At 42.8% G+C, this 288,358-nt stretch overlaps 1 pseudogene; it reads right to left on the bottom strand.

Moving 5' to 3' along the window:
- Positions 1–26,076: 26,076 nt before the first annotated feature.
- Positions 26,077–26,194, bottom strand: LOC124608148 (annotated as a pseudogene).
- Positions 26,195–288,358: the final 262,164 nt, after the last annotated feature.

Below are 288,358 nucleotides of genomic sequence, written 5' to 3'. Positions count from 1 at the left end.
CAGTTACTCAGAAGTCGCTGTTAAGTATCTTGATAAACCCAGCAACAACTAAATTGGCTTAGGGACCAATAACATGAACGTTTCATCAGCAAGTCAAATCACTTAACGAACAGGTACAACAAATATTAAAAATAGCATCTGCAAAATTGAATTAAGACCTTGTTAAAGGTAGATTTCACTGGTATCTAAAAATTTAAGCTACACGTAGGTGTAATACAAAACATCACAGTACAGTTGGTAAGGTGGCAGTGCAACGTAAATCCAAAATATTCTTAGCAGCTGCACGAACGGCTTATCACAATGATGTGGTCCTAAGTGGTGGCAGTGCGAGTACCAAGAACAATTATAGATTAAAAACGTAATTACTAAATCAATGTTACAGCCAGAACTATAACTTTAAATATTTCTTACAAAGAATTTGTATTTTAAAAGGAAGACATATATTGACTTCGCAGCCAGAGGTCACGCAAGCAAGGTTTACAGTTGGTGAAGGTGCTTTAAGGTTATCCTGAAATTTGCGTAAGACCAAGAAACCTGTTAATAACTATACAGCAATATTCACAGCAAAACTGCCAAGCAAGCCGCAGGCAGAACTTACATTGCAAGTCACCTCTAAGTGACGTTTCCTTACTTAAACGTTTAAAAAAGGAAGAGATTTTCACTTAATATCGAACAATTTAGATAAATGGAAATTTTCAAGTGAGGTAAGCTCCCAACCAATGGGGGACAAGGAAGCAAACAACAGTAGTAGCCAATCAAATACACAAACAGAATCAGCTAGGCCTAGCGGCACCAAGGTACATATGTACAAGCAGGCCAAGCAAATATCACTCAGGCAGCTAGTTTTAGAACGTACATATGTACAAGCAGGCCAAGCAAATATCACTCAGGCAGCTAGTTTTAGAAGGCAGCAAATGCCCAGTAATATGGATCTTATTGAACCAACTGCACAGTCGCCTTACCAGAATAAGTCCCTTTATTAATCGTAATGCAAAATTATTTGATGAATGTCACAGTGAAGTCGCCGGCAAACGATTCGTTAAATAACGGCTAATTTTTCAACAGATGCATATAAACAAGATTATACATCACTCAACTTAGATATAAGTCAGTGCACAAGCTTCAGTAGGCTAAAATATAAAATCAAGTGGATCACCATTAATGGCCAAATTTTAAATGAAATGTCTGTATGAACACTCGCTAATTTAACACTAACTTTGTTAACATACAAGACACCAAACAACTGGCAATAAAATACAAGGCATCTTAAAGAAAACTGGCAGAAAACACGACAAGAAATTTACAGAATGGAATTAGCAAAAGCGAGTGAAAGACACTACAAGTCACTCACGCCATTCGGTAACTTGGCGAGTAAGCAACAAACTTGATGCACGATCTTGACACCGAGCGAGGTGGCGCAGTGGTTAGCACACTGGACTCGCATTCGGGAGGACGACGGTTCAATCCCGCGTCCGGCCATTCTGATCCAGGTTTTCCGTGATTTCCCTAGATCACTTCAGGCAAATGCCGGGATGGTTCCTTCGAAAGGGCACGGCCGATTTCCTTCCCCATCCTTCCCTAATCCGAGCTTGTGCGCCGTCTCTAATGACCTTGTTGTCGACGGGACGTTAAACACTAATCTCCTCCTCCTCCTCCACAATCTTGACGGTTTGCGAAAACGTGAGCGACTCCAGCGAGGGCCTTTAGCTCACACCAGAACAGAATAATGGCATAAAAACCAAGTAGGCGCTGAGTGATACCACAACAGAACCAGAAATTAATATCTGATATCAAAAGATCTGATCATAGTCCACAGTATGAGAAAGCAACAGTTCCCCAATGAGGCTCATGTCCTTCAGCGGTCGACAAGAGTCAAGTTCCCAATCAGCTTGGTGGCTCTGATAACACTCCCTAATCGAGTCCACACCTTCCAGCAACGTTCGGCAAATAATTCAGTCAGCTGGCAATCAAAATAGCAATTTTTGTGACAAAATTGCGAAAGTTATATTCTCAACGGCTCTACACGTTTTTTGGAATGATAAATCCGAACTTCGTATTTGGTGCCTTTTAGAAGATCGGCTTCTCAACAAAAGACGAAAACCACCTCCCATTTAAGTCATTTTCTTCAGTTTTCTGCTCGTATCACGAAACATGTTCGCTTCTATAAGATAACCACTCCACAAAAAATTAAAGTAGACTGAATTTCTTACGAATTCACATGTCAGGTTTGATTTTCTAACGACAGTATCAGCGCCGTGGGTGCCCGAACGAACAGAAGACTACCAAGTACGTGGAGCAGTTGAAGATGTCGATCAAAAAGCAGTCGGTGGAGATACAGTTTAACAGTGCCATGATACCAACACCTTCAGAAGTTCCTTACGGTCATAATGAAGGATCTTCAAATTCCCCTCGATGTATATTTTCTCAAATCTGGGAGAAGTATAGCTCTCAGTTGCACTACTATCCGGAAAATGCAGCGGAGGAGAAAGTTACCAACCACATGCTATTTCTCCATGAAACACAACTGTCGCACTTTATTGTACGTATTCCGTACGTAATGGATACATAGTCGCAAATTTGTTAGAAGGAATTCCCACTCGACCATATAAATTTGCAAAACAGTCACATATGCTGTTCTACTTGGATACAGAGCAGTGGGAATGGGATTCGGTAAAAATCTGATTGGCTTCCATTACCACACTGAAATCTCCGACTCCCCAGAGCCTTCTTCAGCTTATATCTTGTGTCTACAAGACAGATTGCCAAGGTAGGTGTGTGTATAAGCGACCACGACTGTTCTACACGGAACTGCGCAAGTAAAATGAAATGTCGTGGTGCAACACCGTTGATAGTTTTGATGTGGAAGACAATCTGGACAACACCTTGCAGAGCCTCTAGCTGAAGCAGCCATTGTGCATCTCTACTAATCAACTTTTCTCTATCATAATGTTAATAATACAATTATAATTTTTTCAATTGAAGAACAGCAACAACTCACTGTTCAGATTGAATTTTCCACAGCCCCTGACATTTTTCCTCGACTTCCCGTTGCCCAAGAACCTTCATGTTGAATTTCTAGTGCCCAAGAAACATGGCCTGGGCTACCAGCAGCCAAAAGAAGATGAATAAACTGCGCACATGACTAATTACAGGTATTTCTTCATACATCGTCTGTTCGCTATACAACTTATCAGTCTATTGCATCCACGTTTTATCACTAAATGCTTCCTTTCTTTTCCACTTGGAGTACCTACTCGAAGCTATGACCCATTTTTCGCCTCAACTATCACTAATTTGATTTTCATACTTTCCTATTTAGTGTCAGTTACCTAATACTTTGTAAATATAATTTATTAATATTTTCATCAGATTTGCTTTTCGCACCGAAAGTATAGCGCCGACGAGTGTCAGGAAGGTGGGAAAGGTCGTTGGCTATGTGGCGCAGAAGGCATTTATCGTACTTTTGGCTTTGTTCTCCCCCTATTATCAGGAAATTGAATATTTCAGAAGTATGTTACACGAATTTCACATGCTGTAGTGGTTTTTGTTGATAATATGTATGTTTTTCGAGTTGTAGTGGGTGGGAGTGGGCACTTTTGACGTTTTCGCAGAACAGCCAAGAAATTGCTACATTTGAGCGCGCTCTAGCGCCGATACCGATCGTTAGAAAATCAGACCTGTCTAGTATTTTCTGCAGGAAATCCAGTCTTCTTTAATTTGGTATAGACTGGATCTCTGCGAAAACCACATACTCTTCGAGATATAGGCGGAAATCTGAAAAAAATGGCGAAAGCTACATAGTTTTTTGTGTTTTTCGTCGTGAAGCAAACATGAACACCCCAAAAATTTTTAGAACTGCTGAACAAATTACTTAAGCAATTTTTTTTACTAAAAAACCATTTGAGTAGGCTACAACGTGGAGCACTCTTACGTACTCAGTCAACACGGGCCTCCAGTTGCCACTGCTGCGAGCTGGTCCTTTCCTACAGCGAGCCGAGCACTGACACGTATCCCGTCTTCCGCTGATTTCACTAACCCTCTTGCTGCAAAGCGTTGTCTTGTCTCCCAGCACTTGGCCAGAGGCGTGCCTAGCGTGGATGTTATTGGTAACTGCTGCGCGCGCCTGGCAAACGTATGAAATGATTCTAACGTAACAGCTACACTCGCAGGAATGTTGTGAGATCTTCTTTATGAGAATACTGATTAATTGGAAAATTATACTGATTAAAGCATCTGCACTGCTTCGTTCTTGCGTGATCTGCTACACTGGATGCCCGCAGAAGTTTGCTTGGTGATGTGTCGGCAAGGGAAAAAAAAAGCCAGGTAGGAGTAGATGTCACACACTCAGCATTGTGTCCTAACTTAATTATGTATATGGACAATTTATCTATTCTGAAAATCGAGGATCTCGACGATCCTGTGTAATGTTCTGCGAATAACAATTGTAATGTGCTGCGAATACGTAGAAAGGAAGATCCGTAATCATTTAGCTACAATATAGCAGGTCAGAAACTGGAAGCACTTAATTCCATAAATTATCTGGGAGTACGCATTAGGAGTGATTTAAAATGGAATGATCATATCAAGTTGATCGTCGGTAAAGCAGATGCCAAACTGAGATTCATTGGAAGAATCCTAAGGAAATGCAATCCGAAAAGAAAGAAAGTAGGTTACAGTACGCTTGTTCGCCCACTGCTTGAGTACTGCTCAGCAGTGTGGGATCCGTACCAGATGGCGTTGATAGAGGAGATAGAGAAGATCCAACGGAGAGCAGCGCCCTTCGTTGCAGGATCATGTAGTAATCGCGTAAGCGTTACGGAGATGGTAGATAAACTCCAGTGGAAGACTCTGCAGGAGAGACGCTCAGTAGCTCGGTACGGGCATTTGTTGAAGTTTCGAGACCATACCTTCACCGAGGAGTCAAGCAGTATACTGCTCCCTCCTACGTATATCTCGCGAAGAGACCATGAGGATAAAATCAGAGAGATTACAACCCACACAGAGGCATACCGACAATCCTTCTTTCCACGAACAATACGAGACTGGAACAGAAGAGAGAACCGATAGAGGTACTCGAGGTACCCTCCGCGACACCCCGTCAGGTGGCGTGCGGAGTATGGATGTAGATGTAGATGTAGATTTTTGCCTGTTATCGACAGTCCTGCTGGCAAGATATCGGTCCCAGGCATTCCAAGACTTTCGAGAATTTTTTAAATTTCTGGTTTCAAATCTAATACGAAAAGACAAGGTAAATGTTTCTTCGTATGGCATAATTACATATTAACAGTTTTCTGATTCTTTTCCTCTATTTGTGCTGTGGAACGTCACTTCTTGTCAAACGCCATGATTCTACATCGAGCGAATGTTGGTAGCTGTGTTGTCTTACAGCTCCCCATATTGATATTGCCCTCTTGCTTGCCATCTTGATACTCCTGTCTCCACTGTGGCTCCTTACCATGACGAAATCAGTTACCCAATACCGCATACACGGAGGCGCTATCGCGGGCATCTACCTAGGCCAGTCGCGCTGGGACACCAGGCTAGGTTGGTGCGTCATGCATGACCCAGTACTGTATGCTGGGATTTGTCCACCACAGTCCACCACGGCCCCGGGAATGACGCTTACTTGACGCAATTTTCTTCACTCGCACACCACACTTTTCTTCCTTAGCTTCTGTTCCAAAATGTGACAATGGCCGCCTCATTCTTCAAGGCTACGCCAAGAAAACATCTTGAAAGGGCAGTCCTGGGGCATAAACAAGACAAGGCGGTACGGCCTGCGCGGCCTAAGGATGCCTGCAGGCCTCTTGTGCCGCTGTTGCCCTCGGAACCCGGCGTTGGCTACAAGCTGATGTTGCTGATCCACTTCCACACAGCAGACTGCCGCTTGCTTTTTCAGCCCGCCGCACCGCACCCCTCGACGACACTGCGAGCGGCTATATTCCCGTTGCACGCGCTCTGCCACGACGAGAGCTGCGCTCTACCACAACTACGATTCGGTGGTTTCGGTATTTCACATAAAAGAGGTAGTAAATGGAAGGATTACCGGTAGTACAGGCAGCGTTGGCAGCGAAAGAAACATGAGTGAACATCTCAGAATGAAACTGGGAGCTGACGAATTGTCATTAGTTATTCGTTTAACACACAATTAGTACAGCATTTCATTCAGCGTTAGTCCATTTTGCAGTTGATAAAAGTTATTCGATCGAGCAACTTCGGTGATTTTGTGTAACCAAAGGCCGGCCGCAGTGGCCGAGCGGATCTAGGCGCTTCAGTCTGGAACCGCCCGACCGCTACGGTCGCAGGTTCGAATCTTGCCTCGGGCATGGATGTGAGTGAATTCCTTAGGTTAGTTAGGTTTAAGTAGTTCTAAGTTCTAGGGGACTGATGACCTCAGAAGTTAAGTCCCATAGTGCTCAGAGCCATTTGAACCAGTTGTAACCAAAGCTATTGCTTTTCGAAAATGGTTCAAATGGCTCTGAGCACTATGGGCTCTGAGCACTGCTGAGGTCATTAGTCCCCTAGAACTTAGAACTAGTTAAACCTAACTAACCTAAGGACATCACACACATCCATGCCCGAGGCAGGATTCGAACCTGCGACCGTAGCAGTCGCGCGGTTCCGGACTGCGCGCCTAGAACCGCGAGACCACCGCGGCCGGCCTATTGCTTTTGATGCAAGTATAGGTTACATGCACAAGCATAAAAAGCCTATATAAATATTGTTGTTATTTTGTACTCAATTGAACGTTCTTCATCATGATAAAAGGCAAGAATTTCTTGTTATTACTAACAAATGCGAAAGTTATTTGTGAATAACAGACACCTGTTTCATATATGTTCGACGACGTGTTTAACCGATGTTTGGTGCATTTTGGCTTTCTTGTTGTTTTTTTTTTTTTTTATTTTTACGTTTTTTGACAACATTCCGTTTTCTAGCGCTGTGTGATTAACGTGTACTTTTTTTTTTGTTTAATACAAAATCTCTCTGTCTCATGTTGAGTTAAGCATTCACAACTTGAATTTTGCTGTAAATACTGTTTATTTTTAGGTAACAGACACGAGGATACCTGAATGAGATTTCACTCTGCAGCGGTTGAAAATAGCACTACAGATGTAAGGTTCTTTTATTTAACACACGACCGGTTTCGGACTCTTCAGATGTCATAACTTGGTGATGTGACTCCGAGCGCTGCGGTGGACGAATGCAAGTTGCAGTGTGCTACCAACGAGTGCAGAGCATAGCTTCGTGGAACTTTAACTTCAGTGAGGCACAACAGAAATATTGTGCATAGGCTTACCAGTGAGCAGACCAACGCCATCGGTAAGCAAAGTTCTTTGTTCTGCACGACACCCAGATCTTCAATTTACTCATAATATAATCAATTTACAGTGCTGTATGTTTACGCATTCAGTGCTTGAGTTATGCTTCAATTCACGTGCGCCTTAGAATGAAATTTTCACTCTACAGCGGAGTGTGCGCTGATATGAAACTTCCTGGCAGATTAAAACTGTGTGCCGGACCGAGACCCGAATTCGGGACCTTTGCCTTTCGCGGCACACAGTTTTAATCTGCCAGGAAGTTTCACGAGGATACCTATGCTGAGCAAAAATGTTCCGTAGGCTATGCAGCCCCTTACATACCCTAGCTCAATATCTAGACAGTTCACGGCTTCCGGTTTTTAGGAGAATATGGTAATGCACTGATGGCACAGAAAAAACAAAGCGATCAGTGTGAGATGACGCCTGATAGTTATGCAATAAGCCCTGCATACAGCAGGTAATGCAGGGTCCACTTTAACTGACCAGGTCTACCATGAACACTATCATAGTCTACTCTTAGTTATGACAGTCTACGGTGGTCTACGGTAGTTTCACAAATCTAGCAATGGCGGAAGGCAACATTAAGACTGCAAGCGAGGCGAGAATCGATAATTCACGGCACAACATATTCCTCAAACAGATTTCCTTAACTGTTGTTAATCAACCACTTTAATGATCCACTGTTTGCAATTGGTTTTCATGAACTTCGTACCGGTAGTGCCTCTGTCAGCGACGAATTTAGTGAAGATCGATCAAAGTCGTTTATTGTTCGATGCTTGCTCGAGATAACTGAAGATACTTGGCATGCGAGATCGTTAGGTTTATACGTGGTTGCAGTACATTCGATTTTATATGAATACTTTTCTGCCAGAAAGATCTAATCCAGATTGATACTGCACAGTCTTGCCGATCCTCAAAGCTCTGATCAATTAATTTCTTGTCCAGTACCTGGTCATTCCGCAGTTGTGGTAATGGTTTTATGGCAAATGTCTGCATCAGTGGCACTTTTCTTCTTATTTAAAACCATGACCAGTTTCTGCTCCCAAGGCCATTATCTAGTGGTATCTACATAAAATCTGGTAGCAAAATACAGCGGAATTAGTCAGAGGGTAGCAATAAGCATCACGAATATCTATTCAGATACATAAATGATCATAACAATTCGTCCACACATTTCATAAAAGTAATAAACTAACAGATTTTAGTGTGAACTCGTCTGTTATTGAAATGGATATAAGTTACGTAAATTAAATTATGTTGGACGTGTACCCTGCACTAGCTATATCGGTTGCTTTGGATGTTAGTATCAATATAGCTGCAGGCTGGAATATCTGTAGCGGATGGCCGGCCGTGAGAGGTCAGCACAGTTGGCAAAGAATGGAGATGTTAAGTCCTCCTGCTTGGGCTGAGTGATGGGAGTTGGATCGGAGGTACACTGCGAGTCTAAACAGCTGAGGCGTCCTGCTATCATTATTACGTCTGTTTGCTGTCGACGCCTTTACTTGCTTGCGTTGAGGCGCGTTTTCCTCCACCTGACTTTTACACTTACTATTGTGGCCCTTTCATTTCAAATGGACTGTAAGTAACGGCTATATTTCTCGATTTTTTTATTGGCGCGGTTATCTAATGAAAACTTACTAACAGTATAATTAGCGGTAATCTGTTATTTTATGGCTATACCAGATCCTGTTGTTACTTATGATATTGTGTCACTTATTTTATTCATACTTAAGATCTGCAGCTGGCCGTTACTGTGAACAAGGGGCCATGTGATTGAAACTTGCCTGTCATATCTTTCTGCTTGAGGTAATCAATGTTATGATACTCGTTTATTTGGTGCCTCCAAAAATTAAAATTCTCTGCTGTTCGCCTTAAATAGTGCAAACAGATATCGCTTACTGACTGAATATTTCCCACCTTATACACAGGGTAGTTCTGCTGTCCCTATCGATGGGTTTTAAGCCAACTGCACAATTTTCATATGCGCTCGCTCGCAATGTGCAAATTATTAGTTCTATAGAAAAAATTTACAGGATCTTTTTGTATGATATTTATTTTAGTCAAATTTTTTACTGGGATACGATTTCGCCATAGGCCTTAGTTTTCGAATTAATCAAGAAAAACGTACAAAAGTGACTTCCAAATGCGTGTTTCGTTAACAACTCGAAACCCATGGCCCCCAGCGAAAACGTACCCCAGCACAAAATTCAACTAAAATAAATTTCCTACAACAAAAGTCTTATATTAATTTTTCCTGTAAGAGAAATAGTTTCTGTGTAGCCGGAGAGAGAACTTGAAAATCTTGTGTGCTATTTGAAGGCGTTGTGGTTTGTATAAAACCGATTGCTAGGGGCAATTGCTACCTGTCTTCTCCTTTGATAGCACAAAGTGAATTTAGTCCCATTTAAAGCTCAGTCATTTTTGGGTTTCCGTTACATGAGTAAATTCAAGGTTTGCTTTAGGAATGATAATCTGTCCTGGAAATTCTTTCGTCCGGTTCTGAAATGGGCCGCTGGTCATTAAAAAAGTTAACCGTTGTTTGTGAGACTTGTCTAGAACTTGATTATCTCTTAACTGAACTGCTTCATTACTTTATTTCATTAGTGTGATACCTCTGATGTAGTATGTGGCGCTGTGTACTAGCTTGTATATGAATATGATTAATTGTCATAATATTGTATTTAAAACTTGTTAAAAGTCAGTCACTCTAGAGACAGAGTTGTATGACTGTGAGTGTTGAAAAAAAATTGTTTCTTAAATCTGTACAATAACATGGAAATTAACTTTCGCTTATTGAGTTATGTAATAATTGCTTCCAAGATTTTCTTATTGATATAGGCTACATGGTAACTATTTTTAAATTTTCGATCTTGATTAACCCTGTATTATTTTGGGTCAAGTGTACTTTAATTAGTGTTTTAATAAAGGGTGTTAAATTACGTTTTTAGTTTAACGTGCCCAATACGTTACCAGTCACCTCACCCATTTCCTACCCGATTAGAGAAACCACTTTTCAACAAATATTGTAAAAACGCCTTAGTAACCGAATATCGTAAGAAGTAGGTAAAAACATAGGGAATCAGCGTATGGCTGTTGATAGTATTTGTCCGCCGTTCTAAGAGGGCACAAGACGAATGCTGAGGTTTGCCAGACGTAGCATTTAAATAGGGGAGAGGCAAACTAAAATTACGGTCTGTCGGGGGCAGGTAAGCTAGCAGGCGGAGACAAGTCTTGAGACGAAAGCTGAGAAAATGCATTACGAATTCAATACAATACAAACTGTAATCAAGTAACTTATAGGGATACGCCATAAAATGGCTGGTAAAACGTGTTAGTACGAAACGGAAGAGCAGAGCAAAAGACATTGTGAGAACCTATGGGGAAGGGAAAGTCGATCTGGGAACCAACGTCAATAATCGATCGGAAGTAGTAAAGGAAATCTCTGCATGCAATATGATGTTTAATATGACATCTGAACATGGCATGTTGTTTACAATAAATGGATTTGCTGTACCATATAAGGAGGCGTTAACAGCGTCAAAATTACCTACATTGTAATACATCAAATACATTCTCAAACGCATCTAAGAACAATATTTTCGTCAGCCTTTCCCTTAACTAAAAAAAAAATCACTCTAATTGTGGTGCACAGTACTGTAGACTTCAGTTTCCTTGAAAACATGCATACAGATACCTTTGTCCATTTCACCCAAAGTTTTGAGATTATTGGCAGTATTAGTGACACTGTGTCGTTTTGCAGTCAAGGGAAAAGTAGTGGTAGATTTGTCTTCTGCATTCTTTCTTCCTACTTCTGTATGCTCTTTGAGTCTAGTTTCAAGGTTTCTGTCTGTTTCGTCACTATAAAACAGTGCAACAGACCTTCAGTAATTTTTCGTTTTTAGTTTTGATGTTGCCTATAAGTAGCGACCTAGTATGTTACCGATTCTGAAGTCAATTCTGACATTAAACCAGAGAAACAAAGCACAGAATTTATGAGAAATGTTTCCACAAAAAGGATACGAGATGAATTATTCTTTTCTGTCACATCGTCACTAGCCATGTTACCTCTGATTTGAACAGCCTCAAGTATAGAATTACACAGGAGAGTCAGAAAGAGTGTCAGAAGCTTGTAGGGGCGTTTAAGAGTATATTGTGCTGAGAGATAATTGTTAAGAAAAGAAGGTTTGGTACACTGTGCCGTTTCCGATTTAATTAGCACTGAAATTAGCCCACAGGGTCGGAGCGTGCGCAAATACAACCAGCCTGCCAGAGGCAGTGTTACCAAACATATCCTTCATTTGGTTTCCACAAACCAAACAAGCGTACCTTTCGCTCACCTAGCTGCTGCTCACGTAGCTTCAATTTATCACATCCGAAAAAGGCATATTTTAAATAATTATGGGCTTGTGAAAAAGTGTTAACTCAGGCACCACTTATCTCTGTGCATTACCGTATTTTAGCGCAAGCAGTTGTGTTTACATTTACCTATTCTCAAAACTAATACGGTACACGGCTTTGGTAGGAAAGCTTTAGAGACTGCACCTATTCCGAAAATGTAAGTGATCATTCAAAAACTCAAATTGCCGGTTGCAAGTACTCTGAAACCAAACATCCAATGCATAAACTAACGCAAGAGTAAACCGCGCTCGTTTTTCAGTAAGTCGTTCTGGTCCCCACACTTACAACACAAGCTGATACAATTAGTTGCTCTTATAGTGAACGCACGATACCACTTAGTCATTGGCTCGGGTCCTGTTCTTGATATCGCCCATTGTTCAATTTTGTGTCGCTCTCTTGTTAGGTTTGAGGAAACCAAACGAACACATTTGGCGATACCGTCTCTGGCGGGAAGCTTGAATTTGCGCATAGTGGTTTCCATTGCCTTCTGCATTACCATGCCTTTCATCATTATCGATCGTTCGGCCTGTTAGGAGTGGCTACCCACTCCAAGACCAAGTGAGTACCCCGAACCTCTGTCCGCTCCTCCGCCCTCTTTGACAAGGTCTTTGACAGAACGAAGGTGACGCGCTATGCCGGAAGTCTTCGACCGCCATTGCTGTTGATTTTTATTCGAAATTTAAGCAGTGACTGGGTACGAACCCGGGAGCTACGGTGTTTTTAGACACAATTCTTACACCACTGGTGCCACTGACCAAATCTTTGAACACCGTACGCTTACTGGTCAATTTTATTGTGATATTGTACTCGTACACCTTCCCCATGTGTGTTCTTTCAGGACTGCACTCTGCTCTGACTTAATTTTTATTCACTCATGCTCATAAATTAAGGATAATGCTGATACATGGTGCGGGTTTAAATCACCTCGGGGTATGGCCATGCGGTGCATTTGACCAGCGGTCGTCGCACGGTGGCGCTGGCAGCAGTCTACATACGCAGAGGTGTGTTGGTGGTGCATGTCAGAGTACGGTGCAGCGGGTAAGTGTACAGACGTTTCCAGACGCGCTAATGGTGACTGTATGTTGAAAATGACTCAAAGAACACAGATTGATGACGTTGTGAGGGGTAGAATACTAGGGCGAATGGAGGCTGGTCAAACACAGCAGGTCGTAGCACGGGCCCTCCTTGTGCCACAAAGTGTGATCTCAAGATTATGGCAACGATTCCAGAAGACAGGATAGGTGTCTAGGCTGTACAGTAGGGGATGTCCACAATGTAAAACACCACAAGAAAACCGATATCTCATCATCAACGCCCGCGGACGGCCACGGGGTACTGGAGTTAGCCTTGCCCGGGACCTTACCCCATCCACAGTTGTCTCCAGACACACAGTCTACAGACGACTGAACAGACATGGTTTATTCGTCCGGAGACCTGCAAGGTACATTCCACTGACCCCTGGTCACAGAAGAGCCCGTAAAGCCTGGTCTGTGCGGCTGGTCCCGGCGGAGGTTCGAGTCCTCCATCGGGCATGTGTGTGTGTGTTTGTCCTTAGGATAATTTAGGTTAAGTAGTGTGTAAGCTTAGGGACTGATGACCATAGCAGTTAAGTCCCATAAGATTTTTTTTTAAATGAAAGCCTGGTGTCAAGAACATAGTACACAGTCATTGGAACAGTGGTCCCAGTTTATGTTCACGGACGAGTCCAGGTATAGTCTGAACAGTGATTCACGCCTGGTTTTCATCTGGCTTGAACCAGAAACCAGATACCTTGCCCCTCAATGACCTTGGAAGGTACCTGGTTGGAGGTCGTGGTTCGATGGTGTGGGGTGTGATTATGATTGGTGCACGTACACCCCTGCAGGTCAGGTGTTTCTGGACGTCATTTTGCACCAGTATGTCCGCCTTTTCATGGGTGCAGTGGGTCCCACCTTCCCCCTGATGGATGATAACGCACGGCCCCGCCGAGCTGCCATCGTGGAGGAGTACCTCGAAACAGAAGATATGAGACGAATGGAGTCGCCTACCTGTTCTCCAGACGCAAACCGCATCGAGCACGTCTAGGATGTTCTCGGTTGACGTATCGCTGCACGTCTTCAAACCACTAGGACACTTCAGGAGATCCGACAGGCACTGGTGCAAGAATGGGAGGCTATACCCCAGCAGCTGCTCGACCACCTGCTCCGGAGTACGTCAACCCGCTGTGCGTCCTGTGTACGTGTGCGTGGTGGTCATTTCCCATATTGACGTCGGGGTACATGCTCAGGAAACAGTGGCGTTTTATAGCACATGTGTTTCGGGACGGTTTTCTCAACTTATCACCGACGCTGTGGACCTACATATGTGTCGTGTGTGTTCCCTGTGTGCCTATGATATTAGGGCCAGTTTTGTGTAGTGCCACGTTATGCGGCACCACATTCTGCAGTTATCCTTAATTTATGAGCATGAGTGTAGGTGACAGTGCGCGACCGCATGGAATAGCCAAAGTGGAGGAGCTCTTAGGAAGAGTGGATATTTGGCTAATATCTGACCTTCCTGTTCACCTGCTTTAATACCACTGAGAACCTGGGAGACCGCAGGGGAGAAATATAGCAGCACGTCAACTTGCACCAGCAACGATCCAGCAATAGTCAGCGTCGGTGGAGTTGGGTTGGAACGCCCTACGAGAGGAGCTCTGTGTCCACGTTGTGGCCAAGAAGGGAGCACTTGCAGAGCATCCATAGCTAACTGTGGTGATCACAGTCCCGGCTTTTGAAATGTCCGGGAGACGATCAAAAATCAAAGTGTCTTCAGTGTATGTTTTTGTATAAAAGTGTCATTCCTCATCGCCTCATTGCGTATTTATTTCAGTTACTTCCTGTACACTACATCAATGCGTCTTTCTACATATGGTCCAAGTTTCATGCAGCTGTGTTACTTGGCAGTTACACACCATGCGAAAGTTTATTTCGTTGTTAAGTTTTTTAAGCCACTGTAAATTGTGTTTGTTTGTGCCTGTCCAATAAACAAAACCAATCGCTTGTACCACAGAAAGGTTACCTAGGTGCACCCTGCCGAGTGTTGCGCAGCTGTCGCGAATCGTGTTCCTGTGACAAGTGTGACTCGAACGTCGGTGGTACATCATCTTTAGCTGCTGCGAGCCGTCACGAGTCAGCATTACGCGGTAGCACAGTATGAAATCAACAGGTAGCTACTGCGTCACGGCTGTCACCGCAGAGTGCGACACAGAACGACGCCCTTACACTGCGGGGTCAGCTGATGGCATGGCGTCTGGAAGGGAAATTCCCATTATTACATTACATTACTGTGATACTGTTATTTCTATTTATTCACCGCCTACACTGATCAGCCTATTTCGGAGCGTATGTTGCGAAAACCTACGTTACGCAGGTAATTATCATTCTCGCACGAATTTTCTGCAATGAAATTTCTGTGTTAACGTTTTCACTTTACACTGATCAGCCAGAACATTGTGATAACTGGCCTACTATCGATATAAATCCGTCCAGGTAATAGTAGCATCACCTGGTGAGGAATGACGCCAGTCAGACACACGCACGGGGCACGTAGTATCAGTGAGCGTGCTGTCCGTGTGTACAATGGGGAAGACGCGGGACCTATCTGCTTTCGACCGAGGGCAGATTGTCATGCCCTGGAGACTCAGCACAAGCATTTCGAAAGCTGGTTCAAATGGGACTTAACATCTGAGGTCATCAGTCCCATATACTTAGGACTTAAAGCTAAATAACCTAAGGACATCACACACATCCATGCCCGAAGCAGGATTCGAACCTGCGACCGTAGCGGTAGCGCGGCTCCAGACCGAAGCGCCGAGAACCGCTCGGCCACCAGCGGCCGACTTGCGAAAGCTGCAAGACTGTGGTGGGTGTCTTCAAGATGTGGCGAAACAGAGGTGAAACCACGTCCAAACGTCTTGGGCGGCCACCCTTCATTACACACGTCGGACGTCGTAGACAGGGTAGACTGGTAAAACAGGACAGGTGGCGAACTGTGGCAGAACTAACATCAGACCTTAATGCTGGGCAAAACACACACAGTCACCAAGAACTCCTAATGATGGGACTCCGCAGCCAACGGTCCATGCACGTGCCAATATCAACACCACGACATCGGCAACTACGACAGAATAGGGGACGTGGCCGTCGGCGTTGGACTCTAGCGGAGTGGCAGAGCGTTGCATGGTCTGATTAATCCCGATACCTTCTTCTTCATGCCGAACGTAGGGCGCAAATCCGTCGTCATCTAGGGGAACAGTTCCTTGACACGTGTGCTGCGGGACGGAGACAAGCTGGCGTGGCTCCATTATGCTCCGGGTAACATTCACATGGGGATCCATGGGTGCAGTGGGTTCGTTCAAGGTTCCATGACAGCCGAGAAGTATCTTGCACTGGTTGCAGACCACGTACACTTCTTCATGATTATAATGTTTCTCGACGGCGGTGGCATTTTTCAGCACAATAATACGCCATGTCACAAGGCCAGTAGAATTATGGAGTTGTACGAGGACCACAGTGGCGAGTTCCAATAGATGTGCTGTGCCTCCTCCCATCCCCTAACGCTCCTGTTCTGAATCCTACCGAACACATCTGGAATGAGATTGGACACAGTGTCCGAGCTCATCTCTCACCTTCCCCGGAAGATACGGCAATTAGGTGACTTGTATGTGCAGATGTGGTTAGAACTCCCTCCAGCAATCTACCAAGGCGTAATTGCTTCCGTGCCGCGACGCGTCGCCGCCGTTATCCGTACCAAAGGTGGACATACCGACTATTAGGTAGGTGGTCATAACGTTGCGGCTGATCAGAATATAAATTTAATGCTCACCAAATAGATTTGTATGTACTATTCGTTACTAATAAAATACGTGTGTACGATAGTAGTATTGAAACTCTTAAGTCGTGTTTCTGAGGTCTTTACTGTGTCGCAGGGGTCAGTAATGAATATTTCTCTCACTAAAACGCTTCCTCGCTTATCTATTAACAGAGGCTCGTATTCACTACCGTACACAGGGGGTTATGGGGGCAAGGTTAGATCATTTTCCACTTCCTTTCTACGACCTGTCTTGAAGTACCGTACATTCGTTCACGTATCAGGGTGAAACGTTTCAGGAATGACCGTTCAGTATTATGTTGTTGTGTTGTTATGTGTTGACGTGAAATGAAAAAGTACGGTAAAGTGGGCAAGTGGATTCCAGTACGTACCGTACTCTCGAATCGCATGTTGATACCTCCATCCTATATACTTTATGAATGAAAACATAAAACAGTAGTCTAATATCCTACAATATATATTATTTATTTCATACACTTGTTTACAGCTGTTACACACGAAAGGCGGCAATGTGACAGAGGAGACAATGACAGTGGGATGCTTGCGTATCAATGGAAGAAGAAGGAAACAGTGGAAGAGAGAGAAATATATACAGTTGCAGTGAGAGGGACGTGTTTAGAATGCAGAATAAACCACAAAGAGAGACGTGGTAAAGAGATTTTGAATGTTCTGTTTTAAAAGAATATTTTTAGTGTGGAAGGTGAAATGATTATTGACGCAAATGGTTCCCTACTTTTCTGTCAAAGTCTTTTAAAGAGGAACATATTCACGATTTTTTCGCTAATTACGAGCATTTACTCCTGGTTCCCTTCATTTCCCTGCTATAGAAGGGTCTGTTGCTTACACACTGAAGAGACAAAGAAACAGGTACACCTGCCTAATATCGTGTAGGGCCACCGCGAGCACGCAGAAATGCCGAGGCACGACATGACATGGACTCGACTAATGTCTGAAGCAGTGCTTGAGGGAACTGGTACCATGAATACTTAGGGCTGTCCATAAATCCGTAAGAGGACGAAGGGCACGAGATCTCTTGTCAACAACTTGTTGCTAGGCATCTCATATATGCTCCATAATGCTCATATCTGGGAAATCTAGTGGCCAGGGGAAGTGTTAAACTCAGACGAGTGTTCCCGGAACCACTCTGTAGCAATTCTGACCGTGTGGGGTGTGGCACTGCCCTGCTGGAATTTCCCAAGTCCGTCGGAATCAACGATGGACATGAATGCATGCTAATGGTCAAACAGGATGCTTACGTACGTGCCACCTGTCAGAGTCGTGTCTAGATGTCATGGGTCCCATATCACTCCAACTGCACACGCTCCACACCATTACAGAGCCTCCACCAGCTTGAACTGTCCCCTGCCGACATGCAGGGTCCATGGATTCATGAGGTCGTCTGCATACCCGTACTCGTCCTTCCGCTCGACACAATTTGAAACGAGACTCGTCTGAGCAGGCAACGTGTTTCCAGTCATCAACTGTCCTATGTAGGTCTTGACGAGTCCAGGCGAAGTGTGAAGCTTTGTGTCGTGCAGTCATCAAGAGTACACGAGTGGGCCTTCGGCACCAAAAGTCCATATCGATGCTGTTTCGTTGAATGGTTCGCGGACACTTGTCGATGGTCCTGCATTGAAATCTGCAGCAATTTGCGGATTGGTTGCACTTCTGTCACGTTGAACGATTCTCTTCAGTCGCCATTGGTCCTGTTCTTGCAGGATCTTTTTCCGACCTCAGCGATGTCGGAGATTTGACGTTTTACCGGATTCCTGATATTCACGGTACACTCGTGGAATGGTCGTACGGGAAAATCTCTACTTCATCGCTAACTCGGAGGTGGTGTGTCCCATTGCTCGTGCGCCGACTATAACACCGCGTTCAACCTGCCACTGTAGCAGCGGTAATCGATTTAACAACTGCGCCAGACACTTGTAGTCTTACATAGACTTTCCCGACCGCAGCACCGTATTCTGCCTGTTTACCTATCTCTTTATTTGAATACGCATGCCTGTACCAGGCGTTTCAGGGCAGAAACGAATTCTGTAACTCAGAAAAGTTTTGAGAGTTTATTTATATACTTCGACACGTTCATATACTTTTGCATGTGAACAACAAATAACAACCTACGCATAAGGTAAGGTTAACACAAAATTGTATGCTTTACATTTTTTTCTGCGTAATTTGCTCATCGATCGTAACTCATAGAAAACGAATGGTATATGACGTAATCTTAAAAGTGTGAAGCAGTTATTAGGAATATTTTACTGAATTTACAGTATTTACAATTTTAAATAATTTTTGGTAGTCATTTTAAGTTCTTTTCAAACTTGTAAAGATTCTTCTCAGTCCATTTTCTGTCACTGCAGTGCCACTTTTGGCTTATTTGTATAGTCGTGAATTGCCCATTATACCGAGAAAGCGCATCATAGAGTTCTGATCGTGAAAAAAATACTAACTAAAAGCGTAGTTTGGTGACCACAGAACCTTTGCGATGTCCCTAGAACCCTTTCCATGTCTTTACTACTCCATTTAAGTCTCACTCCGGATATTCCGTGCATATTTTACGTGAATATATCGCACGTGATGACCTTGAACCTCTGAATCTCGGTAATGGATAATGATATCAAAAAAATTTTCCAATTTCCCCAAGAATGTCATCTTAAGAACGTATGGTAAAAACTTCGAATAAATGCGATAAATAAAAATTACAGCAATGAACATCCCCACAAAACCATCGTTTTTCGTGTGTATTTTAGTAATGGATAAGGTTATCAAAACAGGGAACATGGCGTTTGTAGATAAATGTTTAAGGTATGTACAGTTACCACTTGAGCCTTTTGCTATTTTCAGTTATCTAGATAATTGCCGCCCACGGTATAAATGTTGCTAAAAACTGATTTTGCGATTTTCTGCCTAAGTAACTTAACTTTGGAAGTCTGGATCGCGGTAACATAGTTTCGAAGTTCCCCGAAGATATCACGTTAAGAAGTTCAGATAATAAATTTGACGATCTGCCATAAGCAAAAATTATGGAAGGTGCCATACGAAGAACAGGTACTTTTCGTAACTAAAGATCATAGTTTTCATGGGTTTGGCACGAACCATCCGTGCACAAATGGTGCTTTTCTAAGCCGCCTAAACTCCACCATAGACCACACCTAATGCAAAAGAAGCAAGCGATTTTCGCAATTTTCCTGGGCTGGAGGAAGTGTGTATATTTAAATTTTGATCCAGTACAATCGTGCATGGATCATTCTGCACCGATTACGTGTTTTTAATACTGTGAAAAAAATTGTAAAAAATTACAGTATAATCAACACTAGTGGCTTATCTGTTACTTTTCCACTGTGGCGCCCCTTTGCTTACACATTTTAAGTCTTATTATTTCTGACAGCAGCTTTATTTCCAACGTTAACTTTCTCTACATCGGAGCACAGACTTGGATTGCATGAAGAACCATTCCGGCATTTGCCTTACGAGATTTAGGGAAATAATGGAAAGCCCAAATCTGAATGGCCGGCGGGCATTTGAACAGTACTCCTCCCAAATGTGAGTCCAGTGTGCTACAGCTGAGGTAGTGCCGACGATTAGGAGGTAAGATTCAGTTTGCCACTCTTGATCCACATTACGTCTACGTTTCTGACCTACGATGGATTTGGAAACCAAATTCTAAGATCATTCAATGAATATAGGCACTATGGATGAGCAACTGCGTGTATAAGAACTCGTTTCTGGGGTACAAGCCAACAATTAACAAATATGGTGTTCGAAAGGCGAACATTTGACGGTATATTTGAAAAAATGGGTCAAATAGCTTTGAGCACTATGGAACGTAACATCTGAGGTCATCAGTCCTCTAGACTTAGAACTACGTAAACCTAACTAACCTAAAGACATCACACTCATCCATGTCCAAGGCAGAATTCGAACCTGCGACCGTAGCAGTCGCGTTGTTCTGGACTGAAGCGTCTAGAACCGCTCGACCACAGCAGCCGGTTGACTTTCAGGAGAGAGACTCGGTGTAAGTAGCGTAAACAGCGTCATAGGTTGAGTGGTCATCGTAAATGCCACGGCGATGCCACGTACGGCTGTAAGACGGTATTGTCAGCACCTGGCCGAGTTTAGAAGGGGCCTCATTGTGGGCTTCCAATGTGGCAGTCCGATCGAATCGTTCAATACACAGAATTCTGGGACTCGTGAAAGTGGCTCTTTGTCGGACTACATGGGAACGTGAGAGTAGGGATATCTGTCATTAGGGTTCAGGTCTAGCACTTCTGATCACGAGGGAGGACCACAGTATTGAGCAACAATCATATCGTAACTTTTCACATCTACTCACGGCATCCAAGAATAAGCAATGGACTCCGTGGAACGTTCTTTGACACCATGCACCAATGGTCGGGGTTAGCAGTAGATAAAGTAGGGAATTGCCGCCTCTTGCATAGACTGCACTAACACCAGACAAAAAAGGATGCATTTGGGGGGAGCTGTGACCAGGAAGCGAGCAGTGTTGGCGAATACTGACGCACCGCGTTCAGTGGTGACTAGTGCTTCTGCGCTACCACGAATAACCATCGTCGACAAGGTTTCTTCAGTTCACGATTGGTAGTCAGTGACGGAACTCTCACGGCAGAAACCGAAAATCCTGCGTCTTCGGGTGCTACCTCTCGTGCGACAGTGTCGTGATGCCATGTTTCAAGAGGATAAAACTCGTCCATACATGGCACATGCCTAAGTGAGCTGTCAGTCTAAAGTTGAGGTGTCCCAATGCCAGTAGGCAGTTTATCAATGACCAGTTCTGACAGTCGTAGTCAGCTTGCTTCAGGAGAGATTACACAATATTTAAATTTCCCTTCCCAATCGAATCACTCCATGTATCCGGGCTATAGGAGACAAAAGGCCATACTGACAATTGGATTCATACTGCCCACCTCTTCGTAAATTTGACTCGATTTTCTAACGTCTGAAGTAACATCAAATAGATTAAGGAGAGCCAAACCTACGTTTAGAGCATGTGTAGATAAAGAGAAAGCTTTTAAAAAATTGACTGGAATATTCTCTTTCAAATTCCAGGGGTGAGAACAGGGAGAAAAAGACTGTTTACAATTTCTACAGAAACCAGATGGCACTTAAAAGTCAACGGGCACGAAAGGGAAGCAGTGGTTCAGAAGGCAGTCAAATTTATAGCCTGCTCCCGGTGTTGTTCAGTTTGTATAGTGAGCAAGCAGTAAAGCAAACAAAAGGACCTTTTAGATTAGGAATTAAAATCCAGGAAGAAGATTTGCAAATGTCATTGTAATTCTGTCAGAGACAGCAAAGGACTTAGAAGAGCAGTTGAACGGAATGGACAGTGTCTCGAAAGGAGGATATAAGATGAACATCAGCAAAAGCAAAAAGAGGATAATGGAATGTACTCGAACTAAATCTGGTGACGTTGAGGGAATTAGATTAGGCAACGCAGCACTTACAGTAGTGGATGTGTTTTGCTATTTGGGAAGCAAAACAACTGATGATGGTCGAAATAGAGAGGACATAAAATGTAGACTGGCAATGACAAGAAACACGTTTCTGGCAAAGAGAAATTTGTTAACATCGAGTATAGATTTAAGAGTCAGGAAGTCTTTTCTGAAAGTATTTGTATGGAGTGTTGCCATGAGTGGAAGTGAAACACGGACGATAAACAGACAAGAAAAGAATAGAAATTTATGAAATGTGGTGCTACGAAGAATGCTGAAGATTAGATGGGTAGATCGCTTAACAAATGAGGAAGTACTGAGTGGAATTAGGGAGAAGAGAAATTTCTGGCACAACCTGACTAGAAGAATGCATCGGTTGGTAGGACACATTCTGAGGGAAACCCCATGGAATCACCAATTTGGTATTGGAGGGAAGCGTGGGGGGTAAAAATCGTAGAGGGAGACCAAGAGATGAATACAGTAAGAAGATTAAGAAGGATGTAGGTTGCAGTAGTTACTGTGAGGTGAAGAGCGCTGCACAGCATAGAGTAGCATGGAAAGCTACATCATGCCAGTCTTGGGACTGCAGAACACAACAACTCTCTCGGCCTGTGAAGTGCCGTATGGCTTCATTCTCCCCTTCTGCGTGCTTCACTCTTTTGTTTGTTATTGTAACTTGTGGAATAGTGTTTGCAGTGCCGAACTTATTTCATGAAATCACAAGATGGACACAAAACAAGATGTGGATGCCTTAGAAATTTGTGTCGTCGCGAAACAAGTGATCCTCAAACCTAATCCAACACAAAGATGATATCAAGGCATTGCTGGTGCGCAAGTGGCAGATACAAACGCATATGCTGTTACACGCTTGAAACATACAGCAGCAGAGGCAACATTTAGACCAACGAATGTTACAGTAAACCAGGGGAGGTGTTATTTATCCCGACAGTATATATTCCGTTCTCGGGTATACTCGTCCTACGTATTTTTCGTGATTAATGTACTATACGTGTTACGGAAACCGCTGGTAATGTTAAGCGCTTTAGAGAACGGTGCCTGATAGAGATAGGCGGAAAGTTATTGGTTTTCTACCGACCACTGCAAAGTGTGCTAAAAATCGGTACGGAGTGTGATACGCACGACCAGAGTGGCGAGGAAGACTAGGAAACGATGAAGAGTACCATCGGCGATATAAAGCACGAGAAAATTCGTGAGGCCGTTCTCGAAAAAGAGTTACGTGCAGAGAATACAAATAACCTCCAAAGCATGTTGCCATTAGACGGTGAAATGTGTTTGATCAGAGAGCTTGAGAGGCAAGGCTAAAGATGCACATTGTAAACAGCAAACATCGCCAATGAGTGTGGTACTTTTCTCTTCGCTTCTTGTTCTTCCAGTGTACTTAAAGATAATCACAACGAAAAGTATGGGACCATCACTCTCACTTGTCCTTCCGGTGCCAACTCACATGCCGACATATTCAAAACTCCAATCAAATGGTTCAAATGGCTCTGAGCACTGTGGGACTTAACATCTATGGTCATCAGTCCCCTAGAACTTAGAACTACTTAAACCTAACTAACCTAAGGACAGCACACAACACCCAGTCATCACGAGGCAGAGAAAATCCCTGACCCCGCCGGGAATCGAACCCGGAAACCCGGGCGTGGGAAACGAGAACGCTACCGCACGACCACGAGATGCGGACAAAACTCCAATCACACACGAGTGGTGGTTCATATATTGTTTCGATTATATTAGTAGGAAGACGCGAACTCTGGCACAGAAATGCTTTAAATTTATGTAATAATTGAAGTCGTCCACAGTAACTAGGTAGTACGTTATTAATTGATCTTAAAATTATGCAATGTTTCAAATTAATAGTGTTTAAATTGCCAGTAGTAGTATTCTAGGTACACTACTTTATGAGGGTAAAAGAAATATTAGGAACTGCATAAAATATTCAGGTACCTCTTAAGAAACTTTATAGCGAACTCTTCAGAGTTCGCTCGCCAAGAGGGGGCGCTTTCGCAGAATATATCACAAGGTTGTTTTTCGTAGGAGCTCCTCGACCCTCGTGCAAGCAACTGAGACGGTTACCGCAGTCACCTGTCTGTTGTCCTTCTGTTTCTTTCGTTAATTCTAGTAAAGTTAAGATACATTACCGTACGGATCATTAGGTCTCCTAGTTGACTGAGTTTTAGCGCCGCGTTCCGACACTCCAGTGTAACACATTAAATGGTATCTTCAAGAATGAATAAAATAAGAGAACCATAGGGGCAGAAATAATAATAATAGAATATGTCCTTACGGTACACTTGGGTACTAGTCCCGTATTCATCTAGCCCGATATAGGAACCTTTCTAGCAAATAGCAGCGCTTTCATTTTCAATTGTAAAATAATCATACTACATTTTATAACGAATCCATTGTACCCTGATATCGTTGGGGGATACACCACTGCTGAAATTTAGTGTCATTCGGCACTTACATAGCAATATGTTCGGACAAGTGCGATTTTCAACTTCTGTGGCAATCACCAAACTACAAAAGTAAGCGTAAAGAACTCATGTATCAGTTAAATATTTGCCATTTATATTGTGCCTGTTCCAGATGATTTTAACTGAATCTTAAGTGCTTAAAACATGTTTTGAACAACCCGCATATCTGAGAGCGTGATCGTGCAGGGAAAGAAGGAGTTAGACGATCGTAAAAAATCATCCTATGTATGAACAAAAAACATAAAAATTACACAGAATACAGTTAGGGCTATTCGAAAGCACACGTCTTTGCACATATATGAAATCATAATCTGTTGCTGGGAAATGCATAATTTATACAGTACTTTCCACCCTGTGCATGGTAACAAGCTAGCTTCTTTTTTCTCTTGCGTACGTTCACCAGAGACAGTGACGTTTCTTTATCACGCCTGTCCCGCTTTTCGATGACGGACCTCCTGTACTCATGCAGTATGCGAGGAGGGGATCAGCGATGACACACTGTAATTTTAAACCTCCAAAACGCTCTTAATCACGCTTATGAAAGCAGTCATAGGTCAGTGCAGTAGGTTGGTAGAGATCGCCTCGATACGAAAAATGGGGCATTTTGTGCACCATTTCATAACCACATAGTGTTAGTATTCCACAATAATAGTAATGTTATAGGACACTGTAAACCGTCTTCTTGGTCTGAACGCCATCCTCAGACAGACCTAAGAGACTGTCCACACAAATTCAGCGAGAGTTCATAGCTGTATAAAAGTTGCTGATGTTTGTATTTTGGGCATAAGACCATGGTCCAAGGCATAGTCCGTACGTAACATTTCGTCTTCCGATGCTGAAAATACCTACCTTTTCTACCGAGAAAGCACTTAAAGACTCGAAGAAGCTCAGCAGGCTAAACGCTCTATATGTATTCAATAATGGATCATGCACTAGGAACGGGAAATCACCAAATTCGTTTCTCTGACACTGCGGTTTTACCAAGATCTAATAATTACTACGATGGGATGTACGGAGAACCCATAGAAATTCGAAAGTACGAAGAAAATTTTAACAGGACAGAAGGAGGACTGAAATTAGACAAGTTGTGGACCATAGTACTAAATGAAACAAGCAGTGCCAGCTCTTCCCCACTACAAGCCCCACTAACATAGGTCGACGTGACTCTGCAATCTTAGGCAGTGCATTTGACAAAACCACGAAGTCGAACTCGTCTGCCACATTGAATAGTCCTTAAGGGACATGATAGTAATAATGTCAAGTGATATTCCTGTTTATAGATTCCTATGTAATAATAACTAATGTTACTCAAGTTAAATTGTTTGCAAAATTACGGCAATTAAAACTAAATTAAACTAAACTCCTCCTGAACAGGCCATGAAGGCCCAACGGTACCGACCGGCCGCCGTGTCATCTTCAGGCCATAGGCGTCACTGGCTGCGGATATGGAGCGGCATGTAGTCAGCACACCGCTCTCCCGGGCGTATGTCAGTTTCCGAGACCGGAGCCGCTACTTCTCTATCAAGTAGCTCCTCGGTTTGCCTCACAAACACACAACAGCGCTCGGCAGACCGGATGGTCGCCCATCCAAGTGCTAGCCCAGCCCGACAGCGCTTAACTTCGGTGATCTGACGGGAACCGGTATTACCACTGCGGCAAGGCTGTTGGCCGAAATTGCGGCAACTATATCGAGTAAACAGTAAAAATCTGTTTTTTTTTTAACTTTTACTAATAAAAAAAGCAAAATCCTCGGAAAATTAACATCTGTAAATCCCCTACGTGATGTTAACCTTTGTTCTACGAAACTGTAATTATTTTACCGAGAAACAAACGATATTAGATTGTACCTTTTTCCCTTTCTGGAAACAGCACGTTACCGATGTATGTGTCTTCATTCTATCGTTTTTGGCAGTAATAATTCGACCATTGTGTTTCAAATTTGATTTTAATTTGTGAAATGATCAACTTCACAGTTTTCCTGTTTTAATTACAGTGTTAGTAATCTCTTCTGTTTTGGATTAAGTTGCTTGGTGACACAACGACCTAGCGCCATAAGCATTATATCGTTAGTTAAAAAGGCGTATTATATAGGAATTATCCGAAAGGGATGGGAACCGATAGATGTAGCATACATGTACAGACAAAATATTGGGTGATCAAAAAGTCAGTATAAATTTGAAAACTGAAGAAATCACGGAATAAAGTCGATAGAGAGGTACAAATTGACACACATGCTTGGAATGACATGGGGTTTTTTAAAAACAAAAAAAAATACAAAAGTTCAAAAATGTCTGACAGACGGCGCTTCATCTGATCACAATAGCAATAATTAGCATAACAAAGTAAGACAAAGCAAAGATGAAGTTCTTTACAGGAGATGCTCAATATGTCCACCATCATTCCTCAACAATAGCTGTAGTCGAGGAATAATGTTGTGAACAGCACTGTAAAGCATGTCCGGAGTTATGGTGAGGTATTGGCGTCGGATGTTGTCTTTCAGCATCCCTAGAGATGTCGGTCGATCACGATACACTTGCGACTTCAGGTAACCCCAAAGGCAATAATCGCACGGACTGAGGTCTGGGGACCAGGGAGGCCAAGCATGACGAAAGTGGCGGCTGAGCACACGATCATCACCAAACAACGCGCGCAAGAGATCTTTCACGCGTCTAGCAATATGTGGTGGAGGGCCATCCTGCATAAACATCGTACGTTACAGCAGGTGTTTATCACCCAGTCTGGGGATGATGCGATTCTGTACCACATCGGCGTACGTCTCACCTGTCACGGTAGCAGTTACTGACGTTTTGCTGTCCAGCGCCATCTGTCGGAAATTTTGTGGATTTTTCTTTGATTCTAATAAAACCCCATGTCATTCCAAGCATGTGTGTCAATTTTTACCCCTTTATCTACATTATTCCATGGTTTATTAAGTTTTCAAATTTATACTGACTTTTTGATCACCCGGTACAGTAATAATTTCAGAAAATTTTTACGATTTCTTCAAGAGAAAGAGAGAAAAGAGCTTCACAAATTGAACAAGTGTATAACGGTAGGCCACTTCTGGGACTTATGCAAGCAGTTATTCGGCTTGGCATTGACTGATAGCGTTCTACGGTGTCATCCTGACGGATATCGTGCCAAGTTATGTCCGACTGACGCGTTAGGTCGTCAAAATCCAGAGGTGATTGGAGGGCACTGCCTGTAATTTCCAAAACATTCTCAAATGGGGAGAGAGCCGGAGACCTTGCTGACCAAGGTAGGGTTTGACAGGCACTAAGACAGTCAATAGAAACTGTCGTAATGTGCGAGTGGGCATTGTCTTGCTGAAATGTAAGCCCAGGATGGCTTGCCAGGAATGACAACACGAGAACTAAAATATAGCCGACCTGCCACTGTTCTGAAAAAATGCTGCGACTGACAACTAAAGAGGCCCTGCTATGAAATGAAGTGGCACCGCGGATCATCAATCATAGCTGTCGGGTCGTATAGCGGGCAACAGTCAGGTTGGATCCCACCGCAGTCTGGGTCGTCTTCAGACACGCCTTCCGCCTGGAATCTCACTGACGGAAGTAGAATTGTCTTCAGTGATGAGTCCCGCTTCGAACTGAGACCCGATGATCAGTCAAGACGTATCTGGAAGCAGTGGACAACGGTGGATTACCAGTTTGACTGTCGCCCGCCATATGTTGCGACAAGGCCGGCCGGGGTAGCCGAGCGGTTCTAGACGCTACAGCCTGCAACTGCGCGACCGCTACCGTCGCAGGTTCGAATCCTGCCTCGGGCATGGATGTATGTGATGTCATTAGGTTAGTTGCGTTTAAGTGTAGTTCTAAGTTCTAGGGGACTGCTGACCTCAGGCGTTAAGTCCCGTAGTGCTCAGAACCATTTGAACAATTTATTTTTTTATTTTTATTTAATTATTTATTTACCTTTTTTTGTGACAACCGGGAGTGAGGTAGGACACTTTTGGTTGTCATCCACGTCACCCTTACAGGACAGCGAACGTGGACGATATTCTGTGTGCCCGTTTTGCTGTCATTCATAGCATGCACCTTGGGCATACATGTCGGCAAGATAATGCTCACCAGCTTCCGGCGAGAGTTTCTACTATTTGTCTTCGTGCTTGCAAAAGCCTATCTTTGCCACAAAGGACGCCGGACCTCTCCTCAGTTGAGAGCATTTGTTGCCTTACGAGCAGGATCCTCCAGTCGCCTCGATATTTTGACGATCTAACGGTCCAATTGGACAAAATTTCTCGCCAGGTCAGTATTGTCAATCAACGTACAACGTATTCTGGAAGAGGCGGCCGGAGTGGCCGAGCGGTTTTAGGCGCTACAGTCTGGAACCGCGCGATCGCTACGGTCGCATGTTCGAATCCTGCCTCGGGCATTGATGTGTGTGATGTCCTTAGGTTAGTTGGGTTTAAGTAGTTCTAAGTCCTAGGGGACTGATAACCTCAGAAGTTAAGTCCCATAGTGCTCCGAGCCATTTGCACCATTATTCTGAAGTACTTCGACTTGTGGTTGATGAGCGGGCGATTGGCGGCGTGGTGACCTCAGCATCGAAGATCGAATTGAGGAGTGTTGCTCAACTCACCTCTGTGTGGATCAGGCTCAACTCAGCCCTCGCGATTTCTGCTGCGGTGGCTAGCGAGTTTGCGGTGGATGGCGAGCCACTGGGTCCGAGGTTCGATGAAGCAGTCTCCACGGCGGCACGTGCTGTGTGACTGCTGAGCTGTCAGAGCAGGCTGTGAGCACTCATCTCGCTCGTTATGTTGTAACAGTACAAGCAAGTTCGTGCCGTATCTGATGGGTCCAGATATAGCAGGAGGGACTCACACTGCCTCACAAGTTCACCGGGCACACATCACTGACCCGCGTCTCAGTGGGTGACAATGAGTGACAGTGTCGCTCTGTACAACGGGGCTCGTCAGCTGTTCATCACTACTGTAAACGGCTGCCAGGTTTGTTGTACAGAACGTCTCTGCTCCTTCAACAGTACAGATCTGTTGGCAGTGCAGACAACCCGGTCAACGACTGATATCCATAGCGACGGCAGTACAACAACTTACCTAATATGGTTGAACTGTTAAAGGCAGCACTCTCGTAATTAACAAAAGAACCATGGAATGGAAGGATAATCCATAATCTTGAAACATGAAACTTCACCCATGTTCCTTCAACGACTAACCTTTCCCATCTTACTTTTGAAGAAAATTTCATATGCAATGATTTAGATGTCCTATATACAAACGCGAGGCAGTACTGCCCCTACGACTTATCTCAGAAAATAGATTAAGGAAAGGCAAACCTACGTATCTAGCATTTGTGCACTTGGAGAAAGCTTTAGACAATGTTGACTGGAATACTCTCATTCAAATTCTGAAGGTGGCAGGGGTAAAATACAGGGAGCGAAAGGCTATTATAATTTGAACAGAAACCAGATGGCAGTTGTAAGAGTCGAGGGACCTGAAAGGGAAGCAGTGGTTAGGAAGTGAGTGATACAGGGTTGTGGCCTATCCCCGATGTTATTCAGTCTGTATATAGAGCAAGCAGTGAAGGAAACAAAAGAAAAATTCGGAGTAGGTATTAAAATCCATGGAGAAGAAATAAAAAACTTTGAGGTTCGCCGATGACATTAAATTCTGTCAGAGAACGCAATGGACCTGGAAGAGCAGCTGAACGGAATGGACAGTGTCTTGAAAGGAGGATATAAGATGAACATCACCAAAAGCAAAACGAGGATAATGGAGTATAATCGAATTAAATCTGCTGATTCTGCGGGGATTAGATTAGGAAATGAGACGCTTAAAGAAGTAAATGAGTTTTGCTATTTGGGGAGCAAAGTAACTGATGATGGTCGAAGTAGAGAGGATATAAAATGTAGACTAGCAATGGCAAGGAAAGCGTTTCTCAAGAAGAGAAATTTGTTAACATCGAGTATAGATTTAAGTGTCAGGAATTCGTTTCTGAAAGTATTTGTATGGAGTGCAGCCATGTACGGAAGTGAAACATGAATGATAAGTAGTTTGGACAAGAAGAGAATAGAAGCTTTCGAAATGTGGCGCTACAGAAGAATGCTGAAGGTTAGATGAGTATATCACATAACTAACGAGGAGGTATTGAATAGAATTGGAGAGAAGAGAAATTTGTGGCGCAACTTGACTAGAAGAAGCGATAGGTTGTTAGGGCATATTCTGAGGCATCAAGGGATCACCAATTTAGTATTTGAGGGGGCAGCGTGAAGGGTAAAAATCGTAGAGGCAGACCAAGAGATGAATACAATAAAAAGATTCAGAAGGATGTAGGTTGCAGTAGGTACTGGGAGAAGAAGAAGCTTGCACAGGATAGAGTAGCATAGAGAGCTGCAATAAACCAGTCTCTGGACTGAAGACCACAACAACAACGCACAAACAATAAAACCTCCAGCCGGATCTGGAGACTAAAACCAGTGCGCTTCCTTTCCATCAGATTCGTTAGTAGGTAACTAATTCTGTTGTATTAATTCATGTATAACGGGTAGTCAAATGAAAACGAGGCAGATAAAAAATAAGTAAACTCTTTATTGATTCATAAATAGTCTCCGTAACTTTTAATACATTCGTCACACTGTGAGATATGACAGTGGAGTAATATTTGCAATTAACTATGGAGCCTCGATTGTACGGAGGTGTGCACTTCCTCATCCAAAGCAAATCTGCAGCCCAGAACTTGTTTCTTCACGACTCCAAAAATGTTGAAATCGCATGGGGAAAGTTTGGGACTTAATCGAGGAAGTGTAAGGGCTTCCGAGAGAAACGTCGGCAGCGTAGTCAAAACAACCTGGCAACATGTCCGTTGTTTAGAGCAAGAGGTAGAAGTTTGGTTGAGAAACCCTAACACATCCTTCATTATTCTCAATCTTTCCCCATTCGATTTCCGTATTTTTGACGCCCTGAAGAAATATATTCGTGTCCGTCTATTTGCTTCAGAGAAAGAGATGTATGGATGGGTGCAATCAAGGTTGAAAGGGCAACACCAAACGTTTTCTACGATGGCATTGACTTGCTTGTCTCACAGTGGGATAAATGCTAAAACAAATATGGCGATTACTTTCAAAATAATGAACAACTTACTCAGTTTTTTTCCATATTAAGTCCCAAGTATGTGAGTGGCTCGAAGAATTCTTAAGTAATAGAACCCAGTACGTTGTCCTCGATGGTGAGTGTTCATCGGAGGTGAGGGTATCATCTGGAGTGCCCCAGGGAAGTGTGGTAGGTCCGCTGTTGTTTTCTATCAACATAAATGATCTTTTGGATAGGGGGGATAGCAATGTACAGCTGTTTGCTGATGATGCTGTGGTGTACTGGAAGGTGTCGTCGTTGAGTGACTGTAGGAGGATATAAGATGACTTAGACAGGATTTGTGATTAGTGTAAAGAATGGCAGCTAGCTCTAAATATAGATAAATGTAAATTAATGCAGAAGAATACGGAAAAGAATCCCGTAATGTTTGAATACTGCATTATTAGTGTAGCGCTTGACACAGTCACGTCGATTAAATATTTGGGCGTAACACTGCAGAGCGATATGAAGTGGGACAAGCATGTAATGGCAGTTGTGGGGAAGACGGATAGTCGTCTTTGGTTCATTGGAAGAATTTTGGGAAGATGTGGTTCATCTGTAAAAGAGACCGCTTATAGAACACTAATACGACCTATTCTTGAGTACTGCTCGAGCGTTTGGGATCCCTGTCAGGTCGGATTGAGGGAGGACATAGAAGCAATTCAGAAGCGGGCTGCTAGATTTGTTACTGATAGGTTTGATCATCACGCGAGTGTTACGGAAATACTTCAGGAACTCCGGTGGGAGTCTCTGGAGGAAAGGAGGCGTTCTTTTCGTGAATTGCAACTGAGAAAATTTAGAGAACAAGCATTTGAGGTTGACTGCAGTACAATTTTACTGCCGCCAACTTATATTTCGCGGAAAGACCACAAAAGATAAGAGAGATTAGAGCTCGTACAGAGGCATATAGGCAGTCATTTTTCCCCCGTTCTGTTTGGGAGTGGAACAGGGAGAGAAGATGCTAGTTGTGGTACGAGATACCCTCCGCCACGCACCGTATGGTGGATTGCGGAGTATGTAGATGTAGATGTAGATGTTTTCCTTTGGCTATCCGTTATACAGCAGTTAGTAGGCGTAATAAGTTACCTAATAACGAATCTGATGGAAAGGACTTGGAGTGTGTTTAATGATCAGGGTGGAAGTTATATTGTCTGCGTGTAGGAGAACTGCAGCCGGTAACGCATTAGGCAGCCCAACTGCGGCGGGCAGGGTGCTGCAACCAATAAGACAATGACGGTTCATTCCAGCCCGTGCCCTAGGCAGCTGGCATTTTCTAGTTTCGGTTACCATCACAACACGTCGGATTGCAAGGCAGCCAGCCAGCTTACTCCGCGCAAGCAGTTGCGAGCAGCGTGTCCCGCAGAAAACCTACGAGGCCTGTTCGGAAAGTAAGGTCCGATCAGTCATGATGTAGAAACCAATGTAAAAATAAAAAGTTTTTTGTGTGGAACAGTTAGCTAAACCCTCCAGCTACCTCTATAAACACTTGCCGCTCCGACTTAGACATTTGTCGTAGGGTTGGGACACAGCGTCTGGTGTTCTAGGCACCTTTACGAGCTCACTGTGCGCTCACAATGGAACGTCCCTATCGCACCCCCCCTCAGATATGGTTATAAGTTGGCACAGTGGATAGGCCTTGAAAAACTGAACACAGATCAATCGAGAAAAAAGGAAGAAGTTGTGTGGAACTATGAAAAGAATAAGCAAAACATACAAACTGACTAGTTCATGCGCAAGATAAGCAACATCATGGATAATGTAAGCTCAGGAGCGCCGTGGTCCCGTGGTTAGCATGAGCAGCTGTGGAACAAGAGGTCCTTGGTTCAAGTCATCCCTCGAGTGAAAAGTTTACTTTTTTATTTTCAGACAATTATTGTCTCTCCGTCCATCCGACGCGAGGTAACTGCGCCGTAGTATGGGGACGCTACACCTAAACGGAAAAATTTGAAAACGTAAAAACATATGTTTTGACAGAGCACAGGGAAAACTGTGCGACTGTGAAACTGTTGCATTCAATTGTTGCCGTTTATGTGACGTTTTCATCACTTTTTGTGAGTGATTATCACATCCACAAGAAAACCCAAATCGGGCAAGGTAGAACAATCTTTTTACCCATTCCCCAAGTGTACAAATTAGGTGGGTCGACAACATATTCCTGTCATGTGACGCACATGCCGTCACCAGTGTCGTATAGAATATATCAGTAGTGTTTTCCTGTGGAGGAATCGGTTGACCTATGACCTTGCAATCAAGTGTTTTCGGTTCCCATTGGAGAGGCACGTCCTTTCGTCTACTAATCGCACGGTTTTGTGGTGCGGTCGCGAAACACAGACACTAAACGTATTACAGAGACGTCAATGAACGAAAGGACAGATCATAACTTTCCGAAAATAAAAAAAGTAAACTTCTCACTTGAGGGAAGACTTGAAGCAAGGACCTCTCGTTCCGCAGCTGCTCACGCTAACCACGGGACCACGGCGCTCCTGAGCTCACATCATCCTTGATGTTGCTTATCTTGCGCATGGACTACTCAGTTTGTACATTTTGCTTATTTTTTTCGTAGTTCCACACAACTTCTTCCTGTTTTCTCGATTGACCTGTGTTCAGTTGTTCAAGGCCTGTCCACTGTGCCAACTTATAACTAAATCTGAGGGGGGTGCGATGGGGAGGTTCCCTTGTCAGAGCTGAAAATGGTGACGTGAAGCGATCGATGAGCATACTGGAGATACTTCCATAGCTTAGTCGGATTTTCGCAGTGGTTTCCATTCCGCGCCAGATCGGACCTTACTTTCCGAATTGCCCTCATATGTTGCTGCCTTCAATCTCCGCGTACTCGTCGCAGCAACCAGAACTTGTTTACATCCCAAAACAAAAGTCGCTATGACTTCCGATACCTATAAATTTAAGAAGATGGGAGGAAAAGAGACAGACATTATGCGTGACGAGAAAATGAATGAAAATGAAAAGAATGAATTCAATAAGTCATTTTTTAATTATTTCATAATAAAAACTAGGTATAGGGACAATAATGGATAAACTGATATCATTTAAACTTAACAATAATGTACGCTAATTAACATAAAAGCGGTTACTGTTACATAGATAATCTAATTAATACATACGGCGTGAATCGTCTAAAACTTGCACCGCAAATGTTGTGGAAATCGAAAGTGCTATTGATGTACGATTTTCGCAGAATGGTATGCTAGTCAGTGGACCGTCTTGTTAGCCAATAAACAGATCGTAATAACATTTGAAAGCCTACTTTTTGTGCAGACATACGCTTTTTAAAATGAAATAATGGCTATTGACATTAATAGACTAAAAGTTGGAAAAACTAGAATGTCAGTGGTGTTTGTTGCATGAGTCAAGTGCGAGTCGTTTACGAGACATCCTACTCTGCTAAGTTTCCACACCAACAGTTGTTTGTCCGATTCAACATGCGTACTTGCTAGGTACCAAGTAATGTTTGTTTACAGTGGGCTTGTGTGTTCCTTGAGCGCATTGTGGCTTGCTAGTCACTCAGTGAGTGACATTCCAAGCAGCAGGTCGTGAGAGGACGATGAGATTTACCAATGCAGAAAAAGACAACATGCTCATGGTGTTTGGAGAGTTTTAAGGGAGAATGCAGTTCGTTCTTGTACAGTGTATGCAGCAAGAAATCCGAATAGTCGTCAACCATCTCGGCAATTATTTAGCACTCCACTTCAAACAGTTACGAGAAAGTGGTAGGGTAACATCTAGACAACCTAACGGAAGGAAGGAAATGACGACAGAAGAGGGGGAAATTAACGTTCTTGCTGCTGTTGGAGGTGATCCACACGTTATCCCTCGCACAGTCGTACGGGGAAGTGGCATAAGTGAGGCAAGTGCCCTACGCTTTCTCCTTAGACGTACGTTACATCCCTATCATATCTGCCGCCATCAAGAACTGCATTGAAACGATTATGAGAATCGTGTTAACTTCTGTACATGGTCATTAAGATAGGTTATTCCAGATGTATCTTGCATCTTTTTGGGTGATGAAGCCGCAGTTGTCAATCATGACCAGGTCAATCGCCTAAATATGTACTATTGGTCTTTTGACAAACCCCGTTGACTTCTTCATGTGGAACTACAGCGTCCTTGGAGTGTAAACGTCTGTTGCGGGACAGTAAACTATCAGCTCTTAGGTCCGTTTTATATGGACGGAGCACTGAACACTCATAAATGTCGCAACCCCTAACTGACCATTTTTCATGGATGCTAGAAGATGTTCTTCTGCAGACTAGGAGGAACCTGTGGTGTCAAAATGAAGGCTGTCCAGCGCTTTGTCCACGAAGTACTACAACATACGTTCACGAACCGTTTACAGATCGTCGGATTGGATACAGGGGACCTGTACGCTGGCGAGCCCATTCTCCGGACTTGATGGCTGTAGACTTCTTTTCTGAGGAGAAAGAAGAAAGACGCTGTCTACAAGGATTTACCAACTACGCCGGATGATATGCAACGACCTATTACAGTAGCCTGCGTGGACGTCACCACTGGAATGCTAGCACTTGTGCAGCAGTCGTTTAATATCAGACTGAAGCGTGTGTATTGCCGCTGCCTGTGACATTTTAAACACAGCCTGTGATGGACGATTGCCTCGTTACTCGTCAGAATCCACATACGATATCTCGTAAACGACTCGCTCCAGAATTCTGCAACAAATACCATTGATATTCTTATTCACCCTACATTTAGTTTGTTAATGTCAATAGGCATTGTGAAACGTCCCCTTAGAAAATTTGTACAAGACTGTGCTTAAACTGACACACAATATTTTTGGCGCAACGCAATCTGACTTTCAGTAATCCCTACAAAAGAAGGGCCCTGACTAACATTAACCTATACGTTTCACAAATCACTTACCTCACAAAAATCTTGGTTACTCGAACTACTGCAATACAGCGAGCGCCACTACTGCCAGCTAAATAAAAGATTCAAACTACTGAAGGCACTAACTACTGATAGGCATAGTTAGCAAATGAAAGATTTTGATAGAGAACAAACAATGTATTTACCTCAATAGTGTTCAAAAATGATAATATATATACAGCAGTTCATGACATCCATTCTTACAAATGTACTGTTTGTGATGGACACACGTCCAGATCATCCGCTCTCAAAAATGCGCCATCTCACTTCCCCACATCCACCACTGCTGGCGGCTCACCTCCAACTGCGCAACGCTACGCGCTGTTAACAGCCAACAGCCCAACACTACAATAGCCAACAACAATGCAAACCAGCCACAGACTGCACACAGCACCGCGCGACTGCTACGGTCGCAGGTTCGAATCCTGCCTCGGGCATGGATGTGTGTTCTGTCCTTAGGTTAGTTAGGTTTAAGTAGTTCTAAGTTCTAGGGGACTGATGACCACAGCTGTTGTCCCATAGTGCTCAGAGCCATTTGAACCATTTTTGCACACAGTACAGTCAGTGATTTTCATACAGAGTGCTACGTGGCGTTACCAATATAAAAACCTAATCAGCCTACTTACAATTGTTCCATTTAAAAAAGTGTATCCGCACAAAGAGTACACTTTCTAGGTATCGTTACGCTCTATTTATTGACTAACAACACGAACCCCAAACTACCGATGCATCATGCTGTGGAAACCGTACGTAAATAGAATTTTCCATTTCCGCAATATTTACGGTGCAAATGCACCCCGTTTACATGCAACCCCAGCGCAATTCTGCTTGCGATTCCATCGGATATTCATTCGTAAAATAATCCGCAAATAAATCTCTATACGCTGATGATCGGCACCGTCTGCTTGTATTACCTGTCCGTATTTCCAGTTCTGGAGGCTCGTGCAGTGTGTCTTTAAATTTATCGCCATCTCTTTTCCACACATAATTATGTAAAACACAGCATGACAACTGCAAATTCTTCTCAGACATCAACTGGGCGATGAAAAATTCTCCATTTACTAGCCAGAATGCCAAAGGTGTAGTTTATACATCGTGTAGTCCGAAAAAGTCAGTAGTTAAAAGTTCTTTTACGGTTTTTTAAACTCCTTCCTCCATCAGGACGCTTTAAATATTCAGATATACCAAATTCATCGTCTCCGTCAATGCCTTTTTTTTATCTCGGGCATTTTTCCGACGTTCGCAAACTTTTATTCAGGAATTTTTCACACACAGCACATTGCTTAAAAAGGCTCCACAATTGGTGTAATTGAACTTATAGCCCGCATCACATACAGCAACTAAAATAATTTCATAACTATAGTAAAGTGACGGTAATTACGAGGATTCATTTCACTGATATATTCCCCGTCGATGCCACCAATGCAGTTCTATAGTTTTGCATTTCTATTAACGGCATTTCCTGTCTCAATCCCTTTCTTCTCATTTGGAAACGCTGCTTGCCTCATATTCTCCTAAATCGCGAGGCCATTTTTACACATGACTTCTCGGACAGTGGTATACTCGATCCGGACATTGTGATTTCTTTGCTGCCATAGCACATCCTTTGGCAACATATCGGAAACAAAACAGATGTTCAAATGAAAAAGCGTATCGGGAATTTTAGTACATTATATTCATTGTTCTCCCGTATAAACATCCCCCTAAATCCATTCCAGCAGCGCTAATTGAGACTTTTTGCAGGTAAATATCGATATCAAAAGTTGAACATTAGGACAAATTTCAACAGGGAAGTAAAACATAGAGCACGTGCTAAAGTTGGATCAGCAGCTTTGCGTATAAGCCCTAACGTATACTTGGAACAGTTACAGTTTCTTAAAGAAACTGTAGTAAACAATGGAACTCAAGCTAGCCTCGATTAAACAGATGTTGCTGAAAGTACCGATGTGGGCAGTAGCTTACAAAATCGTTCAACTGTTACTAAAAGAAGAAGGAAACTAACGAAGACAGACTCATTAACATAGTACAACAGAGTATAACATTGAGGGAGGGCCATGAAAGGAACTATGAAATGAACCAAGAATCTGATTGAAATCGACTATTTCTACTTTTGTTACTACAAGACGTCAAGAGGAGTCTGAAACATTCGTAGCATACTACAAAAATGGAGACAACTAACATCATAGAAAGAGCACAAATGCATCCACTGCCCACTCACCTCCAAGGTTATTCAGATTACGTGCCAGTATCATCAGTCGTTGGACCGAATAGCCAAAGGCATGAACCAGAAACCTCTAGTAGACAACAGTTTCAGCATGGATACCTAATACAGCAAAGTGATGGTGGAGGTGACTTTAGCATAGAGCAGAAAGAAAGTCACCGGTGCTATTCCACGCCTGTTGCAGAAAGACACGCCACTGCTGAGGAATACGGTGAGCTGCTATCACCCACTTACTCATCCACATCAAATCAGAATTCTGAAATACTTGACCTGTTTCAGTCATCAGTATTACAAGAGCCCTTATCTTAAACTTACTTCCCAACGTAGTTAAAATTTAGAATATAAATTTAAAATTATTGTATGATGAATCGACATACGTTTTGTTTTCAAACATTCCTTTCTGTTTTGTGAATTTCTCCCTTTTTAGCTCCTTCAAATTCATAACATTAAAACTGAAGTGCCAGGGCGAGGAAAAACGATGATAATTCTATAATTTTTCAGCAATTTTGGTGTTTTACTGACGTTTAGGTCTTTTTAATTGTCAGTTCCTCATTTGCGCAACCATTATTACTCAGTGACATACATCTTTGGTGTTGTTAGTTGCGACAGAATTTTACAAGAACAAATACTTTTTTTCCGAGAGAAAGGAATAAGTAAATTGTGACTTTTCGTTTTATTCCCTGACCTTTCAGTTATTTTCAGATGTTATTAAAATTAAAAAATTATAGCTGTTTTTGTAGTCACCTCAAAGTAATCAATAATTTTTCCTCCGGAGCTATACAAACTTCCTTACGAATAAGATACCAATAATAGAATTCGTTTATTACATAGACCATAAGGTTGTCAAATGATTCCGGTGAGATTCTTGGCCGGCCGATGTGGCCGAGCGGTTCTAGGCGCTTCAGTCTGGAACCGCGCGACCGCTACGGTCGCAGGTTCAAATCCTGCCTCGGGCATGGATGTGTGTGATGTCCTTAGGTTAGTTAGGCTTAAGTAGTTCTAAGTTCTAGGGGACTGATGACCTCAGATGTTAAGTCCCATAGTGCTCAGAGCCATTCGAACCATTTTTTTGAGATTCTTGTATAGCTAAAACACGATCTGGATAGTTTCGAAAATTCTTGAAGTAATTTTTAAATAATCCCTGTATGTGCCGTTCTAGAATTAGAGGGTGAATCGAATATCTTGTTTCGGATTTGGCTTTGTGTTTCTTTTGAGAATAAAGGTAGACCGTTACAATAGTTTCCACGTCCATCCGGCTCGGCCCATCGGTCCCCACTGACCACCAGCTGGCTGCTATAGCTGGCTGCCATTAACTGGCTACTCAACATCTCAGCTTCCTCCGCCAGGTTGCCACAGCCTGGCTGCCTAGCGTTATAGCCCTAAATCATTGCATGTGTGTTCCTCAAAAATAAGAGAGAAAGGATACTAATTGAAAGAACAGTGGTGATATTTTTGTGGTGGAAGATTATTAAATGTTTTTATTACTATACAATACGATCAAGGACTACTGTTAGGTGTCTAAGAAGAGATGTCTAGGAAATTTTGGTTGAGCGATGTGTCCCATACTTAACTAAATAAAGTAACATCCTTTGAAAATAACAGTAATAAAGCATTTCGAAATAATGTATTTGATGTACTCGACAAGGAGAGACAAGAGTACTAGCAGTTACGATAATTATTTTTACTATTGGTTGTTTTACATTAAAAGATATTGTCTATGAAGAAAAGAAGCACTGTGGTGCCAGTGGATAATGGTAAGTGTTCTAAGAAATACTTTATTCTATACTGATTAAGTCAAACAGAAAGGCGTTTTCCTATTTTTATACGTGTGAAATGGGACTTCAGTGATGAGTAAAGCATTCTGCTTAGTGAGTGTTCACTAAATTACTGGTAGTAGAAATGGAAAAATTCATTTCTTTAAGCTAAATGCTATTAGTGGAGAATTAGAGACTGGTCCTGAAATTATTGACTTGCTCAGGGTGCAGTAGCCTTACTTGCTTATTCATATATTTAGTGTTTAATGAAATGAAGGAATTGCAAGAATTTAAATATTAACGTAATATAAAAAGTGTTGTTATTGTTCAGTTGTTTTCAACTGCTACAGCATAAGCCTATTTGTTATTACACAATCGGTTTATTAGCGCAAGAGGGCACATGCATAAACTTAAATAAAATTCTTGCAGGTACATTAAGTGTAACCTTTATTTGAATGTGGATTGAAAGTGCTATTAAAAAACTGTGCTAATTTGAAAGTGATCAATCGCGTTTGTTAGTGGACACCACAATTGAAAAGAGAAACAAAAGATGCTTCCATCAAGAAGGAGTAAGTAATTGTTAAAATAATATTAAACGAAAATTTGTTGTCATTTAACGTGAACGCACTTGCGCAAGAATACTAGCTTATTTATGTATGTACAATCCTTTATTTGTTCAAAAAATGGTTCAAATGGCTCTGAGCACTATGGGACTCAACTGCTGAGGTCATTAGTCCCCTATAACTTAGAACTAGTTAAACCTAACGACATCACAAACATCCATGCCCGAGGCAGGATTCGAACCTGCGACCGTAACGGTCTCGCGGTTCCAGACTGCAGCGCCTTTAACCGCACGGCCACGTCGGCCGGCAATCCTTTATTTGTAATTATTGTGATTGTTCTGAGTGTGAGCGAATATATGTAACATTTCTTTATTTAAATATTCTTGTAATAAGTTTAGTCTAGGAAGTGGTCAACTTGAATCAAACCATGTCTGTAGACCAGAATGAGATTTTCACTCTGCAGCGGAGTGTGCGCTGATATGAAACTTCCTGGCAGATTAAAACTGCTCAAGTGCAAGTGCTCAGTTGGTAGAGCACTTGCCCGCGAAAGGCAAAGGTCCCGAGTTCGAGTCTCGGTCGGGCACACAGTTTTAATCTGCCAGGAAGTTTCATATCAGCGCACACTCCGCTGCAGAGTGAAAATCTCATTCTGGAAACATCCCCCAGGCTGTGGCTAAGCCATGTCTCCGCAATATCCTTTCTTTCAGGAGTGCTAGTTCTGCAAGGTTCGCAGGAGAGCTTCTGTAAAGTTTGGAAGGTAGGAGACGAGGTACTGGCAGAAGTAAAGCTGTGAGTGCCGGGCGTGAGTCGTGCTTCGGTAGCTCAGTTGGTAGAGCACTTGCCCGCGAAAGGCAAAGGTCCCGAGTTCGAGTCTCGGTCGGGCACACAGTTTTAATCTGCCAGGAAGTTTCATGTCTGTAGAGTTTGTGGGAATTGAATTTTGGGGGAGCTGGCCTTCAGCCAATGGGAAAGCCCACAGAAGTGGAACACTTCGGAAGACACATGGAGACTGGAACTTTTGGAACTTTTCGAGTGAAGAGCTCAAGGGAGTGATTGTGAACGCTTTATGTCGAGCACTTGAAGAAGGCAGACCAGCCTGGTGTAACGTGCCTCATTCGGTTACTCAAGTGTTTGATTGTGGGTGGTAAACGGCCACTAGTATACCTTATGTTCTCAAGGGACGTTCCGTTTCGAGAGGTCTGAATGTGCTTCAGTACAGGGCTCTAACTTATTCCGCTTTTGTCAGTCAGGATAGACATACTTTGAGTTACTGTTCTTTGTATCGCGTATGTCAATTTGTGAATCATCATATTGAACTCTGAACGGTTTCGAGCTGATGAATACTGCATGTATTGTGATTACGAAATTGAGTTAATTTTCGCGCATCTTCGATGACTATTTAGTTTGAGGATTTTGCTACCATTCTCGTAACGCTATCAACGCAGTTTCATTGTTTTCAATGAGGATATTTCATGTCAGTATTTCAGTTGAATGTCGTATTACTATTTTCCGTTTATTTATTATGCCCTTTCTTTAATAAACATTGTTCAGCGCAATTCTCTGTCGCCTACATCAGTTACAAACGTTTGAATACAATCCTTGTTATTAAATTATTTATTTAACTTTTGATATGATCTCTTTGTATTCTATTAACTCGTATTTCCAGCCAATGCATAGACTATTTGACAGCTACAAGTTATTATTTGCAGCGAATTACCTGCAGAGAGTGAAAGCAGACTGTTGCGACCCTATGACTACATCGAGGTATTCTTTTTAAACAGAGTCTCCCATAGTCCATTTCCTAAGGTACGAACAATATCACCAAAGTAGCAAATGTTTTGTTAATATGGACGGCTGTTTAGAAGAGCAAGCACCCAGCAGCAACTGTTAGCTACTGCTGTATAACGAATGTACGTAACGCAGAACCAACGTGAACAATAGTAACAGTAAGACACACTTGACAAGCCTGAGCATCGACATGAGTCAAGGCAAAATCAATACTGCTTCCCACCAAACACTGATAAAATTATTATTGCCATTCTACATGGTACTTCAGTGTTTCGTGGGGGCCACATTGATATTGAATTTGGCCAATTGCAATGCGATAATCAAATTTAAATAACTTGTTGGACTCTGGTAGAACATAATGAAGGCCAGAAATAATGCTAATTATAAGGAATTGAAATCTGATAGCCAGCAATAAAGGTTAGAAATTAGAGCTAATTATAAGGATCTGGAATCTCATGTAGATGATGAATTATGTGCTAATTACGTAGAGTTAATAGACTGAGTACATAATCAAACTAAGGAATTAAGGAAAGAAATGGAATTGGTGATGCAGTAAGAAGGGACCTTAAAATTACTCGAATAAAACACGACAAAATGAGGTTGAAATGACCAGGCAGGATGTATAAGCAAGGTGCCATAAGATTTTGTACTGTTTCAGCAAGGAACTTCACATAATATATCAGTTGTGCGTAAGTGAGTGGCTAACGTATGTGTTGAAAGTACCAACTCTGTAGATGAATTAAAGGAGAAACAAATGTATTATTCTGTTTTGTTACAAAGTGATTTTCTGTTGTGAAGAGTTAATGTGAATAGTGAGTGGCTAACGTATGTGTTGAAAGTACCAACTCTGTAGATGAATTAAAGGAGAAACAAATGTATTATTCTGTTTTGTTACAAAGTGATTTTCTGTTGTGAAGAGTTAATGTGAATGAACATGTAAATTCAATCTTCACCAATTGAAACCCTATGCACTAGTGTAGGTCAAGGGAAGTCTGAAATAACTGGGCGATTCCCGTCGGGCAGTCTGGGTGAACAAATCATTCACTCGAATTTTCCAAAATGTTCTTCAAACCAATCGTGAAAAATTATGGCCAGGTGACACGTCGCATTATCATCCGTAAGAATTCCACCGTTGTTTGGGAACATGACGTCCATGAATGGCTACAAGTGGTGTCCAAGAAGCCGAACATAGCCACTTCCAGTCAATGGCGGTTCAGGTGGACCAGAGGACCCAGTCCAATGTGAACAGAATCCACACCATTATGAGCCACCAACACCTTACACAGTGCTTTGTTGGCAACTTGACTTCGTGGGGTCTGCGCCACACTCGAACCTGATCATCAGCTTTTACCAATTGAAACCGGGACTCATCTGACATGAAAATCTTTTCCAGTCGTCTAGGGTCCAACCCATATGGTCACGAGCCCAGGGGAGGCGATGCAGTCTATGTCGTGCTGTTACCATAGGCTTTCACATCGGTTGTTCACTGTCATAGCCCATTAACAAACAATTTCGTCGCACTGTTCTAACGGATACGTTCGTCGTACGGCTCACATTGATTTCTGCGGTGATTTCACGTAGTGTTCCTCTCTGCTAGCAGTGACAACACGCAAACGCCGTTGCTCTCTGTCGTTAAGCCGAGGGTATCAGTCTAGCTCCAACTACCATTCCGTGTTCAAAGTCTGTTTATTCCGGTAGTGCGGCCATAAGCGCGTCAGACATATTTTCACATGACCCATCTGAAGTTACAGCTCCGCCAATGCACTGGTCTTTTATACCTTGTGCACACGATACTACTGCCATCTGCATACGTGCTTATCGCTATCCCATGACTGTTGTCACCTCTGTGTTTGTAGAAGCAATGACCCGCAGAGATCTGGAGCTGCGACTATAATACTGGGAAAAAATATATATTTCTGCCATCATCTTATGCAATGTCCAACTCTCTATCTACGCTCCTTGTGACCGACTCATCACTTTTGATGGTACTGCTTCGTCATAGAGGGGACGTATCCAAAGGTTGGCATATAACGACAGTTAGTTCACTGATTTTATTTCTCTTCTTGAATACACTGACGGAAAAAAATCACAGAACAAAGAAGTAGTAGGCGTGTTTCTACATATGACGGGTGATGTCTCCTCAAATTTCGCACCAGTGTAGTAAGAGTTCATGCATATCAGGTTTGCTTTAAATACACGGTGTAACAATATTCAGCGTCAGATACTTTTGATCTTGAACGTGGTAAGTTGATGTTAGCCAAGGATGTCTTTAAGGCGGCAAAGGCGCCATTATCAACACCTCGCTGAGTTTGCATGAAATTAGAAGTATATATTAATACCTTCAACTGCTGACGGGCGTTGATATATAAAACGGGGACAGGTGAAAATGTGTGCCACGACCGGGACTCGAACCCGGGATCTCCTGCTTACATGGCAGACACTCTATCCATCGGAGCCACCGAGGGCACAGAGGATAGTGCGACTGCAGGGACTATCTCGCCCACGCCTCCTGCAAGACCCACATTCGCACCTTATATGTCCACATACTACATTCGTAGTGTTGCTACCCAACACACTCATTACTCGTCGAAGACATTCTTACCAAGTCCAGTAAGAGTTCGGGTAATATGTGTGCATCCGGACAGAAGAAGAAGGTAATGGCCGGTATTGCGGACAGACATGTCCGAAAGAACGGGCACCATATCCATATGAGTATATAGTTCTGACAATAAGAGTAAAAGAAAAACGTCATTCAAAACATTTCCTAAACATTTCTCATCATGTTTCATACTGAATAATTTACTTCAATATTAAGTACATTTACTGTCATTTAAACTTTGACTGTTAATACCGTCAATCGACGGGATGCGATAATTTTGGTAGACTTTCCATCCAACATGTGACGGAGTACAATTTATCCTGCTTTTAAATACAAAATGTGTGTATTGACAGGCTCGACCTGTCTTCATTGTTTCGCGAGTTACATGAGTTTCTAAAACAACGGTTTATTGTATACGGTCAAGCTCCTGGACGGTGGTAGCTGTCGGTTTAGTATGTAAGAAAACGAAGACATGGCGTCATATTGTCTTACAAGCGAAGAAATTTTACTTGAACTGGAACAAGTGTCTTTTGCTTCAGTGATAGTCAGGATGAGGATGTCGACGATTTAGTTTGTATAAGAAGGATTTTGTCCAACTTCAAGTGATTATTCCTCGTTTTGAATTCGTAGAAGCTTCAAAAGTGATTATTCCTCGTTTTGAATTCGTAGAAGCTTCGTAATTTTCAATGCGATAGTGTCCGCAGCTGCGACGAATTTTTTTGAAAGGTTTATTGATAAATTCAGCTGCCATTCTCTTTATTTCATGTCGATTGTACAATTTCGGCCTTAGACCATTTTCATGTATTTTATGGATGATTTTTAGTAGTAAATTAATGTTATGTACGTCGTTGCTCCTACAACATCATGTTATGCTCATAAAATAAATCCGATGTTTTCACGCTTTTTTGGGAGCACGTGACTTTGAAGCAGACTAAACGCGTTCTTTTCTGATGTTGGTTCATTTGATGAATAATGAAATATTGCAAGAACAGACACTCTATGCCAGTGCAACAAATGTGAAGAAGCCATCTGCAAAAAGCCTTGTTTCAATATGTATCACACAAAAAATTCAGCTATTCGAAAGGCATGTGTAACAATTCATATATGTATTCCAGGAGGAGTATCAAGCTTTCTTAAAAGGTTAGCACTAGAGATAAATGGTGAATATTATTCTTATTTAAAAAATATTAAAAAACCTTTAAAAAAGTCGGCATTCTAAGAAACGGGCAGGTTTACGTGGACGGTGGTCAAAATATTAATCAAATAATCATCCGTTCATATAGATGACACAACACCACTTCGTTGAGCAACTTGTGTCACATCTCTTGGAACGCTGAGGATGAGAGCAATCTGAAACAGATAACAGTCGACACTAACTGATCAGAATGGTCCCTACGATAGGTACTTGCAGAACGGCTGCCAGATAATCGCGCCTTTAGCGTACTACAGTTATTCTGTTGCGGGCTCATAATACACTAATTAATGTAGATTACCAATCAATAATAAGGTCGCTACATATGCGGCCCGAGGTATCGCCCTACAGTGTCAGTATTGGCTCTTGAGCCAAAAAGTTCGACAACCACTTTTTTCTAACATAACATTACCGTTAGCTACATGTCAGTAGGTCACTGCAACCTATATGCAACATAAGAATAAAAGTAGGCGATGTTAACTGTTTTCTCTCTGTTTTAACAAGCAAGCAGTAGCTTAATTACACTACTGGCAATTAAAATTGCTACACCACGAAGATGACGTGCTACAGACGCGAAATTTAACCGACAGGACGAAAATGCAAATGATTAGCTTTTCAGAGCTTTCAGAGCACTACGTGCTGACATGAGGTAAGTTCCCAACCGATTTATCATACACAAACAACAGTTGACTGGCGTTGCCTGGTGAAACGTTGTTGTGATGCCTCGTGTAAGGAGGAGAAATGCGTACCATCATGTTTCCGACTTTGATAAATGTCGGATTGTGGCCTATTGCGATTGCGGTTTATCGTATTGCGACATTGCTGCTCGCGTTGGTCGAGATCCAATGACTGTTAGCAGAATATGGAAACGGAGGGTTCAGGATGGTAATACGGAACGCCATGCTGGATCCCAACGGCCTCGTATCACTAGCAGTCGAGATGACAGGCATCTTATCCGCATAGCTGTAACGTATCGTGCAGCACCGTCTCGATCCCTGAGTCAAAAGGTGGGGACGTTTGGAAGACGACAACCATCTGCACGAACAGTTCAACGACGTTTGCAGCAGCGTGGACTATCAGCTCGGAGACCATGGCTCCGGTTACCCTTGACGCTGCATCACAGACAGGAGCGCCTGCGATGGTGTACTCAACGACGAACCTGGGTGCACGAATGGCAAAACGTCAGGTTTTCGGATAAATTCAGATTCTTTTTACAGCATCATGATGGTCGCATCCGTGTTTGGCGACATCAATATGAACTCATATTGGAAGCATGTATTAGTCATCGCCATATTGGCGTATCACCCGGTGGATGGTATGGGGTGTCATTGGTTACACGTCTCGGTCACGTCTTGTTCGCATTGACGGCACTTTGAACAGTGGACATTACATTTCAGATGTGTTACGACCCGTGGCTCTATCCTTCATTCGATACCTGTGAAACCCCACATTTCAGCAGGATAATGCACGACCGCATGTTGGAGATCCTGTACGGGCCTTTCTGGATATAGAAAATGTTCGACTGCTGCCCTGGCCAACACATTCTCCAAATCTCTCACCAACTGAAAACGTCTGGTCAATGGTGGCTGAGCAACTGGCTCGTCACAATAGGCCAGTCACTACTCTTGATGAACTGTGGTATCGTGTTGAAGCTGCATGGGCAGCTGTACCTGTACACGACATCCAAGCTGACTCAATGCCCTGGCATATCAAGGCTGTTATTACGGCCGGAGGTGGTTGTTCTGGGTACTGATTTCTCAGGATCTATGCACCCAAATTGCGTGAAAATGTAATCACATGTCAGTTCTAGTATAATATATCTGTCCAATGAATACCCGTTTATTATCTGCATTTCTTCTTGGTGTAGCAATTTTAATGGCCAGTAGTGTAATTAATTCAGGTGGTGTACTATGCCAAACACTAGATAAATAAATACATAAATGTCCGAAATCGTGACTCCGAATCTCTTGCGGAAGGGTCCTTCATGGTTCATGTACGATTCTGTACAGCGAGTGGTCTCTCGGACTGGTATTTATGTTCCCCCTGGGAGATAACTGTATCAGTTGCGCAGGCCTTGCGGATGCAGCTGTCAGGCCGGCGGCTGTTGGCCGTCTGCTTCAGTGGGATTGTGAAGCGTGGGTGGGGTAGCGCCGGTGGGAAGGTGCACGTGCGTGCGTAGTGCGCGCGCCCTGGGCGCCAGCCGGAGCCACCCCTGACATTTCGGAGGCTCGCCGGCCAGCCAGTGAGGCCGCATTCCTCGACCCCGCAGCGATTGATGCGCGCTCTAAACGAATTTCACGTCTCCGCCTCCACCGCCCCCGAAGTCTGCACGGCCCCTGCGAGCCGCCCGTCCAATGGCGATTGCAGGGGCCGCTGTCGGTGTGGGCGGCTGTCTGGATTACTGCACGGTACTGCCCGAGGGGTGCTAAAATGCGCACATTCCGAGGAAACTCTCGGCTAGGAGGCTCAAGGGAGTAGCTGGATAGAAGGCTGTATAGAAAGACCGGAAGCAAGTGATTTCTGGTCGATATTAACATTATCTGTCAGAGAATACTGCTGTTTTACTAGTAGATAGTTGGGCAATAAAGTGGATTCTTAATGTGAAGAATGACTTATTAACATTTATTATCTTAATAATACAAATTCTGAAAGCAGCATCTGAGAGTATCATACCACAGAAAAACTTAAATTACACAAACAGGTTCAAAAGTTATAATGCAGTTATGAGCTTACTTTCTCTTTGGTTTTAAATGGTCATCTCTAGCTCACAGGCCATTAGGTACATACTGGGGAACTCGTGCGAAACTGTCGCACTTCTGTAGTTTAAAATGATGATGATATATGATTTGTGGGGCTCTAAATACGTGGTTACCAGCGCCCGTACAATTTCCCAATCTTCACACAGTCCAGTCTCGCCGATTTCACGAATGAGGATGAAATGATGCGGTCAACATAAACAGCCACTCTCCAAGAGGAGAAAATCCCCGACCCTGCCAGGAATCGAACCCAGGATCCCATTATCCAAAGGCAGCAACGCTAGCCACTAGAAACCGAAATGCAGAATTTAAAATATTGACAGAATTTAGAATAAGTGAAGTCGCTGGGATAAGGGTAGTTGTGGGAACGAAGAGAAAACGTCTTTTAAAAATAAACCGAACAACGTCAAATAATAATAAATTTATGATACACCCTTGTTTATACCGTTCCATGTGTCCAAAAATGTGTTTTGGCTTCGGAATGATCGACCCGTCTTGTACGGCGGGCAGAGACCGGGAACTGACAGCAGGGCCACATAACCTAAAACTTTAACTCGACAAGCGTGTTAGGCCGTATCAGTAATAGGTAAAGCCCATTTAAAGGCGACAGTGGCAAATATGTGTGTCGGTTCGGGAAGTATAATCGTTTACAAAAGTGAATTTGTACGGCGGGCAGAGATAATGGACTAATTGCAGTGATCACAAATATTATGTATGACTATGCTGTTTACAAATTATTCGGTTAATAAGTACTTTAAAAAAATAAACTGGGGCAAAGGATGGGTTGTGGTGAGGGAGGAGACCAGACAGTGAAGTCATCGGTCTCATCGGATTAGGGAAGGAAGTCGGCCCTGCCCTTTCAAAGCAACCATCCCGGCATTTGCCTGGGGCGATTTAGCGAAATCATGGAAAAACTAAATCAGGATGGCCGGACGCAGGATTTAATCGTCGTCCTCCCGAATGCGAGTCCAGTGTGCTGACCACTGCTCCACCTCACTCGGTAAATAAACTGGGATTTTTGGAAAGATTAATATGAAAAGGGAGTCTCTCATTCGTGATTAATAAGTTAGCTTCGTGAAATATAGGTATGACGCTCGGCGTTGTTGTCTATGATAGTTAAAACTCTCTTTCATGTTAAAGTTTTCCACTAATATTATGTATTAGCGCATCGGTATGAAATGACAGAATCTGGTGGAAAAACTTTTCTGGCGACATCTCATTCGTCCCTGTACGATTAGAATGCGTTGTCAAAAAGGGGATGTTGACTTGAGGATTAATATATATGATGATGGTGCTTCTACACCACCAAAGTAAATGCAACACGCAAGGTATACTTTTCCTCGTTTGAGAAGCAGACCACATTAGAATCGGTTCAAGACAGGGAAATTACAGTACCTATACGTAGTAACCTTTGAAGGTGTTCATTTTACCAGCACATTTAAGATGCATTAATTTTTAATTAAAACGTAGTCGAAGCTAAAAACTTACACGGCACTCTAGTCATCAAGTTCAGAGTGATAACTTTGTAAAAATCGCACAATTTAGATTTCAGAAACCCCGAGAGAACAATATCTAGTATACAATCAGACTTACAACAGCATAATTCTTCCTTAAAAAGAGAGTTTGCTAAGAAGTCTTAACAGTCAGTACCCATAGCTCCGAGGACGGATTTAACCAAACAGTCAGAAGCAGGTATAGCCCGTATGCAGTAAAACGCAACAACAAACGGCCAGTGCACGACTGTCACATGGCATACATCGACAACAAGTTGTGCCGTACGGCTGATAAGCAACACAAATGCCAATAAAAACGACGCAGCTTCTGGAAGGGGAATGCACAAATGATCAAAAGCAAAATGTGATCATTGGCGGGTGATCGTGGATAATTCGACGTGGCGCTGCCTGAAAGCTTTGTTATAACCCAACATTTGCACATGGGAATACGACCAATCGGTACCAAATACCGGACCACAGTGATAGGCCAAACAAATGGTAGTACTCGAACTTGTCGGTAGAAAGTTCTTTAAACACATCTCATATAACTTAAACCGAATTACATTCCACACTGTGTTTAGCTCCTTAAACGCCAGTTTTCTTTCCAGCATAACAGTGAAATAAATACGCCAGAATGAATTTTCTGTCTGAAGCGGCGTGCCAACTGATGTCAATCTTCCTGACAGATCAAAACGATGTGCCGAACGACTACTCGAAACTCTGACTTTTGCCTTTCGCGGACAAGTGCTCTACCAGCTGAGCTACCCAACCTTTAAATTTGGAATGTAGGAGGTGAGGCTTTCCGTAGGGTAACAGTGAGTGATTCATCGTTTCATTCGTGTAGGGTGCGCGTAATTACACAGTGGACAAATCACTGTTTCCATTGTTAGTCAGTATCTTCTGTTGTGGATTATTATTTGAGAAATTATTAAGGCTACGGTGAACTTTTACAGCTGATCGTTAAATTTGGAAATGCAATATAGCAATGACAGTCTTCAATGTTAAGGTGAAACTAAATTTAACTGTTAAAATGAGGGTGGCTCCGTTTAGCAGTTCTTAGGATGTGTTCATTTACGAGCTCAATAAACAAAGTAAATGATAGGGCCTGTTATATATTTTTAATTTTTTTTTAAATTTTAAACTGAATAGTTTTAATATTAGTAAAGAAAAGATATACGCTTTCAATTTAGGCAACTCGGTTTTTCCTCTATTTACAGTCTGTTACTCGTGTCTCATCGCCGCAAAGAACGCTTTCGATTAAGAATCAACAAAATGCAGCTCGAGGGACGTGAGATTACCATATCTTCGGTAACCACAATGTCACCTCACATTTGGTTAGTTGGCGAATGATTAAAAATATGGCATAGGTAAAGAAATTCACTCTGGAATTCACTCCAGGCTCAACTCCATTTGTATGGAACATACAGGCGAGAGCGGTAGACGAGATCTTGAAAAAGAGCCTCAGGTGTCGGAATTGGTTGCACATGAGAGTAAATTCAACTAAGCATATAAGAGTTATGAATTACCCTTTGATGTGATTAACGTTTCTAGTGAAAGCATAAGATAGGAGTGGCACGTGAAAAAGTTTTACGTAAACAAAGTGCTGAACAGAAGGGTAAGATAAAATAATATAATAACGTTCTCAAAAAGTATTAATATAATAATACTGTTCATTGTAATAATAATAGAACCCAACATCTTTACACTCACTCACCCATGAACCGCTCCACAGAATATTGAAACTAAAAGTCAAAACAGCTGTCACCAAAGTTTTCAACAACTCGCTAACAGCTACTACACCCCCCCCCCCAAACAAAAAAATAAAAAAAATGTCGGACCTAGCCCCCCCCCCTCTCTCTCTCTCTCTCATACACACACGGTATAAACATCACAAATAGAAGTTAGTATAGAACATGTACTTCGTTAGGTTGGCAACAAATAGATAAACATACCAAAGAAGATTAAACACGTAATGAAGTCGCAATATTTACGCTGTGAAAAGCAGTATACAACGAAATAGTTGTATCGAGTGACAAAAGAACAGGATTCCACCACAAAAAAGAGTGAGAAACATGGTGAACAGTGTGTGGAAGGCGAGAACACAAAGATGTGATTATATGACAGTGATAAAAGTGGTTGTGCGACCTGCAGACCAGATATGAGGAATCGCAGATCAGCAAATCGTAAGTAATTAATTTTTTTTACAAATCATCGCGAAGTGAACGGTTTGATAATCTATAACTAACAAAACATGTATCGTTATAGATCCCACTGATTATGCATTAGAACAGGAGAAGTCGAAACGTGTATGGGATAAACAAAGTATCTAGCAGAAGGAATAGACAGTTTTATTTACAAAACAAGAAAACTAGAGAGATGGAAAAAATAATTTAAGTGTTTATTATATCAAAATTAATCGCCATAACTGTTGATACATCATCTCACTGCGAGACATGACGGTCAGTGCTCTGATGGAAGAACGCTGTAGCCTACAGAAACACGATTGTATCCGGCGAGCACCTCTTCGTCCGACTCATATCGATAGCCACGAATCTCTCTCTTCAGAGTGAAACTTTCGCAGTGGTGTCAAAACAACCTTGGCGACATGTGGGCGGCCATTATCCTGCAACAGAATGACACCATCCTTCAACATTCCTGGATGTTTGGAGTTGATGGGGCGCTTCAGTTTTGGCAAAGACTCCGTCTACCGCTATGTGTTATTTATTTCGACGCACAGTGGGTTGGAATTATGAAACATGGCCAAAATTTCAATATCTGTGCCACTAGGACCAAAAACGTCTGTAAAGGGGGTTATGATTCTCCAGATAAAGATTTTTGAATCAAACACGAAAAAATCAAAATGGTGCATCCAATATTGCGAAAAGAATCTGGAAAAAAAATTAATGAAGTGCACAAAAAATCTTTGCGATGAACACAATTCTAACAGTGATCCTTTTTACAAAACCGCCTCAATTACAGGAAATATGTATTAGTTGCAGAAATGGAAAGTTTGAAAAGTCTTTTTCATCTTTTTCCCGCCGGCCGCTGTGGAGGACGGTACTAGGCGCTTCAGTCCAGAACCACGCTGCTCCTACGGTCGCAGGTTCGAATCCTGCCTCGGGCATGGATGTGCGTGATGTCCTTAGGTTAGTTACGTTTAAGTAGTTCTAAGTCTAGGGGTCTGATGACCTCAGATGTTAAGTCCCAAAGTGCTTAGAGCCATTATAACCATCTTTTTCCTCTTGAACTACTTCTTCTTCATTTTCATTTCCTTCTTCGTATTCTTCCTCACCGATATTTCATCATCCTTATCATCTGAGTCTTCGTAATCCTCTGCAGCAGGTAGCAAGAGAGGAACAGTTTCCAACGACAGTGTTTCCACTTTCCTCGTAGATGGTTTCCGCATAGAAAAAATAGCCATCGGCCATCGCCAGAATTCCCCGGAAAAATCCTCCATATTTTTCATGCAAGAAGACTTTGTGACAAAACTTAAGTGATGCTGCCTTATTGATTTGTTTGTTGATTCCTGCGTATCGTCCGACAACTGACCTATTGATAAAACGGTACAAGCAATTATGTCCGGTCCGTGGATCAACAGTCTAAGGACTGCGGTTGACATATTTGATATAATTTACTTTATTCGTATTTTAGTGAAATTTTCAATTCCATTTTCTCAATGTAAATAACGGCATGTTGCAACTTTTTGTTAAAAAATGGCTCAAAGGCGGGTTTGCGGTTAGTAGCTGGATCTGAAGACAGACTCGCGAAGATAATAGTACACACTGAAGGACGGAATGAAAATGAAGACGTAATGGCGTGGAATCCAAAACTTATCTTTCTTTTTCACTTGCGTTTTAAGATGGTTTGCTTGCATTCCGATAAGAAAAAAAATAACAAAAAGTTCTTAGTTAATAATTAAATGATAAAAGAAGCGTTCGTAATAGACTCCATTTTAAAAAAAAACAATTTGTCCGATTTAGGTGAACAAAAATATTTCATCCGAACTGCATAGAATTTTCCAGCCGATTAGTTTGGCACGCGGCTCACATATAAATGACGCTTTGGAACTGTCATCCAACCTAGAGAAGAAACAGATGGACACATCTGAGACCAGGATTCCGTAGTGCCGATATTACTCTAACAAATCTATTAAACGAAACTTAACTGTGATCCTTGATTTTTTTTAGTTATGGCGGTTTTTCGGCTTCTGACTCATTGTGCGCCGTGTACCAGCTATGGGCTAATGGATAGCGGAATTACTAAACATTTTTAATGACAGATTTTTTCAGCGAACATATCACTACAAGACTGCCTCTATATTTTTAGAATTTAAATTAAAAATCATAACATGTAAGCTTTCACGGCCGGCGACTTCATTAATTAAAATTTCCGGGCTGAATTGCCGTGGTCCATATATAAAACTGCTTCTCCTTCCTGAAGTTTCGTTGCCTACTGCGGGCAACATCTTCTGAGGTGAGTCGGCGACTGGCTGCTAGGAGCAGGAGATCCCGCTTATATAGAGCGCTTAGATGTCGCCACCACTCATCACGTGCTTCTGAAGGTAAGCGTAGTTTTTAAATAATAAAGGCTATAATGTTTGTGATAAATGGTTCAAATGGCTCTGAGCACTATGGGACTTAACTGCAGGGGTCATCAGTCCCCTAGAACTTAGAACTAATTAAACCTAACTAACCTAAGGACATCACATACATCCATGCCCGAGGCAGGATTCGAACCTGCGACCGTAAGGGTCGCTCGGTTCCAGCATGTAGCGCCTAGAACCGCACGGCCACTCCGGCCAGCCCGGTGAAAATCGACATGGATCCCTTACGCAGACATCCATCGAAACTTAGCTCTCTCTGTTCCTCCGTGAGATCCACAGCGCCATAAACAATGACGTCCAGGTTGATTCTGTGTTCCTTGACTTCAGGAAGTCATTTGACACTGTTCCGCACTGCCGTTTAATGAAAAAAAGTACGAGCTTATCATCGGAAAATAGTTGCGACTGAATCGAAGACTTCTTGCAGACTGAATTCAGCACGTCACTCTTAACGGAACAAAATCGACAGATGTAAAGGTAATTGCCGGGTTACCCCAAGTAAGTGTGATAGGACAGTTACAGTTTACAATATATTTATAAATGATCTATTAAATAGCTTCAGGTGCACTCTAAAGCTGTACGCAGATGATGCGGTTCTGTATAACAAAGTAGCGACGCCAGAAAATAATAACGCTTTGCAGAATGACGTCCGGTTAATTGATGAATGGGTCAGGCTCTAGCAGTTGACCCTGATCGTAAATAAATCTAACATACTGCGCTTACATGGGAAAAGAAATACAGTACTGTGTAGCCACACTATTGATGACAAACCACCGGACACAGTATCTGAAATAAAATATTTAGGAGTAACTATCCAGAGCGACCTTAAGTGGCATGATGGTGGACTCAGATCCACGGGAAGGATCTTAAGAAAATATAACTCATACACGAAGGAAGTGGCTTATAAGGCGCTTGTTCGACTGATTCTAGAGTATTGTTTATCTGACATTTCGTCACGGGGTCGTTCAATCGGCACGAGAGCGTTACAGAGATAGTCAACAAACTCCACTGGCAGGCGTTACAAGAGAGGCTTTGTGCGTAACGAAGGGATTTACTACTGAAATTTTGAGAGAGAACACTTTTCTGGAAGAGTCTGACAACATATTACTTTCCCCACATACGTCTCGCGTAATGACCCTGAAAATTCTAGAAATTAGAGCAAATAAGAGGGTTACCGAAATCATTCTTCCCACGCGCTATTCGTGAGTACAACAGGGATGGAGGGCTCAGTTAGTGGTACAAAAACTACCCTCCACCACACGCCATTGGCTTGCGAAATATGATGTAAACGAAAATACGTAGAAAATGTTTCTAATTTTTTATTTTAATGTGTTGCAATTTTTATTCGTAGCCTAATTTTGCTCTATGGACAAACCTATGAGAATTGTTTCCTTTTCAGCTGTAAGCACAACCGCATTCGGTCATCTTTGGACAAACAGCATTTATTTTAAGAGTACTTCTGTTGTGTCCTGTGAGATATAGGATACTTTGGAAATTTGTAAAACTGCTTAGGTCTTCGGTCCCTAGGCTTACACAGTACTTAATCTAACTTACGCTAATTACAACACACACACACACACACACACACACCCATGCCCGAGGGAGGACTCGAACCTCCGACGGGGATATCCTCGCGAACCATGACAAGGCGCCCAAGACCGCACGGCTACCCCCGCGGCAGAGATATAGATAGGTACTGATGCATTCTTGGTTGGCTATTAGTCAGGAAAATCTAAATCCTGACGGAACGGCTGGAAAGTAGTAGTTGAAAACACAACATTGGGATAGTTTACAGGTTAGTTAATTCGCAGCATTACTAAAAGTGAGTTGTTAATCCATTACATTTTGTAGTACACGAGTGTTGTCTCGCTAGTCAGCTATAGAAGTATGAAGTGACGTCCAAAGAATAAATATAAAAATATGGCATTTCAGTCTTGGATCGCTATTTTTTATTTTCAATGACCGGTTTCATATGACAGTGATCTGATAGTTATGTACTGACAAGTTACTCTGTAACTGCAAAATGTGATCTGAAGGTGGGCAGCTAGCCTAAAACCGGTCATTGAAAATAAAAAATAGCGATCCGAGACTGAAATGCCATATTTTTATTTAATGGACGACAGCGGAAATCCCATTAAGAAAATCATGTCTAATTTTGATAAGAATAAATATTACTGTTGCGGTATAATATTCAATTATTCCTTTTTTTCCTTTTCTTGCTATTTTAATACACTGATAATCCAAAAATTAATTACTGAGTGCGAACTCGTGTAATTTATGCGCTGCCGTGTTCTTCTGTTCCCATCCCCAAACAATTAAAGAAAATTAATTACCAGTATTAAGCCGTTGCTTAAATAGTATAGTTTAAGTATATTCACACCGCCTATATCAGAATCGTGACTTAATAACGGGTAAAACAGAGGTACGAATGCGAAAGTGAAAGTCGACGGCATGGGAGTAGCGTTTATATCGGAGCTAGCGCCGCCAAGCGTCGAAACATGCGTTCTCGACTGCTGATCACACTTTTTACCTTGTATGAGCAACGGTCTTGCTGCCACCCACAGCGACTCCGAAGTTGTGACACGAAGTGTTGTTGTGCTGTTTGTGTGAACGTGCGATTAACTGATTAATAACAGTAATTGCATTGCACTATGACGCGTAAGGTGGACACTGTGACCGTGGCCGAAACGTTGGTTTCCACATTATAGTTATTTACATTATGACGCGGTACTATACTCAGAAAAATTGTGTATTAGTTGACTCTAGCCGCAGAAGCCTATGCAGTTATACGGCATCCTTTATTCAATTTCATATACCTTGCCATAAATTTGGGCTGTATGGAGAATGTATAGGGATTCCTAAAGACACTTCTGTAGTGTAGTCGAAACAACATTGGCATTATGTGGACGGACATTATCTTGCATCTTTATGAAGCCGTTCAATAATATTTCCGCCTCAGTTTTTGCAAAGTGTCCACTTACCGCTGTGTGCTAATTGTGGCGACACTCAGCGGGCCAGGATCCTGAAAACCTGGCCAAAATTTCAAAATCTGCTCCAATATGACAAAATATCCGTACAATGCTGTTTATCAACCTTCTGATAATGTTTTTTACTTAAAAAATGAACAATTGAAAATGGCGCATCCACGAATTTATGTCACTTCCATGCTCAAATTTCCATCGGAACAGCTGCTTGGTACGTTCGCCCATGCCCGTGAGTTTTCTGTACTGAAAGACAAACAAGACATTCACTCTCTCACGCCCAACTTCACTCAGCTCATAGCCGAATGAACCAACCTCGATTAAAATTTAGCACATTTTGAAATATTACTGTCTGTGTAAGTACTTTGGTTTGTTAATGAGCGTGAAAACTACACCCTTAAGAAGTTCTTAACGGCAGTTGATCTTTTCGGATTCGGCTGTTAGTTGATAGATGCAGACTTTTATAAAATACAACTGAGAGCCACCGGTCGCACAAATACTTGATCCCGGCTGAATGCGGCGTGAGGGCCGCACTTTGATGACCAGTGCCCTAAAGCAATATTTTAGTATTTTTTTGGATCTGGCTTTCCTTAAAAGCTGCGGTTTGAAACTGTTTTGGTTGGAGGTGCGTTTTCAGTCGGAATGACCGACCTTTCGGAATCGGAGGCTAAGCTCCATTACGGCAGTAGTGTGCACGGCCCTCCGAGCCGCCAGACTAATGGCGGCCGGTGTGGGTGGCTGGACTGCCGTGAACTGGCGGAGTCGCGAGTCCTTCGGACGCCTCCTAAACCCTCAGTCCGCGACCGTAAAATTTTATTGCGCAGCTCTCGCCTTTGACTGGCCGCCTCACTCTCTCTGGACATGCAAAGGGGAGCAGAACTTTCAGCATTAGGGATAGAGTTCTACGGACGCGTCTGACTGTAACAAACAGGGACGTTTCGACAACGGTTTATGAGTTCTTTGTTTAGATGCGGAAGCTACGAAGGAGGAGAATTCACAAGGCTTTCTATCGCATCGGTGCATAAGCTCGTATCGTTTTCCCTTAAGTTTTAAAAACACAACAGATACGTATAACAGAGACTTTTGTCATTAATAATATATTCCTCTGCACTACTTACAACAGTTTGCCAACCATGGGGCAACTTTACGATTCTACTACTGTGGAAGCCACTTGGTTTTGAGGCAAAGAAATCGTCGAGTCATATTCGGAGCGCAATTTCATCCAGAAAGAAAGATCCTTGAAGGTTTTTCGATAGAGACTGTGAAAGTGCGCTACATCAGGTGAATAAGGTGCGTGCGGAATGATTTCCCAACCCAGCTGCTGTATAGATCTTTTTTTGTGAGTTTATCGCAGTGCTGTAGGACGTCATTATCGTGAGGCAGCATCATTTGACGGAGTCTTGCATCTGCGAGGCGCCTCAGTCGTTGACAGTAAATGCCAGTAGCGATGGTTTACCTCGAGGAAGCAATTCTTAGTGCATCACACCTTCATTGTTCCATCAGATGCATAATGTTATCTTTTGTGGATGTGCGCAGGTCTTTGTACTGGGATGCTTTGTTTTGACTTAACCATTCCTTTCTTTTCTTAGCATAAAGACACCATTTCTCGTAACCATTAACGGTACTGGCTGATAATGATCGGTGTTGTTCACGAGGCAACTGATGACGAGCAAGTATATATGGCCGGATGGCTGTGGATTGATGCGTTTAAACGATTTTCATCAAATACCAAGCGTCTACCTGAACTCGGAGAATCACTAATGTCAAAACGATCCATCTTAAAACGAGCATTTTCTTGGTGTGCGCATTCCAATCGCATTATTCCCATTTATGGCGCAAATATTTCGCGCTGTCACTGCTGCTGCTGTCACCGCTCTACTGAGCAAAAATGCGAGAAGAATATGGTAGAAACGTCCCGACTTCGCCACTTGGTACTCCGTTTTCTAGAGTCCACAGTTCTGTATCTCACAATGAAAAAATTACAATATGTAAACCCAAATAGCAACAGTGAACTGTAAATAAAAATTGACAATCGACAAGTAAACTCATAGCAACTGGTATACCGACATACAAAACAAACACGCTACGAAATTATGCACCAACCTAATAAATGAAATAGACATACAAAATTAGTCGCTGGAAATTTTCCGTGGTAAGTCTTCATATTATTCGCCGTAAGTTTTTTTTTCGTGGCATACCTTTCATTCTGCCTTTTTTTCTCTTTCTTATAGTCCTGCGTTATGTGATATCTCTTGTAGCCGTATGTGCGCATATCTTTTATCTTATAAGATTTCTTATCTTATAAAAATGTGTGTATGTTCAAAATCCCCTTCTAAACTACTGTACCGATATCAATCAAACTTGATATACATACCACTGGCGCTCTGAAAAAAGCACTGCGGCGGTAAGGTCTATCTATCTCTCAAAGGGGTGGTGGTGGTAGTGGTGGTGAAAAAGAAGCATAACGCACCGCACGAATATGCAGACTATATTCATCCACAAGTGGAGAGTGCGAGCACATAGTGACTTTAACAAACTTACACATGATTTCAAAGCATCACGAAGCCTTTCTCCGCTAATACCACCCCAAAAAATGATGAAAGGAAAAAACTTCATCCCTTAGTTATTTTCGCTGTTCATTCAGTAAAGCTTCTGTATCGTGCATGAAGTTTTAATTTATTACTTCTTCATTACTATCTCTATTCGCAACACAAGTCGAAGAAAGTATTCACACATACAGTACCACTGAATATACTTCAAAAATAATATCGTTGTACGAAAGTATGACGTCATAAGCATTTAGCTGCGTGATGAACTAGGTTCTCCTGAAACGATGCCAGATTACTCAGACTGTGTTCATCCATTGTTTAACAGCGAAAGTTCTTAGCTACTTCCAACTAACTTTAAAGACAGTTTCGGACCTTTGCTAAACTTTTTCTCGGTTACTGGCTTAGCGTCACATATTTAATGCATCAACTCATTAGTAAAGTAGTCAAAGACTGAGGTTGTTTTATACAGCGAAGTTAGATTCCTACAAGAATCGGTGTTTAACGGTTATAGCAGCCACATGCATCACTGTTTTGTGAGATTTTGCAGCCATTTTTAATGCACTAAAAACTGATATTAGTCTTGAATATTTTACTTACTAATTTTATGCTGACTCACGCCTTTCAGCCTTACGCAATTCTCAAACGCTCAAAATATCTGTTACTTGTTCTTAAGTAAAACGATACTGAATTTTTCAAACATGGACACAAAGTGTCCAGTCTACTTTATTTGATGACATCTGAATGCAAACTCAGAAGGGCCAGCCATTAATTCAGAGGCATATTTGACAGCTCTGAACAAACTCAAGAATCGTTTCCGACGTGTTCGGTCTGACTGGAATCTGAAGGAAAACTTGGTACAGCACGACAGTGCACGACCACACACAACTCTCAGAACCCGGGATCGCTTCGTAAAATTGGGTTAGACGTAATTGCGTCATCCACCATGCAGCCGGAACTGGAATCCTCTGACTTCCATCCGTTTGGGTCACTTAGAGATTCTATACGTGTGACCGATATTAAAGAAGACGAAAGCGTAAACTCATGCAGTGAAAAGATCGCTACGACTAACAGGGATTACACGCTCTTACGCATCGCTGGAGTAAGGCCATAGAAAATGATGGAGATCGCGTAGAAAAATAGTACATGTTACAACCTGTACAAAATAGTATAGGTTACAAAATGTCTGGCTTTCCTCCTTCCATTTAAATGCTATATTCATCTGCCCCTTGCGCGACTGACGATAGGCAGGGCACTTTATTTTCATCGTGCTAGAATTCTGCGGAAGATATTTAATGCTGGGGAAAGTATTTTATAAAACGGCAGCATTTGTCTGACGAGGCTTGCCGTTCCATTCTAAGTATGCGTGAGAACCGCTCGGTTCGCCCAGAACTCTGAGAGCGTCCAGGGAGACGACACGACATTCTAGGCTTTGTTCGGCTGAAGCGTGTGAAGCAACCACCTGAGCGGGCTTACGGAACTCCTCCGCTGTCAATCAAGCTAAGAGGGGGTTTCGCGGTATTCGGCACGGTTCGGCTCTGAGGCTGAAGGCGGTAGTCTAAAGTGCTGACTGCCACCTAATACTTTATGGTGAGAAGTTACAACTGTTGTTATGACTAGGCCTACGCAGTGTGAGTAGAAGCCTCGCGGAATTCCCTTCACGTTCGTTAGGCTTCTGGAAATTCAGAAGTGAATGGGCAACGATATGATTCACCCATCGCATATTGACGTCAGACGTGACTTTATAGAGCTAACTGACCAGGAAGATTTGATCTGATTGGCCCGCGTCTGGAGTCGTTCTGTAGTGATAATTAATTAAACATGGCAGTTCTGATGCTATTGGCGGGAAACAGTAGTATTTTTCCTGATTAGTGGATGCGGCCGAAACAGTGCGAACCGAAGTGTCGGAAGCCAAAACACGTCAATGCGGGACACTATTGGTTTGGACGCGGAAGGTAAAACGTCACTGGTCTTAGACGTCGAAGAGTCTGAGCTCAAAAGGTGGATGGGACTTGTGGGCTTTCAAAATAAAAATGAAATGAGTGGCACTTAACTACTTACCCTCAGATTCATAATTCAAATATTAAAAGTTTTGGCTGGTTTCGTTGTCTAGGGGCTCGGATATGTAGTTGCCGCATTACAAGCCAAATACTGCTAAGTCTACAGTACACAATATGAATATACACATGAGTCGAATGGTCGAAGGTTCCTACCACTCGGCAATTGCGAATTTTGAATGTTATATAGAAATTTATGAATGAAAAAAATGGTTCAAATGGCACTGAGCACTATGGGACTTAACATCTGTGGTCATCAGTCCCCTAGAACTTAGAACTACTTAAACATAACTAACCTAAGGACATCACACACATCCATGCCCGAGGCAGGATTCGAACTTGCAACCGTAGCGGTCGCGCGGTTCCAGACTGAAGCGCCTAGAACCGCTCAGCCACTGCGGCCGGCTATAAATGAAAGATTGCAATTAAATAAATTCTGTAAGTACTATTTCAACGACTTTAAATGACTGGTACGATAGCAGAAGTACTTTTAAGAATTCCCTTTATTACTGTAAAACACTCATTGGGGTCGATAGTCCAGTAATTAAATAAAATATTAGTTGAATAACAGGGGAACAATAGATTCCTACTTCATGTAATTAACTATCAACAACAACGAAGCTCGTGACACATTCACTTCTAAACACATACTACGTCTTCACTGCAGAAGCCACGGAAGTCTCACAAGTGCACAAATCGGCACTACGAAATATTTCTATCTCCTGCAACCACGCGCAAACTGCTCCACTCTGCAAGTCTTTCCCGCGACTGTCCATCACTCCTTCGCGTCCAGCACTCTCTATGTCCGGTCCAGTACTGTTCACAACTCCCCCATCCTCTCTCGAACCGATGCTCCTCCCTCTGTTCCATACAGTCTCTCCACGTGTCCTTTTTGGAACGACTGCTGTGATTGGCTAGAGCGTTTCCGCCCTGTCTCCAAGTCAACGCACACTCACAAACACAATTAAACACATTCTAAATATTTGATTTACATTTAAATAACTTGAAATTGAATCAATATTCCTACGGCTGGATCATAAAACACGCTCTAACACACTTTATTAAATACATTAACAAATTAAATAAACATATATCAATGGAATAGAACATCGCTGGAAGAACGTAAAGTACCTAGCGACTGGAAGAAAGCGCAGGTCGTTCCCATTTTCAAGAAGGGTCATAAATCCGATGCGAATAATTATAGGCCTATTTCGCTTACGTCAATCTGTTGTAGAATAATGGAACATGTTTTGTGTTCTCGTATTATGACGTTCTTAGATAATACAAATCTCCTTCATCATAACCAACATGGATTCCGCAAACAGAGATCATGTGAAACTCAGCTCGCCCTATTTGCCCAAGAAATTCACAGTGCCGTAGACACTGGCGAGCAGATTGATGCCGTATTCCTGGACTTCAGGAAGGCATTTGATACGGTTCCGCACTTACGTTTAGTGAAAAAAATACGAGCTTACGGAATATCGGACCAGGTTTGTGATTGGATTCAGGATTTCCTAGAAGAAAGAACACAACATGTCATTCTTAACGGTTCAAAATCTGCAGATGTAGAGGTAATTTCGGGAGTACCGCAGGGAAGCGTGATAGGACCTTTATTGTTTACAATATACATAAATGACTTAGTTGACAACATCGGTAGCTCCGTGAGGCTATTTGCAGATGACACGGTTGTCTACAAGAAAGTAGCAACATCAGAAGACTCGTACGTACTCCAGGAGGACCTGCAGAGGATTAATGCATGGTGCGACAGCTGGCAGCTTTCCCTAAACGTAGATAAATGTAATATAATGCGCATACATAGGAGCAGAAATCCATTCCAGTACGATTATGCCATAGGTGGTAAATCATTGGAAGCGGTAACGACCGTAAAATACTTAGGAGTTACTATCCGGAGCGATCTGAAGTGGAATGATCACATAAAACAAATAGTGGGAAAAACAGGCGCCAGGTTGAGATTCATAGGAAGAATTCTAAGAAAATGTGACTCATCGACGAAAGAAGTAGCTTACAAAACGCTTGTTCGTCCGATTCTTGAGTATTGCTCATCAGTATGGGACCCTTACCAGGTTGGATTAATAGAAGAGATAGACATGATCCAGCGAAAAGCAGCGCGATTCGTCATGGGGATATTTAGTCAGCGCGAGAGCGTTACGGAGATGCTGAACAAGCTCCAGTGGCGGACACTTCAAGAAAGGCGTTACGCAATACGGAGAGGTTTATTATCGAAATTACGAGAGAGCACATTCCGGGAAGAGATGGGCAACATATTACTACCGCCCACATATATCTCGCGTAATGATCACAACGAAAAGATCCGAGAAATTAGAGCAAATACGAGGACTTACAAGCAGTCGTTCTTCCCACGCACAATTCGTGAATGGAACAGGGAAGGGGGGATCAGATAGTGGTACAATAAGTACCCTCCGCCACACACCGTAAGGTGGCTCGCGGAGTATAGATGTAGATGTAGATGTAGAAATAAGCCAGTAGCCTAATGTCTCTGTGCTTTCTAAAACACAGTAAATAATCGACCAATTTATTCATGAATAGAATATATCGGATATAAACAAAGACATAGATGAATAAATATATTTATAAGCATGCTGCTACCATTTTTGCGTGTAACTGTGGAGTACTTACGGCCTGACGCGATCGATAGTAATCGGCCACCTTGACCTCCAACAATTCATGTATTATTCGGGTTACATGCCTGTAATTTATACCAATTTAGGTTTACACCAACAGCTTTCTACAGACATATCGATAGTTAAAATTAGATGAACCATTTAGATTTTGGAAATTCGTTACTAGTTGTTACTTGTATTATTTATCATCAGATACTAAACTTTTAACTAATAAAGATATTGAAAGTCTAATTACACCATCAGAATCGTCGTGCAAATAATGGTAATGTACATGTTTCTTTTTGAGGTATCGTGATTCATCTGGCTGCCATTAATTTCTATACGAACTCTGAAATGTCTGCCATTAAGGTTTCACAAAGTCTGCCGTCTTTGGCACTGCCAGCATGTCTCCTTCAGCGACACAGCGTCACCATGGAATTCCCAACCACGCAGTCGCTGGACGACGTGGTCCGGCCGTTGTGCGGCATCATGCGGTTGCTAACGAACCACGGCTTGCCGAGCAGCCCGAGCGCCGACCGCCAACTCTGAACTTAAAATACTTCCAGGGAGCCACAATTCGCCCGTTACCTCACAGACTTCACACTGTCCAAATCCTGACGAGCGAGAATCTGGTTCTTCATATGCGACCACGCATGGCCGACTTACCGTCATAGCAAACTGGTGGGAGTATGCATCAGAGGAGGAGGAGGAGATTAGTGTTTAACGTCCCGTCGACATCGAGGTCATTAGAGACGGAGCGCAAGCTCGGGTTAGGGAAGGATGGGGAAGGAAATCGGCCGTGCCCTTTCAAAGGAACCATCCCGGCATTTGCCTGATGCGATTTAGGGAAATCACGGAAAACCTAAATCAGGATGGGCAGAGACGGGGGGAGTATGCATCAGAACGAGCGATAAGTGGGCATGAATGTTTGCCAATGGGACGTAATGTTGCCACAGTACCATTAATCCCAGTTCCAGTGTTAGTATCGTTATCATTTATTGTTCAGTCAACAACTGGAGTAGCTGAAACGTCTGGTGTGTAGCCTTCGTATTAGTGATTCAACGAGCTGCTAGGATATGGTAGGGCCCCCCTTCCCCCCTCCCCTATTGCTTCATACCTTTACTGCAATCATTTTTGCTAATAGTCGCATCACTGAGTCTTACGGTTCATCATTCCTGTTAAAATGTTGAAACATGATTGTAATTACTTGCATTTCATTTGAAGTAACTTGTGGTTTCCTTCGGTTCACTGTCATTGTCATTTGTTGACTGAGTAAAAGTAGTCATTCAGTAGGATTTTACAGCAATTCCCCACCTTATAATCCCATACTAGGGATATTTCTGAGATTGCTATTCCGTTGGGAAATTAAAATTTAACACCCGGTCTTAAGGAGTGTGGCATGGTCTGAGGTGATCCATTATTCTGATACGATTTCATATGCACACACTGTATGGCTTTGCAATGTTAAAGAAATGTCGGCTTATATTATTACCAAATTCCAACACATACGAATAAATCTGTTTTTAGAAAAAAATTGTGGAATATAATTTATTTTACGATTGTGGCACACTATGGGATAAGAGAGACAGGATAGAAGAAAAACCTGGAACCAAGTCGGTTGTTCTACTAGGGAGGACTGGTCAGACTTCGGTATCAAGGTGTAAGTGACGGAAAACTGGAGAAGGAAGTACTCACAATATTTCAAGGATATATTTCAAGGATCAATGACAGAGAAGACTGAAGGCAAGGCATAGAGGGTCACCATTGGAGCACAGAGGAAGAAGATCTCGCAAGACGCGCGGGAGAGAAGAAGGAAAAGGACCAAGACTGTTTAGTAGGAAATAAACGTCATGAAGAGGCCACACATGATCCTACAGAGAGGGTAAATTAATAACAAGAAGACGAAGAAGAAGAAATATAGCAATTCGCTCAAACTTCTTCGTATTTGCTTTTGGGACTAGGTTTGAACACTGACAAAAGGTCTTCCATAGGGACTATGGCGGTAATGATAACCGAGGAAGAGCGAAGCCCATACTGCAACAAGATAGTTATTTCCATCAACTAGGAGACCTTATCAAACGAGAACATCGTTACTCACAGCTCACGCCCTAGCTCCTTCACTGTTGCCGGCCACGAAGCGGTGTCATCAGGGTTACAACAGTTTTCTTTTGCAGGTCGATGAATCGCAAACTTATCTAGATGTGACAGACACAGCCCTGCAGATACCGTTTGTTCCAATGGTTCAAATGGCTCCGAGCACTATGGGACTTAACGTCTGAGGTCATCAGTCCCCTATAACTTAGAACTACTTAAACCTAACTAACCTGAGCACATCACACACATCCATGCCCGAGGCAGGATTCGAACCTGCGACCGTAGCGGTCCCGCGGTTCCAGACTGAAGCGCCTAGAACCGCTCGGCCACACCGGCCGGCTACCGTTTGTCTCACGTATTGAAAAGAAATGAAATTCTTCAGACTTTTTTAAAAATCGTTTTCGTATTTCTGTCAAAGAATTCGTCAGAATTCCGGAGCAACAGTCGTGTAAGGCACGCTACCGTTTACGCCGTCAAATCCGCACAAATAGGAGCTGAAAAGTCAAAAATGTTTAAGATAAAGAGAGGTTTTCGGCTTTACCCGTTATTCTTCATTAAACTATAGACATTGTCAAGAAAGAAATCAGAGAGGTAGAAGATGTTCTCAGTGCTGCTGCTTTTCCTGATGACATCGCCATTTTAGGAGAGACAGAAATGGAGGTTCAGGATAGACTAGATTAGTGGGACAGGAAATTTGAAGAATTCAAGTTGACTGTGAGCCAGAGCAAGACAGTGGCCATGAAGGTGAGTAGGACACCCACAACTTGTAATATCGTGGTGGAAGGAGAGGAGGTTGAATGTGTGAAAAGTTTCAATTATTTAAGTAGTGTCATATCAAACGCCGAACTAGAAGTTTTAAAGAGTGCAGCAAAAGTGTACAGTTTCTTCCACCAAGTGCGGAACTTAATTCAGGACAAGGGAGTCCCTCTAAGAGCTAAACCGACCTATCCGCTGTTAGTCATGAAGTATAAACTGTAGACCTGTGTCATGAATAAGAGAGAAGCGAGACAAATTCAAGCATGTGAAGTGACGTTGCTCACGCCACCTCATAAAAAAAAGCCGGGAGAGTCGGGGTCATGAAGGAATATGTAAAGAGAGACCTGCAGTGGCCCTAAACAGGGAGGAAAGAACGAGTGCTGGGAGATCGAAGTAATTAGGTCATGTGAAGCGAATGTATCGCACCAGAATTCCATGTCAGTATTGGGAAATGGAGGTACCAGGAAAAGGTCGATTGGGAGGCCTAGGAAGAGACGGGCAGCCTAATCAGACCAGTGTAATGAAGATCTTGAGAGCAGAGAAGTAACGTGGGATGCAGTGGAGACAGAAAATCTAGATCACGACAGAAGTCACTGGAGGCATATCGTTCCCAAAGTTTCTACCCGGCTCGTTGGAAGGAGATGACGATGACGACGACGATGGTGATCCGCACTTCTCGTTGCCACTGCTTTCGGGGGTTAAGAGTCAGTCATAGCTTCACCATGATTTACTTCATGCGGTCAAGAAACGCTTGCTGGTCCCTCCCCGACGCGGAATCTTAAAAACGGCTTCCGAAATTGGACGGCACCGAGGCTGCATTTGTAAGTGGGGGCTCAGTAAATTAGACGCGGCATCAGTATTCCACGCGACCATTTCGGCCTGACGGCCCGTTCGTTCCACGTCCAGCGCCCACGAATCGCCTGCTTTGCACGCGAGCGCCGGTGATAAACTGAAGACCGTGGCGCCGCGCTGCATTCGTGCCGCTGCTTCGGTTGCCGGAACAGCTATCCTGGCTCGGAATTGTCCACGCCAGCGAAAGGGAGTATACACAATTTTTCTGATTAGATATGCAGAGCGCTGAAATAAAATCGTATCTCGGCTAACTTTTTTTTTGTTTCTTTTTTCCTCTTTCCTGTGTTTTCTGATATTATGCAAATATTTTACGGTTCTGCCGATTAAGAAAGTGCTCCCCTCACTACATACATAAAAAATTGTAACTTGATATTTCTTGGAATAAAAGCCGTTATAAACTTCTGTGCTGCAGCAACATCGAAACCGCCCTCTCATAAAGCAGCTTTATCTCTTATGGAGCTATTACTCGTTCTTTTTTTTTTTCCTTTGGAAGTGTAAGAAATTTAAAACACTCAGCACAAAAAGGCATGTGATTGTTCCTCAGTTACCTTATCTGCGTTGAATATTTTTCCTTCAAGCTTTAAGAAATTTTTTAGTCTGTATTGCCGCACTATCCGTAATATTTTACATACTGGATTTCGTTCGTCGCCTAATTTCTTTTATGGTGTTTTATTATACTATTACTATCAACCTCTGACTTTTTAGAGACGTAAGCAAACGTTCTTACGAACTTGTTTTCCTTAGTTTCCCAGTTTTTTCACAGCACTTCGAATTGTTTTGTGTGTGTGAAATGTAATGTGCAAACTTCTCTAATCTTAGATTCCAGTAAACGACATTCCGTGCTACTAACGAAAACTCCAAGTTTTGTTTGTTTGTGTGTGTAAGTGTGTGTGTGTGTGTGTGTGTGTGTGTGTGTGTGTGTGTGTGTGTGTGTGTGTGTTTGTGTTTGTGTGTGAATTCGCCGGCCGAAGTGGCCGTGCGGTTAAAGGCGCTGCAGTCTGGAACCGCAAGACCGCTACGGTCGCAGGTTCGAATCCTGCCTCGGGCATGGATGTTTGTGATGTCCTTAGGTTAGTTAGGTTTAACTAGTTCTAAGTTCTAGGGGACTAATGACCTCAGCAGTTGAGTCCCATAGTGCTCAGAGCCATTTGAACCATTTTGTGTGTGAATTCCTAAGGGACCAAACAGCTCAGGTCATCGGTCCCTAGACTTACACACTGCCTAGGTCCCTAGACTTACACACTGCTTAAACTAACTTACGCTAAGAACAACATACACACACCCATGCCCGAGGGAAGACTCGAACCTTCGGCAGGAGGGGCTGAGCAATCCGTGACATGGCGCCTTAAACCACGTGGCCACTCCGCGAGGCCCCAAGTTTTAAATAGATCAGTTTATAACTGTTTATCCCAATGTTGCTGATTACAGAAACATATGGTCGTACCAAGTGGGGATAAGTGTTGTTTGGACCCTTTCATCTTAGTACTATATAGGACTAAAGGACAACTAGAAGTATCTGTAGATACCAGTTGAACGCTACTTGACAACGATCACATATGATACAGTCCACTGTTCATTCAGTTCTGGGTCACGAATTTTGTCGTAGATTGAAGTAATGCCCTCGACAGAGTGAATCGTGTTGGTACAATTGCGATTCATGCTGAAAATGGCATATCAAACTTGCGGTAGAGTTGTGGAAAAAATGAATTCCTACCAATACTGTAATACAATCTGTGTATTAAAATTTTGGCATTTTGGCATTTTCATTTTGGCATTTTTAGATTTCCAGTTAATGTTATGACGAAGTTTTTTTTTTCTTTATTAAGTTTTTATACTATGAATATCTGAAGCTTCCAACAGACTTGTTTAATTTTCAAGGGTACTGGTTGTTAACAGCATTTACCTCAAATATATTTTCTAAAAGCAAACCGGAATATATTTCAATATGAAAGCATCTGCGAGTTTTTATTAATGTAGAATGTACTCCTCTTAGGAAGGGATTGAATGGATTCAGTGTAGAAACTCTTGGATTGCTGACAGATCCAGTGTTCCTCGGTGTCCTACACTTCCTTGTCTCAGATGAACATCTGAACTTTCAGAGATTGTTTTAAGGGGTCCAAGATATGCGAGTAACAGAGAAAGATATCGGGACTGTAACGAAGACATTCCAGGGGACTCCCAACAAAATTTTTATACGAATTGCAGGTTCTTCTTGGCCACACATCACGCCTCTTAACGCTGATAGGACCAGAATATAGTGCACTGTGCGGGACACCTATCTCAGTAGACCTCTTTCATCCTGCGATAAATTTTTGAAGCATGCTCCTATCCTGCTCGAAGAAATTGGATAACCACTCCTTGTGCTGATCGAGAGAAATCCATCATGCAGTGAAATGCAGAAAAAACTCTCCATAAATGAGGAAATTTCTGGGAGGCCTTTAACTGGGATAACACACCATTATCTCTCGGTTAACGCATTTACTCACTGGACTTACATACAACGCCGCTACAGCGAAGGCCTCCTTTTAAATTGGACATTCCTTATAGATTCATAGCGATTTTGCTCAAGAGACGATATGTAGGGTCATGCCAGTCAACTTCAAAGCCGAATACTTATTCCCTCGGGCACCTTAAAGCGAAACTTCTTCTAAGGTATCCACTAAAGGAACTAGGGATGAGCAAACACTAGTAGAAACACGCAGATACGGACACACACAAGCAAGCATTATTTCGTCCTACCGTTCACGGGTTTTGTAGCCTAATACAATGGCCTCAGTTGCATTCACTTTTCTTTTAAAATATTCAGTGAAGTGGCGCAGTCACTAAGGTAACAGCCACGTATCCAGGAGGAACGAATTTCAAACCACCATCTGAGTCGATCAACCTTACTTTCTCCGAGGCCTCCCTACAACTTTCAAGTTCCTGGTTAGTTACCTTGAAAAGGACACGTCGGATTTTCTTTTCCATCTGAAATTATCCACCGTTTCTGACGTCGTAGTCGATGAACGTTGAACGTGGTTCTTCTTTCCTTTATTTATTTTTTAAAATGTACTTCCTTTCTGTGGTTACTAAGATGATGTCTGAAGCATCTTCTATCGCCTTTTCACAGAAAAACCTAATTATACTCGGATTTGTATTCGAAGTTCTGTTCGCAGCGTACGTAAATGAAAACACACCCTTTAAAATTATTTTTATGAGACAGATGAAAAGATAATGATTTTAATGATGTTTATACCGATATTACTTACAGAGTCTTTCATTAGAAGTGATGGAAAAGTATGTGTGTGATTCAAGCAGTCGTTTGTGGCAAGATGCTGATGCCGTCGATTCGTCATCGTTTTTACAGCGCATTAAAATTGACGCCCCGCTGAAGTGAAGGATTTACGAGTCATACTTGGGGTATCTCGTAAATGACGAAACTTTATGAGCCACGTGTCAAAGGAGCTTCACGAGATGGAAACTTTTCGCCAGAGAGCTGGTAGCTGAGGTCAGCCACACACACACATTTAATTCCAGAAGTCATATGAAAATTTAGTGTTAGAAATATTGTTTGTCGCCACAAAGCGTTTTAAACTGGACAATCATTTGTGTTTATGCTGAGTGGATAGTACAAATCAAAAATCCTACAGAAATATTTCAAACACCTATAGTCGTCCAATTTATTACTGACGAAGCTGTTCAGCACCAATGATATCTTTTGAACTAATAATTAAATTAAAAAAGGTGATAGTTCATATGTATATTTTAAATCGTCATAAAAGTTAACAATGATAGCCTACAGACAAGTACCCACCACTACCAGGTTTTAGCCTGCTCGTATCGGATTTCTAAACCAAAAAGCACATTAAACTGAGGATAATGAAAGTAAACAATATTAAGGAAAATGTTAAAACTACAAAATTTCATTTGTGTTTTTGACGTGTGTGAAAAGTGAATCTGAAAAATTTTATTCTTTGATTAGGAAAGTTAGACATTCTTTAAGTGTTATAGAGTACCCCGCCTTGGTTTTCTGTCTGTATGTGAAGGTTAATCTCAGGAACTGGTGTAGTGATTTAGACACAGTTTTCACTTATAGATAATTTCCTTGTAGAGGACATTTTGTGCACGTAGTTTATTTACCTTGCACCGGACGAGATGCGCAACTGTGAACACTTAGTGCTACGGATCAGAAGCTGTGACTGGTCGCTAGTTACAATGTACATCAAGTGTAGAAAACTGATACATCTAAAATAATCATGTCTAACTGACGTGTCGAAGAGGCATTAAAGTTCTCAACAGTGAAATAGTAAGAAATTATAAAAAGAATTATTGCATAATAAATAATTTTGTTATAGAAAACGCAACATTTGCTGGAATATTCGCCTTATGACGTTGCAAATGAGGATATTAAAGACTAATAGAAAATCTATTACTTCATCTCAACTGATGACAGTCAATATGTAACCTTTATTCCAACTGAGACATGACAGGGAATATGTCAACTTTATTCCAAATGAGACACAAAATTTCCTGACTTGAGTGACACTATCTACTGCCAAAGTGGATAGTGTTGAGTGACCATCTACAACACACATATATTGTACCAATGCAGTCTAAACTACGGAACTCGGTATTTTATAGAATATATCCTTATTGACATTCTGGTGAATGAAATGGCAAAGGATCCCTCTAAGACCCCCCAGTTCGGCAACACACTTGGTGTCACCTTTGTTGAGCGGGTTAGACATACAGGGTGGTTCAATGATAGTGACCGGGCCAAATATCTCACGAAATAAACATCAAACAAAAAACTACAAAGAACGAAACTCGTCTAGCTTGAAGGGGGAAACCAGATGGCGCTGTGGCTGGCCCGCAAGATGGCGCTGCTATAGGTCAAACGGATATCAACTGCGTTTTTTAACATAGGAACCCACTTTTTTTATTACATATTCGTGTAGTACGTAAAGGAATATGAATGTTTTAGTTGGACCACTTTTTCGCTTTGTGATAGATGGCGCTGTAATAGTCACAAACGTATAAGTACGTGGTATCACGTAACATTCCGCCAGTGCGGACGGTATTTGCTTCGTGATACATTACTCGTGTTAAAATGGACCTTTTACCAATTGCGGAAAAGGTCGATATCGTGTTGATGTATGGCTATTGTGATAAAAATGAACAACGGGCGTGTACTGTGTACGCTGCTCGGTATCCTGGACGACATCATCCGAAAGTCCGGACCGTTCGCCGGATAGTTACGTTATTTAAGGAAACAGGAAGTGTTCAGCCACACGTGAAACGTCAACCACGACATGCAGCAAATGATGTTGCCCAAGTAGGTGTTTTAGCTGCTGTCGCGGCTAATCCACACATCAGTAGCAGACAAAATGCGTGAGAATCGGGAATCTCAAAAACTTCGGTGTTGAGAATGGCTACATCAACATCGATTGCACCATATTTCTATGCACCAGGAATTGAATGACGACGACTTTGAACGTCATGTACAGTTCTGCCACTGGGCACAAGGGAAATTGCGGGACGATAACAGATTTCTTGCACGCGTTCTATTTAGCGATGAAGCGTCATTCACCAATAGCAGTAACGTAAACCGGCATAATATGCACTATTGGGCAACGGAAAATCCACGATGGCTGCGACACGTGGAACATCAGCGAGCTTGGCGGGTTAATGTATGGTGCGGCATTATGGGAAGATGGATAATGGGCCCCCATTTTATCGATGGCAATCTAAATGGTGCAATGTATGCTGATTTCCTACGTAATGTTCTACCGATGTTACTACAAGAAGTTTCACTGCATGACAGAATGGCGCTGTACTTCCAACGTGATGTATGTGGAGCACATAGCTCGAGTGCGGTTGAAGCGGTATTGAATAGCATATTTCATGACAGATGGATTGGTCGTCGAAGCACCATACCATGGCCCGCACGTTCAATGGATCTGACGTCCCCGGATTTCTTTCCGTGGGGAAAGTTGAAGGATATTTGCTATCGTGATCCACCGACAACGCCTGACAACATGCGTCAGCGCATTGTCAATGCAAGTGCAAACATTACGGAAGGCGAACTACTTGCTGTTGAGAGGAATATCATTACACGTATTGCCAAATACATTGAGTTTGACGGACATAATTTTGAATATATATTCCATTAATTAGTATTTACAGGTAATCACGCTGTAACAGCATGCGTTCACATAAATGATACGTTCGTAAAGGTACCTATATCACTTTGGAACAACAGAAATAAAATGTTGAAACGTACCTCTGTTCTGTATTTTAATTTAAAAAACCTACCAGTTACCAACAGTTCGTCTAAAATTGTGAGCCTTACAATGAATTGAAAGGGGTTGCCTAACCCTCAGACACTGGAGCAGCCACAAGGCTGCGAGATTTAGGCAACCACTTCGATACCTCGTAAGTAGCGATTTGCCTACCTTCAGGCACTAGAGCAGTCATGAGTGTGAAGTGGAGCCAGAGTTTTTGACATGCACATTTTTAAACTGCTCAACAAAAGTGTATGATTCGCATAGAGGGTGTTATGGAACTGGGGGGTTTAAAACTTTTGCCAGTCTATGCACCCACATGTTAATATAGCCCCCCGCTGCCCCCCCCCTCCCCTCCTCGTCATCACGCCACAGAAGGGCTCAGAACATCTGGGCTGAAAACGCATCCTTCATTGCTTCGAATCACCTTCATACTTTGTCAAATGGTTTTCAAATGTCCCTAGTGGTTCCATTGTATATACCAGAGCAAACCTCGTGGTCACACTACACTATGTGCCACCACAATGTCTTTAGAGTGGAGCTGAAACGCCCAGAGGGGTCAAGCAGTGTCAGATGTCGTCCTGTTGATCATCGTGCTGCAATCACCACAGATGCCTGTTGCAGCAGCAACTCCGCAGACAGACCGGCGATGTGGGTTATGTGGGTTGCCGGTGTTTACCAGCAAGTACCACAGCTGACAACAAACACGGAGGTACGATCAACGTCCGTCAGAAGCCATCAACCAGCAGCACAGGAAGGGGGTTCGACGATCGATGAACTATTTCCTGTCCATCACGTGTGTGCAAATAGTCCCAGAAATATCCTTCCGCCCAGGGCTAGATAAGCTGGCGTCCAACTGTTCAGCAGGCCGTTCTTGACGCGCCAAGAGCATAGAAGATCGGCTGCTTCCGCGGTGTGCCACTTCGAACATCCTCTCTTCTGCAACGATTATGATACATTGCTTCCGTCGGGTTACGCTAGCTACCAGCTGACAACTTCGACGTGGAACAATTAAATGGGTAAAAAGTCGAAGGGAACTCTGCTTGTAGGAATTAGTTCTTATTTGATTGATCCACAGATTGGATCGTTATTGTTTCGTTGGTTTTGAAGCGTGTGTTACTGTTGGTGGTTTATTGTAGTTTGTTTAATAAATAAGTTGGCAAAACGAAATTGTTCTTGCCCCATAGATTCAGCAGTGGCGTCGAGTCTGTCTGAATTCCTGCATTGCTCCATTGTTTGTTGACATGGCTGAAGGTATTATGGGTTTGGATGCGCCGTCGGCTCGCGTCCTTGAGCTGTTGCATCGTATGCAACACATGAATGAACTTCTGATTCACCGTCTCCAGACTTTGACTAGTGTCCAGGGTTTCCAGCTTCAGCTGATGTTGCTGCGTTCGCGCCGTTTGACAAGTCTATTGAACCGTGGAGTAATTATGCGGCTCACTTGGAACAACATTTCCTTGCCCATGTTCTCATCGGCACCAGCTAGTGTCATGCATTTTTTCTTGCCTATGTGGGTACTAATATTTATCGCTTAGTGCAGCAATTGCATCGAGAGGTAGAACCCCATGCCCTCCCTTACGAACAAGTGACCACTGGTTTAGCAGAGTATTTTGATGACCAATTCCACATTGTTGCAGCTCGCCACAAGTTCTTCAGCTGTCAGAAGGTTCTGTCACACTCTTACAAGGAATAGGTTGCTTGCCTTCTAGGGCTTTCTGGTTCTTCTTTGCCAACCTGGGGTGTAAGCAGTCATATGGTTCGTGCCCCCTTCGCGATATGATTCTGGTCCAATGCTCTGTGAATGGATTTGTTAAAGCAGAAGGATCCCTCCTGGGACACATGTCTCTCAGTCATTCGTGTCCTTCAACAGTCCTCTGTGTCTCGCTGCAAGTCTTCGCTGCACGACCACCCCATCGTCACTCAGACCCACAGTCGCCAGAGCGGTGGCCACACAGAAAGCCAGGGGTGGGCGCCCCGCCACCATCTCCTCTTCCTCCTCCTCCTCCAGGCCAGGTTATGGGCTCTTGGACTCAGCAACGTCAGATGTTGCCCTCTTGTTGTCAATGCCTTGTTAAGCACGATCGTCATGATTATCATTGTGTCCCACCTCCTCAAGGCGAGGCAGTTCCACGTGTAGGGTGTCTCACAGGGCGAAAGGCACTGGACAAGCTCCGTGAAACTTTGGAACTGCCGAGGAAAGTGTTTCTATGTGCACTTCGAAACCATGTGGTGATCTTAAGACCACCGTCAATGCCCAGTCTATCATTGACTCTTATCCTACCCCAAAGGCCGATGATATTCAGTCCAATTTGGCAGGTGGCAAGATCTTCATCAAATTGAAGCATACCTCCAGCTGCCGGTTGCCACACCCTCTCAAAAGGTCTCATCATCAATACTCCCTTTGCTGGTACAACTGCTTGCCCTTTGGGATCGTCAGCGCTCCGGCCATCTTTCAACAACTTCTAGAGTCTCTCACTAAGAAGCTCCTAAACACTGCCAATTAGTTGGACGAGATCTAGGCCCCAGACTGAGCTGAATCTTTGGCGACATTTTGAGGTTCTGCAGGCAGTGGGTTTGCGGTTCAACAGGGCCAAATGCGAATTTTTTGTGCCACAAATGACCTATCTCGGCTATTTCTTGAGCGCTGCAGGCATTCGCCCGGCGTCATAATATCTTGAGGCTTTTCACCGACTCCTCACACTGACAAATTTCTCACAGCTCAAATCCATCTTCAGTCAACTCACCTATTATCGGTGTTTTCTCCAACATGCTGCAGCTCTGGCGGAGCATCTGGATTGCCTGCTTTGCAAGAGTGTTCCCTGGACCTGGTTGCTGCTTTCCAGTGTCTCAAATCTGCTCTTATTGCTTCACCATGCCTCGTCGTATACGACTCCGCCACGCCTCTTATTCTGGCCACTGATGCGTTGGATTATGGGCTGGGGGCTGTGTTGTCTCATATCTTTGACGGTGTTGAGCGCGCAGTGGCATTCGCCCCAAAAACCCTATCACATGCAGAGCGCAACTATAGCCAAATCGAGAAAGAGGCCTTGGCCATCGTATTCGGCTTCAAGAAGTCCCACGTCTTCATCTACAGCCACCAGTTCACACTCTACACGGACCACAAGCCCTTGGTCTCTGTATTTGGCGCCACATCCACCATTCCTACCCAGACTACTCGCCACCTGCGGTGCTGGGCATTGTTCCTTGCAGGGTACACCTACGACATTCGTTACCAGGCCACAGTCGTCCATGCAAACGTTGATATCCTCTCTCGACACCCTGGGGGGAGGGGGGGGCGGATTACTTCAATGCTAATTCAGTTGCTTGTTTTCATCTGGATGACATGGCGGCCTCCGCTGTCGCCGCATTCCCACTGAACGCTCGGCTCATCGCACGGTACACAGACTTGGACCCAGATCTCTAGACGATACTGCACCATGTTCAACTCGACCCTCCGATCATCGTCAGATGTTGGACCCAGCGGTTCGGGTTTACTGTCCTCGCTACAACGACGTTTCCATCCTTAATGGTGTTCTTTTTCTCTTAGGGGATACAGGGGAATCGTCCTGACGAAGCGCCTCGCCCGCCAACATGCCTGTTGGCGAGGAACGCACAGTGATATCACCCGCTTGGTGGGTTCCTGCTCCTCCTGTCACCATCATCAGTCGGCGCCGCCACGACGCCTGCTTCTGTGGCCTCCGACCGCCGCCCAGCAGTCCCAGCTACAGCTGGATTTTGCGGGTCCATTCCTGGTTTCTTACTGGCTCATTTGGTGGACGCCGGTAGTGGTTTTCCATAAATTGCACGCATGTTCTCGAAGACCACCGCTCTCTCATATTTTCGCCATCTAGGGTCTACCGGACGCGATTGTGACGGATAGTGGCACGCATTTCACGTCGGCAGAGTTTACTTCCTTCTGTGCTACGTCGGGCATCCAGCTGCTCCATACAGCACCATTCCATCCCACATACAAAGAGTTGGCTAAAAGGTTTGTCCACACGTTTAAATTGCAGATGGCCAAACTGTGTCAGCATCACTCCCAGGCTGCTTCCATCGACCTCTTCCTGTCTACGTATCATTCTTCTGGTCACGATGGGTACACTCCGGCGGATAAGCTGCATGTCTGCTCTCGTTGGACGTACTGACGTCCTTGAACACGACAGACTCACAGGTCATCATCATTGTGACTCTGTACTCCCTCTCCATTTGCGTCTTTTCAGGGGTGCATTCGTCGTAACTTCGTTTTTACCTATGACAGTGTGCGACAGCATCTAAAAGCGCTAATGGAGCAACTCTTCGAACAAGGGGCTTTTTTTTTTTTTGGTCATCAGTCTACTGACTGGTTTGATGCAGCCCACCACGAATTCCTTTCCTGAGCATGAGCTGTTAAGCTGATTGTGCGATAATTCTCGCACTTGTCAGCTCTTGCCGTCTTCGGAATTGTGTGGATGATGCTTTTCCGAAAGTCAGATGGTATGTCGCCAGACTCATATATTCTACACACCAACGTGAATAGTCGTTTTGTTGCCACTTCCCCCAGTGATTTTAGAAATTCTGATGGAATGTTATCTATCCCTTCTGCCTTATTTGACCGTAAGTCCTCCAAAGCTCTTTTAAATTCCGATTCTAATACTGGATCCCCTATCTCTTCTAAATCGACTCCTGTTTCTTCTTCTATCACATCAGACAAATCTTCACCCTCTTAGAGGCTTTCAATGTATTCTTTCCACCTATCTGCTCTTTCGTCTGCATTTAACAGTGGTATTCCCGTTGCACTCTTAATGTTACCACCGTTGCTTTTAATGTCACCAAAGGTTGTTTTGACTTTCCTGTATGCTGAGTCTGTCCTTCCGACAATCATATCTTTTTCGATGTCTTCACATTTTTCCTGCAGCCATTTCGTATAAGCTTCCCTGGACTTCCTATTTATTTCATTCCTCAGCGACTTGTATTTCTGTATTCCAGATTTTCCCGGAACATGTTTGTACTTCCTCCTTTCATCAATCAACTGAAGTATTTCTTCTGTTACCCATGGTTTCTTCGCAGCTACCTTCTTTGTACCTATGTTTTCCTTCCCAACTTCTGTGATGGCCCTTTTTAGAGATGTCCATTCCTCTTCAACTGTACTGGCTACTGCGCCATCACAGACCGTATTAAATATATCGCCCATCTTGGGTAACGTCGAGGAGCTGTCACAAATCCTTGGCACATCAGTGCACTTATTATTGTCCTTGAATAAAACTCTCATTTCTGTTCAACTCATTGCGTGTTTCTCTCTACCTCCTGCACTATGCTGTAACAGTTCTTTCTATGTATGGTCCAAGTTTCGTCGAGCTATGTTACTTGGCAGTGACACATCATGGGGAAGTTACTTCAATAAGTTTTGCACATAAGTATATTCTATGCTTCTACCACGTCGCACAGATAAATCTCCAGTGGAGATACTGAGACCTGGTAGCAAGGAAGGCAGGATTGGGTTACGATTGTGGATGGAACCGTAATCAATTGCTGTTGGTTAGTTTATTTTTCAATCACGTACACTTTATTTAGAAACAACAACAATAAAATGTGAAATTAAATTAAGAAGTTTTCCACGGCTGAAGGCCTTAATGACAACAAGTATTTCTCGGCTGAAGGCCCCAATAGTGATTATTCAAAACTGTTTCACGGCTGAAGGCCTGAATAGTAATCTTTTAAGAAGCAGTTAACTTCTTCAACTTACAGTTACAGTTATTAAAATATTTTTAAAAGGACAATCATCAAAGTCAAACTGCTAGAATACAATTGACCAATTAAAATTTTAAGACAAGTAACACTCATGGCCGAAGGCCTTAATGACAACAAATTAAACTGTTTCTCGGCTGAAGGCCACAATAGTAATAATTTAAAAACTGTTTCACGGCAGAAGCCCCGAATAGCAATCCAGTAAGATCCAGTTAAACATCCTCAGACTTGAAATTACAGTTATTAATTTTTTTTAAAAAAAGCTCTCATCATTCCGATCAATCCAAGGAGACCGGGGTAGGGGGGAAGACTCAAAACTTCTCAAGCGATGAGACAGGGAGCCACGAGTTGCATTCACTTCACGAGACGGTAATTCAGACTAGTGGCAGTTTAAACACATGGCCAATAATTATTTGCCAATTCTTCCAAATGGTTCAAATGGTTCTGAGCACTATGGGACTCAACTTCTGAGGTTATCAGTCCCCTAGAACTTACAACTACTTAAACCTAACTAACCTAAGGAAATCACACACATGCACGAGGCAGGATTCGAACGTGCGACCGTAGCGGTCTCGCGGTTCCAGACTGAAGCGCCTAGAACTGCACGGCCACTCCGGCCGGCATTTGCCGAATCTACCTAACGTCTGATGACCAGTGCAACGCCGGCCGCGGTGGTCTAGTGGTTCTAGGCGCGCAGTCCGGAATCGCGGGACTGCTACGGTCGCAGGTTCGAATCCTGCCTCGGGCATGGATGTGTGTGATGTCCTTAGGTTAGTTAGGTTTAAGTAGTTCTAAGTTCTAGGGGACTGATGACCACAGAAGTTAAGTCCCATAGTGCTCAGAGCCATTTTTGACCAGTGCAACGATGGAACAACACACCCAAGACGGAACCGGTGTTCAGCACTGTGTCTTCAGAGTCCAGTGTTTAGAGCATCCTGAAGCAGAAAGGAACCACTACTACCAGAGTAGGGAAAAAAAACAGACACACACACACAACCCGGCCCACGAATCAAGGAAGCCATCGAACTAAACTCCTTACCGGACAGCAGCGCCAAGGCGAGGAAAAGTACACTGCCGTAACATACACTAAGCTCCAGGGCAGGTAACTGGGGCGTTATCGGTCACTAGCAGGAAAAATACCGATGGCTGAACTTCACAAATAATAACATATAGAATGCGACAATTAATAATAAGAAGTGGATGAAGGCTAGTTAGGTTCGCCTTCCCCAAACGCTCCTCTCGCTGCTCTTCGGCTCAGCGACACTGCGAGCAGCAACATGCAAGCAAATGGCGAGATCTCACAATGGTGGGGGTTTCACAACTTGAATTAAGCTCCACTCAACTTAAACTTCCTGGGACCGGTTGACAACGAGGTTGTGCCCCTCGCTACTATAGCATGCATGCCGCCAGTTGTCCCACTGTGTTGTCGCGGTGCGCGCACCAGGCTGCTCGTCCGTCTCCAACCGAACTGCCATCTCACACCACACGGAAACACCACAACATGGCGCCAAAGATAGTACCATGTTTACTAGATATCGATAACCGCCGCTGCTGCCACTAGCGGACTGACAACGCGTGCTAACGGAGTGGTGCCAATAAACACAAGAAGAAGACGACAACCGTAACTATACGATGCCAGCCTAGCAACGGCAGCAACGCGATCCGCAGCGTGGCTTACATACACTTGCCAAATGCAGATATAAAACGACAGACAGCTCCACTCAAGACTGTGTCAGCAAGGTATCTACTCAGTATCAAGACTGTATCAACAGTAGTCAAGAACAGCATCGGGGCTCATAAATCCTCGTCGACAAGAAGAGCTAATGTGTGCATCCTACAAGTCATCGTAGTTATCGTTCTCTAGATTTAGGATCAGAACAGAGTTAAAAACTGATAAGTCCAAGTGAATATCGATTAATTTCCACGCATCATCTTCATTCTACAGCTAAGTAATGTGAAATTACTGTTAATAAATGATTGTAAGTTGCAGCTAATATGTATTGCGACCATTTGTTGTTGTTGTGGTCTTCAGTCCTGAGACTGGTTTGATGCAACTCTCCATGCTACTCTATCCTGTGCAAGCTTCTTCATCTCCCAGTACCTACTGCAACCTACGTCCTTCTGAATCTGCTTAGTGTATTGATCTCTTGGTCTCCCTCTACGATTTTTACCCTCCACGCTGCCCTCCAATGCTACATTTGTGATCCCTTGATGCCTCAAAACATGTCCTACCAACCGATCCCTTCTTCTAGTCAAGTTGTGCCACAAACTTCTCTTCTCCCCAATCCTATTCAATACCTCCTCATTAGTTACGTGATCTAGCCACATTTCGAAAGCTTCTATTCTCTTCTTGTCCAAACTGGTTATCGTCCATGTTTCACTTCCATACATGGCTACACTCCATACAATACTGACACTTAAATCTATGCTCGATGTTAACAAATTTCTCTTCTTCAGAAACGATTTCCTTGCCATTGCCAGTCTACATTTTATATCCTCTCTACTTCGACCATCATCAGTTATTTTACTCCCTAAATAGCAAAACTCCTTCACTACTATAAGTGTCTCATTTCCTAATCTAATCCCCTCAGCATCACCCGATTTAATTTGACTACATTCCATTATCCTCGTTTTGCTTTTGTTGATGTTCATCTTATATCCTCCTTTCAAGACACTGTCCATTCCGTTCAACTGCTCTTCCAAGTCCTTTGCTGTCTCTGACAGAATTACAATGTCATCGGCAAACCTCAAAGTTTTACTTCTTCTCCATGAATTTTAATACCTACTCCGAATTTTTCTTTTGTTTCCTTTACTGCTTGCTAAATATACAGATTGAATAACATCGGGGAGAGGCTACAACCCTGTCTCACTCCTTTCCCAACCACTGCTTCCCTTTCATGCCCCTCGACTCTTATAACTGCCATCTGGTTTCTGTACAAATTGTAAATAGCATTTCGCTCCCTGTATTTTACCCCTGCCACCTTCAGAATTTGAAAGAGAATATTCCAGTTAACGTTGCGACCATTTAGCCGTAGCTTTTACCAAACCATATTTTCCCTGTGATGTGTGTGTACACTTGGTACGTGCAAAAATGGCACCTCATAACACCAACTGCTTTCGGTAGTAGGAGGTTCTCTTCCATTCACATCATTATGTCTGACCCCCTGGAGTATTTCGTGGATACTAAATTTTTAAAAGCAAAACTCTTGAAAAATCGGGGGGGGGGGGGGGGGTTCTGTTGAAAAAAACCTTGCCACCCTACCCCTACATTCAAACTTAACACACTTGTTCACCTAGATTCATGCAAAAGGTATAGTCTCGGAAAATCTGATTAATCTTTCTGGAACACCGTATACTTTGTCTATCCGTCACCCAACGAGAGTGTTCGCGCTTCCACTGCAGCATTAGACTTTTGTGGTCTATGCGCAATGGAATCCGTGGCAGTGGAAGGCTAGTCAAACCCACAGCAGAGAGCGTTAAAGTACGATATGAAATACCCGACACTCATTGTGTTTTTCTAGCGTAGGACCAACACTGCGAGCAAAGTTGAAAGGTCAGTTGCGGCCATCTCGGCAATTTGGTAACCCCGTGCTGTCGTCATATTACGTGATACAGTTCTCCATTTAGTCGCTGTGTACGACCTCTAGTTTCCAGGTCCCGCATGCCGTATACACGCCAGAGATTCACGTTATGTGCTGGCCGTTTATGGAGACCATTCTACGGCAGACAATATCACACAGAAGCTAGTGATATTTCCGTCTCGTTTCTCAGCTTTTCATGGACTAAGTTTGAGCTAGCACGTGACGTAACAATTAATAGCACAGCTGCTGGTCTTTCTCGCTCTCAAAGTCGCTATTTGCTCGAACTTCTCCAATGAGATTTTATCCATACGAACCATTCGTTCTGGATGTTGTAATTTTAATACACATTAGCGTTGACAGAAGATTTGGTGCACAATTTAACCTAACGTCTCAAGCTTCTGTGTTCTCGTTGAACATCCCAACGGAAAAATATTCGGACAATGATGTGTTTTATGTTAAATTTTTCCAATTCGAGAAGGAAATTTGTTACGTGTTAACCACATTATTGCAATCGAGTGCAGCATTTTAAATTATTGTGGAATGACCAGATTAGTTGCGCTAGCTTTAAGAATGTAATTCCGTATTGGTGTTGTATTTCGACTACATTGATCTAAAATGATTGCACCTAACCTTTACAATACATATTCAGGAAAATGATTATTCCCTTACACATCAATATTTTGACAGTTGTACGAGTAATTATTCTAGGTTCAGTTTCCTCTGTGATGGTTATTACTTTGAGACAAAAAATGGTTCAAATGGCTCTGAGCACTATGGGACTCAACTGCTGAGGTCATTAGTCCCCTAGAACTTAGAACTAGTTAAACCTAACTAACCTAAGGACATCACAAACATCCATGCCCGAGGCAGGATTTGAACCTGCGACCGTAGCGGTCCTGCGGTTTCAGACTGCAGCGCCTTTAACCGCACGGCCACTTCGGCCGGCTACTTTGAGACAAATACATTACAAATTCTACATGGGTACATTATCACAAGTGATGTGTAGTTGATGATACGATGTCAAATGACCCAAGAGTGTACGATACTACAAAATTTGTAGGCTGGACTGGGTTGAGCCAGTTATTTATTGGGAATGAGTCACTAATATATATATATATATATATAGGGTTATTACAAATGATTGAAGCGATTTCACAGCTCTACAATAACTTTATTATTTGAGATATTTTCACAATGCTTTGCACACACATACAAAAACTCAAAAAGTTTTTTAGGCATTCACAAATGTTCGATATGTGCCCCTTCAGTGATTCGGCAGACATCAAGCCGATAATCAAGTTCCTCCCACACTCGGCGCAGCATGTCCCCATCAATGAGTTCGAAAGCATTGTTGATGCGAGCTCGCAGTTCTGGCACGTTTCTTGGTAGAGGAGGTTTAAACACTGAATCTTTCACATCACTATGCGTGAAACTTGCCCGCACGCGTTCAACCGTTTCTTCGCTCACTGCAGGCCGACCTGTTGATTTCCCCTTACAGAGGCATCCAGAAGCTTTAAACTGCACATACCATCGCCGAATGGAGTTATCACTTGGTGGATCTTTGTTGAACTTCGTCCTGATGTGTCGTTGCACTGTTATGACTGACTGATGTGAGTGCATTTCAAGCACGACATACGCTTTCTCGGCTCCTGTCGCCATTTTGTCTCACTGCGCTCTCGAGCGCTCTGGCGGCAGAAACCTGAAGTGCGGCTTCAGCCGAACAAAACTTTATGAGTTTTTCTACGTATCTGTAGTGTCTCGTGACCATATGTCAATGAATGGAGCTACAGTGAATTTATGAAATCGCTCCAATCATTTGTAATAGACCTATATATATATATATATATATATATATATATATATATAATTCCCAACTCTTTTAGCTACGAAACCATTTTTTTTCACATGATCTCCGTTCAATTCTACAGCCTTTCGCTACTTCACTGGAAGAGCCCATATGTTGGCATCGTACCACTCTCCTGGTCGATGCCGGGGCTAACTTCTTGCTCCATCAATAACATTCCTATCATCCACGTACTGCTTCCTTCGTTGGACCAAACAAATGGAAGTCGCAAGATGCGACATCTGGGCTGTAGAGATTAACAGAGGAAGAACAGTCCAATGAAGTTTTCTGAGCTCCTTTCGGGTGCGTAGACTTGTCTGAGGTCTTCCGTTGTCATTTTTGCGGCAAGGAACAAGCTGAAGTCGTTTCTTGAATTGCCTGACAAAATACAACGCACTTCACAGTTGATCGTTGCACCAGGAAGAAGAGTCCCAGAATACCACTGCCATGACTCTACCGGTTCAAAATGCGGCTTTCACCTTTTTCTTCGGAGGAGAGGAGATATGACACCACTCCATGAGTTACTACATTGTTTCCGGTTCGAAGTGAATAAACTATTTTTCATCGCCTGTTACGATATTCGACCAAAAATTGCCTCCATCAGTTTTGTTACTCGCAAGCAGTTCAGCACAGCAGGTCCTTCTTAGCTTTGTATTGTCTTCTGTTAGGCTGCGAGGAGCGCAGCACACATGTTTGAGAGCACCAGCTGGCGGATGTGCCTGTCGGAATTACAAACAGAGACATCCAGTTGTGCAGCGATATGTTTGATTGTGATCCATCGATCAGCTTCAACATTGTATGAGTCACAGTTGTGTGCGGCCAACCAGCACACGTGTGATCAGATAGGTTAGTGAGACCTAGTTCGATGATGACAGACGCCTCGCTCAATGACTCAACGTGCTTTTGTTAACTTCCAGGATTCCGTAGACATTCTGTAAGCGCTCATGAATATTTCAGATGCTCTGGTTCTCCGCCAGAAGAAACTCAATGAAGCTCTCTGCTAGGAACGCACCTCTATTGCAGACGTTATTTGGATGATTAAGTATAGCGCCGGCACGTAGCGGAACTTCATGAACCAATAGGGGCTCAAGCGGGAATATTCCGCGATATGCAACAACTAATTGCGCATTGTCCCAACCGAAACCTGCTGAGAAAAAAAGTGGTACATGACTTATTGAACGCCCCTCAACATGACGACATCTTAAGATGCAAACAAGAGAAACTTTCTACCTTAGCAATGACAGTGTGGAACCATAGACACCTGCTTTCTTACAGACGACAGCCCGGGGTCCCGGGTTCGATTCCCGGCGGGGTCAGGGATTTTCTCTGGCTCGTGATGACTGGGTGTTGTGTGATGTCCTTATGTTAGTTAGGTTAAGTCCCATAGTGCTCAGAGCCTATCTTACAGACGATAAATTTACTGTATTTGAGGATGTAAAGAAATTACAGTACGAAATACTTAAGTTGCACTCTCAAGCCAAAATCTACAACATGGAAGTCCCATTTAATAAGAGTAATGGCATTTAATTGAGCCACTCAAATAAAAATTAACTATTTAGGAGAACAAATTAATTTCTAGTATAATACGAAGACTAACAACAAACTTTTAATAGAACCTTACAGAATGAAGCAGAAAGGAAACAAAAAGAAATTATTATGAAGTTATAGCTGTGACTTTTCTGCAGTGCGGGACTGAAACTTGGGTTCCCACAAAGAGGGATACAGACAGCTCGAATGAGATGCATAAGAGCAGTGAAAGATTGCACACGTCAACATCGGATTGGGAATAAAAAAAAACTCAGTATTTAAAGGATGAAGTACACAGAGAGAGAGAGATATAGCAACCTGAAACTGAAGATGAAGGTGGCGTTGATGACGATGATAATAATGATCTTGATAACTGATAATGTTTCGCTGAGATCCAAAACCTTGAGTGAGTTTCATGCGGAAGCATAAGAGCCTTGCAGGCCTTCCACAATGTAGGAGTATCACCAAACTGCTTCTCTCCATGACGTAAAGAAAAAATATCCATGGGTTATCTTTATGTTTAATGATCATGTCAGACGTTTTTTTTGATCAGCCAGTGAAATCCTGTTGTGTATAAGATTTGTTGCTCTTTCGTCACAACCTCTTCTTCCATACTAAAAACAATATCTTTCTGAAAATATAGTAATTCTGCCAGTTTACATTGAAAACCTGCAAATCCCAGTGTCCTCCTGCGTTACAAATCTTGTTGCCCTGAAGATGCCGGTGGTTCTAGGCGCTGCAGTCTGGAGCCGAGCGACCGCTACGGTCGCAGGTTCGAATCCTGCCTCGGGCATGGATGTGTGTGATGTCCTTAGGTTAGTTAGGTTTAATTAATTCTAAGTTCTAGGCGACTGATGACCTCAGAAGTTCAGTCGCATAGTGCTCAGAGCCATTTGAACCCTGAAGATCGTCCGTTGTTCACTGTCGGTGACATGTAGGCCAGCAACAGGCCTTGACTCCTGGTCCTCAAATCCCACACCTATAATGGCTTTTCTCAAGGCTCCTGCAGTCTCGGTTTGGTTGGACTCATTTCCCATCTGGATTGATTTCTCTTCCTCTTTGGAAGATACCAAATTTTCTTTCGTAGCAGCCCAGCGTTCTTTTCAATCCCTGTTTCCAAAACAGCAGTTGTTCACAATGGCTTAAGTGAGTAGAAGAATCCCCTCATTTCCAGAATCACTGTGCTGTAGAAATATTTCGTGTGTCTGTGTGCAAGAGGATTCTATTGGGAGGGTGTAAGTAGTGTTGGCTCGGCGTCAGGAAGCACTCTCCCAGTTTGCTCCTTGCCAGCTTTCCTCGGAAGGATGGTCACAGTTAGGCGTACTGAAAGTAGATTCGGAATTAGTAATTTATTTCCATAAAAATACAGGTAGCGTCTTGACTCCTCGTTGGCATCGTCTGTCAATGCCCGCTAAAGAAAAGCGTCGTAAGCGGCCTTCAGCCCGCTCAAGACAGCTGACACTACATGCTTCGTTGCAGCCAGCTGCTGCACAGACAGTTCGCCGCTTGCGTTGGTCCCGGCATGGGCTGTAACGTGACGCCACGGCAGCGAATAACTGCGGCGCGTCTACTGAACTTACAAACACTGACTTTGGAGGCGCTCTGTCATATCCCTCTCATCAGCCTTTTTCGTCATCCGTCATACCGCGATGATGGTTGTTGCCGTGTAGCCGTGAATTTCGAAGATAATGGCCTGCCGTTCAGGTAGGCGCAATTGAGTCCGCTGGAATGTTAGGAGCACTTGTGTCCTGCCCGATCCTGGTGGGGCGGGAAGGCCTCCGGAACCCCCATCTGCGACAGAGGCAGACTGTGGTGTTGAACTCTGCAAATGGTGAGTTTGGTGAACAGCCATCTCTTCTAGCAGCGGCCGTTGTTGTCCGTAGCGTGCAATAAATCTACAACAGAATCGTGCCAGACTTCGTTCCACTGCAAGCAGGGAATAGAGAGCGCATATCATGTACGCCATCGATCCGTCTGACCGACTGCCATACCATTAGCTCGTGTATGTATGCTGCTGTGTATGTGTGGAGCGAAGTAGTGGTTAACGTTTACCTGGCGTCATTCGTCATGACCGCATAGGGCTTGGTATTAGGAAGGTATCAAAGGTTTTCCTTCTGCTGTGATTGTTTAAAAAGTTTGTTATTGTGTGCAACTGGTTCGTAAAAGCTGTTGGTAACGTTTCTTGCATTCTCCTTAGCCTTTCTTTAGTCACATAATGGTGGCGTGATCCTGTTTGGATGCTCCGGCCCACTGCATTCTGGTGAAGTCTGCTGCATTGCTTGCCAGAGACGCCGTTGTTGTGTTTTGTCTTCACCTGGTCGCAACAGCGAAAAGTTTTCATTGCGGCCGCCTCATGCCCTCATTGTCGTAATGCAGCGAGATAGCTTCGATCTGGGATGCTAAAAATTTTACTCGTTTTGCTGCCCTATAAAAAATTGTCATGCATCGTACCTTTTGACGAACTATATTAGATTATTATTGTCGTGAAGTTGAAACAGTTGGCACACAAACATTTACATCATATTTCACAAGCAGCCCTGGTGGAACATAATGTTTCAGTATAATTTTCCCTCACTGATGTTGTATTTGCGGAAGGTATATGGGAATAATATCTGTTGATTCAGAGAAAAATGTTCTGTGCGTTTCATCAAGGGTTTGTTTACTCAGCACGAGTGACCCAGGTAACGATTTAACCAACTCAGAGTAGTCACAGGAAGACGTAATATGGAGAGTTTTCTCGGAAAATTTCAAGTGTGTGTGTTCTGAAACGATCCCAGGTTCATATTACCTTCTCCAAGCCGGCCGCTGTGGCCGAGCGGTTCTAGGCGCTTCGGTCCAGAACCGCGCTGCTGCTACGGTCGCTGGTTAGAATCCTGCCTTGGACATAGATATGTGTGATGTCCTTAGGTTAGTTAGGTTTAAGTAGTTGTAAGCCAAGGGGACTGATGACCTCAGATGTTAAGTCCCATAGTGCTGAGAGGCATTTGAACCATTTTTTACTGAAGTAATATGAATATGGCTGCAATTAGAGGAATTCTGCACCACAACATATTCAGCAATTTTTTTGCCGAAACTTTTGAGAAAAATGAATATGTTGTAATATTTATCGAACACCCCTTGTACATAAGATTTTTTCGATAAAAGGAAGCATCAGAATGAAACTGCTCCGTGGTATACTTAAACAAAACGTCGATTTACACACGTTGCAGTGTGAATAAATGATAGCACAGTGACAGCTTACGAGGAGTATTATTAGATCGAAGTTTCTCGCGACGACATCCTTGTTTGTGACCGGGCCTAATATCTCACGAAATAAGCGTCAAACGAAAAAACTACAAAGAACGAAACTTATCTAGCTTGAAGGGGGAAACCACATGCCGCTATGGTTGGCCCGCTAGATGGCGCTGCCATAGTTCAAACGGATATCAACTGCGGTTTTTTTTAAAATAGGAATCCCCATTTTTTATTACATATTCGTGTAGTACGTAAGGAAATATGAATATTTTAATTGGACCACTGTTTTAGCTTTGTGATAGATGGCGCTGTAATGGTCAGAAACATATGGCTCACAATTTTAGACGAATAGTTGGTAATAGGTAGGTTTTTTAAATTAAAATACAGAACGTAGGTACGTTTGAACGTTTTATTTCGATTGTTACAATGTGATACATTTAACTTTGAGAACTTATCATTTCTGAGAACGGATCCTGTTACAGCGTGATTAACTGTAAATACCACATTAATGCAATAATGCTCAAAATGATGTCCGTCAACCTCAATGCATTTGGCAATACGTGTAAAAACATTCCTCTCAACAGCGAGTAGGTCGCCTTCCGTAATGTTCGCACATGCATTGACAACGCGCTGACGCATGTTGTCTGGCGTTGTTGGTGGATCACGATAGCAAATATCCTTCAACTTCCCCATGGAACGAAATCCGGGGACGTCAGATCCGGAGAACGTGCGGCCATGGTATGGTGCTTCGAAGACCAATCCACCTGTCATGAAATATACTATTCAATACCGCTTCAACCGCACGCGAGCTATGTGCCGGACATCCATCATGTTTGAAGTACATCACCATTCGCTAATGCAGTGAAACATGTTGTAGTAACATCGGTAGAACATTACGTAGGAAATCAACATACATTGCACCATTTATATTGCCATCGATAAAATGGGGGTCAATTATCCTTCCTCCCATAATTCCGTACCATACATTAACCCTCCAAGGTCGCTGATGTTCCACTTGTCGCAGCCAGCGTGGATTTTCCGTTGCCCAATAGTGCATATTCTGCCGGTTTACGTTACTGCTATTGGTGAATGACGCTTCGCCGCTAAATAGAACGCGTGCAGAAAACCTGTCATCATCCCGTAATTTCCCTTGTGCCCAGTGGCAGAATTGTACACGACGTTCAAAGTCGTCGCCATGCAATTCCTGGTGCATAGAAATATGGTACGGGTGCCATCGATGTTGATGTAGCATTCTCAACACCGAAGTTTTTCAGATTCCCGATTCTCGCGCAATTTGTCTGCTACTGATGTGCAGATTAGCCGCGACAGCATCTGAAACACCTACTTGGGCATCATCATTTGTTGCAAGTCGTGGCAGACGTTTCACATGTGGCTGAACACTTCCTGTTTCCTTAAATAACGTAACTATCCGATAAACGGTCTGGACACTTGGATGATGTCGTCCAGAATACCGAGCAGCATACATAGCACACACCCGTTGGGCATTTTGATCACAATAGCCATACATCAACACGATATCGACCCTTTCCGCAATTGGTAAACGGTCCATTTTAACACGGGTAATGTATCACGAAGCAATTACCATCCACACTGGCGGAGTGTTACGTGATACCACGTACTTATACGTTTGTGACTATTACAGCGCCATCTATCACAAAGTGAAAAAAGTGGTCCAACTAAAACATTCATACTTTCTTACGTACTACACGAATATGTAATGAAAATGGGGGTTCCTGTTCAATAAACCAAGCTGATATCCGTTTTACCTATGGCAGCGCCATCTAGTGGGCCAACGATAGCGCCATATGGTTTCCCCCTTCAAGCTAGACGAGTTTCGTTCTTTGCAGTTTTTTCGATTGATGCTTATTTCGTGAGATATTTGACCAGGTTACTATGATTGGACCACCTGTATGCAGTTCTCGGTTAGTTTTGACGTCAAATTTGGGTAAAGTCTCGGGGTTTTGGCAAAATCCTCCATACTCAAGACAAGGTTCAACCTACTATCAGGGAGGAAATTGCATACAGCGTTCGTCAGTTTCAATGACGACATACGCCATCGAACTACAAATCGCCTTTGAGCTGTAAATCGTCATCACAATGTCCAATAAGGCGTTCTCCTGCTCCTGACGAAGACAATGGAGGATTTCGTCGAAAGCCCGAGATTCTACCCTTATTTTAGGCGTCAAGTAAATCGAGAATGTTCTACACGGATTAGTGTTGAATAGTTGTGCTATGCAGGACATGGCATGGAGTGGTCGACTTGTAAGAGTATATGAGTGTACACTGTTGCTAGATCGCCCTCTGTTTCTAGGGTCATAGTACGCATTGACATGCTCGCATCACACTACCGTAGCACGCTACAGGAGCGGCTAAAACAAAATGGCGTAAGCCGCCTTCACTTTATCAATGGGCTAATTTGTTTTATTGCCCCTCCAGGGGCGTGGTACCGTACTGTGGCGAGGGGATACCGATGTGAAGCAGGACTCTGGACGTGGAACTACAAAGAAACAAAAGACTACACACGTAACTTTTTTCTTCGGGGTGATAATTGGAACTTTATGACTACTCATTTTTTATTGTTAACTAGGCGGAAGTGATGTACTCGCGAACCAAGAGAAATAACAATGGATTTAGGAAACTAGGGATCCATAAATATTTTTAAATACTTTAATGCACTACTAGTAAATTACGCCAGCGTGTCGGGCTGGTGGAAAGGGGGGGGGGGAGGAGGGAGAAGCGCCGTCGTAGTGATAATGGAGAAACAGAGTCATCTGTGTGGCGTCCTTAAGGTCATGGTCATTAGCTTTCGGGTGAGGGGTGGAAACATTTCCGAAAAGCCTAAGTTCGTAAACTGCTCGCGTATCGCCATGCCTAAAATATGGCGTGATGACAGAATGCCAAAGCGAGTGTGATGCTCCACTGGCCGAAGATAAAAGCGGTAAATGACGGCTGCAGAGATGTGTACGGGCGAATAGACGTGCAACTGCTGACCCACTAACCTCCAAGATGAATTGAGGAGCTACGGAAAGAGTCTACTCAACGGCCGGTCCGCGTACGTTGCTCCGTATTGTCCAGTCACCTGTTTCATCATGCATCATGCTGAAGTATTAATGCATGAACAGCGAAAATGCAGTAAGCGATAAAGTTAAATCATTTCTTCATTTCTGGGAGTGAGAAAAAAATACCCCAAAACTTGAAACTCTGTGTAAGGATTGCTGCAAGTCCCTAAGTGTTTTCAGTCTCAAATGCTGTGTGAATATACACTATGTGATCAAAAGTATACGGACACCTGGCTGAAAATGACTTACAAGTTTGTGAATGGGGAATGGGGAATGGCAGCTCATTCATCACGGAGCACTGCACTGAAGAGATATATCGATTTCGGTCGGTAAGGCATGGCACGAAGTCGGAGTTCCAAGACATCCAGAACGTGTTCTATAGGATTCAGGTCAGAACCTTGTGCAGGCCTTCCCTTATAGGGATATTATTCTCGTTTAACCTCGTCGTCACAGGCCATGCATCTCCATGGAAAACACGACCATACCATAACACCACCGCCTCCGAATTTTACTGTTGGCACTATACACGCTGGCAGATGTCGTTCACGGGGCATTCGCCATACCCACACTCTGCCATCGGATCGTCACATTGTGTACCGTGATTCGCTCCTCCACACAACGTTTCTCCAACGTTAAATCGCCCAATGTTTACACTCCGTACATCAAGCAAGGCGTCGTTTGGTGTTTACCGGAGCGATGTGTGGTTTATGAGCAGCCGTTCGACCATGAAATGCAAGTTTTCTCACCTCACGCCTAACTGTCATAGTACTTGCAGTGGATCCTGATGCAGTCTGGAATTCCTGTGTGGTGGTCTGCCTATTACACATTACGAACCTCTTCAGCTGTCGGCGGTCTCTGGCAATCAACAGACGAGGTGGACCTCTAAGCTTTTGTGCTATACGTGTTACTTCACGTTTTCACTTCACTATCATGGCGGAAACAGTGGCCCTAGGGATGTTCGGGAATGTGGAAATCTCGCGTACAGACGTAAGCCACAAGAGACACCCAATCACCAGACCACGTTCGAAGTCCACGAGTTCCGCGGAGCGCCCCTTCTGCACTCTCACGACGTCTAATGACTACTGAGGTCGCTGATATGGAGTACCTGGCAGTAGGTGGCAGCACAATACACCTACTATGAAAAACGTATGTTTTTGGGGGTGTCCGGATACTTTTTATTACATAATGTATGTTGGGTAATTTACGCCTCGTGGGCTACGCTGCAAGACATATAAACACTTTCTAACAGTAATACAGTGACTTACTGTATTAAACCTTTTGGATAAGAAATCATATGCCTGCTGCCACTGCAAGCCATAATGTGGGGACGGAAACGGCAAACGGGTAACCGTGCTCAGAGTCAGCTGTTTAGTAACACATACTGCTCTGTAAAACTTAAGGACGATCTTTATAAAGTAACTTGTTAACCACTCTGTGGATATGAACAAAAGTGCGGCAGCACTTTGCCAGAGGCCTCCCAGTCGTGTCCAGTAGGTCGGACGGTACGAGGTCATCGTGACTATAGTGCCTAATGGGACTGGCTCCGAATGAAGAGACAGCTCAAGGAACGGGAAAAGACAGAGCGAATCAATCAGCAAGCAGTTACGGCGCACTGTTCTTGGTTACAACGTTGTCCGGAGACATATATGTTACTTCACATGGCGAAAAACCATCGAAAAACTGGAAGAAGAACGAAGTGTGACGAATGCAGCCCAGGAGTTTGGTATTGGTCACAGCATTGTTTCACTTGCATAGGGACCGCATCGAATCATAGGCACTGCTGCCTAAAGGTGGTCGACGTCGAGCAACTAGAGCACCAGATGATCCCTGCACTTTGCAGCAGCCACACGTCAAACAGCGCTTGCAATTGCAACTACATTTAACAGGAATGTATGGAAAGCAATCTCAGGGTTTCACAGTGGCACAGAGACTGGATGGAGAAAGTCTCTTTGCATGACTGTCAGCACATTGGATTCCACTGACACACGCACATTGGTGGGGTTGTCTGCGATGGTGCCAAGCGCGTAGGAGTGTGGGGTGGCGTGCTCTTCTCCAATGAGGGCACGATTGGTCCGAGTAGCAGTTCTGGACGTATCCTCACATGCCGGGAGGTGGAAACATCTATTGTGATCAGGGAGACTGTCCAACGCTATCGTGCTGGTGGTCCAATGTTATGGCGTGGTTGGGTATAATGATGCATGGGCAGACTTACCTCCACATCTTTGAACATGTTACATCTACCTGTCAACACTGCACTCATTGCCCATGTGCATCTTTTCAGGTGTGCATTTTGTGGTTGACAATATGCGATCCTATGGAACAGCACAAGCGGACGAGCTTTTGGAACGAGAGGATATTCGGCGAACGGATTGGCCTGCCGATTCCCACAAGTTAAATCTCATAGAGCTCGTGAGGGATTCGTCGGGGCGATGTGTTGCAGATCGTCTACATGCACCAACAACCATCGAGGTGGTAGAGGAATGGAAGCTGTCCCTCAGGAACTACTTACCAACCATGTAACAGCGTGAGAGCACGTTGCAAAGTCTTTACCGGCCGTGCAAATCAGACATGCTATTAGAAATCATATCCTGGCTTTTGTAAAATCCGTGGACCATTACAAATCTCGGTGTAATTACTCCCTCTCAATAAAACGGTCGTTTCTGGTCGTCTCTTTTCATATTTCTTTCACTTAACGTCTATAGTTTACAATAGCAGTTCTTTGTATGGTCTAAGTTTCACCAGGCTGTGTTACTTCCTAGTAACATATGCCGGCCTTGGTGGCCGAGCGGTTCTAGGCGCTTGTGCGGAATCGCGCGACTGTTACGGTCGCAGGTAAGAATCCTGCCTCGGGCATGTATATGTGTGATGTCCTTACGTTAGTTAGGTTTAAGAAGTTCTACGTTCTAGGGGACTGATGACCTCAGATGTTAAGTCCCATAGTTCTCAGAGCCATTTGAACCATTTTTGAACCTAGTAACAAATCATGCAAGAGCTGCTTTCGTCCATAATATTTCCACATAAGTCTAGATTTGCGTCTCGTTTTGTGCGACGTGATGCGAAATGCAGGCCCTTGTTCTGGGACTGTTAGCTTCTAAATTCGCTAACCAGACAAGGGAAAGAAGATAAAAATCAGTGCAAAACTTGTCAATATATCCAGGAAGAATATTTTTTACGCTATAATGTCAACGACCATCGATTTATTCATTCCATAAATGTGTGATAGTGTGTAAACATAACTAACGTGTACACGAAGAAAAAAAAAAGAAATATGCGGACGCACGTGGAAGGATGCATCCGAATGGGGTAGAAACCTGCAGATGTGATGTACATATACAGACATTCAAATGATTACTGTTTCGGAAAAATTGAATGATTTATTCAAGGGATAGGATAAAATGAGAACGTCAATAGCGGTTTGGGCGTCTCCGTCTTCGCTGGTCTTACGGGGCTCATTTCGAAGCAGGAGTCATCGCTGGAGGCAAATGTGCTCCAGTCAATGAAATTCCAGGCATAATGTGGCATACACCACAACAAATACGTCGTGGTGTACAGAACTCAACGGTAGTCGGCGCAAGGAAAGTATGAGCTCAACCTCATTTCTGCGAGCCGACTATTAATGGTTACTGAAGGAGTAGTTGCACGTCGGGTCGATGATAAATACGGGGTTTCTAGTTGTTCTACAGCGAGTGCTCGGTCATCTCGTTCTGTCGTCTAAGTCGACTGCTTCCTACGTGAAGCTGTGTTCGGGCATATTTCACACATTCCTGCCATCATCGTCGAACAGTGGCATCGCTCCTGTTCACATGCTGAGTGATTTGCGGAGAACTACAGCCGACTTCTTTGACCCCAATTATACGTCCTCTGTCAAATGCAGAAGTCTGCGTATATTGTTCACACACCAGTCTACGAGTCACAGTCACTGTCCAGCTGAGTACTCGGAATGAAGTTCGCAAAGACTGTATGCCCATTGTATTCCGTGTTTACTATCCGTGTCGGCCGCCCGGTGAAATTGCGGTGCAGCGTCACACAATCACCCATCTACCGCCAAAGTTTACAATTTTGCATTTTCCGTCGATACTTGTATGAATATCAGCTTGTGAAGAATTTTGCGTATGGTGTATAGTATTTTTTGTCTTAAATGTATTGAACGATTTACACCTGATGATGGAACCATTAAGCCCCGAAACGCATCGTGTGATTTAGTAAACCATGACAGTTTTTTTATGACTGAAGGCATTATTGCTCGTACTCGCTGTGTATAGAATGCAGTTATGTGTACAACTGTAAAACTTACACTATTGGCCATTAAAACTGCTACACCAAGAAGATGACGTGCTACAGACGCGAAGTTTACCCGACAGGAAGAAGATGCTGTGATATGCAAAATGATTAGCTTTTCAGAGCATTCACACAAGGCTGGCGCCGGTGGCGAAACCTACAACGTGCTGACATGAGGAAAGTTTCCAACCGGTTTCTCATACACAAACATCAGTTGACGGCGTTGCCTGGTGAAATGTTGTTTTGATGTCTCGTGTAAGAAGGAGAAATGCGTACCATCACGTTTCCGACTTTGATAAAGGTCGGATTGTAGCCTATCGCGATTGCGGTTTATCGTATCGCGACATTGCTGCTCGCGTTGGTCGAGATCCAATGACTGTTAGCAGAATATGGATCGATGGGTTCAGGAGGGTAATACGGAACGCCGTGCTGGATCACAACGGTCTCGTACCACGAGTAGTCGAGATTACAGGCATCTTATCCGCATGGCTGTAACGGATCGTGCAGCCACGTCTCGATCCCTGAGTCAACAGATGGGGACCTTTGCAAGACAACAACCATCTGCACGAACAGTTCGACGACGTTTGCAGCAGCATGGACTATCAGCTCGGAGACCATGGCTGCGGTTACCCTTGACGCTGAATCACAGACAGGAGCGCCTGCGACGGTGTACTCAACGACGAACGTGGGTGCACGAATTGCAAAACGTCATTTTTTCAGATCAATCCAGGTTCTGTTTACAGCATCATGATGGTCGCATCCGTGTTGGGCGACATCGCGGTGAATACACATTGGAAGCGTGTATTCGTCATCGCCATACTGGCGTATCACCCAGCGTGATGGTATGGGGTGCCATTGGTTACACGTCTCGTACACCTTTTGGTCACATTGACGGCACTTTGAATAGTGGACGTTACATTTCAGTTGTGTTATGACCCGTGGCTCGACCCTTCATTCGATCCCTACGAAACCCTACATTTCAGCAGGATAATGCACGACCGCATGTTGCAGGTCCTGTACGGGCCTTCCTGGATACAGAAAATGTTCGACTGCTGCCCTCGCCACCACGTTCTCCAGATCTCTCACCAATTGAAAACGTCTGATCAATGGTGGCCGAGCAACTGGCTCGTCACAATACGCCAGTCACTACTCTTGATGAACTGTGGTATCGTGTTGAAGCTGCATGGGCAGCTGTACCTGTACACGCCATCCATGCTCTGCTCGAGTCAATGCCCAGGCGTATCAAGGCCGTTATTACGGCCAGAGGTGGTTGTTCTGAGTACTGATTTCTCAGGATCTATGCACCCAAATTGCGTGAAAATGTAATCGCATTTCAGTTTTAGTATAATATATTTGTCCAATGACTACCCATTTATCATCTGCGTTTCTTCTTGGTGTAGCAATTTTAATGGCTAGTAGTGTAAATATAGCTAGAGTGCTGCCGATTTCAAAGGCTTTCCGGAGGGAAGTCATCACAGACCAGATTTCTTTTACGTTCTCTGTATTTTCGGAATATTATACCGAACGAACAGGTTGTATGACAATGAGTTTGTCGGCAGCCACGTGCTCGGCGGACAACGAGGCAGCAGAGCAGTGGATTATCGTTAAGGCCCAGGGCCGGCGCCGTTGTCACCTGCGGGCAGAGCGGCTCGCCTTGCATGAATAAACGAGCAGCAGGGAAGGAGGGGCGGCCGCCGCGGCCCCCTCCGCCATTCATCCCTTAGGCCAGGGACAGCTGCAGATTGCGCCGGGTCGGCAGTAAAGACTCTGCCACCGCAGCGCAGAACGGCGCGGCGCAGCGCAGCGCGGGATACATAATTCACATTCAATCCCCAGCCTAACCGGCCCGGCCAGGCCGCGCCGAGCCTTGCTTTACGGGTGGCAGCGCCTGCCAATGCTGTTGCGCCCCCGCGGCACTCCCTCACACCTGGCACCGCCCGAGCGACACCTGGGACAGCCGGTACAAATAGCCCCGCCCCGGCTAAGCCAGTTCATCTCATCTGCCGCCTCCGAGCGCGACTCTGAGATTGCGCTTAAGTAAGTGCTCGTGAAACTGAGCGAAGCTGCGGCCATCGAGATAAACGAGCAGCTGGCTCTACATCTACATAAATTTGGCAAGGCTCACAATTTGGAGCTAGACACAGAGCGCGAGACACAACATTCAGGCCAGACTTCCGGCCATAAGATTTGCACTGTAACATTTGCACACTAGACATGACGAAATATTACTGAGTAGTTTAGTACCTGGCAGCCCCCAAGTATTTGTTTATTCCAGTGTTCTATTAGTCCAGCCCACCTTCCCCCACTTCATCCCTTCCTTAACCCCTCTCTGTCTACCTCCTCCTTCCCCTATTTCTATCCACGTCCTCCACCTTCCACTCCATCTCCTCCTGTACCTACCTCATCGCATCTCTTCTGACCCTCTCTCTGCCCACCTTCTCCTCCGCCCTTTGTGCATCTGTCCCTTCTCCTCTGTCCACTTTACCCTCTCGCCCTCTAATGTCGTCTCCTTCATCTTCCTCTCTCTGTCCATCGGCTCGCACCTCCACCCTTGTCCACCATCTCCTTTCCCCTTCAGATCACGTGTCCTCGTCCCACTCTCTTTGTCAGTCTGTAACACGCCCGGCAGTATGCATGGGTGGAGTACTTTAAACTGACTTCTCGTTTCGTGACCGTGCGCCCTGTCCACACCACGTACCTGATAATCCCGCGACGGTCGTATTGGCCTGCTCCACACTGCTGCTGGTTTGCTTGAAATTATCTATCTAAATATGCAAGCCGGTTTAGGGGAGCCATTCAACGTTAAAATACAACACTGTCCTATGTCTGGTATGAAATTCTATATTCTGAGACGAAATGGAAACCACAGGTTGCACTGTTTACACCGTCTTATCCCAATTAACAATCTTGATGATTAACGGTCCAAAAGATCATTCGGACGAGCGTACGCGTAACCGACACGACGCGGGTGGATTGTTGATGATGCGGAAGCCGAATGATCGAACTAAAGTTCTTACGCTCGTCACACATACAGATATCTGGTAATAGTCCTCGTTGTCACTAGTAATGTTAAAACACTGTTCGTAAAGTCAATTTCTCAGTTCTCAGTTCTCACTTGTACGAGCGTGTGCGTAACCGTCGCGGCGCGGCTGATTGCTGATAATGCGGAAACGCGATGATCGAACGCACGACCTCACGCTCGCTACATGACACTGGCACTTGACTGCTCTCTTTTATGGTAACTAATTTCTGCTGATTCACATCAGTTCATTCTGGGAGACCGGACACGACGCGGATGATTGATACTGTGCGACACGCAACGAGAGTATACACAAATACTTCTTCGGTGGCACTGGTCATTTTTAATTACATCTTGACGCACTTTCCTGTGAATTACTTCCATAGTTAATCACTTTACCGTAATAACACTTGTAGCAACACTTCAACAGGAATACTAACATTGCTTCTTACATGCAGAGCTGCACACTACACAACATAACACTTTCGCGTCCCGCGCTCGACTCTCTAGACGCGGCTGCCCGCGAAGAAACTCCATAACTAAACCAGCGATATGACAGTACACTTACAAGTCATCCCCATTTCCTCTCCCATCTCCTCCTCTTCTTTCTTGCACTTCATCTCTTCCACCCTCCTCTCTCAATCCATCTCCTCTTTCCTTTCTCGCACTTCATCTCTTCCACCTTCATCTCCTCTTTCCTTTCTCTATACATCTCCTCCTCTCCCCTCTCTCTGCCTATTCCTTCTCTTCCCTCTCTCTATCCTTTCTCACTCCCTCCTCTCTGTATCCATCTCCTCCTTACCTCGCCTTTCTGTCCATCTCTTCCTCCTCCCTTTCTCTGTCAATCAACTTCTCTTTCCTTACTCTGTCCATTTCATCACCATCCCTCTCTCTACATCCTCCTACCTCTCTCTCTGTCTATCTCCTCTTCCTCCTTACCTGTGTCCATCTTCTCCTTCCCACTCTCCATCTGTCCATCTCCTCCTACGCCATTCTGTCTCCATCTTATCACCCTCCACCCCAATAGGAGGCTGGTAGTTCTTACTCCACAGTATTTCTTTCCAGATCGCAGCTAATATGTGTACCAAACCTGGGTGATTCTTTCCAGGGGTTTAGTAAGAGACTTATACTCGTGGCTTTGCTCTCATACGCTTATGTCAAATATACTTCATATGTATGTAAATTATTTCACACGTAATTGTCCGTAGATTTCACCTGTATCTCTAGCGAATTCCACCCTGCAGTTTTCCTTTAAAGCAGCTAAGTATTTGTGACACTATATCTCCTGAAGTCTGTGGTACAGTGACATAATTTTGGAGGTACTTCCAGTGGTATATGTTGCTACAGTCAGCGAAATGTGTCGCTAATAGAGTCACTAGTAGAGAAGTAATAAATTGAAATTTCATGCATGATGCTGCCGATTTACAGGTGTCTCAGTATTTGACGTCCTATCTCCTGAATGGTTTATCATACAATGATATAGTTTTTCTGGTACATTCAGTTTTGTATATGAATACTGTCTAAAAAATACAGTTGTCGGTAAGGAAGTAGTAAATTAAAACGTTATGCTTCATGCAGCACTTTTACTGAACAAAAAGCGAAAGTGTAGTAAGCAATAAACTTTTTCCCTTTCATCATTCTTAGGGGATTGACATCGAGAAAAAAAATTCCAAAACGTTTGAAATTAAGAGTTAAGTTTTTGCAAGACACAGTGCTCTTATTTCCACACAATTGATGGGTAAAGTACCGTTATTGCGCATCATGATTCCACTGCCTTTACACTACCACTCCTACCCCTTTGATAAGTAGGTGGATCTTACCTTACACAAACATTGATTATTCCCAGACCGTAGGTGATATATGTAAGAAATTTCGTTGAAAACGGTCCTACGATTTAGGAGGATATATATACACGGTGTCCCATTTTAATCCATATCGGCCGATATCTCTGGGGCGCCACAATTCCGAAAAAAAAAGAAAAAGTGTCTAGTAAAAGCTGTAAGGTTTCAACGGGGTCATGGAATGGTTACCTCGAAATGACCTTGAACTCTGTCAAACCACGGTCAAGTTATTTTTACAAATGACAACCCTTATGATTTCATTCGTTATTCGTATTCTGCGTGTAAAAATGCATTGCTCGTAGGGAACATTTTTTTCGAAAAACCAATGGTTTGTCGCCAGGGGGTACTTTGCAACTTTCCTAGGTTACGAGCATCTCAATAACGAAACAAGATTGGTAAAAATTTTCAATGAAAATCTTGTATGGTTTCTGAACTCTGTCCACTGGTGAAATTTTCGTGTACTTGAAATGGCGTTGAAATTCTTCAGTAGTGATTAACCTGAAAGCAAATGCGGTCGGCATTAGCGGACCACTTGAGCCGAATTAGGGACCAACACTGTGCTTGTGCCGACACAATCAGAGAAAACAAGGGTGAAGCTTTGAGGCTAACTAATAAGCGCCATTCTCGGGGACTTTGAAATCGTGACTGGGGGTTCAGAGAAATTTTACCGTTGTAGACCCTGAAAATTTCTCGGCGGTGCTCACTTAGATTGATTCTTGACTGGAGTGACTCTCATAAATTTTACTCTTATGGGCTTACAAAAAACTGTGTTACGAGGTTTATAAAAATTCAGCATCGTGGGACAACAAAAATCTCGCCTCGTTAGACTCTAATGAGTTCCTGCGAAGTGAATTTATTCTAAGTCCGTAAAAACAAAATTATTCTCTACACTAATGTTTGGAGCCCATAAGGGAGAAACTTATCTGCGTCACCATCTCTCGCAATCGACTTTCTCGGGCCCGTCTTTCGTTTCTGTCTTCTTTCCATTTTGAAAACGACGGATTACTATGGGTTATTTCATTATTTTATTATTTACGTCAATATTGAAATATGTAAAGGTGTCCTCTTGAAAGACATACGTCGTAAGTACGTAAATAATTATCGAAGTGGGTATGACTTTATTCAGTTATAACTAACTGTAAGTGTCCAATATAGTCGCATCTCTTCATGGGTATGTCGTAGTATGACTTCTTATTGAATGTACACTCAGTTCACGTAGCTGCCAGCTATCACATTCAAAATCTCCACCCATAGCGCGCTTTGCACCAACATCGGACGAGTCATCTATCTGTGATTGGTCGGCGTTCAAAATTTAATGGCGGATGCCAAAATTTACGCGGGCTGGCACATACCACAACAAAATACGTAAATGCGCCTGATAAAACACTGTTTACATTCATAAACCCACACTCCTGCAAAGGAATACATAAAACGTATGCAATAAAAACTGCAATAAAAAAATTAATAAGACGAATAAACAGTAGTAACGACTGTGAAGTGTGGACTCCACGATGTTAACACTGACTGTAAAAACACTTTCAGAAACTACATTTACTTTTAAAGAAAGCAAATACAGAGAAAAGTTTGTTACAAAAGAGAGCGAAATTAAAACTGAAACTATATGAAATTTTTTGAGTCGTTACAGGGAGTGAGCGCTTGGCGTATCACCTTATCTATTTGTAGACGATGCGCTTTGACGTCATCAGCGGCTCAGTGATTCTGGCGGCGTAATTACTCTACCTCCATTAGTCATGAAATTACGGTATATACATCCTCTTCCTCAGTGTGTGATTATCCAGACGATAATATTATCTTCTGTTGCAATCTTTTTGTCGTAAGACGGTTGGACGCAGGTGTCGCTGTATAAATCCACGTTCGTGTGTGTACGAATACAATGTCTCTTACACACACGCGTTTCTGTTTATAACGTCCCGTAAACAGTTTTAAAACAGTATACAATCCACTTTTACTCGACGATCGCGTGGTTACATTCCATCCGCTTTTTTGGCTATCACAATCGTGAATGCGAAGATCTGGCGGACGCAATACCACACTTCATAAGCTATTTCAAAATTTCCTAGGGATTCTTTAAGTTTTAACACACGCGGCAGCTCATTAAATTCCACACGAGATAATAAATTTAAAGTTTGTTAGTTCGTGTAATCCAGTTACGTTCAAAAAAGTTCTAACCATGGCAGTCACAATCCATTCGAATAAGCATTGTAACTGTTGATCATGATACTCAATAAAATTTACAGTATCCTCAGTCTGACATATCGTTTCATAAAGTTTAGTTTATACCGTGACTGAAATATAAGAACGCGATCAAAAATTTTCTTGTGCTTTTGTCTAGCACGAATACACAACACACGCGCGCACGCAACGCTGCGCACCCACTCAATGTCACTGTTCGACTGCCAATTGATGATATCGTTCTCACATCACAGTTCATGCAACAGTGCTGCATATTACATTTAGTTCTACATTGTGCATTTCTCAAAACCATTACAAAGTAGGTCAATCATACACCGACGCTTTTGCATACTGCATTAAACGAGATTCATGTAGTAATATTGACAAACCAAAAAAAAATCATACTATAGAAAAAGACAACAAATATTCTAAACTATCAAAGATATGTGTATAGGGTAAATGAAGCACAAGAAAAGAAAGATAACAAAATTTATCTCTCATAATTAGCAGTATTTCCACGAAGATACCATATTGTGAAAAGAAACCCTCGACTGTGTCTAACGTATCTATATAAAACTGCAGCACACTACCCAATGTTATTCTTGGTGTTTCTTCCTTTCACCAGTCGTAGTTGATAGGGGTGCAGAAGATTTTCAAACAGAATGTTCCAGATCTTCTGGTGCTTAAGGCTTTCCCTTTGTGCAGTCCTCCTTGTAATAGCTGATAGGGCTTCATCTCAACTACGAAAAATGTTTTCATACATCACCTGATCTTTCACCATCTGAAACTCTCTCCTCAAATGACCCTGTCTCTCTCAAGTGTTGGTGGAGTTGCACAAACGTTATTGTACGAGGCAACTGCATGTTAGGGTAACGTTCAGCATTCCCATCAGATAGGCTGTACATGTACCTAATATCCGTCAATTTGACACTTAATACCTCATTTAATGTGTTGTTGTGATGGAAACTGCTCTAAAAAAGAGTAAACAGACCAAATAAATGCAATAAACAACTGTAAAAAACAAACTGAGCAAAAATACACATTTCAAGTAAATTATGCAAGCAGGAGTCACTACAAGGACTCCCTTCAATACTATGCTAACGAATAATTTAAGGGCTCACGCTCATACGAACTTTTGTAATGTCTTGACTTCAAGAATAAATCTCTTAAGTGCACGACACCTGTTTTCTATACACCGAGTATGAGGTCTTGCGTTGTATTGTTGAAAGAAACGCTGTAGAGACTACCAAGATTGGCCATACCCACCAGCCGTAGCTCTCCAGAAGTGTAACACCTGCTGTCCAAATTACTGTTTATGCGAGCCTGTGGTGAACGTGTTGCGTATCCATTGGGACAATCAGTGCCAAAGATGCCAGGCTCGTGCGACTATGACGAGTGGTATGTGGCATTGTTATTTCCCCTCGGAGCCTATACACTCGGAATCGACCATAGTGATGATCTTTGCTGCACCAGGATGCTTCAATTTCAATCGAGTATAGCTCTGCTTGAGACGGTATTCAGTTTATAAGAAGTATTTCATGCAAATGAATAACTGTGTAGTACAATCACGGTATCGTACTTGGCAGTCATCCGCCTGCACAGTAGTTTACAGTTTCCCCATTAATGTCTGCAGCTTTAGTACCAAACTGCAAATCGTTTTTAGTGTATTCATATCGCAGCCACTATTCAGCGTGATTGTATCTCGAAATTAGTTCCACCACTGCACGTAAAATCTGCAAAGTAAAACTGAAAATTATCGTGAGCAAGCAACGTATGGTTCCTGCAGATTATCTGAGACTACTTTTTTAATCCTCGCATTGACCAACTGGAATCTTGTAACATCTTCATTCTCCTGCTTTCTTAGTTGTTTCCTATTTTTGCGGTAATCATTGATCTTCATCCGACGATGTGTTTTCCTTCCTTTTGCCATGTTGTCCCTGATTTCATACTAATTCTGCCTTCAAAACCTTTGCGTACTTCTTTTTAGTATTTTATTCTTAAAAAGTTAGTTTGTGTTATTTCTATTTCTCTGATAACAGTTCTCTCTAATTCCTTTCTTCTGTCTCTAATTCATGCCATTTGTTTATTTTCTTCCTTATTTCGTTAGTCCATTCTGATTTATTCGGTAGAAGAGTCCAAAGAAAGTTGATCTTCTCTTTGCCATGAAGTTTAATATTTTCTGTATGTTTTGTTACTCCCATTACTTGTCATTTTCTAACCATGTATAATTTCTATTAAACACATTATTTTCCCGATAATCCGTCTTCCACACATCTTAATTCCGTCAGCTAACCATTTAGATGTAGGGAAATATAATTTTATAGAATTTTAGTTTTTTATTTCCAGAGATCTGTTTCTTGTTGTATATACTTTTTGTTAAAGCATATGCTTTTTTCATTTGAGTAACCCTTGCTTCTAATGCAAATTTTTTAGGCCATTATGCTGTACGGTATCAGCAAGACATTTATGGTTATGCTGTACGGTATCAGCAAGACATTTATGTTTACTGTTTCTAGTTTATATATATATATATATATATATATATATATATATATATATATATATATGTGTGTGTGTGTGTGTGTGTGTGTGTGTGTGTGTTCCTACTTATTCTTTATATTTGTGATTAATTTTGTTCTTTAATACGAAATTCTGTTATCGGTAAAATTTTGTACCTACTGGAAAACGTATTTGAAAAATTTTTGCGTTAGATAAATTTGAAAGTACTTGAAAGTCAGTTGCAACACCTAGGCAGTTTATGTCCATTCGATTTCCTTCCTAGAATTATTGATTTAATTTGGTTTCTTGCCTCCAAATTTCAACGCCCTGTTGGTACACCACTTTTTATTTCAAGTAGTTGAGAGATTTCTGTCATAACATTCATTAAAGGTTTTGTGTGTTATAGATTCATTACTCTAACACCTGCTAATAAAAACAGTGTGCAAATGTGTAACAAATTAAGCTGACAATCTTCATTAATTCAGTGCTTTTAATACGGCTAATTTCCCTTTCAGGTGAGTATCCTATACCTGGCTTCGTTGTTTGTCGGGAAACGTCGTGAAGTAAGTTGGCAGCTTTCTTACTTTGTTTAATTATAATTAGCATTAGGCAGCGTACAGCCTACTGGACCGCAACCAGTGTGCTCATATGACACGGAAAAGCTTCTTACTGTTACAGTACAAATAATGACTATTTCAGGTTAGCTCTCATTGATTAAAGTGAAGAATATTCTTTTTCTTTGTGTTTTATTAGCACGCGGTTCTAGCTTCAGAATGAAAAATTCCCTGTCAAACACATTTAAGGTAAAGTACAACCATCATAAGACACCACTTAGGCTGGAAAACCTGCGTGTGATTTCAATTTTTCCACGTCGCAACAATCTACTGTTAAGAGATATAACAACAACGTATCCAATAGACCTGAAATACGTTTTATAACAGAATTATTAGTTATGGTTTTGTGGAAATGAATCTCAAAATGGTCTCAGATGAAACGCAGAACCACTACGGTGAAAATCTATGGAACGATTTCGGTCAAACTTCGTGCACGCATATTCCTCACTGTCAGGCAACAGTCGCTGTGCGGAGTGGGCATAAGGTCTATCAGGAGATAAAACATCATAAAAAGCGAGATGCTCGATAAATTGCCGCATCACGCATGACGTTAAAATTTATTACTTCTTTGCTATTAACTGTATTCGCAATCAATTTCGTGAACATTATCCACATATATCCCTAAATGCACCTACAAAATTACATCATGGTACCACACATATTGAGGAGATATAATGTCACACACACTGAGATGAGATGTGTGTAAAATTGCCGCAGCATGCTTGTATCCTTAACTCGTAACTACTAAAACAGACCTCCAATTTACTCAAGGAAATCTCTGAAGCCTGACAGCGCTTTTGAAACGTTCAAATGCAAAACGCAAACGTGTATAGGTGAAAAGAATAGCCTTCTATAAGCTGTGAAGAGTCTCTGCCACAGGAACGTTTACAAAACTACGTTGTAGACAAGCGAAGCAGCGGCGCACAGCTGCCTGGACATCAAAATTGAAGTATTGTTTACAATCAAGGTCTAAGTTAAGTCAACATTACAGGGAATTTTTATTTTGCATACTACGTTTCTTAATTTGGGTACTGTACTTATACATCACATCGAAATGAATTTTTTTCTATATTACAATCGACTACAAACACGGCTCTTTTTTTTGTTTCGTTTCTAATACAAGATTGGGAAAATTAATACCCGGAAAATGCCGGATTTGTCAGCTAGTATATCATAAACGTAGTCTCTACGTGTTACTTTGAGAAAAAAATTCATTTTTAATGTCAGATTCCTTTAAAATCTTAGTTTTTGCTCACTATAACAGACTGTAGCTGCTTTAAACTTTGTAATTCGTGCCAGAAGTTGCCGCTTAGTAAGATTCTCTCGTCCCGGATCTTGTTCGTTGCCTTAAACATTTGTAAAAGCATTTTCTTGCCGTCTTTAAAAGGCGAAATATAGAATAGAATGTATTTTCCTGGCAACTATGCTGTTAAATACAATGAACTCCTAATGAAAAATCTTTAGGTATATGTTCATCACTTCAAAATCTACAATACAATTACTCCACGCACTAATGGAACCCAATCTTAATTCTTGCTGTAACTATTAGTTCGAGAAAAAGTGTAAACAAAAATGTCCTGCACGTTTTTTCCTATTTTATTTTCTGTCACTTTAGGTGTTAAATGAGGCTAGATATTTTTGTACAATTGCCGCAGATTTCCTTACTCCACTCACTGATCCATTATCCGGTAAGATAGCAGAAATAATCTCATAGCACAGAATCTTCATGAGAAATAAGACAAAAAACTTTAAGATACAGTAGTGACTGCTAACCAGCTCTTGCAGATTACCCTCTTATGAGCGCATTTCCGCCACAATACATGAACCACAACTTACTCAACTATAAGTGCGGATTGATGCATGTAAAAATGCTCGTTATCAGTGGTTGGTTGTCAAATACGTATTTTAGCGGTATCACACGCGCTCGTCCCGCACTTTCTGTTCATTCTTCACGCATGTTATGTTAATGTTTGTGTGTAGTTCCACAAGTGGGCTGATGGATGATTTGTATGTCCCATCCGGTGTAGCATGATGGTGCATAGATATAATTTGTATGTTGATTGATAATGACTAAATGATAGAACTTGGCCAATAGTAAACACAATGCAAATTGTGTGCTCCAATAACGGACAGTGGTTATCCTGAAAATATGTGCGAGCTTTAGTATCAGTTTTTTGCAACGTGTAACTGGAGTCAGCCCAAACAAATGCTGTGCATCACGTGTCTCATACGGCGTCCAGCGTCGACTGAAAGCGTCGGTTTGCTTCTGGTTGCAAAGTTAGTTTTGACGTGGAATTTTACATGACTATTCGATAGAGCGATTCCAAATGATCTTAGCGCGATATTCCTTTTATTGGTGTGTATTAACAGGGACATAAGCCTTAATTTGAGGAAGAAATTTCTGTGAATTCAGCATTGTATGGTAGCGAAACGTGGACTGTGGGAAAACCCGAATAGACGAGAATAGAAGCATTTGGGATGTGGTGCTACAGGCGAATGTTGAAAATTAGGTGGACTGATAAGGTAAAGAACGAGGAGATTCTGTTCAGAATCGGAGAGGAAAGGAATATGTGGAAAACACTGATAAGGATAAGGGACAGGATGATTGGACATTTGCTAAGACATGAGGGAATGACTTCCGTGGTACTAGAGGAAGCTGTACAGTGCAAAACCTGTAGAGGAAGACAGAGATTGGAATGTATTGAGGACGTAGGATGTGAGCCCTACTCTGAGATGAAGAGGTTGCCACAGGAGAGGAATTTGTGGCGGGCCGCATCAAACCGGTCAGAAGACCGATGACAAAAACAAACAAACCAGGAACAGTGACACATGATGAGTAACCAATACTCCAGCAGCGACAGCACCACCCTGGCCCAACGTTGACTGCTACCGCCATGTAGATGTGCCGGGGTACTGATAATTATTCTTTGTCTTCCACTAGTCTTGTTAACATACATCGATAAAACGAATAACACACTACATTGTTTTGGGACAAACCAACGCTTTCTGTCGACTCTGGGCATCGTATAAATGACGTGATGAGCGGTAATTGTAGGAGCTGACTCCAGCTAAACGTTGCAAAAACCGAATTTCAAGTGTGTGCCTAAACAGCAAAGAAAATGCACCTGACGTCTCATAGGAGAGACATCTAGTATGGTGTGTTTCCTGAAAATTGAGAAAGGGCCCATTTACAAAGACTCAGTCAATAATTTCTTCAAAAACGTCATTAAAATTTTTTTGTTACTTTTTCACTAATGGATTTTATTATGACACTAGTATCATCCGAAAACGTACGAGTTTCTCTTGATGAATGTTAAGTGGAAGGTCATTCACTTAGCTAAGGAATAGTAATGAACCCAAAATTAAACGCCATAAGACTACTTCTGCGTTTTCTTCCCAGTCGCCAAAATGTTCTTTGCTTTCAATATTGTTTCAAGTATTCAGCACAACTCTTAGCATTCTGCTTGATAAATATGATTCTATTAGTTGTTATTTTTTCAGAATTGTTAGAAGGAGGATTTCAAAGAACAAGTTAATTTTGATTATAGCAGGCCAAGTAACATTTATTGAATGCCACACAATAGATACATGTCGCTATTTTTCAGCACAGTCATCAAGTCTCTGTAAACTGGATACGGGACATTCTATCAACCGTTTAGCTCTTCCTTTGTCACAGGGCCCATTGGATATCGGCTGCGTGAACGCCCCTTACTTGGAAAATCTCTTTCCCTCCAAATGCTTTTTCAGCTTGCTGAAAAGATGGAAATCGCATCGTGGCAGATTTGGAAGGTCCGATCAGCATCACCCATTCCCTATGGCCTTGGTCAAATTGTTGGCACTATTACAGCACGGCTGAACGTGACACTGCACTTGGGCCATATAGCGCCAAATTTCACTGAGAATCTGTGTGCAATGTAAATGGTTTGCCCGCAAGAATCGTGCTACCCGCGTTTTTAAAAAGTAAGGAAGATTAGAGTTTGGCCGGCGTTGTCGCCGAGCGGTTCTAGGCGCTTCAGTCTGGAACCGCGCTGTTGCTACGGTCGCAGGTTCGAATCCTCCTTCTGGCATGGATGCATGTGGTGTCCTTAGGGTAGTTAGGTTTAAGTCCTTCTAAGTCTAGGGGACTGATGACCTCAGAGGTTAAGTCCCATAGTGCTTAGAGCCATTTTAGCCATTTGATTAGAGTTTAACGCCACGTCGACAGCGTAGTCATTAGAAACGGAGCACAAGTTCAGATTACGTAAGGTAAGGAATGATACCGACAGTGATCTCATCAAAGTAAACATCTTTGCGTTTGCCTCGAGTGATTTACGGAAATCAAGAATATTCTATGTTTGAACGGCCGCATGGGGATTTGAACCGTCCTCCTCTCGCTTGCTGTAACTGTGGCCCACCTGTTATTCGTACCCCAAAAGAAATGTGTCTGCAAGAAGCCTGGAACTTGTACACTCTTCTGGCAAAGCGCCATTGTTCCTGCGTAATGTACGTAGCGAGGGACGACATACAGGTTGTTACAAAAAGGTACGGCCAAACTTTCGGCAAACATTCCTCGCAAGCAAAGAAAGAAAATATGTTATGTGGACTTGTGTCCGGAAACGCTTACTTTCCATGTTAGAGCTCATTTTATTACTTCTCTTCAAATCACATTAATCATGGAATGGAAACATACAGCAACAGAACGTACCAGCGTGACTTCAAACACTGTGTTACAGGAAATGTTCAAAATGTCCTCCGTTAGCGAGGATACATGCATCCACCCTCCGTCGCATGGAATCTCTGATACGCTGATGCAGCCCTGGAGAATGGCGTATTGTGTCACAGCCGTCTACAATACGAGCACGAAGAGTCTCTACATTTGGTACCGGGGTTGCGTAGACAAGAGCTTTCAAATGCCCCCATAAATGAAAGTCAAGGGGGTTGAGGTCAGCAGAGCGTGGAGGCCATGGAGTTGGTCCGCCTCTACCAATCCATCGGTCACCGAATCTGTTGTTGAGAAGCGTACGAACACTTCCACTGAAATGTGCAGGAGCTCCATCGTGCATGAACCACATGTTGTGTCGTACTTGTAAAGGCACATGTTCTAGCAGCACAGGTAGAGTATCCCATATTAAATCATGATAACGTGCTCCATTGAGCGTAGGTGGAAGAACATGGGGCCCAATCAAGACATCACCAACAATGCCTGCCCAAACGTTCATAGAAAATCTGTGTTGATGACGTGATTGCACGATTGCGTGCGGATTCTCGTCAGCCCACACATGTTGATTGTGAAAATTTACAATTTGATCACATTGGAATGAAGCTTCATCCGTAAAGAGAACATTTGCACTGAAATGTGGATTGACATATTCTTGGATGAACCATTCGCAGAAGCGTACCCGTGGAGGCCAATCAGCTGCTGATAGTGCCTGCACACGCTGTACATGGTACGGAAACAACTGGTTCTCCCGTAGCACTCTCCATACAGTGATGTGGTCAACGTTACCATGTACAGCAGCAACTTCTCTGACGCTGACATTAGGGTTATTGTCAACTGCACGAAGAATTGCCTCGTCCATTGCAGGTGTCCTCGTCGTTCTAGGTCTTCCCCAGTCGCGAGTCATAGGCTGGAATGTTCCGTGCTCCCTAAGACGCCGTTATATTGCTTCGAACGTCTTCGTGTTGGGACACCTTCGTTCTGGAAATCTGTCTCGATACAAACATACCGCGCCACGGCTATTGCCCCGTGCTAATCCATACATCAAAAGGGCATCTTCCAACTCCGCATTTGTAAACATTGCACTGACTGCAAAACCACGTTAGTGATGACCACTAACCTGTTGATGTTACGTACTGATGTGCTTGATGCTAGTACTGTAGAGCAATGAGTCGCATGATAGATTGCATGCAACCGGTGGTGGAGTGTTCATCGCTGTTAGTAGTAGTTTATCCTGTAGTGAAGTAGAAGTGGGTAGTTCCTGTGAATTATTATGGGTGGAGGTTACACTAAACAACCGAACTAGGTTAATAATTGGCTCCTTTTACCGACCTCCCGACTCAGCAGCATTAGTGGCAGAACAACTGAGAGAAAATTTGGAATACATTTGACATAAATTTTCTCAGCATGTTATAGTCTTAGGTGGAGATTTCAATTTACCAGATATAGACTGGGACACTCAGATGTTTAGGACGGGTGGTAGGGACAGAGCATCGAGTGACATTATACTGAGTGCACTATCCGAAAATTACCTCGAGCAATTAAACAGAGAACCGACTCGTGGAGATAACATATTGGACCTACTGATAACAAACAGACCCGAACTTTTCGAATCTGTATGTACAGAACAGGGAATCAGTGATCATAAGGCCGTTGCAGCATCCCTGAATATGGAAGTTAATAGGAATATTAAAAAAGGGAGGAAGGTTTATCTGTTTAGCAAGAGTAATAGAAGGCAGATTTCAGACTACCTAACAGATCAAAACGAAAATTTCTGTTCCGACACTGACAATGTTGAGTGTTTATGGAAAAAGTTCAAGGCAATCGTAAAATGCGTTTTAGACAGGTACGTGCCGAGTAAAACTGTGAGGGACGAGAAAAACCCACCGTGGTACAACAACAAAGTTAGGAAACTACTGCGAAAGCAAAGAGAGCTCCACTCCAAGTTTAAACGCAGCCAAAACCTCTCAGACAAACAGAAGCTAAACGATGTCAAAGTTAGCGTAAGGAGGGCTATGCGTGAAGCGTTCATTGAATTCGAAAGTAAAATTCTATGTACCGACTTGACAGAAAATCCTAGGAAGTTCTGGTCTTACGTTAAATCAGTAAGTGGCTCGAAACAGCATATCCAGACACTACGGGATGATGATGGCATTGAAACAGAGGATGACACGCGTAAAGCTGAAATACTAAACACCTTTTTCCAAAGCTGTTTCACAGAGGAAGACCGCACTGCAGTTCCTTCTCTAAATCCTCGCACAAACGAAAAAATGGCTGACATCGAAATAAGTGTCCAAGGAATAGAAAAGCAACTGGAATCACTCAATAGAGGAAAGTCCACTGGACCTGACGGGATACCAATTCGATTCTACACAGAGTACGCGAAAGAACTTGCCCCCCTTCTAACAGCCGTGTACCGCAAGTCTCTAGAGGAACGGAGGGTTCCAAATGATTGGAAAAGAGCACAGATAGTCCCAGTCTTCAAGAAAGGTCGTCGAGCAGATGCGCAAAACTATAGACCTATATCTCTTACGTCGATCTCTTGTAGAATTTTAGAACATGTTTTTTGCTCGCGTATCATGTCATTTCTGGAAACCCAGAATCTACTATGTAGGAATCAACATGGATTCCGGAAACAGCGATCGTGTGAGACCCAACTCGCCTTATTTGTTCATGAGACCCAGAAAATATTAGATACAGGCTCCCAGGTAGATGCTATTTTTCTTGACTTCCGGAAGGCGTTCGATACAGTTCCGCACTGTCGCCTGATAAACAAAGTAAGAGCCTACGGAATATCAGACCAGCTGTGTGGCTGGATTGAAGAGTTTTTAGCAAACAGAACACAGCATGTTGTTATCAATGGAGAGACGTCTACAGACGTTAAAGTAACCTCTGGCGTGCCACAGGGGAGTGTTATGGGACCATTGCTTTTCACAATATATATAAATGACCTAGTAGACAGTGTCGGAAGTTCCATGCGGCTTTTCGCGGATGATACAGAGAAGTTGCAGCATTAGAAAATTGTAGCGAAATGCAGGAAGATCTGCAGCGGATAGGCACTTGGTGCAGGGAGTGGCAACTGACCCTTAACATAGACAAGTGTAATGTATTGCGAATACATAGAAAGAAGGATCCTTTATTGTATGATTATATGATAGCGGAACAAACACTGGTAGCAGTTACTTCTGTAAAATATCTGGGAGTATGCGTACGGAACGATTTGAAGTGGAATGATCATATAAAATTAATTGTTGGTAAGGCGGGTACCAGGTTGAGATTCATTGGGAGAGTGCTTAGAAAATGTAGTCCATCAACAAAGGAGGTGGCTTACAAAACACTCGTTCGACCTATACTTGAGTATTGCTCATCAGTGTGGGATCCGTACCAGGTCGGGTTGACGGAGGAGATAGAGAAGATCCAAAGAAGAGCGGCGCGTTTCGTCACTGGGTTATTTGGTAACCGTGATAGCGTTACGGAGATGTTTAATAAACTCAAGTGGCAGACTCTGCAAGAGAGGCGCTCTGCATCGCGGTGTAGCTTGCTCGCCAGGTTTCGAGAGGGTGCGTTTCTGGATGAGGTATCGAATATATTGCTTCCCCCTACTTATACTTCCCGAGGAGATCACGAATGTAAAATTAGAGAGATTAGAGCGCGCACGGAGGCTTTCAGACAGTCGTTCTTCCCGCGAACCATACGCGACTGGAACAGGAAAGGGAGGTAATGACAGTGGCACGTAAAGTGCCCACCGCCACACACCGTTGGGTGGCTTGCGGAGTATCAATGTAGATGTAGATGTAGATGTCAACACAAGCATCAGGGATTCCATGCGACGGAGGGTGGATGCATGTATCCTCGCTAACGGAGGACATTTTGAACGTTTCCTGTAACAAAGTGTTTGAAGTCATGCTGGTACTTTGTGTTGCTGTGTGTTTCCATTCCATGATTAATGTGATTTGAAGAGAAGTAATAAAATGAGCTCTAACATGGAAAGTAAGCGTTTCCGGACACATGTCCACATAACATCTTCTCTTTATTTGTGTGTAAGGAATGTTTGCTGAAAGTTTGGCCGTACCTTTTTGTAACACCCTGTAGATAACTTGCTTTCGAAAGTCCCTACATATAATCATGAGTGCAAGTAGAATGACTCAATTACTGAATTATCCGTCATGGTCATTTCGCGACATGCATTTAGGAAACAGTTACACGTGGACTCTTCTTGCAACTAAAACCCTCTGGCTTTTGACAGCAAAGAGCTCCGACATGCACTGCGGTACCCTAGGAGCGTCTGCCACGGGAGTTTTATGAACACAGACAATCACTAAACGAACTCGTTATTGAGCACGCCGCTCTTCGCTGGATCTTTTGCTTCTGCGCTATTAATCCTACGTGCTAATGGTTGAAGACCGAAGAGCTATATTGAATAGTAACAAGACGAATTTAATTGTTACTCTTCCGATGATGCTTATTTTCGCCTTTGCTTTTGCTACAACTAGAGATGCAGTTGGAAGCAATCAGCTCATGCACATACCTGGTAATATAAATTTTTAGGAATGTCTGTATAAGCTCAATCATGGGTTACGCAGGGCGTAGGATGCGGTCCATTGGTAGATACAGGGAAAGAAGAATGCTTACAAAGATCTCGTGCAACTCATCCCACTGATGCTCAGGTATGTGGGAGCCATATGAAACGCCATTAACAGAGAATATTGAATGTATACGCAGAAGGGAAGCACGAATGGTCGTAGTTATGTTAGGACCATGAAACAACATCTCGGAGTCGCTGAAAAACTTTAACACGAAGGCGCTTGAAGATACCATCTCTACCGCCAAAGCCTATTTAAAAAGGGTTCCAAGATGCAGGCAGAAGTGACGAGGTTAGTAACACTCTCCCTGATCCAATGATCCTGAAGTCTTTCTGTAACGCTGAGTTGACCACTGGATGTCTTGTGCGATGTATCCGTGAGTATTAAGCAGGCGAGGAATATTGTCAGTAGAGAAACAGTAATGGAACAATGGACTGTCGGAAGAGATAAGTGGATGTCACTTGAGTAACAAATGCATCAGGGACATTTCAACTCTTCTAAAACTGCACAATTCTATAGTTGGTCACGTAATTTAGAAGTGAAAACGCGAAGTAACAGCCACAACTAAACCAAGACCAAGCAGACTTCAGATATGAAACTTCCTGACAGATTAAAACTGTGTGCCGGACCGAGACTCGAAATCGTGACCTTGGCCTTTCGCGGACAAGTGCTCTACCAACTGAGCTGCCCAAGCACGGCTCACGACCCGTCCTCATAGCTTTGGAAGGTAGGAGACGAGGTACAGGCAGAAATGAAGCTGCGAGGACGGGTCGTGAGTCGTGCTTGGGTAGCTCAGTTGGTAGAGCACTTGCCCGCAAAAGCCAAAGGTCACGAGCACGCGTCTCGGTCCGGCACACAGTTTCAATCTGTCAGGAAGTTTCGTATCAGGGCTCACTCCGCTACAGAGTGGAAATCTCATTCCGGAGACAGCGCTGTGGAGAGCGTTTGCAAAAACTTGCATAGACTCAGCAGAAGGAATCACTAGTGTCTTCCGTAGTGCTACTAGAAGTCCGGGTAAAAACAGTTGTGTGTTGGAAGGAATGGGGGACAGTAGTCGAGCAGCAGCTTATATGCCACATATCTCTAAAGTCAATGGTAGGCGACGCTTGGGGCGCTGAAAAGAGCGGCGCTACTAGCTAGTGGATGACTGGAAACGAGTGATGTGCATCGATGCATGCGTCACGCTGTTTCTTCTGGCAAATCGATGAAGTAGTTGCGATTTGGCGTATGTCTCGAGGACGTTGCCTACCATGATGTGCAGTGCCAACAGTAATGTAAGAAAGATGTTTTATTACGGTAAGGATTAGTGGACACCTCCTTGCGCTTAAGAAAAAGCTAAATCTGAGATGACATTAACACATTTACAGCGCTGGTGATACTTTCAGTGGAGGAACAGTACGGAACCCAGATCATGTGGAATAATTTATAGTTCAAATGGTTCAAATGGCTCTGAGCACTATGGGACTTAACTTCTGAGGTCATCAGTCCCCTAAAACTTAGAACTACTTAAACCTAACTAACCTAAGGACATCACACACATCCATGCCGAAGGCAGGATTCGAACCTGCGACCGTAGCGGTCGCGCGGTTCCAAACTGTAGCGCCTAGAACCGCTCGTCCACCGCGGCCGGCTATAATTTATAGTGCTGCAGCCGCTTTTTACTAATATTTTATTAGCACAATGTATTTCGGCAGCATGCTGCTATCATCAGGTGCATTATACAGTTACTTATACATCAGCTGATAGGTTGTGAACATTAGCTGTGTGTTCCAGTGGGGATAAGAATCGAAAAATAAACATTTCTGTTGGCGATTTCATTTTCTGGCACACACAGCACAGTAACAGGTAAATCACAACTTAGCATTTTCACAAACATCTGTTTACATCTGATGATGGCAGCATGCTGCCGAAACGCGTTATGCTAGTAAAATGTTAGTGAAAAGTGACTGCAGCAGTATAAATTATTCCACATAATCTTATAATACAGTCGCAGACTTCGAACAACATCCATAAACATGGATAAATTTAAATGGAACCCAGATCGCTGGTTTCACTTGATGATGCACCCTGTAATAGGTAACATGTGTGAGACAATGTTGTTGTTAGTTTATTACAGGGTGCATAATGTGTGAGACAAAGCTAACGGCCTGGCCGCAGTGGTAACACCGGTTCCCATAAGATCACCGAAGTTGAGCGCTGTCGAGCTTGGCTAGCACTTGGTCAGATCACCGCCCGGGTTTGCCGAGTGTTGTTGGGAATCGGGGTGCACCCAGCCCTTGTGAGGACAGTTGAGGAGCTAGTTGACTGAGGAGTAGCGGCCCCGGTAACAAACATCGACAACGGGCGGGAAAGCGGTCTGCTGACCACATGCACCTCCGTATCCGCATCCGGTGACGCCTAAGGCTAGTTGGTTGCTACAGTTGGGCCTTCCTAGGCCTCTTCAGACGGTGGTCATCTGTGAGGCAATGATTTGTGGACAGTAACATATCTGAAACAGACTGGCCTACACAGAGTCCCGACCCAAACCCAGTGCAGACGTTTTGGGACAAGGTGGTGCGAGTACATCGACTTCTCTCGGGACCCCAGCGAACATCGCTACCTTCTCCGCTTTCGGCTCTGCGGAAGAATAGGATGCCCTTCCTCCATAGACGTCCAGACGCCTCATTGAAATTGTCTTCTCGAGAGTTCAAGACGTTACAAACGCGAACGGTGGTCACACCATGTACCAACACTTACCGTGCGGCTGACGTAATATTATGGCGTTTATGAGAAATGAGAATGTGCGGAGAACGTAATATTACATAACACCAAGTAAAACTATTTCCTGCAATTTCGAAGGCATCTTACGGTCTCCAAAAACATATGTGAGTTCTGCAAACTTCGTAGATGACAGTCTATCACTAGAACAATTCATTGGTTTGAAACCTTTTTTATTGTCTTTCGAGTAGTGGGTAATAGATGACGTTAGAGTCCACTCCCTTTCGTGCCTTTTTTGGGTGCTTTCCTGTTGGTTTTGTGTTCAGAAATTGCAATGTAAAGGAGAAAAGTTTTGAGAAAATGAATTACAAACGCCTTGACCGGTCTACAGACGATCAAAACGAAGTATCTGAGGACAATTCAGATTACACGTCATCTGAAAATTGTAGTGGTTATATACATTTTTGAAGATGAGTTACTGCGTACATTTATCGTATTTTTCTTACAGATTGTGCGGTTGTGAATGTGAGCATAAGAGTGCAGTGAACGTAATGCTGGACCGTGTATTCCTCAATGTTTCAATTAGCGTTATATAATAGTCCTCCGTGAATTCAAAATTGGGCTTTGATCTTGTGTGTGTTTCTTTAGATCTAAATTCGCTTTAAAACGAATATTAACAGGAAGATCGCATGTTTGCTTACATTTTTAAATGCTAGAAATAATTATAAATTTTATTTCTTTGGTGATTAATGTTACATTGAAATTTCACCTTCAGATTCAAGATTTAACACTAGCAATACCAAAATAGCCGGCCGGGGTGACCGAGCGGTTCTAGGCGCTACAGTCTAGAACCGCGCGACCGCTACTGGTTCAAGTGGCTCTGAGGGCTATGGGATTTAACAGCAGAGAAATTAGAACTACTTAAACCTAACTAACCTAAGGACATCACACACATCCAAACACGAGGCAGGATTCGAACCTGCGGCCGTAGCGTTCGCGCGGTTCCAGACTGATGCGCCTAGAACGGCTCGGCCACCCCAGCCGGCGAACCGCAACGTCGCAGGTTCGAACCCTGCCTCGGGCATGTATGTATCCGATGTCCTTAGGTTAGTTAGGTTTAAGTAGTTCTAAATTCTAGGGGACTGATGACCTGAGAAGTTAAGTCCCATAGTAGTCAGAGCCATTTGAACCAATACCAAAATATGTTATTTAAAGCAGAAACTGTAAAAAACCTAAAAATATTTCCAGCTACGTATTTGTACGCAGGAATCGTAATTTAAAAGATATTTTAGTCAGTGTACAGGTAATGGTGGCTAGCTACAAGACCAGCGCCGTAAATCAACTAGTTTGTGTCGGTATGCTTTTGTTTCGATAGCGTAGATTTGTTGCAGAGACTCGTACTGGTGAGGATGCATGCAGGAGACATGGACGATCTAGTGCGTTTACAGATGTTACGCTCCTTCGCAGGTAGGAGGTATGAAAGAATGTAGCGTAAAAAGAGTACTACTGTTCACGCTAAAAGAACGAGCAAGCTGTCTTATAAGATCAAGGTTTCACAGTCCATTCTAGGCTATAATATTTCCTTTCTTATGCCTCCTCTGGAATAGGGCTCCTCCAGTATTATATCGCCGCCTGGGAAACACTCTGGATTATTTACGGGTGCAATACATCCGACAGGAAGAGCAACTTCCGCCTACGTACGTACGGTAAATAAAATTTACACGGGCTTATCTGCCGCGTCGGTCCAGCGGAAGCGGCCCAGGTGCCGGCGGCCTGCTCGGGCCTGTACTGTACCGCCGACCCCGCGCACACCTTGCCCGGTGTTGTGTTGTGGTGCGCCGCGGCGCGCCGCGATCGTAAATTTCCACCCACGCACCTACCCGGCACGGAGCTCCTCCCCCACCGCCGCCTTGTATCGATCTGGCGAAACACACAACTCGCCGCCGTTCTGCGAATAGAATCATCTGAGCTGCCTGCTCGCCACCGCCACCACCACTCTGCCCTGCGCTGACGCGAGTCTTGTCACTCGATGCGGCCGGCGGTCCGCGCCACAACAGCCGGTAGAGGCGGATCGTTAGGCTGTCCGCGGATGACCAACACAGCCCATTCATTACACAATCGAGAACTAAACTATACAATTATACAAACGATCCTGTAGGAGGAATATCTGCAATTGAGCATTATACCAGAGGTTGAAAATGCCGCTAAGTTGTAAGGTTCTTTGCCGGCCGTGATGGCCGAGCATTTCTAGCCGCTACAGTCTGGAACCGCGCGACCGCTACGGTCGCAGGTTCGAATCCTGCCTCGCGCATGGGTGTGTGTGATGTCCTTAGGTTAGTTAGGTTTAAGTAGTTTTAAGTTCTAGGGGACTAATGACCTCAGAAATTAAGTCCCATAGTGCTCAGAGCCATTTGAACCATTTTTTGTAAGGTTCTTTTATTTAGAACACGGCCGATTTCGGGCTCTTATACGCCGATCTTCAGGTGTCGTTGCTGTGTTGCCTGTGCTCTGCGCTCGCTGGTAGCATACCGCACGACCTGAAGATGGTCGTACAAGAAACCGTAAAAGAACCCGTCGTTTTCTAAATAAAAGAACTTACGACTGCAGTGGTATTTTGAACCTCCGGGAAAAATTTATGAGTTACAGTCAAATGAAAACGATACACATGGAAAAAAGAATTAAGTAAACAGAAAAGTGATGGCCATAACTGTTAAGACACACATCCCACTGTGAGACAAGACGATCAATACCCTCATTGAAAAATGTTTGCGATTGCCTCCTGTAAAGGTGGTACCTGTCCTGATATAATGTTAAGTAGCTGATGTAACAGAAGTACAGTTACATTTCTGCCGGTGATTAACAGACATAGAACTGATTGAGATCAATTAGAAGACACGTGTCCAAGAATCAATTCGTTAACACTGCTCGTTGTAAAATCCATAGCCAAAACAATACTGGTCGTTCTGTTCATCGCTGTAGGTGTTAGTGTTGTTGTTGTCGCTCGTTGTCTTTAAAATAAACGGAATAAAATTTCGCCGAGAGAGCTCTCGGGCATTGAAAGTGTTTAAGAACAGTTCTAGGTGTTCAGATAGACGGTAAACTGTCGTGGAAAGCCCACGTTCAGGATATTGTTCAAAGACTTACTGCTACCATTTTTACTGTTCGAACGGTATCTAAAGTAAGTAATCGTTCGACACGAAAATCAGTATACTTTGCTTATTTTTGTTCGCTTATGTCGCTGGTATTATATTTCGGGGTAACTCTTCCTATTCTCAAAGGATATTTTTGGCTCAGAAACGGGCGGTTCGGGCAATAAGCTGTGTAGGGTCTCGAACCTCCCGTCGACCCCTGTTCACTAGTCTGGGTATTCTGTCATTGGCCTCTCAATACATATAAATTCCTTACTGACGTTTCTTGTTAAAAATATCAGCTTATTCCCAAGAATTAGCAGCTTTGGTTCAAATGGCTCTGAGCACTATGGGACTTAACTTCTGAGGTCATCAGTCCACTAGAACTTAGAACTACTTAAACCTAACTAACTAAGGACATCACACACACCCATGCCCGGGGCAGGATTAGAACCTGCGACTGTAGCAGTCGTGCGGTTCCAGACTGTAGCGCCTAGAACCGCTCGACCACCCTGGCCGGCAATTAGCAGCTTTCACTCAGTTAGTACTAGGCAGAAATCCAGTCAGCATATGGATCGCACTTCCTTGACTCTTGTGCTGAAAGGTGTGCATGCAGTACACTACGGCATCCATTTTCAATAAGCTACCACAAGAATTCAAAAATCTTAGCAGTAATCAACGCACTTTCACATAGAAACAAGAGTTTCCTTGTGGCTCACTCCTTCTATTCTCTCGAGGAGTTCCTTGAAAAATTATGCGTATTCCTATGTTACAATGTTGATTGCATTTACTTAAACTTACCGCTTGTCTTTCTTTTGGGTTCATAAACATTTTATTTTATCTGTTATTACTTTTATGACATAATTTAATATACTGACACGTTCCATTACCTTGGCGATTTGCTCCTCAATTTGGTGCTACGGAACCACATGTGTAAAAAAAAAAATTGTTAATCTTCCTCTTGGTTCCAATATTTTGACGTAATTCCACCATTCAGCAAAATCGACAACAATGTAGATCAGTCGTGATCTCCAAATTACATGCTTCAGGCATAAATATAACTTCTTTAAAATATAACACCAGTTTAAGTAACTTTCATATGTATTCTTCAATTTTAAATACCAGTAAAACAACTTTTTTCACATTTCATGAGAAATTAACAACATAAACCACGCGGGTACGTTAGAGACGAGTTACATTTCGACTTGTCTCCATCACATCTCACATCCAGTACTCCCCTACCACTATTAGCCAGTGTAAAACATAAGCAGACATGCATAGAATTTATATCGACAGGTCAAAGAGCTCGTTCATATCGATTTTTCTACACAGGTGACATATATGTGGATCAGCTTAGATTACATCAAATAATTACTGAATTTAGTTATGTTTGAATAATCAGCTTTAGTTTTCGATAGTCTTTCATAATAAAAATAGATAAATAAACATGGCATAAAAATATATTGGCCCCAAAAATTGAAATAAGCCAATAATCTCATATTCAAAAACATGTATTACAAGTGTTGCAAAATATCATAAAAGCAAAAAGATCTATCTTGTTACTGTACGGCTGGTTACCGCTATATCGCCATTTGCTACACTAGAGAATGACACCGTTGTACTCTCACTGCACTGTTAAAACCATGTTTGTGCCCAGGCATGCACCCACCCAATTGTTGCCAAGACGCTTGCTTTGATGACGCTGCCGAGATTTCGCTGGGAATCCCTTACACATCGTCCATTAAGTCCTGATACCTCCCCAAGCGTTTTCCACAATTTTGATGCCCTGAAGCAAAACATTCGTGGCCGCCGATTTGCTTCGTACGAAGAAGTGCAGCCCTGGATACAGGTATGTTCCCGCAGGCAACTACAATCGTTTTACCATGAAGGCGCTGACCATCTTGTCTCACAGATGTGTTAACTGTAACTGATATTACTTTTGAAAGAAACTACACAAATTCGCGTCAGGTGGTTAAAATTCCATGGGTTTTCGAATGAGCTCCTTTGGGCCATTTTAAGAGGTAAATTACTCCCGTGTCGCCATGGTCTCGCTGTTGTGTAGCCGCGCTAATGCATGGCTCACGAGACAGGCAGGTCGAGGCGCGTACGTCACGGCACCTGACACTGTACCTTTTATGAGTGCAAGCAGAGGAACAAGTAACTATCTCAGACGAGTACAATAATTCTTGACTGTGTGTTTAAATGCATGAAAGTTCTCGATAGCACACGACAAAATTAATATCTTCAGTGGGTACCTTTCCAATGAAATGTTGATTTCCCGTCGACCCTGCACGGAGCGAGTGTTTGCGAAGTGTGGCGGACAAGTCGACTAGTGTGACGTCACAGGTTCGTTGTAGGGCCCGTTGTCTCGTTGGCCGCAGCTGCTGGCTGTGACGTCACTGGTGCTCTCCTACTCGCCAAATTTGGTAGTGTTTTCTTACCGCGTTCGTCGCGTTCTCTTCAACCTCACGATGGCCGGGTCCCAGGTGGTGCTGGTCTGCAAACCGTCGTTCTCACCGATTGTGTTTTCCGATGTTTTTGTTTGTATAGCTTCTTTTACAACGCAGTCCCAAAATTCGTTAGTCTTCATACTGACGGATATTTCGTGAATAGAATTCGGTGTCGACTTTCTAAAGCATGTTGTTCTATGAAAGATTTTTCAGAATATCGTAGTTGTAAAATTCTCTCACGTTCCGTCCAGCGTTTCTCCACAGTATGAACTGTTTGCCCGACGTAGTAGCAGCCACAATGAGATCGTGTCTCGTACATTCCATGTGTTCTTAGACATAGATTGTCCTTCAAGACCCAATGAGCTCTCGTATTTTTGCTTGGTGCCTGAACACTGATGAAACGATGTCTACATCCAGGAGCCGGCTAAACTTTCCCGACACTGTGATAAGGATGACAAAAATTCCAGGTCTCTTGTTCTTATCGAAGGTGATGTTTCTCCTGCGCGTCTCTCCAGAAAGAGCCTGTGATATCTGACGGTGATTGTAGCCACTTGCCCGGAAGACTTTCGGAGGTGGCTTAGTTTTAGTGGTAGAGTTTCAGCGTCTGAGACGACTTTAGCACGATGGACGAGGGTGTTCAGAACGCTTTTTTTTCTCTATTTTTCCCGATGGTAGTGCCTGGAAGCAAGTAATACCAACCCCTGTGTGCAGGTTTCCTGTAGACACTGTAGCTGAGGTTCCCATTGGTTTTCCACCGAACGTCAAGGCAGGGCAATGTACACTATTTCCATTGCCATCGCAAAGTTCACTTACTGTTTTCCCTGCGTAACCTTTCATTTGACTACCTCTTATAACCTGCTTCAACACTACACAAGTATTTTAATTTTGACATTCGATTTTGGGCAATAGAAGACCTATTCAACTGAACATTTTACATTTGAAGAGTGAAAATGGGAAATGTTCTAAGTGCCAAATTTCACATTGGTCAGACGAACCAAAAAAACATTGTGTCTCGTTTTGTACATAACTGATACCACAGAATTATACTGCCTATCTCATCGTTCCAAAACATAATGAGATAAATCACAAGACAATCTATTAAGAACATTCTAAGCGTCGTATGAGGAAACTAGCTGGTTCGAAGCACCATAACTGGTTCTAAGTGCCAATATGAAAGGTGATGTCTTACGTGTTATTAATAGAGATGCGCAACGTTTTATGTGTGATAATACAAGTACAGAAACAAACAGTATCTTTCTAACTATTAGAAATGTTATCAAAAACTGTTTCTCGTATCTTTTTTTTTCACAAGAGTCCGCCCCATTGGCTGAGTGATGCTGGCACGGTAGCTGAGCGTGTTCTGTCAGAACGTTAGCTGCCCCGTTAGGAGGCATTCGATCTCCGGACGGGTCGAAGATTTTCGACACTCGGAAACTGCGACATGCAAATCGCCCATTTCGGCGTCAACTGAAACGGCTTCCAGCTCGGCGGCTGGACTTTCGCAAATGGGGACGTCAATGCCATACGTTTATTTTTACAAGATAATAACAAAAGTAAATTGAAGAAAAAAATATCTGTCAGTATTGACTTCTGTTTCTCACACAGCTGCATTCTTGGCATCAAATATTGCGTAGTTTATAGTAAAACTCGCTCTGCTGTTGAGAAAAATGGCAACATCGTCGACAGGTATTTCTGGTTTGCAACTGATAAACATGGCTGGTCTTTCAGATGAAGTACGGAGTCGCAAACATCCGCAATGGTCTTTTCTCTTTTGAATACATTGACATTCCCCCGTTCTTTTCTTTCTCAGTAAGAATTTTCAGTAACTATTTGAGATGGATGAGTATGAGACATTTTGATCATACTGAATTTGGTGAACTTACATGCTTACATTGACAGCAGTGTTTCAGCAGCATTTTTGAAATCAAAGAAGTTGGTTATATTCTTTGGAATTAAATATAATGGTTTCCTACCCATAGCTGACTGAACCATTTGTGCAAATCTTAACGGAACAACGGCCTTATTGACCTTTTTCGTTTCTCTATAATTGCAAAGCCTCTGTCGCAGCTCAAAAAGCTTGTTTGTTTCCTGTTCAAGCCATCCCAGGATAAATGAAAGAGAGTTTGACGCATGGCACTTGGATCTCCAACAGGGAGCACTGCGTAGCGCAAGGGCCACGTACCATCTCGTGGCGGATGTTTGCAACATTTTATCCCACAGAACAAGTCTAGGGATGTAAAACAGAGCACAGAGAACACAATAGCACTGAAACATGCTTTTTTGAAAAGTCGCAGTCAGAACGTTTACGATTCCCACTCTTCAACTGTAATAAGAAGAATCTTGGTATCCCTCATTTTCGCCTAACGTGTGATGTAACTTATAATGCACTTCGTCTTCCAGTGTAAACATTCCTGGTGGGATAAAATGCACATATGGTGTCTGCAGTTCTTGGGTTACATTTCCTTGAAGTTGGTTGTAGGCAATCGGATGTTAAGACATTGTAGCCATGGATCTAATGATTTCTTCCGGCAGAAGATAAAATTTGATTACGTTACATTGATATGGAGGGTGGAAGAAACCTAGATCTAGATGTGCTGACAGACGTATCTGTAGCGTAGCCCGAGGTCTAGGTTAGGTTGGAATGTGACAGTTCGGTTGTGAGTTGGCGAATCCAACGTATCTCAACGCGAAAGTGCAACTGCCTTATAAATGTGTAGCATAGGCCGAGGTATACGTTCGTCACTTAAATATCCAACTCATATGTCTTATTTCCGATTTTTCTGAATATTCCGACAATGTGATTAAACTCTATCATAACGAAGGAAATACCAGGTATGTTGATAGTGTAAACTGAAAGGCGATATACATGATTACTTATATCAGAAGTTATACCAAAACGGACCATTTTAAAATTTTTGTTATTGTAGTTGTAAAATGCACAGTTGAATATTTCCTTTATGCCCCGAGACAGAAATCGATTTTAAGAATTAAAATAAATACAATTGCTCATTACATGATGCAGTTCCTACCCTTTAGTAAAGGTAGGATCACACCGTCAGATCTATTTACTGGTTTTATACATATCCAAGTGGTTTTGGTGTTACAATACACCCTCTTCCGGCCCCTTTCTCAGACGTGTTCAGCACTGCCCACCCACAAAACTGTTACTCGTCTCGCGGTAACCTGTTCTCAATGATGATGAAGGTGATGATTAACCCAGTAACAACAATAACAATAATAATAATAATAATAATAATAATAATATAAGATCATGAGGAAGCTGTTGGGAGATAGGATGAGGGACTGATAGAGGCTGCCATGTGCGTTTGTCAATCTGGCTGCACTCAGCTTTTGTGAGGCCAGTTCAGGATCTACTGAGAACTAGATGCTCCGTTCACGAAACCTGACGACGGTCGGGAGAGTGGTCTACTGACCACATGCCCCTCTCTCTCAGCATCCAGTGGCGCCTATGGGCTGTGAAAGACACGGTGGTCGGTCGGTACCGTTGGGCCTTCCGGGGCCTGTTCGGACGGAGAGAAGAGTTACAGGGAAACAGAAAAGCAGTACTAACACTGAAATGTGCCGTAACGTGGAAAAAACTACCGTCGAAAGTAGGAAACGAAGACTAACTAACATCCAAAGACTGACTTTTACTAGAGGTTGGGTTGTTTGGGGAAGGAAAGCAGACAGCGAGGTCATCAGTCTTATCGGATTAGGGAAGGACGGGGAAGGAAGTCAGCCGTGTCCTTTCAAAGGAACCATCCCGGCATTTGCCCTCAGCGATTTAGGGAAATCACAGAAAACCTAAATCAGGATGGTCGGACGCGGGATTGAACCGTCTTCCTCCCGAATACGAGTCCAGTGTGCTAGCCACTGCGCAACCTCGCTCCGTGACTCCTACTAGACTGAAGCCAGTAAGTGTACAGTGTTTTGAAAAAAACAGGAGTATGAAAATGCATTAAGGACCTAGAAGAAATCGGCATAAATAATCATGAAACAGATCGAACCTGCCTGCAACAAAACTGGCAGCAAGCCTCTGAATTGCTTCGATGTCTTCGCTTAAACTAACCTGGACGGGATCTCAAACACTCAGACCTTATGTGCCCGTTCCATTTCTTGTCACTTCGCACCGTTGCACCCAGATATGTAATCAGTGTGGTTGTGCCAAGCTGCAAACCACTAATATTGTATTCTAACACTGGAGACGTTTTCCCTACCCATTTGCATGAACTTATATTTTTCCACGTTTAGAGTAAGTTGTCTATTTTCGTCACAAGTTGGTGGATGATCAATGTAGGACTGAAGTTGAGAATATTTAGACGTATCTGGAACTGTTAATGCAAGTAACTAAAAGTTTCCACAAAAGACGTAAGCCTGTGTTTGTCAAAACACTGACAGAGCAGATTTTAGCGCATAATTCAGAGTGTGTGGTACTATTCGTACTTAAAGTATTCAGGTCGAAAGATCTAAAAATCTGAAGACATCAAATACGGGGCGATTTTGGGCGATGGAGATGGACTGTAAAGGGATGTGGAATAAATTTGAAGGTATTGTACACCGTTTGAAACATGTTGTATTACCACCTTCAGCTGCTGGTAAAATACATTATTTATACAACCAGTTTTAGTCGTTCGACGATCATCAAGTTCATAAAAGTGTTAACAGCATCACGTTAGGCGAAATGAGAAGTCGTTATCGTCAGGTGATAAAACCACGAATGATGCACTGTCATTATATCGTAACATAAATTACGTCCTCTATCTTTAAAAACTGTGCTATGGAGTGCATGTGCATGTTAGAACTGTGTATAAAACATTCTCGGTATTCTTATCGCGTCAGTTCTAGATAAAATATCGAGCTTTCGAGAATTACCTCCATCGTCATCGTCAGCAGCTGACTGTCTCCACTGCTGCTATGGTAGCCTCTATATAGCCCGAAGACGGCTTCTGATTGGTCGGCTTCCAGCAAAATAGGAAAGGCCCTGCGGAGACGTGGTATAAGACCGATTTTTCGTTCTCCTAAGAAAATGAAGGAGATGATGCGCCCTGTTGAGGACAATCTCGGCCTCAGGGTCCCTGGAGTTTATAATATACCCTATGAGTGTGGAAGCAATTATATAGGTCAGACGATTCGTACCGTTTCCGACCGCTGTGCAGAACACCAACGCCATATTAAAAAATAGAGAACTGGAGAAATCGGCAATTTCGGAGCACAGCCTTACGAACAAACATAAAATATTGTTCGATGAAACTAAAATTCTGTCCCATGCCTCCACGTACTGAGATTCTGTTATTAAGGAGGCGGTTGAAATAAGAATGAGCCAAAAGAACTTTAACCGCGATAGCGGATACCATCTGAGCTGTGCGTGGAAACGAGCGCTTCATGCAGAGAAGCAGCAGAGACGTTACTTTCAAGCTTTACATTCAAACGGAAGCGGTGGCGCCACCGGCGCACACAGCGACACCGTCTGAGACAGCAGCACGTAATCGCCGACCAATCATAAGCCAACCAATCAGAAGCCGTCTTTGGGCTATATAGAGGCTACTACCATAGCAGCAGTGGAGACAGTCAGCTCCTGACGCTGACGATGGAGGCAGTCGTCGAAAGCTCGAAATTTTATCTAGAACTGGCGCGGCAAGATTACCGAGAATGTTTCATACATAAGTGCCGCCGCCGCGAAGAACTTCGTTCCCATGTTAGAACTGTGATCGGCGTTAACACTTTGAACAGTTTATGAGCCTGAAGATTGTCAGACGACTGAATCTGTTTGTATAAATAGAGTATTTTACTATCAGCTCAAGGGTGTGAGGCACCACCTCCTCAAAATATTACACAAGTGATTTTCAACAATGGATACCGACTGCAAGAGGACAAGGAATAAAGAATTTTTGGACTTTCAAGGTCCAGAACAAGACCAAAAGGTCGCAGAAAATATACTGTTAATGCAGCAACTCAGATATCCAGAGATTTCTTTTAAAAGCTTAAGTAACGAAAATTAAAAGACTAACCATTTGATTTAAATTTCTATATAATTACTCTAGATTTAATGAAACTCTTTGCTCGGAAGCGATGCATTCAGTTATTGTGTAGCGCAAAGAGAACTGTCTGTAAAATTTCCAGCTACAGGATGCTCAGCATATTAAGTTTCGTTATGATGGCACTAGTCGGTAAGTTATTAATTGAAATCCAATGGATGGCAGCTCATGAGAAGCAGTTGTTGCTCGTTTCATCTTGACTAATTAGTTGAGGCTCCACCGCCCCCCTCACATTTGGTGTTTAGCGAATACAGTCCTGGCAGTCACTCCCAAGACTAGTGGGTAACTGTCGGCGTTTGCGAGGTGGTAGCGTACAGACTTTGCTAATATCCTGTGAGCGCACCTCGTCTACCTCTCAGCTGTGCCCTGTGCTTCGTTCGAGTTATATCTCGAAGGAGAGTAGCAGTCCTTATCAGGACAAAGAAGATGGACGCTTGGTAGAAGATCCGTTGGTCTGGGGCGCCCATCTTGGTCTGTTTTGTGGTACAGATAGATGCACATGTCTAGAAAGTGTTGGCTAGCAGATGATATCACACATTCCTTTGCGTATAAGCCACTATCTTTGGAATATTAATTTTTTAACAATCGCTTCGAGATCTTATTTGTCGTTCATCACATTTGCAACGTTTGTTGCTGTCGTGCTGCCACTAGACGTCTCTTCCAACCCTGAGCGGTTCTAGGCGCTACAGTCTGGAGCCGCGCGACCGCTACGGTCGCAGGTTCGAATCCTGCCTCGGGCATGGATGTGTGTGATGTCCTTAGGTTAGTTAGGTTTAAGTAGTTCTAAGTTATAGGGGACTGATGACCTCAGAAGTTAAGTCCCGTAGTGCTCAGAGCCATTTGAACCGTTTTCTTCCAAGCCAAATAACAACTTTATGACGGAAGTTCCGTCCCAGAAGGAATTTTCATCCTCGATGGGCCCAACCTTTCCCTTTCCAAACAATTCTTAATACTTTGCCCTTTGTGAACTAGAATTTCAATGTGTTCAATCAGTGTGTTGAAGCCAGAGTTTCCAGATTGAGTTTTCGAAGTTCACCCATAACAGAAGAGAAAACCCCCAAAATGACAGTATTTTGGCAACTTTTCCCCAAATATCTTGAATCTACCTTTTCCTTGAAACTGTTAATTGTTGTCAGTGTTGGTAGCTTGAAGAGGTGGAGCTGTCTTCAGAGACGTAAATTTATCGTGCACATGAAAAAACTGTAGTACATACACTAAAATTGTTAATCTGTAAATAAAAACAGTAGTCTGAGCAGAAAAATAAAAGTCCTGCTCTAGGCGCGCGTTTTCGTTATTCTATTCATTTACCATTCGCGCATACCTGTATACCTCACTGTACAACTCTATCCACTGCGATACTGTAAATACATAAAGTCCCTGCCTTTGTTTTTATATACACCTCTTGAAGACTCTTAACCGTCACTGTGATTGCCTTACATTTTATTGTAAAAAATCATATCAAAATATCGAAGCGTTTTCTAGAGATCCTCAATATCTGAAACAATTTATTTTCGTGGGATGTACGTTATAACATAAAATTCATTAAAAACAAGCTTCAGCTTCAACTACGAGATCCAATATGAGGTTATCAAAAAACTCGATACGGTCACGAAAATGGATATCCCAAACAGTGGAACCTGGGCATCTACACGTGCTAGCGACGTCACGGTGAGACATCACCGAGGTCAGTCTAACGTCTACCGCAAAAGCAAAGGAATACTGATTGAATATCTAAATGGTAAATATTTGTTGTCTGAACTAAAATATCAGAGATGTCACTATCAGTAATGCTTGGCGGATAAAATACCTTCCCATTTTCCGGGCTGCCTAAATTTCTTTCCTAAAACTTTCCCCAACGTTTCTGTTTCCCCAAAAGCTCTCACCCAAAAAATACTTTTCCCTGAAGTAGCTGGAAACTACAAATCTGGAGTCACTGGTTCGTGTGTTCGTCATACCGATGATTGTTGGTCTAACGACATTGTTGTCGACATGGCAGCGACAAGAGCGGCTGGGCTAAGAAGTAATATGTTATCACTTACCTAATTTTGAAGTTTATGTCTAGATTGTATCACTGGTCTAGTTGTTATTTTGATCATTTTTAAGACTTCTAAAGAAGGCTATGTTATTATAGCAGAAACCATGGTCAAGGTTTAAAATATACATAATGTAGTACAACTGTGGGCTGTTTCTCATTCGAGACACATTACGTGCGGTAGTCACAGAACCTACTTTATTTTGCGAATATTTTCCTGTTAAGCGATTTCCATGAACCCTTGCGCAGTAAATGGTACTATTTTATTTTATTTTATTTTATTTTTTGTCAGCGTCTCTCTTGTTGTTGCAACCTCTTGTTTCTTGAAGAATACAATTCTTTCATGTGTCGGGCTACTTTCGACGCTAGTTTGTACAATCCTCTATCCTTATACTCCCATTTTGCTGTGAATTCCTCCCAACCACACTCTCTGCCGAAAGAATAGCCACATGGCTGCATATAAGTGAAGGCCCCGATCAGCAGTTGCCAGCAGTTCCTTCATTTAGCAAGTCTGTTGCCTGTTGCCAAATTCCAGCCGCGTGGAGAAGTAACGGAAGCATAACTTCTGGCTAAGACGGTGAAAGCTGCTGTTCGTTCGTATTCAATAGCGTTCCGCTGGATAGGTTTGGAGTCGATTCTGACCTGGGGAGGTACCATCAATGCCGGTCGACACCACAATATTACATTACGACATCTATCTGTGGTGATACTTCAGAGGTGTGTTTTTGTCGGATTCTGGTGGAACATGCCGACATGCACCCAAGGTGACTGTGTCTCCAACCGGATACAGGCTAGTGTATTTTCGTGTGCACGGCAGATCACGTGGCAGAATGTGTACAGATGCGTCCAAACTTTTGGTGATCGCATCACGCTCCTTCTCTAGGCCACGTTTGAGCATTTCCCATACAAGGTGGTAATTCTTATTTATAGCTCTGTTCAATAGCGTTGCTCATAACTAGCAACTGGATCATTATGCTACATTCGCGACTCAATAAATTACATACCTTTGCTGTATCAAAATCTAACGTTTGCCTACGCAACTTTCGAACTGTTGCTTTTCTCAGACTTGAGGACCAGCTGACTCAGCCATTAATGAGAGACACCTGAAGCTCACGCTGCGAGTCGGTATTGTGCACAGAGCTCAGCACTGCCACAATGAGATCCTAGCGCCGCCAGCGGATCATACCCTGTAGCATTGTATTATGATCTGACCGTTCCACCAACCCGCATTCAGCGTCTGTGGAACAACAGGTCGATAGAGACCGCAGTAACAGAAGTGGAATTTGATACGCAGGACCAGTTGGCGCGAAGATCACCGTTGTTTGTCGGATTATCTTTCACAAACAAACGGCCATCTGATTCGGCGAATGTGGTGGCTAGACTACAACACCAGACCTTATACGGATTCAGTTTACAAAACAAAAAAACAGGTAGTTTCAATGTGAACTGCACGCCGTCTTCATATATGGCAAGCAGCATAATTAACCTCGTGAGCCGCCAAGATCATAAGAGTGGAGAAATCCCTTCCGTTTCCGCGAGTAAAAGGGTTATTTGTGTGCACTATATAATGTTTACTACGTGTTTTCCTAGTGAATTAGAAACAAGACAGAAAGATCCCACCGCTAGCGATATGATGTCAGCACTGAAAACTCATGAAAAGAATAGAAAAAATATATTACGAGGTTAAAAAGGAAAATAGCGTTAACGGGTTTTCTGAAACTACAAATCTTAAATGTCTCGTACAGATACATTTTTCTATTTGAAGAAATGCACCATATCACACGGTTAAAGGAGAGAAAGTTTCCGACCTTGCTTCCCAGAAAGAAAATACACCTCATCGTACAAATCAATAGTATCTCACAATCAGTATCGGAAGGCATGAGTGGTCGAGAAGTGTTAGATGTTTTTAAGACATCCAAAGCCAAGTCTGTGTTCATCGTGTGCCGATGTTAGAAGAAAATAAGTATTTTGTTATATTATTATGTGGCTACTGCAACGACGTGAATACAATGGAACAACTTTGGAATATAACTAAAACAAATGTTTCAGCAACGAAGCTACAAAGTGCTCTTTAAAAACTTTGATGCCCTTTGCAAAATATGGTGAAAAATAAGCAATCGTAGACGACTGACCCAAGGTATGTGCACAAGGTGAAAATCACATTGGTGCCTCGATGTTCCATTGCAAGAGAAACCTTAAAACTTGTGATGTATGTAAACTTCAAGTAGAGAAATTGAATAGGACACAATTGTTATTCCATAGTTAATCGAAAGGAAGTTCTACCGATACGCAAACAAAACCTACACATACAAGCGACTAATCACCAATTTAAGGGCTTGAGATGCCTCTCGAAATTAAATTGTAGTTGGGGTGATACAGAATGACAGTTACGTGACTTCCAGGTGTTAAGTTAGTAATGTAATGTTGTTGAGTAGGCTTCTGCAGCTAAAACCAGTTGACATAAAGGTTTTCTGAGTCTCGTAAATTTCTCCAGTGCCGTTTTTTAAATCATGACAACGTACGACACTTTTATGTCAATAGAAATGTATTTGTTTACTAACGAAACGTATTTCATGGCAGAGAATTACAGGTTTGGCAAGTGCTATTGGCAACTAGTTCGCAAAGGTTCAAGTACTGTTCTATTATTACTCGTAATCACCAGTGCAGCTAAGTTGTAATAAGTCCGTAACTCGGCTGGATTGGAATTTTCAAGTATCGCAACTGTGGACACATGCGGCTCTACGCCTCTCAGAAAACTAAGCTCAACATATTTTCACGATCTAGATCCAGGTCACTTCATTACCCTTACCAAATTGTGCCTCCTCTCTCCACCGTGTCTCAAACCCAACTCCCCCTACCCGCCTCTTCCTAGCTAGTGAAGTCATTAGTGACGTCACTCACTATAAATTGCATGAAATACGCAGCTCTCGAACCAATAGGCCGAATTGATATAATAATACACCATTAAATGAATGCTAACGACCTCATCATTATGATATAAAACATGACATAATTTTTACTCGTGAAATGATAATTTTAACATTCGCACAAATTGGATAGTCAGCGATAAATTTCATAAAAATGTTCATGCAGATACAGGGTGTTTCCGTAAGTGTTTGCAAAAATGTAACAGGACGTAGAGAATGCTCCACTGAAAAGTTCGAAGAAGTGAACCTGGGCTCAGAGAAGCCGGCGTAAGGAGATATGGAAGTAAACTTGTCTACTTCTTTGTCTAGCATTACGGTTTTCCAGCTTATTTACAACTAATACACGTACAAGTTTACACGTACTGTGCTGTTTTTTTACATGTGTATTCTTTATTTCCTGCAAGGAAACAAGGAGGAGGAGCCTGATTACTAGGAATTCATGATGCAGGTTTTGTTTACTTTACTTGTCTATAAGGTGGCTCTGTTGTACCTTATTTTCATTGTCCCATGTCGTGAGAGGATGTGGGTACAACATGACAGTGTATCGCCTCAGTTCAGTGTGAATGTATTTTCTGGAAGCTGGACTGAGAAGATAGGTCCCATTTCATGGCCTGCGATGTCACCTGACCTGAATCCCGTTGATTATTTCCAACGGGGAAATTTAAAGTCACTTGGTTTGAGGCCCCAGTTAATATGGAGATGGATGTCATAATTGTAGCTGCCTGTGATTCGAAACACACCAGAGTTATTTGTCAGGGAGCGTCAGAATCTTGTTCTTCGATGTCATGCTTGCATTGAGGCTGTGGCCATCAGTTTCAGCACATTTTGTAAGATACATTACAAATGATACGTTCATTGTGTCAGTGATAGTATTTTCTGGTAACTGTAACTATTTTATATAAAAAGTACACAGTAGTGTGATTTTATTTCTATTATCTTAAGCTGGCTTCTCCGAGCCCAGGTTCGCTGACCCAAATTGTTCAGCGGAGCATCATCTATGTCCTGTTAAATTTTTGCACCCTCCTACGGAAACATCCTGTATACACGGGAAGATTCAAAGTAACTGCACACATTTCGTGAGGAGCGTTGAGTATGTATCATAATACAATGAAGTGCCGAACAAGCTGGTGTAGGCATTCGTATTCAAATACAGAGATATGTAAACTTGCAGAAAACGCCGCTGCGGTCGACAAAGCCTATGTAAGACAACAAGTGTCTGGCGCAGTTGATCGGTTACTGCTGCTTCAATAGCGGAAGATTGAACGTGGTGTTATAGTCGGCGCACGAGCGGTAGCACACAGCATCTCCAAGGTAACGATGAGGATTTTCCCGGACGATCATTTCACGAGTGTACTGTAAATATCAGAAATCCGGTAAAACATCAAATCACCGACATCGCTGCGCCCGGAAGAAGGTCCTGCAAGAACGGGACCAACGACGACTGAAGAGAATCGTTCAACGTGACAGACGTGCAACCTTTCCGCAAGTTGCTGCAGATTTCAATGCTGACAAGTGTCAGCGTGCGAACCATTCAGTGGAACACCTTCGGAGCCGAAGGGACACTCGTGTACCCTTGATGACTGCACGACACAAAGCTTTACGGATCGCCTGAGCCCCTCAACACCGACACTGGAGTGTTGACGACTGGAAACACGTTATCTGGTAGGACGAGTTTCGTTTCATATTGTATCGAGCGGATGGACATCTATATACGACTCTGACAGGTACTACGTACGTAAGCATCCTGCCTGATCCATTCATGTCCATTGTGCATTCCGACGGACTAGAGCAATTCCAGCAAGACAATGAGACGTCCCACTCGTCCAGAATTGCTACGTCCAGAATTGCTACAGAGTGGCTCCAGGAACACTCTTCTGAGTTTAAACAATTCCGCTAGCTAACAAACTCACCCGAAATTGTCATAATTGAGCACATATCGTATGCCTTGCAACGTGCTGTTCAGAAGAGATCTCCACCCTGTCGTACGCTTACTGATTTATGGACAGTGCTGCAGGATTCACGGTGTCATTTCCCTCCAGCACTACTTCAGATATCACTCGAGTCCATGTCACGTTGTGTTGCGGCACTTTTACGTACTCGCGTGGGCCCTACACAGTAATAGGCCGGTGTACCAGTTTCTGTGACTCCTCAGTGTAAGACTAAAATGTTAGTCAAAGTTTTGTCTGAAATTGCTTTATTTCCGAGTTAGGACGCATAATGTCATCTGTGGTAGGCGTCGCGGCATGGGCGTTGAGAACATCCTGGAAATGGTAGGTGAAGATCCGACCATACTTACGCGCCGTGTGAGTCCCACTGCAGGGATTCCTCAATCAGCTGTATCGCGCCGTCTATGGAGACGTCCATCCCACCCTTCTTACCTGCAGAAAGTGCAAGAGCTGACACCTGTAGCCTACCCTAGACGTCATAATTCCTGTTAATGGTCATTCGAGCAACATGGTGCTGATATAGTGTTCAGTTGCCGGATACTGTACGTGGATGAGAGACAATTTAACCGTGCTGTTTAATGAAAGCTCATAACACGCACTTCGGAGCGTACGAGAAACCTCATGTAATTACAGCAAGAGGATATTAACATCATTTTGCAGTGAACATTTGTTGTGGTACACCGGACAACAGCTTACTGGGACGGCATGTCATTCCACACATCGTGATTGGCAGAGTGCACCGACAGTTTTCGGCACATGAACTGGGTAGTCTGCTTCATGATGTCCCACTCGCTACACGAACCAGCTTATGCTTTATGCATGACGGTGTCGCTGCATGTTTCAGGCGGGAGGCAAGAGAGCGCCACAGTGTTTATTACCCCGATAAGTGGACAGGTTGCGCAGGACCAGTTGCTTACCCCGCCAGACCTAAGGGCCATAACCCTTTTGGGCTTCTATGTTTGGAGTCACCTCAAGGAGCTCGTGCATGGCATTACAACTGAGAAAGAAGCACTACTACAGCATTGAACTGGAAAATGGATATGCATCTGCGCAGAATGAGATAAACACAGCTTGCAACACTCCCCGAGCGGTAAGACGTCGAGCACGTAACTGTCTTCGTCTACATGGACGTCGTTTTGAACATGTTCTGCGGTAAATGTACAGTGCACAGTTGTATTGAATTTCGGGTCCCTTCGTGTCGCTGTTTTCTGAGAAGAATTAGCGTTGTTTGTGGTTCACTTGTGATTCCTACTCTACTACGTACCTCGGAAATAAAAAAAATTCGAACTCAACTTTATTTAACATTTTATTCATATTTTGAAGCTTACTTTTCACCCAGGAAATGTGTAAAGTTACTTCTGGCTCGCCCTCTGTATCGTTTTATATTATTCGTCATTTCATTTTGCTTGCTTCTACCAAAACCTCAGTACGATTTGTCACAGAACACTGATTTATGAAAATTAAACACAATTATAATTTCAGATACAGACAAAAATACGTAAAGAGGAGGAAGGATAACACAAGGAAAACAGTACCCCTGCTGCATGCTGTGGTGTGATGTTATTTATTGCCCGCATCTCGTGGTCGTGCGGTAGCGTTCTCGCTTCCTTCGCCCGGATTCCCGGGTTCGATTCCCGGCGGGGTCAGGGATTTTCTCTGCCTCGTGATGGCTGGGTGTTGTGTGATGTCCTTAGGTTAGTTAGGTTTAAGTAGTTCTAAGTTCTAGGGGACTGATGACCACAGATGTTAAGTCCCATAGCTCAGAGCCATTTGAACCATTTTTTTGTTATTTATTTCTTACTCAGTGATTGTCTCTATTACATTCATATGGTAGCTTAACATTGACAGCTAAATAATTATATTAATCACTCCGTCACCCGATACCTCAGCATAAAAACACCTTGGTCAGTATTGCATCTATTTTAAATTTCCTTTGCTACAAGTGTATGGTCACAAATTTTCTTGTCATCAGAATACTGGTTTCGCTCTATAATGACCATCTACAGATTTGTTTTATAAAATTTGTTACTACGGACGTGTAGTAAAGAAAATTTATTCTACATGCGGGTCACTGTTCAATTCGCGACCATACACCGAAAGAGGTGACGCAGTGGTTAGCACATTGGTTTCGCATTCGGGTGGACGACGGTTTTCCGTGATTTCCTAAATGGCTCCAGGAAAATGCCAGGATGGCTCCTTTGAAAGAGCGCGACAGACCGACATCCTCCGATGCAACCGATGACGTTGCTGTTTGATCACCTCCCCCCCTATCAACCGTTCAACCACCGAACCAACCAATTTTTGTACATCGTTCATTACTCTTACAATAAAATTAATAAATTAAAGCATTGATTCAGTTTTATATTAATCTGCAATAAAATGTCTGTAATGTATGAAAGACGTAATCAGTCTTGATTTTTTTACGTCGTTCATTACTCTTACAAGAAAATTAATAAATTAAATCATTGATTCAGTTTTATATTAATCTGCAATAAAATGTCTGTAATGTATGAAAGACGTAATCAGTCTTGATTTTTTAAATATTTTATTAAAATGGTAACCTATTTTAAACTAGATGATCATCGTCAGACCATTATATAACTCTGAAATGTAAATAACTTTTTCCTTAGAGGGTATCAATAACAAAAAGAAGTGAGTGATAACAATATTACAATAAAATGTATAACAATGTATAGAAAGATTTATACCGTTCGGTGGTATGCAGAGACGCCAAGCAGAGCATGAACGTAAGTCAGGAGATACATTCATCGAATGCTGAATAGCGTAAGAACGCTATGCGTTAGCCAAGTGAAGCTCCACGCACTGGTCGCTGTATGACAGTGGACGCTGCCGGTATGGCTAGTCATACGATAACAACCTATGAAAAATCTTAGAATTATCAATTTGGGAACAATCTAAAAGTATGAAATAGTAGGTCAAATTGCATTAACCTTAGCTGCTATTAACATCAATTACATTTTTAAAAAGATGATATTCAAAATACAGGGACAGGAAATAAAAATCGATTACACAACGCAAAACTGCCACCTATGGGTAGTATTTGGAAGTAACAGCAAATTTGTCGAAGTGTGATCGATGCGAAGATGAATGTAGATGCGCCATCAGTTGTCAAGGAGACGTAGGCTTGGACTCTATTGATAAAGCGCGCCTGTGTAAGGCACACGGAAAGCGAGAGATGCACCGGTAATGGATGCCGCCGGTCACCGTGGAGACAAGAACATCGATGTGCCGGACCAGGGTCTGTTGCTTCAGTACCAGTCGGCTCACAACTGAAAGATTACAGTGTATCAGTGGCGAAACGTCTTGTCTGTTAAAATCTCTAGCCGCGCGGGATTAGCCGAGCGGTCTAAGGCGCTGCAGTCATAGACTGTGCGGCTGGTCCCGGCGGATGTTCGAGTCCTACCTCGGGCATGCATGTGTGCGTTTGTCCTTAGGATAATTTAGGTTAAGTAGTGTGTAAGCTTAGGGACTGATGACCTTAGCAGTCCCATAAAATTTCACACACATTTGAACATTTTTGAAAATCTCTCATCAGTCGATGTTAGGATGGGAAATATTGTGTAAGTCAATATATAACAAAATATTAGATTATGTGCACCATTATAGCATATGACTTATTAAAGTGTTAATAGTAGGCATTAAGTGACAAAAATAGTCAATAGTATATCTGGCAGGGGTTAAAGTAGAATAGAACCAATAAAAATATACAGCTGTATTGCTGGGAAAAATAAATGTATAAGTTAAAGGAAGAATAAAATCGAGTATAAAAACATTTACAATATTTAAAACAAGAAATTATAGACCAAAAGAGCAGAACTATAGAAAGTCTTCAAAGTTATCATTGAAATGTTTCTCTTTAAAGTTCAATTGTTCGTTAGTGAGTTAAATGGTTGGTGTTTATAATGTACACAACTTTAGGTTTCTTCAGGGGCATTTAACAGGTGTTGTTTAGGAGCATTATCTAAAATTTTAAAATTCTCTTGTATCTACTCTTCAGAATGGCTGTTTAGTATCATGTGTTGCCCAAACAGTTTATTACAAGCAGCACCACTTGTATGCTCTCTGAAAGTAGTAGAGAATGTTACAACCTGTCTGTCCACCATATTGTTACTGTCAACTAAAATGAACATTGGAGATACCAGAGTTCAGATATCTGAGCTTGTTTGGTGGAGATTATTGGTGACAAATGCAAACGTTATGTATGACTGTATTTAAAAAAAAAGTTTACTTTATCAGGTAAATTAACCTTAAAGGCCATCTAAACAAATTTCGAGATAATTGTGAGAGGAGAATTTGAAGATTTTTGTTTTAACGTGTTGAACAAAGAATCAACCTCATTTGCACTAAAACTATTAGTCCTTGCCATGTTTGAGGACAGTAATTTCTTTTTGAGTTTCATCCAAATCCAGTAGGAACGGTAACATTCTATGAATCATCTAGAAAAAGAATGCTGTTTATATGTCTGTAGATGATATGATGTAGCGTTTCGAAAGATGAAATAGGTACTTTACCTGAGGTTTTAAGTAAAGTTCATCCAAAATTTTCATTTACTGTAGAACATGAAAATTACAAAATAAAATCGCTATTAACAACGACTATGGCAAACATTATTTTACTACTTTTAGGAAACATACTACAGCAGATACTGTAAAAGGTCTACATCTAGTCATCCACAGGAATATAAAAAGGCATTCCTTTTCTCAAAGAATCATAGAGTGTCTCCGTGACAACTGATGGCGTCGTCCACGTTCATCTTTGCATCGATCATGCTTCGAAGAATTTGTTGTTACTTCTATGTAACGCTTATAGACGGTACTTGCGATTCCTGTAAGCGATTTTTATTTTTTGTCCATGCATGTTTAATTATAATTTTTACAGGTTTCACTAATGATTATAGCTGATAATATTGATCTATTTCAACCTGCTGTTTTATAAAGCAAAGTGCACAAGATTAATTCTTCTAAGCTTTTTCAAACGTTACTATCATGTGGCAGCCTAGTAATCATGCAGCAGACGATGGGGTGAACTTCACCTGTTTAGCGCATAGCGTTTCTATACTACTCAGCATTCAACTAAAATATCTCTTGGCATCCCTGAACGTTCATGCTTCTCTTGGAGTCTCTGCACATCACTGAATGGTATAAACATTTCTACATATTATTATTATTATTATTATTATTACTTCTTTTGCCGGCCGGTGTGGCCGTGCGGTTAAAGGCGCTTCAGTCTGGAACCGCGTGACCACTACGGTCGCAGGTTCGAATCCTGCCTCGGGCATGGATGAGTGTGATGTCCTTAGGTTAGTTAGGTTTAATTAGTTCTAAGTTCTAGGCGACTGATGACCTCAGAAGTTAAGTCGCATAGTGCTCAGAGCCATTTAAACCATTACTTCTTTTATTGTACATATTATTATCACTCATTTCATTTTGTGCCTGATTCTATCCAAGGAAAATGTTACTTACTTTTCAGAGACATATAATGGTCTGGTGATGATTGCCACGACTGAAATTGTTTACCACTATAATAAAAGATTAAAAAAATATTTTTGCGATCAAGACTGATATTTCTTTTAACTTTCAGTACAGATCGCTGTATTTGCAGTAACGTTATCAAAACTCGGTAGTCTATAAGATAGTGTTCCAAGTTTTTCCTTATGTCCTCTGGAAACTAAAATATTGTTGGTTTCATGTTAACATTATTTATTGTAGTTGAGTTAGTAAATATTCCGTAATGTATGCTACAGAAATAGTAGTGCTTCAGTCGAAAAACATACGTATTGGGCGGTTGTCTACGTGAGTGTTTCTGCCATCACACAGCGATCAGCCAGATTGAGAAAAGCGTGCAGTGCGTCAAGTGTATCGTTAAGATCTTCCACGGAATAGAAATCAGTGGCATTACTGGTAATATTTCCCGTTGAAATAAAGAATCAGGCTTACAAATTGCAAGAAGATTGGTATGTATATGAAAACTGAGCTGTTGAATGTATGAATAAACTTTGGTAAGCCATTAGTTTTACAGAGATTTTGACGGAGATGCTAGCAAAAGGAAATGGATCCCCTCGTTAAATTTATCTTACTCTACTCGAAATGTGCAGACTATTAAAAATGACGCTTGCATCAAAGATTCCCTTATTTAGTGCTAACCAATCAAATGATTTGTAAGTTTACTGCCCTGCCAGTCGAGTTCCTCAGAAGTCTTCCTCTTTTTCTAAAGTCCAGTTGTCGGTTTCCAGGAGTCTTAAATGAAATTAAATAAAGTTACAAAACACCGTCGAAATCTATTTTCAGGTGTATGTACTTCTATTTTCATTGCTTGTCTTGATGACGATGAGCTTTTGTATAGTAAACTAACGGCTATAGTAGTGAAAATCATTAAAGCCACATAAACTCTGATGAGTCTAAATTACAGGAAGACATTGTATCAATGCGTGACAAATCCTTTAGGAATGCACAATTACATTTTACACAAGTGACAGAACCTCACTAAATATCTGCGGAGACTGAATATGTGAACATACATTATGAAAATACAGGCGGGACTAACTTTAAGGAATTGATTATGCATAATGCTAATTGACAGAGTTGTTTACGTGATTGAGGCTAACCATGGACTCAGCTGAAAGAGTTGCTGACGTAACACTGAACTTTACGTGATGAATGCTGAACGTCATCTGAGTAAATAGACCAACAAGTAAAACAGTGTTTCCGCTCTTTGAACGTTAGATGTCCATTAAGATTTACGTCTGTGAACGTCGCTTGAAACTCCATATTAACTGTGGCCTAACCCCTATTTTAAGATGTGTTATCACCAAATGTTTAATAGGTAGTACATTTTAAATAGTAAAAGACAGATAAAGTACTGCAAGTACACAAGTAAATTGTTGTGATTGATAATTGGTTAAATATCCATAAAAAGGTATAAATAATATGGCGTATTTCATGTGGTGGTTTTTTTTAGCATGCACTGGTATTCCTAGGATTAAGAAAAGCTTACCAATAATTTAATAGAAACGCTAAATTTCTATTTAATGTATTTCACTAACTTATTTTTTAGTCTAGAAAAATTATACATTTTTTTAATCAATAAATGCGTACTACAAGATTATAACACTTGATTTTAGAAACGGTATTTTCTGGTATTTCAAATTCTGAAAACTCAGAATTCTGAATAAATATAACGTTTTAACAGTGCAGTATTCAGGGAAGACAAAATTATTTTTAGAAAAAGGCAACTAACGACATTCGGACAAGTTATGCCACTTGTGAGACAAGTAATTATTCGCAGGATCGAATTTTGAAATGCACGTAGTTTTAATAGTCATAAATTTTTAATATTTCACTAAAGAAATGGTTTCAACATGAAGTATTTACCCTCATGTTATCAGTAACCTGGAATAATTGCGTTATGAAAAACACGACTTGTTTAAGAATTTAAATATTTCAAATGTGTTAAATATGATACAAGGAGCGGAGTAAAGGTATTTATTTTAATTGTAATTCTGAAGAAAGTCGAGCCATTCCTGCCTGCTACGTCTCCTCATGAAGACTGAAATACACGGAGATTCAGCTGCCCCTAGTGCTTCAGCTGCTTTCAAATACCATGTGCAATATTTCTGTACAGGTATTCTCTTGCTCACTACGTGCAAGCTGTTACTCCTACAGAAAAAATTAACAGTAACTCTTGGTAGCAAATTTAATGCAGTTAACTACTTTACTGGGATATGTATTCGCTAGTGACCGTATTTTGAGAATATTTCAGGAAAAACATACAGAAGTGTCCTTTAAATGCGTTTTCCTTGACTTGCTCCAAAACGATGGCCAACAGCAAAAACATATCCAAGTATAAAATAAAAATTATATTTCATTTCATACAAAACGTTTCTGTTCATCTTTTTCTTTAAAACTAATAGTTTGTACACTCCTGGAAATGGAAAAAAGAACACATTGACACCGGTGTGTCAGACCCACCATACTTGCTCCGGACACTGCGAGAGGGCTGTACAAGCAATGATCACACGCACGGCACAGCGGACACACCAGGAACCGCGGTGTTGGCCGTCGAATGGCGCTAGCTGCGCAGCATTTGTGCACCGCCGCCGTCAGTGTCAGCCAGTTTGCCGTGGCATACGGAGCTCCATCGCAGTCTTTAACACTGGTAGCATGCCGCGACAGCGTGGACGTGAACCGTATGTGCAGTTGACGGACTTTGAGCGAGGGCGTATAGTGGGCATGCGGGAGGCCGGGTGGACGTACCGCCGAATTGCTCAACACGTGGGGCGTGAGGTCTCCACAGTACATCGATGTTGTCGCCAGTGGTCGGCGGAAGGTGCACGTGCCCGTCGACCTGGGACCGGACCGCAGCGACGCACGGATGCACGCCAAGACCGTAGGATCCTACGCAGTGCCGTAGGGGACCGCACCGCCACTTCCCAGCAAATTAGGGACACTGTTGCTCCTGGGGTATCGGCGAGGACCATTCGCAACCGTCTCCATGAAGCTGGGCTACGGTCCCGCACACCGTTAGGCCGTCTTCCGCTCACGCTCCAACATCGTGCAGCCCGCCTCCAGTGGCGTCGCGACAGGCGTGAATGGAGGGACGAATGGAGACGTGTCGTCTTCAGCGATGAGAGTCGCTTCTGCCTTGGTGCCAATGATGGTCGTATGCGTGTTTGGCGCCGTGCAGGTGAGCGCCACAATCAGGACTGCATACGACCGAGGCACAAAGGGCCAACACCCGGCATCATGGTGTGGGGAGCGATCTCCTACACTGGCCGTACACCACTGGTGATCGTCGAGGGGACACTGAATAGTGCACGGTACATCCAAACCGTCATCGAACCCGTCGTTCTACCATTCCTAGACCGGCAAGGGAACATGCTGTTCCAACAGGACAATGCACGTCCGCATGTATCCCGTGCCACCCAACGTGCTCTATAAGGTGTAAGTCAACTACCCTGGCCAGCAAGATCTCCGGATCTGTCCCCCATTGAGCATGTTTGGGACTGGATGAAGCGTCGTATCACTCGGTCTGCACGTCCAGCACGAACGCTGGTCCAACTGAGGCGCCAGGTGGAAATGGCATGGCAAGCCGTTCCACAGGACTACATCCAGCATCTCTACGATCGTCTCCATGGGAGAATAGCAGCCTGCATTGCTGCGAAAGGTGGATATACACTGTACTAGTGCCGACATTGTGCATGCTCTGTTGCCTGTGTCTATGTGCCTGTGGTTCTGTCAGTGTGATCATGTGATGTATCTGACCCCAGGAATGTGTCAATAAAGTTTCCCCTTCCTGGGACAATGAATTCTCGGTGTTCTTTTTTCCATTTCCTGGAGTGTATATAGCACGCGAGAGATTATGAAAATCTCACACGTGTTTCTTGAAGGCCTTACGGGTTGCATGAAACCGATCGGTAGTGGCAGCTTACTTACCCTGTATACTCTCAACCATCATACACTAGCAAACAGTGTAAGTAAATATAGGACACCATAAAAGGGAACTAGCGGGTGGAGCATTCCAGGCCGCGGCCACTGCGCTAGAACGACGTAGGCCGGTGGAAAGCATTGCGCTGTTTGGAAGCCAATACGAGGTGTTAGGACGGATGCTGTGGGCCGCCGCCTGCGTTAGGGGTTGCTTTCCACCTCCCCCCGCCCCGCAAACAGATGGCCCCGCTTGCTAGGCCGCATTTACAACGCAAATGCAAGGTCACCCTATTGAATTTTCATGTATAGAGCCGCAGTGGGACCTTCGATGTTTATGCTCAACGAGGGACGCCATGAATTCCTAAATGAGCCAGTATTCGACAGGTCGTCGTCTCCAGAGGCCGCTGTTACAGAAGCCGCGGGCACCACTAATAGCCGCACTTCAACGGCACTGTCAAGCGGGGAAAAATTAGTAAGATATTGGTGTTCCACTCATTGCTTTGCAGATCATTGCAACTTGAGGACAATATGTTGTAATTCATCAGTAAAAGAGAAGTCTCACGTCCTTGTAAATAGAAAAAAGTAGAGATGTCTTCTTCTTTCTCTTGGCGGATCTACGTACTTTGTCTACGTACGTGTACATCGTCACAACAGGATTAATGGGACGGCCCTATGGAAGCCGGACTGGGAAATTCAATCATCATTCATCAGTAAGGGTTAAAACCGCCCAAATTGTCTCTCAGAAATCAGCTATAAATGAAATCGCCTTCAATCGCAAACTTTTGATTCAGCTAGGTATTTTGGGACTTATCGTTCCACAAGTTCATTTTCTCCCAAGGTGTGCCATTGCCTCTTTCGTGCAGACTCGCAGAGTACTAATATTTACCATTTTTCCTTTATTAACTATCTGTATTATCTTTATTAGCTATTTGGATTTATATGTCAGACTATTCTGTTAGTGTCTATGATATATATATACTGCATAACACAGCTACGCATTTACATCATGATATATTTTCAGGTTACTGTTTAAATTCAGAAAACAAACCAGAGCACTTAGCTCGGTGTCGTTTCACGAAAGCCTTTCAGGTCACATTTAAAGGCGTCGAATTGGCATTTATCCACAAGATGTCTTGCTGTCTGTTCCTCCACGCCACAGTCACACGCAGATCTTTCACAATAATCCCATTTCTTCAAGAAGTGACTCGTCCTGTTCGGATGCGACTGGGTTTCGATCATTTTCGTCCGAAAAGATCAAGCTGTGTTTCCTACGTCGTTGGATTTTTACTTTGGTGGACGTCCCTGGATGGATGCATATTCAAGCGTTTCTTCCCTCTTTTTGGTGACATCGAAAATGTATGTTATCGGAAGATCGACCCAAGCAGATTTGCTTGTCTTCAGTCGTGTAGCAGATAAATTCTAAAAGCACTACTTAGGAATGAAACTGAAGTTATCCTGTCTTCTTAAGAATTTGCACCTTCCCAGCCTTTCTTCTGAGATCTGATCTGTGGGAGGGTGGGGGGGGGGGGGGCGGGTGGCGGGTGGCGCAATACTGAATATAACAGGCAACCACAAAGTGGGAGTAGATCTGACAGTTCAGTAATGATCCAAAAAATGGTTCAAATGGCTCTGAGCACTATGGGACTCAACATCTTAGGTCACAAGTCCCCTAGAACTTAGAACTACCTAAACCTAACTAACGTAAGGACATCACACACACCCATGCCCGAGGCAGGATTCGAACCTGCGACCGTAGCAGTCCTGCGGTTCCGGACTGCAGCGCCAGAACCGCTAGACCACCGCGGGCGGCAGTAATGATCCTCATGGCCTCATTCAGAAGTACGTTTACCTGATTGTGTGTGCGCTGTTTTCCATGCACGAGCACAATATTCAGCAGCTGAATACACAAGTTAAATTGCAACATTGAGTAATATACCTCAGTTTCCTTCAAGCTAATTCCAGCTATTATGTGCAGTTGATGTACCCTCGAGACGAGCTTCTTCGACAGGATCGTGTAGTGCTACATAGATGACATTGTCCGATCGAAGATGACACCTACGCACTTACTATAAACACGTCTGACATCCTGCTCATTATTCAGATGAAGTGCCTGAATCTCTGCTTTCCTTAGGTTTTGTTGAAGACTCCCTTTGCAAAAATACTCGATCAGTATGGTAGGATCACTTAAGAGCACGCTTTCATGATTTCTTTCGTAGCATCTTTGTTCTGACATATTAATGTTGACCATGTTGAGCACCACAGCTGGAATTATTGTTAATGATTAATGAAAACCACTTCAGCTTATGACACTTATGTCTGTTATCGCTTACGATGCTTTTATGCAACTTCTATGTTTCCCATAGCTACTGTAATATCTGTGTTATATGTGTCCTCGGATTTGAGACATATGGAAATGATAGTTCTTTTTATGTACATTTATGTAAACAGAATTAATTTGTAAATTTCTTCTTTAAAACTATGTTCTCTCATAATATAAGCGTTCTAAATTATTTTATGTATGATGTGTTCATGCTTAGGGACTGTATGTTGTACGGATTGCAAAATCTGGGATGGAACAAAAATGCTTAGGAGGGAGTGTGAAATGTGGTTTGGCGCAAAGCAGCGCGAGGAATCTTTGTGGTTAATAGAGTCTGTGTCCACCATCCAACAAGCTAGCACTCGAGTGCTTAACGAGGCAAGAGTTGCAGCAGCAGGGGTATAATTAAGTCTGAGGTGGGGGATGTTGCTGGTGATTATATCATGGCATTCATTGGTTTGCTCGGAATGGTGAAATTCAGACGCCAAGATGTTTTACAGAGGATATTACATCAAGAGCCATTATCACACCAGACCACTTTATTCTTTTGCCACAGAAGATAATCACAGCAACCGCCATCAGTGCAAGTAAAATTTAGTATTTTACATATACGAGGGGGTACCCAAAAACCGGAATTATTTTTAAAAGCTATATATTTTCAAATTGTTTAGAAAACAAACTTATCGCCTTCAAAATACTCTCAATTACAGCTAATACATTTGTCCCACCGGTGCTTCCACTGCTCGAAACACTTTTTTTTGTCATCTTTAGAAATGGCTGACAACTACTTCTTGGTTTTCTTTTCCTTGATTTCCTCAATGTTATCAAATCTGTGTGCTCTCATTCCCCTTTTCATGTGTGGGAGTAAGAAAAAGCCGCATAGAGCCAAGTCAGGCGTTTAAGTCTGTGGGGCAGCGGAACCACGCCATTTTTAGCCAAAAACTATCTAACGGAGAGGGATGGATGTGCAGGTGCGTTGTCGTGGTGGAAGATCCAGTCTCCTGTCTGCAACAAGTACTATCTTTCTTGGCGAACACTGTTGCGCAATCTTCTTAAAACTTCCAAATTAAAGGTTTGATTGACGATCTGACCCGGGGGAACGAACTGTAAATCAACTCCGCACTTGGCATCAAAAAAACAAATCAGCACAGTTTTGATGTTCGATTTGACTAGACGACATTATTTTTTGACGGGGTGACGAGATGTCCTGCCTTGACTGTTACTTTGTTTCTGGGTCGTAACCACAGCACCATAACTAGTTACCAGTGATGACATTTGACAGAAAGTCTGGATTAGTTTCAAGCTGTTGTTGCAAAGCACAACATGTTGAGTGTGCTCCCTGCCGCCGTTGGATAAGCAGCTGCAGCAGCAACTCGTATACTCCTAGCTCACTCATTTGTTACATAGTTTAATTCTTAATTTCTTTGCGTGTTTTTGGTACTTGCATTGTTTAATTCATAAATTTCGGGCGTATTATAGTATTTGAGATTTGTAGCATCGTGTTTTAGTACCTGAATAGTGTAAATTCGCGTAGTCTCCTTCCGCCGCCGAGCAGTGTCAGCAGTGCGCAAGTAGCAGCATTACTGCATTTACTAGGCAATCTTGTATTTTAATAACCGTTTAAATTTTGGGTCGATTTGTTTGCGCTCTCTGTAGATTAGTTCAGACGTTCTTTGCAAAACAGTTTTTAGCATGGATAGGGACTGCAACTGCTGTGTTCGGATGCAGGCTGAGTTGGCATCCCTTCGCTCCCAGCTTCAGGCAGTGTAGGCTTCGGTCACACAGCTTGAGGCTGTTGCCAATGGGCATCACTGTGGGGGTCCGGATGGGGGTTTGTCGGGGACAGCCAGCTCGTCCCACGCATCCCCCGATCGGACTACGACTGTGGTTGCCCGGGATACTGCCCGCATTGAGGCTGATCCCTCACCTGTGGTAGAGTGGGAGGTCGTCTCAAGGTGTGGCAGGGGGCGAAAGACATTCCGGAGGGCTGAACGGAAGGCCTCTCCAGTTTGTCTGACGAACCGGTTTCAGGCTCTGTCTCAGGCTGATACTGATCTTCGGCCTGACATGGCTGCTTGTCCTGTTCCAGAGGTTGCCCCTCAGTCTGCAAGATCCGGGCGGTCGCCGAGGGTGGGCTTACTGGTAGTTGGGAGCTCCAACGTCAGGCGCGTAATGGGGCCCCTTAGGGAAATGGCAGCAAGAGAGGGGAAGAAAACCAATGTGCACTCCGTGTGCATACCGGGGGGAGTCATTCCAGATGTGGAAAGCGTCCTTCCGGATGCCATGAAGGGTACAGGGATCGCCCATCTGCAGGTGGTCGCTCATGTCGGCACCAATGATGTGTGTCGCTATGGATCGGAGGAAATCCTCTCTGGCTTCCGGCGGCTATCTGATTTGGTGAAGACTGCCAGTCTCGCTAGCGGGATGAAAGCAGAGCTCACCATCTGCAGCATCGTCGACAGGACTGACTGCGAACCTTTGGTACAGAGCCGAGTTGAGGGTCTGAATCAGAGGCTGAGACGGTTCTGCGACCGTGTGGGCTGCAGATTCCTCGACTTGCGCCATAGGGTGGTGGGGTTTCGGGTTCCACTGGATAGGTCAGGAGTCCACTACACGCAACAAGCGGCTGCACGGGTAGCAGGGGTTGTGTGGCGTGGGCTGGGCGGTTTTTTAGGTCAGATGGCCTTGGGCAAGTACAGAAAGGGCAACAGCCTCAACAGGTGCGGGGCAAAGTCAGGACATGCGGGGACCAAGAAGCAATCGGTATTGTAATTGTCAACTGTCGAAGCTGCGTTGGTAAAGTACCAGAACTTCAAGCGCTGATAGAAAGCACCGAAGCTGAAATCGTTATAGGTACAGAAAGCTGGCTTAAGCCAGAGATAAATTCTGCCGAAATTTTTACAAGGGTACAGACGGTGTTTAGATAGGATAGATTGCATGCAACCGGTGGTGGAGTGTTCGTCGCTGTTAGTAGTAGTTTATCCTGTAGTGAAGTAGAAGTGGATAGTTCCTGTGAATTATTATGGGTGGAGGTTACACTCAACAACCGAGATAGGTTAATAATTGGCTCCTTTTACCGATCTCCCGACTCAGCAGCATTAGTGGCAGAACAACTGAGAGAAAATTTGGAATACATTTCACATTAATTTTCTCAGCATGTTATAGTCATAGGTGGAGATTTCAATTTACCAGATATAGACGGGGGCACTCAGATGTTTAGGACGGGTGGTAGGGACAGAGCATCGATTGACATTATACTGAGTGCACTATCCGAAAATTACCTCGAGCAATTAAACAGAGAACCGACTCGTGGAGATAACATCTTGGACCTACTGATAACAAACAGACCCGAACTTCTCGACTCTGTATGTACAGAACAGGGAATCAGTGATCATAAGGCCGTTGCAGCATCCCTGAATATGGAAGTTAATAGGAATATAAAAAAAGGGAGGAAGGTTTATCTGTTTAGCAAGAGTAATAGAAGGCAGATTTCAGACTACCTAACAGATCAAAACGAAAATTTCTGTTCCGACACTGACAATGTTGAGTGTTTATGGAAAAAGTTCAAGGCAATCGTAAAATGCGTTTTAGACAGGTACGTGCCGAGTAAAACTGTGAGGGATGGCAAAAACCCACCGTGGTACAACAACAAAGTTAGGAAACTACTGCGAAAGCAAAGAGAGCTTCACTCCAAGTTTAAACGCAGCCAAAACCTCTCAGACAAACAGAAGCTAAACGATGTCAAAGTTAGCGTAAGGAGGGCTATGCGTGAAGCGTTCAGTGAATTCGAAAGTAAAATTCTATGTACCGACTTGACAGAAAATCCTAGGAAGTTCTGGTCTTACGTTAAATCAGTAAGTGGCTCGAAATAGCATATCCAGACACTCCGGGATGATGATGGCATTGAAACAGAGGATGACACGCGTAAAGCTGAAATACTAAACACCTTTTTCCAAAGCTGTTTCACAGAGGAAGACCGCACTGCAGTTCCTTCTCTAAATCCTCGCACAAACGAAAAAATGGCTGACATCGAAATAAGTGTCCAAGGAATAGAAAAGCAACTGGAATCACTCAATAGAGGAAAGTCCACTGGACCTGACGGGATACCAATTCGATTCTACACAGAGCACGCGAAAGAACTTGCCCCCCTTCTAACAGCCGTGTGCCGCAAGTCTCTAGAGGAACGGAGGGTTCCATATGATTGGAAAAGAGCACAGGTAGTCCCAGTCTTCAAGAAGGGTCGTCGAGCAGATGCGCAAAACTATAGACCTATATCTCCGACGTCGATCTGTTGTAGAATTTTAGAACATGTGTTTTGCTCGAGTATCATGTCGTTTTTGGAAACCCAGAATCTACTATGTAGGAATCAACATGGATTCCGGAAACAGCGATCGTGTGAGACCCAACTCGGATTATTTGTTCATGAGACCCAGAAAATATTAGATACAGGCTCCCAGGTAGATGCTATTTTTCTTGACTTCCGGAAGGCGTTCGATACAGTTCCGCACTGTCGCCTGATAAACAAAGTAAGAGCCTACGGAATAACAGACCAGCTGTGTGGCTGGATTGAAGAGTTTTTAGCAAACAGAACACAGCATGTTGTTATCAATGGAGAGACGTCTACAGACGTTAAAGTAACCTCTGGCGTGCCACAGGGGAGTGTTATGGGACCATTGCTTTTCACAATATATATAAATGACCTAGTAGACAGTGTCGGAAGTTCCATGCGGCTTTTCGCGGATGATACAGAGAAGTTGCAGCATTAGAAAATTGTAGCGAAATGCAGGAAGATCTTCAGCGGATAGGCACTTGGTGCAGGGAGTGGCAACTGTCCCTTAACATAGACAAATGTAATGTATTGCGAATACATAGAAAGAAGGATCCTTATTGTATGATTATATGATATCGGAACAAACACTGGTAGCAGTTACTTCTGTAAAATATCTTGGAGTATGCGTGCGGAACGATTTGAAGTGGAATGATCATATAAAATTAATTGTTGGTAAGGCGGGTACCAGGTTGAGATTCATTGGGAGAGTGCTTAGAAAATGTAGTCCATCAACAAAGGAGGTGGCTTACAAAACACTCGTTCGACCTATACTTGAGTATTGCTCATCAGTGTGGGATCCGTACCAGATCGGTTTGACGGAGGAGATAGAGAAGATCCAAAGAAGAGCGGCGCGTTTCGTCACTGGGTTATTTGGTAACCGTGATAGCGTTACGGAGATGTTTAATAAACTCAAGTGGCAGACTCTGCAAGAGAGGCGCTCTGCATCGTGGTGTAGCTTGCTCGCCAGGTTTCGAGAGGGTGCGTTTCTGGATGAGGTATCGAATATATTGCTTCCCCCTACTTATACTTCCCGAGGAGATCACGAATGTAAAATTAGAGAGATTAGAGCGCGCACGGAGGCTTTCAGACAGTCGTTCTTCCCGCGAACCATACGCGACTGGAACAGGAAAGGGAGGTAATGACAGTGGCACGTAAAGTGCCCTCTCCCACACACCGTTGTGTGGCTTGCGGAGTATAAATGTAGATGTAGATGTAGATGTTTCATCTCGACGTTCCTTTTGATTGTCCGTCAGAACCCGAGGAACAAATTTGGCAGCAACCCTTTTCACTCCCAAATCATTCGTTAAAATTCGGTGAGCCGAGCTCCAACACAACCTACTAATCTCCGTCAAGTGTCTGTCGACTGTCTGTGAGCACAAGCTCTCGAATTTTTGCAATATTTTCGTCGATTCGGGCAGTTGACGGACGTCTAGAACGAGATTTGTCATCAGTCGACATGTCCCCATTTTTAAATCAAGCAAACCACTCGTACACTTGATTTTTTTGCCCATAGTGTCATCTTGGTAAGCTGTTTTCAACATTAAATTAGTTTCAGAAGCATTTTCACCGAATAGAAAACGAAATTTCACAGCTGCACGTTGTTCATTTAAACTTGCCGTCATAAAAAATGAAACAAGAACAAAACAGCACTAGCAGGAACGATCATTGCATTGAACAGAATAAACGAGGTCGACAACACAGGCGGCACTGAACCGGCAATGAGTTCCGCTCTACACGCCTAGCGGCAGAAATGCGTACTACACAAGCTCCGCCCATGTCAGTGTTATTCGATTTTTTTAAAATTTTATTTAATTTTTTTTTTTGGGGGGGGGGGGGGCTGTGAGAGGGGTACTCCCCCGTATGCATTGACCAGTAATCTGTTAAACTTTCAAACAATAGGTGGTCTGTTTTAATTTTGTGTCGTGAACACGGATTTATCTCGAATCAGTGCTATGTAAAATCTTTATTTACTTTAGTGGAGTAAGAATTTATTAACTGATAAGTTAGTCTTTTGTGTGAAATGTTCCACGTGGCTGCTTGTGGTAAAGTACAGCAAAAGAATAAGTGTTTGAAAACACGTAGTTGAAGTGATACATTTCAACTACACTACTGGCCATTAAAATTGCTACACCACCAAGAAGACGTGCTACAGACGCGAAATTTAACCCACAGGAAGAAGATGCTGTGATACGCAAATGATTAGCTTTTCAGAGCATTGGCACAAGGTTGGCACCGGTGGCGACACCTACAACGTGCTGACATGAGGAAAGTTTCCAACAGATTTCTCATACACAAACAGCAGTTGACCGGCGTTGCCTGATGAAACGTTCTTGTGACGCCTCCTGTAAGCAGGGGAAATACGTCCCATCACGTTTCCGACTTTGATAAAGGTCAGATTGTAGCCTATCGCGATTGCGGTTTATCGTATCGCGACATTGCTGTTCGCGTTGGTCAAGATCCAATAACTGTTAGAAGAATATGGAGTCGATGGGTTCAGGAGGGTAGTACGGAACGCCGTGCTGGATCCCAACGGCCTCGTATCACTAGCAGTCGAGATGACAGGCATCTTATCCGCATGGCAGTAACGGATCGTGCAGCCACGTCTCGATATCTGAGTCAACAGATGAGGACGTTTGCAAGACAACAACCATCTGCACGAACAGTTCGACGACGTTTGCAGCAGCATGGACTATCAGCTCAGAAACCATGGCTGCGGTTACCCTTGAAGCTGCATCACAAACAGGAAAGCCTGCGATGGTGTACTCAACGACGAACCAGGGTGCACGAAGGGCATAACGTCATTTTTTCGGATGAATCCAGGTTATGTTTACAGCATCATGATGGTCCCATCCTTGTTTGGCGACATCGCGGTGAACGCACAATGGAAGCGTGTGTGGTATATCGTGATGGTATGGTGTCACTGGTTACACGTCTCAGTCACCTCTTGTTCGCACTGGCGGCACTTTGAACAGTGGACGTTACATTCCAGATGTGTTACGACCCGTGGGTCTACCCTTCATTCGACCCCTGCGAAACCCTACATTTCAGCAGGATAATGCACGACCGCATGTTGCAGGTCCTGTACGGGCCTTTCGGGATACAGAAAATGTTCGACTGTCGCCCTGGACAGCACATTCTCCAGATCTCTCACCAATCGAAAACGTCTCGTCAATGGTGGCCGAGCAACTGGCTTGTCACCATACGCCAGTCACTACTCTTGATGAACTGTGGTATCGTGTTGAAGCTGCATGGGCAGCTGTACCTGTACACGCATCCCAGCTCTGTTTGACTCAATGTCCAAGCGTATCAAGGCCGTTATTACGGCCAGAGGTGGTTGTTCTGGATACTGTTTTCTCAGGAACTATGCACCCAAATTCCGTGAAACTGAATCACATATCAGTTCTTGTATAATATATTTGTCCAATGAATACACTTTTATCATCTGCATTTCTTCTTGGTGTAGCAATTTTAATGGCCAGTAGTGCATTATTTAAAGTTTTGTACAGTATATACATTTTGGACATTAAAACAGTGATTACAAAACCGAGTATAGTTCTCAACAGTTCATAGGCCCTCACCTTTCTTATTTATACTAATAATTTCTAACACTGTTTGTGCAGTTATGTATATGTGTGTGTTATTAAGATGCATTAGAAGTGTCCACCTGAGGCCTGTTATTTCGAATCTGTGGTTTAATGAGCTTACAGTGCAAGTGTATATAATGTTCGGTAATTAATCTAGAGTGTTGGAGTACTTAAAGTTATACCTAGCAATAACTTATTAAAACTATAGAAGGTGCAGAGTCCCTACATTTCACTCATTTTCTGTGTAAAACAATAGCTAATATGAATCGCATCAAAACAATGTGTGTTCACTTCTGTTAAAATAAAAGCTTGCTGACTATCCCAAAATTACTATCTTACAGTAGTGAAGTATTAGAGCCACATCATGGCCCAAGCAGCTGTATTTTCCATCTGCTGAGTGTCACATTGCAATGAACGTTATTCCTCATACTGTAAAGCAGCCACTTTACGTTAATGTGAAGTAATGTGTTGCCAGTAAAATGTAAGCCAGATAGTAGCTCTATTCACGAATACACATTCTACCAATACCTACTATAGTGTGTTGTTTTCGTGTCCGATTTACCAGATTTTTGATTCAAGCAAAGTTCAGTGTGGCAGTTAGTTTACTTTCACAACAGTGTATTAGAAACAACTTTGCCTAATTAGGCTGGCGACGACATTCATTTGCATCACCAGAGATGTACGTGATTATCTCGATCCCCGCTAGATTATCTGTTGCTTCCTTTTAATACGTAACTCTTCAGCTGACGAAATACAGTCCGAGAACTTTCCATGAACTCTCGACCGCAGCTTCTTTCGGAGGAGTGACACCATAAGGGACTTGCTCTTGTAGTATAACCTATAGTGTTATAAGCCGTATTACACAGTAAGTCAGTATGTCTTCGATGACTACCACAGGTCCCATTCAAGCGAAGGAGAATGTCTCTGATAGAATAATACTGCTCCCACCAGGCTGCGTCCGTGGCGCGCTGCACATTTCGAGCCGTCGTTGACCTCGATAATGGCGTTTGTGGAGACAATCATCGACCTTGCGTAGCAAAAATGTGACCCACCCGAAAAGCCGACACGTTTCCACATTTCCAGTGATCGACGGTCGAATCTCGATGGTCCCGTGCCCACTGCAGTCGTAATTGACGATGTCGTTGGGTCAACACGCGAACACGCAGGGGTGGTCTGCTGCGGAGCTCCATGTTCAACAACGTACGATGAACTGTGTGCTCCTTAACACTTCTGCGTGCACCAGCACTTTGCTCTCTCGGCAGAGATGCTACAGAACACCATCTATCCTAGTCTAAAGAACAGACAATCCTCCGAACCCCACGTTCTGTGAAGAGTCGTGGATGTCCAACAGTTGAGCGCTCAGTGATAGTTTCACTGTCCCTCTACCGCTTTCCGCAGATGCTCGACCAGCTTCGCCATTTTTGAGATATTCGCTCACAGGTTCTGAGTAATAATATTTAACGTAACTGTACAGGAAATTTCTTTACAATGTTTCTATACTAAAATACATATACTATTCAATTTCCGCTTTGTATCTTCATATTCCAGCGTCTTTGGCAAAACACTGGTTTTTGTAGACACTTTTAAAATGCAGAGGTTCTGACTCTAGATGATGACATTTATATGTTTCTGAATTATCTTAACACTTTGCCGTTCGGCGACACCACAGTGGTGTCGTGAGTATAGTTTCGCGCAGTGTCCGGTGACAGAACTTTAGTATCTTTTTCATTCTGTTGGCTTTTTGTTTAAGTAACAATAAGTTACACAAGGCAACAAGTTTTTTTTGTTTTTATAATTACTTGTGCACTTTCATCACGGCTGACGAAAGAGGCGATACGATTATTTACGATGAATACGCGGACGTCTTGTCTGATGTTCCGGACGACTTGGAAAGAAGACGTTGGGTATCAAAAAAAAGAAAGTTATGATAGTGAAATACGTCCAAGAAGAATTCGGCGAAAGCTACGGTTGCCAACTGATTCAGATGAATCAGACGAACAAGACGGACTATGATTTACTGAGGACCAGTAATAAATTTGAAGGCTCTCCGGGTTCACACATATTTCTCAAAGATACACAGACCATCTTGGATATCGTAGAATTATATACTGGGAACAAGCTATTTCAATTTATTAACAAAGAAACCCACAAGTATTATAGTCAAAATTGCAATAGAAGGAAACTGGATTTAAGAAATGCCAAATTTATCGACGTTACGGGACCTGAACTTATAAAATGGTTTCGGCTTGCTATCCTCATGGGAACTGTAAAAAAAGCAAGGATCAATGATTACTGATCAACGAATCCGTTGATAGACACACCGATATTTCTCAAAACGATGTCCCGCAACCGATTCAGAAAAATATGATAATTTTTGCATTTTTTTTTTCGACAACAACAGTAAACCGGATAATGCCGATCGGCTCTTCAAAGTGCAATCCGTAACCGATTATTTTTCTAAAAAGTTTAAAGAAACGTTTAATCTAAGTCAAAACATCTCAATTGATGAAGGAATGATGCCGTGGCGTGGAAATCTTAATTTTTAAAGTTTATAATCCGTCGAAAATTACGAAATATGGCTTGGTCATTCGGATACCGTGTGATTCCAGATACATTTCCTTATTCAAGATATATTCCGGCGCTGGACAACCTTTATCAAAAACAGTGACGGAACTATTGATACCTTCTTATGGAGGGTGGCATCACCTTTCTTTCTTTCTTTCGCTACTGCCTCTGTCCCGCATTGAGCGCAGAGTTGGCCGGGTTAAGGACGGAATTTGCATGGTTAATTTTAAGGGGTGGCCGGATGCCCTTCCTGCCGCCAAACGTGGCATCACGTCTACCTGGATAATTATTACAACAGTGTAGAACTTACAGAGAAGTTACTTGAAAAGAAAATTCGAGTTTGTGGAACGTTACGGCAAAATAGAGGATTTCCGGAAAAATTAAAGCCCGCAAAAGTCAATGTGTTTGAAGCTTGTCATCAACGGAAAGGTGACAAGCGGCCGGTGACAAACCAAGTAATCCGAATGAGCGCTGCTAGCGCCAAGCGAATAAATTTGTACGAGACGTGCTGACGGCAAAGTGTTAATAGTAAATTACATGATTTTAAGTTATCAAAATTTTTAGTGGAATATTATGCACAGGTATGGTGGCACTTTCCGACTATAGATTACGTTCTTGATCAGCGGCGGAGAATGACGGTAGAGTGATAATAGTCCCTCTCTCTCCTGGTGTTAACTCGAACCTGCCGATCGATATCCAAGGAACTTGCGTGCTTGCAGCTGGGCGAAACCGGTCACGTGACTGTGAATTGGTGGCGTAATGTTGTCAGGGAAAAGTAGAACAGAAATCAGTCACACAATCTCCAAGACAGTATGTCATTTTTCCAAAACATTGCTTCTGTTTTGGGGCATTTTCTTCTTTCGCAAGACTTCTGCTAATAAGATTGTAAGTTACTTTTGTATCATCATAACGATACATGGAACGGAATGGAAAAACTGGTGGAAGCTGACCTTGGAGAAGATCTGTTTGGATTCCGTAGAAATGTTGGAACACACGAGGCTATGACTTATCTTAGAAAATAGATTAAGGAAATGCAAACCTACGTTTCTAGCATTTGTAGACTTAGAGAAAGCTTTTGACAATGTTGAGTGAAATATTTTCTTTCAAATTCTGAAAGCGGCAGCGGTAAAATACAGGTAGCAAAAGGCTATTAACAATTGGTACGGAAACCAGATGGCAGTTATAAGAGTCGAGGGGCATGAAACGGAAGCAGTGGTTGGGAAGGCAGTGAGACAGGGTTGTAGTCTATCCCCGATGTTATTCAATCTGTATATTGAGCAAGCAGTAAAGGAGACAAAAAAAAAATTCTGAGTAGGTATTAAAATCTATGGAGAAGAAAGAAAAACTTTGAGGTTCGCTGTTGACATTGTAATTCTGTCAGAAACAGCAAAGGACTTGGAAGAGCAATTGAACGGAATGGACAGTGTCTTGAAAGGAGGATATAATATGAAAACATCAACAACAGCAAAACGAGGATAATGGAATGTAGTCAAATTAAATCGGGTGATGCTGAGGGAATTAGATTGGGAAATAAGACACTTAAAGTAATAAAGGAGTTTTGCTATTTGGGGAACAAAATAACTGATGATGGTCGAAGTAGAGAGGATATCAAATGTAGACTGGCAATGGCAAGGAAAGCGTTTCTGAAGAAGATAAATTTGTTAACATCGAGTATAGATTTAAGTGTCAGGAAGTCGTTTCTGAAAGTATTTGTATGGAGTGTATCCACGTATGGAAGTGAAACATGGACGATAAATAGTTTGGACAAAAAGAGAATAGAAGCTTTCGAATGGTGGTGCTACAGAAGACTGCTGAGGGTTAGGTGGGTAGATCACATAACTAATGAGGAGGTATTGAATAGAATTGGGGAGAAGAGGATTTTGTGGCACAACTTGACTGTAAGAAGGGACCGGTTGGTGGGAGATGTTCTGAGGCATCAAGGGATCACCAATTTAGTTTTGGAAGGCAGTGTGGAGGATAAAAATCGTAGAGGGAGACCAAGAGATGAATGCACTAAACAGATTCAGAAGGATGTAGGCTGCAGTAGGCACTGGGAGATGAAGAAGCTTGCACAGGATAGAGTAGCATGGAGAGCTGCATCAAACCAGTCTCACGACTGAAGACCACAACAACAACGGTAGATTGGTGTGCATTGCTTTGCCAAGGTTTGTTTAGGGTCCAGCCAGATCTGCGCCGCGCAATATGTCACTGAGAGTCCAGCGTGGTGCGGGCAGCACCCTGGCGACGCGCTGCGAGCTTCCGCCCTCCCTGGCCGTCTCCAAGGGCGCAGACGCGCGCCACTTGGCGAGAGGCCCGCGCGCAACAAGTGTCCCAGCTTTGTCATCTGGCCGCACCACTCCACAGCACGCCAGCCCAGGCTAGTACCACGCCGGTCCGGCCACGCCCGCCGCATGCTGTTTAATTGTAAGCGCAGAGGCGCGTGAAAGTGATAAGATTAATGGGTCCTCTGACCGCCAACCCGGCCCCGGTCCAGAAGCTCCGGAGAGGAAAATTTACTCCCGCGTCGGGGCAACAGAGGGAAGATAAAAGCTGCTGCTCTGAGTTAGACAAAATTTATGTCCACTGCGAAGACAGGAAACCTCGAATTATTTTCTAACGACCTTATTCGCCCCCACTGTACAGCGATGATGATTTTGACTGTGCGAAATACTGTGTGGTTTAATTGAAGCGCATTTACTTACGGAAGTCCAGTGTGAGCTGCAGTGAAACCTGATAGATATGCTAATGCATATGAGGAACCGGCCTGAGTGGCCGAGCGGTTCTAAGCGCTATAGTCTGGAACCGCGCAACCGCTACGATCGCAGGTTCGAATCCTGCCTCGGGCATGGATGTGTGTGATGTCTTTAGGTTAGTTAGGTTTAAGTAGTTCTACGTTCTAGGGGACTGATGACCTCAGAAGTTAATTCCCATAGTGCTCAGAGCCATTTGAACCATTTTAGCCATTAATGAGGAATCGATTTTCGCTGAAAAAAGTTAGTTCCGATTTTGGCCACCACACGCAAAATCTGGCGCTGTACAGCAACTCTTTGATGTCTCTGGTTCTCATATTGAACAAATTGTGTCAGCAGTAGTCAATAATAAAACCAACACTATACCTTTCTTACTTGTTTGACCTTTTCTACCCACGACCCTTTCCTAATAAAATTACACATGGAAACATTTATATACATATTTCTAGAATTCGCAGCGCAAGATTTGCACCTGGTGCAGAAAAATGGAACTAAATTTTGGCAGTGTAAATTTGTTCCGCATTAACACATTAGAATATCTGCCAAGTTTCAGTACGATAATTAACTTGGAACGTAAATTTTTTATTTAATTTTTTCGTGTTGGTAATTGCAATACGAACGATACCAGTGCAGTTTTGGTGGGAAAAGCGATGTCATTGACTGTTTCAAGCATTTCGAAACTGCGGCAATCGTTCTCGACAACTGAATCGCTGGCAGCCAGTCCGACAAGCACGTGGTGACCTCACCCGCTAATAGTGGGCGATGGTAGTGCTAAACGGATACGCGTATGCTCAAACGCCGAGCTACCGATATATGTCTCTACGGTCCCGCTACCATGATCCTTCGCGATTGATTGCCACCTTTGTTTTCTTGTTCTTTATTCGTTTGCGTTTGCTGTTCCGTTCTTGTCGGTTGTTCGAATGTTTACAGTGTGTCCTGTCTTTTCTTGCAACTCGTAAGTTAAATTGGAGGTGAGAGATGAGCAGAAAACTAACAAACTGTTTTACTTGTTCTCCTTCCTCTAAATTGTTGATGACGTCATGGCTAAAAGCAGACGTGTGGTATCCATGCTTCAGTTATATGTAATTTTCGCTGCATTATATCCAATGTCGGAGTACCCTCAAACTACTTTTTAGAAAAAAAGCACTGATTATAACCATCCTGAAAGACGTAATTTACGAGTAATACGGCAATTAGTATTCCATTTTACAAGTACAGGAAATGGACAAAAATATGGAAACACCAAAAACACAACATACTAATGTGTTTAATATGATATAGGAAGCCCATTCGTATTCAAAACAGCTTCCACCCGTCTCGAAATGGATAAATGGATAAATACAGGTCCTGTACAATTTTAAAGGGACTCTTACACCACCTCTCCTACAAACTGAGCGAAAGTGCACAGTGGTTAGCAGACTGGGCTCGCATTCTGGAGGACGACGGTTCTAACCCGCATCCGGCCGTCCTAATTTAGGTTTTCGGTGATTTACCTGAATCGTTACAGCCAAATGCCAGGATAGTTCCTGTACAAGGGCACGGCCGACTTCCTTCCTCGTCCTTCCATAATCGGATGGAACCGATGACCTCGCTGTTTGGTCCCATCTCCCAACTGACTTAACCATCCTACGAACTAATGGGAAGATCTCGTAACGATGATAGTGGTGGATAGCGATCACGCACCTTTCTCTTCAAAGTAGACCACAAAGTCTCAATAACATCACGTCTGGTGACTGTTATGGCCAGGCGAGATACAAAAATTCATCCTTGTGCTCAAAAACCAGTCCTGGATGATCCAAGCTGTGCGAACGGCTGCCCTGCCGTCTTTGAACACAGCATCATTATTGGCGAATAAACATTGTACCATGGGGTGGACCTGATCAGCCAAAATGCTCGTATGATCCTTGGCAGTAATGAGACGTTGAAGAGTACCCATGGGACTCACGGAACACCACGATATGGCAGTCCAAATAATCGCCCAATCCCCCACCAAGTTTCACTCTTGGGCCCTAAACTCGACCAGAAGTTGGTTGCAAACAGAGTGTAACAAAACTCATCGGACTAAGTGATTTTCTTCCATTGTCCCACAGTCGAGGTTGTATGGACTCGTCACTGTGTTTTCCTTTTACGGACAACTGCAACACTGTTGAGTGGTTTTGGAAATTTAGCGCATCTTGCAGTTTACAACGTATGGAGCTCGCTTCCTGTTGTGCTGAAGGGGTTTGCGAAGCGACCTTAAATTCTGCAGTGACTTTTAAAGATATCGTTCTCTTATTTTTCCTCACAATCTGCTTCAATGACCGTCGGTCACACAGTTTTTCTGTATGAGGTATAAATGTTCATTATGGTTCCTCTTGAAACACCAAACACTTTCGCTATTTTGGTTACGGAAGCACCCACCATACGTGGATAAACTATTTGCCAAAGTTCTAGTTCACATGGCACCGACATAACGCACTCACGACTGGCACTTGAAGCGTGTTAAGGACATTGTACAGGTGACGTTCATCTTCAAATACAGCAGCACAACCTGCAGGCTTTGCCGGCATCTGCGTTTATGATCAAGCTATTCCTCGCCATGATTTGATATTGTTGTCCAACACCTGTAGCGTGTTTGTGGTGTTTCGCCGAAATTCACTGATGTAAATGAAAAATCTTACACCAAGAAGAATCTCTCCGATGTTAATCAACCTTTGCGGAGACACTCATCTCATGGCGTGCATTAAAAGATTTAACTATAATTTCATTCTGAGCTGATTTCTATCAACAACATTAGTGTCAGGAGTGAGCAGTGGGCGCTAATATCGAAACTCTTTCCTAAATTAATTTTTTATTACTAAACACTGACCAACAGAATATGAAATTAAAGAAATATGAAACTACCTCTAACTCTGTTAACTGCCCAAACTCATTTCAATCACGAATACTGATAGCGGAAAACCCATTCTTCTTCATAATTGACATAACTCACAGGAAATCTTGGTAACATGAACTACAGCAGTTACAGCAAGAAGCAACTACAGTTAGCTGAATACAGAGATTCTAACTACTATAGATTCCAGCTTTTAGGAGGCATATGATTAACAAAAAGAAAGATGTTGTTGAAGAGCAAACAATGTATTTAGAAAATTTTAACTTATTTGTATGACATGCAGTTCCAGCAATTATATACTTGTCGATAATTCCACTACCCAAAAATTATCAACAACATCAATCTTCATTCATTTTCTTGTGTACTTCCTTATAAACATATCATTTCATCTCACTTTACAACGCATGACCTACCAACACAGAGTCTCCACTAAGAAAATAATGTCCATACACTTCCCTTTCCATCCGCTTACAACTAGTCCGTCCAACCACAGAATGTCTTGAAGAGGGCGCAGAGCGCTGTCAGCGATATTAACACAGTCTATAGAGGTTCCAAAACACAAGCACGCTACTTTAAATACATTCTCGCTTTCCCTTTGACGTGGAAGCAGACAGACACCAAGTGTCACCTTGAGGATTTTCGTGCCATGCCTGAAAATTAAGCTTCGGCTATTCATGGAGTTTGGTCACTATAGGCTGATTTAAAAGTATTTGTCTTCCCATAACATCCCAAACGTGCTCCATAGTTGATTGGTTGGTTGATTCGAGGAAGGGCACCCGACAGCGAGGTCATCGGTCCCATCGGATTAGGGAAGGATGGGGAAGGAAGTCGGCCGTGCCCTATCAAAAAAATCGTCCCGGCATTTTCCTCGAGCGGTTTAGGGAAATCACGTTAACTTAAAATGAGGCTGGCCGGGCGCGAGATTGAACTATTGTCTTTCCGAACGTGAGTCTAGCGTGCTAGCCACTGCGCCAACTCGCTTAGTCGTGCTCCGTGGGTGAAGAAACAGAGCACAGTGCAGCCATTCCAGGATCTCTACTTTCCTCACGGAGATTGTGACGTGAGCTGAAGTCCATCGTATTGAATTATCCTGCTGAACCATGCAGTTGTATATCCTGGTCCTAACTTATTCGCAATCAAGGTTTGCCATTCTTGACACGCATTGGTCAGCTACTAAAAACTCCAATAGCTTCCCATACCATGAATCTAGTATTTGCAGAGGTAGTGGTCTCGTGAGTTTTTCTTCCTGTGACTTTTCACCCTATCGTCGATCTGACCGCAAGAAACGGCGCCGAAATTCATACCACTCATCGTCCCAATAGACCATGACTCTACACATGCCAAATTTAAACAGACGCAAAATCCCCAAGATTGGCAATCTTTTACAAAAGCTAGAAATTTAGTGCGGACTTCAATGCGACATGCTTATAACAGTTTCCACAACGAAACTTTGTCTGGAATGCTGGCAGAAAATCCAGAGAGATACTGGTCGTATGCGAAGTACGTTAGCGGCAAGAAACAATCAATGCCTTCTCTGCGCGATAGCAATGGAGATACTATCGAAGACAGTGCTGCCTAATCAGAGTTACTAAACACAGCCTTCCGAAATGTCTTCACAAAAGAAGACGAAGTAAATATCCAGAACTCGAATCAAGAACAGCTGCCAACCTAAGTAACGTAGAAGTAAATATCCTCGGAATAGTGAAAGGACTTAAATCACTTAATAGAAGCAAGTCTTCTGGTCCAGACTGTATACCAATTAGGTTCCTTTCGGAGTGTGCTGATGTATTGCCTCCATACTTAACAATCATATACAAATGTTCGCTTGACGAAAGATCCGTACCCAAAGACTGGAAAGTTGCACAGGTCACACCAATATTCAAGAAATGTAGTATAAGTGATTCACTAAATTACAGGACCATATCGTTAACGTCGATATGCAGCAGGATTTTAGAACATATATTGTGCTCGAACATTATGAATTACCTCGAAGAAAACGGTATATTGACACATAGTCAACACCGGTTTAGTAAACATCGTTCCTGTGAGACACAAGTAGCTCTTTATTCACATGAAGAGTTGAGTGCTACTGACAAGGGATTTCTGATCGATTCTGTATTTATGTATTTCCGGAAGGCTTTTGACACTGTAACACACAAGCAGCTCGTAGTGAAATTGCGTGCTTATGGAATATCGCCTCACTTATGTGGCTGGATTTGTGATTTACTTTCAGAGAGGTCACAGTTCGTAGTAATTGATGGAAAGTCACCGAGTAAAACAGAAATGACTTCTGGTGTTCGCCAAAGTAGGGTTATAGGCCCTTTGCTGTTCCTTATCTATATAAACGATTTGGGAGACAACCTGAGCAGCCGTCTTCGTTTGTTTGCAGATGACGCTGTCGTTTATCGACTAATAATGTCATCAGAAGATCAAAACAAACTGAAAAACGATTTAGAAAAGATATTTGAATGGTGCAAAAAGTGGCATTTGACCCTAATTAACGAAAAGTGTGAGGTCATCCACATGAGTGCTAAAAGGAACTCGCTAAACTTCGGTTACACGCTAAATCAGTCTAATCTAAAAGCCGTAAATTCAACTAAATACCTAGGTATTACAATTACGAACAACTTAAATTGGAAGGAACACATAGAAAATGTTGTGGGAAAGGCTAACCAATGACTGCGTTTTATTGGCAGGACACTTAGAAAATTTAACAGACATACTAAGGAGACTGCCTACACAACGCTTGTCCGTCATCTTGAAACGTCCCCTTTTGAACAATTATACACGACTGTGGTTAAACTGTCACACAATATTTTTAGCGCAACGCAATCTGACTTTCAATAATCCCTACAAAAGAATGGCCCTGACTAACATTAACCTATACCTTTCAAAAATCACTTACCTCACAAAAATCTTCGTTACTCGAACTACTGCAATATAGCGACCGCCACTACTGCTAGCTAAATAAAAGATTCAAACTACTGAAGGCACTAACTAATGATAGGCATAGTTAGCAAATGAAAGATTTTGATAGAGAACAAATGATGTATTTACCTTAATAGTCATAATATATATAGCAGTTCATGACATCCAGTCTTACAAATTTCAAAACTCCGCCATTTCTCTCCCCACATCCACCACTGCTGGCGGCTCACCTCCAACTGCGCAACGCTACGCGCTGTTCACATCCAGCTGCCCAACATTACAATGGCAGACAACAATGCAAACTAGCCACAGACTGCACACAGCACAGCCAGTGATTTTCATACAGAGCGCTACGTAACGTTGCCAATAAGAAAACATAAACAGCCTACTTACAATCTTTTAGAATACTGCTGGGCGGTGTGGGATCCTTACCAGATAGGACTGACGGAGTTCATCAAAAAAGTTCAAAGAAGGGCAGCACTTTATGTATTATCGCGAAATATGGAAGAGAGAGTCGCAGAAATGAAACAGGATTTGGGCTGGACATCATTAAAAGGAACGCGTTTTTCGTTGGGACGGAATCTTCTCACGAAATTCCAATCACTAACTTTCTCCTCTGAATGCGAAAATATTTTGTTGACGCCGACCTACATAGGGCGGAACGATCACCACGATAAAATAAGGGAAATCAGAGCTCGTACGGAAAGATATAGGTGTTCATTCTTTCCGCGCGCTATACGAGATTGTATCAATAGAGAATTGTGAAGGTGGTTCGATGAACCCTCTGCCATGCGCTTCATTGTGATTTGCAGAGTATCCGTGTAGATGTAGATGTACACCATGCATATGGTCTACTCCAGACAGTTTGTGGACACAAGGACCATATTTGAGCTGTCTAATTATTCGTCACAGCCGGTCAAACTATTGTACGATCTTGTCATGGTGCAGTCCTTCAGGAAAGACCAGTGCCTAAGGTTCTTACGATATTGTTATGCCAAGCTCATCTCATAATTCTACGTTGTACTACAGCAAGCTGTCTGTGAAATATATCCCTGCCATAGTCTCATACTGAAAACAAGTTCGCACAGAAGTGATATTTTATTATACAGGAGAGTAGCGTTTGGTAAAGGTGTCCACGATGTAACATCTTCCATTTTAGCAGTTACAGAAAGTGATGCGTGATGAAACATGGCGAGAATAATGTGTGCATGTCTTACCAGAAACGTCTGTCTCACTCACTGGGAGTGATCTGTTAACGCCTCGTGTTCCCGAACCAGTCTTCACGTGCATTAATTACAAGAAAGTCCGGAATAAAAAATAAGCCTCTTGAATTTGCAATGCCAGTTGCAGAGATACCGACATGTACTTCGTATATCCACCTCCTTCCTCCAGTTGAACAATACCATTTTCTGCTGCAACTACCATAAATTGGAACTAGGCGAATTCAACCAAAAAATTTCCTCTTGTAATACCGAGGATTTCTGTTTTGGGCAGCAAGGTATTGGCTACGTTACGTGGAAATTCATAATATCATATTCAAATAAGAAGAACGCCACTTCGGACAGAGAGCAAACGGATTGTTGAACTGCAGTGAAGCCAGTATAGAAGGGACAGAAAGGAAATGCAGCCTTGTATTCAATGCGTCCAGAGTTTCGATTTTGTTATTAGTGTCACTTAGCTACAGATTTGTATGCCCACTATTTCGATTTTGCTATTAGTGTCATTTAGCTTCGTCAGACCGAGTGACCTATCGGCTTGGTACGACGCTTTGACACGCAGCCCTTCAAAACAGAGAAATGCTAAGTTACGAATACCATATTTCTTGGAAGCTACCTAACACATTATGAAAGTTGAAAGTCCTTAGATTTTGCCTACTCCAGATCTACGATACTGCCATCAAATATTACCATATTTCCATAAGAAAAAAGAAATGCATAAAAATCTGTACCTACGAAATGTTCTATTTTTCTATGTGCCATTTTCCATGGTAAGAAGTGCTCATTAACCACAATAGAGTTTGAAATCATGTCACAGAAGTGAACACGCTGCAGATACGTTAGAAATACAGTTGGGATGAATATAATTTCTGATATTTTGTGCACATAAATGAAACACTGCTGTGTTATATTGTTATTTACACGGCATGAAATTTCCGCAAGCGTAAACACGGTATGAAAACCGAAAAGATCTATTACACACCGGGGCAGGAAACACAATACTTAGATCCACTTGCTTCCACAGCTTGTGTAGAAACAATCGACTTAAATCTTTGGAATCCCAAGTTATGAGATACGACAATGGCCAGATCAAACTATTTGAGACTTCGGATTGGAGTCTGTTGTCCAATGGTACAGGCACTCTTACGTAATCTCAAGTATAAAGAGATTGGAATAAACATTAAACGTTTCCAACTTCAGCGCCAATATTTCGTCTGCGAAAGTCAGTAATGTCGGTGGCAGACAAATTGCCTCATTTCTCCTGACATTCCACACTAACATGAAAATCATTGACAATAACGAGGCCGTTCGATGGAATAAATGCTCTTCTGCTATCAGTCTTTGGTAGCAATAACTGTAATAGAAGTTTTATCAACAGTTACAGAACCGTACCTCACACCCTTTTCGAAGGATTACATTGGGGTTTGCTATTAAGGGAGAACAACTCTGCGAATGCCCGGCGGACTGTCTGTCATTTGCGCCAGGTGTACTCCGTTCGGCGTCGTTCGGTGAACCATGAAACAACTAAAAACACGGTAAATCAATCGTTATGCTTTGAAAATTAATAACTTAGCAAAATATACGTTCTTTTCTCTTTCTCTCGTGTTGGAACAGCAGTGAACACGTGTGTCGCAGTTTATTTTTCTGACATTACACCGTGAACGACAATAGAAGGTAAGTGGACAACCTGCTTCTACAGAGAGTTTAACAATTTTACCGAATGGCCTTCCTTAACGCCGTACTGCATAGTCATCCACCTACGTGCAGTTCTACGCTGCTGGCGCTTCAGCCGTAGCTGCTTTTGCTGCTTCTTTGTTGAACTTGGCACTCGTCGTTCTACGCTGACGTTTTCTTGTGTCTGCCGCTGAAGCATTCCGTACAGACCACGGTAATTTTCAGCATCTCCATAGCTGACTAATCCTGTCAACCTAATTTTGGATGGAATAATCGTCGATCGATGCATGAGACAACCACAAACTGAAATTAATCGCAAACAAGGTTAAAATAGTGGTGATAGATAAATTAACAGGCTAGCGAAAGCAAGTATTAAGATAAAAGTAAAATATTTATGTAAGTAAATGAATTTCGCTACGGTAACAGGTGACAACACAAGTGTAATAGGTATCGAAAGATGTACTGCAGTGATTAAACATGCCTTTAGCAATAGTAGTAATTTATTAACAAATAACTACCCTAATATTCATCTAGACCTTTGTTTGAAGAATTTGAAACTACAATTTTGAAGCATGGGCTCCAAAGGAAGAAGAAATCAGGAGCAAACGAGATGTGGAGAAGAGCCACAGAAACGACGTGGACGGAATTAAAATTATTGAGGCTTTACTGGCCAATTGTTGACGTATTGTTTGTTGACAACTGTCTCGGTTTATTCGGCCGACGTTTGTCTCGCGATTTTTCTAACGTTTTGCCAACACAAGTGGCTGGAATTGGTAAAGATTCACCTCTCTATTGCTGGTGGCAGACTGGGGTCGAACCTGCCGGCGATTATTGTATACCTGTAGCGCAACGTCGGAGGGCATTTCCTTGGCCATTACAGATGTTGTTCTCCCCTGGAACGATCATACGCTGCAGCACGAGTTTCCCGGATCCGTTTACCTTGAGGCCTCCCTCTTTCTTATTGAAGTTGTTGTCACGATTTCTATGGCTTTCCTAAACAAGCAGGCATGGTAGCCCTTGTCAGCAGCAAGAACTACTGTGACGGCGAATTTTATTGTTTGGTGGATTTCACACAACACGTTCTCCGCCACGGACGATTTCTCCACCCGTTCCTACGCGCCATTTATGTTCAATGATATTGGTTTTGATGCATCGTCCAGTCATTTCCAAATAAAACTTTCCATGTTTACAGAGTGTGCAGTACATTTTCGACATTGAAATGGATCCCTTTTGAACTTTCCCGATCTTAGACGCTCTTTAAAGTTCTTAGCTGGATTGTAAACGGTCTCTGTGCTTTTACGTAGTATATGACAGATTCTATCCGTCAGCCTGTGAATGTATGTCAGAAAGGTCGTACCCGATATTTCTTCTTCCGATCACTGCGCCAAGTGCTTGTATCGTGAGACTTTATTTGTGTTGAATGGTGTACCCGCTGCGCCTCAGACCGCTTTCGAGGTACTGCGTCGTACACCTGAGGTCCTGCAGCTTACTTATTCGTCTTGCACACGTTAATAGCTTATTAACTGCGTCTCTTTTCTGATTCGGGTGTAATTTGGCATCTTGAATAGGTGTTGGTTCGTGTGTATCGGTTTCCGATAGACGCTGTGTCACAGATTTTCGACGTTCCACGTGTACAGTACGTCTACAAAACGTAACTGTTTTTCCATTTCTAACTCCATAGCAAATTTTATGTTGGCATGGAGACTGCTCAGGTGTCTTAGAAAGTCAACGAGCTATTCCTCACCGTGGCTGCACACGACGGAAGTATCACCGATGTTCCTGTATCACACCGTAGATTTACAGCAAGCCAAGTCCTGCGTCTGTATTTTGAAATGCTCCGCGAAGAAATTGACCACCACTGGTCTAAGTGCACTATTAGTGGCCACACCTTCCAGCTGTTCGTAGCAACTGCCGCCCCACGTGAGGTAACTCTAAGACGTGTATGAACGAGCCTGATGATGTCGTGAGGAAAAATGAAACCGATACTCTCTACAGAATGGGGAAATTTGACACATACGAACAGGGCTCGGATCATTTCATGTAGAAGCAGAAGACCTAGCGACGCTGCGCGTTGGTTATCACATTGGACTCGCATTGAGGAGAAAGACGGTTCAAACCCGGGCCCGGCTGTCCGGTTTAGGTTTTCCGTGATTTCCCTAAATCGCTCGAGTCAGAGGTCGCGGTGGTTACTTTCAAACGGCACGGCCGATTTCCTTTCCTAGACACAATCCCAGCGTGTGCTCCGTCTCTAATGACCTTCACGTCGACGGGAAGCAGAAGCAGAATAAACGAATACTAGGACTGAATGACACCCTGGTCAGCTTTGATGACATTTCTTTACAATGCATATCAGGTGCATTTCCCCACATGACACAACCCGGCTCTTTCATGCATGCTTCACAGGCACTTCATGTGTAATGGCGGGTCTGCGAACAGCTGGAAGGGGTCGCCATGAGTATTCCACTTAGACAGTTCGAAGAAACCTAGACGGAATGCAATAGCCAGTACATCAATAATTGGACACAAAAGCCTGAATAATTTTCGTTCAGTTCAGAATATTTTTGAGGCTCTTTCCCATATCCACATATTACTGTTTGTAATTTTTCTTTTTTCGTTACCATACAGCTCACCATTCACAGTCATCTTCAAATTCTCTGCACAAATGTCTCGATAAATTCCGTGCTTCTTCACGTCTTCACGGAGCATTACGAAAGACATGTTGACATGTTGTAAACCTACAGCTTGGCACAGGGTGCGTCAACCACAGCTCTGTCGTGTGATGGCATGGCGAGTCAGCTACTTGCAGTGTCGGGAATATACTGCACACCCTGTACAAGCAGAAATGTCTGTGTGGGAATCACTGGACGATGAGTCAGCACCAGGATCACTGAACATAAATGGCACTGCAGGTTGGGTCAGGTGGAGAACTCGGCCGTAGCGGACTACAAGCTGCATGAAACCGCCAAAACAATACAAATGCACTGACGTGGAAGTTCTTGCTAGGGAGCTACGACTCCCGCTTTTTCAGGGAAGTCAGAGAGTTCATGATAACAGCTTCAACTAAGAAAGAGGAAATCCTCAAGCTAAACGGATCCTGCTTTCCTGTGCTGAAACGAACGACAGTTGCATGTAGCGAGGGAAGAACCAAAGCGATATAATGACCAGGGAAAAGGCCTCAGACGTTGGCGCCACTGTTACATATCACTTCCGATAGCGGGCACGACTCCCGTCCGCCACTATCAATAGAGGGTGAACCTTTGGTACTGCCAACAAGGGGTGAAACGTCAGAAAATCCGTCAAAAAAACGTCGACTGAAGCACCTGAGACAGAAGCCAACAGCCAGTATATCAAGCTGGACTTCGAGAAGCTCTTAAGGACAAATGCTGAAAAAAATTAAAGAGAAAAGGACAGCGAATCAAATTATGAGATAAAAAAAATAAACGAATTGGAAACCTACTTCGGTGAAGAAGCAGCTAGTTCAATGGTTTATGGAACTTGGCTTTTTACTGTTTCATAAACGACCTGTTCGAAATACGTACATGCCTCCGGTACTACGATACTGCTTCTGCAAACTTGAAGATAATGGCCAGGCCAAAGAGGCTAACCTTGTAAATTCCATTTATGTTTCCACCTACATTCTGTACACTACCTGATGAAGAATATATTACCAGAGGCGGAACCGCCAGCATAAACAAAGCGCAGAGAAGCGGCAACAGCGCGGTCAGGAGAGCTTAATGATCTCGAACGTGGGCTGTTTATTACATATCGACCCTCCTAGACCTGTTCAAGTCGACAGTTGGTGATGTGATTGTGAAGTGGAAACGCCAATGAACAACCATTGGTAAACCAAGATAAGAAAGAACATCATGTATTATCGGACAGAGGCCGTCAGGCATTGTGGAGGGTAGATAGAAAATATGGCATAAAATGAGCAGAAGAAACCGCTGGTGAGTTATAAAGTGTTACGAACAGTCCCGCTAGCATTATAACTGTGCTTAGCGAGTTACCCTATAAAGATTGGCATACAATGACCGATCAGGTACTCATAAGACTTGCTTAACGCTGCGTAAAGGTCGATGCCGTTTGGCCGTGGATAAATGGAAATAAGTTATTTGGATTGATGACTGACACTATAGCTTGTGGCAATTCGATGGAAGCTTTCGAGTTTGGCGAATGCTTGGAGAGCGTTAACGGCCATCATGTGTAGAGTCCGGAGGGGATGTTCTTCGTAGTTATGGTGTGATCCCCTTATTGCTCTTAAGAAAATGCTAATTGCAGAAGGATATTGACACATATTACAGCGTTGTCTACTGCTTGTAGTAGAGGAACTGTTCGGAGACGATGGTAGTTCGTGTCAGCATGACAATGAAAAAAATAAAATGGTTCAAATGGCTTTGAGCACTATGCGACTTAACTTCTGAGGTCATCAGTCCCCTAGAACTTAGAACTACTTAAACCTAACTAAGGACATCACACACATCCATGCCCGAGGCAGGATTCGAACCTGCGACAGTAGTGGTCGCGTGGTTCCAGACTTTAGCGCCTAGAACCGCTCGGCCACCCCGGCCGGCATGACAATGAACCCTAACGATTAAACAGCAGTGGTGAGGCAATAGTTTGCGCACCCTAACATTCCTCAAGTGGACTGGCCTGCCCAGAGTACCGACATAAACCAAGTGTAACATTCTTGGGTAAGTCAGAACGTCGAGTTTGATCCAGACTCCAGCCTTTATCTGTGTTATTACAATAACACAACAAATGTAATGGTTGGGAATAGAGCGAAGAATTCAAGATGAATAACGGATTATGGCAACGATGTGGGCTGTCACCGACCCCTCTTTAAGCTGTATCTAGAAACAGTCCTGCTAACTTGGCACAGAAAATGTCAGATTATGGAAGGACATCATAGGACACTAAGGTATTTAACTTGTATTTCGAAGATGACCAGATTCTACTAGCAGAATATGATGACTATGTGAGCTATATGATAAGGACTCCTAAAAGGCTGGCCTGAAGCTCAACATGAAGTGGGAGTACCTGGCTGTTGGAATGGAAAAAATAGATAGTTCAGAGGTGGGTGGAGGTTTGAAAAAGGCAAAATATCTTGGGATATTATTTAATAAACCGGGCACAAGTAACGATGAAATCATTAGTAGGATAAATAAAGAACGAGCTATAATAATCTTTTCTGTGCAACAGAATGATAAGATGAACAAAGAAGAAGAGAATGTATCAGACTTTAGTTCAGAATGTAGTTTTGTACGGAACAGCAAAAAATAAAAAAAATTATTTAAGACGAAGCTCATGCTGTACAAGGGCGGGTAGGAAAGAAATGAGTAAGGCGGCGATGGATGGAAATGGATACCCCATCCCAGTGGAAATAACGGCGTCGTGCAATATGCAACAGACAAAATGACGTTGAGGAGGCTGTGCAAGCAAGGAGTATGAATAATGAAGAAAGTCAAGACAGACCGTAGATAATACGCAGAAAGAAAAAAGAAAACCTTATCCCCCAGCATCACTACCTTCTCAAGTTTCGAATCATGAGGAAGTATGGGCAGCCATTGCTCCTCAGACATTCAAAGTCCCCATTGAAAATTTCGCAAGCAGAGTTCGTCTTAAGGCGAAGGATTGGCACACCTGGGGCAGTAGTTACGTCGTGCCACTGGGTGTTCTTTGCTCAAGATGAAGACTCATAATGCATGTTAGCAGAGTTGCTCAAATAAAACGCTCAGTGCTCTTTTGTACGTTTTGTGGGCGATCAAATGGACACAACAAGTACATTACTTGCAAAATTCACATCTTGCTTCATATTACTATATTTCTCTTGTTTCTTCCCATTACTCGTAGATTATTTTGCATATTACGTTTCTATTTTTATTGCTAACAAAACGGATATCAATTACAGCGTCTATTAGTGTACAGGGTGGGCCATAAGTCAGTTTTTAAGAACACGTTTTGCGCAGTATTACTAAACAAATGAAGATACACATTTATTACCAACAAAGAAATACATGAAAATTTCACTCAGGCTAAAGAAGAAGCCATAGTAGTTCTTCTAAACAAATGCTACAGTTATTCCAACTGTAATGACCGAATCATGAAAGTTTGCCAAAACAGAAAAATCATTCAAGTATGAATATTAGTTATAAGCCTTGAAACAGGTAGAGCCACACAGTGCAATCTGCTTTCGTCAATCCATAAGGAGGTCGCACGCGTTGGGAAACCGCTGATGTCACTCTCAGTGATTGCGGATTCGAAGTAATACAGACTCAGTGACGCATCATCTATAAACAAACAGCCCCAACGCCGTATGTACAGGTCTCCAAATGCCAAGCAAGGCAGACTAAGGACTTCCAGCGAATGACAGCAATCTCGGATGAACGTGCCTACAGCAGACACTATGTAAATGAAAATTCAAGCTCAGTTAACTATGTGCATTGAGAAGACCTTGCAAAAGCTTGCCTATACGTAACTCTGGACTAGGGTTGATGATTCCCATTGTACATTTGTCTACATGTTCGCGTGTCTCTGTGTCACATCCTGATGAGTTCTTGAACCTAAGGGTTGGATTAAAGCAAAAGAATCTGGCTCTTGCATGGGTGGCCGGCTGGAGTGGCCGAGCGGTTCTAGGCGCTTCAGTCTGGAACCGCACGACCGCTACGGTCGCAGGTTCGAATCCTGCCTCGGGCATGGATGTAAGTGATGTGCTTAGGTTAGTTAGGTTTAAGTAGTTCTAAGTTCTAGGGCACTGATGACCTCAGAAGTTAAGTCCCATAGTGCTCAGAGCCATTTGAACTTGCATGGGTCGTGGTCTGTGGTAATATAGATTACTGTATGTGCACGAATCTTCACAAAGTTATAGTCCAGCCAACCCATTTGTTCTGGTAACTGAATGGAGAACCTAGTAAGCATGTTCCTTGTTTTTACAAACGCGTGTCTTCCTCTTCTTCACGTTCATTGCTAACACGTGAAGAAACAATAAAAATCAGAACAGTGCCCCAGCTCAGAGCCTCATTTCCCCATCTTCGCCATACCTGCCTCCTTAACCTAACATCCGAGTTTGTGTACGGCCTCGAATCACAGAGACTTGAAAAATCTCAGCTTGACCCCATCACCGTTTCACTCCTGTACACGATTGCTCGTGTACCAAGAAACGAATGATGTAAAAATCCCGCGTCACTTCTGATCTGAGAGTGGGCATCTAAAGTAAATATGTTGCGACCCTAGCCGGGATACGACTCAACACTGATTTAACAAATTTCTTGAAAATTGTCTGGGACTGTAGGTTTCCAGATTATTCTCACTGGATTTGTTCCTTTAAATGATCAACATCATGAATATCTAAGGAATAAACCCGATTATTTAGAATAGCCCAGAATAAAAAATCCTTGGGTGATATCTGGAGAGCGTGGAAGCCATGCAGTTGCATCTCGTCATCAAAGTTTTCATATAGAAAGTCTCGCACAATAGCTTCATGATGCGAGGTTGATCCATCTTGATGCCATATCAGCTTTCTCCTAATTACCTGTAGTTTTTAAAAGCGTGGAAGTGGACTATTTTCGGTTTCTAATCATACTTATTGAAGGATATCCAAGTAATTTACTGAACTGACAGTACTGTAAAATAAATAAATAATGCCCGATCATCCCACCACTGAAAATCCCACCCTTCACGCTCACGTCGAGAGTTTAACTCTGTCGCCATCGATTCTCGGGGATTCGTGCAATCCCAGCAGACACAGTTGTGTCTGTTTACTCTGCCATTCATGTTAAAAGTCGCTTCGTCCGTCGAAAGAACCCTTTTGTAAGACTTTGGATCGGCTTCTTATCGGATTGCGTACAACTCGAAAAATTGCTAACGTCTAGCATTCTGGAGTAACTTGGGTCAGTAACGTCTGTCAATCAATAGAACGAAAAACCAGTCCAAGTTGCAAATGGTTCAAATGGCTCTGAGCACTATGGGACTTAACTTCTGAGGTCATCAGTCCCCTAGAACTTAGAATTACTTAAACCCAACTAAACTAAGGACATCACATACATCCATACCCGAGGCAGGATTCGAAGCTGCGACCGTACCGGTCGCGCGGTTCCAGACTGTAGTGCCTAGAACCGCTCGGACACTCTGGCCGGCCAGAGTTGCAAATATTTTAGTTTTCATTCGATGATTAATTTCTGGCCGAGAACCGTTTTCAGACCAAAGTAACAAAGCCGAAAAAAGGCATTTCCGAAGACGTCGAAAAATGTATAATGTACACTACAGTGCATGCATGCATCAGTATGCACTGTAATGTACCTTACACATTTTTCGACTCTTCGGAAATGCCATTTTCGACTTTGTTACGTTGATCTGAAAATGGATGTCGGCCTGAAACAAGTCATCGAATGAAAAATAAAATATTTTAAAGTTCGACTGGTTCTTCGTTCTATCGAAAAATTCCGTTCGCCTGACCAGGTCACCTTCATTTAGTCTTTGAGTTGAAGCAGGCATGATAGGTCTTAGTTTCAGCTTTTTCTGAATTCTTCGTAGACTTTTTCTTGCTATTTCATACACCTTAAACGCTTTACTTTGACAATTAGTCGGTGATCGCACAAAACGTTCCGCGACAACATTAAGTGTGTCGTCTGTAGTAGCAGATTTTGGCATACCTGAACGGGGAAGCTATGCTAACGATGCAGTTCCTTCAAATCTTAATTGAATATACGAATACTTTGTCGAGATGGATGCTGTAGGTTTGGAAAACGTTTCACAAGCAAATCACAAATTATGGTAATATTTTCACCATGTTTTCCAAACAAATACCTGCTGTTCTGTAGTTAACTTCCCATTCGTGGATTCTACGATACTACTGCGCTAGGCTAAGCAGTCTAAGAACTGCCAAAGACAAATCGCTTATGGGTCACAAGGTATTAACAGTATAAATAATTGAATTTATTTCCTACTGATTACTTGTTTCGGTGATAGTCGTATTTATAACACTTTCTCTTGCCTTGTGATACAAATGTATCTCTCCCCAACACTTTTTCCTCGGAAATGTATATATCAGTACCACACAAGAGTTAATATGAGCAGTTGAGTGTCAATAAATTAACAAAACATTTTAATCGTTCTTTTTGGTCTGTATGTGTGTGACCTATTACATTCAGCTGTCTTTCGGACGAATAGGAATAATTACAAACCGTATTGACCCTTCGTTCTAGTGTGGATTATTTAAAACCCAGCAGTAGCTACTGTACTTCATGACAGAGTTTAGTGACCAGTTATGGTAGCCTGGTGATCAGAAGGCAGTCGGAGAGAGGCCGTAAAAAATGGTGCCGAGACGTGCTCTACTCGCTCTGCCCGAGGATGATGGACCCTGGGTCCCGGTAAACACCGACATCAATCGCGCCCCAGCACCATTCACTGTATCTCTCTCTCTCTCTCTCTCTCTCTCTCTCTCTCTCCCCTTGCTTCCATGCTCCCTCGTCCTGATAGATAACACTGAGCTACACCGGGAAAGGTAATATTTTCGAAATTAATGAAATTTCGTAGTCTACCTTTACAAAAACAGGAATTAAATTCCTTTAGACAGGCGAATGGTGGTTGATACTTGTTTGTATCTGGAGAGAAATACTTACGGGGCATGTGCTTTAGAATACAACATACGTTTCACAACGAAAATAACGCGCTCCTTGTTGACTCTTTCTTATTTCAAAATTTTTTCAGGCTATTATTTTAAAATGTGCTGTACTTCTGTTTTGTTACATTTGTGCACGGTTGTTACATTACCGATATGTGTTCAGAGATATGGCTTGATTTAAAACAACTCAACAGAAGAGAAAAACCTCTCCCTGTTTAGTATGCACGTCTCAGGAAATCAGCACTGTACAGTAGATATAACCACCAATATTTCCATTATTTATACGGGCGAAAAAGGTAGCTATATGAGCATTTGAACACCTTGAAGGAAATATAAAAATACGCAAAAATCTAAATTACATCCTAAATGAACAAACAGAATTCAGAAATAAAAAGCGTGTCCAGAGCACCGACAAAACTCAATCGGTGAAAGATAATTCATAAAAATAGACAATCCTAAATTTTGCATGCGATATTAATCATGTTCACCAAACACAAAAATTTAAAAGCTTGAAAATAAGTCATGCTCGAAACCGATAGCAGTAATTAAAAAGTACATAAAAAAGCATCTCTGGTTACAATGCATTCCTTAATTTATGTATTTCAATGACGATCTTCTGCAGTAGCTGTTATATTTTAAGCGTGCTTAAATTTAAGAAAGCGTCGCAAAAGACGAATTTTATTCATAAATCATCGTCAGTGGTGTTTCTGTCAATGCATCAGCCAAGAAACGTTTCTACAGTTTGATACTTGACACTTATCGATTAATTAATCCTTTTTACATATTTTAACGTTTCTTGCTAGTTTTGGTACCAGGAGTTGCAGTCGAAAACGGATTGATTCCAATTTAACCCTTTGAAAATTTTTGAAGCGTTGTTCCAGGAAGCAGCGATCTAAATTTATAATTCATTTAGCAAACACAGTCGTGCTCGTCATAACTTGTTACTTTATTTGTGGATGATCAATTTCGATCTACTACAGACATCATCATCAGATCTACATTCCTTGGTGGTAGTAAGGATTCCTGGCGTGAAGCAGGCCTAACCATGCTGGCACTGGGGACACTGCTGTCGAAGCCAGCATCGATGAGTCTGCTCCTCGCCAGGGGTCCCTTCTAACACCAATGAATGTAGATCTGATGATGATATCCTTAGTAGATCGAAACCGGTCATCCGCAAATAAAACGCAAGAACTTATTGTGACCAAGACTGTGTTACCTAAACAGATTAACCCTGTGAGATTCTTTGTCTTTTCGGTGCAAGCTTCTTCTTTCACTGCTTTTGCATTCTTTGCATTTCACGTATGTAACACTTCGTACAAGTTGCTTTCGTACATTAGGTTAGCTGTATTAAAACTTTCGGTGCTTCTTAGGGTCACCACGGAAAACTTTGATCGTAGAACAATGAAACATTTGTATGGACAAGCGGAAAAGAAATAAAAAATAAACCACTGAAAGGAACACATTTTAATTTCAATATGAGAGGGTTCTAATCTGGGATCTTGGTGGTTACGCAATCTGGACCGATCAAAACATGATTCGGTTTTCTCCCGGGAGAGGCCGACGGCCAATTGCGCCCCAGATGTGAAGAAGTTACCGTTGGCATGGCTGAAAATGCTTAGGCAATGAGCGATCTTGAAACAGTGCACGACCTGTGCCACGACAGCTGAACATTTCAACGTCGACGGTTCAAAAAAATGCTGCTAAGTGTTGTGAACTGGTATCAGTCCAAGCCTCACATTACTCGCCAACTTTTGCCAAATGACATTCGATTAAACTTTCCTCTTACATTTACTGTAAGCGTTGAAGTTGACAACCTGTGGCCTTCGAACATTTTGTGAAATGATGAAGCGCATTTTACGCCCACAGGGACAGCGAACACACACAGTTGTCGCATTTGGGGTTCGTCACCACAGAAGAACGTTCATGAAGTTCCTCTGCATAGTGAATGCATCATGTTTTGGTGTGGCACGGTTCATGAGTGGTTCATTTTGCTTTGAGGAACTCGGAACCCAAGGACAAAGGATATGCAGCGTGAACGGAACACGTTACTGTGATCTGATTCGCTAGTACTCAATCCCTGCTCTACGGGAGAGAGCTGCTGTAGACTCAACTTTTACAACTGACGGTGGGGCTCCATCTCACATTCCTCGTGAGCCCACTCCGTTACTCCGTAACACATTTTGAGGAAACCGAATCACTGGCCGATCGTTCGAAACTGCATACCCATCAAGATCACCAGATTTCAACGCTCTCGCGTGGAAATTAAGATGTTCCTTTCTATGGTTTATTCGTTATTTCCATTTCGCGTGTCTTTATATATAGTTGTACTGAGTTCCATTGTCCGACGGTCTCTCATTTTTCATGGGAGCCCTCTCAAGTAGGGAAAGTTTAATTATAGCCAAACTGCGTATATGAAGACACCATGTACGAACTTCTACAAAAGTGAAATAAAAAGAATGATAATGCAGCGAAAGAACAAGCTAGTACCTCAAAGACAAAAAATTTTGAACAGTTAAATTGCAAATAGTCATTTTTCGTTAGCAAAGCCTGGTACTAACGAAAGAAAAACATGTCCCTTACACTAAATATGAAAAAGGAAATAATTAATCAATATCAAACTGTAGAAACACTAGATGGCTAATGTATTGGCAGGCAGACCACTGACGATAATGTTTGAATAAAATGCGTCTAGTGTCACACTCTCTTAAATTCACGGTTCATGTGAAATACGTGCTTTTGGCTCAGTACTGACCGGCACCAATTAGTGATGTTTGGGAATAACATAATCTGCTGTTCCACTATATGCTTGTATCATAAATGTGATCCCATTTTCTGATCCATTGTCACAAAACTGTTCTAATTTTGCAGAAGAATACATTTAGTATTTCCACAAAGTGTGTGCTCTTCCGTGGCGAACTGTTTGTTTAATTTTCATCAATAGTCGTTAGTGATATCAGTGGTCGTTTTAGCTATTGTATTGAATGTTATTCTGGTTTAGCTGCTTGTGTATATGCATTTTAGAAGATTACTTTCCAGTGTTGTCGTCGTCCGTGGGTCGTTCCAGTACATTACTCACATTCATTTTGCTGCCTTTTACACGTATTAGTTTTAGTGCATTGTGAGTGCGTATTTTCATTGTTTGAATTTCCATTGGCATATATTTGCCGTTAGGTTTCGTGTTCCGCGGAAATAAAGCAAACTGCATGCGGAAGGAAAACGCAGCTCTTTCAACTTGATGACCGGCAATAATTTGCAGTGAAATTGCGCACATATTAGATACGTGAAGAAATGTATCAAATTACATCCACTAAAATCGTAATGATTTACTTTTATTCTGTAATTTTACAATGACCTGCTACTATATTAAATACTTTTAAACTCCTACCAATGAGTTAACTGTTAATTTTTGTGCTACAATTTTTGCATGTTTCAATCTACTCCTGAAGTCAGAGCCATAAATGTTTACTTCATATCCGCAGACAAGACTAAAATAAAAATTTTTTAGGATAGAACAACTGATCGATTTAAAAATCATCGTTGAGAAAGAAGTTTCCTTTGTTACACTGCACTTATTTTTCATTTTCGGATGCAAGTAACTGAATAACTAGTAAGAAGAGTTCTTTCAGCACCTATGTGAGGAATTTTTGTCTAGTCATAAACGAACTGTTAACTACATAAATGGAACAAATCCACTTTCACAAATTTTACAGGAGAGACAAGAAACTGTTTTGTACGAACCCACCAAAATAAAATTATTCTATATGTGGTTGCACAGTGCTTTAGACTATGTAATTTTTGTTCACATTTGGGTTACCAGTAGCTCAAAAAACCTCTTTTTTGTGACAGTATATATTCTTTTCTTTTGAAGTACAATGTGGAACATGACTGAGAAGCCTTATATTTTGAGGAAACAAATTTATTTTACATATTTTCCTCAAACAAAATACGCTTTAAACATTATTACATCAAAACCAGCTCATGGACTTAAGCATCCTCTTCAGTTTCATCCCTCTTTGCTGTCGGATATGTGAAAATTTGATCCCAGAATTTCTGATCAAAGTTTTTTAATATCAGCCATTTTTAAGACGATTTTGTGTAATCTAGTGTTGTAGTCAGGTTCCTTGGGAAGCCCGAGATTGGTCTGAGTATGCCTTAAATAAAACCTATCAACTTCCAAGCCATTGATGTTTATCGTCAGTGGTCTGCCTGCCAATACATCAGCCATCTAGTGTTTCTACAGTTTGATATTGATTAATTATTTCCTTTTTCATATTTAGTGTAAGGGACTTGTTTTTCTTTCGTTAGTACCAGGCTTTGCCAACGAAAAATGACTATTTGCAATTTAACTGTATCTTTGTTGTAACTAGATTCATGATAATTTGACAGTGCAAAAGATATTTTTTTTCTTTTTTGGAACACTTTTTCTTAAGAATCATTACTAAGGCATGTCTTTTGTAAAATTTTGGGCGCTATGTATTTTAATCTGCAGAATCTTATGTTTTCATGACAACAACATTAAATTTGTATTTTTTCTGCGAAGAAACAAATTCGGGGTCTCTCATGTCACTAACAGGGCAATATCGTTCCTCCTTTCTCGGATTTCCCTAATGAAGTCACGACATGTTACCTTTCTACAATAAACGATGCGTTTTACTGTACATGTCGCTAGAAATTGACTGTGGACAGGTTACGAATCTCCACTAAGCGACGCACCTACGCAGTAGGACTTCTTTGATGCAACAAAACGAATTTTGCACATTTTGGGCAAGTTTCCCCTCTGCAGTTAGTGATTCGTGGGTATGTTCCCCATGCACTCAAGTTGGCTTCGTACTTTCACTATGTCTTGATTTATGTGCAGATACGAGAAGATACCAGTAAGGTTAGATAAGTAACGAGTATCATGGAAACAAGTTCAACACCTGTATGCGAGTTTTGGGGGGCAAGCGGTAAAGTATTGTGTTGCCCCTCTCCTATGTTTTCTGGTAGGTCTGATTTTCTGTTGTGGCAACAGCTAAACGTGGAGTGCCGTCTAAATCCCGATGATACGAACAAACGATTTTATATGGGCACTTGGTGTTCCAACATAGTCCTTTCGCATACAGGCTGATTATAACAACACCGAGATTTGCGTTACTTGTTATGTTCTGGCAGGTGTTTTTCCACTAACATACATCAAGCAAACACGACAAAGTTAATTGTGATAGTTTGAAGTGTAGCTATTTGGAATAATAATCATAATTACACATTTTTGGCTACGGGGAGCTAAGGTGTGCTTAGCTCTGACTCTGTAAAACACGAAACCGCCATCGCTGCCTGTAAGTTACACGTCAGCCGGTTCTGTATATCTCAAGTCGTTATCACATTAGCTAAACTGAGATACTCCGTTTATTACTTACGGTTTCATATATGATGTTCCAGCATGCTTACAGTACTCCATGTCTTATTTAATAAATACAGTGACTGTCGTGTCTTTTAAAGCCTTTCTTTGATTTTTATGGAATGCTAGAGAAAGGATTTGCCGGCTTCAATTCAGACTACAATTCAGCTCTGAGGTTTATTTTAAGAAAAATGCCCAGTCTATTACCTGTCAGTATGACGTATGGATAAGAAATTCTTTTGTAAATAATAACGCTCCTATTTTAGGATGCTGACAAACATTATATCAGATCCAGTATACATTTGCAAAATATTAAATACAAAGTGTAATTTTCAAGGTAATGCAAATCAACCGTTTTACCACGATGTTGTCTTTTATTTTCAGTTTCGTGACTTAGTGTATTCAAAATCATAAAATTAGTGCATATTTATTCTACACTTTGTACTTAGTTACTCGAAGTATGTTTAGCCTATCGGTATATAACATGATAGTTCGTTTTTGTTTATCTCAGATAAATTGATAAATAAAGCAACGAATTAGCTTCTTCCGGTCTGAATAATAATACTGTTATTGACTTCATCTCGCCTTTAAACAAACTGTAGTAAGAAGAAACAAATCGTAGACTTCATAAACACTGAAAGGAACAGGTAAGACTCCATCGAGGAAGAATATGACCCCTTTTTTTTATTTAATCTCTACAGTGACTTGTTATTTTAAAATACTTTTCAACACCCCGGTGACGAATTAATGCTATTTGGTGTGGGGTGTGTGTGTGTGTGTGTGTGTGTGTGTGTGTGTGTGTGTGTGTGTTAGTGTGCGTCAATGCGTGTAGTAATTAGCTCCTGACTCCTTAGTCAATCGAGTTGAAACATTAAAAGCAACAGGTCTCTAACTTATTATTTCAAAATGATGAAATGAAGTCAGTTGTTGCTACATATTCCTAGACCTTATTAAAAATAAATTAAGTACTCTACATGTTAACACTAACTGAGTTTCACTGTTTCGGTGCTTGAACATTAACAATGGCACGATTTTGGAGCATTACGTGCCAAGGAGTAATATTAGTGATCTTTAATTTCATTGGAGTCGCTTTTCTGTATCACCGCTACAATTTACTTTCCTGGTATGGACACGTCCCCCAACGTGGTATCAGTTGTTTTAAATCGACTAATAATTATTCCAAATTAACAATATTTGCAGAGCAATATGGAGTTCCTTGAAACTGTTAAAACTTACTATCCATTGTCCAAAGAAGAACATAGTTTAAGCGTACCCAATTTAATCAGTCATTGATGCTGTACATTTTTCAGCGCTACAGAATTTAATCATATGCCGTTTTGAAATTATTCAAATCAGTTCAACCACACTACAAAGACCACCGACATTATCCGTAACCAGCTTAATAAATTTGAGCTCATCATTGTTTTGTAATCGTGATTCATAGCTCAAGCAGAAAGATCCAGTTTTATGTGTCATGTGCCTTTTGTTACAAAACATGGAACCTACTCACGTGTGCAATATAATTACGTTATTATTCAACGTTGATTTCAGTCTTTCTGACTATAGCACCTTTCTTTTATCCTCGATATCCTTCTTGTAATTGCGGACAACTCACTTCTACTCCTGTTATAGTCTTACGAGTGGGATGCTGTTTCACAACATCCGCTTCGCCTCTCCTTTGCACTGTATTACCTGATAATATTACCGTCGAACTCCGAAGACTTACTTCTCTAGGTGGTGCTGTCTCAGATCATTGACGTGCTCTTGAAATGTGAAACATTTTTCACATATTCCTTTAATACGGAAGTGTTATTAGTATTCATGTTTAGATAAAAAGGCAGCATACTTAAACAACGACATTTGCATTGGAACAGTCAGTGCGTATTCAGTTAGGCACAAACACTTATAAACATGGACGCAGTACTGAGATTAGCAGTTTCGGTGTCGTAAAGTATGAGTGCTGCGTTCGTGATCAGGAACATATGGAATAGATTTGTTCGCGTATTTAGCAGCCTTTGAGAATCCGTTCCTTTGTTACTATTTACTCTTACTCCATTCTTTACGCAAACTACTCTATATTAATTTTTATTTATATTCGTTATAATTCTTTAACGTAATGCAATTTGAAAATACATTCGTCGTTTCACTACATCATGTTTGTCAGCCAGCCGAAAGGTACAGATTGGAACAGTTATCCTTTGCAGTTACTATTAATTTATTTATTTGTTTCCGTGTCTGTTAAATGCATTACCTTGTTGTCTAAAAGGGATTGTATTGTACGCATTGTGTTTGACAAGGTTACACAATATATATGGGTTCACTACCTCATACGGTGTATATCTAACAATACTTCAAAAACATAAAATATTGAAGAATAGCTGAAACAAAGAAATCTAAATACAACACTAGGTAGAAGAATTGAACCATCTTCTAACACAAATAGATAAAAGAAACCAAGCAACAGTAGCCCGCCACCAGCTCACGGGTTATGTGTGAGTCCTGAAAAGGCTATCAGCTCCGTTCACACGTCAGTGTGCCACGCAAAATCGTTTTTATGAACAGACAGAGGTGACTGCTAATTGAAATAACCCACAGTTGTTTCCCGTCACTTAGAGGAGACCAATGCGGCATTGTTAAACGGTCGCGACAACTAGTAGTACTATGGGTTGCTTCATAACAATTTCAATTACTTGAAATACGGTAGTCATATTTTAGAACATTTATTCCCCCAAATTAAGGATAAACTGTGCATTTATCGATTAGACAGTAAGTTTGACAACCAACATTGTAAAGGCATGTATTCAACTGAAATTTTCATAAGCAAAACGAAGACATAAATACAGTATTCTTATCTGGGAATACTCGTAGTTAAATGCACGAAGAATTTGAAAAATTAATATATTTCAGTATATCAATGTTTTCTAGCGAATGCAGATTGTCAACCTGCTTGTTGGACTTGTTTAATCGAATGCTAGATTTGCAGAGATCCATATCCAGTTTTTCCTTCTTTGTATGTCGTAGTACCATATGGGATGTTTTCAGTAATTTGTACACATGTCTTTTTCAAAAATGCTAAGTAGACTCTGTTTCTCAGTTAAAATTTTTAGTGGAGGTGCTACTTCCAAGATATAATGCCTGTTCTAATTCTGATTTCTAAACGGACTGTAATCTTTTTGAGCAGAAATTGTACCTCTTATTGGAAGTTCAAATTCTCCATATTAGCAATGTCCTCAAGTGGTGTGCATGTCGCACGTTGATTGAAATATTTGTGAAAAAGCAAATTTCCTAATTAAGAACATTTTTCTTTTTCTTCTTTAGAATTAACCGTTTGCTGTATGCGTTGTGTTATTCTTTGTTTTAGACACCAATAAACTGAAAGGTGGTCTGTTTTTTCTTCATCTGATAGTGTCTTCCATATCTATTTGTCTCCAGGTGCTAGGAATGTGTGCATGTGGTTTCTTACGCTGACTCGTATATGTAATTTGCAGATTTTTATGTACGTGTGTACCGGATATTAAGTTTTTCGTTGTTATGCTAAACCATTAGTGGCAAACGCGGAATTAGTTTGTTTCAAAATCATCTTGCCCTCCACTCGCCCCACCACTCTCACAACCGGGTTAGCTCTCTTCTACCAGTGACATCTTTCGTTGTCGAAAGGACGCTAAAATCTAAATGAGTGGACACGTGTGTGTGTGTGTGTGTGTGTGCGTGTGACATCTTTCATTGTCGAAAGGTCGTTAAAATCTAATCTGACGTCATTTGAGTGGACGTGTGTGTATGTGTTTGTGCGTGTGTATGTGTATGTGTGTGTGTAAATTGACATCCATATTCAGAGAAACCGATAACAAAAGAGTAGCATGCGGAAACTCCTTTACAGATAAAACTTGTGTGCGGGGCCTGGACACGAACACACTATCGATCTGTACAGGCTCCACTCGTTATTCCCCTTCACAGCTGCAATTTTATTATGTATTTCTCTCTTACTTTCCAAATTTCACATAATCTCTTCGAGATGCCTTGCTGGTCAAACACTTCTGCAAGCGAGGATCCGTGCATGGGTAGCTCAGCCGGAACAGTGCTACTCTTGAATAGCAAACACAGTTCAGAAAAATTTCTTGAGCCGCTATTGCGATTTAGGTTTCTGTGGTTTATGTAAACCACCTACAGTAAATGTGTCTTTTTTATTTACGTTTGAACATGCCTCATCGTTATCCAATCAGTGCTGCTAACCATTTTTTAATAACCCTACCACCAGTAAGTTAGACCACAATCTTGTTTTCAGAATGAATCCACTCTTCAGCAGAGTGTGCATTGTTTTTAAGCTTAAAATCATGTTAAGCAATTAATGCGGAGCGTCGCAAATTCGCATCATACAAAAGCGACGCTAATAAATGGAAGGTTAATTGCTTTGAGTGCCAGTGACAACAGGTGTAGATTATACACGAAGCTACCAACGCCGCTGTTTCGGTTACTTCTAGAGCGAATTCTCTTCGCGCCTTTGTTTACGATGCGCACATGAGATGTTTTCGTCGTTGTTTTGAAAGTTACAGGCATATGCAGAGGTAATTTCAGTTTCGAAAATTATTTGTATAAGAGATAATCAAACCGTTTCTGTTCGAAGACTGTACAGTCCAGAATCGGTATGTCAGCGAGGCAAATGCGCAACGAGCATTGAGACAATCATACCGTCAACGCATTAGGTTGAATATGCCCGGTTTGTAAAACACAGTGTTCTGCTGTACGAAGAAGTCAGTAACTGCCTGCTGCACATTCTCGTTCGACAGGAATTGTCGACCCGTCGCGGCCTGTTTTAAGGAATCAAAGGCACGGTAATGCCATGGGTGAGGGATCAAGACTGTTGGGTGGTTGCTCGAGTATCTCCCACTTAAGTGTCCCGATTGAGTCGCGCCTCCCAGATCGACCGGCGTCAGGTTTCGAATCACAAACCAACACGAAACATGGCGCACCATTTCACGACGGTGGTTTTCGACGAACAAGCTGCCCTTTCGACATTCTTCATTCTCCGACAGATATCAATATGTGTTTCTTCTTCGGCAGCCAAGAAAAGAATAGCAGCATGTTGGCCCTGTTTGGGCGCATTTGGTAATAACGTCGCCATGGTTCATGTTTCCACATTTACCGCACACACGTCGGGAAGACAGGAATCCCAAACTAGTCGCTTGCCTACGTGCCTACCCAAGTCGAAACAAGGCCTAGGGAGTAGACAAAATTCCATTAGAACTACTGACAGCCTTGGGAGAGCCAGGCCTAACAAAACTCTACGATCTAGTGAGCAAGATGTATCAGACAGGCGAAATACCATCAGACTTCAAGAAGAGTATAATAATTCGAATCCCAAAGAAAGCAAGTGTTGACAGATGTAAAAATTACCGAACTATCAGTTTAATAAGCTACGTCTGAAAAATACTAACACGAATTCTTTACAGACAAATGGAAAAACTGGTAGGAGCCGACCTCGGTGAAGATCAGTTTGGATTCCGTAGACATGTTGGAACACGTGAGGCAATACTGAACCTACGACTTATCTTAGAAAATAGTTTAAGGAAAGGCAAACCTACGTTTCTAGCATTTGTAGACTTAGAGAAAGCTTTTGACAATGTTGACTGGAATACTCTCTTTCAAATTCTGAAGGTGGAAGGGGTAAAATACAGGGAGCGAAAGTCTATTTACAATTTGTACAGAAACCAGATGGCAGTTATAAGAGTCGAGGGACATGAAAGGGAAGCAATGGTTGGGAAGGGAGTGAGACAGGGTTGTAGCCTATCCCAGATGTTATTCAGTCTGTATACTGAGCAAACAGTAAAGAAAACAAAAGAAAAATTCGGATTAGGAATTCAAATCCATGGAGAAGAAGTAAAAACTTCGAGATTTGCCGATGACACTGTAATTCTCTCAGAGACAGCAAAGGACCTGGAAGAGCAGCTGAATGGAATGGACAGTGTCTTGAAAGGAGGATATAATATGAACATCAACAAAAGCAAAACGATGGTAATGGAATGTAGTCGAATAAAGTCGGGTGATGCTGAGGCAATTAGATTAGGGAATGAGACACTTAAAGTAGTAAACGAGTTTTGCTATTTGGGGAGCAAAATAACTGATGATGGTCGAATCAGAGAGGATATAACATGTAGACTGGCAATGGCAAGGAAAGCGTTTCTGAAGAAGAAAAATTGGTTGACATCGAGTATAGATTTGAGTGTCAGGAAGTCGTTTCTGAAAGTATTTGAATGGAGTGTAGCCATGTATGGAAGTGAAGCGTGGACGATAAATAGTTTAGACAAGAAGAGAATAGAAGCTTTCGAAATGTTGTACTACAGAAGAATGCTGAAGATTAGATGGGTAGATCACATAACTAATGAGGAGGTATTGAATAGAATTGGGGAGAAGAGAAATTTGTGGCACAACTTGACAAGAAGAAGGGATCGGTTGGTGGGGCATATTTTGAGGCATCAAGGGATCACCAATTTACTATCAGAGGGCAGCGTGGTGAGTAAACATAGTAGAGGGAGACGAAGAGATGGTTACACTAAACAGATTCAGAAGGATGTAGGTTGCATTAGGAACTGGGAAATGAAGAAGCTTGCACCGGATAGAGTAGCATGGAGAGCTTCATCAAACTAGTCTCTGGACTGAAGACCACATCAAAAACAACGTGTCAGAGATTATACACCCGCATCGGGGTCGCGCTACAACACATACACCCTGCAGCAACGCCCTCAGACGGAATCTTTTTGATCGCATCATATCTCTGACGTGACGCAAATTGCATTCTGATGCAATCAGCTAGCAGCATGTGAAAGTGAATTCGAGAGTACTGTTTGTGTTAAATACACATCATAATGCGTTTGTGTGCCTTTGCGGGCGCAAGCAGAGATGAATTGAAGTTCAATGAAAGCGAATATTCGCATTGATTTGTAAAACAAGGACATTTCAGTGATAAATTTTATTCATTGTTAACGTATATACTTTATTTTATTACAAGGTTCCAATAAATCAAATGCACGTTCGACCTGAACACTGTTTCGACTGATTATATTAAACTGTGATGTAGAAATTCTAACGAACTGCTAATTCTCTGAAGCTTTTATTTTATTAGCTATAGACCCCCCACTAACAAAGCCGGTTCCAGGTAAGTCTATCCGAAAACTGCTGTAGTATATAATTGCCACCTCGATAGCTGAGAGGTGCCGGCACGGTAGCTCCACATGTTCGATCAGAGCTGGCTGCTCCCTGAAATAATAATAATAATAATAATAATAATAATAATAAACTGAGTGAAGAGATCAGCAACAAACTTCGACGGATGTCATATGATATCTGCTGCTATCAAATAGAACGAACAATAATGAACAAAATGAAAAAAAAAGAAAAACAAAAGAAGTTTGGTCAGCGTGATGGAACGCCATGCAAAAGGGGCCCGTGTTTCATTCCCGGCTGGGTCGGAGATTTTCTCCACTCAGGGACTGTTTCATCATCACATCACAATCGACGCGCAAGTCGCCGAAGTGGAGTCAACTAAAGAGACTTGCACCATGCGACCGGTCTACCCTATGAGAGGCCCTAGCCACATCACATTCCATTTTCGTTTCATTTCCCTCATGTCACTGACATAAGGCTAAGATGTAATAGACCAGTTTGTAAAAGACAGAGAGTATTCACGTCTAGTAAGTGTAACGTTCATCTTTATCTAAGCAAGAGAATAAACCGTTTCCAAGAATTTTATGAATAAGGCTTTTTATGATATATATTTATTCAAAATGTATGCTACCATGTATATTTCATTTTTAATCTTGTAAATCCTTTCAATGAAACGTCAAACTGTTAAATAAAAATCTTTTACTAAGTTAATTGTTATAAGTGTTCAGATTCTCAAAGGCCTGCTGACTTAACTACTCGACATGACTGCTGTAACATTTTAAATTTGATCTTATGTGCTTTATAGCGTTTCATTACTCTTTCAAAGCATAATTTTCTAATAATTTTCTACTAGAAATTTATTAATTGAATTATATATTAGTCAGGAACAACGCGGCTGCCACGGTCGCAGGTTCGGGCATGGGTGTGTGTGATGTCCTTAGGTTAGTTAGGTTTAAGTAGTTCTAAGTCTAGGGGACTGATCACCTCAGATGTTAAGTCCCATAGTGCTTAGAGCCATTGGAACCAACTATGGATTAAGGATGTGTGCCGGAACCTTCCTCTGCGCCGTGCTCCACCCGCTGAGCTATCCAGAAACGACTCATAATTCTTCATCAGAGCATCACATCTTCCAGATTATATATAATTTCTAAATCTATCACACGACATCAGTGGAAATGGTAATGAGCGTTTGGCGTCATTGGCCGGGAGGCCCCTTAGGGGGCAGGTCCGGCCGCCTTGGTGCAGGTCTTATCTCGTACATTCGACTGCACATTGGGCGACCTGCGCGCCGGATGGGGATGAAATAATAATGAAGACAACACGACACCCAGTCCCTGAGTGGAGAATATCCTTGACGCAGCCGGAGATCGAACCCGGGCCCCTAGGACGGCAATCCGTCACGCTGACCACTCAGCTATCGGGGCGGACATGACATCAGTAACGTTATGACATGGGTTATCCAACAGCAGTTTATTACTTTCTGCCACTACCTCTCTCTTAATTTCAGAATTCCACAAAGTTTTCTTGGATGCTTTACTGGGTTAGCACTCCTTTAGGAAAATGTATGGCGGAGAAATGGCTTAGCCACAGCCTAGGGTATGGCTGTCCAAATGAATTTTGCACTGCAGTGGAGTGTCCGCTGTTTTGAGACTTTGTGTCAGGAGAGCTGATGTCAACTTTGGAATGCAAGAGAGATGTAATGTTAGGCTTAAAGCACTGATGGCGGGTCGTGGGTCGTGTCTCAACGGTCACAGGTCGATTACGTCCGAACATCCTGTTTCGAAAAGAGGTAGATTAGATATGTTCCACAACTTAACACCGGAAAGATCAATTGTTAACGGATAGGAAACTACAGGCCAAACCCTGTGAAAGAGAAGTATCCAACGGCTAACAGGGAAAAGTCCGGAATAATACTAACCCCCAATCTCCAATCCAAAAGAGTGTGATACAGGAAGCGAGAAGGTCCCCACGGGTAAAAATCCTCACAAAGTTAATTTGAAGGAAAGCCCTTACTGTGATCGTTGCCATATTATCGAAACTCTGGCACAAACACTAATCTACACAGATCAATTTCCAGATGAAACTGAACAACAAACAGTTACTAAAAAGTTATAGGATTTCAGAGACCACTGCAACACTTAAAGACGTACTTCATGCAAACTGCATTTTTTTCTAAAATAAAGGACGATAGTTATGCTTGCATAATCGGCCAGTTCGCATCTTTTGCCAATATGACCAGAAATGCGAGTATGTATGAGTATGTACAATATACAGGGTGTTTCACAATTCATATTATAGCCTTCTAGAGGTTGTAGAGGGGACTTAACAGATCAAGTTCTACGTGGGAACCCATATCCGGAAAAGTCATTCATCCACCCTACAGAACATCAAAGTTGCAGGTCCCGACGCCTGTAAATGTGTGTATTTAGAGGGTGATTCCGTGATGATATTACAGACTTTCAAGGATGATGGAGAAGTATAAATCTATGAATTTGAAAGATGGGTCTCTGTACCAGAAACGACTGAGTCGGAGTTTATAAGCGAAAACCGTTCTGAAATCTGTGAACGTGAAATACATGTATTGGTAGTGTTTTTGCTAACATTGCAGGGTAGGCAACTTTGGACGAAAGTAAAAAAAAGTCTAGTAGAAATGGGCTCTAAAAAGCATACCCTAAGTGCTATGAGCACTTTTCAACGGAGGAGATGTGTTTCGCACTAGTGAAAATGAACAAGTGCTCATAGCTCCTCAGTTATACACTTTAGAGCCTATGTTTGTTACATTTTTTCTGTCTTGGCCCATGATACCGCCTCTAAATGTTGCATACCCGATATTCTTTGGAACAACAATACTGGTACATGTATTCCACTGTCACAGGTAACGATGATGTTCGCTTGTAACTTTCGACTCTTTCGTTACAGAACTAGAGACCTTTACCTCAAAATGATGCATTTATCCTTCTCCATCGTCGTTGAGAGTTTGTAATATCTTCACGGAATCACTGTACATACACACATTTACAGGAGCCGGCGCCTATACCTTCGACGCTCTGTAGAGTCGTTGAATGACGTTTCCGCACATGGGTCCTATGTAAAACTTGGTTTACTAAGTCCCGTCTATAACGTCTCTAAGTGTGTAACATGAACTGAGAAACGACCTGTATAATGGAAACCACAATAGTCTTCACAAGAGTCAAAAATACAAAGCTTTGCCTCAAAATTCGTTACTTCACACTGTACCGGAAAGAAGTGATAATTCTGGGTTTGTGCACTTCAGGTAAGAGATGCCAAGAAGTGCACATTCGTTTCAATTAGTTTGATGCAAAAGTTTCTGTTTATGAAAAGCCGTGGACTCTAATTCTGTTAGAAGCCAAAACATGTAAAAAAAAGGAAAAGCAAAACAAAAAAAGATGTTTCAAGAAAAACGTGATTTGTTTTGTCTTAATGATTTCAGGACCTTTATTAAGAAAAGAAGATTTTTTTTTTATTTCAGTTTCAAGAGTGTTGAATGTAACCTATTATTTTACGATTCCAGACAAGGCACTGAAGCCAGGTTGGGATGCCACAGTACTAGCGAGCGTAAGGACGGGCTGACGAGGAGGCAGGAGGCCCGACAAAAAAAATTAAAAATTAAAAAGTGAGCAGAGTACGGCTTATGAAAAGTAAGTTTCGTTGAAACATATAGTGTCAATCAGGTAGAAAACTTAGCAATTTGCCCTTATCTTTCTTTCAAGCACAGTCAGCTAGCAACCACTTTGATATGCAGCGCAAGTTGATATACATTCCGGCTATTCATTATATTTGTGGGTACTAAAATAAAAAAAATCGAAGGAAAGGAAGGGAGATGAGGCTTTAATGTTTCGTCACCGACAAGGCTATTGGACACGCAGAATAAGCTGGGAATGGCGAAAGATAGGGAGGGAAGTCAGCATTTCCCTTTCAAAGATACCATTTCCGTCTTTGTCTCAAGCGGTTTACGAAAATCATGGTAAAACTAAGTCTGGATGGCCGGACAGGGACTTGAACAAGATAAACTAGTTAAGATGGAATGCTTTGCCCATTATATTTTATTTAGGATATAAGGTAATGGTATACCCGTGTAAATGGCAACTTAATGTGGGATTAAGAGAGTGTAGTTCTACTTATGAGCTCTGGAAGGCACCAAGTAGTGTATGATTATAAGCATTCGCAGTCGTAGGGAAACTTGGGTATCACAAGCTGTTAAAAAAGCTAAGTCAAGAAAGATATTGCGTGAAAGTAATTATTCTCTTAAATTAAAGATAACAATATGAAGTAGAGTTCCTCCACATGCTGTAATTAAAAAATAACACCTGGAAATACAAGTAATTTTCTTCTGTCTGTTGCTCGCACAAATAGCCAGTCTTTTTTCCCCTCACAAACGCAGTTTCTTGTGCTGGTGAGGCTGCTAGTGTCACCGTCGCCTTAAGAGATGCTGGAGTCTAAACGTGAAGTTTTAAACAGAATGTACTTTCCGGATGCTTCAGCCTCGATCCAATGAAAATGAACATAATTGTTCTATGAGTTCCAGTCAAATGAAAACGGTTTAACTACTACTACATTACTTCAACTGCGAATCAATACGGTCTTTCTCGTCTCTCACTCTGAACTCGTGTGGTCCCCAATCCCGTGTTCGTTCCTCTACTGTAACGTTCCCATCCTCGGTAGTTATTAATTTTCACTTTCCTTCACGTACTGAATTACACATCCAGCAACCTATTTCTCTATGTTTTCTACTTTTGCTTGCGATGCCGGCACGTAAGCTTCAACTGCTTTTCTTGAAGTTTAAGTGCTGTCGCTTTTGATGCGAATAATCCTCTCAATGAATTGCGTACAGTAATTTTCCCATTTGCTCTACCTTCCTCTCACACCATTTTCTGCTTCTGTTTATATTACACTACTTTCATTTTACCAATACCTACTTTCTGTCCATTTCACTTCAGTGACCAACAGAATATCTATGACGAACGTTTGAACTTCCTTTCAGATTTTCTATATTCCCGACCCGCAAGACGTTACCCTTTTATTGGTTACTCAACATTTTCGCCGGCCGGTGTGGCCGAGTGGTTCTAGGCACTTCTGGAACCGCGCGGCAGCTACGGTCGCAGGTTCGAATGCTGCCACGTGCATGGATGTGTGTGATGTCCTTAGGTTGGTTAGGTTTAAGTAGTTCTAAGTCTAGGGGACTGATGACCTTAGATATTAAGTCTCATAGTGCTTAGAGCCATTTGAACCATTTCCAGCCTTTTCCTCATGTACTTTTCGACAACATTTGTCGTGGAGAAAAGCTGTCTGGCAAAAAGTATTTTGAAAATGAACGCAAATAGTCTGTACCGAAAGAAACCTTTATTTTGTGGCAAACAGTTTTATTTATTTATTTATTGTTCCGTGGGACCAAATTAAGGAGAAGTCTCCATGGTGATGGAACGAGTCAATACATGAAATTATAACACGATAGTAGAAACAGATAAAATGAAATATAAGAAACGTATTCAGGCGACAATTCGTAAGTTTAAATAAAGAAAATAAACAATGTAACACTGGAATTTGCTTAATTTTTCAGCTCTTCCAGGAGCTCTTCGACAGAATAGAAGTGAGCCATGAGGAAACTCTTCAGTTTAAACTTAAAAGTGTTTGGGCTACTGCTAAGATTTTTGAGTTCTTGTGGTAGCTTATTGAAAATGGATGCAGCAGAACAGTGCAATCCTTTCTGCACAAGAGTCAAGGAAGTGCATTCCACATGCAAATCTGATTTCTGCCTAGTATTAACTGAGTGAAAGCTGCTAACTCTTGGGAATAAGCTAATATCGCTAACAACAAAGGACATTAAAGAAAGTATACACTGTCACGGCAATGTAAGAAATCCCAGACTATTGAATAGGGGTCGACAAGAGGTTCTCGAACTTACACCACATATAACTCGAACAGCCCGGTTTTGAGCCAAAAATACCCTTTTTGAATCAGAAGAATTACCCCAAAGAATAATACCATATGACATAAGCGTACGAAAATATGCGAAGTAGACTACTTTTCGTGTTGAACTGTCACTTATTTAAGATATTGTTCTAATGGTAAATAAAGCAGCATTTAGTTTCTGAACAAGATCCTGAACATGGGCTTTCCACAACAGCTTACTATCTATCTGAACGCCTAGGGACTTAAACTGTTCCGTCTCGCTTATAGTATGCCTATTCTGTCTGATCAAAATATCGGTTCTTGTTGAATTGCGAGTTAGAAACTGTAAAAACTGAGTCTTACTGTGATTTAGCATCAAATTATTTTCCACAAGCCAAGAACTTATTTCATGAACTACATTATTTGATAATGTTTCAGTATTACACACAAGATCCTTCACTACCAAGCTGGTGTCATCAGCAAACAAATATTTTTGAATCACCTGTAATACTAGAGGGCACATCATTTATATAAATAAGAAACAGCAGTGGCCCCAGCACCGACCCTTGGGGAATGCCCCACTTAACAGTGCCCAATTGGGACTGAACATCACTACCTCTCTCAATATTGCTGAGAATTACCTTCTGCTTTCTGTTCTTAAAGTAAGAAGCGAACCAATTGTAAGCTACTCCCCTTACTCCATAATGGTCCAATTTCTGCAGTAATATTTTGTGGTCAACACAGTCAAAGGCCTTCGTTAAATCAAAGAAAACACCTAGCGTTCGCAACCTTTTATTTAATCCGTCCGAAACCTCACAGAGAAAGGAGAATATAGCATTTTCAGTTGTTAAACCATTTCTAAATCCAAACTGTACATTTGACAGTAAATTATGAGAATTTAAATGCTCCAGTAACCTTGTACATAAAACCTTCTCGATAACTTTAGCCAACACCGATGGCATAGAAAAAAGTCTATAATTGTCAACATTATCCCTGTCTCCCTTTTTGTAAAGTGGCTTCACTACCGAGTACTTTAATCGGTCAGGAAACCGACCACTCCTAAAGGAGAAGTTACAGATATGGCTAAGTACTGGGCTAACATACATACAACAATACTTCAGTATTCTGCTAGATACCCCGTCATATCCATGACAGTTCTTTGTCTTTAGTGATTTAATTATTAACTCAATCTCCCTTTTGTCAGTATCATGGAGGAGCATTTCAGGTAACAGTCTCGGAACACTTTTTTTTCTACAAGCGCTATATGATTCTCTGTTGGGACAAGGTTTCTATTTAGTTCACCTGCTACATTCAGAAAGTGATTATTAAATACTGTACATATATGCGACTTACCAGTAACACGGACATTCCCAATACGCACTGATTCTATATCCTCGACCTGTCTCTGCAGACCAGCCACTTCTTTTACGACTGACCATAAGGTATTAATTTTATCCTGAGACTTAGCTATTCTATCTGCATACCACATACTTTTTGCCTTCCTAATAACATTTTTAAGCACCTTACAATACTGTTTGTAATGGGCTGCTGCATTTAGATTTTGACTATTTCTAACGTTTTGATACAATTGCCACTTTGTTCTACAGGATATTCTTATCCCTCTAGTGAGCCACCCAGGCTGCCTGTTTGTGCTAGTGCCGTGTTTTGAATGTTCTAACGGAAAGCATTTTTTGACCATCTTTAGATGGTAGGCGGTGGCGGTGAATGGACTTATAACACCCGCTTCATTCACCATCACCACCCACCACCATGATATGAGGTCTGAAGACGGTCAGAAATTGACCGAAATCGGCTGGCATGAAATGAATGCTTTTTGCGGTCGAAACCCTTCGTTCATTTTTAAAGTACTTTTTCTCAAGGTTGCCTGTGTCTCCTCCTGGAGATCGGAGGGAGAACTAACGCCGGCCGAAGTGGCCGTGCGGTTAAAGGCGCTGCAGTCTGGAACCGCAAGACCACTACGGTCGCAGGTTCGAATCCTGCCTCGGGCATGGATGTTTTTGATGTCCTTGGGTTAGTTAGGTTTAACTAGTTCTAAGTTCTAGGGGACTAATGACCTCAGCAGTTGAGTCCCATAGTGCTCAGAGCCATTTGAACCATTTTTTTTTTTTTTGGAGAACTAATCAGAAATGATTTACAGACGGAGAGATCATCACCCCACGTTTTAATTACAGAGCACATCTCCTGTTGATACACACTACGTGTCTTTATTGCAGCGGTTTCTATCACCTTCTGCATCCTCATGAGCTTGACCATCGCTGATTCTTCCACATTTATCTGTAATCTCCCACCCAAAGGGCAATAAAATGCCCTGAACAGTTGCTCCTCCACCCTCTTTGACAAGGCGGTTCGCAGGGCGAAGGTGACTTCATAGGCCAGTAGTCATCGACCTCCACTGCTAATGATTTTTATTCAAAATCTAGGCAGTGGCTGGGATGATATAAGAGAGCTACGACGTTTCGATCAGCAGCGAAAGACGCTACCCCTTAGACCCCGTTGAACGATCCATTCCCGTGCGTGACTGTTTTGGCGATTGAGCGTGGTGCGTCGGTCCACGGCCTGTTGAACGCAGCAGCCGCCGCTGCTACGCCTCGTGCGGTCCCCGCGTGACCGCAGCGCGCGCATGCGCCGTGCGGCACTCGCGGGCACGCGTCGATGTGAGTACCGAGCGCCGTCCGGCTTTTAGCCACGACCCCCCCACCACCGCACGCTAAGCGTCCGCTGGCTGTGTCGGAGTAGAATACTGCGCCGTCGATACAGCCAGTTCCACCGTGGCCCCTTCCCGCTTTCTCTGTAAACGTGTTGCAGCCGAGGCCGTACCGAGGGAGTGGACAGATAGGCGCAAGTAGTGAACAAAAGTAAAAGACGATATGAAAATGCAGATACGTCAGTTCTCCTACTCCTGATGGTCCTACTTTTTCCTGCGAGAAGAAAACTTTCCCCTCGTCCCTAAATTGTAAACGCAGTTGCATTTAGTTCAGGTAGCATCATACAGAGACGACTACAACCTAACAGACGTCTGCCGCGAACGTTGTTTAAGAGACAACAATGCCCTTGGTTCACACAGCTGACGCCAACACAGTTCGCGCATGCACATATAAGGAGCTCTTCCTGCTGCTTCCCTATGGTATGCTATAGGTCGTTTTCGAGTCCGATTCTAGCCAATTGTTGCCCACTCAAATACTTCTGAGTACACTACTGGCCATTAAAATTGCTACACCACGAAGATGACGTGCTACAGACGCGAAATTTAACCCACAGGAACAAGATGCACTTATATGCAAATGATCAGCTTTTCAGAGTATTCACGCAAGGTTGGCGCCGGTGGTGACACCTACAACATGCTGACATGAGGAAAGTTACCAACCGATTTCTCATACACAAACAGCAGTTGACCGGCGTTGCCTGGAGGAACGTTGTGATGCCTCGTGTAAGGAGGAGAAATGCGTACTATCACGTTTCCGACTTTGATAAAGGTCGGATTGTAGCCTATCGCGATTGCGGTTTATCGTATCGCAACATTGCTGCTCGCGTTGGTCGAGATCCAATGACTGTTAGCAGAATATGGAATCGGTGGGCTCAGGAGGGTAATACGGAACGCCGTGCTGGATCCCAACGGCCTCGTATCACTAGCACTCGAGAGGACGGGCATCTTATCCGCATGGCTGTAACGGATCGTGCAGCCACGTCTCGATCCATAAGTCATCATATGGGGACGTTTGCAGGACAACAACCATTTGCACGAACAGTTCGACGACGTTTGCAGGAGCATGGACTATCTGCTTGGAGACCATGGCTGCGGTTACCCTTGACGCTGCATCACAGACAGGAGCGCGTGTGATGGTGTACTCAGCGACGAACCTGGGTGCACGAATGGCAAAACTTCATTTTTTTTCGGATGAATGCAGGTTCTGTTTACAGTATCATGATGGTCGCATCCGTGTTTGGCGACATCGCGGTGAACGCACATTGGCAGCGAGTATTCGTTATCGCCATGCTGGCGTATCACCCGGTGTGATGGTATGGTGTGCCATTGATTACACGTCTCGGTCACCTCTTGTTCGCATTGACGGTACTTCGAACAGTGGAGGTCCTGTACGGGCTTTTCTGGATGCAGAAAATGTTTGGCTGCTGCCCTGGTTAGCACATTCTCCAGATCTGTCACCAATTGAAAACGTCTGGTCAATGGTGGCTCGTCACAATACGCCAGTCACTATTCATTGATGAACTGTGGTATCGTGTTGAAGCTGCATGGGCAGCTGTACCTGTACACGCCATCCAAGCTTTGTTTGACTCAATGCCCACACGCATCAAGGCCGTTATTACGGCCAGAGGTGGTTGTTCTAGGTACTGATTTCTCAGGATCTATGCATCCAAATTGAGTGAAAATGTAATCACATGTCAGTTCTAGTATTATATGTTTGTCCAACGAATACCCATTTATCATCTGCATTTCTTTTGGTGTAACAAATTTAATGGCCAGTAGAGTATTTAGTACAGTAAAGAGTGAAATGGAAACCAGATCTCAAACTATGATACCACTATCATGCTATTTCAAACGACTTTAATTCCTCATCAGGAAATGCCTTAAATGTAAGCCAAATTAAGGGAGATATTGATAACGGCGACTCTAGGAAATGAAAAAGCTGGTTTCAAGTTCCAGCTTAAATAGCTTATGAATAACTTTGTTTATACACACATGAAAAAAAGTTTTGCGTCATCCCCGTTCCCAGAATTCCTGAAGATAGACGGTGACAGTCGATACTTTATCACAGACACAGTCCCTTTGCCTATTCAGAGGTGTCACTAAACCCGTCCAAAGATGTAGAAAACCATGCATGAGCAGCGCCTATTACACGGAGGGGGCCGACAGCAGATCTGTTCCAGTCATTCCACCAGGAAGGAGGTATACGGCTCGTGTTGTCTGTAGTTCAACCATGCCTAAACGGTCAATACCGTGGTTCGTCAGCGTCCGCATTGTTACTTTGTGCCAGGAAGGACTCTCAACAAGAGAAGTGTACAGGCGTCTCGGAGTGAACCAAAGCGATGTTGTTCAGACTTGGAGGAGATACAGAGAGACAGGAACTGTCGATGACTTGCCTCGCTCAGGCCGCCCAAGGGCTACTACTGCAGTGGATGACCGCTACCTACGGATTATGGCTCGGAGGAAAACTGACAGCAACACCACCATGCTGAATAATGCTTTTCGTGCAGCCACAAACTGTGCGCAATAGACTGTATTATGCGCGACTTCACTCCTGACTTCCATGGCGACGTCCATCTTTGCAGTAACGACACCATGCAGCGCGGTACAGATGGGCCCAACAACATGCCGAATGGACCACTCAGGATTGGCATCAAGTTCACTTCACCGATGAGTGTCGCATATGTATTCAACCAGACAAGCGATGGAGACTTGTTTGGAGGCAACCCGATTAAGCTGAACGCCTTAGACGCACTTTCCAGCGAGTTCAGCAAGATGGAGGTTCCATGCTGTTTTCGGATGGCTTTATGTGGGTTTGATCTGGCTGTGGACGTCAGGAGTGAAGTTGCGCATCATGCAGCCTATTGCGTACAGTTTGTCCTAACACGACGTCCTGTGGCTGTCAGGGTTCCTCCGAGCCGTAATCGGTCATGGTAGGCGCCGTAACGGCTGTACGATACGTGAAAGCCATCCTCCGACAGATAGTGCAACCACGTCAGCAGCATATTGGCGAGGCATTTTTCTTCATGGACGACATCGACTGACTAGAGTGGCCAGCATGTTCTCCAGACATGAACCCTATCGAACATGCCTGGGATTGACTGAAAAGGGCAGTTTATGGACGACGTGACCCACCAACCACTCTGAGGGATCTACGCCGAATCGCCGTTGAGGAGTGGAACAATCTGTACCTTAATGAACTTGTAGATGGTATGCCACGACGAATACATGCATGCATTGACAAGAGGATGTGCTGCTCGGTATTAGAGGTACCGGTGAAGAGAGGGCAATGGTACAAAAGGTCAAGAAAGATCCACTAATCACTGCTACACGAATTTCCATTGAGACTGAGGAAGATATGGGAAGAAGGCCAGCCTTAGCGCAATCAGATGAGTAATGTACAGAGAAAATTACCATGGGTGAACTGCGAGAAGGAAGCCTTACATCAGTTCTGCCATTAGGAAGAAGAGGCTGCTATTCGCAAGGCAACAAATAAACAAGAGCATGGAGTTGTGGAATCAAGCAATCTTTCCGGATGAATCAAAATTTAACATATCAGGACCGGATGGACGAGTAACGATCTGGTGGCAGCCAAACAAAGAGCTGAAAGATAAAAATGTGCAAGCCACAGTGAAAAATGACATGGGACATGTTATGGTGTGGGGTTGTATGTCGGCCAAGGGACTGGGTGAGCTGGCCTTTATCCACAATGGATAAAAATGTATACTTGCAGATTCTAAGGAACAACTTGAAGAAGAGCGTAGAAAATATGGGGATTGGAGACTATTTTAAATTTCATCAGGACAACGACCCCAAACATACCGCCTGTATGCTACAGTTGTTTCTCCTGTACAACTGCCAAAAAGTTGTAAGTCTTCCTCCACAAAGTCCGGTAATGAACCCCATAGAGATTTTATGGGATGCGCTAGTAAGCACTCCGTCTTAAGGCCACAAGTGGCCCATCTGGACCATCCGACCGCCGTGGCATCCTCAGTTGAGGATGCGGATAGGATGGGCGTGTAGTCAGCACATCGCTCTCCCGGTCGTTGTAATGGTTTTCTTTGACCGGAGCCGCTGCTATTCGGTCGAGTAGCTTCTCAATTGGCATCACGAGGCTGAGTGCACCCCGAAAAATGGCAACAGCGCATGGCGGCAGGATGGTCACCCATCCAAGTGCCGGCCACTCCCGACAGCGCTTAACTTCGGTGATCTCACGGGAACCGGTGTATCCACTGCGGCAAGGCCGTTGCCACATGAGTTAGTAAGAAATATTCGCAAAGTCCCCACACAGTCCAACCAAGACGTCAGGAGACGACTGCAATAAGAATGGAAAAACCTAAATATTTCGTACAAAGTATTCCAAAACGGCTGACACGTGTTACAAAGGCACGATAAAAGTGCAAAGTAATAATTCCTAATTATTTTCTATATTTTGGTTTATTTCTGCACTTTGTCCCAAAACTTGTGAGTCGGGTAAACGAAGAAAAATTTTCAATTTATTGCTCTATGAATATCATTCAGTCTGTTGGAATAACTAACGTAATAGTTTAATTGTTGATATTTTATTTCTCAAAGTAAATAGAAAACTATTCTGTTTGTCTCAAATCTTATGAAAGTCACTGTAGATTGGAAAACCACTTTAGGTCGAGATATAGGAGAAAACAATCTTCTAGATAGAGTACGTTACATCTCCTAAACTTGACGTCAGTACAATAATAAGTTTTATTCGCTAAAAGCGAGGAAATGGAGAGTAAAATTATGATGATAACGTCATTCGTGGATATAGATACTTCCTCAACCGTTCATCATAGCCTCAATTTTATTTACAACTAATAACATAAGTACTATCTATAATTTAGGAAGAGAAAGTAAAATATTTTTTCTTACTACTCATCATACTACAACCAATTTGAAGTAGCTGCCATCAACAGTAAGCTAGAAATTGGTTTTATTTTAAATATTTCTTAGAAAATTTCTAAAAATTGTAGTTTATGCACAGCAATGATCAATGCAGTTTGTCGTGTGCAATATTTTTCATCAGTATAGATCAAATAATTAATAATTTTCAATGACGCACAATTTTTATATAACCTACTTACAGATTTATAAAAACTGTTAGATATGCCGAGAAAGAACTGCAGGAAGGTAGTTTTATTCCACCGACTGACGACGCAGAAATTACGTGTTGGCTGCCCCAGAAAATTCACATAAATGATATAGTAATGCAGTTGGCTCTTGTTTGCTTCAGCAAGAAGATCACATACTGTCAGGAATGGTTATACGTTCTATCGACGCCCTCACATTTTCTGAATCATCAGTCTTCTGACTGGTTTTATGCGGCCCTCCACGAATTCCTGTCCTATGGCAACCTCTTCATCTCAGAGTAGCACTTGCAGCCTACATCCTCAATTATTTGCTGGATGTATTCCAGTCTCTGTTACCTTGTCTAAATTTGTACCCTCTACAGATTCCCTTACTACCTTGAAAGTTATTCCGTGTTGCCCTAACGGAAGTCTTGCCAACCTGACCATCCTGTCTCTTCTTTTTGTCACTGTTTACCATTTATTCCTTTTCTCACTGATTCTCCGGAGAATCTCCTCATTGCTAACCAATTGCACCTCAATAGAAGTTGCGATGGAACAAGTTCAGTTTTACACGTGTACTACGTTGGTTTCTCCTAGTCGCCAACTGCCTCCAGTCGCATGTGTCTCTGCGCTCAGGGTGTTCTCGTTCATATAAAAGAACCTTGGTGAAAATTAATAATTACAAAATGAAACTAAATTAAAAATCATTCAAACTACTTTCGTACCTAACGAATGACACTGTCTCATTTCCATCACTCACTTGCATTGGGGACACACGCAGTATTAGTCGTTGTGACGTACATTCGGTGCTGGACAGTTACGTCACTCTGATTGCACCGATATAGCGCTCTGGAACCACTCCAGAATAAAGTAATACGAACCCAGAAACTCTCGTTTACAACACAAAAATGCCTCGATCGGAGCTCTGAGCATAAGTACACAATGCTCTTTCCTTCGTGCGGAGCCATAGTCATATAGAATTTTTTGAAGAAAATTCCTGCAATTTTAGTGTTATTTGTTTTACACAATCGTGATTTCGGCTTTAGAGCCATACTGAAGTGGAAATTGAAATGCTAAAATATGTCTGACCTGTCTATGACATTTCATCATGGAAGAAACATATTTCTCGCCTTATAGAGCAGTTGTTGTACCAAAGGATACGAGTACATAGCGAAGAAACATAATATAGCTAACACTGTGCGCCATGAAAAACCATTAACACACAGTATAGCTTATTTAACAGCTAATATAATGATATGTCACAGACGGGCTAGAAATATTTTAAAAGTTCAACGTGCACTTTGGCTATAAAGCCGAAATCTTGAGTGTGTAAAATAAATGAACAAGAAACATTCAAAAGGCGGAAATTTCCTTTTAAAATAAAAGTGTACAGTATTTCCAGTAATACCACCGCAGCCGGAAACTAAGTCCAAATACGATTCCGCCACCACTACGATGGATTCCAGGATGGCGTCCAAATTAATCCGTGATGACTGAAGAACTCCCGGTCACAACTCCTGGATTCGACTCCATGGTGAGACTGCCTCTGTAGCACTTAGTTGAGTGTTACAAAACCGCGCGTCTGAATACAAATGAATCGCGTGATTGGCAGCCGATAGCGGAGATACCGAGTTAATCGTCGGCTGGCTTTGCTGACCAGATGATGTTTTCGATGTCGCAGATTGGCACGTGTGGAAGGCTCGAACAAAGTAGTTCATCCACCGAAGGCGACTGCTGTTGGCCAGGCGTTGGATTGGCGCTGCTCACTGCGTTCCAGGCGTGGTTGGCAACCCGCAACACAGCAGTGTGGGAAGGGATGTGTCCAGTAAAGGTAGCCGATGATACAGCGTTCTTGAAGATACCGGGTGGTTATCATTAAACTTTCCCTATTTAACACATTATAACACGGAAACTAATTACCGTACGAGCAACAAACTTGCTAGTATTAATTTCCAGTGTATGGGGTGCATGATTTCCATGCGTCACAGCCCCACCGTCCAGTTTCAACTACGGCCACAAGGTGCCGTGAACAATCATCCTGATTCATGTCCGTCCCCGGTAGGGGAGTGGTCAGAGCGACGGACTGTCAATTCAAAGGGCCCGGGTTCGATTCCCGGCTGGGTAGGAAATTTTCTCCGCTCAGGACTGGGAGTTGCGTTGTCCTAATCATCATCATTTCATCCCCATCGACGCGCAAGTCGCTGAAGCGGCGTCAAATCGAAAGACTTGCATCAGGCGAGGAGCGGTCTACCCGACGGGAGGCCCTCGACACCCGCCGTTATATTATCATCATTCATAGCCTCTCACACTTGAGCAGTCGCAGTGCACTTGTTGTCGTGTCAGCATGAGCTTGAACAAAAGGAGCAGGGCATTATTGGTGAAGCTCTATTATCAAAACAATAGTAATGCTGCAGCTGAACTTTGAGAATATCGTCGGCTGAAGGATTACGGAAGGGTCCTCTCCTCCATCTGCTGTACGGAGCACGATGAAGGTTTTGCAGAGCAGGGCGTCGTTCCAGGAAGAGGCCGATGACTGGTTCCACCGCAAGTGGTTGATGAAATCACTGTGGCTATAGCAGACAACGCTGCGCACAATTCCCGATCGTCAAGCAGTGCGCGTGCTGTGCCAAGATAGTCGAACATCCCGCGGTCCACAGTACGGAAGGTGCTTCGAACCACTGTCAAACGCTATCGGTACAAGATTTGTATCGTACTGCAGCCTGCATCACAGGACGTGCAACGACCTATTGACTTCGCTCTCCACTTTCTTGCAAGGATTGGAGTTGACGAGGGCTGGTCCTGGACCATCCTATGGAGAGACCAAGCTCATTATTCTCTGACGGGTGAGGTGGGTACACAGAATTGCCGAGTGTGGGGATCTTCACGTTCAGTCACTGCGCATGAAGTTTCTCTGTGTGGTGAACGTATCACCATATGGCGTGGTTTCATGCCTACGTTCATCATTGGCCATCCTTTTTTTAAGAGGTTGACGCTCAAGGGCCAAAGACGTGCAGTGTGACTGGCCAGCGTTACTGCGATATGATTCGCCAGCATGTCATACCCGTGTTACAGGAGAGAGACGTACTGAGCTCAACAGGTTTCATGCAAGATAAGGGTCCATCGCTCGTGAAGTTCACCTATTCTCCGAAGCAATTCGGAAACGATCGAATTATCAGGCGATTGCTTACAAATGCTTGGTCGGCAGGATCAACTGATCTCACTCCCTGTGATTTCTGGTTGCGGGGCTACCTGAGCTGGCCGCTGTGGCCGAGCGGTTCTAGGCGCTTTAGCCTGGAACCACGCGACCCCTACGGTCGCAGATTCGAATCCTGCCTCGGGCATGGATGTGTGTGATGTTCTTGGGTTAGCTAGGTTTAAGTATATCTAAATTATAGGGGACTGATGACATCAGACGTTAAGTCCCATAGTGCTCAGAGCCATTTGAACCATTTTGGCTACCTGATGGACAGCTTTACCATGGGAACATTTGCAGATGTGCTGATATGAAGCGCAGCATAACAAGAGAGGTAGCCATCATACCTACGAACATACTTCATTCTGCTTCGAGAATGCAATCGTGCGCTTTCATATTCTTCTGGACGCTGATGAGCGCCATATTGTGCCCCCTTTTGTAGCAGTAGTGGTACCGATATGTAATGGTATGACGTACTGTAGCATCATATTAAAAGTGTTTCAGTTGAATTGATTCAGCATTACTTCTCTTCCCCTGTCCTTAACATTAATGCTACCAAGTTTGGTACTCGTACGGTAATTAGTTTCCATGCTAGAGCGAGTTAAATAGGGAAAGTCTGATTATAACCACCCTAACCACCCGGTATTACTAGCATACTCACTCTAATTGACCTTGACCTGTAAGCATAGAATTGTAACATAATTTCCACGCCATTCGGTGTCGCGCTGCAGCAACTGGAAACTTTACTTCACGAGAGACTCCTGGGATGGTCCAATGTTTAATGAATGATTAAACAAATGGTCAATCACGATCTCCACGAGGCTGTCATAAGTCGCAGTACGGTGGGTAGTTGAAGTATGCAATCTTAATGCAGTCTAAGGTGGCCCACGTAGGCACATTACTCAGGTAATTTTGTTAAACAAGTGTCCGCAGCAAAGTTTAGCTATGTAATGCTGCAACCAAGAATTCAATTTTGTCTTTCCACGAACATCACAAGTTTTTAGTATGAATTGGAACATAGAGGCTATCGTTCTTCCTCTGATTAGGGATGAACTGGTTGCCCTAGACAGCACCTAGGACTATGGCCCTCATAAGCATTCTTTCTCCTGTGACGGCTTGCAGTAACTGTAACGTGACGTGACGTCACAGAACAATGGACCCTCTCACTTAGACACTTCCCAGTCTTTCATATAATTTGGGCTACATGCAGGGTGATTCATAGTGGATGGGACAAGAAATAAAGTATTTCTGCACTATAGTAACAACTTTATTTTGGAATTACACATATAGAGTGAAATGTTAACTCTCACAATGCCGATGGACATTATCAGATGTTCGATAAGGTTTCCATTTGTGACACGGCAGATTTTCATCCAGTACTGCATTTCCTGCCAGGTCCGTCCCAACGAAGCCTGATCGATGAAGTTAACCGTGCCAGCTATCCAGTGCCTTAGCTGCTTAAGTCTTGCGGAAATGGTGGCACGTAAACCAAGTCCTCACATCCTCAAACAAGAGAAAAATTGATTGTTGCAAGGCCAGATGACTTGGGAGGCCAATATATGAACGCCACATCATTCGACGCAGCACGTCCAATGCAGCACTGTGGAAGATGTTCGTTGAGGTGACTATGCCAATGTGGCGGACCTCCTTCCTGTTTCAAAATAGTCGGATTCCTCTTCCACCAACTGAGACAACAACAAGAGAGCGAGCATATCGAGATAATTTTGTAGCGGTAGTTTCTACGACGAAGAAGGGACTGAAGACTGTGCGGTTGGTTACGGCGCAGAAAACGTTAAGTTTTAGAGAATCACATTCGTTTTCTTCAGAGGCATGACAGTTTTGTGTACCTCGTATTATTTTTGTTCACTTAAGTGAAATTTGGCTTAGTCGGAGAAAACAAATGTGTCTGCGAAACCATCAACCTCCAACGGTGCTTGAAAATGAATGCATAGTTCTCTCCTTTTTTTCTGTTTGTTTTAGCGCCTGCTACATTTGAATTCAGTAAACCCTGAAATGCAGACTCTTGAGCAATACACGTTACAGTGTTGATCTGGAACGACGCGTGGATATTGTTGGGCGTTTTTCGTAGATCATACAAATGTGTTCTGCCACTTCATTCTCTACGGATGGCTTGCCCTCTGGTTTTCTTCTTGCGAATGCATTCTGTCTTCTCGAATTGCTTTGTAGTAATGTTGTGACGGTGTTGTTGCGACTTTACCAAGCGTTCCGAAAACATCTTTGAACAACGATTATCGATTATTCTTCCGCTTATTCCATGACACAACACGCCTTTCATATCGCGGGTGCCACCATTTGGTACGCCAACGCCAGCGATGATTTCATTGTTGCCAGCCTAAACTTTGAGAGTTAACATTTCAGTCTATATGTGTAGTCACAGGAATACTTTCTTTTTCCACCATTCTTTTTAAATTACACTGTACCTGAGTATTAATTCCTTTTGTCCACAAATCTCAATTGCATGTTGCGGAGACATCCCTTATGCACAGCTATAAGTAACAGTTCATCACAATTGATTCGTGAACGAAGAACTGAAAGAACTACGGTATTCGTTGACTGACGAGACATCTGGTTTAGTTACTAACACGGAATATTAATTTAATTCTGTTAGATTAATTGGATATGTTGTGGACTGGCAAGACAGCCAATCCACTAGGAGGAAGCCGAAAGGCACGCGTTTAAGCTCATGCAGGCTGGCGTGAGGTCTGGAACAGGTCAGGGATATGAGACTAGCAAAAATAGTACGTATCTGTTGGAATTCTTAACTTTAATCCATAATTGGTGAACATCGCTCTTGACGGTACATGTTTTACAGCATCAATAGTAACTGGTAATGGCGCCTTGCTAGGTCGTAGCAAATGACGTAGCTGAAGGGTATGCTAACTATCGTCTCGGCAAATGAGAGCGTAATTTGTCAGTGAACCATCGCTAGCAAAGTCGGCTGTACAACTGGGGCGAGTGCTAGGAAGTGTCTCTAGACCTGCCGTGTGGCGGCGCTCGGTCTGCAATCACTGATAGTGGCGACACGCGGGTCCGACGTATACTACCGGACCGCGGCCGATTTAAAGGCTACCACCTAGCAAGTGTGGTGTCTGGCGGTGACACCACAGGAAATCTCAGGTATGACTTCCTTGGCCACTTCACGATGCTACAGGATAGTGTTTGACCCTCGACTGCGAACTGCAGCGTAATTAATTCATAGCCTAGCATCTTCCTCGGGACTGGGCTGTATCACAGCGTCAGCAGCATTGCCTTGAAAAAAAGATGAAAAATTAGGACCTAAAATCACTTTTTCGAGCATTCTGGGTGCCTTACACCGTATATTTAAGTGCATTCCAGTTTATGCCTGAATTAAAACATATTTTGCGATTGCCGAGTACAAAAAACTTACACAACATTAACATTTAAATTTATTGGCAGTGTCTAAACGAAACGGCAATGCTCCTAAATTGTTTTCCATATATAGAAGTATGGTTCATACAAAATTTTCGTTCTGTCGGACGAGTTAAACAGTAACAGACGACGACGTCTACATTTTTAAATAATGTATTAGTTGAATTATTAAAATCAGCTTAAGAAAGTCAAAATACCCGGTAGAAAACACAACGTATTTTGTAGACTAAAGTACACACCTATGCTTCTAAAACACAGAAAACGCTGGATACCTTGTAACCTCCCAACAGAAAAATAATGTATCTAACAACCTCCCAACAGAAAAAATATGATTATTTATATCATTCACATTCAATGTAACCTTCCAACAGATACACTCCAAAACCACCCAATAGTAAAATTCCGTATCCTTCCAATAATACAATGTTACTAACCTCGCTCACTTGTGACTTTTCAACAATGACTGTGAATTTGAACTGGTGATTTTTGGACGTCAGCAGTGCTGCGTCATGGGCCTGAAAGATCATTCTGAATAAATAGAAAAATCTTACCTCAATGAAGTCGCCGGATAACGCATATACATATGCTCCTATAAGAAATTTTTCTGGCACAGCCCAGTGCAATGCTGGCTGATAGATTTGTCATTGATAATAAGAAACAACTGATTTTTCTTTTCAATAATCGGGATGATCAAGGATTGGAGAAATTAGTAAACTTTTTAAATTGAAATGAATGATTGTCAATAGTTACTTTGTTTGAGAAAGATTATTATTAAGAGAGTTTTTGAAACATTTACATGGGACTTGATATAACAATACTACATATGCGAGAGGCTGCTTTTACCTTATATTATATCGCTCAGGCTCCGCCATCGCTCCCCCACGACCGGCCCAACCAACTCGATACACACGACTGCAAGCTGCTACTTACTGCAACTGTTCCTACTGCAGTCAACACTGATCTTTGGTCTCAGATTCTCTTATAGCTTACATATCGCAGGCAGCGCGTGAGCAATCCATCGAAATTACATCAGCTCGAGTGCGCTAGCAACAAATTCCTTAATCATGGACCTCTTACAACCTATTACTTTTTAAGAGTAGCCTTTCACAGAGTGGTGTTCACCTACTGAGTAGTGCGTGCGAAGCCGCGAAAGTATATTGCTAGTTTATATAAAACATTTTGTTCGGAAGAATCAAGGAAAAATAGTATCTATAAAACATAACTGGCTATATCCTGTATTTACAACAGTTTAAAAAACCGTTGATAAAATTCCTATAAGCTATGTGTTGTACTACATTTTAGTGGTAAAATTAAGTTAATTGTAAGACATTAGGTAATAAATATTTACTTACCACCATTCCTTTGCCTTTTAAATTAACAAAGAATATTTTTGAGTTGCCTTGAACTCTCTCCATACCAGTTCCTCTTTACACGTGCACTGACTTTAACTTTATTATTGTAAATGTAAATGATGATCACGTGACACTCGATTGTTAGGCATCTGCCTCATGGCCATCCTTCCTTCGAACGTAAAGCAAAACCTAGCAGACTCGTGGTCGTACCAACACAATGCATTAAAACTTTAAATATTGTCTTTTTAGTGACTAATGTAAGTGGATTTGATTAACTCATACATTTTTAATCCAGCAAACCATTAACACCTACTGCACAAGAGCTTTTAGTATCTGTAATTAGTTAAGTTTGGATCTCGTATTCATTCAACAGTGCCATTTTTTTGTCAAGTGAGACTCAAAAAAATTCATATTGTGCTGGGGGGCGGGGGGGGGGGGGGGGACGCCCCAATGCACTCCCGCACACATTCAAACCCCGCCCCTGTTGTGACGACCATACCTGCATTATTTGTTCGAGACGCTGAGAAGAGGTACCTAGTGGCGGTGTGAATACCTGAAGAATTTTAAGACATGTGTAATACGATGTGTGAAGTCAGTCACTTGGAAGCTCGCAGCAACAGCGCGATGGCTTTTGACGGATGTGTTAAGAAGGACCTTTTGGTGACGTACTAGGAGAGGTAACGAGAAAGAATGACATACTCGGGTACGCAACGGTCTGATAACTCCTTTGTATATATCAGCTGCTACGCAGTGGTGCACATAGTACATTTCCTAAATTTACTTAGGAAAAGAGTTAAAATTTCCTTGTACCTGACTTAGTCTAAATATGCATTACATGTTACCACCAGATATATTAAACATCCAAGTTCCTACTGTCGTTTCCAGTCCTCACACTGTAAACTGGGCACCTCAAGAAAATTTTAATAGGCACTCATTTAGGCAAGAGCGAGGTTGGATCCCTTTTCCACCTCAGAAACAAGATAAATGCACTGATCAATATCCGCTCCAGTTGCAACAAAGTTCTTCATTTTATTCAGGGCTGGTCTCCATCTTCATGCTGAAATCATTTATTAGTGGAATCTATATGAAAATTGACGCTGTTCAGTGTGATGTAAAGAATATTTAATTACCTTACATAACAGGAATTTAGAATTTTAGTCTCATGTGCATTATAATGTGGTACGCGGCACATTTCTGTCTGTAACGTTTCGTAAGTTAATGGTGCAGAAGTCATCAGAAGCTACTGAGACTGAGATGGTGCCTCGAGCATTAAGAGACAAAACGTTAGGTAGATAAATGCGCCTTGGGCCACGACATAATGCACATATAACAAATCACATGGGGCGGGAATACTGACCATGAAAATTTCTGCTGTATGAAGAATGTAGGAGCTTCTACATGAAAAAAGTTGATTTTACGTATTTACAGTATGAGCACAGAAAAAAGAAAAAGTTGGCTTTCACTGTGCTGTGGTGAAGCGAAGTCACATGATTATGGAAGTAAAAGTCAGTCAGACTCAAATGTGTTGTACCCAATAATATTGTAGAAACAATGGGTGTGTCATGAAGATAAAAACAGTAGATTTTTCCCTACTTTACCAATGAAAAAGCTAAAGGTATTTTGTATTTAGTTATTTCAAATTTCATTAAATCTTAACAATTAGATTTTGATTTTTGTTCATTTTGAAGTTGGAACATGTTAAAATATAATTCCTTTTAATGCTAAGGCATGCCGATAGTATTAATGTTTCAAAATATAAACTTTTTATAACCTTGTCACGACCACTTTTCCTACGATATTATTGACCATAGATCTCTTAACTCTGTCCGACTTCCACCTAGCTTCACCACAGTACATCGTAGCCTGTATTTTCCTTTTTCTGTACTTAAATTGTACACGTGTAAATATATGTTTGTTTCCCATGTCGAAACACCTACATTCAAGTTACGTAAAGTAATTAAATGTTAATTATATCATTATGTACAACTTAATTTCAGATTGCAGTAGAAAATGGCTTCAATATCCAAACCGAAGCCGGTCCTGGACTTTTTTAGCGCCGGCCGGGGAGGCTGAGCGGTTCTAGGCGCTACAATCTGGAACCGCGCGACCGCTACGGTCGCAGGTTTGAATCCTGCCTCGGGCATGTGTGTGTGTGATATCCTTATGTTAGTTAGGTTTAAGTAGTTCTAAGTTCTACGGGACTGATGACCTCAGAAGTTAAGTCCCATAGTGCTCAGAGCCATTTGAACCATTTTGAACTTTTTTAGCAGTGGCAGCAGTTATTCACCTGTTCAGTGCACAGATATGAGTTAAGACATGAAATCAAACATAAAAATTTCACAGATTTTCCTTCCCGTCCTTGGTTACAATGAAAATTCGTCGACAGAACTATGATATGCTCCCAGGGCCGACAGATTAGATCATCTGCTCCTGATACTTCTGTAGCCTCCTCCGGTCTTCTCTTTGCTGTTCAGTTTTCGGCCAACAATAGTTGTCCTCCTTGCATATGAAAAATGTGCTTCCCTCTTGGAGGGTCCAATTCTGGCCCCATTCTAGAATGAAATAACTGCAGATATTTTCTTTCACTGCATGACTTTTGATTGCCTTTGACAAACCTCGTACCTCCTCTTTCATTCTTCCCACGTCCCTTTCACACCCTCTTGAGCGCCCTTTGTACAATACTCTGCCTCTAGCCCTTGTTTAAATTGATTTAGTGTGGGCGAGCTACAATCCATAGCCCCGCTGTATTCAAACATTATGAGTTCAGTTTTCCTACTTGAGCCGTGCGCGGCTCGGGTGCATGCCGTTTATTGTTTGTCATCTTCACTTACGGTACTGCCGCCTCGTTTTCTTATTCTATTTACTGGCGTCACTAAGTTGCTGCCTTACCTGCCCGTGCCTTCCGCGGTGATCTAGCGGTTCTAGGCGCTCAGTCCGGAACCGCGCGACTGCTACGGTCGCAGGTTCGAATCCTGCCTCGGGCATGGATGTGTGTGATGTCCTTAGGTTAGTTAGGTTTAAGTAGTTCTAAGTTCTAGGGGACTGATGACCACAGATATTTAGTCCCATAGTGCTCAGAGCCATTTGAACCTTACCTGCCCGTGAGTGGCAGCGGCAGCGCTTATCGATACATACACTGCCGTACCATCTCTGGAGCGACCACTAGTAGTTCCGGGTCGTCATGCGTCGGGAGTTCAGTCAGGATTAAGCGCCAGTGTAGTCGAGTTGGGACGGAGCGCCAGGTACTAGCCGACCGCTGGTGACACACATGTACTGTTCAATGGAAGGATACTGAAGCGGGAACGACCGTTGGTTGGTCGTCCGGACCGTCGTCTCATCGGGAGACGTGTATTTGGTCTTTTGACCGTTTCTGGGCCTCGTCAGTTGGTCAGCCTGTTGGACGTCGGTTGGTTCCTTCCTTTTGCAGAGACGTCGGGTGGCCAATGGGCAAGTGTTACCTCAGCATGGTTGGGTCCGAGCCAGTATGCCCGGGTCGCCGTGTCTTCGAGTTCTGAACGGACGTCGAGTTGAGTCGGGTTGGAGCTGCAGTGAGTTCCGGGCAGCCAAGACTCGCCCGACCGTTGCCGACACTCATAACTTGATTGGGGACGACCTTGCTTGGTCGTTCTGTCGTCGTCTCATTGGATGACGTGTATTTGATCGCCGACCGCTCATGGAATCTGTGTGTGTGTGTGTGTGTGTGTGTGTGTGTGTGTGTGTGTGTGTAACTTGTCATTTCTCCTTCTTGTTCCACGGTGATTGGTTTTAGGATTGTCGGAGTTCTTGGTGCAAGTGTTTACGTAGAACTGTGATAAGCTTCTGTGATTTCCGCTGATCAGATGTGTTTAGATGCTAATTATGAAGACGTAGTGCTGCTGCGATCTTCGTCCTCGCTGATATTGTCGGTGGTCGTGCCGTTGGTCGGATGGAGAGGAACTGATTAGGTTGTTGGTTGGTTCGTCAGCCATCCCTAGGTCGTGCTGCCACCCTATCATTTAGTGTTACGCTTGGCTGCCCGTCTCACCTAAACTGTTGTTAGAGTTTCCTCCTCAGGTCTACCCTTGGAACACTTCTGAGCACCACTGTTTGTTGTGTGTGATTGTCATTTTGTTTGGTCGCAGGTGCTATGCCAGGCCTTCAGCCGTGTATTAGTATTGTCTGTTTTAGGATTAGTTTATGGCCTTCAGCCGAACTTCACAACAACTTTAAGATCAGCCCTCAGCCGTGTTTCATTTAAAATACTTGTTGCTCTGCATTTAGGCCTTCAGCCGAGTTTGTTTCGGAATCTGTGGCTTTAATATGTAAATCCCTGTCTGTAAGGTTTCTCTTTAATTATCTTGAATTCTTGAAACGGCCGTGTTCTGTAAATGTTTACCTTAAGGTTGTCTTTAATTATTCGTGAGTAATTGTTTGGGCCTTAAGCCGATAAGATACTTCAAGTTTTCTTAAGATGCTTTTCTGTTGTACTGTGTAAAGGCTTATCTTTAATGTCTATCTTTCATTATGCAAAGCACTTTTTTTTTCATTGAGCTTTCAGCCGAGAAATTAACTTGAATTTTCCTTAATATGGCCTTTAGCCGGAATTTGTAAATGCTTGGCTTTTAAAGAATTTCTTTAGCTGATCTGAAATATTATTTCGGCCTTTAGACGAGAAGATACTGTACTTTTACTTACGTAAGGCCTTCAGCCGTTATTCTAAATCCTAGTGTTTTAAAAGCAATCATTTAAACTTATTGTGGAGAAGTTACTTGGGCCCTCAGCCGTGAATTGATCTTTCTTCTTTTAAAGAGAAAACTTTGCATTGCTTTGAGGAATAAAGTTGTGTGTGTTCTTATATAACTAACAGTAACTGACCTTGGGCCCTTTCCACAACCTGATCCGCTCTGTCCTGCGAAACCAGTTTTAACTACTCATCTACATTAACTATAATTTTATACATTTAGAGCTAGCTCCACTCCATCACACCAACTAGAAATTTCGTCCAAGTCATCTTGTATCCTCGTACAGTAAATCAACGACGACACCACAGTATCGTCAGAAAACAGCCGCAAATTATTGCTCATCCCTGTCGATAGATCATCTACGTATACAGAATATAACAGCGGTCCTATCGCACTTCCTACGGGCACTCCTGAGGATACCTCTGTCTCCGATGAACACTCGTCGTCGAGAACAACGTACTGGGTTCCTTCTCTCTCTCTCTCTCTCTTTCTCTGTGCTGTAAAGAAAAAAAAATTCACTTTGCCTTAGTAGTTGTCCGATAACGGAGATTGCAGGATTTCCATTTGAAATAAACTGCAATCGTTTTCTTCTCGACAGTAATCCTGTGAATAGGTGCTACGCATTCTCCAGGCCGGCCTTCTCCTCGAGGCCCTGGAACTCGCCGCCGAGAACGGCTTCTTAATCTCGGAGATTCCCGAGGAGTGCTCGGGGACGGTTGATTAAGGTAGCGGGCGGCACGCCCTGCAGCCAGAGAGCCGCGAACGGGAGCAGAAAGGAAATGGGAGCCTCCGGGCAGGACGCGCGGACGGCGACGGCGGCGGCGGTGTCGTATTATCGAGCTGGCCACAGCTCATCACACCGCGGAGCAGTGCGCGCTCCGTCGTGGGACGTGCGCGCGGCGCAAGCACGAGGACCACCGGCCCTCCGCAACAAGTCTCTGGCGGCGCGCAGCTCCGCGGCAACCTGTTACGTCTCACGCTGCACGCGCCGCCCTCCAACCGCTACTGCTCCAATCCTTTCCTGATGATGCAACAACCGACACTGAAACATCGCCCGACTTCAATTCCGTCAGTACTGTCTACTACTTTCCGATGTTTTCAGTTCTCCGCCGCGCGGATTGGCCGCGTGGTTTGAGTCGTCATGTCACGGATTGCACGGCCCCTCCCGCCGGAGGTTCGAGTCCTTCCTCGGGCATGAATGTGTGTTGTTCTTAGCATAAGTTAGGATAAGTAGTGCGTAAGTCTAGGGACCGATGACCTCAGCAGTTTGGTCCGTTAGGAATTCACACACATTTGAACATTTTGCAGTTCTGGCTAATGGCTCTGAGCACTATGAGACTTAACATCTATGGTCATCAGTCCCCTATAACTTAGAACTACTTAAACCTAACTGACCTAAGGACATCACACAACGCCCAGTCATCACGAGGCAGAGAAATTTTGCAGTTCTCCTGGATACCTTGCGGGAATACTGTAATACGGTAACAGGACATGGGGATCCGGGAGTGGAAACCACTGACCCCACTGTAGCAAATACAATAACAAACCCACATGCAGAATGACTCCAGCAGTTTGAAAGAGACTCTTGCAGTACCCAGCACCCATGTGATGGAGAGGCAAGTCCTGAACGGCATCTTTTTTTTTTCACTACAATTATTACGTACAAGCCAGCATTAAGTTTTCTTGACCATGCGAATATATCAGAGAAAAGAATAAGTCGTAGTCAGTTCCAAATTTTTACTTCCTGGTAATTAATGTATCCTTTCTGAGAAAGTAACCCCTAAACGTTGCTCAATTTTCACATAACTGCAGTATATTCAACATCCAAAGCTAAAGCCTAATGTTTAAATTTAAAAAAAATGCAAGTATTATTAAAAAATTAGCCACACAAAGAACACCCTCGGCAAACCATTTAATATCTCATTCACAATGAAGGTGAATCCATTATACAATTTAGAAAAGAAAACACACAATAGCATCAAACGCGGAGCGACCCAGCAAGCGGCACGCAATGCTGAGACTCATATGGCCCAGCCTAGGCCTCCGCTACGGAAAACTTGTTCAAATAGCTCTAAGCGCTATGGGACTTCATATCAGAGGTCATCGGTGCCCTAGACTTAGAAATACTGAAATCTAACTAACTAAAGGATATCACACACATCCATGCCCGAGGGAGGATTCGAACCTGTGACCGCAGCAGCAGCGAGGTTCTGGACTGAAGCGCCTAGAACCGCTCCACCACAGAGGCTGGCGGAAAATTTGTGGCTAGGACTTATGGGACCAAACTGTTCAGGTCATCGGTCCCTAAGCTTACACACTACTTAACCTAACTTATGCTAAGGACAACACACACACATCCATGTCCGAGGGAGGACTCGAATCTCCGACGGAGGGAGCCGCGCGAACCGTGGCAAGGCGCTCAAGACCGCGCGGCAGTCCTCCACTACGCTCCAATGTACAAGCAGGCCGTCGCCCCACAGGAATGGGGCGTAACAGCAAGTAAATCTATTTACTAAAACAGTGAGACACCAATGAGTTTCAAGGCTGATTTTCTTAAAAGGCACGACGCTAAAACACATACATATCACCCCTAAAGTCTTATCTTTCAACCAACAACTTCAGGTAACCTATACGGTATTTTAGTGCCTGTGTTATTTTGAATTACGATGCAAAGTTCCTTTGGAATGCCTGCATCTCCAAAGGAACAGGGTCTGTGGCGACAAGAGCCGTTATGAAATACAATGAATTTATTGGCAGTTGCGAATATGGACAACTGTCAGCTGTAGAACGGGATGACAACAATGAAACTTCGTGCCGCACCGGGACTCAAACCCGGATTTCACGCTTACCACAAGCGGATGCCTTAGCATTTGGCTATCCGTGCACGACTCACAGCGAGTCGCATACGTCGTCAACCATACGCCCACATCCTATACTCGTACGTCCATTATGTACAGGCCCGTACAGTCGCGTGCTCGGTTTCGACGGGTAAATAAGATATTTTAGTGAATGCATGTCGAAGAGAACATTGCATTGTGGTTCGGAATAACAAAGTCACTGCAGTATCATATTTACTTGCCGACACCGGGCAAGCGACTTTGACCTGTGCTGTAACGTACACTACTGGCCATTAATATTGCTACACCACGAAGATGACGTGCTACAGACGCGAAATTTAACCGACAGGAAGAAGATGCCGTGATATGCAAATGATTAGCTTTTCAGAGCATTCACACAAGGTTGGCGCCGCTGGCAACGCCTACAACGTGCTGACATGAGGAAAGTTTCCAACCGATTTCTCATACACAAACAGCAATTGACCGGCGTTGCCTGGTGAAACGTTGTTGTGATGCCTCGTGTAAGGAGGAGAAATGCGTACCATGACGTTTCCGAATTTGATAAAGGTCGGATTGTAGCCTATCGCGTTTGCGGTTTATCGTATCGAGACAATGCTGCTCGCGTTGGTCGAGATGCAATGACTGTTAGCAGAATATGGAATCGGTGGGTTCAGGAGGGTAATACGGAACGCCGTACTGGATCCCATCGGCCTCGTATCACTAGCAGTCGAGATGACAGGCATCTTATCCGTATGACTGTAACGGATCGTGTAGCCACGTCTCGATCCCTGAGTCAACAGATGGGGACGTTTGCAAGACAACCACCATCTGCACGAACAGTTCGAGGACGTTTGCAGCAGCATGGACTATCAGCTCGGAGACCATGGCTGCGGTTACCCTTGACGCTGCATCACAAAAAAGAATGGTTCAAATGGCTCTGAGCACTATGTCACTTAACATCTGTGGTCATCAGTCTCCTAGAACTTAGAACTACTTAAACCTAACTAACCCAAGGACATCACACACATCCATGCCCGAGGCAGGATTCGAATCTGCGACCGTAGCTGTCGCGCGGTTCCGGACTGAGCGCCTAAAACCGCTAGACGACCGCGGCCGGCGCTGCACCACAGACAGGAGCGCCTGCGATGGTGTAATCAACGACGAACCTGGGTGCACGAATGGCAAAACGTCATTTTTTCGGATGAATCCAGGTTCTGTTTACAGCATCATGATGGTCGCATCCATGTTTGACGACATCGCGGTGAGCACACATTGGAAGCGTGTATTCGTCATCGCCATATTGGCGTATCACCCGGGGTGATGGTATGGGGTGCAATTGGTTACACGTCTCGGTCACTTCTTGTTCGCATTGACGGCACTTTGAACAGTGGACGTTACATTTCAGATGTCTTACGACCCGTGGTTCTACCCTCCATTCGATTCCTCCGAAACCTTACATTTCAGCAGGATAATGCACGACCGCATGTTGCAGGTCTTGTGCGGGCCTTTCTGGATACAGAAAATGTTCGATTGCTGCCCTGGTCAACACATTCTCCAGATCTCTCACCAATTGAAAACGTCTGATCAATGGTGGCCGAGCAACTGGCTCGCCACAGTACGCCAGTCACTACTCTCGATGAACTGTGGTATCGTGTTGAAGCTGCATGGGCAGCTGTACCTGTACACGCCATCCAAGCACTGTTTGACTCAATGCCCAGGCATATCAAGGTCGTTATTACGGCCATAGGTGGTTGTTCTCGGTACTTATTTCTCAGAATCTATGCATCCACATTGCGTGAAAATGTAATTACATGTCAGTTCTAGTATAATATATTTGCCCAATGAATACCCGTTTATCATCTGTATTTCGTCTTGGTGTAGCATTTTAACGGCCAGTAGTCGCTTGCCCGGTTTTGACGGATAAATAAGATATTGCAGTGAATGTATGTCCAAGAGAACATTGCATTGTGGTTCTGAATAACACAGGCGCTGCAATGTCGTATGTATCCGCCGAAACCGGGCAAGCGACTTTAAAGTAAAATGTCTCACCTGTACTAGAACATACAAGATGGATGTACGAGTACAGATTGTAGTCCCGTGGTTAAGGGCCTCCGGAACGCCCTATACTTGCAATGTTAAAATAACGCTTGTAAATTACATCTTTCCTCACAAAGTATTTGAGGTAGGAAGTTGAACTTTTTACAGATTATTTATTGGAATATGGGCTACAACTTAACACAGGGATTTTACAAAATTTTAGTTCAGTTATTAAAGATGATTTTTTTCAATTGTAATGGAAATTCACAACTTTTTTGCAATTTTTTATTTATATATTCAAAAATATACAGTTTTTTGGAAAAAGGCTGTGTTAAATTATGCAGAAGGTACTGTGTAACATTTACTGAAAGTTTGAAACAAATATGTTTGGAAGATCCTTAGAAAACGTGTAATTAGTATGAGAAGAAAGTTTTGGGAATCGAGCGACAAAGATTGGATTAACTTTTTAGTGCATTCCAGGTCCATAGGATGGATTATCTTCATTCTCTGCAAACTCCTCCTCCAGCTTCCTCTTGTTCCTCCTCCTGTTTGCTCTTGCTTGTATTTCTAGACTCTTTACAGCCCTGTCTGCAGCCCGAAGGCGTTCCAGGTCTAAAGCAAGCATCGCTCGTACCATGTTAGAACCAATCTTCATTCCCATATTTCTAAATACCTTGCACCTTACAATGTTGCCATCATTGAAAGTCGCAACAGCATCATACACACCAAAGTGAAGTGTTTCTATTCCAACAAATACAGTCTTGGGGATTCTCGACCATATAACACTATTTGCACTTTCATTGGGGTTTTGAGTTTTTCCGTGAATACACTTTTTCAACAGTTCAGGTGCTGCTAAGTCTCTGAAAATAGGTTTTATCACCTCCATTATTGCATGAGGCAGACTAAAATGTACCTGATGAACACGGACGTTAATAATAACACCATTTGACAGCAGTTTAAAAGAACCACAGTGGGTCACGCTCATGTAGAACACATTTCAAAAAAAATTTAAAAATAGTTGTAGTCTTCGGAATTGAATAAATTATATATCTATTAAAAGGTAATAGTCTGCAGATTCAGAAAACGCAAAAAAGTAAAAATTGAAATTTTCATGATTTTGAGCCTTTCCGCAGCCCCTTAACGACACATGGAGGCTTCGGTCAGGGCGCGGCTTGTGCAAGGATAGCCAAATGGTAAGGCGGCCGCTCGCGATTAGCGGGCAATCCGGGTTCGAGTCCCAGTCTGGCACAAATTTTCATTCTCTTCATCAATTCTGCAGCTGATATTTGTCCATATTCGCAATTACGAATACATTTAATGTGTAGTTAACATAGTCCTTTAGTGCACAGTGAAAATTACTGCTCAGTTACATTTACTAATGGCTGGCGCTTAGTCTTCGTCTTGATTGAAACATTAATTACGAGAGTGCAGAAAACGAAATGTTGCGCAGCTAATTTTGCTAGCAGTGAGCGACTTGTCTTTAGAAAACGTGAACATCCATTACCCCGTACAACACCGTTATTCACGATGCAGAAGGTACTGCGTAGTTAAGTTGATTACTGGCAAACAGCATGTATTGCAGCTGCCATTAGTCTTCTTTGAGGAAATCCACACAGTATTCAGTAAACCGGTGAGAAGCAGTGCTTCTCTGAAAACAAAGGATCGGCGCCAGTGGGCCGACGTCATGGAAGAACTGCCCTGAGAAGTCTAAACCATTAATAAGCCACGATAGTCGTGCCCCTGGTTCAGCACACTGACTACCGGAAACGAAGGAATGACGAAACTTCACTTGGAATAACCGCGTACAACCACACAACATCGATGACCAATTATCATTGCGGAGCACATTTTAAGATATATGGTCATCGTTTCTAAAACTAAAGTCTATACATGCTGGCGCACCAGCAACAGGGAATGGTCACACACACACACACACACACACACAGACACACACACATATATACAAAACACACATACATACAAAACACACACACACTTGGTGGATCGGCCCAGACACACCACCGTCGGCGACAATCCTCTTGAGTTCTTCTAGCATCAATTCCTCGCTCACCTGCAGCAAAACACTCTTCACACCTTGCTGTGTCCTGCTCGCTTACTCCACGTGGCGTCTATCTATTTGTCTCCTGGTCCGTAGCAGCACTCTCTCCGTGTCCGGCTCGGTGGCCGAGCGGTTCTAGGCGCTTCAGTCCGGAACCGCGCGACTGCTACGGTCGCAGGTTCGAATCCTGCCTCGGGCATGGATGTTTGTGATGTCCTTAGGTTAGTTAGGTTTAATCCTTGTCCGGCACACCGTTCTAATCCACCAGGAAGTTTCGTATCAGAGCGCGCACCGTTGCTGAGTGAAAGTTCATTCGGTAAACAATACCGTATGCTGCGCATAAGTAATTTCTCCACAATATCCTTTCTTCCAGGATTGTCAATCTCGCAACGTATGCTGCAGAATTTCTCTGTACTTTGGAAGGGTAGGAAATGAGCTACTGGCCGAAGTAAATTTGTGAGAGCGCTCCGTGAGTCGCATCTGGATAGCTCAGTCGATAGAAAACCTAAACACAAAAGACAATGGACCCAGTTTCGAGTCACACTCCAGCACATACCTGGTGGTTATAACTGACGTGCAGCTACTAACAGAAGAACAGAAATGTGAGTTGTAATTATCGTATGATGGAGATATTCCAATGCGTTAATGCGGTACAGATTTACGTTTGAAACAAATTAGTTTTAATTTTGGCCACCAGGTTCAGAAATTGCGCTGTACAGGATACCGTCGACGTCTCCGTTAGTTATATTGAATGAACTGTGGCAGTTAATAATAATATCAGCATTATGCCTTTCATATTTCTTTTAGCCTCTTCTGTTCGCCTCTCGTTCCTAATCTATTACATATCGATACCCTTCTGTTCATCTCTCCGATATTCACAGCGCCATATTTGCATCTGTTGGCCAAAACTGTAATTACTTTTTTCCAGCGTAAAACTTTCTCGCATGGACGTATTAGGATATCTACCAAGTTTCGTTGCCATACGATACTACAGACCACGCTGCACACTTGTGAGTACCTGCACTTTAATAATAATCACACGGCAGTTTTACTCCGCCAATTAGTCTCAAATCAGTGCACACTCTGCTGCTTATTAAGGAGACTGCTTTATAACAGTAGTTAGATTACGACCCGTATTTAGATTCTAGAATAAAAATGTCAGCAATGCTCCATCTTCTATCTAGGATAAACTGGCCGATAATTTTAATCAGGCATAAAGAGTGTGTTAGAACCTTCACACATAGGAGATCCGCAATATCAGCAACAGCCACGCACATAAACTGCTCAGTCATTTCGAAATATACAGCAAAATGTCAAAGTACTCCTCCGACTAAGTAAAGGTCCTAAAATGTATGTGATGGAAGTAGTGGAGATATATTCGCATCACAAAAATTTCGGGGACAATGTATTGAATGAAAAAATGAGTGAAATAATTCAGGGAAGTTAAAATGCTTCGATAGTATCCTTAAGTACCTTTGAAACTAATTTATAAGCGACTAATGATTTAGATTACACACGAAAATCGTCCTCTGAATTAAACACTTCTATACGTATTTCATGCCTACATATGTAGCCCACATCTCGTGGTCGTGCGGTAGCGTTCTCGCTTCCCACGCCCGGGTTCCCGGGTTCGATTCCCGGCGGGGTCAGGGATTTTCTCTGCCTCGTGATGGCTGGGTGTTGTGTGCTGTCCTTAGGTTAGTTAGGTTTAAGTAGTTCTAAGTTCTAGGGTACTGATGACCATAGATGTTAAGTCCCATAGTGCTCAGAGCCATTTGAACCATTTGAACCTACATATGTAGCGCTTCCTACAGTTATAAGGTTTTACTCAATCTACTTCTTTCTATCCTTCCTATTTCACTAAATAGCTAGAGAACAGTTACACAGCTTCTTAAGTCATACATGGTGTGTCTCATTGTAGCCAGTCATCAATGTTTATATATGTGTTGCTCTGCACTTTTTACTATTTTAATCAATGATATGAAAAGTTTATGTTTTGCATTTTTTCCCCGTAGCAAAGTATGACGTTCGATATTGGACCACGCGCTTCACACACTGTAAAATCATCAATTTAATTATTAATGCAGTGCGAAGTCATTTCACCTACCACCAAGTGCGATTTCGACTGTATGCTGTGTTAACAACGTTATGAATTAAACATTCGAACAACGTGGTTATTTAATGGACGTTCCGTGATAATTAACGCGTTGATATTTGTAGAGTGATAATTATTGCCACCGCAGCCTAATAATTACTTGCGTTGAAAACGGAATAAGCTGTACCTGTTTTCGTTGCCCTAGCGACAATTTCGAAACCTAGGCGCAGCACCCAAAGCTCGCCTACATACCAGGCCTTGAGCTGATATTACAGACATTGCTGCAGAGAATGGTAAATCACTTACTCTGTAAATATTATAGTACATTCTAGCAGAATACTTCCTTTTCACAAAGTTAACAACCCCAGCTTACAAAGCATAACATCAAAGAATTTATGGGTTATTGAATCACAGAGTAAGGAAACGATTAGCATAGTACGCATTAGGGTACATTCGGCAAGAAAGTAAAATCAGTGTATTAAAGCAAGTTATTCTACCAGGTCGGTCTCAATCGGTCGGGTTTTGTGCGTAGTGTTCAATCAAATGGAAAAATGTGTTGTGTGTGTGTGTGTGAAATCTTATGGGACTTAACTGCTAAGGTCATCAGTCCCTAAGCTTACACACTACTTAACCTAAATTATCCTATGGACCAAACACACACCCATGCCTGAGGGAGGACTCGAACCTCCGCCGGGACCAGTCGTACAGTCCATGACTGCAGCGCCTTAAACCGCTCGGCTAATCCCACGCGGCAAATGTGTTGTAAGGCGTCGCGTGTTCACTACTACTGTCAAATGGTGAAACAAAGCGATGTTTATTTTTTAATTACTCTCGATAATGCTGCACTGGTTCGCCATCTTGAATCCAAAGGAAAGATATAAAGTCCATCATTCCCTATAAACTACCAGCGTAGACAAGTTTTGTACAGATGATAGTGAAATTAAAACATTCATTAAATGCCGCACAAGAAATTTTACACAATTCTCTCCTAAATTCGCTCATACGGTGCTCATACGCTGTTGTAAGAGTAAAGACTACATTCGCGAAAATGCATGTAGTTGCAAGAGCAAAGCGAGGCTCTGAAATATGTGACGGATCCTTGGTTAGCTGTTATTGTGCTGTACATTCCCAACTAGAAAGTGAACAGTTAACGAAGATAACAATGAGTATAATGAGTAATAGTTGCACAGAGAATGGTTTAAATCTTTGAAGAGATCTGTAAGCCTTTACGTACCTTTGATTGCAACCGTGTATCTGACAGGATCTGCAAAGCGGTAAATGATTAATTATCGCAGTGAAATCTGTGAGAGCCCGTAACGCTAGCGTGAATGCTATTAATACTATGCTCGTCATCCATTTGAGCGATAATGCCTGTTACGAATCGTTTACACTGATAATTGAGAAATCAGCGTTGACATAGAAGTGGCGCCCGCAAACAATAAGCGGGGGCAAACTGCAGATGCTCTCTATCCAATACACTGTTGAAGCTGTGTGAACAATTAGCGTACACATCATATGCCTCTATGGCGGATAGTAATAAGGTTTTAATCATCAGCTCTAGACTTGATGCCAGATTTATCCTTCTGTATATTCTCCCCTTTCAATGCTACACATTTTTGCCCCACGATGGATGCCTTGGCAGAGATCTTGGTTGCAATAGTACGCATTTTCGTTGTTCAGTAAGCGTTCCACTTCGAAAATCACCTGACTGTTAGTCACACAATGCCACCCACACAATGTTTTCTTCATCAGTGGAAAGAGCAAAAGTCACCGGGCGCCAAGTCAGAAGATTACACTGAAGTGACAAAACTCACGGGATACCTCCTAATATCGATTCGGACCTCCTATCACCCGGCGTAGTGAACCTACTCGAGATGGCATGGGATCAAGTCTTTCGAAGACCCCTGCAGAAGTACTGAGCCATGCCGCCTCTGTAGCCGTCCATAATTGGTAAACATTCGCGAGTGCAGGATCCTCTGCACGAACTGACCTCCCGATTATGCCCCATAAATGTCCGATGGGATTCATGTCGCGTGATCTAGGTGGTCAAATCATTCGCTCCAATGTCCAGAATGTTCTCCAAACGAGTCGCGAACAATTGCGACCCGATGATATGGTGCATTATCACCCATAAAACGTCCATCGTAGTTTGGGATCATGAAGCCCACCATAGTCGAATATAACCCAGTAAACAAAGCCCACACCATATATGGATCTACTACCAGCTTGCACCGTGCTTTGTTGACAAATTGGTAGCATGGTTTCGTGCGGTGTGCGTCACACTCGAATCCTACTATCGGCTCTTACGAACTGAAATTGGAGGTTATTTCATCAGGCTACGGTTTTTGATCGTCGACGGTCCAGCCGATATCATCATGACCCCAGGAGAGGCGCCGCAGGCGATGTCGTGCTGTTAACAAAGGCACTCGTGTCGGTCGCACTGATACGTTCTTCGTACGTCCCACATTGATTTCTGCGGTTGTTTCTCGCAGTGTTGCTTGCCTGTTAGCGCTGAAAACTGTACACAAACACCACTGCTCTCGGTCGTTAAGTGAAGGCCCCTACGACGTCCTTCGTGTGAGGAAATGCCTGAAATTTGCTATTGTCGTCACACTGCGAGCCCAAACGATTTCAGAAATGGAGTGTCCCATGCGTCTAGATATAACTACCATCACGTGTTCAAAGTCTGTTAATTCCCATCGCATGGCCATAATTGCGTTGGAAACCTTTACGAGTGAATCACCTGAGAATAAATGAGAGCTCCACCAATACCTTGTGTACGCTATACCGTAGACGTGTACATCGCTATCCGATGACTTCTGACGCCTCATAGTACGTGCGAGAGTGTTTGCGGAGGGCAAATTTGATAGCCCAAAGAAGCCCCACCGTTGTCACTGTGCTCTGTGCAGAATATGGCCCGGAGCGTTGGCGTGGAGTAAACCCACACCGCGACGAACGTGGCCTGGAGCGTTGGTGTGGAGTAAACCCATACCACGACGCTTCGTCTTGACACTTCTCGCAACCTCATAAGGAAGTTTTAGTACTACGCTCCTTTGATGGTTTTCCCGTCCGAGATAATCTGTTAGCACCATATCATGGCAGTCCCAACAAAACTAAACTGTCAGTCCCGATTCATAAGATAAGCCGCAGGTATTTCCGAGGGTGCTATTAACACGTGAGTCGAATTATAGCTCATTTTTCTACTGTTGTGACGAGCCTGTGATAGAAGAATGGATGTAAAATGTGCTTATTAAGCAGTAAGGCGTTTTTGATCCACATTCTTTCAAGTTAAATTTTCTGTATTAATGGATGAATGAATCAATTTTGTAAGTTCCTCCAGGGATCAGCTAGCAGAGCCATACCGAGGAAATGACGAGATAGGCAGTTGCCAAGGGCGCAGGCATATAACGCGTCCACAAACTGACCAGAAAAGAAAAAAAATTAAAAGAAAAATTAAGATTTAGGAAAGGTACGTGGGTTGTCCCGTATCCTAAGTTCCTGGCTTCTCTCTCCGAAAAGAAGTATTTCCATCGGCTCGCGACTGTGAAGACGCACTATTATCATAGCGTCAGCTCGTCCAAATTGGACCAGAAAGAAGGGGCATTACAAAGAAGCGACTACTGGTGAGCAGACATTTATCGTAAAAATGACATATGCGACAACAGTACGCTGTTCTCACACAGGAACACGTACACCGCTAGCCCATGTTCAGCGGTGGAGTTGTTGCTGCTACTTCGCTACGTTGTTGTTGGATCTAAATGGTCTGCAAGCTTGTACTGGAGTAAATATGCTGTTTGACCGAAGGCTTCCGATATTTGGGGATTTCTGCCGACTGAGGGCAGGAGCAGGATACACCTGTGGAAGAGCAAACAGAAAACATGGAGGGGATGCGACATGTAATTCACTCATTCTCCAGGCAGTAATTATGCTCCTCGAAAGTCAAGTTGGGTGAATCTCTGCTGCGTAAATAAAGAAGTGAAGAATAAACCTTCTGTCTCTGGTTAATAACTACACGTCAGTTGTTAGCCATTGTGTCTGCACACAGCCGTTGTCACTTTATTTATCTTAACTGAACTCTCGTACAAATAAACGTATGCTCTGTTATTGATCATCAGCTGTCGTATGACTCCTGGAAGTAGATCTTTTTTTTTTTTTAGTATTTTTAGCATTTTCTTGTTAATCAGACGTTAAACACCTATGATATAATCAATGCATTTGCTTTGCTCAAAGCAAGAAAATGCTAAGTACAATTCTAGTAAAAATACAATCCTGGAAACGAATATTTTCTCAACTCCATTAATATAGACATTTTCATTTGTTTCTGATCAATAATGAAATGATAGTTGTTTTCTGTTACACATCATATTACAACTAATGTACAGTAGCTGGTCACAAACAATGTGATACAGAGTTTGATTTGATTTAAAATTTTTTAGAAAGTTGATGTACTATTTTTATTAAAACTACTCAGCAACTTAAAAAATTCGCCACATCTGCATAGAAAAAATTGCACAAAGTGGAAGGCGATGAGGGAGGCGGTGCTTTCGCATTCTTGTAGTTGGGGGTTAGTAGCAAAGACACGGCGTGTCAATGATTTACCATTTACTTTCAACGCCATTGAACATCAGTTGTTAGCGAGTAAGGTTTGGACACCACTTGCGGGCGAGGGCGTCCGGCCGAATTTTCGAGATGTCAGACAATCTTTGTCGGGGACTACTGAGTGTAATACTGTAACCCATTTTGAGCTTACGGATATGGTTTGAAGTTACACTCATCTGATTCATTTCAACATGTACCAGAATTTAATCCGTTTCATTGACAGTTGCAGTTCAGTTCTTTTGCAGCATACTTTTGGTTGTATTAGCTCAGCTTTCACTTGTAGAATGCGGTTTTGTGAGCAACATAATGGCGAGCTACAATGTGCTGGTCCTCAACTTGCCTGATCTGAACCCGATCGAACACATCTGTAGTGCAACCAAACCTGGCGTCAGAGATCGCCCCGGAATTTACGGGAATTGAATTAAGTCCCTCGTATGTGCAGATGTAGTGCAAACCCTCCCCTCACCAACTCCCCCCCCCCCACCGGTGGCCAACCATCCAAGTCCTCATTGCTTCCTTGCCACGATGCGTCATCGCTGTTATGTGTCAGGATGGTCATATCGGCAATTAGGCACGTGGTCATGTTCTGACTGATCACTGTTAGAAACTTTCAGAGATTATTATTTCGGCATTCGTGTGATTTCAGCTTGCTAAACCGTAGTTTTGTTGATCGTTGGTTGGCAATCACGACGCGTGGCACTACACTGAGGTGACAACAGTCATCAGATACCTCCTAATATCTATTCGGATCTCCTTTGCCCTGCGTAGTGCAGCAGTTCGATATGGCATAAACTCAACAAGTCTTTGGAAGCCTTCTGCAGAAACATTGTGCCATGTTGCCTCTATAGCTGTCCATAACTGCGAAAATGTTGCCTGAGCAAAAGTTTGTGCTGGAACTGAACTCTCAATTAAGTTCCATAAACATCTGTCGGTGGCCATATCATCCGAACCAATTGTCCACAATGTTCTTCAGACCAAACGCAAACAATTGGGGCCCGGTATTATGGCGCATTCTCATCCATAAAAATTCCATCATTCTTTGGGATCCTGAAGTCCATAAATGGTTGCAAATGGTCTCCAAGTAGCCGAACATGACTATGTCCAGTCAATGATCGATATAGTTGGACTAGAGGACCCAGTCCATTTCACGTAAACACAGACCACTGAGGAGCCACCACCAGCTCTCACAGTGTCTTCTTGACAACTCTGGTCCATAGCCTTGTGACGTCTGCACCACTCTCAAAACCTACCGTCAGCTCTTACCGTCTGAAATCCTGAGTCATATGACCAGGACTCTGTTTTTGGTTGGCTCAGGGTCCAACCGAGATGGACACGAGCCCACGATAGGCACTGTCTGTGATGTCATGCTGTTAGCAAAGGCGCATCCGTCGGTCGTTTGCTGCCGTAGCCCATTAATGTCACATTTCGCATCACTGTTCTCCCTGATATGTCCGGTGTACGTCTCACATTGATTTGGCTCAAATGGCTCTGAGCACTATGGGACTTAACTTCTGAGGTCATCAGTCACCTAGAACTTAGAGCTATTTAAACCTAACTAACCTAAGGACATAACACACTTCCATGCCCGAGGCAGGATTCGAACCTGCGACCGTAGCGGTCGCGCGGTTCCAGACTGTAGCGCCTAGAACCGCTCGGCCACCCCGGCCGGCCCACATTGATTTGTGCGGTTATTTCACGCAATGTTGCTTGTCTGTTTTCATTCATAACTCCACGCAAACGCCACTGCTTTAGCATAAAACGAATATCCTGAGAATCCTTTAAATTATGAGCGTCGCTGGTAACCGTGAATCTCAGCTTCCTCTGTTCCGTCTATTTAACCTGCTGCAGTGACATGATGAATATTTCAAAATGAAAAATGCAGCTAACTATCGGAATCTGTACTGGGTCATTCTGTTCGTACCACGTAGCACCCAGTTCATGTATTAATATATAGAATCGATATTAATGGGATTAGTGAGCCGGAATATCTGTGCAGATTCATTCACGTGTCTCCCACAATCACAGTGGTACGTGAAGATTGCGGTACGAGTATGAAATATGTCTAAAATGTCTCTCTTATCCGGCATCTTATCCCAGGCGTCCCCTTTATCATGAAGATGGATATTTTTTTGAAAACAGCCTTCTTTCACCAAGAAACACCTTGTCCGATGGCGGTTGGCTCTTTGCCATATTCGGTGGCTGTGAATCCACATGTTCCCACTGCTTGTTTTCTTCCCTTTGTCGCAGTCATAGTGATACAGTTAGTACCCGTCAGTTGTGATTATGTGGTTTAGGATGTCATCTGGTTTGCCTCGACACAGCTGCTACAATTGCCCTGCTCCCTCATTTCGGCCTGTTTTGTGAATGGGTGTGAGTAATCATTGAGCACAGTATCGGGCCACATGTTGAAAACCTACCAGTGACTGCTTATCACTTTGTCCACTAAGACCTCAGACTGCAGTACGCCCGTCTTCGAGAAACAGGGCACCCTCGTGCGATTCCCAGATTTCGACTGAGATCGTCAGCCACTTCGCTCTCCGTCATTCGGTTCGTTCCACCATACTGGAAGCGTCGGCGCCACCTGACCACTGTTGTCACACGATGGCGCTTTGCGGCCTCACTCTCTCACCATCTCAGGGTGACTTGTTGCTGCGTTGTTCTCCTTCAAATGCAGAAACTGAATTACAGCACTATACTCCCCATCATCAGTGGGCCACGACGATTTGAGGTGGCTCCTCCAGCGTCGTGCCGCAGTATTGTGCTCAGAGATTACAGCGTGAACCAGGGACGCAGATATGTACCTATAAACAAACGAAAAATTAATTACGCAACCTTACTTTTTTCGAGTTGATTATTAAAACGTTATTACTCCCTCCCATATGGTATGCTTGTAAGCTGCTTCGGGAGAAAAGCAGTGTATTACTTGCTAATAACTGCTCTTACAAAACGATGTACGCAGTTTTATATTCATCAGTCTTTACGGAATTATCTGTACTACAGGGTGATTCAAAAAGAATACCACAACTTTAGGAATTTAAAACTCTGCAACGACAAAAGGCAGAGCTAAGCACTATCTGTCGGCGAATTAAGGGAGCTATAAAGTTTCATTTAGTTGTACATTTGTTCGCTTGAGGCGCTGTTGACTAGGCGTCAGCGTCAGTAGATGCTAAGACGGCGACCGCTCAACAGAAAGCTTTTTGTGTTATTGAGTACGGCAGAAGTGAATCGACGACAGTTGTTCAGCGTGCATTTCGAACGAAGTATGGTGTTAAACCTCCTGATAGGTGGTGTATTAAACGTTGGTATAAACAGTTTACAGAGAATGGGTGTTTGTGCAAAGGGAAAAGTTTTGGACGGCCGAGAACGAGTATCTGGAGATGTTAGAGAACTGGCTGTTCCCTCAGCTCGAACAAGAAGCACAACAATTCATATTTCAGCAGGATGGAGCGCCACCACATTGGCACTTATCTGTCCGTAACTACCTGAACGTCAACTACCCGAGGCGATGGATCGGCCGCCAGGCAGCCCGTGACAGAGCACTTCATCACTAGCCTCCAAGAACCCCTGATCTTACCCACTGCGATTTTTTCTTATGGGGGTATGTTAAGGATATGGTGTTTCGGCCACCTCTCCCAGCCACCATTGATGATTTGAAACGAGAAATAACAGCAGCTATCCAAACTGTTACGCCTGATATGCTACAGAGAGTGTGGAACGAGTTGGAGTATTGGGTTGATATTGCTCGAGTGTCTGGAGGGGGCCATATTGAACATCTCTGAACTTGTTTTTGAGTGAAAAAAACCTTTTTAAATACTCTTTGTAATGATGTATAACAGAAGGTTATATTATGTTTCTTTCATTAAATACACATTTTTAAAGTTGTGGTATTCTTTTTGAATCACCCTGTATTATCCGAGTGTTACTATAAATAGGAAAACCGTTGTTTCACGTTGTTACCAAAAATATCTAAAAGTTCTTGACCAATTCACGTAAAATTTTAACACGATACTCTATTAAACGTTCGGACCTCATATGCTACACACAATAAAGTTTCTAAACATAATATGTGTAGTCACCTATGGTGTTTTGTTTTCTTCCTCGCAGTCCGTTTTCACAGAAAATGGGAATGATGTAATTGTGGCTTACCGGCTTATTACTGCGGAATCTTTGTCGCCCAAAACTTCGTTATTCTACCCGTTTGCAGATTAAAACTATGCGGAATACTGTCACTGAAGCAAATGCCCCAACTATCTTCAAAGAACCAGCAGCAGGAGAGGTCTCTCTCACACATGCCAACCGATTTACTTATTATTTTATGCAGCTTCAGTTCTCAATCAAGGATTTATCGGCAATAAAATGCTCAACATCAGAGAGAGCGGGAGCAACATGAGAATCTGTCGTTCGCTTTTTAGATAATTGGGATTGATACAAAACAAAGGAAGACTTCTATCTGTTCTGGAACTATGTATTGCATACTGTTAGCAATATTATGATACTTAACGGTAATCTCAGCTTTGAACAATACAATCCTTTAAGAACACTGTGTATGTTTAGCAACACGAAAAGACTTAAGCATAAAGGCTTTACCACGATGACATACAATGATTACCATGGATAAGAAACTGAGACACAGGAAGGATATAGCTCCATTGAAAACAATATACTATGTGCAAGATACACATGAACCTGACGTACTTGTATCTTTCTGTGCGAGTTCAGATAATTCTTATTTTCTTATTATTTTCTCCCTGTGTAGGTGGAGGCCATCAACAATTTTGGCATTCGGGGGGGGGGGGGGGGGTCGATGGCGATATCACTGGAATTACAAACGCCATTGTTTTAATATTAGCCACCCCCATTCGCTTATCATATTCGTGACACATTCTTCCTTATTACACGGTAGTACAAAACGAGGTGCTCTTCTTTGCACCTCAAAGGCGTAGCAATACTGCAGAAGAGGACCGACAACAGTTGCGCACAACTGTTGCATCTTTTAAAAGTTCTACCAATAAAACCCAGTCTTCGGTTATCTTTCCTCACAAAATTTTCGGTGTGATGGTTCCAGTAACTATCGGACCATGCGTTTTACAGGCATCACCAGGTGAACATTAATTCCCTTAAGTGCTAAAGCAGTTTCTTCTACGGAGCGAATATTTGACATACTTTGTCACTTTTTCTGTACAGTGACACTTCATAGCGTAGAACACAAGAGGGTGAGACAAAGAAAAAAGGATTGATTCTTTATCAAATTGAAAACACTGATCACCAGAACATTATGACCACCTTCCTAATAGCCGCTATATCCACGTTCGACACGGATAATACCGGCGAAGTGTCGTGGCATGGACAAGAGGTCTTGGTAAGTCTCTGGTGGGAGTTTTTTCACCACCTTTGAATACAAACGTCACCTAATTTCCGTAATTCTTGGGAGAGGGACGATGATCTCGGACGCCACGTTCGGTCATATCCCAGATTTGTTCTATCGGATTCGCATCTGGCGAATCGGAGACCAGGACATCAGTTGTAACTCGCCACTGTCTTCCTTGAACCACTCCATGACGCTCCTCGCCGTATGACATGGCTTATCACCTTGTCAAAAATGTCACTGCCGTTGGGAAATATGATCATCATGAAGGGTTGTACGTGGTCTGCAGCCAGTGTACGATACTCCTTGGCCGTCATGGTGCCTTTCACGGGCTCCACTGGACCCATGTATGCCAACAATAGTGGTCAGCAGAGCATAATGGAGCCGCCACCAGATTGTCTCCATCCCACAGTACAGGTGTCAAGGATATGTTTCCCTCCAGATGACGCTGCTATAGCCCGGATGGGTTTATGTCGATAGTAGGCCAATTGTTATAATGTTTTGGCAGATGAGTGTATACTTTTGGTGTGGTCTGATTGTTTAATTTCCTGTGTCATTACGAATATCTGACTGTCACGTTGTGTTAGAACAGTGTGATTGTAGCACTAGACATAAAACAGCAGCAGTCTTTACTAAATGTTCGTAGAGCCTGCTTTTGCTCATCAGTGAATTTGAGCTTTTATTTTAGAATCAATAAACTAGCTCCACTCGGTAACCAATGCAGTGAAGGAATAAGCGCGTTTTAGATGTGTGTGTAGCACAATAGACACTTTGTAAATCAACAATATTACAGAATCGAGCAATGATCACGAATAGGCCTTTGTGTGTCATTCATACATGATGAAAAAGCTTTTAACTTCGTTTCAACAATTTTTCTATTAACAACTCTTAAAAATCAAAGCAGTTATTCAACCTATATTAATACACAGAGAAATATGTACCTCAATGCCCCAGCTTTGTAACACTTCATTAGAACGATGGATTATTCGGAACAGAAAGAGGAATTATGGAAACAAATATCACACAACCAAATCTATTCTCAGCAGTCCTAGAGGAAGTCCACAGATTCCAAAACGCGCAAAAGGAGAAACAGTGCGTGTTTTGGAACATACCTAAAACACCTTTCCTGATCATATTGCACTGTACGCTTCTGCTACCTGAAAACTGCAAAACTTGATCTAAGATTTTAGTAGGTGGTGTTCCACAGTTGGCCACAAATGTACGTGATGACTTTAAAAAATAATTTCCCAACTTTTCCTACGCCATTTTCATTGCACGACAGGAGTGCCGCACATGTCAAAAAAGAGCGTATGTTCTATACTTCCTGCAGACATTGTTCTGCTGCGGTGTGGATAACAGGTGCATCACAGTGCGGGAGCGAAAACGCACCGTTACTGGAAACGTGCTCCAAATTTGAAGTACGAGGAACAGAACAATGCTTGTGGGCAAAACCTCTAAATTCCGCACTCAGATTCAACGTGAAATTCTGGACCACATACAGTTTCATGTCCAGATGTGGTGAAATGATGCCCAACGATTTGACCGACGTCCCACAGACGTGCGTGATGCTGATTTGGTAGGAAGGCTGTCGACATCGACCACAGATGACAATATCCAGGTAATCGAAGAACAGAGTACCTGCAGTCTTAAATTTTATAACGGCAAGGACGTTCTCACAGCGGTTCTAGAAGGGCTCCGTGACCAAGGAGTGGATTCCTGATTATGTAGAAAAATGGCGTAGTGGGTCTGTGTCAGGGTAGTGCGGCAGCCAGTAAAAGTTATTTGACCTGCTATAATAATGCATAACCTATTGTTTGAAGTCCTCTCGTATCGTAATAAGGTTCAAACAAAGCCTAATACATCTAAAAGAAAAGTTCACAAATTGCCAATCTGGTCATAGAAACAGCTGATGGGTTTCCCTATGTAAGTCAGCTGGAAACAACAACTCGATGGGCGACGAAAGGAATAAGCACCAGAGTAAATCGGGCGTTAAATGTTTTCTGAAACCAAATACAGTTATTGAATTTAAGAACGCAATGTTTCTGAAACAGAAATTTTGTAATCAGCGGAGAGATAAATGGTGGGTGTTTATATACGACACCACTGAATAAAGCATTAGATCCGGGCAGACGCTGTAGCGCGAAGACGTAATTATGACCGTAATGAGAATTAATGGATGTGGACAGAATCTGTATCCAGGAGAATGTATGCCTTATGGAGCAAGGGATTTCTACGCGGGTTTCAAGAGGTATTAAAAGGCGTTGTAATCGACCGCAGCTGTTTCAAAAATATGAAGACGTTTTCCAGAGACTGCCACTGTAATATATTTCGTGAAACATCAGAGACGTCCAGAAGACATTGCAAGTGTCATATCTAAAATCTCCACACACTAACAGTTAAATCGTAGAAGTTTTGTTTTGATCGCCTTATTACTTGTAAGTCAAAACAAGACCTCTTACAGACCGCTCCGCGCGCCATCTCGCTACATGCAGGACTTGTATCTCCTTGCGCTGGTGAAGCCGATCCGAGGGAGAAATCGATACATACATATCAGAAAGAATAATGAAACACATGCTTTCTTTAACCACCAAGCTCAAGTTGTGCTCACAACTTAAAATCTCCTGTTTTTATTGCAATCGGTAAGCGTCTCACTGTTGTCTATTCCACCATATACCGCACTTACACAGGTTAATTTAGTTACCGCTAACCATGGGTTTTATGCAACCCGCAATACCTTCAAATACCACACCAATATTTTCATACCTCCTCGCTCGCTACAGTCAAAGTGTTAGTCCTACATAAAAAATGGCAACGGCCTTACAGCAGTGGTACACTGGTTCCCGTGAAATCACCGAAGTTAAGCGCTGTCGGGCGTGGCCGGCACCTGGATGGGTGACCATCCAGGCCGCCACGCTCTGGTGCCATTTTTCGGGGTGCACTCAACCTCGTGATGCCAATTGAGGAGCTACTCGACCGAATAGTAGCGGCTCCGGTCAAAGAAAACCATCATAACGACCGGAAGAGTCGTGTGCTGACCATACGCCTCTCCTATCTGCATCCTCATCTGAGGATGACAAGGCGGTCGGATGGTCCCGAAGGGCCACTTGTGGCCTGAAGAGGGATTGCTTATAGAAAAAATGAAGAGGACCTTTTCCTTAGGAAACACGTTATGACTAGAGGCCGTGGTTTTCGGGTTATTCAAGAAAAACGTACAAAAGTTATCTCCAAACCCATGTATCTTGTATAACTGGAAAACCGTGGCCTCCAGCGAAAACGTATCCAAGTACAAAATTTAACAGCATTAAAATTCCTACAAAAAGGTCCTGCTCATTTTTTCTGTAGGACTAATAGTTTGTGCATAGCAAGTGAGACAATACGAAAATCTCGTGCAAAGTTCTAGAAAGCATTGCTGGTTGCATAAAACCTGTAGCTAGGGGCAGCTGAATCACCCTTTATACCAGATCATTCTCAGAACTCACCAATTTTCCATACACAGCTGCAACTTACCTTTCCCCATCTCAAACCTAACTTTCTTAAAAAAAAAGTATTTATTGCTAATGGTTTGTGATTGCTAAATGTAATTAATTTAGTTGCCTGTCCATGCTGCTTCAGAACATATATGAGACAATCTTCTACAGCAAGAGTGTTCATCATGGTGGCATCGCAGCATGTAACAGCTTGAAGTAATAATAATAAATGATTTTGCTTGACTAAGACGAAATAAAGTAGAAAAAATGTTGTAAATAAGTGTGTACATTGTTCTCAAAGAGATGCAGCACCGTCACGCAAAGGTCCTCAAAATAGGAAATACGAATAAGATTCTCACGCAGAATAATCGGAACTATATACTCACAACACACAACTCTTTATCTTACTGGTCTCGGAAGAATCTACCCTCGGAAGTTTGCAGCTGGGATAGGATACGAGGGCATGATGAGAGAGTTATGAGATGAAACTGTCGAGAGAAATAGAAAAATGTTTCCCAAAGGGACATTAGACACCAACGCAAAGGGGCGGCCTGACAGCAGACCAAATGAACACCGCAATGCTTGTGCGCAGAGGCAGATAAGACGAGTCAGGACGGCGTAAATTACAGTGGCCTTCATGACAAGTTTTTATTGCGTGCCCACAGGAAAAATCTATTCTGGATGCCCAAGACAGTACGATAACGCGTACTATTAGGAATACGTTTTAATCAATGAACGGTGATTACATATGTCACATGTGTGTCAGTTAAAAACAATAGCCTTTACAGGATTTATACTACTGAAATGGCAAAAGTGTCTCGATTCTTTTTATTTTGGGTTTTAACAACTACACTATTCGTTCAGTTACACTACTGCATTGAACAGATAACCAAATCTGTATAAACAAAAGAAACGTTTACTTTTAAATAAAAGAGATAGCCCACGTAGTAAGCATCGTAAGTCACCATTCGGTATCACATACACACAGAGGCGAAACAGATTTCATATTAACAAAAGTAAAAAATCTATATAAAAGTTTATTTTGCAACAGTAAGATGATAATAACCATGGAAGGCCAACGAATGTTTACTAGTTAAATGATAACTTTTAATACAGTAATATAGTATGGCTATTAACAATTTAGTTGATGAATACATTGGTTGTTACTAAGAATATCGAAGAAATTCTCTGTACCTCAGATCTGTAACCCGCAGGATTAAATTTTACATTTGTGGTTAACAACTGATTTTTCTATTGAGGTTCTTTAATTTAATGGCATCCGAGCGGAAAGTGTACGTGTTTCAGTTTTAACAGAAAAAGTAGCGTATGGTGCAAATTTCCCAGTGAGATACGATCAACGTCACAGGAATGCTGCCCTACATGTTTAGCTTATTAAGATAAGACGAAAAATCTTAAACCCCGTTTTTGATTGTTGACAGTATCATAATCCTACTGGTTCGATTGGATGTTTGTAACATCAGACGGAATGCCTCCATAGAGCTGATCTTCCTATCACTCTTCTTGCCATTCTGTATACACTGGCAGTGGAATGGCTGCTTGTTTGACAATGATACAAAATTTTCAACAAATTCTACACTGTGTTATTCAAAGTACCCGGACACCCCCCAAAAAATAGGTTTTTCATATTAGGTGCATTGTGCTGCCACCTTCTGCCAGGTACTCCATATCAGTGACCTCAGTAGTCATTAGACATCGTGTGAGAGTAGAGTGGAGTGCTCCTAGGAACTCGCGGACTTCGAACGTGGTCAGGTGATAGGGTGTCTCTTGTGTCATACGTCTGTACGCGAGATTTCCACACTCCCAAACATCCCTAGGTGTGATAGTGAAGTGGAAACGAGCAGGGACACGTACAGCAAAAAAGCGTACAGGACGACCTCGTCTGTTGACTTAGGGAGACCGCCGACGGTTGAAGAGGGACGTAATGTGTAATAGTCAGACGTCTATCCACACCATCGCACAGGAATTACATATTGCATTGGGATCCACTGCAAGTACTATGACAGTTAGGAGGGTGGTGCGTAAACTTGGATTTCATGGTCGAGCGGCTGCTCATAAGCCGCACATCACACCGGTAAATGGCAAACGACGACTGACTTGGTGTAAGGGGGGTAAACTTTAGACGATTGAACAGTGGAAAAACGTTGTGTGCAGTAAAGAATCACGGTACACAATGCGCCGATCCGATGGCAGAGTGTGAGTGTGGCTATGGCGAATGCCCGGTGAATGTCATCTGCCAGTGTGTGTAGTGCCAACAGAGGCCGTGGTCTTATGATGTGGTCGTGTATTCTCATGAAGGGGGCTTGCACCCCTTGTTGTTTTACATGGCACTATCACAGCACAGGCCTACATTGATGTTTTAAGCACCTTCTTCCTTTCCACCGTTAAAGAGCAATTCAGGGATGGCGATTGCATCTTTCAACGCGATCGAGCACCTGCTCATAGTGCACGGCCCATGGCGGAGTGGTTACACGACAGTAACATCCCTGTAATGGACAGGTCTCCACAGAGTCCTAACCTGAATCCTATAGAACACCTTTGGGATGTTTTGTAACGCGGACTTCGTGCCAGGTCTCGCGGACCGACATCGATACGTCTCCTCAGTGCAGCACTCCGTGAAGTATAGGCTGCAATTCCCCAAGAAACATTCCAGCACATGACTGAACGTTTGCCTGCGCGAGTGGAAGCTGTCATCAAGGCTAAGGGTGGGCCTACACCATACTGAATTGCAGCGGTACCGATGGAGGGCGCCACGAACTTGTAAGTCATTTTCAGTCAGGTGTACGGATACTTTTAATAACATAGTGTATATTACATGGTATTTTTATCCACAGAACTTTTAGACTTTTCTTCTTCTTTAACAATGTTCAACATTTTGAGTAATATTCATTATGCATCTGTTTGGAGCAGTGTTAAAATGTAGTTCTAAAGTGTGCTAAGCAGACCTTGAGATTCTTACGCAGAATTTCTGATGAGTGTATAGTTTTTCGCACATTTGGTCAACACTGTTATTTTGAACACAATACAGCAAAGCCTGTCACGTTTGTTACTACGATTTTTGAAACATCAGTGTATACAGTCAACGAAATACACCAATTATCTTGCTTTTAATTCTAAAACGCACAGTTTGAGCAGGTATTTGGCTGTTGGATCTTATATTTATTCGAATGATAAACTGGAAATTGTAAGTAAGTGTTCACAAACAGTAAAAATCCGTCAGACTTAGTATGCCAGAATAAGGTAAAAACATGGAGACTACGTAGAGATAGAAATGTTGGGCAACATCATCTTTAATCACATTTTTTTTTTTCAAATCTGACATCCTTATGTACTCTCTGCAAACCGCTTCACAATTTTTATACAACAGCATCGCTGAATTATTTTAACAGAAAAGAAATAAAACGGCTACATTTGTTAATGAGACTATCTTTAATTTCTGTCTCATGTAACGTTTCGATTAATTTCGCTTGAATTCAAGTTGAAGTTAAGCGTCGTTAAATCGCGGAAATACAAACTCATATTTTCGTACTGTCACTTAAATAGTCTTTGAGTCATTCGTACAACAAATCTACTACGAAATGTTAGTTATAAATTTTGGATCACTTAGCTTTTTTGCAACTGTTTGGGACCGTAGATACTGAAACGGTCTCAGGAAATAGTTGAGCAAGAGTTCCTTGAAGCTGATTTGCTCAATCGATGAATTGCAACCCATCACTTACATCAATACTTACGCGTTAATTTAATTCTATTTTATGTGCATCCGAAATGACTTTTCGAAATTCATAATTGCAAATGCTGAGCCGACCGATGACGGCATCCATTATACAGCACGTTATACATTTTCAAACGCATCCTGCTAGCCACAGAGAAGAGAGAATACACCTCATACAGAGCGAGGGATAAACGATAAATTATTTGTCTTTGTAAGTGTCCTCAATCTCTCGTATTCTTACAGTTTATTCCCTACAAGAAAAGTAAGAAGCACGTTCTAACCGTTCTTGTAAATTACCATGAACCTGATCAAAATAATAAGATATTTGAACAGTATTACACTTTGAATAACACACTCAAGTTTCGGAGATGTACATTTGTTTATTTGTGGCTATCATAAAAATTAGATTTAAACGAAGAGCGCCCTGTAATATTGTACTATGTTACATTGTTCAACAAATTTGAGAGGCAGGAGTACGGCGATACTATTAATGTTCACTGGCGGTACTTAAAAGTTCAGCGCACAATGTAACGATCTTTCTGTGAAGTGACTAAGCACGGAAACTACATTCTATAAACGCGTGTTATCGCAGAGACTCTAAACATTAAACTTTGCGAACATTTGCAGTTAGCAGTTCGCCTGAACGCTATAGAATACCGATAGCTACATACAGAGCTTCGATAATGGCAGAATGTATATTGGGTCTGGATTTAGGGCCTAGAGCTGCACAACTGGTAATTTCGCTTTCGAGAACTAGAGCCGTTACACTTTCAGAAACTAAACAGCTGCCGAAAGGTCTTATCTGACAAACAGGTTGCGGCTTGCCTGAAATCAGTACACCACCATCAGTCAGAGGAAATAGTATGTGCACTGTCTTGCCAGTAGTTCCAAAAATAACTTTTGCTAAGCTTTGTTTCGCCCATTTCTTTGATGTCCAGATAAAGTGTTTGTAGCCAGTGTAGGTTTATTATAATAGCTTCCTGTAAAAAAGAACCTAAGGATTCAGGGCACATCACTCACAAAGGAAGAAAGTATGCTGTTTGGACAGGGGGTCAAGACAAGGCTAGTCATACCTCATTTTTCGCATTTCACAGTGCGCTGACTATGGAACACTTAGGAGCAGAACATACCAGCATATGAGTAATAAGCCTATGGTGAGTTTTGCTCAATTTGACCTTCACGTGTCTCCTGAACCTAATAGCGTAACTGTCATGTCCCCCTGTGACATCATCAATGGTCCTGAACAGGGCCCACGAGAAATTCGGGCCTCGCAACGAACTTGTGACGTCACACTAGTTGGCTTGTATGCTATACTTGACGAATGTTCGGCTATGTACAGGTGCAGGGCCCGCGAGAAATCAATGTGAAATTGAAAAAGGTCTTAATTTTGTCGTGTGCTATCGAGAGGTTGGATGTATATGAACACGCCATCAAGAATTATTAAAACCATCTGAAATAACTACTCACTGCTCTCCAGATAGAGCTGCTGGAAACACGTAAGACCTGCAGTGTCACGTGCTGTGACGTATGTGTCATTGCCTGTCTTTCTCGCAGGCCTCAGTCTTGAACATACGATGTCATCAAGATGGCAATGGTGGGAAATTTAATAATGTGCTGGATGGCACAACTGGGAAATTTTTAAAGAATGGCAAGATAGTGCTGGTAGTAAAATTTGAAAGAAATTTTTAGCATCCATTAAAATCAAACAGTCACAGCATAGTATTTTACTGGCCATTAAAATGAAAAGTTAATCATCATGTAGCCACCATTTTAAAAGTAAATTATTCGTCGCAATACTAAGTATTTTCAAATCAAAAATTACAATTGAATTCCACATGAACCGTATATATTGCCACTATGTTGAAAAAAGTATCCAACCAATCATAATTGTGTAAACACACACACACACACACACACACACACACACACACACACACACACACGATTAATATTCCACTCGGGTTACATTCTGTTTCCCATCTCCCTCTGTTATCATACCTCCCTGAAAAATCAATGTTTATATCAAATATTTACTGTTTCATGATTAAATTTCATCTCCCACTGTTTTACACGTGACTAATTTTTTTAGTCAAATACTGTACTGCTTTGTCAATAAAATCCTTCTCTCTCTTTTAGAGTTCACTGGTTAAGAGTGATTTTGCGTTAGTTACTTGGACTAATCGTTATGTCTGTAAATAAATGTCTCGGAAACCTACTAATGTTTCTACTGCGTATCATTGAAAGTAAATCTGCAATTTTTAGACTGACAATTTATGCATATTTGGTGTACACATCAGTTACAGGCAGATTACAAAAACAAGATACGTTATTAAGGGAAAGGGGAACAATAAAACAGACCAAATAAAAATACTGTAGACATAAATTTTTTTACAAAAAATATTGCATTTCTCCCTTTATTTGTCACATACTTAAACATTTATTCACCTTGAACATTATATAGAATACAGTGTATTGCAAGCAGTATGTTGTTTAAATCTGAGTAAGTAAATGAAACATGTCCAGCATCCAACCCAGTTTTAACAACTGTATCTGCCTCAATACAATCAGTGTGACAATGAATTGTGTTCTGTGTGCAAACAGAATACAATACGAAAATGTTTTCCTTAAAGTAACACTCAAACCTTTCGTTGAGCTGGGTAGGAAACAATTAATTGTAAAAATACTTTCATGTATATCATACACTTCAAATGGAACGATGTGTTCAGATTGTGTAAAGTACTCCATCTTGAATAACTACACTATTTTCGCAAACATTAATTTCCTATTTACGTCTAAGAGGACATTTAGGTCATACCCAAAACCAACAATCTACTATGTGAAAACTAAATTAACTTACAAATCAAACGAATTACCACAACAGAGAATGAACGTTAATTTATTTTATAGTCCCAGTAGATGATACCTCATAAGCAGGAATTCACATTTTATATACACAGATATTATTAGGTACATATGAGCACAAAAAGAAAATACTAGGATTGAAATAATGCACACAGTGCCACTGATGAGCCTAACAGTCTGTGAAAAGGCGCTCTAGACCGCACGGCTAACCCCGCTCGCCGGCACTGGGAAGACATGTTTAAAAATATCTTACGTAACAACATCCATTTTCAAGCGACAGGAAGGGGATTTCGGGCACGCCACTATCTTCTGGGACCGATGGCCTTTGTAGCCTCATCCCTTCAACCACCCACAAACCAACCAACCGCGATCTTCTCAGGATGTGGTACACTTTTCCTTCATCTAACACCTCCTTGAAATAGAATCCGCTGTTGTTGTTGTTGTTGGCTGCATTCTGATGTCTGGTTTGCTATTCTGTCACATGGTGTGCTATTCTATCACATATAAGTACCTTCATCGCTGCATAATGAATGGAGCCTACATTCATTTGAACCTGCTTACTGTCTTCATCCCTCGCTCTTCCTCTGCAAAATTTATCTCCAACACGTCTCACTATTTCCATACTGGCTATTCCTTAAGTCTGTCAACTGATCCCATCCTTCAGTCAAGTTGTGCCATACATTTCTTCCCCCATCCCCACCAACTCCTTACCCCCAATACGATTCAGTAAGTCCTCATATATTAACATGAATTATTTCGTAATCTATTGCTATCATCCACAACAAATACATGAATTAGTAAGTAAAAGGACGTTAAATATCATATTTGTATATTGTCTTACCGTGACTTCAATGGAGATATTAATGGGATATTATATTATGTTCAATTTTATACTGCAATAAACGTGCGTCTAATGTTGGACACAAAAAAATCTCACCAGGTTTTGTTAGAGAATTAGATGTCACTCAAGACGCATGTGTTACAGCTTCCGATTAGGACCCTTTCTCTACCACCACGGAGATTGATTCGAGAAGGTTAAAGAGAATAAAAAGAAGACGACACACCGAGACGAAGAAGACAAAGACGCTATAGTAGAGAAATCAATGCGTTTATGAAAGCAGAAGCCACAGAAGGAGATGGAGATGTTGGTGTAGATGAAGAATATGGATACAATGATGGGCAAGATGATGATTATAAGGAAAATGATGAGGAAGAGGACACTAATGATGATGAAGAAAATCATGATGATGAATAAGAGCTATGAAAGGATATCATACTAGATATAGTAAACAGACTACCAGCATCAGTTTTAATAAACAAGTAGACAAAATGAATGATGCTGTATGAAACATGAGATTTAACCTGATATCAAAACTGTGGATGACTGATGGCGCAATGGTAGATATTCATGGAGATTATTTACTAATTCAGCACGGAAGATGCCTTTTGTTTAAAATTAAAGTCAATAAAATGGTGTACAGTATACAGCATCTTTAAAATTGTAGTATAATTTTCAGGGTACCCACCCACATAAGCACAGTTACCTCTCCTACAGATTATTAAATTCCGACAGAGGCTATAAACATGCTCAGATCGTTAAACCTACATTACATAAAACTAATGGATGATTGTTGGGAGATGATAACATATGTATTGGCTTGGAAGAGAACGGAATTAAGCTTGGTGTTCAATACTGGAACACACTCTGTAACAAATCGTGAACACTTGTTGACTTTGTCCGGTGGAATAATCTGAATGAATTGGCGGACCAATTAATTTTCTTACAAGATTCACAGGATAATGAAAAATTTATCTGTGGAAGACCAGCTTCACGAAGCAACGATTATTGCTTAAATTTTACGAAGATTTTCAAAAGTGATAATATGTAAGATTAAATTGCATAACGGTAAGTTGCATATTAAAACATGTAACCGGTCAAAACACAAAGATTTTCTTTGCAACAAACTCAAAATATTTGAAAACAGTTTGTGTAATGGGATTTGACATACTAAACAGCATACATTGGATCTTGAAAACAAATGGAGACGGCACATTTGAAAACAATAATTGAACATACCTGCAGAGTTCTAGAGCCAATATTACAAGCTGCTGGTCACAGAAGACGAGAGCTTAACAGATACACATGTGTGCATGTTGTACACTGCTTGCGGACAAAATGCAATCCAGCCTTAGTTCGGTGTTATTAAGGCAGACACAGCTGTTAAACCTTGGTTAGCTGCCGCAGCTATTTCACATATTTACTTGAAATATAACAACCTATTATTTGCAAGAGATGATATTTTAATAATTGTTCGAAGTGAATAATTGTATTTAATTGTATAGGGAACAAAGAAATAAATGTAATGTTTTAGTGGTAAATTTTTGTATAGAGTATTTCGTGCTTATTTTGTTTGATTTCTTTTTCCCATTTCTCTGCAATATATTTTATTCTTGTAAGCCACATACACTTTGAAGAAGTGAACAGTGATTTTATGTGTCGCCCAAATATGTATGAGTTGCTGCAATAAAAAAAAGAGTAAACATGGAACTGCGATTGCAGGTGTACATAGAACTACATACAAACAGAATGAGGCAAGGATCATTCCTAGAAACTAATAAAAACTCAATTTTAATTGCTGAGCTATGAAAAAGAGAGATGGGATTTTCTGCGAAGCAGCACCATCAGTATATGACAAATACAAAAAGTTTCATGAAGTATGTAAACAGAGAAAGTAGATGGGATGATGAGGAGAGAGAGAGAGATAATGCAGATGCTTTTGCACGTGGGAGGGTACATATTGTTTGGCTTATTTCGTTTTGGTGGAAATACATGACTGTGATGGCTGTATCATTTTAATGGATGCTTAAACCTGTTTTAACTTTCCTGCCAGCGCCATCTTGTACTTTTCACAAATGTTCCTGCCACTGCCATATTTGACTTTTAAATTTTCCACTATCGCCGTCTTGGGTTTTCAAGTTTCCCATTAGCCCCTTGTTGGATTCCACCTTCTTCACCCACGTCATATTTTCGAGGTGACTGATGACGTCGTGTGTGCATGTGATGGGCACGATTGGCCGAAGTCTCTCCAGGCATGTTACTCATACAAAACATTTTGTCTTCATGAAAGCTAATAAGTCAAACCGTAGACGAAACTGAAGAGAAAGGCAACGCTTCCTAAACAGATTAAAATTTCTCTGAGAAAAGGTATTGTAGAAGCGAGGAAGAACAGGATTTAATTTCCCAATAATGACGAGGTAGGAAAAGAAATCAGCCACGTCCCTTTTTAAGGAAACATCCCAGCATTTGCCTTAAGCGATTCTAGAAAACCGCCGAAATCTGGATGGCTGGGCAGGGATCTGAACCGTCATCCTCCTAAAACCGAATCTAGTGATTTTGCCACTGTGATATCTCGCTTGGTGACACATGAGAAGCCAAGATGTTATAGGAAACTCAAGCCCTTTCAACAACAGTACTACGCCCAGAGAATTATACTACGCACAGAGAATTATAAAGTTTTCTGACGCACATGTGAAAATTTGAGAGACAATTGCCGGCCGGAGTGGCCGAGCGGTTCTAGGCGCTACAGTCTGGAACCGCGCGACCGCTACGGTCGCAGGTTCCAATCCTGCCTCTGGCATGGTTGTGTGATGTCCTTAGGTTAGTTAGGTTTAAGTAGTTCTAAGTTCTAGGGGACCAATGACCTCAAAAGTTAAGTCCCATAGTGCTCAGAGCCATTTGAACTATTTTTTTGACAGACAATTTAGGGCCTAGTGAGTATCTGTTCTCTTCACACAAATGAAAGAACTACGTATCTTTCAACGCGTCGGTTATTATATGTTACTCATCATCATTTTCTTGCATCGATCCCTGTTGGCGTTCGAAATTCGCGCGTCAGTTCTCTGCACTGCAGCAAGAAGCGTCAAATGTTGGCTTATTTTGGTCGTTACCTGGCTCCTAAGTAGAGTCCTGAAGCATTTGCTCACAACTTTCTCGTTACCCTGTGGTGTGTTTCATCCCAAAGTTCGCCCTCTCCATCTGTTGACGTTTGCAAAGTAAATTTCATTTAACTTGGGCAGGACCGCTTTGAGGGCTCTTGTTAGTCAGTCTCAAGGTATTAATTACGCCGGGTGGTACCAACAAAACTGTTAAATTGACCCGCCGTCAACTCAGCTAAAAGTGGTTGCAGATATCTGTGAAACATAAGCAGAATTTTTGGTGCTGTATATTCATTAACATTGATTATCGTTTCGGCAGCGCGGGGTAGCCGTGCGCTTTAAGGTACCTTGTCACGGTTCTCGTGGCTACCCCCGTCGGAGGTTCAAGTCATCCCTTGGGCGTGGGTGTGTATGTTGTCTTTAGTGTAAGATAGTTTAAGTTCGATTAAGTAGTGTGTAAGCGTAGGGACCGATAACCTCAGCAGTTTGGTCCCATAGAACTTACCACAAATTTCCAAGTTCATTATCGTTTCACCTGTCTGTGGCATCCGTTAATAAAGGCTTTACTATGTGATAGGGCTAACATAAAAATTAATTCGCTAATTTACTTGTACTGTATTGCGTACGCTGCACTGCTTGTTATGTTACTACAGAAAAAATAGTGACTTGCCTTAACATATGCCACACAAAAAACGGTTCACATAGTTTGTTGTACTCTTTTCAAAACAGCCCAGCTATTAAATTAGAGATTATATTTACAGCTGCCGCTGGTTACAGTTCACGTGCACTGATCTGATGGGGAGGGAGAGTGATTTTGGTATTTAGGCAGGGGAGGTGTACAGGTTGGGGGAGGGGGAGGGGCTCATGTTAGCGTCACAATGAATGTCGAAATGGTGTGTTGATTTCGAGACAAACAGCTCTGTTTACGCTTGGTCCCAGTAAATATCATTACATATTATGACTTCCTCTGAACTGACAATATTGACAAATCCGACTGTCTGTTTGGTGGAGCAGGATGCAATGACTGCAGTTTCCGATAATTTTTATTTCAGGGACGTGGGGGCGGGGCGGTTCGTCAAGTGGCCCTTACTAGTTACCCTCTTATTTACATAATTCTGCATGGTAATAAAATTCATCCCCCCATGAACCATGGACCTTGTCGTTGGTGGGGAGGCTTGCGTGCCTCAGCGATACAGATAGCCGTACCGTAGGTGCAACCACAACGGAGGGGTATCTGTTGAGAGGCCAGACAAACGTGTGGTTCCTGAAGAGGGGCAGCAGCCTTTTCAGTAGTTGCAAGGGCAACAGTCTGGATGATTGACTGATCTGGCCTTGTAACAATAACCAAAACGGCATTGCCGTGCCGGTACTGCGAACGGCTGAAAGCAAGGGGAAACTACAGCCGTAATTTTTCCCGAGGGCATGCAGCTTTACTGTATGATTACATGATGAAGGCGTCCTCTTGGGTAAAATATTCCGGAGGTAAAATAGTCCCCCATTCGGATCTCCGGGCGGGGACTACTCAAGAGGATGTCGTTATCAGGAGAAAGAAAACTGGCGTTCTACGGATCGGAGCGTGGAATGTCAGATCCCTTAATCGGGCAGGTAGGTTAGAAAATTTAAAAAGGGAAATGGATAGGTTGAAGTTAGATATAGTGGGAATTAGTGAAGTTCGGTGGCAGGAGGAACAAGACTTCTGGTCAGGTGACTACAGGGTTATAAACACAAAATCAAATAGGGGTAATGCAGGAGTAGGTTTAATAATGAATAGGAAAATAGGAATGCGGGTAAGCTACTACAAACAGCATAGTGAACGCATTATTGTGGCCAAGATAGATACGAAGCCCACACCTACTACAGTAGTACAAGTTTATATGCCAACTAGCCCTGCAGATGACGAAGAAATTGAAGAAATGTATGATGAAATAAAAGAAATTATTCAGATTGTGAAGGGAGACGAAAATTTAATAGTCATGGGTGACTGGAATTCGAGTGTAGGGAGAGAAGGAAACATAGTAGGTGAATATGGATTGGGGGACAGAAATGAAAGAGGAAGCCGCCTGGTAGAATTTTGCACAGAGCACAACATAATCATAACTAACACTTGGTTTAAGAATCATGAAAGAAGGTTGTATACATGGAAGAACCCTGGAGATACTAAAAGGTATCAGATAGATTATATAATGGTAAGGCAGAGATTTAGGAACCAGGTTTTAAATTGTAAGACATTTCCAGGGGCAGATGTGGACTCTGACCACAATCTATTGGTTATGACCTGTAGATTAAAACTGAAGAAACTGCAAAAAGGTGGGAATTTAAGGAGATGGGACCTGGATAAACTAAAAGAACCAGAGGTTGTACAGAGATTCAGGGAGAGCATAAGGGAGCAACTGACAGGAATGGGGGAAATAAATACAGTAGAAGAAGAATGGGTAGCTTTGAGGGATGAAGTAGTGAAGGCAGCAGAGGATCAAGTAGGTAAAAAGACGAGGGCTAGTAGAAATCCTTGGGTAACAGAAGAAATATTGAATTTAATTGATGAAAGGAGAAAATATAAAAATGCAGTAAGTGAAACAGGCAAAAAGGAATACAAACGTCTCAAAAATGAGATCGACAGGAAGTGCAAAATGGCTAAGCAGGGATGGCTAGAGGACAAATGTAAGGATGTAGAGGCTTATCTCACCAGGGGTAAGATAGATACTGCCTACAGGAAAATTAAAGAGACCTTTGGAGATAAGAGAACGACTTGTATGAATATCAGGAGCTCAGATGGAAACCCAGTTCTAAGCAAAGAAGGGAAAGCAGAAAGGTGGAAGGAGTATATAGAGGGTCTATACAAGGGCGATGTACTTGAGGACACTATTATGGAAATGGAAGAGGATGTAGATGAAGATGAAATGGGAGATATGATACTGCGTGAAGAGTTTGACAGAGCACTGAAAGACCTGAGTCGAAACAAAGCCCCCGGTGTAGACAATATTCCACTGGAACTACTGACGGCCGTGGGAGAGCCAGTCCTGACAAAACTCTACCATCTGGTGAGGAAGATGTATGAGACAGGCGAAATACCCTCAGACTTCAAGAAGAATATAATAATTCCAATCCCAAAGAAAGCAGGTGTTGACAGATGTGAAAATTACCGAACTATCAGCTTAATAAGTCACAGCTGCAAAATACTAACACGAATTCTTTACAGACGAATGGAAAAACTAGTAGAAGCCAACCTCGGGGAAGATCAGTTTGGATTCCGTAGAAACACTGGAACACGTGAGGCAATACTGACCTTACGACTTATCTTAGAAGAAAGATTAAGGAAAGGCAAACCTACGTTTCTAGCATTTGTAGACTTAGAGAAAGCTTTTGACAATGTTGACTGGAATACTCTCTTTCAAATTCTAAAGGTGGCAGGGGTAAAATACAGGGAGCGAAAGGCTATTCACAGTTTGTACAGAAACCAGATGGCAGTTATAAGAGTCGAGGGACATGAAAGGGAAGCAGTGGTTGGGAAGGGAGTAAGACAGGGTTGTAGCCTCTCCCCGATGTTGTTCAATCTGTATATTGAGCAAGCAGTAAAGGAAACAAAAGAAAAATTCGGAGTAGGTATTAAAATTCATGGAGAAGAAATAAAAACTTTGAGGTTCGCCGATGACATTGTAATTCTGTCAGAGACAGCAAAGAACTTGGAAGAGCAGTTGAATGGAATGGACAGTGTCTTGAGAGGAGGATATAAGATGAACATCAACAAAAGCAAAACAAGGATAATGGAATGTAGTCTAATTAAGTCGGGTGATGCTGAGGGAATTAGATTAGGAAATGAGGCACTTAAAGTAGTAAAGGAGTTTTGCTATTTGGGGAGCAAAATAACTGATGATGGTCGAAGTAGAGAGGATATAAAATGTAGGCTGGCAATGGCAAGGAAAGCGTTTCTGAAGAAGAGAAATTTGTTAACATCCAGTATTGATTTAAGTGTCAGGAAGTCATTTCTGAAAGTATTTGTATGGAGTGTAGCCATGTATGGAAGTGAAACATGGATGATAAATAGTTTGGACAAGAAGAGAATAGAAGCTTTCGAAATGTGGTGCTACAGAAGAATGCTGAAGATTAGATGGGTAGATCACATAACTAATGAGGAAGTATTGAATAGGATTGGGGAGAAGAGAAGTTTGTGGCGCAACTTGACCAGAAGAAGGGATCGGTTGGTAGGACATGTTCTGAGGCATCAAGGGATCACCAATTTAGTATTGGAGGGGAGCGTGGAGGGTAAAAATCGTAGAGGGAGACCAAGAGATGAATACACTAAGCAGATTCAGAAGGATGTAGGTTGCAGTAGGTACTGGGAGATGAAAAAGCTTGCACAGGATAGAGTAGCATGGAGAGCTGCATCAAACCAGTCTCAGGACTGAAGACCACAGCAACAACAACAACAACAATAAAATTCATGGTAAATATCCCAGCACTCTCTCTTACGACACAGCTATGTCGTTGGCTATTTCATACACATTTACTGGTCAATCACCATATCTTTTTTCCCTTGACATTTTCAGCTGTGATTAAAGTTTGTTGGCGTCCTTCATTTGTATCACGCTGAAGACAGGCGCGGCCACGTTTGAACACAGCCGTCCATTTATTAACTTATGAACATGAAAACATAGACTCACGATAGTTCTTCGCGAAGTTCTAACCGTAAAAAACTACGGACCTCATGAAAGTACGACATTCTAGTTTATTCGCTTGCGGCGGTCGCACACGGTAAGGCTACTTTCGAAATCAGTGCAAGTAAAATTGTTCGATGCATCAATTTGACACCTGACACTGATTTCTGAACATATATCAACATTACGCAAACTTACCAGTCGGGATGTTGCTTCCTTGCTTTCGTATGGAATCTTACGAGACTCCTAATTAGTTCTTTATGTTTTCAAACTCAGTGCTTCGTTCTTCACTTTCAAGACATGATAAGTTCCAATTAGAGATATTACCTCTCTTAATACTGTAAGTGGTTTGCTATGTTTGAAGTTTGGGTTACCAGTGTAAAGCAACCCAAAATATGTCATGATCCTATCATGAAGTTATATCCCATATAGGAAATTAGTGAACACATTCAGACTGTGACAGGACACAGGAATATTAAAAGAGCAGAATGGATTTGCATTAATCATACAGCCTAAAAACAGCAGGCATAATGACAGTAAATGAATGTATGTGGCCCTGAAAAACATTCACAAGTGAATAGTGAATATGTCGTAGCTATTCAACTTGTAACTGGGCAGACTATCATGGGGATGTACACCCAGTACTATAACTACAACAGTCAAATATGAAACACTAAAAAAAAAAAACACATGTCTGTACATTCACGTGCAGTGTTCTTCTGAACAGCATCAGCGTCAATATCTATCTTTTTCGCTGTGAATTTCATGCAGAGATAGGGAATACAAATGTCTAAAATAGGTGATGCTAACTGTGACCTTGAATATTAGACGAAATTTGCCAAGTCTATCATATTACCAGAAACGGAGGTTGTATCTCGCAGCACGTGTTCATGTAACGGCGGCAGACTGAAGATAATGGAAACTAATATCTAAATATATAACAAACGGTTATGTGAATAGAAATCAGAAGGACTATGCAAGGCGTGCGTTGTACAGTTAATTCAAAAAACAAGCAAGCAGGAAACCTCAGAAGAGCGTGAAGACACATGATGAGCAAGCCAAATATGCAAACATAACGTGAAATCAGTTGTGTACATGACACAAAATGTTTTTAAGTTAAACTGAATAGAAGTGTGACTGTGTTGACTACTCTTCGGATTAACTGACTGAATTAACATCCTGTATCATCCTTCGTAGCTGCTGCCCTCATTAGACAAAGAATTAGCAGCTGCATCAGAACGTATTTCCGTTAGCGGGGTTCATATCAGTGACAATTTTACCATGAAATGTAAGTGCCTCACAAATCTACAATGAAACAAATTTTACACAAAACATATAGCTAATCCCAATAATATGTACTTCTTCAGCGTACAGCAAATACAGCGACAGAGTCCGTTTCAAACGGCACGTTTCATCTCTGTCGTGATCAGCGTACGCCAGCCCACAGATTCACTTTTCAAAAGAACATCCCAGCGTTCTTCTCTCGGCAAGGAGTGATGCGATTAACTCTCACAGAACCATAACCAAACACATGATTTCGAAGACTATACAACCTAACCAAACCGTCTGCAGCCGATTCTCGGTACGGAAAATAAATTTTCCATTACTTCATCAATGACTATTTGGTGGAAAAACGTATTGACGTAATTTCATATCTCTGCTCACAAATGTTAACAGAATATACGTATGCTGGAAAGCAAAGAATTTTATTTCTTTACATTCAAGCAATTCAGCACGTATTCCAGGAAATGTGATACAACCACCACTACTGTCTACGCATATAAGCGACGTGGTGGAAAGGGTGAGTAGCAATTTGAGCCTGTTTTCTGATGACACTGTGCTGTCGTCTTTGAGTGAATGTATGGGGGTGCAAGATGATAGGGATAGCATTTCTGCTTGCTGTGATGAAAGACAGCTTGCTCTAAATATAGAAAAAACACAGTTAAACATGGATGAGTACGAAAACCAGTCTTGTAATATTTGAGTACAGTATTAGTGCTGTGCTGCTTAAGAAAGTCAAAAAGTCACGTCGATTAAATTTCTAGACACAATTTTCCAAAGTGACATGAAATACACTCCTGGAAATTGAAATAAGAACACCGTGAATTCATTGTCCCAGGAAGGGGAAACTTTATTGACACATTCCTGGGGTCAGATACATTACATGATCACACTGACAGAACCACAGGCACATAGACACAGGCAACAGAGCATGCACAATGTCGGCACTAGTACAGTGTATATCCACCTTTCGCAGCAATGCAGGCTGCTATTCTCCCATGTAGACGATCGTAGAGATGCTGGATGTAGTCCTGTGGAACGGCTTGCCATGCCATTTCCACCTGGCGCCTCAGTTGGACCAGCGTTCGTGCTGGACGTGCAGACCGCGTGAGACGACGCTTCATCCAGTCCCAAACATGCTCAATGGGGGACAGATCCGGAGATCTTGCTGGCCAGGGTAGTTGACTTACACCTTCTAGAGCACGTTGGGTGGCACGGGATACATGCGGACGTGCATTGTCCTGTTGGAACAGCAAGTTCCCTTGCCGGTCTAGGAATGGTAGAACGATGGGTTCGATGACGGTTTGGATGTACCGTGCACTATTCAGTGTCCCCTCGACGATCACCAGTGGTGTACGGCCAGTGTAGGAGATCGCTCCCCACACCATGATGCCGGGTGTTGGCCCTGTGTGCCTCGGTCGTATGCAGTCCTGATTGTGGCGCTCACCTGCACGGCGCCAAACACGCATACGACCATCATTGGCACCAAGGCAGAAGCGACTCTCATCGCTGAAGACGACACGTCTCCATTCGTCCCTCCATTCACGCCTGTCGCGACACCACTGGAGGCGGGCTGCACGATGTTGGGGCGTGAGCGGAAGACGGCCTAACGGTGTGTGGGACCGTAGCCCAGCTTCATGGAGACGGTTGCGAATGGTCCTCGCCGATACCCCAGGAGCAACAGTGTCCCTAATTTGCTGGGAAGTGACGGTGCGGTCCCCTACGGCACTGCGTAGGATCCTACGGTCTTGGCGTGCATCCGTGCGTCGCTGCGGTCCGGTCCCAGGTCGACGGGCACGTGCACCTTCCGCCGACCACTGGCGACAACATCGATGTACTGTGGAGACCTCACGCCCCACGTGTTGAGCAATTCGGCAGTACGTCCACCCGGCCTCCCGCATGCCCACTATACGCCCTCGCTCAAAGTCCGTCAACTGCACATACGGTTCACGTCCACGCTGTCGCGGCATGCTACCAGTGTTAAAGACTGCGATGGAGCTCCGTATGCCACGGTAAACTGGCTGACACTGACGGCGGTGGTGCACAAATGCTGCGCAGCTAGCGCCATTCGACAGCCAACACCGCGGTTCCTGTTGTGTCCGCTGTGCCGTGCGTGTGATAATTGCTTGTACAGCCCTCTCGCAGTGTCCGGAGCAAGTATGGTGGGTCTGACACACCGGTGTCAATGTGTTCTTTTTTCCATTTCCAGGAGTGTAGAACGAGCGCTTAAGGTCAGTACAGCGGGGAAGAGGAATCGTTGAATTCTGGGAAAATTGTAACAAAGTGTAGCTCTTGTGTAATGCAGATCGCACAGATAATACTTGTGTACTGCTCGAGTGCTTAGGATTCCCACTGGAATTAAAGGAAGATCGAAGCAGTTCTGAGGCGTGCTGCTGGATTTCTTCCCGCTAAACTATATTGAAATAGATAAAGAACCAATTTCTCCAACACACTGCGGAACGATCCTATAGCCACCGATACACAACTCGCTTGCGTACCATGGCGGCAAGACAAGAGAAATCAGAACTCGTATGGTTGCGGACAGACAGTCGTTTCTCCCTCGCTCCATTTCCGGGTGGAACGGGAAATGGAATGTAATTATCTGACATTTTCAGAAGGAGAGCGATCTCTGTATCAGTATGAAAAAGCTTCCAAAATAGAAGTTTTACTGTCTACATCGTGGTTGATACGTATCCAGATTACTAGTTTCAGCAAAGTTACATTGTCATCTCCAGATCATCGGATACGTGAGCTGTGAAACCCCTACATGTGTTTACTTCTGGCCTTGAAAACTCACAGAAAAGATGCTTCCATGAGCCACTACGTACACTGAAGTAAAATACATGTATATATCAGCAACACAGTTAATAATGATAACACAGTTATGGCTTTTATTTTAATGTAATTAGTGTTGCATGGGAGCATCTTTTCCGTGAGTTTTCAATGGCCAGATGACAGTGTGCTAGAAGTAGGGACTTTATAATTCACGTATCCGATTATCTGAAGATTGCAACATAACTTTGCTGAAACTAATAATCAGTATATGCATCAATATGCAATAAAACTTCTGATTGGGAAGCTTTTTTATAAGGAAAGGGAATGACTAGCAGTTGTGCGAGGTACCCTCCACAAGCACCAGATGGTAGCTTGTGGAGTGTGCATGGAGATGAAGATGTGCAAGTGGTGGAAAGGACGAAGAAGTGTAACAATCAATAATTTATAAAAATTCTTAAGAACCAACCAGGCGCGACTTATGATCCGCACTCACTGATTTACTTCCGGTCGTACCATTCAACTTTTCAAAATTTCTCCTGCGCACTCAACTGAAATATCACTCGTGGAAGGAATGATATCATGGTGAAAATAGCGTAGGCAAATGATTCCAGAATGAGTGTTTCAGTCTGCAGTGGAAGATGTGCTATTTAGAAACCTCCTGGAGGATCAGAACTGTGTTTTGGACCGATTTGCAGTAGGATTTTGGAACATTTACTGTAGCGAAAGCAATCCGTCTTCAGGCCACAAGTGGCCCATCGGGACCATCCGACCGCCGTATCATCCTCAGCCGAGGATGTGGATAGGAGGGGCGTGTGGTCAGCACACTGCTCTCCCAGTCGTTATGATGGTTTTCTTTGATCGGAGTCGCCACTGTTCGGTTGAGTAGCTCCTCAATTGGCATCACGAGGCTGAGTGCATCCCGAAAAATGGCAACAGAGCATGGCGGCCCGGATGGACACCCATACAAGTGCCGGCCATGCCGAGCAGCGCTTAACTTGGGTGATCTCATGGAAACCGATGTTTCCACTGCGGCAAGGCCGTTGTCTACATGTACTGTGCTCGAACATTATGAATTAAGTCGAAGAAAACGATTTATTGACAAATAGTAAATACGGATTCAGAAATTATTCTTCTAGCTCTTTATTCTTACGAAGTAATGAGTGCTATCGGCGGGGAACGTCAAATGGATTCCATAGTTTTAGATTTCCTGAAGGATTTTGGTCGTGTTCCTCACAAGCGACGTCTAATTAAATTTTGTGCCTCTAGAGTATTGTCTCAGTTGTGTGACTGGATTCGTGATTTGCTATCACAAAGGTCAGAGTTTATAATAACTGATGGAAAGACATCGAGTAAAACAGAAGTGGTATCTGGCGTTCCCTAAAGAAATATTATAGATCCTGAGCTTTTCCTGAGCTACAGCAATGATTTAGGAGACTATCGCAGCAGCCTTCTTAAACTGTTTGCAGTTGATGCTGTGATTTACCGTCTTGTAAACTTATCAGATGATCTATGGTCATTGCAAAATGATTTGGACATGATATATATATATACATATATATATATATATATATATATATATATATATATAGACCCAATTATCGGGAACTCAATCTGCGTATTACAGGCAATTCTGCAGCTGCGTGCAACCGTTTCCCAACTATCGTATTTTCGAAATTGAATGAAATACCTAGTTACCTAGTTAATGGATACTTCAATGACTGCTTCGTAGAATTACGCTACATTTAAAATGAAAAACACCAACAATATATATATATATATATATATATATATATATATATATATATATGGTGCAAACAGTGGCAGTTGACTCTAAAAAGTGGGAAGTCATTCACGTGAGCACTGAAATGTATCCGCAAAATTTTGGTTATGCGATAAATCACACATATAATTAAACTCAACTAAATACTTAGGGGTTACAGTTACAAATAACTTAAATCGAAGCAATCACGAAAACAATGTTGTGGGGAAAGCAAACCAAAGACTGCCATTTACTGGCAGAACACTGAGAAAATGTTACAGGTCTACTAAAGGGACTGCTTTCACTACTCTCGTTCGCTCTTTTCTGGAGCACTGCTGCGCGGTGTAGAATGCGCATCAGATAGGATTGACGAAGGACAAAAAAGTTAAAGAAGGGCAACTTGTAGTGTTTTATGGCGGAATAGGGAAGAGAGTGCCACGGATATGAAACGGTAATGTGGGTGTCAATTATCAAAACAAAGGCAGGAGGTTTCATGAAATTTCAGTCACCAAATTTCTCCTCAAAGTGTGAAAATATTTTTTGGCGCTCCCGTAAAGAAGGAGGAATGATAATCACAATAAAATAAGTGAACTCAAAGCTCGCACTGAAAGAGCTAAGTGTTCGTTTCTCCCGCGCGCTGTTAACCGTGGAACGGTAGGGAAGTAGCTTGAAGGTGGTACGATGAACTCACTGCCAGGCATTTAGTTGTGAACTGCACAGTAACGATGTAGATGTAGACTTGAAGCTGGAACGTAGCCCTTATTCGTGGGGGGTGCCGGGATAGCCCAAATTGTTACTCACGAACGTCATGCTTCCACACAGTTTAACATGCCAGTTCGTAAAGAATTTATCAAGCTTAAATTCTGCAAATTAGTTGCATGCGAGCTGGACTGTCCATACACAGAAGTGACATCTACCTGTTCTGCGAGGAACTGCTCTGGAAGGCGCTGCTCGGCGCCGAATCACGTTAAGTGTGCCGCGCCGAGTGGGCAGAGTGTCTGGAATTCCTCTCCAAATGCGCTTTCTCATGCGCGAAATCTCATCGTGGGGATGAGTGGCTGTGGAGCGCAGCCCAAGCACGGCGTGAGAACCGTGTGCACTCGCGCGGACGGCTCGGGCTGGTGTAGGGGGTGGTGGGGGCGGCGGGGCGGCAGGTAGCAGAGTGGGTGTCTTCGTCTCCTCTTCTGTCTGCCGCCCTCCTTTGTAACAGCCTCTCCAATTATCGGGAACTCAATCTGCGTATTGCGGACAATCCTGCAGCTGCGTGCAACCGTTTCCCAACTATCGTATTATCGAAATTGAATGAAGTACCTAGTTACCTAGTTAATGGATACTTCCATGATTGCTTCGTAGAATTACACTACATTTAAAATTAAAAACATCAACTTTAGGTGTTCTATCACATATACCTCGTGGTACGTAATGTGCTTGACAAGACCGTATTGGATTCGAATAATAACTGAGTTTAACAAAATAAGACACTTGAATGGTGAAAAACTTTAGTACGCAAAAGCAGTGTTAAGCAGAAGCTGATTAAACTTCATCTTACACAGTTGCATTATAAGGCAGTCAAAAATACTAGCTAAACTTGTCAGAAAACAGCTATACATTAAACTCTCTCTCTCTCGCTCTTGCTCTCTGTGTGTATGTATTTGTGTGTTTGTGTTTTAGCACGCACAGAGTGTGGTGGGCGGTAGCGGAAGGACAATATCAACAAAAGGAATCGTTTTACAACTTACCTGGGCGCTATAATACAAGGGGCGTTCAATAAGAAACACAAGCCTCTTCTGAAAGCAGGTTGGTTTTCTTCAGGATTCCAGTACACCATGTTATGGGCGGTAGCGGAAGGACAATATCAACAAAAGGAATCGTTTTACAACTTACCTGGGCGCTATAATACAAGGGGCGTTTAATAAGAAACACAAGCCTCTTCTGAAAGCAGGTTGGTTTTCTTCAGGATTCCAGTACACCATGTTATTCCCCATTCTACTGGATACGAAGTACTGTTTTTCAACATAATCTTCGCCACCTTACTGGAAGGGACTGTGCGCCCGCATGGTACAGCTTTACTGGTCGACGTCTGACCCAACTTCCTGATGCACCAATAACTTCCCCAACATCTGCGTTCTGCTTCACACTGAGTGAATCCTCCATTGTTCCAAATACATGAAAGTCGGAAGATGCGAGATCGAGGCTGTAGAGTGCATACGCCAACTGATGGACGAGTGTGTCAGCGCTACCAACAGAGAGATCCAGTTGTGCAGCGACTTGTCTGATTACGACCCGCCGATCACTTGGAATGAGAGAGCGCGCACGTTTCAAAATTGCAGGAGTCACAGCGGTGTGAGGCCTCACAGTACGCGACCTTGTGCGACCTTGTTGCGATGATAACAGATGACTCGCACAACGACTTAACGTACTACTGTTCACTGTCAAATCTCTGTAGACATTCTGCAAGAACCTTTCAATATGTGCGATGTTCTGGTTTTCCGCCAAAAAAAAACTCAGCGACAGCTCTCTGTTTCGAATGCCGTTTTGAAGCTTACACACAGCGCCGCCATCTCTTCGAACTTCACAAAACTATAGGGGCTAAGGGGGAATATTTCAAAATCTTACACAACGAATTCTGCATTTTTTTCTGCTGAAATTGGACGAGAAAAGAAATATGTTCAAATACTGTTGAACACCCCTGGCAGGAAGAAAGCATAGGGGAATCCGGTATATAAGAAGAATAAAAGAACGAATCCGTAAAATGACAGATTAATATCCCTAACACCGGTTTTCTGCAGAATTGTCTGCAATATCGTTGAGAGCGAAAAGCTTATGTCGAAAATTTAGCACGGCTTTTGAAAGCATTGCTTGTGTGAAATTCAGTTTCCCCTTTTCTTTCATGACATACTGGGAACTATGGATCGACGGCAACAGGCAGATTCCAAATTTTGGATTTTCGAAAAGCATTTGACACGGTACGCCACTATAGACCGTGTACGAAGGCACGAGCATGCGGAATAGGGTCTCAGATACGTGAGTGTCTCGAAGACTTCTTAAGTAATAGAACCCACTATCTTGTCCTCGATGGCGACTGTTCATGTGAGACAAGAGTATCGTCAAGAATGCCCTGAGAAGTGTGAAAGGGCCGCTATTATTTTCGATGAACATAGTACATGATTCAGCAGACGGGGTTGGCAGCAATCAACGGTTGTTTGCTGATGATGCTGTGGTGTACGGGAAGTTTTCGAAGATTAGTGACTGTAGTATGATACAAGGTGAATTAAATAAAATTTCTAGTTGAGGTAATTAATGGCAGCTTGGATGTAGGAAAATGTGAGTTAATGTGGATGAGCAGGAAAATCAAACCAGTAATGTTTGGATATAGCATTACTGTTCTAACTCACACAGATAGGTCTTCCAAAAATATCTGCCTCTCACGTTGCAAAGCGGTATGAAATGGAACGAGCGTGTGAGGACTGTGGCAGGGAAGAATTTTAGGAAAGTGTGGTTTATCTGCAAAGTAGACTGCATGTAGGACGCTAATACGACCCATTCCTGAACAGTGTACGAGTGTTTCGGATCCACATCAGATCGGATTAAAGGAACACGTCGAAGTATTTCAGAGGCGGGCTGCTAGATTTGTTGCCGATAGGTCCGAACAACGCTTAAGCGCACTGAGATGCTTCGGGAACTCAAATGGGAATACCTGGCCGGCCGCGGTGGCCGAGGGGTTCTAGTCGCTGTAGTCCGGAACCGCGGGACTGCTACGGTCGCAGGTTCGAATCCTGCCTCGGGCATGGATGTGTGTGATGTCCTTAGGTTAGTTAGGTTTAAGTAGTTCTAAGTTCTAGGGGACTGATGACCTCAGATGTTAAGTCCCATAGTGCTCAGAGCCATTTGGGAATTCCTGGAGGGAAGGCGACTTTCTTTTCAAGGAATACTATTGAGAAAATTTAGATAACTAGCATCTGAATGAAAGTGCGCAACGATCCTACCGCTCTCAACATACATTTCGCATAAGGACCACGAATATAAGATACGAGAAATTAGAGCTCATCCAGAGGCATAGAGATTTTTGCCTCCCTCTTGGTGCGAGTGGAACAGGAAAGGAAACGACAAATAGTGGTAGATGATACCCTCCGCCATGCAGCGCACGGTCGCTTACAGTAATTTGTATGTAGATGTAAGAGATTACGAGTATGTACTTATACGATCATCCTGTTTATGAAATAATTATAAAGCTTTCAAATTTGTGAAGACAACCATATCTAAGAAGCATCAAGAGCTGCCGATGAAATAAACATTAATACACAGTCAATAAAATTCTTCTCGGTTTCAGACCGCATTATCAACTATAAAATTCCGACGTTTTGTGGACTGTTACAGGACGCCTACCTCATGGTGTACTTCTAACGACCGCGAAAGCCTACGTTTACATTAGTACACAACACGTTTCGTTCAGTGAATTATCATCAGGGAACATATAATGATTTGTTCGAAACTCCACGGTTTCTGTGGCACACAGCGGACTTTATTTCTGTTAGCATCTCGATAAGAACTATACCATACAGACTGATGTGAATAATTTTGTGGTTTCCGACGATCCGATGATGATCATCTTACCGACTTTGATAGTGAATATAGACTGATCTTATTTCTCAGTGGTTTCTAAATAGGAAGAGGAAGGCGCTCATCGGAATACACCGAACAAATAGTTGAGGACGTAGGTTGCAATTGCTACTCTGAGATGAGAAGATTGGCACAGGAGAGACATTTGTCACGGACCGCATCAAACCAGTCAGAAGACTGATGACTCAAAAAAAGGGCATTGTTGGCTGAGATATCCCACAAAGTGGGTTCAGAAACTCAGCACAAAGGGTGTTCCTTCCCCACACACAATGGCACCTTTCCTTGCGGATGCGTAACAGTGGAATCGTATGTACATTTATGGAGTGTTGGCGAATGTTATGGATGTGTCTGTAGTGTAGTGTTATGTTTGTGTTGTACGCTGATGCTGAGAGACGAGAGGCTGAAATCCGATGCCACCACGTATCTCTCGAATGGCAAGGGTACCGCCGAGCTTAAGGTTGCCATCCGACGGGCTTATCAACTTTAATGGTCTCACTTTATGACAAACTGCGGAAAGCACTGGAACTGAATCATGGACATTGGCGCAAGGACTGGTAATGGCGATCTTTACGCCACCATTTCTCCTCCTCTTGTCCGTCAAATACTGGCTGGATAATTTCATCGAACTAAGATTCGAACCGACTTACCTCCGAGTCGAGTCCTTCTGCACAGGCACCGGTGAGAAACGGCTCGAAATCGGGAGGAATAGTTGTCTTAAAGAGAAGTTGGCTATCTACTTGTGACGAAAATAAAACCATGATTTTTTGCGAATAAAGACGACGTCTCAACAAAACCTTCCTTCTCATTTGTAAGTAACTTTTAATTTATGTTTTACTTGTCGGTTTGATGTGGCATAACTTTTGTTCGACAGTTGATAGTCTAGCTAACACTGAATCCGGTGGCATACTAACTCTGCGGTTGGTTCTCCGGTTTTAAATAAATTGTTTCTTGGATAAAGATGCTCTCCTCGGGCTTATATCTCTTTTGTGGAGTAATAATTAAGAAATATTTTCTGAGGCGAGGGACGGCATTATAATTGGAATACCTCAGGCGCCAGTCAGTTGACTGTCCGCCGACATACAGTATAAAATTCCCAACACGAGATGTTTAGGAAGTTAGGTATATTCTGGGGCTCCCAAGGTCCTCACCCGTGTGGAATTAATTTGATAATTTACTACCTCTAAACAATGACTTTTTTGTCTTGGGTCATTTCTCTCTCAAGTCAAAGTAAATTAACTGAGGAAATAGTTTTATTGCAAGCGAGCAGTCGACCTACTTAAAAGTTTTGAAGAACGGCCGATCATCAACTAGCTGAATATGTAACCATACTGTATTATTCATTACTATACAGGGTGGTCCACTGATCGTGACCAGGCCAAATATCTCACGAAATAAGCGTCTAACGAAAAAACTACAAAGAACGAAACTTGTCTAGCTTGAAGGGGGAATCCAGATGGCACTATGGTTGGCCCGCTAGATGGTGCTGCCATAGGTCAAACGGATATCAACTGCGTTTTCTTAAATAGGAACCCCCATTTTTATTACATATTCGTGTAGTACGTAAAGAAATATGAATGTTTTAGTTGGACCACCTTTTTCTCTTTGTGATAGATGGCACTGTAATAGTCACTATCGTATGGCTCACAATTTTAGACGAACAGTTGTTAACAGGTAGGTTTTTCTTTTAAATTAAAATACAGAACGTAGGTACGTTTGAACATTTATTTCGGTTGTTCCAATGTGATACATGTACCTCTGTGAACTTATCATTTCTGAGAACGCATGCTGTTACAGCGTTATTACCTGTAAATACCACATTAATGCAATAAATGCTCGAAATGATGTCCGTCAACCTCAGTGTATTTGGCAATACGTGTAACGACATTCCTCTCAACAGCGAGAAGTTCGCCTTCCGCAATGTTCGCACATGCATTGACAATGCGCTGACCCATGTTGTCAGCCGTTGTCGGTGGATCACTATGGCAAATATCCTTCAACTTTCCCCACAGAAAGAAATCCAGGGACGTCAATGGGGTGAACGTACGGGCCACGGTATGGTGCTTCGACGACCAGTCCACCCGTCATGAAACATGCTATTCAATACCGCTTCAACCACACGCGAGCTATGTGCCAGACGTCCATCATGTTGGAAGTACAATGCCATTCTATCATGCAGTGAAGCATTTTGCAGTAACATCGGTAGAACATTACGTAGGAAATCAGCATACAATGCACCATTTAAATTGCCATCTATAAAATGGGGGCCAGTTATCCTTCCCCCCATAATGCCGCACCATTCATTAACCCGCCAAGGTCGCTGATGTTCCACTTGTCGCAGCCATCGTGGATTTTCCGTTGCCCAATAGTGCATATTATGCTGGTTTACATTACCGCTGTTGGTGAATGACGCTACGTCGCTAAATGGAACGCGTCCAAAAATCTGTCATCGTCCCGTAATTTCTCTTGTAGCCAGTGGCAGAACTGTACACGACGTTCAAAGCCGTCTCCATTCAATTCCTGGTGCATAGAAATGTGGTTCGGGTGCAGTCGATGTTGATGTAGCATTCTCAACACCGACGTTTTTGAGATTCCAGATTCTGGCGCAGTTTGTCTGCTACTGGTGTGCGGATTAGCCGCGACAACAGCTAAATCACCTACTTGGGCATCATCATTTGTTGCTGGTCGTGGTTGACGTTTCACATGTGGCTGAACACTTCCTGTTTCCTTAAATAACGTAACTATCCGGCGAACGGACCAGACACTTGGATGATGTCGTCTAGGATACCGAGCAGCCTACATAGCACATGCCAGTTGGGCATTTTGATCACAAATAGCCATACATCAACACGATATCCATCATTTCCGCAATTTTCTTGTTTCTTTCTTTATTGAATTTCAATTGCCCCCGAAGGGGGCGGGCGGGCAGCAGCTTAGTATGCCGCTCTTCAGCATACAGACTTTGTTAAAAAGACGAAGAGAATAAATAATAAAAACAGGCGATAAAATCGGAGACTTAAAGAGTAACATGATGAAAAGAAATCGTGGAACTTAAAACAAAGAACAGAGGGATGATAAAATACATACGAAGCAGACAGGTAAAACAATATACAGACAGTTAAAAAACACGGCGACAGTCTGGTTTTTGTTCACAAAAGATATAAAATTCACGCCTAGCGACAGCATGGTTTCTGTTCGCAACACGAGAAAGATGAACAACACTGAACAGTCACTGAAACACTGCACTAAAAAGTTGGGAAATGTGACATACCACAGCCGAGGGCGGGTGGGGGAAAAACTGGACAGATGATGGGAAAAAAATGGGGGAAGGAGAGGAAAAGCGAAGGGGGGAGGGGGGAGGCGGGAAAGGAGCCGATGGAGGATGAGGACCCATAAGAGGGGTGGGGGTGATGGGCAGACGCGACAGGGAGTGGGGAAGGCAGAGGAGGGGAATAGAAAAGGACTCTGGGGGGGGGGGAGAAGAGAGGTAGGGAGAGGTTTGGTGGGGAGGAAACAGGATGGGAGGGGGGGAAGAGGGAGCCCAGGGAAGGATGGAAGAAAGGAGGAAAGGAGGGGGTGGGGATCAGAGTTGATAGGAGGTACAGATGGAGGGAGAGAGGGCATCATCCAGGAAGGGGAGTTGGTGGAAGCCACCTTGGTAAAGGAGATGAAGGGTGTAGGGATGGAGGGTAGGGGGAACACAACAGTGTAGGTGTGGCAGAGGGCGGGGACGGGAGAGGAGAGGAGCAACCAGGGGGTGAGGGGGATCAAGGTGGCGTTAGGTGTAGAGTATGCGGATATGTTCAAGAAGCAGGAGCAGATGGGGGAAAGGAATGAGGTAATAGAGGATCCGCGTGGGGGACGGGAGGCGTATATGGAAGGCGAGGTGGAGGGCATGACATTCAAGGATCTGGAGGGACTTATAGAATTTGGGGGTGGGGGAGGGGGCAGATATCCAGGCGGGACTGGCATAACAGAGGATGGGACAGATTAAGGATTTGTAGGTGTGGAGGTTGGTGGAGGGGTGCAACCCCCATGTCCAGCCAGAGAGGAGTTTGAGGAGTTGGAGGTGGTTGTGGGCTTTCGATTGGATGGAGTGGAGATGAGGGATCCAGGTGAGGTGACAGTCAATGGTGAGGCCAAGGTAGGTGAGGGTGTGGGTGAGGCGGACAGGACGGGCGCAGACAGTAAGGGAGAAATGCAGGAGCCGGAAGGAGCGAGTGGTACAACCTACGATGATTGCCTGGGTCTTGGAAGGATTGATTTTCAGGAGCCACTGGTTACACAATGCAGCAAAAAGGTCAAGGTGATTCTGGAGAAGGCGTTGGGACCGTTGGAGGGTAGGAGCGAGGGTGAGGAATGCGGTGTCATCGGCATATTGCAAGAGGTGTACTGGAGGGGGGGTGTGGCCATATCGGCCGTGTACTGGAGGTAGAGGAGAGATGAGAGGACAGAGCCCTGGGGCACACCTGCAGAGGGGTAGAAGGTGTGGGAACTGGCATTATGGATGGTAACATAGGAGGGGTGGCGGGAGAGGAAGGAGGCCATCAGACGGATTTAGTTGACAGGAAGAGCATAGGTTTGGAGTGTAAACAGGGGACCAGGATACCAGACACGGTCGTAGGCCTTTTTGAGGTCGAGGGAGACAAAAATGGCGGAGCGATGGGAGTTAAGCTGGAGGGAGAGGAGATGAGTGAGGTGGAGGACTTGGTCATCAGCAGAGAAGGAAGGTCGAAAGCCACATTGGGTGTTGGGGAGGAGGTGGTTTTCGCAGAGTTAGTGATGGATGCTTCGGGAAAGGATGGATTCCAAGAGCTTGCTGAACACCAATGTGAGACAGATAGGACGATAGGAAGAGGCATCAGACGGAGGCTTGTTGGGGTTGGAGAACATCAGGATATGGCAGGTTTTCCACAGGTCGTGATAGAAGCCAGTGGCAAGGATGACATTGTAGAGGCTGGAAAGGACTGAAGGGAAGGAGGGAGGGCAGTGTTTGAGGTGGCGGTAGGTAATGCATTCGTGGCCAGGAGCAGTGTTTAGTGCGGAGTGTGAGGCTGATGTCCTGTGTAGTGATGGGAGTGTTAAGTTCAGATGGTGATGTGTGGCCCAAGTACTGGAAGCTAGGAGCAAGGGGAGGAACAGAGGTATTCGTACGGTCCATGACATCGGGAAAGAGGGAATAATCAAAGTGGGGATCATCTGGGATGGAAAAAACATCTGAGAGGTGAGAGGCAAAGTGGTTGGCGTTACTGAGGTTGTCAGGAAAGGGACGGTCATCAAGGAGGAGAGGGTACTGGGGGATGGGGCGGTTCTCAAGAAGGCGGTGGAAAGCAGACCAATACTTGGAAGAGTTTATGGGGAGCGTGGTGTTGAGTTGTGTACATGTCTTGCGCCAGGCACAGCGTTTCTTAGCAGTGAGCAGGTTGCGGATGTGTTGTCGTAATTCCTGGTTGCTGGTAAGTTTATCAAGGTCACGAATGCGGAGAAAAGAGTGGTAGAGGCGGCAGGACTCCCGAAGGAGAAGGACGGCCTGTGGAGGCAGGGCGGGGCGGTGAGGGTGGATGGCTTTGGTGGGGATATGGGTGGCGACGGCGTCAGACCAGGTCTGGTGCAGGAAGGCAGCAGTGCGAGAGAAGTCAGCAGGAGATTGGAGGGTAAGGTCATGGCCGTCAACCTGGGTGTGAATGGAGTTCTGGTAGGCATCCCAGTTGGCACGGGAGTAATCATGGACAAGTTTAGGAGGGATGCTGGGGCGAGCACCGTTGCGGGGATGGCGACCATTAAAGATAGTGAGGAGAACAGGAGCATGGTCACTGCCAATGAGGTCAAGGACATCTGCGGTAATGCGCCCAAGGAGGTTGGGAGAGGCAAGGATCACATCAGGAGTGGTGTTGGATTTCGGTCGGGTGTGCTGAGGCAGGGGAACCAGGTCTCCCTGGAGGGTGGTGAGAAACTGATGCCACCGTTGGAGGTCGGCAGGATCACAGCTGTGGATGTTGAGGTCGGCGGCAATCACGTAGGTGGAGAAGGTGCGGTCAATGTGGGCCAGGAAGTAGTATGGGATGTGGGTGCGAGGGCGGACATAAATGGTGGCACAGGTGACGGTAAGGGTGGGGAAGAAGAGGCTGAGGGTGAGATGCTCGGCAGGATGTTAAGGAGAGGTTGGGGCCAGACAGGGAGGAACTTGAGGTGGCCTATAGCAACTCCGCCACGCGCCAGAGGGTATGGGTTATCGTTGCGGTGAAGGGTGTAAGGAGCTGTGGAGATGGAAATCACGTAGGTGGAGAAGGTGCGGTCAATGTGGGCCAGGAAGTCGTATGGGATGTGGGTGCGAGGACGGACATAAATGGTGGCACAGGTGACGGTAAGGGTGGGGAAGAAGAGGCTGAGGGTGAGATGCTCGGCAGGATGTTAAGGAGAGGTTGGGGCCAGACAGGGAGGAACTTGAGGTGGCCTATAGCAACTCCGCCACGCGCCAGAGGGTATGGGTTATCGTTGCGGTGAAGGGTGTAAGGAGCTGTGGAGATGGAAATCACGTAGGTGGAGAAGGTGCGGTCAATGTGGGCCAGGAAGTCGTATGGGATGTGGGTGCGAGGGCGGACATAAATGGTGGCACAGGTGACGGTAAGGGTGGGGAAGAAGAGGCTGAGGGTGAGATGCTCGGCAGGATGTTAAGGAGAGGTTGGGGCCAGACAGGGAGGAACTTGAGGTGGCCTATAGCAACTCCGCCACGCGCCAGAGGGTATGGGTTATCGTTGCGGTGAAGGGTGTAAGGAGCTGTGGAGATGGAAATCACGTAGGTGGAGAAGGTGCGGTCAATGTGGGCCAGGAAGTCGTATGGGATGTGGGTGCGAGGGCGGACATAAATGGTGGCACAGGTGACGGTAAGGGTGGGGAAGAAGAGGCTGAGGGTGAGATGCTCGGCAGGATGTTAAGGAGAGGTTGGGGCCAGACAGGGAGGAACTTGAGGTGGCCTATAGCAACTCCGCCACGCGCCAGAGGGTATGGGTTATCGTTGCGGTGAAGGGTGTAAGGAGCTGTGGAGATGGAGATATGGGGTTGAAGGAAGGTTTCATTTAGAACGAAGGCATCCACGCTGAGCTGACGGAGGGAGTGGAGGAAGAGGAGTTTATGGGTGGGCAGGGAGTGAATATTGTGGTACAGAATACGATAGGGTTCTTTTCCGCAATTGGTAAACGGTCCATTTTAAGACGGGTAATGCATCAGAAACAAATACCCTCCGCACTGGAGGAATGTTACGTGATATCAGGTACTTACACGTTTGTCACTATTGCAGCGGCATCTATCACAAAGCGAAAAATTGTTCTGACTAAAAGAATCATATTTCTTTATCCTACACGAATATGTAATAAAAATTGGGGTTCCTAATTTTAAAAAACGCAGTTGATATCCGTTTGACCTATGGCAGCGCCATCTAGCGGGTCAATCATAGCGCCATCTGCTTTCCCCCGTCAAGGTAGATGAGTTTCGTTCTTTGTAGTTTTTTAGTTTGATGCTTATTTCGTGAGATATTTGGCCCGGTCACTATCAATGGACCACCCTGTATAGTACGAGGCGTGAAATGATATTCAAACGTAACGAGTGGCGTCAACAGTCTCCATCTGGGTTTATTATACATCATACCCAAATATATCTGATGACGGCTGGTACAAGAAACGAGGACGGAAGTAGAAGCATTATGTTTTGAAAAGGAACTTATGAAGAAAATCTGCGAAGATTTGTCATGTTTGTATACGAAAGACACGAGGGGCGAATGTCCTAAAGTATTAATTTATTATTGAACCGTTTTCGACCTACAAAGCCATCTCCTTATAACAACTATCGACCGCAAAGAGAATACAGGAGTTTTGAACAACTTTGAAAAAGATATCACACATAGATAAGCGATGCAAAAACAGGGAAAACGTCACTTCAGATAATGATTCTGCAATTTTTCTGAAAATATGTTAGACAAACGATAAGTAAACTTTCAGGGACATTGGAGATATCAGAAAACAATCAGCTAACCGTTGAAAAAAAATTGGGGGAGAGAAGAAGGAAAACAACAGAACGACAACAAAAGGAATCACGCTACACCTTATCTAAATTGGCAAATCATTTTCATCTTTCAGTGCGCCATAGCGGTGTATTTGTTGAAAGACACTGTAATGGTTCCATCACAGCCGTTGTTTGCACATATTAACTTTATTCAGTTTCTCGCAGGTAGCCGATTTCGGTCTTACAGGACATTCACATATGCTGTTGGCAACAATATATTTCGGTATATCCGATTATTTAGCAACAGACTTGGCACTTCTTAAAGCGAGGAAATTTACCTACCAGAGTCAGATTTAAAGCAGAATGAGTACCAAATACAATAACAGTTGTAATAGAAACTATTTCCACATTCTTAAACATTGTATGTGCTCACTTTCGGACATAAGATAACCGAGAGGAATACGAAATGAGACCAAAAAAAATGTCGCTTTTGTGTAAAGACAGCAATTACAGTGAAATCAATGTGATATATGATGGTCCCCTGGACATTAAAAAAGAGCGGACATCGTTCTTAGTAGGGTGGTACAATTGCTCTGTTTTTCATGTGTAGACACGTGTGTCTTACTTCGTGATGGTGTCGTGTTTGTTTCTTCATGAGCAAGCGCGGATCTGACACTTGACGATTCGGAAACCGCCGAATGTACAAACGTCAGGCAGAGTGAGCACTTCCATCCACCACCCCGTAAGCACAGTGCATGTCTGCCATTTCCTCCCCAGAATAATGCTCCATGTCCTGTCCGCTCCACACAGTAACAAACACAGGAGCGACTCCGTGTGATGACAAATTGACGCAGGGCGAACAGACTTCGCACTGTGCAGAGGTGCTGCACTCTATGCAACACGCATCAAACAGGCATTTGCAGGGCCAAAAGCAACGCGTTCACGCCCCGATTAAAAAAGCAGAAAGTCCTTACTGTTCTCCCCCCTGGAGTATCGGCAACTATGTTGACAACAGAGTTTGCAAATAAAGATCATAAAATTTCAACTCGACATCTCTTTTACGTTTATGTCACAAATCGTTGCCTAGCAGACGTGCTACCTCGACCGCACAGATGGCATGTTGTGTGCCTACCGTCTAGGAGGCATGCGACTCTGTTTAACGACGCCTAACACCGTGCACTAAGCGATGAGGACATGTATTGCAAGTCAAATATGCTCTCTTTGACCCACTCTACCAGCCCTCTCTTTTCCTACATTCATTTCAGATACACCCAGTATATATATAATTTTGCTAATCAGCATTGGCCATGGAGACACACACACACACGACCCTACCACACACAAGGCCACAGATTAAAAACAGAACAATTGTATCACATCACTAAAACCATGTCAGCCCTTTTCTAAAGTCCAGGGGACCATCACAAATCGCGATTATTTCGCTACAGTTATCGTCTTTACATAAAAGCGCCATTTCTGTTGGTCTCATTTCGCATTTCTTTCAGTACCTTGTGTACGAAAGAGAGCACATACTGCGTTTAAGAATGTGACAGTACTTTCTACTATGACTGCTAGAGTAATCAGTAATCATTCTGATTTAAACATGACGCTGGTACGTATTTGCTCGCTTTCAGAAGTGCCATGTCTCCTGCTAAATAATCGGATATATTAAACTATTTTGGTACCTACAGCACGTGTTATTGTCCTTTAAGACCAAAATTGGCCACTTGAGCAAAAATTGTATAAAGTAAGTTCTGTAAACAACGGCAGAGTTGTAACCTTTACAATTTCTTTCAACAAATTTTAAATGAAGTGCAGCGTGAATCTTTTCTGTTGATGTTGTTCTCTTGTTTTCGGACTTTACGTTTGAGTACCATTTCATGCCTCGTACTATATAGGTATGAATAATACAGTAACTTTACATCTTCAGCTATTTGAGGATCGGCTGTTCTTCAAACAGTGTAAGGTTGGTGACGGCTCGCCTGCAATAAAACTACTTCCTCAGTTAAGTTACTTTGACTCAACAGAGAAAAGACCCGAGTCAAGAAAGTCAGTATTTAGAGGTTGTAAAATATCAAATTAGTTAGAGATGGGTGTGGACCATGGAAGCCCGACAATATACCTAATTTCCCGAATATGTGGTGTCGGGAATTTTGTCGTATATGTCCGTGGGCAGTCAAATGTCGTGTGATATTCCAATTAAATGCCGTCCCTCGCCTCAGTTAATATTTGTGAATTATCAACCCCCAAAAGAGATCTAAACTCGAAAACAGCATCTTTATCCAACAAGCAATAGTCATAAAACCGCACAATCTCCCGCAGAGTGAGTATGGGACCGGCTTCAGTGTTGGTTACGCTGTTCACTGTCGAGTAGACGTTATGCCACATCGGACCGACGAGTAAAACACCAAATAAACATTATTTACAAATGATCAGGGAGGTTTTGTTGAGGCGTCGCCGTTATTCGCAAAGAACTTCGTTTTATTCTGCTCGCAAGAGCATAACAAACTTCTCATTAACATAGCTATTCCTCCCGCTTCGGCAGCCAAGGTTCCTAACCCATGCCTGCGCAGTAGTACTCGAGTCGAAGGTAAGCCGATTAGAATCCTGGTGTTGGAAATTCTCACTTCCAATATTTGGCTGACAAGAGAAGAGGAGGTTGTGTAGAGATCCCGATCACCTGCCATTGCGGCAATGTGCTGGATTCAGTTCCAATGATCTCCCCAGTTTGTCGTAAAGTGAGACAGTTAACACTGATAAGCCCTTCGGATGGCGACGTTAAGCTCAGCGGTACCCTCGTTATCGAACGATACGTCTCGACATCGGGTTTCAGCCTCTCTTTGTTCTCTCATCATCAGCGTACAACACAAACATTACACTACAGTACAGACGCATCCATAACATTCACCTACACTCCACTCAGCTTTCTCGCATTCGCAAGGAAAGGTGCCATTGTGTGTGGAGAAAGAACACCCTTTGTGCTGAGCTTCTGAACTCACCTCGTGGTATGTGTCAGCCAACAATGCCCTTTTGTTGAGTCGTCTTCTAGCTGGTTGCCGGCCGGTGTTGCCGAGCGGCTCTAGGCGCTTCAGTCTGGAACCGCGCGACCGCTACGGTCGCAGGTTCGAATCCTGCCTGGAGCATGGATGTTTGTGATGTCCTCAGATTAGTTAGGTTTAAGTAGTTCTAAGTTCTAGGGGACTGATGACCTCATAGTGCTCAGAGCCTTTTGAACCAATATCACAGGTTTTGTGCGGTCTGACACGAATTCCTACTCTGTGCCAACCTTCTCATCTCAGAGTAGCAGTTGCAGCCTACGCCCTCAGCTATTTGTTCGGTGTATTCGGACGTCCGCACCGGCCGAAGTGGCCGTGCAGTTAAAGGCACTTCAGTCTGGAACCGCAAGACCGCTACGGTCGCAGGTTCGAATCCTGCCTCGGGCATGGATGTGTGTGATGTCCTTAGGTTAGTTAGGTTTAACTAGTTCTAAGTTCTAGGGGACTAATGACCTCAGCAGTTGAGTCCCATAGTGCTCAGAGCCATTTGAACCATTCGGACGTCCGCCTTTCTCTTACACCAATTTACATTGGAAAATGCTTTTTCCAGGTCGAGAAAGCGTAAGAGCGTGTCTTGATTTTTCTTCATTCTTGTTTCCATTACCAACCGCAACGGCAGAACGGCCTCTCTGGTGCCTTTACCTTTGCTAAAGCCAAACCATCAGTCATCTAACAGATCACCAATATTCTTTTCCATTCGTCTGCATATTTTACCTCAGCAATTGTATATCACCAATCTCATACATTCTACACACCAGCGAGAGTTGTTCTGTTTCTTCCCCTAGTGATTTTAGAAATTTCGATGGAATGTTATCCATTCCTTCTTCTTTATTTGATGTGAAGTCGTCTAAAGCTCTTTCGAATTCTAATTCTGTTATTGGAACTCCTATCTCTTCCCAGACCAGTCATGCTTCTTCTTCTTCTTCTTCTTCTTCTTCTTCTTCCGTCACATCAAACAAGATCTCCCCCCCCCCTTGCCTTGCCCTTTAAAGGCTCTCATAGTACTCTTTCAACACATCCACTCTCTATTCTTTTAACGGCGGAATATTCATTACATTCTTAGTGTTATCACCGTTGCTATTTGGTTCACCGAAGGTTGTTTTGACTTTTCTAAATGCAGAATCAGTCCTTCCCACAATCATTTCTTTTCTGATTTCTTCACATTTTTCATGCAGCTATATCGCCTTAGCTTCACTGCATTTTCTATTTCTTTCATTCCACCATACTGCGTTTAATTTCTTTCGTTCCTTGGTAACGTTACTGGAAGTGACACATAGCTGGCGGACGTTGCAACAAAAAAGATATAATGCGAAGTTTGTAGTGGCTTACTAATATATTAAGATCTCAGCAGTGACATGCCACTAGTAAATTCACGTCTGCTGATCTGGGTCGCCAACTCATTCGTTCGAATTGTCCGTTGAAAGGGCGCATTGTCATCCATAAAAATTCCGTAGTTGACTGGAAACGTGAAGTCAATGAATGGCTGCAAATGGTCTTCAGGTAGCCAAACACGACTACTTCCAGTCAATGATCGGTTCAGTTGGAACGGAGGACCCGGTATATTCCATGTCAACACAGCCCATATCATTATGAAGCCATCACCAGTGTGCACAGTGCGTTGTTGACAACTTCGGTCAGTGGCTCGTTGGTGGATCTGCGCCCAACCATCAGCTCTTACAAACTGAAAGCGGGACTCAATCAGAGGACGCAGTCGTCTAGGGCCCAACCGCTATGGTCACGAGCCCATGAAAGGCGCTGCAGGTGACGTCGTGCTGTTAATAAAGGAGCTGCAGACGATGTCGTACTGTTAGTAAAGGCAGACGCGTCGGTCGTCTGCTGTTGTATCCCATTAACGTCAAATTTCGCCGCACTGTCCTAACGGATACGTTCGTCGTACGCCCCACATTAATTTCTGCGGTTATTTCATGTAGTGTTCCTCGTCTGTTAGCAATGACAAATGCCGCTACTCTCGATGCTTAAGTGGAGGCAGTCGGTTACTGCTTTGTCCATGGTGAGAGGTAATGGGTCTGAGTACTATGGGACTTAACTTCTGAGGTCATCAGTCCCCTAGAACTTAGAACTACTTAAACCTGACTAACCTAAGGATATCACACACATCCATGCCCGAGGCGGGATTCGAACCTGCGACCGTAGCGGTCACGCGGTTCCAGACTGTAGCGCCTAGAACCGCTCGGCCACTCTGGCCGGCTGAGAGGTGATGCCTGAAATGTGATATTCTCGACATAGTCTTGACATTGTGGATTTCGAAATATTGGATTCCCTTACTATTTCCGAAATTGAATGTCCCATGCGTGTAGCGCCAATTACCACTCGGCAAAGTCTGTTAATTCTCGCCGTGAGGCCATAATGACGTCGGAAACTTTTTTGGCATGAATCAACTGAGTACAAATTACAGCTGTGCCAATTCAAATGTTCAGATGTGTGCGACTTACTAAGGAACCAAACTGCTGAGGTCATCGGTCCCTAGACTTACACACAACTTAAACTAACTTATTCTAAGAACAACACACACACATCCATGCCCGACGGAGGGCTCGAACCTCCGGCGGGAGGGGCCGCGCAATCAGTGACATCAGCTGAGCCAAGGCACTGTTCTTTTGTACATTGTGAATACAATACTATTGTCATCTGCTTATGTGCACGTCGCTGTCCCACCCATGACATTTGTCACCTCACTGTAATGTTTTTTAAGTTGTGGGACTTAACTGCTAAGGTCATCAGTCCCTAAGCTTACACACTACTTAACCTAAATCATCCTAAGGACAAACACGCACACCCATGCCCGAGGGAGGACTCGAACCTCCACCGGGACCAGCCGCACAGTCCATGACTGTAGCGCCCAAGACCGCTCGGCTAATCCCTCGCGGCCACTGAAAATAGTGGGGTTCGAAAATGACTTTATGGCCGACGCGGAACCGTAACGTGGAATAAATAGACATTTAATATTCAGACATTTGTGGAACAAAACAGTTTTTATAAATTTAACTGTTATCATCTTAAGAGTTTTCTCTTTAAAAGTTTACTGCATCTAAAATTCGGCTAAGCCTCCACCCCTTTTCAGGACAGCCGTACATTCCAAATGCGGTCGAGTGAAACTAGCGTCTACGTACACGTTACGTGCTCGCCGTCGGTAGCTTCCTCGCAGTAGACACCATGTTTTGTCGGCCACGCGGGAGACCCGAGAGAGCCTTCTGCGGCTAAAATGGCACTGCTGGGAGGGATGTTTCTCCCGCTCCGCCAGGTTCCGCAGCCATTGTGGCAGCACTGACGTCACACTGGCGGCGCTTGCTGGCCTTGTAAGCCAGAACGCCCTGACCACTTCCCGCGAGCGCCACTGTGCGACTACGCAAGCGACGATCGTGTTTGTCTCGGAAGACAACCCATTTGTCGCCGCATAATCTGGCTACATTCTCTGTGCAACACAGACTACCGTTCCTTGCATTCAATACTACGCAGTGACCGTTTGCTGAAACAGTGTGCTCTATTCTGCTGACGGTGGAAGACGAGAATAAATCGCGTACAACGGCCTCGTAACGCTAGTAAAGCTTGTTCTAAGCGAGCGAATTTCCTGGACCAATTCGACTACTGATTGTTTGTGCGCTTCATGTGCTTGCATGTGAATCAGCCGCCTTTCACGTCGCGGATGGGCGAGGTCACGGCACGTGACACTGCAGGTGGCCGCAGTCGTCTCTTTCGGGGAGCGAATAATTATTTCAGATCACTACAGTACATTCCAAAATAGCCTTTACCGGGTGTACCGGTATGAAATGAGCGTTGAGATACATATGTGTCGATAGGGAACATTTCTTGTGAACGAGCATTAATTTTTTGTTAGTTTGGTTGATATGACATCTGTAAAAGGTATTTAGTATACATCAAGTCATGGAACAAACAACATTATATGTTTTCATTGTGTTAACGATGTCGAATTTTGTACCAGAATGTAATGATTTGCGGAAAGCATTAATTTTTTGTTTTCATTTGAAAAAAAGTGCTGCAAAGTCGCATCGAATGCTTGTCGAGGCATATGGTGATCATGCTCTATCAGAAGCAACATGCAAAAGATGGTTTCAACGGTTCAGAAATAATGATTTTGATGTAAGAAATGAAGATCGTGGAAGACGCTAAATTGCAAGCAATAATAGATGAAGATGATACTTTGAGTCAGAAGCAAATGGCAGCAATGATAAATGTTGCACAACAAACAATTTCTGACCGTTTGAAAGCTGTGGGAAAGATCCAAAAGTGTGGAAAGTAGGTTTCACTTGAATTGAACGAAACACAGATAGAAAACCGAAAAACCATTTATCAAATTTTGCTTCAAAGACATGAAAGAAAATCAATTTTGCATCGAATTGTTACTGGCGATGAAAAATGGATTTATTTTAAGAATCCTAAACATGAAAAATCATGGGTTAATCCGGAACAACCATCAACATCGACTGCAAAACCAGATCGATTCGGCAAGAAGACAATGCTCTGTGTTTGGTGGGATCAGAAAGGTGTCATGTATCATGAGCTTCTAAAACCCGGTGAAACAGTGAATACTAATCGCTATAGACAAAAAATGTTCAATTTGAACCATGCATTGATCGAAAAAACACCAGAATGGGCCAGAAGACATGGCAAAGTAATTTTTTTACACGACAGTGCACCTGCACACAAAGGATACAATAAAAACACTTGGCTGGGAGCTGCTACCCCACCCCCCCTTCCGACTACCATTTGTTTTCATCAATAGGACACACATTGGCTGAGGAACACTTCGATTCCTACGAAGAAATCGAAAATTGGGTGTCTGATTGGATTGCTTCAAAATACGAACATTTCTATTGGAGTGGTGTCCACAAATTGCCAGAAAGGTGGTCAAAATATATAGAAAGCAATGGTCAGTACTTAAAAATAATCTTCTTACTTTTCAATTCACAATTAGTGTTTCATTTTCACAAAAAAAAACACGCTCATTTCATACCGGTACACCTGGTAAATATGTACGAGCTCTCGATGGTTAACAAAGTTAAGATCGTTAGTGGGTACCTTTTCACTGACATACTGATGGGTCCTGCACGGAGACGAACACACGCGAAGTAAGGCATACAAGGCGACTATCGTAACGTCAAAAATTCGTTGCCGGGCCCCTATTACTCGCGGGCCCCGCGAACTGGACAGTGACGTCAATAATCCGTTGATTGTGATTAGCTTGGCGTTCTGATATCGCTAGTGTGCTTCATATTGCGCATGCGCAGAAACATCGGACTGTGGCGCAGGCTGATAACATGAGAAGTTTATCTATTATCGCCTGGATAACCCCTATTAAAGTAATCGATTTATTGCTTTTGTGTATTCTTCGTTATTATTTTGCTGTTTCTTTTGTTTTCGTGGCCCACTGCAAATGATTCTTGAGGGCCTGTTATTTCTACAACTATTTTAGTGTTCTCCCACAAGAGAGTATATCGGAAACCAAAAAGATACCGATATTTCCGTTTTACAGTACTAGTTCCTGAACGAAGAAGGAATGTACTTTATGCATAAACAGGAATGCAAGTAGATAAACTTTTCAATAAAAGTAGTATCAACATCGAAGAAGTCTGAACTGCTGTATTTAACGAGGATAATAATTATAGATATTCTTTGGCAATTGGAATGAAGATGTGGCACAAAAGATAAAGTAATAAGAGACTGTTTACTGGCTAGTAAACATTGTTTCACGAGTCTTTAAGCAGATAAATGTGGTTATATTTTTAATATCTGGACGACACGATTTTCCTATTCTTTCAGTTTTCAGGAGTATGGAGAATTTATCAAACGACTTTCCTGAAGAGCATCCTGTATGAATTACGTTTCGACCAAAAATAAACTGTTATCTTGTTCCTACATTCTGTTACTACATTTCGATTATTTCGTAAAAAGGATAGTACGTCATGGGCTCATTCTCACCATTTAGGTGCCAAATTGCACTGCAGACAACCGACACGTATTTTTCGCCATGTCGTGTAAACGAAAACGGCCACTCGTGACAGACGAGACCCAGTACAGCACAAAATGACAGGGGCGCTGGAGTAGACTCAAATTTCTCGAGTAGTCAACTGAACAAGAATGTCGATAGTCTGCCGGCAGGAGTGGCCAAGCGGTTCTAGGCGCTACAGTGTGGAACTGAGCGACCTTTACGGTCGCAGGTTCGAATACTGCCTCGGGCATGGATGTGTGTGATGTCCTTAGGTTAGTTAGGTTTAAGTAGTTCTAAGCTCTAGGGGACTGATGACCACAGATGTTAAGTCCCATAGTGCTCAGAGCCATTTGAACCATTTTGATTGGTTGCATCTGGTATGTGGTGATTTCCATAGGCTGCATTCCAAAACTCTAGTTTCATAACACTGCGACTGTGTAGACGAAAGAGGGGTGTCACACTACTACTATGCAAGGGGATGCAAGTGAAAGGCTTTGTGTAATGAATACTGATTTATTTAATAAACTCTCATTAATATATTAATTACCTCGTTAACATCCATCATAGGAAGATTTTATCCTTCAAGTAACCTTAACACATGCGAATGACACCCACAAATTATGTTTACAGATTTAAATTTTAGGCGAAAGGTAGTAGGCCAATTTGTATTTTTAATTGCCATTCACATTATCTTCTTCTTACAGACTGATCTGAAGCAAGCAGTTATAAATAGTGGCTCAAATGGTTCAATTGGCTCTGAGCACTATAAGACTTAACATCTGAGTTCATCAGTCCCCTAGAATTTGGAACTACTTAAACCTAACTAACCTAAGGACGTACCACACATCCATGCCCGAGGCAGGATTCGAACCTACGACCGTAGCAGTCTCGCGGTTCCGGACTGAAGCGCCTAGAACCGCATGGCCACCGCGGCCGGCCTTATAAATAGCGATCGACACCAACTAAAAGTAGTCAATTTTTGTCAGCCTGGTTTTCAAGTAGAAGTATTGTTAGTTAAAATTCCTTCAGAATCATAAACGTTGCTTATAAAAACGACAAAGTTGTTGCTAAGCTCTCATACAAGCCACACATACGTGTTATTTATCCAAATAGTATTAAGTCATGTTAATTTGCATTGGAGTCGTGTTGATTTGTACTGGAAGTGTTTTTTCTTGTGTTTTTCTTTTTGTCTTTAACTTTTTTTCGAAACAAACACATAGTAGATTCACTGTGTTTCTTCAAACTACTGACTTCATATCCAACAAATCAATAATTTAGAACTGATGAATCTATGAATTATCAACCCTGGATTACACAATCGGTCACAGCATAGATATTGAGTACATGGACATTTCTACACTTACGGAGCTGATCAGTGAAATCAAAAGATTTTATGGGCTTTAGATCTGTCCATTACTT

This window comes from Schistocerca americana, chromosome 3, assembly GCF_021461395.2.
Source record: "Schistocerca americana isolate TAMUIC-IGC-003095 chromosome 3, iqSchAmer2.1, whole genome shotgun sequence".
In the NCBI taxonomy this organism is placed as follows: domain Eukaryota; kingdom Metazoa; phylum Arthropoda; class Insecta; order Orthoptera; family Acrididae; genus Schistocerca; species Schistocerca americana.
This window is presented reverse-complemented; position numbering and strand designations above follow the sequence as displayed.